The 220,438-nt window shown below is 40.1% G+C and overlaps 22 protein-coding genes, 2 long non-coding RNA genes, 24 other non-coding genes and 2 pseudogenes across 62 annotated transcripts; 35 read left to right on the top strand and 15 right to left on the bottom strand.

The window, feature by feature from the left end:
- Window positions 1-2,633: 2,633 nt before the first annotated feature.
- Window positions 2,634-8,551, bottom strand: tor2a (torsin family 2, member A). The gene is made up of 5 exons (XM_088422325.1): window positions 8,341-8,551; window positions 7,073-7,338; window positions 6,056-6,231; window positions 4,941-5,068; window positions 2,634-3,442 (listed from the first exon to the last, which is right to left on the bottom strand). Exons 1-5 carry the CDS (start codon window positions 8,459-8,461, stop codon window positions 3,198-3,200), a joined length of 936 nt encoding a protein of 311 aa, XP_088278451.1. The 5' UTR covers window positions 8,462-8,551; the 3' UTR covers window positions 2,634-3,197.
- Window positions 8,552-11,150: 2,599 nt separating this feature from the next.
- Window positions 11,151-14,788, top strand: LOC148429187 (UDP-glucuronosyltransferase 2A1 pseudogene; annotated as a pseudogene). The gene is made up of 2 exons (XR_015865874.1): window positions 11,151-11,206; window positions 12,621-14,788. The product of XR_015865874.1 is annotated as a UDP-glucuronosyltransferase 2A1 pseudogene (transcript).
- A 298-nt stretch (window positions 14,789-15,086) lies between these two features.
- LOC148429184 (SH2 domain-containing protein 3C-like) lies at window positions 15,087-24,366 on the bottom strand. Its single transcript, XM_088416755.1, has 8 exons — window positions 24,159-24,366; window positions 23,970-24,043; window positions 19,405-19,769; window positions 18,969-19,084; window positions 18,414-18,585; window positions 17,464-17,575; window positions 16,017-16,250; window positions 15,087-15,771 (listed from the first exon to the last, which is right to left on the bottom strand). Exons 1-8 carry the CDS (start codon window positions 24,242-24,244, stop codon window positions 15,608-15,610), a joined length of 1,323 nt encoding a protein of 440 aa, XP_088272881.1. The 5' UTR covers window positions 24,245-24,366; the 3' UTR covers window positions 15,087-15,607.
- On the top strand, window positions 15,834-15,916 carry trnal-cag (transfer RNA leucine (anticodon CAG)). Its single transcript has one exon. It is a non-coding gene; the product is annotated as a tRNA-Leu (tRNA).
- LOC148429185 (UDP-glucuronosyltransferase 2A1-like) lies at window positions 20,863-23,668 on the top strand. Its single transcript, XM_088416784.1, has 2 exons — window positions 20,863-20,989; window positions 21,725-23,668. Exons 1-2 carry the CDS (start codon window positions 20,867-20,869, stop codon window positions 23,321-23,323), a joined length of 1,722 nt encoding a protein of 573 aa, XP_088272910.1. The 5' UTR covers window positions 20,863-20,866; the 3' UTR covers window positions 23,324-23,668.
- Window positions 24,365-30,685, bottom strand: LOC148429183 (uncharacterized). The gene is made up of 5 exons (XM_088416843.1): window positions 30,586-30,685; window positions 27,699-28,239; window positions 26,573-26,603; window positions 25,583-25,695; window positions 24,365-24,511 (listed from the first exon to the last, which is right to left on the bottom strand). Exons 1-5 carry the CDS (start codon window positions 30,683-30,685, stop codon window positions 24,490-24,492), a joined length of 807 nt encoding a protein of 268 aa, XP_088272969.1. The 3' UTR covers window positions 24,365-24,489.
- A 3,091-nt stretch (window positions 30,686-33,776) lies between these two features.
- Window positions 33,777-47,390, top strand: LOC148429182 (spermatid perinuclear RNA-binding protein-like). Of its 2 annotated transcripts, XM_088416763.1 has the most exons (19): window positions 33,777-33,890; window positions 35,448-35,720; window positions 37,747-37,819; window positions 37,955-38,175; window positions 38,423-38,588; window positions 39,212-39,338; window positions 39,768-39,880; window positions 41,015-41,110; window positions 41,181-41,292; window positions 41,610-41,707; window positions 42,155-42,248; window positions 42,331-42,396; window positions 42,974-43,182; window positions 43,412-43,537; window positions 44,037-44,171; window positions 44,233-44,373; window positions 45,576-45,708; window positions 46,336-46,380; window positions 46,697-47,389. In XM_088416763.1, the coding sequence occupies exons 3-19, from the start codon at window positions 37,817-37,819 to the stop codon at window positions 46,780-46,782; spliced, it is 1,971 nt and encodes a 656-aa protein (XP_088272889.1). In that variant the 5' UTR covers window positions 33,777-33,890; window positions 35,448-35,720; window positions 37,747-37,816; the 3' UTR covers window positions 46,783-47,389. The 2 variants fall into 2 exon arrangements, with proteins under 2 accessions (XP_088272889.1, XP_088272898.1); XM_088416772.1 differs by lacking the exon at window positions 43,412-43,537 and having other exon boundaries at window positions 46,697-47,390.
- p2rx7 (purinergic receptor P2X, ligand-gated ion channel, 7) lies at window positions 47,304-54,938 on the bottom strand. Of its 4 annotated transcripts, none has more exons than XM_088416803.1 (13): window positions 54,709-54,938; window positions 52,781-52,928; window positions 51,814-51,885; window positions 51,651-51,723; window positions 51,480-51,576; window positions 50,976-51,056; window positions 50,758-50,893; window positions 49,931-50,067; window positions 49,504-49,597; window positions 49,367-49,432; window positions 48,469-48,570; window positions 48,293-48,400; window positions 47,304-48,087 (listed from the first exon to the last, which is right to left on the bottom strand). In XM_088416803.1, exons 2-13 carry the CDS (start codon window positions 52,919-52,921, stop codon window positions 47,671-47,673), a joined length of 1,524 nt encoding a protein of 507 aa, XP_088272929.1. In that variant the 5' UTR covers window positions 52,922-52,928; window positions 54,709-54,938; the 3' UTR covers window positions 47,304-47,670. The 4 variants fall into 4 exon arrangements, with proteins under 4 accessions (XP_088272929.1, XP_088272921.1, XP_088272938.1 ...); XM_088416795.1 differs by lacking the exon at window positions 54,709-54,938 and adding an exon at window positions 53,977-54,145; XM_088416812.1 differs by lacking the exon at window positions 54,709-54,938 and adding an exon at window positions 53,994-54,122.
- A 100-nt stretch (window positions 54,939-55,038) lies between these two features.
- gstt1a (glutathione S-transferase theta 1a) lies at window positions 55,039-59,780 on the bottom strand. Its single transcript, XM_088416856.1, has 5 exons — window positions 59,583-59,780; window positions 59,423-59,510; window positions 57,591-57,747; window positions 56,518-56,694; window positions 55,039-55,264 (listed from the first exon to the last, which is right to left on the bottom strand). The coding sequence occupies exons 1-5, from the start codon at window positions 59,686-59,688 to the stop codon at window positions 55,064-55,066; spliced, it is 729 nt and encodes a 242-aa protein (XP_088272982.1). The 5' UTR covers window positions 59,689-59,780; the 3' UTR covers window positions 55,039-55,063.
- A 193-nt stretch (window positions 59,781-59,973) lies between these two features.
- Window positions 59,974-64,752, bottom strand: cfap157 (cilia and flagella associated protein 157). Of its 2 annotated transcripts, XR_015865921.1 has the most exons (6): window positions 64,499-64,752; window positions 63,097-63,365; window positions 62,864-62,987; window positions 62,547-62,793; window positions 62,011-62,104; window positions 59,974-61,364 (listed from the first exon to the last, which is right to left on the bottom strand). XR_015865921.1 is itself a non-coding variant. In XM_088417506.1 (5 exons), the coding sequence occupies exons 1-5, from the start codon at window positions 64,579-64,581 to the stop codon at window positions 61,362-61,364; spliced, it is 726 nt and encodes a 241-aa protein (XP_088273632.1). In that variant the 5' UTR covers window positions 64,582-64,752; the 3' UTR covers window positions 59,974-61,361. The 2 variants fall into 2 exon arrangements, 1 of the variants encoding a protein (XP_088273632.1); XM_088417506.1 differs by lacking the exon at window positions 62,011-62,104.
- A 171-nt stretch (window positions 64,753-64,923) lies between these two features.
- LOC148429178 (uncharacterized) lies at window positions 64,924-66,732 on the top strand. Its single transcript, XR_015865923.1, has 3 exons — window positions 64,924-65,082; window positions 65,421-65,460; window positions 66,705-66,732. It is a non-coding gene; the product is annotated as an uncharacterized LOC148429178 (long non-coding RNA).
- Window positions 66,733-74,849: 8,117 nt separating this feature from the next.
- mmp11a (matrix metallopeptidase 11a) lies at window positions 74,850-99,848 on the top strand. Its single transcript, XM_088417478.1, has 8 exons — window positions 74,850-75,179; window positions 91,542-91,771; window positions 92,892-93,035; window positions 95,154-95,287; window positions 96,166-96,422; window positions 96,764-96,968; window positions 98,368-98,628; window positions 98,709-99,848. Exons 1-8 carry the CDS (start codon window positions 75,030-75,032, stop codon window positions 98,825-98,827), a joined length of 1,500 nt encoding a protein of 499 aa, XP_088273604.1. The 5' UTR covers window positions 74,850-75,029; the 3' UTR covers window positions 98,828-99,848.
- trnaa-agc (transfer RNA alanine (anticodon AGC)) lies at window positions 78,363-78,435 on the top strand. The gene has a single exon. It is a non-coding gene; the product is annotated as a tRNA-Ala (tRNA).
- trnaa-agc (transfer RNA alanine (anticodon AGC)) lies at window positions 78,525-78,597 on the top strand. Its single transcript has one exon. It is a non-coding gene; the product is annotated as a tRNA-Ala (tRNA).
- Window positions 78,687-78,759, top strand: trnaa-agc (transfer RNA alanine (anticodon AGC)). Its single transcript has one exon. It is a non-coding gene; the product is annotated as a tRNA-Ala (tRNA).
- On the top strand, window positions 79,009-79,081 carry trnaa-ugc (transfer RNA alanine (anticodon UGC)). The gene has a single exon. It is a non-coding gene; the product is annotated as a tRNA-Ala (tRNA).
- On the top strand, window positions 80,137-80,209 carry trnaa-agc (transfer RNA alanine (anticodon AGC)). The gene has a single exon. It is a non-coding gene; the product is annotated as a tRNA-Ala (tRNA).
- Window positions 80,298-80,370, top strand: trnaa-ugc (transfer RNA alanine (anticodon UGC)). Its single transcript has one exon. It is a non-coding gene; the product is annotated as a tRNA-Ala (tRNA).
- On the top strand, window positions 80,459-80,531 carry trnaa-ugc (transfer RNA alanine (anticodon UGC)). Its single transcript has one exon. It is a non-coding gene; the product is annotated as a tRNA-Ala (tRNA).
- trnaa-agc (transfer RNA alanine (anticodon AGC)) lies at window positions 80,782-80,854 on the top strand. Its single transcript has one exon. It is a non-coding gene; the product is annotated as a tRNA-Ala (tRNA).
- Window positions 81,559-81,631, top strand: trnaa-agc (transfer RNA alanine (anticodon AGC)). The gene has a single exon. It is a non-coding gene; the product is annotated as a tRNA-Ala (tRNA).
- Window positions 82,215-82,287, top strand: trnaa-agc (transfer RNA alanine (anticodon AGC)). Its single transcript has one exon. It is a non-coding gene; the product is annotated as a tRNA-Ala (tRNA).
- trnaa-ugc (transfer RNA alanine (anticodon UGC)) lies at window positions 82,376-82,448 on the top strand. Its single transcript has one exon. It is a non-coding gene; the product is annotated as a tRNA-Ala (tRNA).
- On the top strand, window positions 82,537-82,609 carry trnaa-ugc (transfer RNA alanine (anticodon UGC)). Its single transcript has one exon. It is a non-coding gene; the product is annotated as a tRNA-Ala (tRNA).
- Window positions 82,860-82,932, top strand: trnaa-agc (transfer RNA alanine (anticodon AGC)). The gene has a single exon. It is a non-coding gene; the product is annotated as a tRNA-Ala (tRNA).
- trnaa-agc (transfer RNA alanine (anticodon AGC)) lies at window positions 83,637-83,709 on the top strand. Its single transcript has one exon. It is a non-coding gene; the product is annotated as a tRNA-Ala (tRNA).
- On the top strand, window positions 83,799-83,871 carry trnaa-agc (transfer RNA alanine (anticodon AGC)). Its single transcript has one exon. It is a non-coding gene; the product is annotated as a tRNA-Ala (tRNA).
- On the top strand, window positions 83,961-84,033 carry trnaa-agc (transfer RNA alanine (anticodon AGC)). Its single transcript has one exon. It is a non-coding gene; the product is annotated as a tRNA-Ala (tRNA).
- trnaa-agc (transfer RNA alanine (anticodon AGC)) lies at window positions 84,123-84,195 on the top strand. The gene has a single exon. It is a non-coding gene; the product is annotated as a tRNA-Ala (tRNA).
- trnaa-agc (transfer RNA alanine (anticodon AGC)) lies at window positions 85,397-85,469 on the top strand. Its single transcript has one exon. It is a non-coding gene; the product is annotated as a tRNA-Ala (tRNA).
- Window positions 85,559-85,631, top strand: trnaa-agc (transfer RNA alanine (anticodon AGC)). The gene has a single exon. It is a non-coding gene; the product is annotated as a tRNA-Ala (tRNA).
- On the top strand, window positions 86,833-86,905 carry trnaa-agc (transfer RNA alanine (anticodon AGC)). The gene has a single exon. It is a non-coding gene; the product is annotated as a tRNA-Ala (tRNA).
- Window positions 86,995-87,067, top strand: trnaa-agc (transfer RNA alanine (anticodon AGC)). Its single transcript has one exon. It is a non-coding gene; the product is annotated as a tRNA-Ala (tRNA).
- On the top strand, window positions 87,958-88,030 carry trnaa-agc (transfer RNA alanine (anticodon AGC)). Its single transcript has one exon. It is a non-coding gene; the product is annotated as a tRNA-Ala (tRNA).
- On the top strand, window positions 88,278-88,350 carry trnaa-cgc (transfer RNA alanine (anticodon CGC)). Its single transcript has one exon. It is a non-coding gene; the product is annotated as a tRNA-Ala (tRNA).
- Window positions 99,780-104,461, bottom strand: smarcb1a (SWI/SNF related BAF chromatin remodeling complex subunit B1a). Its single transcript, XM_088417490.1, has 9 exons — window positions 104,301-104,461; window positions 103,517-103,628; window positions 103,302-103,431; window positions 102,778-102,915; window positions 102,558-102,685; window positions 101,282-101,448; window positions 101,022-101,212; window positions 100,812-100,943; window positions 99,780-100,029 (listed from the first exon to the last, which is right to left on the bottom strand). Exons 1-9 carry the CDS (start codon window positions 104,382-104,384, stop codon window positions 99,990-99,992), a joined length of 1,122 nt encoding a protein of 373 aa, XP_088273616.1. The 5' UTR covers window positions 104,385-104,461; the 3' UTR covers window positions 99,780-99,989.
- A 378-nt stretch (window positions 104,462-104,839) lies between these two features.
- Window positions 104,840-132,372, bottom strand: ralgdsa (ral guanine nucleotide dissociation stimulator a). 2 transcript variants are annotated; one of them, XM_088427553.1, is made up of 18 exons: window positions 131,864-132,372; window positions 118,650-118,954; window positions 118,469-118,543; window positions 117,403-117,596; window positions 117,014-117,138; window positions 115,770-115,985; window positions 114,298-114,401; window positions 114,130-114,214; window positions 113,327-113,404; window positions 113,159-113,245; window positions 112,943-112,975; window positions 111,985-112,106; window positions 111,811-111,906; window positions 111,437-111,659; window positions 111,254-111,328; window positions 109,611-109,883; window positions 109,370-109,484; window positions 104,840-108,618 (listed from the first exon to the last, which is right to left on the bottom strand). In XM_088427553.1, exons 1-18 carry the CDS (start codon window positions 131,882-131,884, stop codon window positions 108,443-108,445), a joined length of 2,403 nt encoding a protein of 800 aa, XP_088283679.1. In that variant the 5' UTR covers window positions 131,885-132,372; the 3' UTR covers window positions 104,840-108,442. The 2 variants fall into 2 exon arrangements, with proteins under 2 accessions (XP_088283679.1, XP_088283671.1); XM_088427545.1 differs by lacking the exon at window positions 131,864-132,372 and adding an exon at window positions 123,034-123,404.
- Window positions 132,373-133,299: 927 nt separating this feature from the next.
- ptges2 (prostaglandin E synthase 2) lies at window positions 133,300-140,411 on the top strand. Its single transcript, XM_088413430.1, has 7 exons — window positions 133,300-133,639; window positions 134,460-134,669; window positions 134,754-134,809; window positions 136,256-136,408; window positions 138,357-138,557; window positions 138,947-139,064; window positions 139,855-140,411. The coding sequence occupies exons 1-7, from the start codon at window positions 133,328-133,330 to the stop codon at window positions 139,993-139,995; spliced, it is 1,191 nt and encodes a 396-aa protein (XP_088269556.1). The 5' UTR covers window positions 133,300-133,327; the 3' UTR covers window positions 139,996-140,411.
- Window positions 140,412-140,425: 14 nt separating this feature from the next.
- LOC148429150 (outer dense fiber protein 2-like) lies at window positions 140,426-153,744 on the bottom strand. Of its 2 annotated transcripts, XM_088413413.1 has the most exons (16): window positions 152,886-153,744; window positions 152,258-152,356; window positions 151,693-151,817; window positions 151,485-151,608; window positions 150,477-150,608; window positions 148,937-149,014; window positions 148,704-148,775; window positions 147,505-147,621; window positions 147,224-147,349; window positions 147,008-147,117; window positions 146,061-146,196; window positions 145,878-145,988; window positions 144,671-144,931; window positions 143,923-144,023; window positions 142,947-143,235; window positions 140,426-142,069 (listed from the first exon to the last, which is right to left on the bottom strand). In XM_088413413.1, the coding sequence occupies exons 1-16, from the start codon at window positions 152,994-152,996 to the stop codon at window positions 141,923-141,925; spliced, it is 2,139 nt and encodes a 712-aa protein (XP_088269539.1). In that variant the 5' UTR covers window positions 152,997-153,744; the 3' UTR covers window positions 140,426-141,922. The 2 variants fall into 2 exon arrangements, with proteins under 2 accessions (XP_088269539.1, XP_088269545.1); XM_088413419.1 differs by lacking the exons at window positions 152,258-152,356; window positions 152,886-153,744 and adding an exon at window positions 151,897-152,209.
- On the top strand, window positions 153,689-157,216 carry LOC148429149 (uncharacterized). Its single transcript, XR_015865422.1, has 2 exons — window positions 153,689-154,350; window positions 155,034-157,216. It is a non-coding gene; the product is annotated as an uncharacterized LOC148429149 (long non-coding RNA).
- On the bottom strand, window positions 155,557-159,406 carry LOC148429148 (protein SET-like). Its single transcript, XM_088413433.1, has 8 exons — window positions 159,166-159,406; window positions 158,176-158,233; window positions 157,497-157,639; window positions 157,298-157,401; window positions 157,105-157,218; window positions 156,417-156,587; window positions 156,183-156,314; window positions 155,557-156,101 (listed from the first exon to the last, which is right to left on the bottom strand). Exons 1-8 carry the CDS (start codon window positions 159,236-159,238, stop codon window positions 156,078-156,080), a joined length of 819 nt encoding a protein of 272 aa, XP_088269559.1. The 5' UTR covers window positions 159,239-159,406; the 3' UTR covers window positions 155,557-156,077.
- Window positions 159,407-161,824: 2,418 nt separating this feature from the next.
- LOC148429147 (serine/threonine-protein kinase N2-like) lies at window positions 161,825-176,925 on the top strand. 2 transcript variants are annotated; one of them, XM_088418788.1, is made up of 21 exons: window positions 161,825-161,951; window positions 163,240-163,526; window positions 164,273-164,384; window positions 165,620-165,756; window positions 165,825-165,993; window positions 166,393-166,458; window positions 167,433-167,539; window positions 168,268-168,444; window positions 169,305-169,380; window positions 169,922-170,087; window positions 170,174-170,282; window positions 171,459-171,511; window positions 171,762-171,819; window positions 173,196-173,287; window positions 173,352-173,528; window positions 174,845-174,907; window positions 174,979-175,055; window positions 175,115-175,257; window positions 175,564-175,671; window positions 175,961-176,041; window positions 176,311-176,925. In XM_088418788.1, the coding sequence occupies exons 3-21, from the start codon at window positions 164,273-164,275 to the stop codon at window positions 176,512-176,514; spliced, it is 2,175 nt and encodes a 724-aa protein (XP_088274914.1). In that variant the 5' UTR covers window positions 161,825-161,951; window positions 163,240-163,526; the 3' UTR covers window positions 176,515-176,925. The 2 variants fall into 2 exon arrangements, with proteins under 2 accessions (XP_088274914.1, XP_088274905.1); XM_088418779.1 differs by having other exon boundaries at window positions 164,242-164,384.
- Window positions 176,704-181,828, bottom strand: zdhhc12b (zDHHC palmitoyltransferase 12b). Its single transcript, XM_088418801.1, has 5 exons — window positions 181,444-181,828; window positions 180,934-181,067; window positions 180,597-180,677; window positions 179,855-180,021; window positions 176,704-178,540 (listed from the first exon to the last, which is right to left on the bottom strand). The coding sequence occupies exons 1-5, from the start codon at window positions 181,538-181,540 to the stop codon at window positions 178,225-178,227; spliced, it is 795 nt and encodes a 264-aa protein (XP_088274927.1). The 5' UTR covers window positions 181,541-181,828; the 3' UTR covers window positions 176,704-178,224.
- Window positions 181,829-183,131: 1,303 nt separating this feature from the next.
- Window positions 183,132-185,471, bottom strand: LOC148429145 (uncharacterized; annotated as a pseudogene). The gene is made up of 2 exons (XR_015866629.1): window positions 184,984-185,471; window positions 183,132-184,367 (listed from the first exon to the last, which is right to left on the bottom strand). The product of XR_015866629.1 is annotated as an uncharacterized LOC148429145 (transcript).
- Window positions 185,472-185,650: 179 nt separating this feature from the next.
- On the bottom strand, window positions 185,651-189,345 carry LOC148429144 (uncharacterized). 2 transcript variants are annotated; one of them, XM_088423796.1, is made up of 3 exons: window positions 189,297-189,345; window positions 189,092-189,176; window positions 185,651-187,939 (listed from the first exon to the last, which is right to left on the bottom strand). In XM_088423796.1, exons 2-3 carry the CDS (start codon window positions 189,171-189,173, stop codon window positions 186,039-186,041), a joined length of 1,983 nt encoding a protein of 660 aa, XP_088279922.1. In that variant the 5' UTR covers window positions 189,174-189,176; window positions 189,297-189,345; the 3' UTR covers window positions 185,651-186,038. The 2 variants fall into 2 exon arrangements, with proteins under 2 accessions (XP_088279922.1, XP_088279913.1); XM_088423787.1 differs by lacking the exon at window positions 189,297-189,345 and adding an exon at window positions 189,273-189,291.
- A 1,530-nt stretch (window positions 189,346-190,875) lies between these two features.
- On the bottom strand, window positions 190,876-191,945 carry LOC148429143 (uncharacterized). Its single transcript, XM_088424528.1, has 2 exons — window positions 191,270-191,945; window positions 190,876-191,123 (listed from the first exon to the last, which is right to left on the bottom strand). Exons 1-2 carry the CDS (start codon window positions 191,943-191,945, stop codon window positions 190,876-190,878), a joined length of 924 nt encoding a protein of 307 aa, XP_088280654.1.
- Window positions 191,946-194,099: 2,154 nt separating this feature from the next.
- LOC148429142 (uncharacterized) lies at window positions 194,100-199,057 on the top strand. The gene is made up of 2 exons (XM_088405537.1): window positions 194,100-194,302; window positions 196,355-199,057. The coding sequence occupies exons 1-2, from the start codon at window positions 194,125-194,127 to the stop codon at window positions 197,686-197,688; spliced, it is 1,512 nt and encodes a 503-aa protein (XP_088261663.1). The 5' UTR covers window positions 194,100-194,124; the 3' UTR covers window positions 197,689-199,057.
- Window positions 199,058-199,875: 818 nt separating this feature from the next.
- LOC148429141 (uncharacterized) lies at window positions 199,876-201,829 on the top strand. 2 transcript variants are annotated; one of them, XM_088412365.1, is made up of 3 exons: window positions 199,876-200,158; window positions 200,543-200,709; window positions 200,773-201,829. In XM_088412365.1, the coding sequence occupies exons 1-3, from the start codon at window positions 200,002-200,004 to the stop codon at window positions 201,271-201,273; spliced, it is 825 nt and encodes a 274-aa protein (XP_088268491.1). In that variant the 5' UTR covers window positions 199,876-200,001; the 3' UTR covers window positions 201,274-201,829. The 2 variants fall into 2 exon arrangements, with proteins under 2 accessions (XP_088268491.1, XP_088267685.1); XM_088411559.1 differs by having other exon boundaries at window positions 199,877-200,158; window positions 200,543-201,829.
- Window positions 201,830-202,350: 521 nt separating this feature from the next.
- On the top strand, window positions 202,351-209,723 carry LOC148429140 (uncharacterized). Of its 3 annotated transcripts, XR_015865082.1 has the most exons (7): window positions 202,351-202,613; window positions 204,763-205,643; window positions 207,150-207,273; window positions 207,352-207,491; window positions 209,149-209,204; window positions 209,286-209,385; window positions 209,476-209,723. XR_015865082.1 is itself a non-coding variant. In XM_088409527.1 (5 exons), exons 1-5 carry the CDS (start codon window positions 202,436-202,438, stop codon window positions 209,194-209,196), a joined length of 1,371 nt encoding a protein of 456 aa, XP_088265653.1. In that variant the 5' UTR covers window positions 202,351-202,435; the 3' UTR covers window positions 209,197-209,723. The 3 variants fall into 3 exon arrangements, 1 of the variants encoding a protein (XP_088265653.1); XR_015865054.1 differs by having other exon boundaries at window positions 209,149-209,385; XM_088409527.1 differs by having other exon boundaries at window positions 209,149-209,723.
- Window positions 209,724-210,125: 402 nt separating this feature from the next.
- Window positions 210,126-216,082, bottom strand: LOC148429139 (mitochondrial adenyl nucleotide antiporter SLC25A25-A-like). Its single transcript, XM_088408359.1, has 10 exons — window positions 215,810-216,082; window positions 214,770-214,896; window positions 214,600-214,687; window positions 214,416-214,527; window positions 212,750-212,908; window positions 212,176-212,328; window positions 211,974-212,081; window positions 211,718-211,885; window positions 211,499-211,643; window positions 210,126-210,998 (listed from the first exon to the last, which is right to left on the bottom strand). The coding sequence occupies exons 1-10, from the start codon at window positions 215,969-215,971 to the stop codon at window positions 210,814-210,816; spliced, it is 1,407 nt and encodes a 468-aa protein (XP_088264485.1). The 5' UTR covers window positions 215,972-216,082; the 3' UTR covers window positions 210,126-210,813.
- Between the last annotated feature and the right edge of the window lie 4,356 nt (window positions 216,083-220,438).

The raw sequence follows: 220,438 nt of genomic DNA, 5'->3' as shown, positions 1-220,438 counted from the left end.
CGCGGCCGCGTGCCTGTTTTCGCCTTAATTGCACTTGTCGTTTTGTTTTTGTTTTGTTTTTTTTGTTTTTTTTTTGCATGTTTAAAGAGTAAAAACTAACACAAAGATTTTTTTGCATTTGTTGTTGGGCTAAATTTATGTCGGCTTAGTAAAAACAGTGATGGGTGCGAACATTTGTTGTCCACTTAGTTTTTTTCACGGGGATTAAAAAATTTGCATAATTCTTGAGTAATGTATCATTTTCTTTCTTTTGAGAAGGTCCGGAAGGTGCCATTGATGCAAGTACGTGCATATTGTTTGCAGCAGAACTAAGAATATTTTGAGAGGGAGATGTTAACCTAGAACGTGATCATTAGTTGTTTTAGATTAAGCGAAAGAAGTAAGGAGCGGTTGAATTTCACGGTTTAGGAGCCCAACTGGGATGCATAGTCATGCTCTCACACGGCTTTGATGACCCTAATCCTGAACATACATAAGTGTGTGTGGTGCTGCTGCGAATGCAACTACACAGAGACGATAAAACTAAACACTACCAACAACACAAAAACGCATCTATTCATTCTTTTTCTTTTCACAAGCTTTAGTTTGGGCTAACTTATTTAGAACACAAGTCTGCTAGCACATTGTGATTACCATCATATGCTGTGGGAACTGAGTGGCTCATCAATCAAAAGTGTTATATCCTTTGTCCTGAATAAGCCTGGCCACCCATCTGAACCAAACGCAAAGGCCAAGGTCAAATGGCCTTTCCGCAAAGAACCCCACCCCTATTTTGACCCATTCCAATCACATATCAGATTGAACCTGGTTTCTGGCACTTTCAGGTTTCTTACTGTTTTTGTAGGTCAATTTATGACAAGGCGAGTTAAACTCTTAAGGACGCCTGAAAACAACTGAATGACCTTAAAACAGTGGCTTTGAACCCAACTGGCAGATTCCTTGTTTTTTCAGGCATGCCTTCTTATATGAAAAAAGAAAAAAATCTCAATTCAAACTTCCATTCATAATAGACATGTCTACCAAATTTCATGTTTCTCAGTGAAACTATCCTCAGACCGGCTGCATTTTTCCAAGAAACGTCAACACACAAAGCGTTGGGACTTTTTTTTTTGTCTAGTGGCCCTTTTAGACCTCGCTTGTGACCCCCGCCATGACAAGCATCCATGGAAAATTTGCATGTGAAAGAAGCTAGGCCAAAAGAAAGAAAATGGGGGGGACTAGAGGGCGGGGTCTTCCCTGACAGATGTGGAGGGCTTGACGGGGGAGCTGCAAAGCAGGAGGGAAATAGGACAACTTTCTTACTTTGTGCCGATTGTGACGGGAAGTAGTTTGGATGGGGGAGGAAGGAAGGGAAAAGTTAGCAAATGTGTCTGTGAGGTCATCTCCTCCTCCAACGTAGATATCACAGACGCAGACGTGGCTGTCGTCACCATGACATCATCATTTCATCAACAGATGTCTCCGAAATGACACGACCATTAGATGAAACAAATACACAATTATTACACTCATACACAACCCCAAAACAACCCGTCCACTAACCCACCATTACACACCAACAAAATGCAGACAACAGAAAATAATCTTCCTAAACATTAAAAAAAACTAAGCATTTACACAACACATCTAAATAACAATTTGCCACCACAACACACTAAAAAAATGCATCCCCCCTAACAGGGCAGAATGACACAACATATAGAAAACCAATTGACATCAACGTCTGCATAATCCCTACAAAACTACAAATCAAGAGAGCACATCATCTCAACATAACACTTAAAACACAATATTCATGTCTACACAATGTAAACCACAACACTAATAAAATGACATGCACGCGCCACAATACATGCAACTGCACACCCGCAATTACACTAAAATTTCACACAACTCCAACACATTCGCAACTTAAATAATTCTCCACAACCATTACAAAACTACACGTAGCATACAAAGCCACAATGCACAACACCACAACACTCGCATATCCACTCCATGACTATACCCCAAACCACACAATAAACACTGCAAAACCACTATTACACAACAGAACCACAAAACACATCCACAAAATGACACAATTACACATCTACTACGCAACTTTAACACACACATTGTACAACTACACAACACAGCAAATGCACGCATCATCACACAACTGCAAATGAACCATACAACTTAAAAATCCACGCAACAAAAACCCATCCCCACATCATATCACACGTCTACTACTAAAACACACTTACTAGATGATGCAATTTCACACAAACTTCAGACTGAAAAGCATTTACACAACCTCTATGAAACAACCAAAAATGTAAACAAACACAACACATCTGTAACTCACAACATACTTTACAAAACTACATTAACACACACTTGCACAGCAACCACCGGCTATAGCCACAAAAGCGCTCTAAGATATCTTTGCGTACAAAACAACTTGAGACTTTCACACAATCGCTGCACATTTGGACGTACACGTAATAAAAAGTTGGAAGCGTCGGCGACATTGTCTCGCTGAAACACTGCCACCTGGTGGACAAGAATAAAACGTTTTAAGCATTTCGAGGTCTGCTCACTCACTTCGGCACTCCGACTCGACAAAACAAGACCCATTTTTCAAGTGGTGAAAATGTGCAAATAAGCCTTTATGAACCCTTTCCTTCTGAGGAGTTCCCAACCAGATAGGGTCGCCAAGATTAGGAACAGCAAACAGTGTGATACAGTACAACTGTTAATATTGATCATTATGTGTAAAGGCACAATATTTTTTTTTATTTTATGCCACTGGGTGTAATTACATGTAACTAAAAGTGTCCACATGTTATTTTCGTCGTATCTTATTAAAATAAAAACTAGGAATACTGTATGTTTATGATAAAGACCACAGGATAGCACCTGTTGACAGAATTAAAAGCACGAAATCCTCCTTCCAAAACAAAACAAAAAAATATCATTGTTTCAGTTTTAAAAAGATCCTTCTGGTTGCTTGTGTGCAAACATCGTGGACTTCCAGCGTCCTGACACTTTTTGTTTTTTAAATCAAATAGTTCTAAAAATGTCTTTTCCATTTTGTGCGCTTTGATGTTCACATACTTAAAAAAAAAAAAATTAAAAAAAAAGGAATAAAATAAATGGGCATCTTCATGGGAACGCGTTGCTCCAAGCCACTGCAGTTATCTGCTCAGCTATCACAAGAGCAGGTCGATCTTGGCAGGCACGCTTTTGCAGCCGCTAGTTGAGAAGTAGTGTCCCGCCGACGGCTTGTACGTCATGTCGGCCGCCACGGCCCGCGCCACGTCGTGGCGCTCGCAGGCGTGGCGCTGGCACAGCTGGGCCCGCGCGCATCGCTCCACGTGGCGCCGGCACAGCGGCAGGAAGGGCACGAAAACGGTGACCAGCTTCTCGCGGATGATGGATGAATTGTAGAGACCGCCTAGGGTGGGAGAACATTCAGGTGCATTCGGTAAGACAGAAATGTCAACCATCTAGCGTCAAATTTGTATAGTCTCCCTAACGCTTGTTGTCGTGAGATGTCATCAGCAGGTACTCGTTAGCCAAAATACGCCTCCTAAAAAGTGCTATCTTTAGGCCCGAAACAACAGCTTGTATTTTGATATCAGTGACAAGTCAAATAATACACGATCAAGTAACAATGAGGCAAAAAGTAAAAGGGTTTCAGAAGATCGAGAAGAGGTACAAAACAGACACATTGAAGGTAAACAAACACACACGCAAAGTGAAAAGCGGACTTTACTACCAAAATGGACAAAGTTATATCAGTGGTTGTGATATGAAGATAATGATGACAGATGCTACATGTAAGTCCGTTGTTATTTTAATACATTTTACTCGTTGGTTTTTGCTGACGTCTTGTAAATGCCGTTTGAATCTTAGACGTTCGTCATTTTTATTGTGCAATTTTAGGGACTCCAAACATTTCCGTTGGGACCCACAGCTTTTTAGTATTGCGAGTCTCGGGACGCAACAGTTTACATACGTCAAATGAGGAGTGTGGACCAATGTCAACATTAAAGTATTGCTGCCTCGGAATACATTTTTTCTCATTTTAATATCATATGAGAGCATCTCGATAATATCAATTCAGATCCTTAATGTTTACACCAAGGCATTTGATTTGACATACGGCATGATTTGGTTTGTTAAGAAATCATTTTTGATGCATATAAAATGTCCTCATCGAGACCATTACGCTGACAAGCAACTTGATGTGGTTTGCTGCACTTTGGTTTCCCGTCATATGACGATTCGTTTTTTGGGGGAGGTTTTGTCACTACATTTTCACAACTAAGTGATCATACAAGTTATGACCTTTAATTTGACTAACATATTTCCCGCACCATCCGGAGAATCGTATATTTAGACTCAGTCTCAATTATGAGGTCTATTTCTGCACCTAAAGCATACATAGGGCGCACTGTATTAAAGGTCGCCTACTCAAACATAGTCAAGAATAAAAGGGAACGTATATGAGGTTCTCTGATTGATTTATCACTTCCAGCGTAAGCACTCTAGGTAAAAAGTGATGACATCATGTTATCTTATTGGTTTATCACTGTGTGCGAGCGCGCGTACGGTACATATTATGTAATGTTCTCTGATTGGTTTATGGCTGCTAGCGTACGAGCCGTGTGTTTTTTCCCTTACGTCTCTGTGTCAATGGGAAATGTTCCGACAGTCAAGCGGAGGGCTTACAAAGTCGCACAATGACATTTTTACTGATTTTGGTGATTTCACTGTCAATTTGGGAGAAAATTAAAGGCTTTTATTTATTTGCGCCTTATGGTAAGAAAAATACTGCAATTACTCAAAGTGGTTTGTGGCAAATTGATTTCTATTACCCTTCCCCGAGTATAAATCGCGCAGCTGTGTTACTCTACAAACAAATAAACAGACAAAATGGCGCCTCTCACTGGACGGGTTGTCGTAAACAGCCTGGGCGATGGCGTCCTGCAGCTCGGCCAAAGTTATCTCCTCTCGGTCCCTCCCCGCCTCACGTTGCTCCAGAGCCACCTTATTGATCACCTCCTCACCAGCCGTACTACGAACAAACGCACAAATAAAACACAGCCACACAACTTCCAAAGCCACTTATTTCAACATGCAACAAAGTGACATTTTAGCACTTAGGTTAAAAGGCCACATTGATGGTGAAGTTTTTAAGTTTTAAAATTATTCATTATGGCGTGTGTGTGTGTATAAATATATATAGTGAGCCCCCGGTTTACGAGATGAATCCATTCCGCGGTTGGGATCGTAACGCGAATTCGCCATATGGCGGGCAACCCAAACCTATGTTAAATAGCAAATGCATGTAAAACCCCAGATAAAAACATCAAAATTGTATATACATTTTAAAAACTGGTAAAATGGTACAGAGTGCTACTTATATATGATATACACATATAAAAATTAAATTTCATGAATAACAATTTTGTAAAGGACTTATTTACCTTTGAGTGACGTGAACGCTTGTTATGACCATATTCCCTCGTGAGGGTAGCCTAGCCTGGGCTAAGCTATCTCAATCTTCTTCGTATTTCTTGATTATCTCTAGCATTGTTTCCATATAAATCATCTTCTTACTTCTCTCCTTAAAATCACTAGCAATCTTGAGACCTATGGCTAACCCATTCAAGCTTGAATTAAGCACTGAAATGCATTATAAATATGTTTATGTAAGCACTCACAGGTGAACAAAGCTTTAACGTTCCGCCATTTAGGAAACCGTGACGCCAACCAATAGCAGACCAGCATTCTAGTGAATAGCCGTATGAGCGCGGAGCGACTCGCAGAGTCACGCAAGCACACTGATCGCCCCGTTTGAGGAGGAGTTTTTGTCATAATTTGAAAAAAATGGCATAAAGAGAGGACAAAAAAAACGCAAGCCAGGGACGTCATAAACCAGGGGTCCACTGTGTGTGTGTGTGTGTGAGTTTTACACACACAAACCACATCATTGCACACACACACACTAAAATACCATAAACCTGACATTCAAACAGGGGTGTAAACTTTTGCTGGCCACCTGATGAAGATGTAGATGGCCTTGCGGTAGTTGGTGCGGAAAACCACGTGAGAGGGACCCAGAAAAGGCTCCAGAATGTCCAACAGCCCGGGCGCCATTTTGTCCATCTCGTCAAAGATAAAGACGGAGCGGGCGCACACCGTCAGGTTGCCCTGGACCCAAGACTTCAACTGCTCCTAGAGAAAAACAGCACAGAGCTTTTATTTCACTTTACATGTGTGACATAGATCTGACAAGATCTGTAAGGTTGTTTTGGATAGTTTTCATTATTTTTTGTCATCGTAAAAGTGGAACTCATAAGGTAAAACATGAACACGTAATTGTCACAAAGTACAAGAGCAACAAATATTTGGGAGTTGCAACTTATGTAAGCTACGGTAATTTAAAAATATAGAAAATATGTTAATAATGAAAATAAAAATTTTTAAACTTGCAGAGCAAAATTATTCTGTTCATCTTAAACTAAAATTTGCAAAACTACTGTCATTATTAAAGTCAAAATAAATGTCACTGAGAAAAGCCTTTTTTCAAAAAACGTCTGTTATATTTTTAACATTTCAATTAGTTCAAACATTTCATGGTAATTAATCTTTGATTAGTTTTGATTAAATATTAGTTAACATTTACAGTCTCATTGATTTAAAACCTATTTATTTTTAAACACATATTTACATTTGGCATTAGTTATTTTAACATGAGGTTTAATATGTGTAACGACTGTAAAAATAAAAAAAATAAAATATATATATATATATATATATATATATATATATATATATATATATATATATATATATATATATATATATATATATATATATATATATATATATATATATCTCCACAATGACAAAAACATTGAAATTACTTCTTTTGTTTATAAGTTTATTGAAATAGGAAGGACTGGTGGGACTGTAAAGACGTATAAATATGTCTTTGTGATTGAATGAGTTAAATTTTATTGTCAGCTGTACTCACAATTGACTTGAGGGCAAAAATGTGAAGTCATCTTCCTACCCGCTGCAGCTCGACGTGTCCGCCGGAGGGGAAATGCAGCGTGGGGATGAACTGGTGGACGAAGGGGCTGCTCATGGCCGAGCCGTAAAGGCGGTGCGCCAGCATGCCGGCCGCAAGCGTCTTGCCCGTGCCCGACGAGCCGTGCAGGGACAGCACCAGCGGCCGCTCGGGCGCATTGTCGGCCAGGAAGCGCGCCACCTCCTCGGAAACGGCTTCCTGGGCCAGGTGCTGCCCGTAGATGTTCTTGTACAGGTCCCACTCCAACTCTGATTCACAAAACGTCATTCATATTTTACAGTGCTTCATTTTGCCTGCGTCCCAGATGCATAATTTTTGACAGAGATGCATCATTTCAAATCAACGTCCGTCCATTGGATGCAACGTTTTTGACAGCAAAATATTAATCATCATCCATTTACTCTTTTATTCAGCAACAACCTAAGAAAAAAAATTGTGATCTCGCAGGTCACCTTGTCTCGTTTTTACCTGCGATCTCATCGATGTGAGATTTCCTCTGCCCATGCTCCTTCATTTGCACATTTACACGCCTTTTTACAATTTATTATCTTGCGCCACAATTACCCATTTTGCACCACGGTGTTTTAGTCTTTTTTTTTTTTTTGGGGGGGGGGGGGGGGGGGGGGTTTAAACCACACTTGTTTTACCGTACATCTGTGAAAAACAGCTTGTGTTTTGGCAAATCAATTTTTATTAATCTGAGGATACTAACACCACTGGACTTTTGCCGTCTGCTGATGATACTGCAACCATGCAGACCTTTGATCCAACTGGCCGGGATCTCCTCAGCAAAGAATGCATACCTCAAGAGATATGGAGTGGGTTCTAAAACTTCTCTATGAGCGTTACTCACTATTGAACAAAAAAGCTGTTGGAAACAACAGCTTTTTGTTTACAGTCAAACTTTTGCTTAACATGCTCGTTCTGATCTTCAGGTGTACAATGTGGCCCACGATAAAAAATGAGTGTGATAACCTTGTTCTAGTAGGAGACACTTCATTTCATGTATTGTTCCTGTATGCCAATTACCAATGCGAAGGGAGGTCTTCTTGTACGTTTTACTGTGCGACATTGTTTTAAATGTTAGCCTTAATAGCATAAGTGATACTGTTTAAGTGCGTCTTTTTTAACAACGCGTGTGTGTTTGTTTTAGCAAGGCTAGCCCACTCCCTTGTTGCATACACTCAAAAACAGAACTCCATTAGCCACCGGGCTAGCCGGCTAAGCTAAACTCGGAAGAACTCCCCTACCTCTGACGTTGGGTCTAAAGTCGCAGTCGCAGCTGTCGGCGATAGTGCAGTATAATGTCTGGAACACGCAGAGGGCCGGCGAGCAAACACACAGAAGCAGCACAGGCAAAAGAATGAACATTTTCTGTTCGTTTGGGGTTTTAGCCACAACCCCAAGCCATTTGCGAGCCCAGCCACTGCCGCTCTCCAGCCAGCCAGCGCGGCCGGTTGTTTGACTTGCTGGGTGACGTCACGGTACGTGGCAGGACGCAGGACTGCGGGCGACGGATTGTGACGCCATAACCAAGTTGACGTATGTCGCAAGAAACATAAAAAAAAAAAAAAATCTAGGTTTGTTCAAGAAAGTGTGATTCGTCTTTTTTTGTGAATGTTAATTTCGAGTGAAGCTATAGGAAAGATAGATGATTTTATTTTTCAAAATACTAATCACAGAATTAAACTTCAAGCTATAACTATAATTATATATTTCATAAATAAAGACATAGACACCCGAGATAGTGTTTGTCTTTTTATTTTGTTTGGGGAATTTCACAAAGCCATTTATTCTTATTTTTATTTTTCACTTCGTGTTTTTAATTATTCAAAACTGATATTATTATTATTTTTTTTTTTTAGTCTTTTAAGTTTGTAAATAATAAGAAAGGGAAAATGATTCTGGACATTTATTCTAATTTGTTTAAGTCAGTGCTTTTGAAATAGTGAGGCTGGCCCCACTGTGGGCACGAGGCAATGCCATTCTTATTGTGTATGGATGTTATGATTATCTGAAATGTCTGATTGTTTGTACTTATTTGTTTGATTGTTTTATGTTTTGTTGTGTTGTTGTTCCATGTTGTATCGACAAGGAATGTTTTTGTGAATTATTAAAAGAATATATGTCAATTAAAAAAAATACAGTTAGAAAAATTACATCTATTTTAAAAGTACATACATCCAATCAATGACATTTAACAGAAATAGTCTAGTCAAACCTAAGACAAAGGAAAAAAATACTGTATATTATGATTGATATATTTTGAAAGTCTACACTGTTTTTTTTTCTATTAAACACTTTTCATTTAGAACATCTTAAAGTAAATTTGACATTTGCATTTGCAAAGCTTTTTCGAACTTCAGAAAAAAAACTTCAGTTTCAAATTGTTCATCGTAACTAGTTAATATTGTTTTTCATGGTTAAAAATAATAATTTTAACATTTAAGCTCAACAGCTATTTCCAAATCATTTTAAGTTTTGTCAAAATGCATTTGAAAATGGGGCAATGCCGAAAGCAGGCTCTCCACAACTCTATCACGACCAAGCTGCATACTCCATTTGCCACTCATCTGTTAAAATTTTACCACTTGTCTGACGTCTGTCAGAATGTCCGAACTGTCTAGGTCGCCACGTTCAGGTTGTAGTATTAACTGTAGGCGTGAGTTCAAATCCCACTTCTGGTCAGGCTTTATGATATAAATATTCCCTTTTACTACCATGAAGAAATCTTTTACTGAAACGTGTGGAAAAATGATACAAACTGTAGACATATCTATCTATCTATCTATCTATCTATCTATCTATCTATCTATCTATCTATCTATCTATCTATCTATCTATCTATCTATCTATACATTCCATAAATTGCTGAGGTTGGAGGAAAGCAGATGTGAAACACTTGCTAGACCCATTAACCAATTGAGAAGATGAAGGACCACTGGACTACATTCCACAAGTCCAGCAGGTGGCGGGCTCCGTGCAACGCAGGTGTGAAGCAGTTGCTTGAACGCATGTAAGGGTTGTTCAGGTTGCGTGTCTTTACTGGGTTAAAGTGTATGCTCAGGTTGTGGGCACGTGGAAGACCTTCAACTTACATCACACAAGCAAATATGCACACAAGCAAACTCACGCACACACACACTCACACATACACACACTCTCTCTCTCACACACACTCTGATAACCGTTAAATGTCATTAGGTTCAAGCTTACTCTCCTTTTCAGTTGACACTCCGTCGATTTGATTTGATTCAAGAACAATGGTTTGCTCATGTATTACAATATTCATCACATTCACCATACAAATAATCCCATGCGAGATGGACGCTTGCTTTTTTACCGTGGTGTTTTTTATAAGACTGTATTGTGTAACATAAAAGGATGTCATGGACTTGTGAGGCTTGACGTGACAAGACTTTTTTTTATGATTCAGGGCTATCTTACTATGTTTTACCTGACTTTTTTTTTGGTGGGGGGGGCAGGTACAATGCTGACAAGTGTTGGATTTGGTATGAATGAATCCACCACATGTACCTACTGTTGTCAAATTACATTACATATTTACTTATGAAATTAACATATTTTTTCTGGAAATAAGCCACAACTTTTTTCTCACAATTTGAGCCAGCGACACTCATGTGGGTGGGTAAGCAGCTATAGAAGATGGATGACATATAGTCCTAGATCTGTCCTTGTGTTTTATCAAACTTCAGAAGATAAAACTCAAATGAAATTTCAATTAAGAGTCAGCGTTTTCTTCGTTACATTGTATAATTACAAATGTTTTATGATTGACCTTTCATTGGATTATAAACAAACACACAGGATTTCATGCTGGTGACAAGGCAAAAACCTCAACACAAGCGAGCCAGGGCTTGTTTTGTTGAATTCGATCAAATGTATTTACATTTGACTTCTCCTTGATTGAAACACACGGAGTTGAAACAAGAGCATCCCAGGTAAATATGCTAATTATACATCTTGTCTACAATGGGCACTTATGTAATCCTTGTCATGTGACCAGCACAGAAAGTGGAGTCCACTTCCTGCTGGCAGCGTCCAGTCGATCCGTCAAGTCCATCCTGTGCACACACGAATGTTCCCTAGCTCTCGGTAAGTCAAACAATATTTTTGTTGCATGACAGTTTTATGTGGAAGGAACTTTATTGCTTCCAGATGTTTCCCGTTTCCCCCCTGTTCACCTTCAAACTTTTTTTCTTGTCATTGTTGTTGCTGTGTTTTGTTGTTTTGATTCTTGCATGTGAGTGTGGATGTTGCAGTCAGTGATTACAAACAGTGTGACTGTCAAAAAGAACACAATCTGTTCCTCCTCAAATAAACAACAAAAAGACATATTTTTGGGAACAGAAATATGTTTTCCTGGATCAAAGTGTTGCCCTGGTAAAATCTCCATTGGCTGTTTTGTAATTTGATCTTTTATTCCAATAATACATACAGTATATATTTATATCAATTCACAACTTTTTGTTGATTGATTTTTTTCTAATATTTGTGGAGGAATTTTTCATTTGATTTTATTGTATGTATTTTATATTCATTTTTATTATGATCATGTCGACCTTCACCTTTTAGTTTCTTTGTATGTAAGATAATATTATATAATATGTTACCACCTTTTGTTTTCCTCACGATTGATAATGTTATATTAACTTCACATGCTCTCATAGAGTCAAGAAATTGAAGTTTTATAATGCACAATACTGAAGTGAAGCCCACTCCAAGTCACAACCCATCATTCACATCATGCAGAAAGGATTTTTCTAAATTTCTTCAATATGGTGATGACTAATGTCAAATTGTTCAATAATGAAAAAACAAATAAATCTGAATCACAGTGCCTCTAAACTTGACTGATACTGTACACCAAAATGTATGTATGATATGTTATCAGACTATATAGGGTTGTTTGTCTTCGTGTTCGCTGTGAGAGGCTGGAGTCCGGTTCAAGTTGTCCAAGGACAGATGGGATAGGCTCCAGCACGCCCATGACTCTCATGGGGATAAGCAGTAAAGATAATGGGTGTATAGATGTGTTATTATTCATGTAAATAATACCATAGCATATTTATGTATAAGAATTTATATGAATTAACAGGTGTTATGTGTCATATGTTAAGTCCTTTGTCATTCAATGTGAACACGTGAGTGACTGCTGCTAATTATCATTTGCAATACCAGGACGTCTCCCTGACCTTCACACCCACGCGAAGCGTCCGGCTTAGCTCTTGCTAAAGAATAAAGCGTTAAGCTTGGGGCTGCAATGTAATGTGAGAAAGGGGAGCGTGAAAAGAAAAACAATTTGGACAAGCCTTGTGGGATCCCGTGCCTTGCAAAATACCCACCTAGTACTATTGTTGCGCAATCCAGAAAGCTTCTTTTGTGTGTCAATGTGTTTTTCTGTGTGAACGATTCTAGTGACATTCAATTGGGTTTATGACAGTATATCCAGATAGGATGATGTACTTGACAAATTTAATTCAATTTAATGTGGACAAACTCTCTGCAGAGTCCCGCGTCAGACATGTCCCAGCCAACGCTACTGATACTGGGGGTGCTGCTTTTCGCGCTGGTCGGCGGTGCAGCGGGCGGAAAGATCCTGGTCTTTCCTATAGATGGCAGTCACTGGATCAACATGAAGGTCCTGATCGAGGAGCTTCATGCCCGGGGCCATAACATCACCGTGATTCGAACAAACGACAGTTGGTACATCAAACCTGAGTCGCACCTCTACAAGACCATCACCCTGAATTTCTCAAGCGGCTTTGACAAGGTCGGCTTTGGCTCCTTTGTCACCCGGATGCTCCACTTGCGGCGGGCCCACGCCTCCCTGTGGAAGAAGCTAGCGCTGGAGTACGAGCTGGTAGACCAGTTTTACAATCTGAACCAGCAAGTAGTGGACATAATGGCCAACGTGTTTGAGGACCGGGAAATGATGCGGAACCTACAGGAATCGCACTACGAGGTTGTCCTAACTGACCCGGCGTTGGGGGGTGGTGTCCTCCTGGCTCATCGTCTGGGTCTGCCTCTGGTGTTGAATGTCCGTTGGACTGTCCAGGGTGAGGCACATCTGGCCATTGCGCCCTCCCCCTTGTCTTATGTTCCTATCCCAGGAGCTAAACTGACAGATAAAATGACATTTTGGGAGCGTCTCCAGAATATAATCTACTACTTGTTCACGCGTTGGCAGGTTTGGTACGTGTCAGACGCCACTTACAAACCCTTTGTCCACCGATACTTTGGCCCAGATGTGCACTACATGGAACTCTTCCAGTCAGCCGACATCTGGCTGATGAGGAATGATTTCACCTTTGAGTACCCACGGCCCACCATGCCCAACGTCGTCTACATGTCTGGGTTCCAATGCAAGCCGGCGCGGCCGCTTCCTGCTGACCTGGAGGACTTTGTGCAGAGCTCCGGAGAGCATGGGGTGGTAGTGATGACCCTAGGAACCCTTGTAGCAGACCTCCCGGAAGATATCACAAATGGAATTGCCGCCGCCTTTGCCCAGCTCCCGCAGAAGGTGATCTGGAGACACCAGGGTAAGCGCCCATCCACCCTGGGAAACAACACGCTTCTCCTGGACTGGCTTCCACAGAATGACCTCTTGGGCCACAGTAAAACCCGAGTTTTTGTAGCGCATGGCGGCACCAACGGCATCCAGGAGGCCATCTACCATGGCGTCCCCCTGGTGGGCCTCCCGCTCATGTTCGACCAGCATGACAACTTCTTCCGGATGGAAGCCAGGGGGGTAGCCAAGGTGCTGGACATTGCCACGGTGAACCAAGAGAACTTCCTGGAGGCCTTACAAACGGTTCTGTACCAGCCGTCGTACGGCCACAAGATGCGGCATCTGTCAACACTGCACCGCGACCAGCCCATCCCCCCTCTGACCCGTGCTGTCTTCTGGATCGAGTTTGTAATGAGGCACAAGGGGGCGTCACACCTGAGGACAGATTCCTATAAGATGTCCCCCATACAATACTACTGCCTGGATGTAGTGGCCTTCCTGATGGCTGTGGCCTTGACCGTCACCGCCATTTGCGTAGCACTGCTAAAATTCCTGTGGCAATGTTTGTTTTATCGAAGCAAGTTGAAAAATGAATGATATGCTCGTTCTGCTTACTGAAAAACTCGCTGCTGGTACAAGTTTATATATAACTTTTGCATATGTTTATGCTTCTTATTTAGTTCGTTTTACTGTTGATTTCCTCAAAATAATCATGTAACAAAAAAAAAAAAAAAAGCAGTCACCTTACCTCGGGTTTGTGCATTCCAGTAATTCTAGGCGCTAAGTAGGCTCTGGATTTATGTTGCTGGCAGAGTCACCAATGGCAACCACATCTTAGGTGAGGGACCAGACAAAGCACAGCTCAAAAGACCCCTATAATGAGTCAGTCAATTGGATGTTTTTCCTTATCCTGGCTCAAGTCACCGGGGCCTACGTCTGGAAGCGGCCGGAGATGCTGGTAAAAATGGTCCGTGAGGATGTCAAACTTCGGAACCTTTGATAATGTCCAACGTTTTTATTCTTTTTCATTGTTATTGTGATTTTCCTGAAATGTTAAATGACACAAAAATAGAGGTGGTCTTACCTCATTTTGAAGTTTAGAATTCTGGAGGATATATTTTGAAACCATATTCAACATATTTGAATAAAAATTATTTGATTATATATTTTGATGATTTTCTTCATAGTTGATATGTTTAAATAACCTCTAATTTTGTTTCATTATGTCAAGAATTCTCATTCCTGCAGCAGGTCATATTGATTTGTTTTAAATTTAAAAAGATTGATTCTCCTGAAGTAGCCAGAGCTATGGCATGACAAATGTGTATATACTTTTTGAAGAGGATAAGAAGATGTGACATATCAGTCACTTTTGAGCAATGTTTGCATGTATAAATTATCCCAAATGATCAGCAAAATTTTAATGAAATTAATAAATTATAATAAAATAAGAGAAACATAATCGAAAGAACATATTTCAGGTTTAATATATTTCATCTGTACAAACAATAAAATATCAGAATGTGCTAGTAGACTTAGTATAAGTTTTCAGTCTCACTTATAATATGAAGCTAAATTTAGGTCACATCAACAGGAAAACCAATGCTGAATAAAGTACCACAAAATGCATGTATAAAAATGTACCCTATTATGTCTTGGGCCACATGATGACAGGTAGTGGAGGACCTGCCTTCACCAATTTTTTTACAATTAATTCATGAAAACATAAATTCTCTTCATTTTTTTCTGTAAAATTCTGTAAAGTTGTAAAATTGCGGTTGTTAATTGAGTTCACATTTTGTTATGAACAATACATAATATTCTATGCTTCTATGAACCACTGGGCAAATGCAAGTATCCATCCTGCATGCTTAAGTTTAGCGAGCGCTCTGTTGCCCATGCGCTTGTTATCTGGCTGAAAAAAACAACAACAACAAAATTCTCCAGATCTTATTTCGTACATTGAGGATTCTCATTTTGCAGAGTCAGTGCAGCGGAGGCTCAAGCCTGTTGGACAAGGCGGTCAGTACTTGATTGAATTTGGTGTAGCGGCGCGCCTGGCTCTCCGCTGCACCCCTGCTCCCCCACAGCAGTCGTGTCTGGAAATCCGTGTGAAAGACCTCAGAGATGGCCACCTGCTCTGGAATGTCTGCAACAGAAATAGACACACAGCTGATCCTACTCATATGGCAATTATTGGAGTAACGATGTGTCAGGATGGCCGAGCGGTCTAAGGCGCTACGTTCAGGTCGTAGTCTACTCTGTAGGCGTGGGTTCGAATCCCACTTCTGACAGTACTTTTGAAAGGTTCAGACAGATCCTTCTGTATGTAACCAAACAAAATACTCTCTATACTGTACAGTATATAAAAAAATGGAGTACCATGTATTATACCTTGTAGTTTGCTGCAGGCGTTAGCAGCGTAGACAGTGCCAAGCTGTGCAGCGTTCCTGGCAGCCGCTAGGTGGAACATAAGCACATCCACGCCAGCCTCTGCCGATTCCCACTCCTCGGCCCCCAGGAGCCCCTCAGCACCCTGGGACCCCTCGCCCGAGGCCTCGCTCCTCTCCAGAAGGTAAAGCAGAGGCAGGACATGAGGAAAAGTGGTCCCAGATGCAGGGCAGCTTTCTGCAAGACACACACAAGATGGGTCTCATGTAGATTGTTTTAAACAAGTTGTGTTGTAAAGACAAGGTTTTCATAAGCAAATGTACCTTTTGTGAACAAGCAGTGTTTCATTGGAAAATATTGTTTTTGTTTGGCCACTATCAAACATGGCATTTGGGGGAATAGTGTTTTAATGGCAAAGCTTTAAAAGGCAAAGCAGTGTTTTTGTAAGCCAGTATACTGTAGATAGCCCTTTGTGAACAAAAAAGAACATGTACTCGGTGTACTATGTGTGAGTTAAAATTACATTTTTAACATCATTTTCAGTGCAAATCTAGCATTTGACGTCTCGCATTTTCTTTAAAATATATCACATCACATTGGGACAAAGTGACTTGATATTTTTTTAAATGCAGTGAGTGTGTAGACAGAAGAAAGAATTTTGAACTGCCTGTTAAAATCAGTTATCAAAAAAAAAACAGTTAAGTTTGAATAAGCCTTATAACGTCATCATTTGTCAACATTCTCCTCACTTAGTCCATCTTAGCTTTAACTTAGCAAATTCCTCCTCTGATTGGATCACAACTTGTTGTTAAAAGAAAACCTACCACTTTTTTGAGGTAGGACAAAATTCCAAGACTGCAACAGATCAAAATTAGCATCATGATTCAGACATGAAAACTTGTTAATAAAAACTAATCTAAGCGCAAATAAAAGATTTTTGCTGAGAAAATCAGTGCATGCCAAGAGAGTAGGTCATGTATTAATGCAATCAATCATTTTTTTTGTGAATTTATGTGTTACAGGATACTATAGATGCATTTTTAGTGCCTGTTACATGTATTTAGAAAATTCCACAAAGATGGCTACGACTTGTCATGTAGTAGTGACACGATAGAATAAAATGTATATTTTTGGGTGAATTACTTCATATTCATGACCAAATATAACACACAAAAAACATCAAATCTTGCCACCTCTGCCCAAGGCCAATAGCCACCAGTACCTGTTTGCACCTGTGTAGACATTGACAGCAAACAGATTTTCCAGATCGGCCTTGACCTGTATCAGGTTTGGGGTTAGGTTTAGGGTTGGAGTTACAGGAAGCACTCATAAACAGCTGCTGCGTAAGATGCCAGTTCCTATTAGCTCTGTATGGGGCATTAGCTCAAATGGTTGAGGTCTCCTTTATAATGCGAGAGGTGGATGTCAGTGCATGGTGTGTGTTGTGTACCTCTGCCCTCATTCAGACCCTTCATGAAGGGCCTGAGGGTTTTCTCATAGAGAACGGCGCCCTCTGTGAATTGCTGGCGTAACACTGTCCACGTCTGTTCAAGTCGAGTCACCTAATCGGCAAATTGGAAAAGAATGGTGTTTGGTATGAGGCATGAAGACTGTTAAAGCCATTTAGAAGCAGGAAGAAGGTCGAAAGATACAATAGGACAGTGATCCAGAAAATATATGCTCTCACAAGTATAATATGTATTCTATGTTAATTTAAATGAGTGAAAAAAATAAAACCTTCTGACTCATTTGTGATGTTTTTTTTTAACTCCTCATGCTTTAAAGATAAAAGCTAATGCAGTTGAAATGTAATAAATTTCCACTACATGTTTAAACCAAGAGTGTCATCTACAGCCAAAAAAATTGGCAAAAAATGTCAAAAGTGTTTCACGGGGCTTCATTATTCTGTATTGGCCGATATTATACTGTAGTTGCCGATTCACAAATGTGACTTTTCATTTAATTAGAAGAAAACCACTTTTTAATAGCTGTCCGCTGTAGTGACTGACCACTGTCCCTAAATGTGTTAAAATGCACTGGAAAGTTCTCCTTGCATTTTAGACAGTGCAGAAGGAATCACGTGTTCCTGGTAAAGATTCTCAATACTCAGCAATCCCTGGTGATAAAGCTAGCCCTGGCTGCAAAACACAGTTCAAGGTGTGGCTTAAGGTTTGTGTCAAACGTTTGATTCTCTCATTAAAAATTTGAAAAAGCCCATACAGCGTCTAAGTGCTTTCTGTTCATTTATTTTTGTTTGTTTTTTTCTTGTCAGGTTTAAGGATGTGCTGTCTTATTCAGTCACGCTTTTTAAATTGTTTAGACGTTCTTGAAAATAAAAAAATGACAAACTATTGACTATGTTTAACTGGTATGAGAAGGGTTTTATTGGGTGTAGATTACCTGAGGCAGCTCCAGCGCTCTCATTACAGCAGAAAATCCGAACATGTTGCCCATGTTGTTCTTCAGCTCAGCCGCGATGGCGATCATTCTGTGTAGAACGCAGGCTCGCTCCTCAGTGGTGCCGGTGCATCCCAACATATTTACCGCCAGCATGGTGGCCATAGTATGCAGCCTGCCCGACACAAAAACAACATTCAAAAACATCATATTTGACTCATCAATCAATGCCACATAAACCGGATGTCAGGCATTTTGAAGTAGCCATTTCCAGTGTTTGTACACAAGTTGACTCACAAAAAGTCTCAAGAAACATAAATGAATCCCATTTTGGCTAGAATTGACCATATTAAGTATATTTCAGCCATTTCTATGGATCTGAAAGGGAAAGTTGTCAAACATTTAGAGAATGGCTTCTTGAGACCTTTTGCAAGTCTACTCATTATAGACTCACCCTACCAATATCCCTTTTCCGGCAGGAATTTAAGCCACAGACACATGAGTATGGGAAAAGTTTGAAAATGGTGTCAGGTGAGGTTGCAGACGCATGCGACTCACCTTTCCAGCAAATCTAATCGGAGCTGGTGGCCATGAGGCAGCGTGAGTAGCTCCACCCCTGAGCTGACTCCCATCATCCTATGCACCTCTAGATGCACCCCCAGGATACGAGCGACCTGTTAGACACAAAAACTGTAACGTCATGATCATTTTAATGACCATAAACAATCATACAACATTTAAATCTGTTGTTTTTTTCTATCTATCTATCTATCTATCTATCTATCTATCTATCTATCTATCTATCTATCTATCTATCTATCTATCTATCTATCTATCTATCTATCTATCTATCTATCTATCTATCTATCCATCCATCCATCCATCCATCCATCCATCCATCCATCAATCTATCTATCTATCCATCCATCCATCCAGCCATCCATCTATTTATCCATAGTGTTGGATGCACAGTGGGCTCTGTGGACATCAGTACCGTGCAGTCCCATTTGGTGATGTGTTGGGCAGCTGTAAGAGGGTCCACCCCAGCTAGGAGTTCCTTCACACGCTGCAGGATCCCCACTTCCAGGGGCTTGTTCTCCCCAGGCATCAGTGGCGAGCTATAGCTGGTGGGAGCGAAGAACGATGGCGTGTCCAACACGGGAAGGAGATGAACATCCACCGCCTTCGGAGTTTCCTCAGCACGCAGCCTTTCTACAAAGCTCTCGGAGCCCGGATAGAGCTCCGTGTAGCAGCTATTGTCCGAGTCTGGAGCATGGATTTTTGGGTCGAGTTCAGGAAGAGAAGGATCCAAACTTTTGGAGGGGGGTGGTGATGGGATGGCACGGGAGCACTGAAGAGCTGCGGAAAGAAGGATACAACACAGGATTGAAGGATTTTCCAGAAACAGTAACCTCTTTTACAGTGGTTATCTAATCCAAGCCTTATTATAGGCAAACGACGACGAATTATTGAACAAATATTAATTTCTACAAGCTCTGTTTGTTGTGAATGTTTCACATCAGTGTTGCATGGAGTGTAGTAGCAGCAAATACAAGCCCGGGAATCCTGAAATGCATTCTATAATTCTAAGACTTGATGGCTAAAGTTGCCAGAAACATTGGAATCTTTCACATTGAGAATTTGGAGGACTATTGACTAACATTCCACAAGTCCAGAAGTTGAGGGACTCCATGCAGCATAAGTGTGAGGCAGTTGCCAGAAAGCATGTAAGATTTGCTCAGATTTTGTGCCTTTTACTGGCTTAGAGCATACGCTCAGGTTAACAACACGTGAGATAGACCTTCAACTTAAGTCACACAAACACACACGCACGCACACATGCAAACTCACATTCAACCTCTGATAACCCTTAAGCGTCATCAGGTTCAATGTTACTCTTTATCTGACATTCAGTCTGTTTTCCCCATTTTGATTCAATACTACAACATTGGTCACATAATCATTGCAGTTACCAAATAAATAGGTAAACTCCATTGACCAATTATTACATTTAAATTTGGTTAAAATAGAGCTCAGGTCCGACTTGGCTTTTTCGCCTAGGTACTGGAGGTATCTAACAGAAAACCTTAAAAGGCAGATGTGCACAAGTAAGCTGGTTAAGCTCATCTGATTTAGGATGTTTTGATTCCTGAAGACTGCATACTCATCACTGGTCTCCACTGTAAACCATTTGCTACTATCCTGCCACTATCGCAGTGTAAACAAATAAATCACGTGATGTTTGGAGTCATTTTTTACAATGTGATTTCCCAAGTTATGATTTAACTGAAGAACGTTGACTGGCTTTTCTAGAATGATATGATTCATGAATACACTTGCTCTGCTGACATTGTTAAATTTGAAAAGGTGTATTTGAACTTTGAAATCTCCTCTGGTAACATGCAGTTGAAACACGCACATGCCAGCAAATATGGTAATTATTCATCTCATCTACAATGGGCACTTGTGTAATCTTTATCATGTGGCCAGTACAAAAAGTGAAGTCCATTTCCCACGAGCAGTGCCCATTCGAGCCGCAAAGGCCATCCTGTGCACAAACGTTCGCTCGCTCAATCATGGTAAGTAAAACAATCTTTTTGTTACGCGACAGCAGACGTGATCGCGGCAGCGGCAGACGTTACCGTATTGCATCACTTGTTTACAACAGATTTGATTAGCTATGAAATGGGTTTCAGTCAAATATTTCAGTATACAGATTCAGAAAATTGTATTTGAATTAATTAAACTATTAATGCAAATGTTACCCAACAAAGAAAGAACATAGTGAATATCATCAGTGGGATTAAGACGAATTCAGAAATTATTTTCATCTCAGGCCTTAATTTTCTTCACAACTTTTTACAGTGGTTACCTAGATGGCTATTTATTCATTCATCCATCCATTTTCTAAAGCCACTTGTACCCACTAGGGTTGCTGGCTTGCTATTGCCTATCCCAGCTGTCTTTGGGCAGTAAGCAAGGAACACCCTGGAACGGTTGCCAGCCAATTGCAGGCCCATTTATTGTCATCTCTGCAAATCATTGCATCAAATATAATAAAGAACTAGGGACTCAATGGGATTTGGGGCGTGGAAAACAGGGAATTGTGGGAAATCTGTAAATATTTGAAATGAGAAAAAGGAAAGCAGTCATCGCACTATTAATTGGAATAATATGAAATTGGAACGCGTGAATCGGATGAACTGGGAATGAGTTGAAACTTGTCAAAAAACGGGCGGGATAAAATAGAGGAATAACGTGTGAAGGCTTTGGCCTCCACACATTTAAATTTGATCTTCTCGTCCTCTCTACAGAATCCCGCATCAGTCATGTCCCAGCCAAAGCTGCTGATGCTGGCAGCGCTGCTTTGCGCTTTTGGCAGCGGTGCAGCCGGCGGCAAGATCTTGGTGTTCCCTGTTGACGGAAGTCACTGGATTAACATGAAGATCCTGATTGAGGAGCTTCACGCCCGGGGCCACAATATTACCGTGCTGAGAGCATACGACAGTTGGTACATCAAACCTGAGTCACACTTCTACAAGACCATCACCCTGCCTTTCTTGTGCGGCATTGATGAGGCCAGTATTGGCTCCTTTGTCACCCGGATGATCCAATTGCGGCGAGACGGTGCCTCCCTTTGGAAGAGGCTTGCGCTGGAGTACGAGTTTGTGCACCTGTTCTACAAACTGAATCAACAAGTAGTGGACATGATGGCCAACGTGTTCGAGGACCGGGAAATGATGCGGAACCTAAAGGAAGCCAACTATGAGGTGGTCCTTACTGACCCAGTGATGGGTGGCGGTGTCCTACTGGCTCACCGTCTGGGTCTCCCCCTGGTGTTCAATGCCCGCTGGACTGTCCAGGGTGAGGCACATCTGGTCATTGCACCCTCGCCCTTATCTTACATCCCCATCTCAGGAGCCAAGCTGACAGACAAGATGACATTTGCGGAGCGTCTCCAGAATGTCATGTACTACATGTTCATGCGTTGGCAGTATTGGTACATTGCAGACGCCAACTACAAACCCTTTGTCCACCGGTACTTTGGCCCAGATGTGCACTACGTGGAGCTCTTCCAGTCAGCTGACATCTGGCTGATGAGGAACGACTTTACGTTTGAGTTCCCACGGCCCACCATGCCCAATGTCGTCTACATGTCTGGGTTCCAATGCAAGCCGGCGCGGCCACTTCCTGCTGATCTGGAGGACTTTGTGCAGAGCTCCGGAGAGCATGGGGTGGTAGTGATGACCCTAGGAACGCTTGTAGCAGATCTCCCGGAAGAGATTACGGATGGAATTGCCGCCGCCTTTGCCCAGCTCCCACAGAAGGTGATCTGGAGGCACCAGGGTAAGCGCCCATCCACCTTAGGAAACAATACGATTCTCCTGGACTGGCTTCCACAGAATGACCTCTTGGGCCACAGTAAAACCCGAGTTTTTGTAGCGCATGGCGGCACCAACGGCATCCAGGAGGCCATCTACCATGGCGTCCCCCTGGTGGGCCTCCCGCTCATGTTTGACCAGCATGACAACTTCTTCCGGATGGAGGTCAGGGGGGTAGCCAAGGTGCTGAATATTGCCACAGTGAACCAGGAGAACTTCCTGGAGGCCCTACAAGCGGTTCTGTACCAACAGTCATATGCTGACAAGATGCGTCATCTGTCAGCACTTCACAATGACCAGCCCATCCCCCCTCTGAATCGCGCTGTCTTCTGGATCGAGTTTGTCATGAGGCACAAGGGGGCATCACACCTGAAAACCCATTCCTACAAGATGTCCCTTATACAATACTACTGCCTGGATGTAGTGGCCTTCCTGATGGCTGTGGCCTTGACCGTCACCGCCATCTGGGTGGCGCTGCTAAAGTTCCTGTGGCGATGTTTGTTTGATCGAAGCAAGTTGAAAAAAGAATGATGCTCGTATTCTGCTTTTTTTAATGCTTTCTGTAAAACTCAATGCTTGTACACGATTAGATTTAGTTGTTTTTTTTCTATTTGTTTTTCTTTCTAATTTTAGTCATTACTAAAAAAATAGAACATGGAAGTCTTACTGGTGCTACCAAGTTTAGTCACCCTCTGACCATGTGGCTATGACCAGGGTTGTAGTCACATGGTTGCAACTTCACTGAACAAGATAACATGGAACAAGATTATTTATTTTAAAAACATACCAACAGGATTTGAAGAAACATTTTTATTTTATTTCAATTCATTTATGTTTGATGTATTTTTTTAAATGTCAAAATTGCTCAATCTTGCAGCAGAGTCTTATTGATCTCTTTTAAATAAAAAGAATAAAAAGGAAAGTTTTTTTCTAAATTATTCAATTTTTCGATTCTTCTTACAGTACAATTAAAAAAAAAATATATATATATATATATATATATATATATTGAATATGGCAAAATTGAACTATGCAGCCCTTGACCATAAGCATTTTCTCTATGCCGAAGAAACAATAAAAAACTAGGAGGGTTAACTTAATAAGAAGCTCTATTTTGACCGTATTTGTGGTTTAGTTGACAGACGAGTCAAGTATGAAACAATGCTGACAAACTCACTGATATCACTGATGTTGCCATTGGAAGAAGAGAGGGCAGGTTGTTGGTGGTTCTGTCGGTGCAACGACAAGGGGCTACATGCAGAGAGAAAATACAGTATGTTGTAGTTATCACACCGGCCAACATCGTTTTTTGAGTTTTTTGGTTTTTTTTAATTCATGGAGTGAAGATTCTCTGGGAATTGCAAACCTTTCAGGGCAGACCTCCTCCTTCTGGCTCGGGGTCGGCTGGCAGTGAGGCAAATTAATCGTTGTGTGCAGGCAGCTTAGCGGCATTGTCCTGTTAACTGGCTGTTGGATCTTGACAGTGCTCCAGCGGGTCAGTGGTGTTTTGCTGCCCGCATAAAAGCGCACCAGGGCAGGCAGCGAGTCAAAGACCTCTTGGTCCAAGCTGTATTGGACCCTGCAGCGCACTGTCGTGGAACGAATGTGAAAGTGACTGGTTTTATGGTCCCAGCGGGCTGTCAGGACAAAATTGCCTGAATTGGACTCCGAATCTCGGATGAGGAAGTCCCCCTGGTTCAACAGTAGGCTCTCGGACACCTGAGAAAAACAGGTTGTGTTCATTTATTCAAACAAACAAACTGTTGTACTTGGTAAACAACAACTTTTATTCAAGAGGAGACTAAGGGCAAAGTTGGAAATATAATATGTAAAGACCAAAGCTAACCAACAGAAACAATCAATGAAAGATTTATATCGCTGCATGTGATTGCTGGTAAGGAGACACTTTTCTTTTTTTTAATCTAAGAGGTGATTAAGGGCAGCAAAAGTGGATGCAAAATGTTCTAGCGTCCACTTGGCCAAAGCTATCGATGAGCAATGGACAAGAGCTTTACCTCTCAGTGTGCGGTCACTGGTATAGAGACAGATTTTACTCAAGAGGCAACTGAGGGCAAAGTTGAACAAATTGGAGACTTTAAGTCGGTACAACTTGTCTTAATTTCTTGACAACCGCAAAGGCTTTCAGGAGGAGACTAAGAATAGCCTTGAAGTGACGACTGTAAAGTTGCAGTTTACTGAGCTAAGACACAACAGTGGGCTAAGCTAACAAGTGTTATTTGTATCCTTGAGCAGGCTAAGGAGACAAATTTGATTTGAGAGGAGATTAAGGGCAGCCGGAAAACAGCCTAGAGGAGACTGCAAAGTATAATAATACAGTATGCAGCCCTGAGGTACAACACTCGGCTTCTGTATTTATTTCTCAACCACAAGAAACTCATTTCATTATGTCTTAAAGATGCCTAAGGGCAAACAGAAAATGAAACACTGCAGCAAATTGGAGGCTATGGAGCAGCAGGCTCTAAAGCTAGAAGAAACAAATATAGGCTGAGGTAAAAATAGGCTACCAAGCAAGTATCTCTTGTATTTACTCACTACAAAGGGTAAGGAGATCAATTTATTGAAGGGAACTACAGTTTGCCTGAAAATGGAGTGCTGCATCTCAATGGAGACTGTGGTGCAGCAGCACCAGGACTACAACACAACAGTCAGTCGAAAACTAACAAACTCGTGTCCGTTTATATTTATTTCTTGAACAGAGCAAGGAAAGGAGACTATGGGTAGACGAAAATCAGTTCTGCCCGCTAAGGTGAGACCGCAAGGGCGTCTTACCTGTCCCGTAATGGGTGTCCATGGTACCAGGCGTGGCTCCTCAGGTTGTCTGCGCTCAGCTTCAGCTCCTCTTGCAGCTGCTTCTCCAGCCAGAACTTCTTGTCCTTGGAGAACTTGAAGGACATCACAGTGAGTGAATGAGCGAGACAGAACGGCGAGAAGCAACTCTTCCTCTGGGCCCACCGTTGGCATCCACACAGAAGGATGCCAATGGGGGCCACAATAGGCAGATCCTCCACATTAGAGTCTTGGCCTGGTCGCCGTGGCAACGTGATTGAGGAACGGAGACATAACCCAGGGAGGCTTTTGTGTCTTTATGCACTCACATGCACGCGCGCGCGCACACACACACACACACACACACACACACACACACACACACGCGCGCGCAGGATATCATTCTGAGTAGGACAAACCATTACGTCAAAGCACAGAGGGGTTTTGGGCGTGAGAACATCTCTATACAATGCTTGTGTGTGTGTGTGTGTGTGTGTGTGTGTGCGCGTGTGTGTGTGTGTGTGTGTGTGTATGTGTGTGTTCCTGTACGACTATGCTTGTGAGAACTGATTTGAGTTTTTTTACCAATCTATGAGGATATTTTGGAGAAGTGAGGAAATTTAGGCCGGTCCTCACTTTGTCAGACCTCTTTTTAAGAGTCAAAACTTGATTTTAGAGTATGGGTATGAATTGGGTTATGGTTATGGTTATGGTTATGGTTATGGTTATGGTTATGGTTATGGTTATGGTTATGGTTATGGTTTTGGTTATGGTTAGGATAAGGGTTAGGGTTGGGCAATCATTTCTGCTGGTTATGGTTAGTAGTTAGGCCATGCATTACGCCAATATTTGTCCTCACAAGTATAGCTGTACAACCATGTGTGAGTGTGTGTGTGTGTGTGTGTGTGTGTGTGTGTGTGTGTGTGTGTGTGTGCGTGCATGTGCGAGATACTGACACACGTCCAAGTCAAGAAGAATCTTTATAAAACTTACCTTCACATATTCGCCACAGTTGTCTGTTAGACTGAAAAGAAACCAGAAAAATGTTTTTTTGACATGTTATTATGTCACCAGATTGTTGGTGAAGAAAAAAAGAGAAATATAGAAATCATGTCCTGTATGTCAAAAATGTATTGCCTATGTCACGCGTGTTAGTGATTTAACAACTTCCTCCGGGGAACATCTAACTCAGGAAGTCCCCCAAGTAGCATTCATTTTACTACACTTCCTGATTCTTATGACAAACACACACACATGGACACACACGAACACGCACTCAGCTGTGGTCCCATGGCAGCAGCAACAGATGTAACATCCATGAGAAAAGTCTCACTTAGTGATTGATTGGTTGGTCAGTCATTGATTCATATTGAGGATATTTATTGAAAAGATTTCAAATGACCAGAGTGAGTGAGTGAATTATTAGTTAATGAATGATATACTTAACTAGTTCATTCTTTAGCTAATATGGTTTTAAATTACCTATAAATGTGAGTGAATACATCAGTTAGTTTGTTAGCTAGTTAGTTAGAGATATTAATTAAATATGTGAGTGAGTGAGTGAGTGAGTGAGTGAGTGAGTGAGTGAGTGAGTGAGTGAATAAACTAGTTGATTATTTAGCTAATATGGTTTTCTATTAACTATGAGTGAATGCATCAGTTAGTTAGTTAGTTAGTTAGTTAGTTAGTTAGTTAGTTAGTCAGTTTAATGAGTGGGTTATTCACAACTTCGATTCACTATTGCGATTCTATTAAATTGGTGAGTGAGTGAGTGAGTGAGTGAGTGAGTGAGTGAGTAATTAGTTAAGGGGTGATTTAGATAACTAGTCAATTTAGCTAATATTTTGAATGATCTATGAGTGAGTGAATGCATGTTAGTTTTAAAAAGTTGTTTATTTTCACTAATTTGATTTGTTACTAAGATATGTATTAAATTAGCCAGCAAGTTAGTTTCTTAGTCACTTAGTTATTAGCTTTTGTGTTTGAAACTTCTTTTATTTGTCAGTGAGTGAGAATATCGTATATGTGTGTAAGAGTGACTTGTGGAGTTATTTCATTTTTCTTACCAGAATGAAGTCAAAATAGATGTCTCATTAGAAAAAAAGTAATAATTGTTCACCTGTGCGAGTGTTCCAATTCCTGTGAGTTCTTAGTGGTTTCCTGCCTGTTGACAGCATCCATGTGCACGTACAAGTCCTGTGGAGCCGAAGTACTTTTGTAAACGTCCAATGGAGCCGAAATATCTTCGGACACACTCCATGCTGCCGGAACACCTATGGACAAGTCCTGCGCGACTGGAGCATCTTGGTACATGTCCGACGGAGCCGGAGCACAGCTGGACTGCTCCAGAGTGTTGAGACTGAGGCTGGACAGAGCGCTGAGCAGGGGGGAAGCCTGCACATGGTCCGCTTTCCTCACCTCCTCCTCTCCCTCTCCATCATCTTCTGTATTCATTCTGCTCTGCTGTCTGTCTCTGCGAGGCACCGTACCCACATGTGTGTACATGGCGCAGGAGCGGACGTAGCCTCGCGGCTGGGGGCTGGCCTTCGTGTCATCAGCAGGCCAGGTCCTGCTCCCGTCCTGCGGAGGGGCGGAGGCCTTGCATCGGGAAGCCGGGAGGCGGAGGGACAAGTTGGCCAGGCTTCCTAACCATCTGGAGGCTGCCGTGCATTAAGATTAGCTTGTTAGCAGAGTCACTTGTTTATACATTTTAATAATTAAATTTCACGCATGACGAACCTGGCTCGTGTTTTGTTATTCTGTTGATTCCTGTTGTGCAGTGGCAAATAAGATGTAAACTGCCTAAAGCGACAATTGCATTAGTCATGTGACTTGCATATTGACTTAGCATGTGAACAGGTTTGGATTTACACAAGTACGAAGCGCAATATTGACAGGTACAATTTTTGCACATACATGTGTTTGTGAGTTCCAGAGTGTGCCAGAGAGGTTTTTTGGCAGTTTAATTTCAAGTTGTATAGATTTCTATCGAGCAAACAAGTGAGAGGAGCCATTTGCAATGATGCTCTCATTGCATGTGAATATTGTGCAAGATGGCAATTGTGCACATAATCACACATATGAGAGAATACGCAACATGTGTGTGTGTGGAAGCTGTCTCAGGAATGCTGTTCCTCTCTTGTTCTCCAAACAAAAACTCTCACGGATTCTGTTCTCAAACTGCTGACCGACTTCCAACCCCCTTGAGGTCCAATCACGCTAGCAAAACATGTAGAGTTATTTTGAGGCTCACTTAAATTTAGATTTACACACTTTGAGAGCAGGAAACATTAAAATAGAACAGACTTATGGGCAAAGTATTGCACAAACATTAAGCAGTTAACCCGCTCAATGTTCTGCAGCATAGAAATGGACTATATCATCCTGAGACCTGGCTTATTCATTTGTCTCCACTGTAGAGGCCTTTTTTGTTTTTGGTCTGTATCGTTTGACTCATTCGAGCTATCCTCGAGTCGCACCAGCAAGCCAGCGACCCTACTGAAGAGTAGTGGCTATAGAAAATGGATGGAGGAATGGATTTTTCATAATTTTTCATACTTGTAAACTCCTTGTATGTACATATATATATATATATATATATATATATATATATATATATATATAATGCTAATATCTGGTAAAAAAGCAAAAGAAAACTAGTGACGAAGGAAGAAAAGGCAAGAAAAATGAACTTTTTTGTCTTTTGTTGTTGGTGCAGGCAACATTCAATAAAGTTCAAATAATTTAGTAACATGACTTGTCCCATGTTCATCAAAGGATGCGTCATGACTAAATGGCCAAAGACAACAGGTTAATTTGAGGATAGGGTAAATATCAATTAATGAACCTTGCGCAGCAAGCAAAATGTTCATTTAATTTAAGGACATTTAAATAAAGGTAAAGGTTTTTTGTTATATAATTTTGTATAATAATAATTTATGAATGCAAGTAAAACAAAATAAAAAAACTATGTAAACAAGTGAGGTACAAAATGTTACAAGATATAATGCCTAAGGTTGTAGGATGCATATGTATGTGTTGAATGTTATCACATAGAAAAAAAATATTTTTCAAACATTCCTATTTTTTGAGTCTTATTATCTACCATCATTTCCAAAACATTACTCAAACTTTGCCATTTGGAGAAGCTGACTTAAACAACAATTGGACAACAATATAATATACCGGAAATTGTTTACATAATCATGTAACTCATTCAATTAAAGGGATACTTTAATAATTTCGCAATTAGTACAAATTTTAATATTTTGCCTATTATTTTGCCTATTATTTTAAAAAATTATTTTGTATATGTAATTCTTCTGAAAACATACTTTGCCACTTGCTGTTGACTGAAAATGACATGACAAGAACTCAGGGTTCAGATAACAACCAATTACAGCTCAGCATGTGAATATCACATGACCAACTCAGAAAATACATGAGCCGTGATTGGTTGTTACCTGAGCAAGTGATGTCATTCTCAGGCAAACAATGTATTTAAAGATAATAATTCTACACTAGAAATAAATATGTAAGTTATCAAATTACCTCTTTAAAAAACATTACCTTTTAAAAGCTACAAATGGCTAATTGGGTAAAGTATCCCTTTAACGATAGCGATGGCAAGCTTTTTGAGCACAAAATGAATTACTTCAGTGATGCCAAAAGGGTAAAAATCTAGTTGAAGAGAGGGAGACGCACACTGACTGACTGTTTGTCTATTCACAAAACACAACAACACCACTGTGCAACACTTACAATGACCCACAAAGTCATACGCAAAACACACACTCCTTCTAGTATGTGACATCACTTAACACCATGTCTTTTTGTGTCGACAAAGAGGCAAGTCAAGCTACAGTGTGCATCTCAACACACCAACACACACAAATCCACACAATTCTAACTACACACTGTATGTATATGCACTATATATGAGCACATAAAAGTATAATTATAAAATCATACAAACGATCGTCAAAGTTAATTTGAGGTGAACTTACAATGTTTGTGTCGCTTCATGCCGGCTTTCACACGACACTGTTTTTTCTCCACTGACACACTTAGAGACATGGGCACACACACGCAGGCACACACACGCATTCACACACACACCCAGAATGAGTGTACATCCTGTCACGCACGCCCTTAAGTTTGATTTGTCGATGCAATCAGGTGACGGGTGTTGCGAGCGCTTCACTTTCCGGCCACACACAAACACACACGCACACATACAGACACACGCATGTATACACGATGAGCACACACGCCCACACACACACTCAAGGGGGGAGTTGTCAGTCTTTCAACACTTCCTGTCCTGTCAATGTCTTCTAGAAGAAAGTGAACTTCTATGAATGTAGTCAGTCACATTGGCACTTATATTTGTAGTTATAGTATGCATATTTTACTGTTTCCTATACTCAGAAATACCTGTACATACAAGTAGCCACCTGTGGGGTTGTGGTTATTTGGAACTGTGTTTTGTTTTGTTTTTTGTTTCCCACAGAGTAAAACATACACAATACGGTAGTCGTAGTTGTATACATAGGTGTATATGGAGTTATTTATAAAGTTAAATTGAAAGATTCAAGAGTTATGCATAGTAATACTACACAATGAAATTCTTATTCTGTTCACATCCTTGAGCAGACTACATTCCACAATCAAGCAAATAATAAAGTAGGCTATAGAACAGAAAAAAAACTGTAAAAGAACGATAAGGGCAGTAATAATGAAGCACTAATTAATGAATAGACTCACTGAGCATATTATGGAGTAGATGGTGTGGAAGAAATTGTATGGATGATAGTGCAAAATATCAAGTAGTGTGAAATATGTATTTCGCAGCTTTTCCTGCAATACGCAGGATTTGTAAGGTGCAGGTGTGCGTGAAGTAAAGTGACTGGTGATGAGGCAGATTAGTGCGTGAGGGATTTGTTTAGAATCTAGATGGGCTGTGGGTAAAAGCTGATATAAATATTTAAATATTAAATGTTTAATATATATTAAATATTTATATATAAATCTTATATATTTATGCATGTTCTGTAGAAAGCTATATGTCATATTGTACTGTAGGTAGTAGTATGTCGTTACACACTGAAAAAAAGTCGACACACCCCTGTTCAATTTCAAGGTTTTTAACATCCATCCATTAGCTACCGCTTTATCCAGGTTAGGGTTATGGGTGCAGCAGCTTTGTGCAGGGAAACCCAGACTTCCCTCTTCCTGGCCACTTTATCTCCAGCTCCTTCTCTAAGGATCCCCAGGCATTCCCAGGCCAGCTGAGGGACATAGTTATTCTTCAACATGTCCTGGGTCAACTCCAAGGCCTCCTCCCAGTGGAACATGCCTGGAACACCTCCCCCCCAAAAGAGCCACTCTTGTTATTTGCTTGTTATTAGGAACTGTTTATAATTAACTCCAACCTACTGTTGCTCATGAAAAACAGCCACTCTAAAAATGCTTGACTCTATTTATGGTCGTGTTTTTGTTTGTTTTGTATTTTTTTTGAGTCGGTACAAGAGTTGCCAAACATACCTTGAGTATGGCTAAAAAGTTCAACCTTAGTTTGATCAGATTAAATAAATTTTGTCCACACACTTTTAGGAGATTTTATCATGATCACAATAGTTGTGAAAATATCAACAATATATAATAGTTTCCTTGATTGATTTTGGAATGTTGAATAAATTAGTCAGACATTTTAAGTGGCTGCTGCATCCTTCATTTTGTCATGTTTCGACACCCCTGATGTAAATAACCTTGCAAATAATGCCGAAAGTCTTGACAGTGTCATTTTAAAGAGTCAAATGATGTCACTTTTCACAGCATCTTTTGCAACTCTTTCCCGTATCTGAAAAGTCATGATAACATCAACAGATCATGCCCACTTCAGAGATCACACAACTCAAAGACACACTGCGCTTTGACCCACTTCTTTCTTTTTATTTCTTTCTTTCTTTCTTTCTTTCTTTCTTTCTTTCTTTCTTTCTTTCTTTCTTTCTTTCTTTCTTTCTTTCTTTCCTTTCTCTTTCAAGTGTGTACATCTCCAAAACAAAAGCTGCTATGTGGCGATAGGGTAGGGGAGGGTACCAAGCAGGTCTTGTTACTGCTTCACTCAACTGTTCTTATCTGACAATCAGTCACTTTACACTACACTAGTGCATGTGTTCAGTCAACGAGGAGGAAGTGGGATTGAAATGTAATTTTACTTTAAACCTCTGGATGGTAGCAGAGAACTAACATCCTCACTAAACACTACGCCAAACAAATATAGGCTAGTGAAGTATTCAGGTCGGAAATATCAGGAAAAAATATATATGTTAGGCCAAATGTGTCAACCGATTTCAAGACGGGTCCTTTCCATTGACATTTGAGGCAGGAAGTGTTTGCAAAAAAATCTAAGCAGGAAGTGGTCAATGGGACTCCTGCATGTTTTACAGCATTCTCTCCTCAGCTTGAAAATGATCGTAATCATTTGAATGAAGGTTAGAAGGTTAGAAAACATGCAAGACACCTATGCATTTTGACACCTATCAAACTCAATTCCCGTCCACCACATCATTTTAATGTGGCCCGCGACACGCTGATTTGACGTCAGGTTTCTGGCTAAAATACAAAATCTGCAGGTTGTCTTCAACTTAAAAAAAAGAAAAGAAAAAAAATGTGAGAAACAAACAACAAACATTTTTGTTCCCAATCTCTGTTTTGAACAGTTTTTACCAGCTTCTGATTAAAATGTGTAACAACACACTTAAAATGAATTTGACTTGATTGTCACAGCCCTTTGACAGAAACAGTAAAAACAATATGGCCCACATTAACCATGAGTTTGACACCCCTGCTTTAGACAGAACATATTTTAGGTAGGAAGTGTCATTTGATTTTTTTTCACATTTAGATTGAAAGAGATTCTTATCAGAAAAGGTAATGTGAAAATTTAAGATGGAAGTGTTCTGAGAATTAAGTCAGAAAGTGTCGACAGGGATATTAGGAGAAAATGCGAATAAATACCTTTTAATGTTTTTAGACAGAACATTTTGGTAGGAAATATCCCTTAGGATTTTATGGGTATTTTGTCTACTGAAGTGTCAAAGAGATGGTCCTTTGATAATCAGTCTTTCTAATAACTTGGAACAGGTTCTGCAAAAATTTCAGAACGTCTGCAGGACTTCCGGTTTGAGCCATCTGCAAAACGCGTGCGACACGATGTTGTGGACGTACTAAAGGAAGGCGAGGACATCTGTTGGAACAAACCTCAAAAGCGTCCCTGAGCTGAGCTGTCGCTGGTGCCATCTGTCCTGTGAGTTGCCAAGTCGCTAATTTATGATGTTTTGTTTCTTGGAGGAAGCGAAAATGAACACATCTATTCAACATGACTTGTAATAAAGTTACTTGATGAAATATATTTTTAATTTTCACATGACAGGAAAAAAAAAACACTTTTTCCAATAAAATGCTCTATCTGCTCACGAAAAGGCAGAATAAGGCCCAGAATTTAAAAGGACACATTGCTTTAACAAAGCTGCGCTGCATGAAAAAGTTGCTGGGTGTTCACACCTTCACTGTGAACATTCACACATGGCCCACACTTTTTGTATGCACAAATGAGCAGCCTGGGATGAAAAACGATTTATTATTAATCACTTATTTTTGCAGCTCTGTTATTATTTCTCACAAAAATTTGATCACTTAGCCACAAAGTGTTGTAACTGAGCAAAAACAATGCAAGCGTTGATCATAAAATGTGTTGTTTTGTTAAGTAAGCTCGGGAATGACATTAAAACATTACATTTGTTTATAAAACACTGATTAAAAAAAACTGGAAAAAATGCAACGTATTCTACAATTGACACAAGAATTTTTTGCTTGGACAGGTTAGTTTCATACAAGAATGCAAAGTTTTGACAATAAACCATTATTTTTGCACCAAAAGCACTCAAATATGTATTGGATGTATTGGAATTTCTACTTTCAATGGAAATGGAACATGCGCTTGTAGTCTTCATTCTTGGAAATAAAATGCTATCATACATAAAAAAAAATTTCATTTGATTGCACAAAAACACCATTGTTAGACAAAAAAAATTTGCATATGTTGTCACAATAGGTTGTCAAGCTAGGAACGTGCCATAGAAATGCAACATTTGGGTATCAACAATGCTCATAAAGTATTGAGTTTAAGGATGTGTTGGCAAATTTACTCTGAGTGTCCTGTGCTAGAGCTATGCACCAATTGTTCTGATACACAGCATTGCCTGTGCGCTCTTGCCACTTTGACTTGAAATACAAGCATTATGCCAGGGCTGTGAGCTCAAGGTGGATTGGAATGAACGACTAAGTTTGTAAATTCAAAGAAATGGAGAACAACCTGCCTCTTGGGTCACACCCAAAGGAAGGAGCTTGAAATTGAATTTTTGAACAAAGAAATAAAAATGTAACAAAGTTGCTAGGTGAACTTACTGCTATGACAAATATGTGGTGACGATGCTGCTCGTCCTGAACACCAATCTGTATTTGTAAAAATTGAAACATCATTATGGATGCAAATTGATTTGTTATTTATTTATTTGCTTTTCTGTCAAGACTTTTGATTTGTTTAGTGAAGTATTTTTTAAAAGATTCATTATTAATCTATTTTGTTATACATGGTTTCATTATTGACGTGTCATTATCTTGAATACAATGATTAGTCTAAAGTTCAAGTGCGCCTTCAGAACTTCATTACATACAGTAAATTTTATGTTTTTTTTTTAATTAAGTGATGTAATTTGCTATGTATTCGTTTGAAATAGCGTCGGCTCCCTGATCTTAACATAAGGTGTTTGTTTTGAGTATTGTATTTTCTTCACCTGACCAGGAGCAACAATCAAGTGACAAGCTTGGACGCAAATTGTGCGCATGCGCAGATGCAGCCTCCTTTCCCTCCATCACCTCCACCCTCGTCAGCTCAGTTTATAGCGGTGAGCTGACAGAAGACCGGCCGGCCGGCAGGAGAAGCTCTCACCGTGTCCAATTCCTCATCTTTCACCGGCTGGCGAGAACGAACCGACACCGGAACTCGTTGTTTAGCAAGTTAGCAAAGAGTGCAGATGTCTCTCCACGTGTGGGGTTCTCGTCGCCACCGTTGAAGGTAAACAAAAAATGAGACGGAGAGAAAGAGATAGAAAAAAAAAGTTTTGTTTTACAATTTTTATGTCTAACCCTCATTTGAACTCGATCTTGTTTTTAACTACATTCGTGTTGACATTACATCAACAGACGATGCGTTCAGGAAAAAATCAGGAGAAAAAAGAAAATTACAGGTTCGCACTTTCGGAATGTTCACTTGTTGTTTGTTCAACTTGACAGAGTAAAACGGTTTTCATGCTTTAAATGTTAATTTTTTCATCCCATTGAGACTTAATGAAGCAGTTTCGTCACCAAGCACGCACCTGCACTTTGATGTCACGTGACCAGACCTTGCGGCTGATATTTCAGTTCTCTTCCGCATTTATGGATCTTTTGAATTGTGTCTCAAAAGCAATGTTTTTTTTTTTTCCCAGAGTGCTCGAAAATCTTAACTCTCAACTTATTTATTTTCACATCTGAAATACCCTCATTTTTGATACAACTCGGACAATAGGACATGTGCTATGAGGGGGCGTCATGTTTGTGTCACGTGAAGTTCGTTTTGGACACGTGATGAGCTTCTGGAATTGAAGCTGGACTATTTCTCCAAAAAAAAAAAGAGAGAATGCATTGGTACTGATGCTGCATGGTATATAAAGAAGTAATGGTCTTTGGACCAATCTTGGTGTTGGTCTCAGTATTAATATTACGAGTTGGTAATGGTTTTCGTACTGGTGCTGGTACTAGCTTTAGTAGCTGGTACTGCCTTGCTGCTGCTGGTGGTATCTGTCATGGTACTGGTGTTGGGTCTAAGTGGTATTTTTACTGGTAATGCTGATTTTATTCATATATATATATATTTGTTTTTGTTTTGTTGTTTGTTGTTTTTTTAACCTGTGGATCCTAAATTGTAACTGGTGGTCATTTTTGTACATGTTTGTTATGTTTCCGGTGTTTGCACTGGTCCTGGTATTTTCATTTGTATTCTTTCTTGGTGTTTGTACTAGTTCGGGATGCTGCTGGTACATTAAAAGTTTTTTGTTCGTTTTTTTTTCCTTCTAGCCATTGTTTTTAAAGCCCAACTGCTGCATAATGGCGTGTGAATATGTTAATACCCCTTGAATGATGATGATGACTCCCTGCATAATATGGCCTGCTGTTTTGTTGTTCTCTAGCATTTAATGGGCTAGCTCTACTGCAGGCGCTGTGTGAGGTCAAAGGAGGTGGTTTTGTTTGATGTGCTCCTCAAGTTAGCATCTAGCTTCTAACGGCCTCCTAGGACCACCAGTATCGTTCTGATTCTGCATTGTTGTTGTAATTATGAGTAAAGTCTACATTGCACCAGCTGGTGTTGCTTAGCAGGTTGCAATGAGACTAATAGTGATGCTAAAAAAGGAAGCTAACAGCCACCAGGTTTTGAGAGTAGCTGTTGATTAAAGATCGGTCATCTGTGCCCTTTTGTCAGGCTCAATGAACAAATGATGATGATCCCTGTTTACATAAAAAAAGACGTGTGTGTCTGTTTCAATTTGGAGCCACGCTAACAACTGTCTGATTGTAATTGTAGTTGCCAATTTTTTGTTCTACATTCTGGTCCTATAAGTCATCTTAAATGGTTGGTGATTATGCCGCATGTAGAAACATGTACGTATATACAGTTTATTTGTTTGTCAGTGTAAGCTAGGGTGCCTGTGGTTCTCAAATGGGGCTATTGGTACCGCTGGGGGTACTTGAAGGAGCACCAGGGGGTACCTGAGATTTTATATTTAATATTTAATAATTATTATCGAATTAATGACATGTTTCAGGAAAATATAAGTTCATAAAACAAATTTTATGTCAGTACATTATTCAGTTTCTTTTTTTTTAAACCCTGAATCTCCCGTAAATAGAGCTAAAGAAGCTGTGCCATAAAACAATCTCATAGTCTGCAATTACTGTTTCAAGGAACCGTTTCAGACTTACTTTGTTTGATTGATGTGATGCTAATAACTTGTTAGTTACTCAGTGTCATTCACTTCTTCTGTTGATGTTACACAACTAAACAGACTGCATGACGAGTGTGTGACGCGACCCTAGTACTCAGTAACACCATTGACCACCACCTGCTGCTTGAGCATGGTAAGCCTCCTACACAGACCACCCTCATATCGAAAATTCTGTCCCATAAAGACATTTTCACTTAGCAACATGAAATTTGATAGACCTATTCAACAATAGACCCACGCTAATGTAGCGGTTTACCTGTTTACCCAGCGATTGTTTGCCAGTGATGACCGCTACGTCATGGCCAAGCACGCCAGCATTTACCCGCCCCCCGAGGACCTGGAGGCAGTTCAGACTCTGGTGTCCACAATAGAGCTCACCCTCCAGAAGATATCAAAATGGCTGGATGGCCTCAACTGTTCTTCAAGCGGCACCGCCATCAACGAGGGAAGTGAAGGCCAGGTGGTCCACTATGCCGCTGATGGTACAAAGTGAGTCTCTATAGGATGGAACAGTAGAGTTAGTATTTACGCGACATGATACTACAGCGTCTGTGAAAAATATGCTGGTGCTTGATTGATAGTGAGGTCGACACTGAGCTGATTGTGTTTTGACAGTGTGTGCTGATAGTGGATTAACAGTGCATTGATGGTGGATTGATGTAGGTTAATGGTGACTTGATTGGCTAACTGTAGCTTTAAGGTGGGTTGATGTGTGTTTATTTTTTTTCATCTTTAGGCTAGATAGGGCGGCAATGCTGTGCAGTGTGACAAGAGTAGGCCTGCTATCCAAAGGTTTACTGATCAAGGGAGATATGGACCTGGAGCTGGTGCTAATGTGCCAACGGAAGCCCACTCAACTACTGCTTTACACCATCTGCGCCATTCTGCCTCAAAGGATGCAGGTATCTTCACAATCATTTGGATTTTTTCTATTACATGACCTGATGTGGACATTTGCGAGTTGTACTTTTTCAGGGAAAAGACTTCATGTTTTGTGTGAACTTGTAATTTTGATTTAACTATGCAATATTTGAGTACATGTTTACATGGCCAGAAAAAAAATGTTTTGACAGTTTTTTTTTTTTTTAATTGGCAAGAATTTGAACGCAAGTGGCTGGCAACCATTTCTGGGTGTCTCCCGCCTATTGCCCGAAACCAGCTGGGATAGGCACCAGCAAGCCTACAACCCTTGTGAGCATAAGCGGCTCTAGAAAATGGAGGGATAGACGTAAGAAATTCCAAGTCAATGGCTGTGTGGAAAAAATAGCATAATGAGGAGACAAAGATTGAACTTTTAAGAGAATAAATATAATAAATGTATATGAACAAATTTGAACAATGAACAATGTCATCTCTTAAAACTTGCAATCTTAGAGTTTTCATTTTACATGAAAATAAACTGTCATTTTGTTCAAGTGTCATTTTCACACTGCAAATGGAGCTAGCTCTATTAACGCGGAGTGTCAGTGTACACTTGCTTTCAACACAAAGAGGTCATTAATGATGATGACCAAATGAAACACAGGCACTGAGCGAGGAGAAGTATGAGGTGCATTCGTGCTTGGAAGAAGCGGCCATCCTGGTGTGTAGCACCAAGTCTCCCCAACTCACCCTCAAGATCACTCTCACATCTTTGGACATGAGGGTCCCAGGTAGAGTATTTTCTCCTTTAATCATTGGTCAACAAGATTTTTTGGTCAAAACATCCCCACGCACATCTTCCTCTCCCTTTTTCTTCTTTTTCTAATTGCAGAACCATTCTGTCCGATAATGCCCAAATGATTATGGTAACTTAAAATTATGTTGTAATTCATACAATTGGATTCCATCCAATTATGATGAGATACGACATAATTCACTCCAATTATAAAACAATTGCAATCTGTTGTGTTGTGATTTGCCTGAAATTAGATCAGTTCATTTCAATCATCAAGCAATACGATCGTAAAGACAACAAATTGAAAATATCTGATTGGAATTTTCCGAGCTCTCAGCTGGTTGGTCAGATCAGCGACTTAGTTGCCTATACCTATGCTGCGCTTGGTCCAAGCTCACAATGGTGATGGTCTTTTTCCCTCCAGAGACAGGCCTTCACACAGAAGAGACATCACAGAACAAAGAGAACATAGATATCCTGGACGGACACAAGTGCCGAGCAGCTTTGGCTGAGCTGCGACGAGCCAACTGGTTTCAGGTCAGCTTGAAAAATGACCTCCTTTAAGGTGCTTTTCATCCTAAATTAATTCAAATACAATATGATGCAGAATTATACAATTCGCTCCCATTACCATCTGAATAGAATGCCAAATGATGATGTGATATTATGAGTTACTGTAATTACAATGCAATTGGATATTATTCACTGTAATCACTGTTTCACTACTGTTATGATTCACACCAATTACAATGCAATGTGACGTCATCCATTCAAATCAGGAGGCAACACGATTTACTCCAGTTGTGAGCCAAATCGCTCCAGTAACCAAAGGGTCGGCTGTTCGAATCCCGCTCTAGCCGACTCAATCAATCAATCAATCAAATTTTATTTGTATAGCCCTAAATCACCGAAGTCTCAAAGGACTTCACAGATGAAAAGAGGTCATGTCGAGACTTTTTTCAAAAAAAAAAAAAAGTCATACGGAGACATCTTTTCGGTATAAGGTACACAACAGCATCTCCTGTCAAAGCTCCCAGAAGGGGAAGGGAAAAACTCAAAAGCCCCAATTTGGGGAAAATCAGAAACCTTGAGAAGCGACCACAGGTGGGAGGAGCCCCCTTCCATGGCCACAGGTTGAAGTGGATGCTGCATGTACCAAATGTAGACAAATAGATACACATTACAGACAAATATAGGTAAAAAAAAAATAGATTACAATCATGTGTTGTTGTGTCCCCAAGCAAGATACTTCACCCACCCTACCTCCAGTGGTAGTTTGCAGAGGTAGTAGGACAGCCTCGCCTCCATCAGTCTGCCCCAGGGCAGCTATTGCCACATAATGTATTTTACCACCACTGGTGTAAATGACTAAGGATTTTGAGGACCTGAGGTAGGTAGAAAAATGATATACAGTATCAGTGCAATGTCCATTTACCAGTGTAGTCCAAACATCATACAATTCATTACAATTATGACACATTTCAATGACAATGTGATTAACAGCAATTTGAATGTGGTCTGATTGACTCTGATAGTGATAAAATTAGCATAAATTATGATAGAATTCCCTCCAATAATTATAGTTTGATTCACCTTAGTTACTATTTGATCTACCCAACTTACAACACAATATGATTCCTTGTGATTTGTATTTTTGTGTGCAATTTGCAGGCTAGGGTGTCACATGTCGATTGTTGTGTGGTGGTACTGAGACTCCTCAGAGACATGTGCAGGACGCTGGCTGAGTGGCGACCACTCAAAGAATGGGTGCTTGACAATCTCGTGAGCCATTTTTCCCCAAATGGCAGCAGGCTGACTGATTCCTGCCTGTTTTCAGCCACTGGAGCTCATCTGCCAAAAGGCCATCACCACCTGCATTCGCCCTCTGGGGCCAGGAGAGGCTTTGCGGCGGGTCATGGAATGCATGGCCTCTGGAATCCTACTTCCAGGTAACTTGTGTCAATCTTCTTTACCATGTGTGTAGCCTCTACACCCCTACTGTACATCAAATTTTACCTTGATATGAAGAATGTGCTGACAGATGGTGAAGCTTCCATTTAAAAGGGAATTCTATTTTTGTTGGGTGCCTTCACACACAACAGATGGAGCGCCGAAGTGCCATCAAATCTGATGCACCGATCAAAAGATTTGAAGTGAAGGCAGGAAGCTCCATGATCGTCTCGTGCTGTGTATATTTTTAGAAAAGTATTGTGATGTTGTGGTATTTACTTTTTTTATTTTTATTTCGTTTTGTTGTTTTGTGCAGGCGGTCCAGGAATTTGGGACCCCTGTGAACGGGAGCCGACAAATGCCCTGTGTGACCTCACAGTCCAGCAAGCTGATGCCATTACGCACAGCGCACAGGTGAGGGCAATAGATGCTGTAGCTACCTTTTGAAGTTGTAAAAAAATGATTTAATTCTCATAAGATTGCGACTTAATATCTAGAAAAAAAAAATCTGAATTTTATTATCATGTTGTATTTATACTTTTGGGCCGTAAAGCTATTTTATGAACCTTTTGCTGCTTGCCAGTTAGGTCAGTGTTTCCTAAACAAAACTACTGGAGCTTAATGTAAATACAGTGTGTGATCCCTTTATATAAACATAAGTAAAAATCTTTTCAAAACAAAAATAATGTCACAGCCTGTGCAAAAGTTACTGCTCACCTCAGAGCATGTGAAACCTAATTAGAGTTCTTTTTAGCATGAGAACCCTGTCTCCACATCATAAACTTGTAAAACAACAAAGTGAGAACTTACTGTGTGTGTGTGTGTGTGTGTGTGTGTGTGTGTGTGTTTGTATTTTTCTAGCATGCCTTAAGACTCCTGGCTTTCGGACAGCTTTACAAGGTCTTAAACATGGATCCTCTCCCTGCCAATAATCCTTCATTGCGACACTTAAAAGGTGCATGCGCTGTATGTGCGTGTGTGTATACAGTAGTTGTGTAGTAGTAAAGAATGCAATGTTTTGTGTTTCCGTTTTGCAGGAAGTCAGAAGAGGCCTTGGGATAACGCTGGCCCGAACAACAGTGACCATGTAAAGAAGAGGAGAGGTGCGACCACATTTTTTATTCATCATCACCATCATCATGAATCTGACTGAGCTTCGAAGACCTACGAAATATTGTGTTCTGTGATGAAACAAGTACAAGACTTTGTGTCCGCCAGAAAGTTTGTTGATACTGTAACTTTTTTCAATGTAGACATTATTTACTGTTGTTCAGGCACATGCTTTTCAACCAAAATGTCCTGGTTCAGTCAGTTCAGAAACATTTTGTCCTTTGTTATTAGTAGTTACTTTAGCGTTGAAGAACAAAGATAACTTGACCTCTCAAAAGTATTACTACGCAAAGAAGTGTCTTCTTTCTTTCCTGCCAAATAACTCCAGAACAAAAATCTGTTTGGTTTATTTCCCCACTTAAATACACTCCTTGATGTTGCCAATTATGGTCATTAAAAAGATCCCTTACTGAGAGTGTTGCCGTGGGCGACTACTTCAAAGGAGGCCTACAGTAGGACACCATACAGATAGAGATGCTTTAATAGCCAATTAAATCACACACACACACACACACACACAGACAAACCATTTTGATGTGGAGCCACTTTTTTTTCTGTACGGCTCTTCAGTGCTGGACTGGCGTACGACAGACCCCAACCACCCCACCAACGCACTCATGCGCCTCAACCAGATCCAGCCAGGCCTCCAATACCGCCTACTGTCCCAGTCGGGCCCGATGCACGCGCCCGTCTTCACCATGTCCGTAGAGGTCCAGGGAAGCGCCTATCAGGCCAGCGGGAGCTCCAAGAGGAACGCCAAGATGCAGCTGGCCCTGCAGGTGAGTCATTGACTCTTAGAGCAATGGAAACTAACCACTGTAGTTCCCTACAGTGCTGCCTTGTGATACAAGTTTAATTTGTTCCGTGACCACACTTGCATCTCAAAACACTGGTTTCCCAATCAATATCTTGTCCCAATTAAATGAACGAAAATGACATTTTATCAGGTTCACTCCAGCAAGAACTAGCCAAAACGAATGGTTGCTTGAACTGTGTACGTGTGTGAAGGCATTACAGGCCCTCGGCTATGTGCTCAGCGGCAACAGCGACGCAGATTTGCTGGGTGCTAACGAAAAGTCAGATGGCGCTAGAAAGAACGACGTGATGTGCAACACTTCCCACACGGATTCACAGGTGGTGACTAACTCACATACCTTGAAAAAAGATCAAATGTTCAGGAAAAAAAAACTGTCTCAGATCAGGATCACATTATATTTTGCCATTCAAACAGTATTTTTTCAGGAAAGCATTTAGACTATTGAAGTGTTATGTTTCGCCTCAAATGACTGCAACTAACCTAAATCTATTACTAAATGCAATATTTGTTCATAAAGGCTTAATTAGGTCTTAATGCTCAATTCTAATTTTGTTTGTGAAATCTGTTGGGGGGTTTTTAAATCATGAGGTCATTCACATTACTAAATACATAAATGCAACCTCTGTGTATGAATGCTAAACAGCTCAAAACTGTCCTGTATATGCATTGAGGACACCAATTTGGAAAAAAATGGATCTGTGTCGCTCGCATTGCTATTAATTTCTTTAGGGTGACGAAAACATACAGTATTTTGACGTCATATGTTGCTCAGAAAATGATCGCGTCAGATATTCCCTATGTTTTTTTGTTTCCCAGTGCAGAATTTCTGGCCCAATCCTGACGGCCGGTGGTAAAAATCCCGTCATGGAGCTGAACGAGAAGTGCCGCGGCCTCAAGTATGAGCTGATCTCAGAGAGCGGCGCCAGTTTCCACAAGCGCTTCATCATACAGGTACCACTTACACACGTGCATGCATGCACACAAAGTCATCATGTGACCATGTGACCCTCAGGTGGAGGTGGACAAGAGAGTGTTCCAGGGGGCAGGACCCAATAAGAAAGTGGCCAAAGCCAATGCCGCCTTGGCCGCCCTCAACCACCTATTCACCGGAGCCAAGGCTGGCGGTGGAAAAAAGAAGCGAGCCAACCCGCTTGTGAGTCAAGCAACTACAATGATACAGTAGCTTGTAATGCGGCATGACCCTCCATGTTACTTCATGTCATGTTGGTTTGTTCGTTTATTATTTTTACACCCTTTAAGAGGAATTAGGTTGCTTTCATTTATGAGTGGATATTTCATTCTTATTTCTTCCTTTGGAAACATCTCATTTTTTCACAGTTAAATTGTTGCAAAGATTGTAATAAAGATGAGTTGATACAATTTGATTCGGAAATGACATCCTATAACATGACAAGTCAAGATGTGGATCCTATACTATAGTCTATGACACCAAAAATAAACCATGATATAGAACAACACTCTACTTTGCATACCTTGCCATAATGCATCGTGATTTATGTGAGGTGAATGTAGAATATCCTCGTGCCACACACTATACTAGCTATGACTTTGAGTGTTTGTGGCTTTAAAAGGTGGGATTAGGCCTGGAGTCAGCCAATGAGAAAGTATAGTTGGTCCCTGGCTAGTAACTTGCTAACCTTTAGCCAGTCTGCAGATTGACTACTTAGATGTCAATTATTGGCCATTGGCTCTAGGCCATCACAAAACCTATATACTGATAAATATATATATATATATATATATATATATATATATGTGTGTATATGTATATGTGTATGTATATATATATATATATATATGTGTATGTATATACTGTATATATATATATGTGTGTGTGTATATATATATATATATATATATATATATGTGTGTGTGTATGTATATGTATATGTATGTATATATATATATATATGTATATATATATATATATATATGTGTATGTATATACTGTATATATATATGTGTATGTATATATATATGTGTATGTATATATATATATGTGTGTATGTATAATATATATATATATATGTATATGTATGTATATATATATGTGTATGTATATACTGTATATATATATATATGTGTATGTATAGATATATATATATATATATATATTTATTTTATTTTTTTTACACAGAGTGGGGCATGCCACTGCAATTGCATCAATACTTTTGGAAAATATCACTGCAAGGTTTCGAAGAAGTTTACTATTTTTGTTTTTTATAATCAAATAATTCAGCTGATGGTTTCAACCCACCAGTGACACAATGATACGCAATAACCTGCCATGATACTCCAGGACAAGCCATGATGATATCTCATTGTGTGCTGCAGCCTATGCAACCCATGTCCTCCATGCTGTCGCTCCCGGCGTTCACCGCTCGGCCTCTCCGAATGCCCGTCATTCCCAGATTGCCCAACCTCAGCACTCCACTGCCAATATTGCCGCATGGATACTTACACTCAGGTAGGCCTATTCAATTGTTAAAGTGAAGATGAACTAGTCACTTTGAACCAAAATGGCCAACTTCCTGTCTTTTTTTTTAGTATAGCTGCTTTGTTGTGGGTCTACTCGTGTTAGACGAGACTATCTCGATTCATGTCGTTTTGTGAAACCGTTAAAGAGCTGAATTTTCAAAAAGTGTTCCTGTTAGGACTGGAGTTAGCTTGAAATGTCTCATGGTTAAAACAGGTACAACTGACTGAATGACATGGAGCGGCACAATAAAAAGTGTGGTTATCACGTCCTTCTAACAGTTCCAGAGCGCTCCGGTCTTCTTTTGTGGAGTTTGCATGTTCTCTCCATGCCCGTGTGGGATCTCTTCGGGCCCTCCCACATTCCAAAAACATGTATGGTAGATGTATTTTGACACGCTAAAATTTAGAGTCTAAAATATCCTTAGGTGTAATTGTGTGCGTAACTGGTTGTCGCTATGTGTCCCACAATTGGCTGGCAACCAGTTCAGGGTGTCCCTCGCCTACTCCCTGAAGACCTCTGGGATGGGCACCAGAAAGCCTGAAACCATAGTGAGGATAAGCGGCTATAGAAAATGGAACAATGGATAAATGACATTTAATAACTTTTCTGCTACAGGTCTTGGTGCACCATTTGGCTTGGGCCCCACCAATCCAACCTACGGTATGTTTAGACACACGCACCGTCCCAATCGTCTATCCATGTTTTGTGTTTCTCATTCCATCTTAGCATTTCACTCATTAAATAATAGGCAAAGGTCATTATGACCTTGGCAGCATTTTTCCGCTCATTTTAACAGTATCTTGATTTGATTACATTTCTGGCTTTTGAGAAAATTAGATTCTGTCTATCATGATTCCTTAGGACAGATCTCTCATTAAAGCTTGATCACCACTACGTACACCACACTATATATACAATGACATGCTAGCATATACAGTAGCATGATACATGATGACATGCAGTCCTGTCCCCACAGGCAGCATGTGCATGGATGCCACCTACTACCCACCGCAAAGGTTGCCCGCACCACTCATCTATTTGGGACCCCGCAAACTTTTTTGACCGATTCTGCCTCCCCTGATGCCAAGGAAACATCATAAGCAATAAGAACGACTATGGGGTAACATTTTGAGAGACAAGGACCAAAAAAATTAAAAACAAACAAGCAATACTTGTCATTCCCTCATGTAAATATTTCATGTTCCGCATCAAAGGCCGTTATTGGAATGCATGCGGAAAATGAGACTACTCCATGTCAATTTTGCGCACCGCTAACATCAGCATTGGAGCAATGTGCGACACTGCACTTACTAAGATTTGTATGCACATGATTTTTCTTTCTTTTCAGAATTACACAACAACTGGAAAAAATGTACAGCGGCCAACATACTGCAAGTGGCAAACTTTAAAAAAATGAATAAGTACACCACTCCCCCCAAACACACATACACTTAAAATTGCCGCAATGACAAAGTGTTCCAAATAAGAAATTGAACACACACACTTGAAAGTGCCACAAAGAAACAGCGTTCCAAATAAAAGAAAACAAAACCCAAAACAAATAAGTTGAGTCATGCCATTTTGTGATTGCATCTTTTATTGATCCCCTCCCCATTGTGTGTTACATTTTTTTTTCCACACATGCTGTAAGTTTGCTTCCATTTTGTTTTAGTGATTACATTTTTTTATCAAATGTAAATTTGCCTCATGTTGACATCTAGATTGAAATTTCAAATATACAAAACATGAACACGATCAATACAAAAGTGTGTTCCTCCGCTACAGTAACTGCGTCACTGACAATATTTTTCTTCAATCACTAACAAGAATATTTTTCCTCAATCCGCTACAGTAACAGACAGCGTCACTGACAATATTTTTCTTCAATCACTAACAAGAATATTTTTCCTCAATCACATCTGCGCTTTGTTAGCCGGGGAAAAATCGGCATTAATGTCCATCTGGGCTGGGGAACGCCTCTCTGATCCTCATCACGCAGCAGCGTGGGATGGCGGGCTGGGCGCCGGCCGGCGGGACACCCAACCTCCAGGCTACGTACTGGCGGTAGGCACAAGTGCGTAGTGCTGATGCGCTGGGTGGCGTTTGTGTGAGGGGTTCCCGGTAGAGTAGCAGCATCTCCAGTAGGGAGCGCCGAAGTAAAAGTTTCTGAAAAAGCACCGACGTAGCCAAACAGGGGCCCTCGCTATTGTGTCGGCAACATAGCTCTTCCTGCGGGAGGTGGGAGGCGCTGCAGCCGCGGCACAGGCACCAGCTGGGAGCACGGGAGTAAGGTTTGGACAAGGTGGCTAAAGAGAGTTCAGGGTCAGGACGGAGGCAGACCGTGGCTGTCATGTGTCCTATGTCCTCCTAGAAAGACAGAGTAGATATTATGGGCAGACATTTTGATACCGTGCCATGGCATCAATACCTGGTACGCGCATGTTGATACCACACAGTGTCTTCTACAATGACACACTGATACCAAGTACAAACAAGTTGACATGATAGCGTAGATGGAGGTGGCTTAATCTTATTTGAATGTCTGGTGTGACATGATGCATTTTCATTTTACCCGTCGTGCCTGAACGCAGATGGGCTTCATGTACTGTAAGGATTTCTTGTATGACAGTTTTACCAGGCGGATGTCATCCTCATCCACGTACGACACACAGAGGATGCACTGAAACAAAAACGCACAAAGTGACAAAACTACTACTATAAGTTGACGCGTTATTAAGCACATCAAACCTTTGTGTCCGAGATGGACTCCACCTTCCTCTCAGTGTAGTCCTGTCCCACCTCAGGTACATAAAAGCTGATCGCGATCAGCCAGTCCATAAGCACTGTCGTCTGAGAGGACAGGTGACAAACTCGAAGCAGTTAATGTTGCCGTATTTTTTGTTGACGTACCAGGTGTCAATAGAAATATTAGCCTATTTTGATGCTGCCTATTAAACTAAAAGCAAGAGATATCTGATGTAACAATGTAGTGATATCGTATAAAATCAGATGTGTGACAAACTACTGATATTTAATCCCACTATATTAATACAAGGTGTAAATGCACAGAGGAAAAAGCATGAGAAGTGACCATACATCGAAATGCCAGGCCTGAACGCATTGATCCAAATGTGAACCTATTGAATCCAAGTAATAAAAGAGATAAAGAAATACCAAGTGTGAACCAGTCAAAGGTTTAAACTGTATTGAGGCCACATGTCAATATTTAAGTCACTACTTTTCAGATAGGGGTACATGAAGGCACTGTAGAGGATATGTGGAATTTTAACGGGGTTTTTGAAGGTACGATCCTATCGTATATAATTTGGTTTAATGCTATGACAGAAATGGCACTTCTTCCAAATTAAGAGCAAATTACTTGGAACATAAAGCAACTAATTTCGAAGTTGTGTTATACAGAGTGTTTGCTAAACTTTGTATGCCTGTCATTGTGTTAAGTTTGACATGAATGCCCGTTTTCACAAGTGACAATATTCCAGCAACTAGCTTGAAATTAAACAGGTGTTACATGACCTAGCTTCTGGAACTGCTGAGTAAAATATGCCTAGTTCTACAACTGCAAATGTCATTTCAATCAGTCAAACACAGATAGCACATTCCCTTTTCGCGGAAAAGGTGGTCTTACCAGTGCGTAGTAGGACAACGTTGAGCCAATGTAGATTATAAATTGAATGAAGCTGAACTTTCCTGCCTGGGAGAAATATGAAAATTACAAAAAGTATGATAGAAATGAAAGAAAGAAGTTATAATAGGAGTAGCAACCTGTCCAAAGACCATTATGTCAAAGCGGATACCAAAAGCTTTGTAAAGTGTCCTCTTCTGCTCCTCCTTGTTCAAAGTCTCGTACTTTGCATATCTGACATTCATTTGACAAATATTAATGATCATGTTCATGGGGAGCTGCCTCTCAAAGTCAAGTTTATTGTCAATTTCTTCACATGTGCTTAACATACAAAGGAATCGAAATAGCGTTTCTCACTATCCTCTGCGTTTTACATGTACAATAACAAAGTGCAGGTGCGCAAGATGAGACAAACCTAAAAACTAGATACTTATCTATAGTAATGTAAAGTGCAGTATGTTTGATCTACTTTGCCTAGTGTTGCTAAACTACTAAACAACTAACAACTAAAACTGAAAACTAAATACAAAAAACCAGGTATGGCAAGAGTATCCCAAGACACTGTACCTGAAGTTGAATCCAGGATAGAGGCTTTTGTTGCCTTCCTTCTGGTCCAGACGTGTAAAGGAGTAGACGGGCAGGCAGTGATTGCTCAGAAGATCCAAGTTGCAGTCCCATTTGATCTGGATGCCTATAACGCCCCCCTGTGGACACCGGTGTGAAGGTCAGTTGGCAACACGTGTTTGGCTTTTAAATACCAAGTGACCTGGTGACTATTTGTAGATGACGCCAGGTACAAATTGATACTTAATGCGCACGTGAACAAAACAAACATGCACAAGTCCTTTAAAAATAATTATTGAATTGTTGCAGGGAAATATAGAAGTTCATAAAACAAATGTTATGTTCAGTAGGTCATTCAATTTTGTTATTGTAAAAAAGCCAGATTCTTCCCCATACCAGAGTGGTTGGACCCAAGTTGTCATGTGCCACCTCTCGTTACCTGTCAAGTTCATGATTTATTTTGTGTGAACACAACTCTACTGCGATCCCAAAACTTCACACTTTAAATTGAATATTTTTCTGTGGAAAACTATAAGTTCTTTTTGAGAACAGGTATGATACTTTGTTGATTATTTTTTGTGGACAATGTTTTTTTCTACACGTTCAAAGAGATACAGGAAATTTAACGCATTTCTATTCACCAGTCTTCATCTCTAAACCAAAAGCATCTAAAGGAGTAGAAAATATCACAGGTGCTTCATGGAGAGACTATATCGATACCAGATGATAAGGAATGACGCTGTGTCCAAAGCTGATAATACTATTGCATAAATGTTGATACTTTGTGCGGTAATGTCAGTGCAGAATGAAGCCAGTAGTGTCGTTCACACCTCCACTGCCATGTCTGTGAAATTCTCCCCGGTCCGGTTGACGATTTCTCCCAGCGTGAAGATCGGACACAAAGAGTCATTATCGTGCCGACAGTTGCGCAGGTAAGTCTTGTTCATCTCGGGTAAGATGTTCCTCCTAACAGATAGACCACAACATACACCATACCAACGGACTACAACATCCCTGCTTGACGAAACAATAGAAGACAAAATGTCACCTGGTGAAGTTGAAGGCAGGAAAACTGATGGTATTCTTGATGAGCACTGTAAAATTCTCAGCTGCCGCCAGCATTGCAGGCCTGCGCACGCACAAATACTAGTGATGCGCAATACCAGTGATTTTGGATTTGAAGTGTGTATGTTGCAGTTTGTATGCAGAAAAATAAACTTGAGAAAAATGGATTAATATATACTAAATGTATTGCAAATCTCAATACTGTGGGTTACTGAAAATGAGGCACTCTGTAGCATGTCATTTAGCAGCATTTGTTCAATTAGCATGCTAGCCCACACATTGGCTACTTTTTGTTAATTTACAGGTACTACACTAGCTACACGTTTACTACTGGTAAACCGGTACATGCTCACTACTATGTCCATTTAGCGATCTAGCCCTTACAGTATATTGAGCTAGCTAGATTACGATACATGTACTGCAGTGTATTTGTCATCGTAGCATTCAGCAATGTAAATAATAGAAAGTAGAAGCTGCCCGCATATACCTTGGCGGTTCTTTTTCGCTTTCAAAAGGGCACCAGGCTACCACCTCACATGTTTTGTGCCCGTTGATAGGCATGTCACAATCGCCCGTCTGTATTCCTAGGAGGAGGTCCCAACGTGAACGTTTGATGTCAACCTTTGATGAGGTCATAAATGATTCAAGTCAAGAGTACCCTGGCTGTGCTGGTACCAGACACCAACATCACAGTTCTCATCACGGTGGCACGGACTGCCACTAGGGAAAATCTGAAACACAAAATCCCATTTTTGTTAGCGTCCATCTGTTCAAATTAAGATGGGTTGCCATGACAACGCATCAATAGGATGATGGAGTACCTCAGTGCATCTTCTTTGCTCCTGACTCTCTGTCACAATGAGATTAGTGACCACAAAGAAAGAGTCCTTGTCCTGGGTTAACAACAAAGGGAAAGCATTGGTACGTGTGGTCGTCACGGTGACCGTAAAACAATTAAGTCTGGTCCGAAAAGGTTACACTTGGAGGAAGTGCACAGGAATTTATTTTACTTAACATAAAATTTGTTAGGCATGTCAATCACGAGTAGTCCTACAAACGTTTTAAGAAGCCATTCCCAGAAACGCAGGTCAGTGTTACTTTGAAATTGCTAATTTACAGTCTACAATTTTAACCGTTTAGCCTCAGCTCAACCGCAAGAGTTGCCTTAAAAATTCAGTCTTGCATATAGTTCCATTTAGCAACATCAAATTTGTTTGTAATATCTATCACGAGAAGAAACACAAAAAGGAAAATCCAAAATAATTCAGGACTTTAGGCATGAAATAGTGACATAAAAACAAAGCTTCAAGATGCTTCATGAAACAGTTGCACCCCCCCCCCAACACACACACACACACACACACACACACACACACACACACACACACACGCACACCTCTACGGATGGCACGATGTTCAACATAGGGTTGAAGGTGCAATGACTTGGCTTTTCCTATTTTTTTTTCTCTAAAGCACAGGTGTCGGACTCCAGTCCTCGAGGGCCGGTATCCTACATGTTTTCAAACCTTTTCCATCAAAAACACCTGATTCAAATGTTTGGGATCATTTTGAAGCTCCTGCAGAGCTTGCTAATTAGCTAATCATCAGGTGTGTTTGGGAAGAAAACCGGAAAACATGCTGTATGCCGGCCCTCGAGGACTGGAGTTCGACACCTATGCTCTAAAGCAACACTGCCATCTAGATGAGTAAAAAATACAACAAATGCTTCATGAAGCAAAGTTAAGCTAATTGGATATATTTGCCTTGTTTTTTTGATAGAACTCTAACCTGCAACATTGCACTATGGTCAACCTCGTCCCAGACGACAGGCATTTTATCGGGCAGGTTCACGTAGGCCACGCCCTTCACCTTGGTGGTCACGGAGCTTACCACCTGATCAAATTGTTGGTACTTCCTGTTCCACAACATCAACAGGCTAACAACAAAAACAATACTTGTTAGCATTTTACTCTCTATAAAGCATGTTAGCACCTTTTTTTTTTAGTTAAAGTCAACCTGCATATTTACTATTGTAAGAATTGTAATTCACACATTTTACCCTTTTAACATGGTAGCCCGTTTATTCCCTTCAGCATGCTAGCCTACAAAATAGTCCATTTTACACGCTAGTCTCGAGCCATTTCCCGAACTTTGATGTCCATTTCGCGTGCAAACTCACATGAAGCTAACTTCATCTATCCATCTAATGTATAGCACATGGTGCAGAGATCAAGTCTTCCTCACAGTTTATGAGCGTTGGATTTGAACTTTGGGGGCTCACTTTCTATGGGGTTCCAAAACCATCCATCCATCCATTTTCTTAGCCCCCCCCATCCTCTTTGTGGGCGTGCTGGAGCTTATCCCAACCGTCTTCGGGTAGCACCCATGGACGATTAACCAATCCTGCTAACAAACACACTTTAAATTTAAATTTGGAGTGTTCGATAGTTCCCAGAGACGTTAAAAAATCACGCATATTTAAAAATAAGACAAAAGACAAGATAAATATATAATCGCTATTATTTCTGCATCTGATTTCTTCTAACCCATTTCGTATTTGAGCAATCAACAGAGGTATTCAAATTCCATCAGTATTATGCTACTTGCATTTGTTCAACAGTTACCGACCGGGTAGCCCTTTTCGGAAAATATTCCTCACAACCCAGATAATATACAGTATTTGTTTGAATTTCAATGAAATCTGTCTTTATGCAGTTTAAAGAGTTATGCACGCGTTACAGAAAACGGATGGGATTGACGGGACGGTGTCAATTATCTACTTTATGACGCCATATATGTTTACATGATTCCGTCAAAATGACTAAAGACGTGTTTAGTCCCACATGATGCTAACGAAAGTCAAAATTTCGAAAGATTTCAATTTAATTTAAAAGACTGCTATCAAGTATGACTCTACTCATCTAATATTAACCACAGTAATAACTTTGTAGAAGTAGTCTCTAAAAAAGATAGTTGGACATCACCATATGAAAAACAGCACCGTTGCGTTCAGGGTCCACTTTAGCAAGCCTAGCCGGACGCTGTGGATTCGGACGAGTTTGGCAGTTTCATAGCTGCACAGAACAAGCCCCATTGCTTTCCTACCACACACAGCCACATCTGGGCGTCAATTGGCTTTCATCGGCTCTGCAGCGTTGTGCAATGGCAGATCACGTGGGCTCATTTACGTGACAAAATGCAGCTGCGAAAAGTTGCCTGTTTTGCAAGGTTTTTTTTTTTTAATATATAAAACATATCATGCGATTTTCATTTCATTTTGATAGTATTTGAGCGATGTGATATTTGCTATCGTGAATGAAAATGATGTACCACACGGTACATGAAAATGAAGAGAACGAAGGGAAACAGTGGCATCTCGAGGTTTTGACATTAATTACACCAACTGGCGTGCTCGTCATTCGCTGTATTTAAATTGTCAACTCGCCTGCGCCAACGATGAAACAAAAATAACTCATGCTGGAAGATCTTCCAAAAGGACATTTTTATACTAAGATTGCGATAGATTGCAGTTATGTCGACTGTATAAAAAAGTTCAGTATTAGTGAAAACAAAGATAAACAGTAAGAAACTTGGGTGTGTATTTTGAATAGATTCGTTCAAATTTCATTTGTCTAATAGGGCTAACAGACCATTTTTGTGTGATTTTGGAAAACGAACTTCAAACCAAGAAATTCAACAAACCAGAGACCACTTACTCAGATTTGCATGAGAATTGTCATGTTCCCTGCTAACTGTTCTTTTGCTTTGGTTGTAGAGGCGGAGGACTTTCCTTCCTGAGGGGGGCGGAGTCTCTGGCCGCACAACTGACTCGCATCCAGTAGGGGTCTTCTTAAGTGGGGGTGGGGCAGGGGGACGATGCAAGGTGGTTCCCTGCCATCCAAGTGTTTACAGGACCGTTATATACAGCAGCGTTTCGAGTATGTGTATGCTTTGTTGTCGTTTTGGTTGTATTTTCATGTTCCGAGATTCCTCTTTGTTGACTTTGTTACTTTAGTGACGTGCTTCTCAATTGATCGTGAGTCCACTATGGGTTGATGTTTTTATTGACATTCACAAGAAAGCTTTCTTGAATTTGTCCCTGAAGGCTTGTGGCAGTTCTATTTCTTGCAGCGTCTGCGCCACGCCACCGCCCTTCATGATGGCAGCGTTGGCCTCGTCGAAGAGGACGACACCAACCTTTTGCTTCACCCGATCGTGCCACGCAGACAGCTTGGGACGCCCAGAAAATACGTCCACGCCGCTGCTCACGGGCTAAATGACACAAAAATGATTATCACAGATTTCAAAAGAGAGAGTGAGAGGGAAACTGCGGACAGGAGAAAATGAAAAATAAGTTATTAAGATTTTAGAAAATAAAACACTGGGACAAGATTGCTGAAAACTAAAAACGTCATTAATTCCCACCAAGAATTATTTATAACAAATTTAATCACGAGTCAATCTGATAATCGGTGGTTGTTATTACTTAATGTTTTCTTGGATGAGAGTTTGACAGAGCATAACTGGCCAACTCCCTCACCGTGATCCATCCTTTTGCCTGGTCCCGGTGTTGTGCTAGTCTAGTAAAATTCTTATCGCCTGCCCTTGCAACATGAATTTACATGCGGCTGTTCTGATTTTAGTTTGTCAAGTAAAGAATCAAACCTTTTTTATACCTCGCTGTCCCACAGAAAGCTAAACTCATTATATCTGACTTTATTTCCCATGATTCTTCGACACGAAAGGAGGAAGTAGCTCTAGTTCTGGCATGACGAGAATGTGCAAGTGAACAGTTTAAATTAGTATTTAATCAGTTTGTTGCATTGAAAAAAAATGGGACATTGGGACATGACCTGTGTAAAATTGGGACAGAACAATGTGCCTGGTAAAATCCGTTGGCAATTGGGACCCAAAGGCTCAAAATCAGTGAAATTTTAACATCTGGTCCACTCAGATGTTTAGTCGCTACTTAGCAAAGCTAGTTTGTTCCTCAAGTTTGTAATTAAGATCAGCAGCTAGTATTTACTACATATGTAGTTCAGTAGCTAGTATATTACTTTTTATGAACTCGTTCAGGTAGTAAGTCAGTCCGTTACTCAAGTAGTTTATGTATTTGCCAAGGTTAGTGCATTAAGTCACTTAACTTTCTTCAGTCAGGCTTTTTGTTAGCTTCTTAGTAATTAATATACTTCAGCTTCTTACTGTTTACTAAGTAGTTAATTAGCTGTAAAGCTTGGTTGGATCATAAAGTCGAACATTTGTTGGCTAGTTATCAAGCTTTTTAACTAGTTGGTCTCTTCACTGTCAAGTTAGGTAGCTAGCTAATTTGCTTGTTGTACAAGTACTTAGCTAGCTTGCTAGCTAGTTAGTTTTTGGGCCTATTACTAACATAGCTAGTTACTTAGTTGGGGGGGGGGGCATTTGAAGTTGTCAGCCTGCATCCACTGGGTGTCAAGTGGGGGCATGTCCCAACACAATCCTGCAGATGGCGCTATCATGAAAAAAATATTTTGTAGCTCTGTCACCTGCATGATCTCAGCCACGGCCACCAGGTCAGCCATCGAGATGGAGGCACCACATAGGAACAAACTGTCACCCAGGAAATGCTTCTCCAGCAAATCCACAGCTTGGTTCAGCTCCTCCAATGCTGAGGACATCTTGTCCTCCGGGACCTCCTGGCCCATCACTAGCGGGTACATGTTCTGATACACACATACACACGCAAACAATCTTTATTGACTGTGTAGGTTGTTGTGGAATGTTTATTTCTATTGTGCAAGGTGGTATTGTGAATAACTGTCTAGACTGTGTTAATTCAGGAGTAAATAATCTGACGCAAACATGTGACTGAGCGTGCAGTGGACTTTTGTACCTTGAATGATCTCTATTTTATTGATTGCTATTTGCAAGGTGGCTCTTTTCATGAACAACATCCATTGCGTGCTAGAGACTTTTTCTCTACAAGGTTATTCTCATGACCATATCTGTTTCCATTGTGCAAATGTGGCGGTTGTAGTTGGACCAGATAATTGTCAATCGTGGTGAAATCTTACCCTTGGTACATTGCCGATTAATCTTTTATGAAATGTGAGGGTTTTTTTGTTAGCGACATTACTAACCAGGAAGTGAAACGTCTCCTTGAATGAAAGCACCCCTGACCATGTCATTCAAAAGATGACAGGCCACAAAACAAAAAAGCAAAGTAAACTGATTTACAACATCAAGAAACTTAAAAATACTGTGGATGTAAACAGTACTTTACATCACAAATATCTGCTGGTAAAAACTGCAAAAAATAGGGCCTTTTAGGTATGAAATTTGGCAACCTTCAAAAAGTACTATGTAAAATTCCAAAATACCACTCCCGAAATCCAAATGGCTGCCACCAAATTTTGCTCTTCCAACAGAAATTCTTTTAGTATCTAAAAGTACAAAATAGCACAATTAATGTTTTGGGTTTTTTGTGTGCTTTGCAACATGAACAGCAGGAAGTGGCAAAAACTAAAATGGTGGGTGGCTCATTCGCACAAATAAAGTGGAGTCGGAAGTAATAAAAGGATTGTCAAGAAGTGCCAAGTGGGTTGTGGCAGTGCTCTACCTTGAGCATGAAGACCTTTGACCCATTGGCTCGCAGAGTCATCTGCTGCCAAGACAGGTACTCATTGACTCGGGCCCGCTGCCGCAGATCAGACGGGTACCAGTGATCGGGAAGGCGAGACGCGTGCTTCTCCGCCAGGTACTGAAGGATGGCCACACTGGAAAAGGAACGTTAACCACGTTGAGGCTATTTCCTGATCGCCGTACATTTAAGATGCAGAGTACAGAAGGGGGCAGGGCATCAGAATGTATTCGTCTGGCTTTTTTCACCCAGAAGTAGTAAGGGGAAAATGTAGGTCACTCACATGTAATACATTTTTTACTCCTCGCGATGGTGTTCTTGATTTAAAGATTTAGGCTAATGGAATGGAAATGTATTACATTTCCACTGCATGTGTGCCATCTACAGGAGCAAAGAAACATGACAAGTGTTTCACGAGGCTTCATTTTCCCATCACAAACGTCACCGTTTCTAAGCAGAGAACTGACAAAATTGCTAGATGGGTACAGTTAATCAGGCATTTATTCAATTTTGCCTCTCAGACAGAAACTTGTGAAGGTATAAAATAATTGACATTGAAAGTTGCTTTAATACGACGACGGAATGGGGGGAAAACACGTTTTGAACTTCCCATCCGCTATCATTCTTATCACTCGTCTTGTATAAGTAAGGAAATATCCAGGTCAACTATGTCGGCTGTATTCAAAGTCGATACTTTCATATTCAATAGTGAGTGACACTGTAAAAAGGCCTCCTGCATCTTACGACCTGAAAAAACAGAAAATTGGGACCTAGGCTTCAGCTTCTTCATTTCTTGCTGGTTTCTTTCACATAAAAGTTGAAGGTAAAAAAAAAAAAACATGAATTTGATAGGCAATGAAGTTTTGGTTAAGACCACATCAACCCAGAACAAGATCTGATGGAGACAAGAGTGTCGGTTTGCTTTTTTTTTTAAATAGTAAATCGCAATTTCACTTTGTAAGCAAATTTGTGGTTTCACTTCTACAAATCATACAGTTTCACACTGATCACCGACGCTTCTGGTTTTGACTGGTCTTGGAAAAAAAAAAAATCCAAAGTCTGCCCTATCTGAGACTTGAGACAAGACCAAGTAAAAACCCCTTTGGTCTGACACAAGACTGAGACTCTTAAAAAGTGGTTCGGAGACCGATCTCAAGAAAAAGTCCAATCTCAGAAATAATAAGAATAGGTTCTGCGAAAAATGTTGATGTCGTTTCACACAGCTTTTAGTGGCGTTGACGACGGTCTTGTGTTTATCTCCTCACACCCTGTTTGGGTTTTCCACATTCTTTCACACACTTTTCATGCTACATCTGAATGTTATCCCCTTGATTTGGTGTCTGTACATTTTACAGCTTAGAGACAGCGTGAAACGAGTCTAATTTTGTCTCATAATCTTGACAAAAAAGTTCCAGCCTCCACTATTCCCTTTCATACTTATATGCCAATGATACTACCTCTGAATTTCCACCCTCTCCCATTTTTTAATGCTGGTACCCTTCAAAAAGATTTTAAAGGCAGTGTTAAAGGTCAAATGTGAGCTGTTTATAGTCACACCGATTTCCACCATTTTTAAGTTCATTGTGAATGGGTCTAAAAGTCTGCCGCAGCTGTTAAAGGCAAAGTGTAAGGATCAGCAGTTAATTTTCACACACACCCAACTGTTTTTCCCTATTCCCTTTCACACGATTACCACTTACTCCCATGAAACCACGACACGCCCCCCTCCACACACACAGACCCACATACTCTAAACCAGTACCTTTCAAACAGAGAAAATATTTACGCATTCCAAGGCTTTTTACTTTTACCTCTCCGTCAGGACAAAGTCACCATCCTTCATGACCGGGACTTTCCTTATCGGGCTGATCTTGCCAAACTCTTCACCATACTGCTCCCCTTGCACACGGAAAAAAAATCGTGTTTACTTTGTGTCAAGTCAACATGAGTGCAGGTGCGTGCGCGACGTACCCTTAGCCAGGTCCACGAGCTTGAAGTCAAAAGGAATAGCGTTGACCCGGGCAAACATGAAAAGGGAGCGGCAGGGCTGAGAGCGAAGGTCCAGATACAACTCCATCTTGACCGACTGACAGTAAGAGCGCTGCTGGCGCAATGTTTTAGTGACTGGAGGAAGAGAGGCCCCTTTTCACGGCCCCGTGTCACTGCCCCCTTTAACACCCTCCTTTTTGGAGGCGGAAACAGGGGAAAGATTCAATCGGGGTGAAGTCCGCATCGTCCTAAACAACGTTTCCCCCCTCACAGTCAACAAATACAACTCCCAAAAGTTGGGGAAATTTCCCTAAGGACCGTAACATTAACTATCACAAACTACATACATACAAACTCATTGAAAGTATCCGCAGTCAGTCATTTTTTTATTGACCATACCTTACAAGAAAACGACTTTCCACATTTAGACATGTTATTCACATTTCACAGGCTCAAAGTCACACCCCACAGGCAAAACATTGACATGTGTTTTCAGTTGACAGTGTTGTGCAAATCACTGGAGACATTGATCACACTGCACACTCACACAGAAGAGTGAAAAGGAGGAAAAGGAGGAAGGATATGCTTATTGTGAAGGAAATACTTTTGATTCTCCTGAGAGTCATCAAACATGATCGAGTCGCAACGTTGCGTTTTCGGAATCAGCTGTTGTTTGGTACTGTGTGGTCAGTCACGCCCGTTGATTAAATTTGATGGCTGATTATGGTTGTCATGTAGTGTCATAGTGCCTTTTGTCTCATTTGGTATGTCAGTGAAATGTAGGGCAGTTTGTGCCATGTAGTGTGTGTGTGTTACCTACATAGTGCCCTATTTTCATCAACGGCGTTCATCCAGCTCAGCAGGTGGCGCAACTGCGCCAGAGGCGAGCTGGACCAGTTTTGGTCATTTTCGATGACCAAAATGGTCATGTAATTTTCCCATTTCCAGGCCAGCGAATCGGGAAAAGGGAGGGTTGCAGCCAACTCCAAATCAAAGCAGCTCTTCTCATATTCTAAGTATACTTAGTGTAGTATTGCATTCTTTGTCATGTAGTTTTAAGTAGTTGTGGTTTATAATCTTGTTTTATGTTGTGTCCTGTTGTACGTCGTTGATGGAGGGATATACAGTATTTAATTGACCAATTTTATCTTCAATGTTGCTATTTTGACATCTAGTTTCGTGTGCATGTAGTGTTGCTATACTACGTTTTGTGAAGTGTCACGTAACATTGTATCTATGTCTCCTCGCATCCTGCCGAGTTGTCTGGTGTTGTTTGCCTCCAGGAAGCTGATAGGAGGTCTTATCGTTTGGATTCCTGAATGCTCAATTTCTGGAGCATTCCAGAATCGTTTTGTTTGTTTAACTGGGATCTCAGCTTGTATCATCCTACACCATGTCACGGCATGTAGTGTGTGTGCAAGGTAGTGTTTTGTCATCTCTTTGTCCATTCTGTGACATGTAGTGTTGTGATGTCTGTAAGTCTCGTATGGTTTGAGTGAATTGAGTTTCCGTAATATAAGTGTCTGACAGTTCTGACGTTGGTATCGTACTGTTATGAAGTGATGTCATGAGTTTTGTAGTTTGTCAGGTAGAGCGACACAGGAGTTTGCGGGCAGCAAGAAAACACGTGTGTAGCTCTTTCCCGACGTCTTTCTGGCGGCCGCCGTGAACATGATGCCTCATGATGCTTCCTGGTCCTGTTGCCTTTGTTGTTGTTCCAGCAGGTTAACAGTTCAAAAGGAGAACACGTGAGATGATTGGTCACTGTGAAGAACAATAGCATGACATGAACATGGATATCCAAACATATCGACAGACACAAAATCAATGGTTTTAGTTCCAAAATTGGAGGTCCAGTACTTGGAGGGTCAAGAGAGAACTCTTAAGATGTGAGAAAAGCTGTTAGTTCGCAGATGTAGTAGTCAAGACAAAAGGTTTTAATCCCAAGTGAAGGTTTATATCACGAGAGCATTAGGCCAAACAAGACACACAAGAGACTCTTGGAGATCCAAAACAATCTTCTTACCCCAAAATAAACTTCCAGACACTTTTAATCTTGAGAAAATGTTCTATTGCCAAGAGGGTGGGCTTTTCCTGAGAGAAGGTTCCTCTGAAAGAATAGTTTAGCTGAGAAAGGTCTCTTGTACCAAGATAATGTTCTCATCCTGAGAGAAGCTTCTTGTCCCTAGATAGGTTGCCATCACAAGTGGAATAGTACAAAGAAAACATTATAACTCTAAAAAGAGTTCTCATCAGGGAAGATTCCAGTCCTAAGAAACTGTTCGTCCCCAAGTGGCCCTAGTCAAGCCAGAATCTTGTATTACAAGGTAACATGATGGTTTTGAGAGAAAATACCACTCACCAGACATTTAAGTCCAGAGAGAATTGAGCCCTGATAGATGGGTCTCACCTCAAGTACAGATTCCAGTCCCAAGAGAAGCTTCCAGTCTCAAAAGGACTTTAGTCCTGAGAGAAGGTTCTCCTCAGCAGGACGAGCTTCTAGTCTGTACAGAAGGTAATAATCTTGAGCAAAGTTTTTAAGTCTCAAGAGAAGCTACTATTTACCAGAGAGGTTCTAGAATTGAAAAAAAAAGGTTTGAGGTACAGCAGAAGGTACTAGTCCTAAAGATAATGGTCTGGTGTTGAGAGAAAGTACAGACAACCAGAGAAAGTTATAGTCCCTAGAGAATGTTTTAAACCTGGTAGGTTATAGTATAGATTCCAGTCCCAAGGAAAGTTTCGTGTCCCTCAGAGAAGGTTTTAGTCTATTAACAGTCACCCGTACCAGCCATCGAAACAGTCAACATCGAATGTTTTAGTACAGAGAATGTCCTGGTTTCAGTAGAAGGTTCTGAAATATTCCAGTCCAGAGAGAAGCTTCAAGCTTCCAAGAGAAGTCTTAGTCCCTGAAGGTTTATTTACAAATGTGGATGTGTATGTCCTGACCTTTCTTCGAAGGAGCTTGCGCCTGGGCTTCTTGTTGAGTTCCTCTTGGAGGCGGCTGACCTCACAATAGAGCTCCTGCTCTCTCTTCTGCATCACGTCCTTCTCTCCCCACAGAGTCGTGTTTTCTAACAGCATCTGTTGCAGCTGATACATCTTCTCGCTATTCTGCTCCCGCTCCTGCTGCAGCATCTTGGCCACCTTATCCTTAAATACCTCCTCCATGTTTCTCATGGTCTCAGCGATCATGCTGCCAGGACAACAAAGGTCAAATTCTGCAGTGGAAGGGAGAAAGAAGAAGAAAGGAGAGGAAGAGTTACTTAGTCTTCTCTCGCTCTCCTTCCTCCTTAAGACGGCGAATAGCAGCATCCTGGTCCTCCTTCTGCTTCACCATCTTCTCCTCCAGAATCAGCAGCTGTTCAGCCTGAGCCTCCAAACTCGCCACTGACAAGAAGGACAAGAAGAAATAGAAGAAAAGGTTTGTCATTTGGATTTCAGTTCCAGGTCATTTTACGTTAGTTCCCATAGCAGCCTGCGCCAGCCGCACTCTGACCTTGCTTGCTGATCTCCTCGTTGAGCTCCTGTATCCGAGCTTCCAGCTGCGTTACTGTAGCTTCTAACTGCTCCACATTCTGCTTTTGGAGCTCGGCTGCTTCCTGCTGGCTCTCCACCTGTTCCATCAACATCTCCACCTTCTTGTCCTTGGCGTCCAGTGAGCGCTTCAGGTAGCGCGTCACGTCGGCCTTGTCCTTGCGCAGTACCCGCTGCTCATACAGCAGGTCCTGTACCTGGTTCTCCAGCTCCTCACATTTGCTCTGGCACCTGGAGGAAAGTAACATGTCAACACCATGCTACAAGCTACACGCTAAATACAAAATGTACTCCAATGTTTCTGAAATGCAAACATAAACCTGGATGAGTCAACATGTATACAAAGAGATCTGATGAAAGGTACTGTATGTATCCTGGTCTATATTTCTTGCATACGTTCAACAGTCGACTCAAAATGCTAATGCTAATATTAAATAGTGGCAATGTAACAATTATTGGATTTGTCTACAATCAACTGCTTTTTAGATAATAATAAATGGAAATATTTGGCTACATTCAAATAGTCTTTAGGCTATAAAATGCTAACTTCTCTATTGCTAATTCAAGAGTGCTGTGTGGCTAGCATCAAGCTAGCTACCAACTGTAATGTAGCATTTTCTGAAAATGTTGCCTATGTTTAATGGCTGATTAATAGAAAATTATGTTCACATGTTGAATGCAAAGGCGCAGAAATAGACAACCAATCGATTATCAAAAATTTCAACCACTGTTCTGAGCTTTGCTTCTTCATTCAGACATTTAACTTGTCCAAATCCTCTTGAATTCATCCACTAATCAATAAATATTCTCAAATAGTGTATGTATAAACCTCTATGAAGGAGGATGGACTGAGTATGGTCTCGAACTCATCGGGTACGAGCGCCCTAAGAATATGAGTAAGAATGTTCTCCTTAAGAACGCTAGTCACTTTGTATATAAGAATTTCTGATTAATTTCAGCAGACTATCCTGGAAAACCTTCAAAAACAAGTTTTCACAAGTATTCATCTGATAACCTTGGTTTTAGCTAGCTTACAAGAACAAAATTCAGACATTCCGTGTGTTCTTTGTTTATTCAGACTTTCAATGACTGATAATGTTCACTAGGAAGTAAGAAGGGATACTAACGGCTACTATTTTTGTGTGTTATCAAAATAAGCCATTTGAAAACGTTTTTAGACACATTTAGGTCCAAAAGAGGAACTGAATCACTAGATTTGTGCACTTGCTGCACTGTCACTTTGAAATCATGTTTGGTTTTTCAGGAAAGGGATGGGAATTTAAAAGTATTTTTGAACTCATGCTTGGCTTTTCAGGAACCTTTTGCTACCTTGCGAATGAGCATTCTTTAAAAATCAACCTTACTTCTCCAGCTGCTCCTCCAAATAACGGATTTGTGTCAGATACAACTTCTCCGTGTCCACAAACTCGATGATTTCAGTTTCCATGGTTAATATTTTATTTAATGTTTATTTCACGTTGCTTCTTTGAGTTGATGATTTTCTAAAATGAAACCTCAAGCTGTGATGGACAGGCAGGGAGCTGGGTGGTACAGCCTTCAGGCATCTCTCCTAAAACCCCACTTTTACCAGACACTCGGCTACATGTGTTTAAATCAAATTAAGGTGCCGGTTTTCCCCCTCGCGTCAGATGTGACTTCACTGCTTTGAACAACAGACGTGATGTCACAAGAGTGCTGCTTCGTCAACGTGTTTTGTTTGCACTGCTACTAACGGCCTCCAGATGGCGTCCTCCCTTTTCTTGACGGCTCCGTAAGTGTGCTTCACAGACGAAGTCCATGAACTCGGCGGGAGAGAGGCGAGAAAATGGCGGAAAGAGTTATACGCATCATTAATAACTTAATTAACTTGTCAAACAGAACGTAGTGATGTATTGGCCACAATGTGGTCCCCGCGCTTAGGGCAATTCACATGGTGTAAAGTGTAAAGGTATTCACAGTTACTATTGATCATATCAGTAATTGGCAATCATTTGTCAGCAATTTTATGTCTCTTGAGGGTAATTATTTCATGAAATGTATATATTATGCGTACATGTTGTGCTTCTTTTATCATTTGATTTACTAATACCGCATATGCATGAATATGGTAACAAAACTTGGTTAATGCAAGACAGAGAATTTCGGGAAAACTATCCATTTTAAAGGCCCCCTCCCTCGAAGCTTACTAAACAACTGGCACATAAAACAAAAGACTGCCGTGATTTGTCAATGAAAAGACAACATTTTATGCCACCACCAATTGTTGTTTTTGTTTTTTTTCAACAGGTAGGCAGGGAAAACATTGACGTTTACCAGGAAGTATCAGGTGAGTCAGCATCACTTACAATTATTTGTTTTTTCCACGTTATACTGCTGTAATATAAATATTTAAAAATCCATTGAATGAAAATGAAATAAAGAAGAACAAAAGTTAAAAAAAAATGCGTCATTATTACTGTTGATAAACCCAATTGATGTTTTACTGATGATTAACAAGGAATGGGAAAAAAATAGAAACAATAAGGCCATCAAACTTTATTTTGGTAGTATATATTCTCATATTGCCAGTGAATACAATATACTGAAGAGCTGAAAAGAAATCTCTCAAAATGCTCTAAATTGTTTTTGGAAAATGGCTAGCAGTGAAATATATATATATATATATATATATATATATATATATATATATATATATATATATATATATATATATATATATATATATATATATATATATATAATTTTTTTTTTTACATTCAAATATTGAAGCAAATACTGTCATCCAACAAAAGTTATATGTGAGATGCAAAAAATGTTTAAACAGACGTCAGATTAGATTTAAGGTTGTTTTCCACAGTTAGACAATTGCTATTTCAAAACAGCAGAAATACAGACAGGCAGTGTATATACTTCAGTTATTATATATAGGCATACTGTGTTTTTTCTCTGATCTGTAAGATCTTCTTTGCCACATACAGTATTCTTCCTCTTAATCACAATAACTAAGGACTTGCCTGTATTCTGTGTTAAAAAAAAAAAAAAAGTCGGAAAAAAACCTAGAAAAAAAATCTATCCTGTTTTTCCGGGCAGTTTGTGAAGGACCTTGGCTAATAAAGGCCAGCTTTTCTTACATAGCTCCTTTTTCTGGATAGTTTGCAGAAAAATGAGCTAACAAATCATAGTCATTGACCGCACCGTGACCATCAGGAAGCAAAGCGACGTTGCTTTGATGTCCTAAATTTAACGCCATCACTTATTAGCTCATGTGCAGCGGCGAGCGGTCAAACAGGGTCCCGTCAGATGCCGGGGATGCCATTTAATACCTAACACACACACGCGCGAGCCCTGGCATCTGCTTCCCATTAAGACACATGCACATATGCTCTTTGTTTGCAAAAGCTACTTTGACATCAACTAAAGTAAAAAGAAAAAAATGCTGCTACTTCCTGACAATAGGAAGCTTAATTCCGCAGCGCTGTTGTTGAGCTCATTTAATATAAAAAGATTCCCACATTGCATCATGAGCATGTGACAGATATTTAAGCTGTAACCTTTTACCTTCCGTTACAGCTCAAGACCACCCAAAAGCATGAGCAAACAGCTCATTTGTTTTGTTTTGATGGTGAGTCATCAGCTTTTGATGTCATGTTTTCACAAACAGTCATGAACATTCAAAAACTTCATATCTTCCATCTGGCTCTTATACGCGTTTCAAATTTGGTAGCGCAAGTATATATTTGGGAGTAATCTCAGTTTAAAGCTGCCTGAAAAATAATACATGCGTATAAATGTGAAGTCTCAAAAAGATCGACTCACGATTAACCGAATTTTATGTTGCTGTGTGAAACTGGGTGCAGAATCTTCCCGCCAAAAATCTCGTGATTGAATGAGCCCTGAACTTGAACCAAATGACTCTGAGATGGTCATTCAAACCAAAGTAAACTCCTACTTTCAGTCATTCATGAGACTTTTATGGGTAGTTTATAGGCTGAATTTTCCCACAATTTCTGGAACAAATTATTTCCTCCCACCTTCCCCAAAACATGCACTCTAGGTATGCTGGACACTCCAAATTGGTCTTTGAAGTACCCTTGGAGATAATATGTTTCTTTCAGGGCTATTTTGATGGTAAACACTTAAAGAGATATTTCTGCCAAAGTTCACAATGCGAAATGAAGCTAAGTGGCTTTCAGGACTAAATGTTTGTTGAAAAAAAAATATCTTAGGCAAATGTATCTTTGAACTCCCTAAAAGTTCCCAAAGTGACTCTGAAATGGTGGCTTCAAAACAAAATGGGCGCTCTCCTGCTTTTTGATTTGTTTGTGGGTTTTCTCATGATATTCCTGGTAAGTTACACACATGATAGTGAACATGACTACGTTTTCAAGACATTTTCTTCTATCGTAGCCTCTTAAGATTCTTGTGAGTCGGAGAAATTTCAGGTTACCTTGTCAAACATGCACTGGGGGCATTCTTCCACCCCAAAAAGTCAATGTTTATCATTTTAGGTTAAAATGTCCACTTTGAATCAAATGGTTGACTCTGCGTCTGTCATTTTCAGGTTTGTCTTCTTGAGACATTCTTGTGGCTCTACCGATGCACAGACCTTCGTTTCATGTTGATAAGACAAACTAGCTTGAGAGATTTTTGTCCACTGAGGCAGTTTTTGCTATTATTTCCGCAATGTTAGCTATGTAGCATCCGATGTTTCTGGACCTTAAAAGTCACAGACATTAAAGCAGACAAAAAAAAGCGTCGTTGTTGATAGTATCGTCTTTGACATTTCTCGTCAGACTCATTGTGGCCTTTTAGCGGATGCCAGAAACTTTCGTGCGTGCCTCTGATATAAGATAAGTTACTCCTTTATTCAGCTCACAATGGAAACATTACCCCCCCATTAATGTTAATTAACATTAACCCCCCCCCCCCCCCCCCCAACAAACAGCTCAAAGAAAAAGTCAGCCAGTTTGCATCCTTCCTCATTGTCCCCACAGTGACCTATTTGAATACTGTTTATGACATTCGCCATAGTAAAAAATACAGAAAAGGTGTGTTCATGGCGACAAAGACAAATATGTCCTGTTACCTTAAAATTATTTTATTACTTAGGGGCTAAGTTGCTTGCTTGGTGGCTTTATTCCAAGTCTTTCATAATGATAAGATTCAATAAAAAAGGAACAACGGAACCTTATGTTATCATGCTGAAGTTGAGCTTTGAACAGACATGCTATTGATAAATGTGCGCTGAGTTGAACTGCTGGACTTTAATTCTGGCTCTTTGTTGAGGAGCTGTATGAGGTTCAAATAATATCAATATCTCCAGAAGTTGTCCGTCTTGAAGCATGCATGGAAAGTAACCCACATAAGTGTAAAATGGGTGGAAAAGTAAGCTGTGGCCTACTTGTGTGGAGTTTGCATGTTCTCCATGTTCTCCATTCTGGCTTCCTCCCACATTCCAAAAATATGCACGGTTTAAGAAATTGTCCTGAGGTGTGATTGGGTGCGTGAATGGCTGTTGATCCCTGTAATAGGCTGGCAACCAGCTCAGGGTTTACCCCACCTACTGCCCAAAGTCAGCTGATAGGCACCAACAAAACAGCGACCTTAGTGAGGATAAGCGATAGAAAACGGATGGTTGAACAGAAGTCAAAAGTGGCCTCTTCAAACCAAAATGGCGTACTTTCTATTTTATTTCCGGCAAATCGTCTTGAAGCAATTTTATGATTGTGCGACATGATAAGACTGGCCAGTTAATTTCATGTTGTGAACACTATCAGAATATAGTTAAAAAATATTGAGGCTTGTTCAATTTTTTTTTTTTTTTGACGAGCCTTGCTATGCCCATACACTTAAAAAAAAAAAAAAAACAATTTGTTGTCATCCATCTGTCTACTACATTCAAATGTGGTACATTTTGAAGACCTGTGTAGTATTTTGACCATTTTTGGGTCCATTTTTTTCCACATTCTCGCACACTAGCTAAGTCATCACGCCATGTTGAACTTTGACATGTTGTCACCAGGTGGATGAAATTTCAGGCCCCGCCTGTCTTATTTCAATAACTTCCCTTTGAAATGAAATGCCTTTGATGTAAAGAATTAAAGAAGACCTTGCACTTGACTGATCCTACTCCCAAATGGGTGCTTCTAACGCAAATGTCTCTGTGTCCCAATTCTTCAAGCTTTTTTTGTTGGTTTGGGCAATCAATGCCTATCAAATTTCATGTTAATTGATTGTGTATTGGAAGTGTTTTTTTTTTCTATGTTAGAATCTACCTTGAAACGAAATCTGTGTTGCATTCTCTCGGATGCTGTTTTGTTTCGTTCGGGCTTCCCTGTCGGCGAGTCAGAGTCACGTCATTCCAGATAAACTTCACTTGGCAGCCCCTCGCAAGCCGACGCCGAAGCTGGCTTCTCTCTTAATTGAGATCCTCTGTCCTGGAGCGAGTCCACAGTCTCGTTAAAAAAAAAAAAAAAAAAAAAGTAGTGGAAGCCATATGTGCCATGCATGTGTGTGTTTATGTCGTGAGATTAAGCAGCGCACTGCTACATGAATCATTTTGGACTTTTAGTTTGGAACATGAATGTTCTATTGTGACCGTTAATGTGCGGCTGGCGTCATCATAAAGGACTTTACAACCAACTGTATCCGTACACAAGTGCCTACACACCGTTTATTCATGTATACTTGTCATGCTACAGATAATACTTTATAAATTCTATTTCATTTTCCACTGCTTTTATGTAGGGAACGTTTCCTGGAAGAAAAAAAATACAAGATGAGAGCACTTGCAAGGAATTGGATGACATGTCCACTTTAAGGCACGTATCCGACATTACAGCTGTTTTGCCTTTCGGCTTGTTTCATGTACAATAAATACACTTGTATCATGTTTTTATATGATATAATGAAAACCATTTTTGGGGGTTTCTGGAATAACCATATGGTAAAAAAATGATTTGAAATAAGTACATTTAGTAGCAATTGGACTTAATCTCTGGGATTTGTCAGTTTCTGTAGGAATTGTCCACTTCAATCCAAATGACATATGGTTCCTCCTATATCATTTTAAACATGGATTCTTAAGACTTGTTTTTGTTTATTCACGATATACACGCCTGCCAAATTTCACCCCGCAATGTGAAGCCGTCCGTGCAGCCAAAATCCAAGAGAATTGTTGTCGTTATTGATGCTAAAACTGCTTCAAGCCAAAATGGAAATTCTTTAAGGGGCCGTAACATGATAAGTCAACTTTTGGAACCTTTAACGATTCTAGACACTCACTAGAGTGTTACTTTCCTTCATTGATGTATTTCTAAGCATAGCTTATTTTGTGCTCTGGCACCGGACACGCCCGTGCAGATAAAACGGCTTGAAGTGCGCTCATGACGACAGGAGCAATTTGCAACTCCCCCACACCTCTCGGCACCGCCTGTGCTAGAGAAAATACAAACCGACTTTATCCGCGTCTTTTAGTTTAATTTTGGTTCTGGAACTGAGGGGGAGAGATTTTGCACAGTCGGCCTAGTAAATGGCAACGTTTCATTTATTTGCTTATAATGTTTTACTGTAGAAATGCTGAAGTGTCCAAAATATGTGTGTGGAGCACACAGCTGGACAATTAGTGTGAGTAGTAAATAAATCACCCGAACTATTTTTAAAAATGCTGGTTTCCCAACAGGGACTAATTTAATAGGAGGAAAGCATGTTAGTCAGAGTGGCATATTGACGGCGCTTTGCATTTTAATGTGAGTAACACCCCCGTTGTATTCACATTGTTGGAATACTCTCCATGAGCCGCCATCTTCGTGAGGATGAGCGCTCAAGACGCTGACATTGAGCTGCGTCATGAAGGGGGGCAAGGCAAGAAGTGCGATCTCCGCTAACTTCTTGGTTCAACAATAAAATAAAGCTCATATTTATTCAGAAACTAAATCGCAAATGTGCCAAATGTAATTTATATGCACATATACACTGTGGACAGAATAAAATATATTATAGGCCCTTATAGTGTGACTCTTTAAGCATGGCCTCCTGAGAATTGTGTGTGCATTTATTTATGATCTCCATGTCCACCAAATTTCATGTTGCTTGTGGAAACTCTTCATGGCTGAATTAAAAAAAAAAAAACAACAGTTTGTAAATAAATCATTAAAATTGTGTGTTGCAAATGGCTTCGGACCAAAATGGAGGGCTTGCTGTGTCTTTAGGGGGTTTAGCTTCTTGAAGCTTTTTTTGGTAGGTCTACTAAATATTTACATTGTTCCTAAATTCCATGGTGCACAGTTAAATTGTTCTTGACAGCTAAATTTTCAAAACAATATTGCGGTAAAGAGTTAACCACTTTTAAATGAAATGTCCAGCTTTCTGTGTTTTTGTGGCCACAGGTTCCTGAGATTTTTTTGATGCTCTCTGCATAAACGCAGACTTCATTAATAGCTAAATGCCTTTCAGTAATTAATATTATACTGAAAATGGCCCTGACATCAATTTAAACATGGTGTTAAGTTTTCGGGGGGTCTGGAACTTATCTGTGGCATTTAAATTCATCAACAGGGACTACTGGTTTGAAACACAAGGGAGTTTCAGTTTACGATACCCTTTATTACTCCTAGTTGGCACATACACTTCTCCTGACTGTTCTAGTTCCCTTTTGATGAAACGGAACGGTATCCACTTATAGAAGCTTATTGTATTCTATTGTACGAGTTCAAAGGTTTAATTTCTTGCTGCGGTCAACAGTTCTTGCCAGTTTTTATTGGTGCCTCCTTTTCAAGTGCGCTCATGAAAGCCAGGCGTCCGCGCGCTATTATTAGTGCTTGTAATTACACAAATGATCTCAATGTGATTCACAGAAGGAATTGATTCCGTTCCTCCTGCTCGGGGTGTTCACAAAGACCCCCTTAGATCCCCTTACAGCCTCTCCTGACTCCCCCATAGCAGGTCTTTTATGTCCCAGCTGCAAAAATAAAAGTTCCCCTTATGGAAACGTGATCACGCAGCTTACATCAAGAAGTGATTCACGTCTGCTTTTCTTTTAAAGACAACATGTGTTATTGTGCATTATTTTGGATGCTTCAATAACTTTTTTTTTAATTATATCTCCACATCTGTTTGTTCTGTTACTGGGGCTACTACAAATACCAACTACACAGTTACAACCATTTTTTATTGTAGCGGCACATATGATTGAAATCTTTTATAGGAACTACAAGTACCAAGTACTCAATTACAACCAAAGGTTTTGGAACTTTAGCCGATCATTCTGTGTCAGTGTGACTGTGGGAATTATTATCTTAATTTAGTTCTGAGGGAGTTTGTTGGAGTCAAAATAACACCCTCCTGGTGAGGTTTTGCGTTTTGATAGGTCTAGAAACTTTTGAGAAAGAGCATGCAGTGGCACAAGTACCAAAAACTCGGGTATTACCAACCGGGACGGACTGAAATCAGTTTTCCACACAATGACATGTCTAATTTAGTCAAGTGTTGCCTTCAGGGACAGGCTGAGATCACACCTTCCACAAAATGTCACAGCTGTAATTTAGACAGGTGTTGCCTTTAGGGACAGTTTGAAATCACACAGTAATTCTGTTGTCATATTTTGTCTGTCAATCAAGTGAGATGTTGCCTTCGGGGCAGTTTGAAATCACAGTTTCCCTTCACACAAAAGTTATAGTTTAACGTTCTAACTTTGTGTTTTCTGTTTGGAGTGACGATTTATAATTCTCTATTAAGTGTTGCTTTCAGGTACTACTGTAATTTTTTATCTGTCGCTAAACAGAACACCTCTAAGTCAGGTATTGCCTTCAGGGGCAGTCTGAATTTATGGTTTTCCCCACACAATAATCGTGTCGACACATCATGTCTGTCAACCAAGTTAGATGTTGGTTTCGGGGCAGTCTGAAATCATAGTCGTCCGTCACACAGGTTGGATTGGAGACATCTGTGCACAGCCATTTTCAGGTCTCACCAGAGATGTTCGGTCGGATTCAAGTCTGGGCTCCGACTGGGCCGCTCCAGGACATTCATAAAGTGCTTCTGAAGCCAATCCTTTGAGAGCTTGGCTGTGTGCTTCTTGTTGTCCTGGTGAAAAATGAAACTTTGCCCCAATCTGAAGTCCAGAGCGTTCTGGAGCAGGTTTTCATCCAGGATTTCTGTATATTGCTGCATTGTTGTCATTCTGGAAGGCTGTCTCCACAGAGGAACGCTGGAGCTCTGACAGAATGACCATCGGGTTCTTGGTCACCTCCCTGCCAAAGAACCATCTACCCGATCGCTCAATTTAGACAGCCGGTCAGCTCTCGGAAGACTCCTGGTGGTTCCAACTCCCTGGAATTTCTGAATAATGGGGGCCCCTTTGCTCAGTGGGACCTTTAAAGCAGCTGGTAATTTTTCTGTATCCTTCCTCAGACTCGTGCCACAAGACACTTCATTTGATTTCATGCTTGGTGTTTATGCTCTGAAACGCACGGTCAACCCAAAGACCTTTTATAGACAGGTGTGTGTCTTTCCAATCATGTTCATTCAGCTAAATTTACCACATCCATGAAAGCAAAAGACGATAACGATAACACCCATTCCTCCTATCAAAACGGTCTTCTCATAAAAACGGCTCCGGGTGAATTATGTACTACAATGTTGATTGTCCCGCAGTGTGCTCCCAGACACACATTTTCACCACGTTTTCTACAGTAAAACTAATAAATGAAACGTTGCCGTTTACTTGACCGACCCGGTGCAAAATCTCTCCTTCCCGATGCCAGAATGATATCAAAAGTAAAAAATATGAACGTCTCCTCAGATAAGGTGTATTTACTTTTGCTTGCACGGGCGGTACGGGGGCGGTACAGAGGCAGTACGAGGGCACTCCTGTGACCTGCCAAGTAAACCTGACCCTTATTATCTGTTGAGAGTGCAGAATAAACAAGGACTTCTTTTAGATGCATCAATGAAGGAAAATAACTTTAGTGTGAGTAATTGACATTGTAACATGGTTAAATATGGAGCTCCTCTGGTGCCAGGGTATGAAAAAAAAAGGAAATAGAAAACACCGAACTTGTACTTCTTGGGAAGTGGAACCGTTTTTTTTTTTTTTTATATACTCTGGCACCAGAGGGGCTCCATTGATAAACACTCCAAAAAAGTTGGATTTCCATGATAGGGCCCTTTAAGATAGAGAAACAGTATGATCATTGGGAAAAATCATTCACCTGACCTACATTTTGAGCTCCATGGCAAAGACTGTGAATAAATATGTAAATGTGATTTCATACTTTGTATTTTTATTACATTTTTGAAAATCACAATGTCAGAGCGGGTGTTGTGGTTAGGTTTTTGAGGTAAGAGATTATTACAATTTTGTAAGAGGCTGTAAAATAACAAAATGGAAAAAGTGAAGCACTGAAGCACTGTGAATAATTTTGTGATGCACTGTATCAAAATTAGACCACAGATATTTGCACCTGACTGAATCAAGAATGAATAATTTCTACATACTCGAGGATATAGTGCCAAAAATCGATTTTCAAAGACAAATAGGGGTTGACGTTCTGATTTAGTGAAAAAAAAAAATATTCACAGAGCTGAATCCGCGGTTGCCGAACCGCGAGTACGCTTTGGGTCATTGACTGGCATGTTCGGTGTTGCCTTCGGAGGCGTTCTGAAATCACAGTTTTCCTCAGAGGATAGTTAAGTTACATACTGAGTTAAGAGTGAAAGTGCGGTTTGGTGTGTGGCACGCCGAGGGTTAACAATCACGTGACTTCGCCAAGAAACAAGCGTGTGTGCGTTTGTTTGTCTGTACGGTGGCCGGCGGAAAACAAAGAAACAGCGAGGCGGTATTTAAAGTGGAGCAAGTTCCGAGGCGCGCGTCTTGACGAGCGACAGTCTGCCGAGATGCGGACGAACGCGCACGCGTCCGGCGGCCACCTCTGCCGCTGGCTGCTCATCCTCGCGCTCGCTCTACTCGGCCCGGAATGCGCGCGCGCTGCCGCCTTGAGGCAGGCCGCCGGCGCCGGCGCCGGCCACCAGCACAAAGCGACACAGGTAAAATGTTCATTTTGGTTTGACTAACTTGCGTCCTTCTTTCACACTGTGGTGTTCGGGCGCGGGACTCCCCTGCGGTGTGCTTGTGTGCGTCTTTGGAATTTTGTTGACTTCCTTTTGTTCCTTTTGTTTGTGTGCTGGAAGTTGTTTCCGCGCCCGACGCGTTCGCACGCGCTCTGTTGACGCCGCAGTAATTCACAATAATCGCGGCACGTGCCGGTGAGATAATAAACGTTTAGCCTCAAGTGTCATTCTAATACCTTTTTTTTTTGCAAGCTCAGCATGACTGTGAGTTTCTTAACATGCTTGCACTAGTCCTCCAGAACTGGTACAGTACATTGATGTACTAGTGCAGCGTTTTTTGTTTGAGCACCTATTGTACCAAACGGTCTCTAAACTAGGGTTTTGTTTCACATTATTTAAAAAGTTCTAGAATTGTAGTTTAGTGAACCTCCGGTTTTGATACAAATAGATCTGGAGGAGCTTATTTCACTTCATGTAGATTACCCAAGAATTGAATTAAGGCAAAACTCTAGTTGTCCTAACACATTCCAGTCATTCAAAAGGTTCATTCCTTCCAATCCTTCAGGATCTTTTATTTTCAGTATTGGTAGAGTGAAGCGTATATTCCAGCTCTAGCAAGTTACCCTGAAAGAAAATTAGGACAGCGCACCATGGTTCTCCAAAAGTTCATCTATTCCGGGAACTTTTTGGTTTAGTGTCATAAAGGGTCTTTTTTCATTCCGTATAAGTTACCTGCAGATATAAGCAGCCTTAGATTATGCCATGGGTGTCTATGGGAGATGATTTTACTCCCAAATTTTTGTAAGAGGCCGTTGTTATCCTAATAACAGTGATGGGTGGCAAATACTGCTCAGCAACAATGTAATAAACCAATAGCTCTACTTTTGCAGAAGTATCAGTTTAGTAAACATCATAGTAAGGAAAATACACAACAGTAGTTTGGCCCAACTATAGTGAGAGGCAGAGTCTGATTTGCTCATCTTACTAATACTGTGAGAGAGTCAGCCAATGCTTCAAAATAAACTGTACCATAACAAGTAATTATGATTCAAAATCTTTAGTTTGATGTTCCTCTCGGAAGTATGCTCACGACAACGGTCTGCTTGATGATGTTTCGCTCCCATCGTGAGCAGCTCCCATTGTAAAAAAAGACGGTGTTCTGAAATCATGTTGAAGTGTCAATTCTGGGAGCTTTGTTTTTGATTGATTTAAATGTTTGGGTTTATTTATTTATTTATTTATTTTTGCATGTAGCGCCATGTCATGTGTGAGACCATAGCTAGGCACTCGACTGGGGTCAACCCATTGAGTAACTCCGATTTACAGCACCACAACACACGATGGTCTTTCAAAGCTTGCCACCTAAAGTTCCAGCAACTTTTGGAATCGGTACATGTACTTTCTGGGACTATCAGGTATCGTTAGCCACATTTTGACCTATAAGTTCCAGAAACCTTCATTGTACTTGTATTTCCTGAAACAAAAAAGTATCTTCTTGACTTCTAGCAGTGTGTGCTTGTGCATTCATTTTTGTTTTGGAAAGAGGCAAAAGTTGCTGACTTGTGTAGCGTGTGCGGGACAGGAAGTAGTAATCAGAGCTCTTTTAACACATTTAGTCAACAACACCATAAAAAATGCAGACTGACTGACTCAGCCGTCACTGTGTGTGTGTGTGTGTGTGTGTGTATTACACTTTGTCTTTGAATGTACTTTTTAATCATGCAAAATTTGGAATAATGATGAGTTCAATCACAGCTTTAATCATCTAATTGTGCTTTTATCTATTCTACTGGGTCACTGCTGTCAGCCTTCAATCCTTGTAAATAACAAAATCTTCAGCCAATGCGCAGAATTCTACTCCTGAGAGTATTTTAAAAAACACACAAATCACACACATTGGATCTAGGTATACATTTCTTGAGCCTTATATTGTGTATTTCAATGTTTTCAGCAAGCAAGAAAAAAGAAATCAAAATAAAGCAGTTCATTTGTCTCGATTTAACATTTTTCATTGATTTTATGACTATATATATATATATATATATATATATATATATATATATATATATATATATATATGAATCCAGCTCAGTGTGGGTTCGGTCACGTCCAAGCGTTCCGCCAGATTCTGTTCAATTAGAAAGAACTTCCGCCTCTTATGTGTCCAAAAAGAAAGAACTTCCGCTTCTGATGTCATCAGTATCTGCGTCTGGCAGCAAAAAAAAAAAAAAAAAAGAGTAGCGCGATTTCCGGTTGAAGCTGGTTACATGCAACCACGAAATCTGAGGCTTGGTCAAATCTCCACTTTGGTTTTGAAACATTAAATTTTGATGGGGAAAAAAAAAAAGCCCAGCCATGTCTAGCAAATGGGACAAACAGGAGACATTTCCATTTGGAAGAAGCCCGACTACGTGTCGACAAAACCTTATCCCAAATGTCAGTCATTATTTTTTTAGGTTCTAAATGATATAAAAAGTCAATGGCAATGTGTTGCAGTTTTTCCCAGTGTCTTATCAGGGTTGTGCTGTACCTGCTAGAATCACCTTGTTATGTCTGCAGCATGTTGACAGGCCTGCGCACGCCTTGCACAGGGCCGTTACAAGCCGGCTCCGGTTACATCACACGCCGGCTTTGCTGTCACACGCTCTAAGTGATTGGTCCCCCAGAAAAGGACAGGCGTGGGAGACGTAGCTCATCGCTAGCATGTGAGTGGCGGGACCCATGTGCACATTCAACGCCCACATTCTCCATTTGGTGGTTTCTTTAGGCTTATTGGAACTTTTTGCTTGTAGTAATGTCTTAGTTGTGACTTTTGCTGTGTTTTTCAGTCTATGACTGGGTAATTAGCTCAAATGGTAGAGCGCTTGCTTCGCATGCGAGAGGCAGTGGGATCGACGCCCACATTCTCCACTCGGTAGCTTTTTTTGGCTGATTGGAGCTTTTCGCTTGTCGTTAATGTCTTAGTTTTGATTTTTGCTGTGTTTTTCAGTCTTTGTCAGGGGAATTAGCTCAAATGGTAGAGCGCTCGCTTTGCATGCGAGAGGCAGTGGGATCGACGCCCGCATTCTCCACTTGGTAGCTTTTTTTGGCTGATTGGAGCTTTTCGCTTGTCGTTAATGTCTTAGTTGCGACTTTTGCTGTGTTTTCTGCTCTTAGACAGGGGAATTAGCTCAAATGGTAGAGCGCTCGCTTAGCATGCGAGAGGCAGTGGGATCGACGCCCACATTCTCCACTTGGTAGCTAGTTTTTGGCTGATTGTAGCTTTTCGCTCGTAGTTAATGTCTTAGTTGTGACTTTTGCTGTGTTATTCTTTCTAAGACAGGGGAATTAGCTCAAATGGTAGAGCGCTCGCTTAGCATGCGAGAGGCAGTGGGATCGACGCCCACATTCTCCACTTGGTAGCTAGTTTTTGGCTGATTGTAGCTTTTCGCTCGTAGTTAATGTCTTAGTTGTGACTTTTGCTGTGTTATTCTTTCTAAGACAGGGGAATTAGCTCAAATGGTAGAGCGCTCGCTTAGCATGCGAGAGGCAGTGGGATCGACGCCCACATTCTCCATTTGGTGGTTTCTTTAGGCTTATTGGAGCATTTCGCTTGTCGTTAATGTTTTAGTTGTGACTTTTGCTGTGTTTTTCAGTCTTTAACAGGGGAATTAGCTCAAATGGTAGAGCGCTCGCTTTGCATGCGAGAGGCAGTGGGATCAACGCCCACATTCTCCACTCGGTATCTTTTTTTGGCTGATTCGAGCTTTTCGCTTGTCGTTAATGTCTTAGTTGTGACTTTTGCTGTGTTTTTCAGTCTTTGTCAGGGGAATTAGCTCAAATGGTAGAGCGCTCGCTTTGCATGCGAGAGGCAGTGGGATCGACGCCCACATTCTCCACTTGGTACATAGTTTTTGGATGATTGTAGCTTTTCGCTCGTAGTTAATGTCTTAGTTGTGACTTTTGCAATGTTACTCTTTCTAAAACAGGGGAATTAGCTCAAATGGTAGAGCGCTCGCTTAGCATGCGAGAGGAAGTGGGATCGACGCCCGCATTCTCCACTTGGTAGCTTTTTTTGGCTGATTGGAGCTTTTCGCTTGTCGTTAATGTCTTAGTTGCGACTTTTGCTGTGTTTTCTGGTCTTAGACAGGGGAATTAGCTCAAATGGTAGAGCGCTCGCTTAGCATGCGAGAGGCAGTGGGATCCACGCCCACATTCTCCACTTGGTAGCTAGTTTTTGGCTGATTGTAGGTTTTCGCTCGTAGTTAATGTCTTAGTTGTGACTTTTGCTGTGTTTTTCAGTCTATGACTGGGGTATTAGCTCAAATGGTAGAGCGCTTGCTTCGCATGCGAGAGGCAGTGGGATCGACGCCCACATTCTCCATTTGGTGGTTTCTTTAGGCTTATTGGAACTTTTTGCTTGTAGTTGATGTCTTAGTTGTGACTTTTGCTGTGTTTTTCAGTCTTTGACAGGGGAATTAGCTCAAATGGTAGAGCCCTCTCTTTGCATGTGAGAGGCAGTGGGATCGACGCCCACATTCTCCACTTGGTGGCTTTTTTTGGCTGATTGGAGCTTTTCGCTTGTCGTTAATGTCTTAGTTTTGATTTTTGCTGTGTTTTTCAGTCTTTGTCAGGGGAATTAGCTCAAATGGTAGAGCGCTCGCTTAGCATGCGAGAGGCAGTGGAATCGACGCCCACATTCTCCACTTGGTAGTTTTTTTTGCTGATTCGAGCTTTTCGCTTGTCGTTAATGTCTTAGTTTTGATTTTTGCTGTGTTTTTCAGTCTTTGTCAGGGGAATTAGCTCAAATGGTAGAGCGCTCGCTTTGCATGCGAGAGGCAGTGGGATCGACGCCCGCATTCTCCACTTGGTAGCTTTTTTTGGCTGATTGGAGCTTTTCGCTTGTCGTTAATGTCTTAGTTGCGACTTTTGCTGTGTTATTCTTTCTAAGACAGGGGAATTAGCTCAAATGGTAGAGCGCTCGCTTAGCATGCGAGAGGCAGTGGGATCGACGCCCACATTCTCCATTTGGTGGTTTCTTTAGGCTTATTGGAGCATTTCGCTTGTCGTTAATGTTTTAGTTGTGACTTTTGCTGTGTTTTTCAGTCTTTAACAGGGGAATTAGCTCAAATGGTAGAGCGCTCGCTTTGCATGCGAGAGGCAGTGGGATCGACGCCCACATTCTCCACTTGGTATCTTTTTTTGGCTGATTCGAGCTTTTCGCTTGTCGCTAATGTCTTAGTTGTGACTTTTGCTGTGTTTTTCAGTCTTTGTCAGGGGAATTAGCTCAAATGGTAGAGCGCTCGCTTTGCATGCGAGAGGCAGTGGGATCGACGCCCACATTCTCCACTTGGTACATAGTTTTTGGCTGATTGTAGCTTTTCGCTCGTAGTTAATGTCTTAGTTGTGACTTTTGCAATGTTATTCTTTCTAAGACAGGGGAATTAGCTCAAATGGTAGCGCGCTCGCTTAGCATGCGAGAGGAAGTGGGATCGACGCCCGCATTCTCCACTTGGTAGCTTTTTTTGGCTGATTGGAGCTTTTCGCTTGTCGTTAATGTCTTAGTTGCGACTTTTGCTGTGTTTTCTGGTTTTAGACGGGGGAATTAGCTCAAATGGTAGAGCGCTCGCTTAGCATGCGAGAGGCAGTGGGATCGACGCCCACATTCTCCACTTGGTATCTTTTTTTGGCTGATTCGAGCTTTTCGCTTGTCGTTAATGTCTTAGTTGTGACTTTTGCTGTGTTTTTCAGTCTTTGTCAGGCGAATTAGCTCAAATGGTAGAGCGCTTGCTTCGCATGCGAGAGGCAGTGGGATCGACGCCCACATTCTCCACTTGGTGGCTTTTTTTGGCTGATTGGAGCTTTTCGCTTGTCAATGTCTTAGTTTTGATTTTTGCTGTGTTTTTCAGTCTTTGTCAGGGGAATTAGCTCAAATGGTAGAGCGCTCCCTTTGCATGCGAGAGGCAGTGGGATCGACGCCCGCATTCTCCACTTGGTAGCTTTTTTAGGCTGATTGGAGCTTTTCGCTTGTCAATGTCTTAGTTTTGATTTTTGCTGTGTTTTTCAGTCTTTGTCAGGGGAATTAGCTCAAATGGTAGAGCGCTCCCTTTGCATGCGAGAGGCAGTGGGATCGACGCCCGCATTCTCCACTTGGTAGCTTTTTTTTGGCTGATTGGAGCTTTCGCTTGTCGTTAAGTTAAGTCAGTCTTTGACAGGGGAATTAGCTCAAATGGTAGAGCGCTCGCTTAGCATGCAAGAGGCAGTGGGATCGACGCCCACGTTCTCCACTTGGTAGCTAGTTTTTGGCTAATTGTAGGTTTTCGCTCGTAGTTAATGTCTCAGTTGTGACTTTTGCTGTGTTATTCTTTCTAAGACAGGGGAATTAGCTCAAATGGTAGAGCGCTCGCTTAGCATGCGAGAGGCAGTGGGATCGACGCCCACATTCTCCACTTGGTAGCTAGTTTTTGGCTGATTGTAGCTTTTCGCTCGTAGTTAATCTCTTAGTTGTGACTTTTGCTGTGTTTTGCAGTTTATGACAGGGGAATTAGCTCAAATGGTAGAGCGCTTGTTTCGCATGCGAGAGGCTTTGGGATCGACGCCCACATTCTCCACTTGGTGGTTTCTTTAGGCTTATTGGAGCTTAATTTCGCTTGTCGTTAATGTCGTTAATGTCTTAGTTTTGATTTTTGCTGTGTTTTTCAGTCTTTGTCAGGGGAATTAGCTCAAATGGTAGAGCGCTCGCTTAGCATGCGAGAGGCAGTGGAATCGACGCCCACATTCTCCACTTGGTAGTTTTTTTTGCTGATTCGAGCTTTTCGCTTGTCGTTAATGTCTTAGTTTTGATTTTTGCTGTGTTTTTCAGTCTTTGTCAGGGGAATTAGCTCAAATGGTAGAGCGCTCGCTTTGCATGCGAGAGGCAGTGGGATCGACGCCCGCATTCTCCACTTGGTAGCTTTTTTTGGCTGATTGGAGCTTTTCGCTTGTCGTTAATGTCTTAGTTGCGACTTTTGCTGTGTTATTCTTTCTAAGACAGGGGAATTAGCTCAAATGGTAGAGCGCTCGCTTAGCATGCGAGAGGCAGTGGGATCGACGCCCACATTCTCCATTTGGTGGTTTCTTTAGGCTTATTGGAGCATTTCGCTTGTCGTTAATGTTTTAGTTGTGACTTTTGCTGTGTTTTTCAGTCTTTAACAGGGGAATTAGCTCAAATGGTAGAGCGCTCGCTTTGCATGCGAGAGGCAGTGGGATCGACGCCCACATTCTCCACTTGGTATCTTTTTTTGGCTGATTCGAGCTTTTCGCTTGTCGCTAATGTCTTAGTTGTGACTTTTGCTGTGTTTTTCAGTCTTTGTCAGGGGAATTAGCTCAAATGGTAGAGCGCTCGCTTTGCATGCGAGAGGCAGTGGGATCGACGCCCACATTCTCCACTTGGTACATAGTTTTTGGCTGATTGTAGCTTTTCGCTCGTAGTTAATGTCTTAGTTGTGACTTTTGCAATGTTATTCTTTCTAAGACAGGGGAATTAGCTCAAATGGTAGCGCGCTCGCTTAGCATGCGAGAGGAAGTGGAATCGACGCCCGCATTCTCCACTTGGTAGCTTTTTTTGGCTGATTGGAGCTTTTCGCTTGTCGTTAATGTCTTAGTTGCGACTTTTGCTGTGTTTTCTGGTTTTAGACGGGGGAATTAGCTCAAATGGTAGAGCGCTCGCTTAGCATGCGAGAGGCAGTGGGATCGACGCCCACATTCTCCACTTGGTATCTTTTTTTGGCTGATTCGAGCTTTTCGCTTGTCGTTAATGTCTTAGTTGTGACTTTTGCTGTGTTTTTCAGTCTTTGTCAGGCGAATTAGCTCAAATGGTAGAGCGCTTGCTTCGCATGCGAGAGGCAGTGGGATCGACGCCCACATTCTCCACTTGGTGGCTTTTTTTGGCTGATTGGAGCTTTTCGCTTGTCAATGTCTTAGTTTTGATTTTTGCTGTGTTTTTCAGTCTTTGTCAGGGGAATTAGCTCAAATGGTAGAGCGCTCCCTTTGCATGCGAGAGGCAGTGGGATCGACGCCCGCATTCTCCACTTGGTAGCTTTTTTAGGCTGATTGGAGCTTTTCGCTTGTCAATGTCTTAGTTTTGATTTTTGCTGTGTTTTTCAGTCTTTGTCAGGGGAATTAGCTCAAATGGTAGAGCGCTCCCTTTGCATGCGAGAGGCAGTGGGATCGACGCCCGCATTCTCCACTTGGTAGCTTTTTTTTGGCTGATTGGAGCTTTCGCTTGTCGTTAAGTTAAGTCAGTCTTTGACAGGGGAATTAGCTCAAATGGTAGAGCGCTCGCTTAGCATGCAAGAGGCAGTGGGATCGACGCCCACGTTCTCCACTTGGTAGCTAGTTTTTGGCTAATTGTAGGTTTTCGCTCGTAGTTAATGTCTCAGTTGTGACTTTTGCTGTGTTATTCTTTCTAAGACAGGGGAATTAGCTCAAATGGTAGAGCGCTCGCTTAGCATGCGAGAGGCAGTGGGATCGACGCCCACATTCTCCACTTGGTAGCTAGTTTTTGGCTGATTGTAGCTTTTCGCTCGTAGTTAATCTCTTAGTTGTGACTTTTGCTGTGTTTTGCAGTTTATGACAGGGGAATTAGCTCAAATGGTAGAGCGCTCGCTTAGCATGCGAGAGGCAGTGGGATCGACGCCCACATTCTCCACTTGGTAGCTAGTTTTTGGCTGATTGTAGCTTTTCGCTCGTAGTTAATGTCTTAGTTGTGACTTTTGCTGTGTTATTCTTTCTAAGACAGGGGAATTAGCTCAAATGGTAGAGCGCTCGCTTAGCATGCGAGAGGCAGTGGGATCGACGCCCACATTCTCCACTTGGTAGCTAGTTTTTGGCTGATTGTAGCTTTTCGCTCGTAGTTAATGTCTTAGTTGTGACTTTTGCTGTGTTATTCTTTCTAAGACAGGGGAATTAGCTCAAATGGTAGAGCGCTCGCTTAGCATGCGAGAGGCAGTGGGGTCGATACCCACATTCTCCATTTGGTGGTTTCTTTAGGCTTATTGGAGCTTTTTGCTAGTAGTTCATGTCTTAGTTGTGACTTTTGCTGTGTTTTTCAGTCTATTACTGGGGAATTAGCTCAAATGGTAGGGCGCTTGCTTCGCATGCGAGAGGCAGTGGGATCGACGCCCACATTCTCCACTTGGTAGTTTTTTTTGCTGATTCGAGCTTTTCGCTTGTCGTTAATGTCTTAGTTGTGACTTTTGCTGTGTTTTTCAGTCTATGACTGGGGAATTAGCTCAAATGGTAGAGCGCTTGCTTCGCATGCGAGAGGCAGTGGGATCGACGCCCACATTCTCCATTTGGTGGTTTCTTTAGGCTTATTGGAACTTTTTGCTTGTAGTTGATGTCTTAGTTGTGACTTTTGCTGTGTTTTTCAGTCTCAGACAGGGGAATTAACTCAAATGGTAGAGCCCTCGCTTTGCATGTGAGAGGCAGTGGGATCGACGCCCACATTCTCCACTTGGTGGCTTTTTTTGGCTGATTGGAGCTTTTCGCTTGTCGTTAATGTCTTAGTTGTGACTTTTGCTGTGTTTTTCAGTCTATGACTGGGGAATTAGCTCAAATGGTAGAGCGCTCGCTTTGCATGCGAGAGGCAGTGGGATCGACGCCCGCATTCTCCACTTGGTAGCTTTTTTTGGCTGATTGGCGCTTTTTGCTTGTCGTTAATGTCTTAGTTGTGACTTTTGCTGTGTTTTTCAGTCTTTGACAGGGGAATTAGCTCAAATGGTAGAGCCCTCGCTTAGCATATGAGAGGCAGTGGGATCGACGCCCACATTCTCCACTTGGTGGCTTTTTTTGGCTGATTGGAGCTTTTCGCTTGTCGTTAATGTCTTAGTTGTGACTTTTGCTGTGTTTTTCAGTCTTTGGCAGGGGAATTTGCTCAAATGATAGAGCCCTTGCTTCGCATGCGAGAGGCAGTGGGATCGACGCCCACATTCTCCACTTGGTGGTTTCTTTAGGCTTATTGGAGCTTAATTTCTTAGTTTTGACTTTTGCTGTGTTTTTCAGTCTTTGGCAGGGGAATCAGCTCATATGGTAGAGCGCTCGCTTTGCATGTGAGACGCAGTGGGATCTACGCCCACATTCTCCACTTGGTGGCTTTTTTTGGCTGATTGGAGCTTTTCGCTTGTCGTTAATGTCTTAGTTGTGACTTTTGCTGTGTTTTTCAGTCTTTGGCAGGGGAATTAGCTCAAATGGTAGAGCGCTCGCTTAGCATGCGAGAGGCAGTGGGATCGACGCCCACATTCTCCACTTGGTAGCTAGTTTTTGGCTGATTGTAGCTTTTCGCTCGTAGTTAATGTCTTAGTTGTGACTTTTGCTGTGTTATTCTTTCTAAGACAGGGGAATTAGCTCAAATGGTAGAGCGCTCGCTTAGCATGCGAGAGGCAGTGGGGTCGATACCCACATTCTCCATTTGGTGGTTTCTTTAGGCTTATTGGAGCTTTTTGCTAGTAGTTCATGTCTTAGTTGTGACTTTTGCTGTGTTTTTCAGTCTATTACTGGGGAATTAGCTCAAATGGTAGGGCGCTTGCTTCGCATGCGAGAGGCAGTGGGATCGACGCCCACATTCTCCACTTGGTAGTTTTTTTTGCTGATTCGAGCTTTTCGCTTGTCGTTAATGTCTTAGTTGTGACTTTTGCTGTGTTTTTCAGTCTATGACTGGGGAATTAGCTCAAATGGTAGAGCGCTTGCTTCGCATGCGAGAGGCAGTGGGATCGACGCCCACATTCTCCATTTGGTGGTTTCTTTAGGCTTATTGGAACTTTTTGCTTGTAGTTGATGTCTTAGTTGTGACTTTTGCTGTGTTTTTCAGTCTCAGACAGGGGAATTAACTCAAATGGTAGAGCCCTCGCTTTGCATGTGAGAGGCAGTGGGATCGACGCCCACATTCTCCACTTGGTGGCTTTTTTTGGCTGATTGGAGCTTTTCGCTTGTCGTTAATGTCTTAGTTGTGACTTTTGCTGTGTTTTTCAGTCTATGACTGGGGAATTAGCTCAAATGGTAGAGCGCTCGCTTTGCATGCGAGAGGCAGTGGGATCGACGCCCGCATTCTCCACTTGGTAGCTTTTTTTGGCTGATTGGCGCTTTTTGCTTGTCGTTAATGTCTTAGTTGTGACTTTTGCTGTGTTTTTCAGTCTTTGACAGGGGAATTAGCTCAAATGGTAGAGCCCTCGCTTAGCATATGAGAGGCAGTGGGATCGACGCCCACATTCTCCACTTGGTGGCTTTTTTTGGCTGATTGGAGCTTTTCGCTTGTCGTTAATGTCTTAGTTGTGACTTTTGCTGTGTTTTTCAGTCTTTGGCAGGGGAATTTGCTCAAATGATAGAGCCCTTGCTTCGCATGCGAGAGGCAGTGGGATCGACGCCCACATTCTCCACTTAGTGGTTTCTTTAGGCTTATTGGAGCTTAATTTCTTAGTTTTGACTTTTGCTGTGTTTTTCAGTCTTTGGCAGGGGAATCAGCTCATATGGTAGAGCGCTCGCTTTGCATGTGAGACGCAGTGGGATCTACGCCCACATTCTCCACTTGGTGGCTTTTTTTGGCTGATTGGAGCTTTTCGCTTGTCGTTAATGTCTTAGTTGTGACTTTTGCTGTGTTTTTCAGTCTTTGTCAGGGGAATTAGCTCAAATGGTAGAGCGCTCGCTTAGCATGCGAGAGGCAGTGGGATCGACGCCCACATTCTCCACTTGGTAGCTAGTTTTTGGCTGATTGTAGCTTTTCGCTCGTAGTTAATGTCTTAGTTGTGACTTTTGCTGTGTTATTCTTTCTAAGACAGGGGAATTAGCTCAAATGGTAGAGCGCTCGCTTAGCATGCGAGAGGCAGTGGGGTCGATACCCACATTCTCCATTTGGTGGTTTCTTTAGGCTTATTGGAGCTTTTTGCTAGTAGTTCATGTCTTAGTTGTGACTTTTGCTGTGTTTTTCAGTCTATTACTGGGGAATTAGCTCAAATGGTAGAGCGCTTGCTTCGCATGCGAGAGGCAGTGGGATCGACGCCCACATTCTCCACTTGGTAGTTTTTTTTGCTGATTCGAGCTTTTCGCTTGTCGTTAATGTCTTAGTTGTGACTTTTGCTGTGTTTTTCAGTCTATGACTGGGGAATTAGCTCAAATGGTAGAGCGCTTGCTTCGCATGCGAGAGGCAGTGGGATCGACGCCCACATTCTCCATTTGGTGGTTTCTTTAGGCTTATTGGAACTTTTTGCTTGTAGTTGATGTCTTAGTTGTGACTTTTGCTGTGTTTTTCAGTCTCAGACAGGGGAATTAACTCAAATGGTAGAGCCCTCGCTTTGCATGTGAGAGGCAGTGGGATCGACGCCCACATTCTCCACTTGGTAGCTAGTTTTTGGCTGATTGTAGCTTTTCGCTCGTAGTTAATGTCTTAGTTGTGACTTTTGCTGTGTTATTTTTTCTAAGGGAAAAAATTAAATAGAAAGAATTAGCTCAAATGATAGAGCGCTCGCTTAGCATGCGAGAGGCAGTTGGATCGATGCCCATATTCTCCATTTGGTGGTTTCTTTAGGCTTATTGGAGCTTTTTGCTAGTAGTTCATGTCTTAGTTGTGACTTTTGCTGTGTTTTTCAGCCTCAGACAGGGGAATTAGCTCAAATCGTCGAGCGCTCGCTTTGCATGTGAGGGGCAGTGAGATCGACGCCCACATTCTCCACTTGGTAGCTTTCTTTGGCTGATTGGAGCTTTTCGCTTGTCGTTAATGTCTTAGTTGTGACTTTTGTTGTCAGGGGAATTAGCTCAAATGGTAGAGCGCTCGCTTAGCATGTGAGAGGAAGTGGGATCGATACCCACATTCTCCATTTGGTGGTTTCTTTAGGCTTATTGAAGCTTTTTGCTAGTAGTTGATGTCTTAGTTGTGACTTTTGCTATGTTTTTCAGTCTATGACTGGGGAATTAGCTCAAATGGTACAGCGCTTGCTTCGCATGCGAGAGGCATTGGGATCGAAGCCCACACCTCCATTTGGTGGTTTCTTTAGGCTTATTGAGCTTTTCGCTTGTAGTTAATGTCTTAGTTGTGACTTTTGCTGTGTTTTTTGGTCTTTGTCAGGGGAATTAGCTCAAATGGTAGAGCGCTTGCTTCGCATGCAAGAGGCAGTGGGATCGACACCCACATTCTCCACTTGGTAGCTAGCTTTTGGCTGATTTGAGCTTTTTGCTCGTAGTTAATGTCTTACTTGTGACTTTTGCTGTGTTATTCATTCTATGAATGGGAATTAGCTCAAAATGTAGAGTGCTCGCTTTGTATGCGAGAGGCAGTGGAATCGTAATGTAATCATTGTTATTAATCATGTATTAATTAATGAATTAATTCATCTTATTTGCTGAAACATGTCTATTAATTACACTTTTTTTTAAATAAGCAGTAAATACATATGGCTTTAAAGCTTGAAACTTATAAATAATAATAATAAACTAAAATAGACTAAACTAAAATCATGAAAACAAATGTCACACTGTGCAACACAGTTAACTTACTTGTTGAGTACAAACCAATGAAAAAAATGAAGCCTACTTAGAACCAAGCACATTTGAGTCAGTTTTCAGTTAGAATGTCATTTTCGGTCATTTCCTTTAAGTTCATGTGAGAATCAGGTGAGAAATTCAATGCCATTTCACACTTGCTACTATGATGCTTTTGTCATGCAAACATGTGGGGGAAACATTGCCCCCTGGTGGTAGCATAACAGCGCTTGATTTGACATGTAATAAAAAAAGTGACTTTTTAAATGTTAATATCGCAGAGAATCAATTAATCGTGGCAGCCAATATTGCGATTGCGATGAATTGTGCAGCCCCAGCTGGAATGTTTCACTTGTTGTTAATGTGTTTGCAGTTTTTCTCTGTCCGTCAGAGAGGAATTAACTCTTATTGTAGAGTGCTCACTTGGCTTGTGAGAGGTGTTGGTTTTGACACCCACATTCTGTGACTGACTAGTTCAGTCTTTTTTTTGATGAGACGCAGTCAGGACATGTGCTTAGTGTCAATCACTGAATACATGTTAGTCCTAACGTTTTGTAAATGAATGAGGACGACCCTTCTTTTGTCTAACCTAACTTGTTTTACCTATTAAAATATAGACAACAAAGTTGCAACATCAGGTGAAGATCCCAGCACTTCTCATGCGACCTTCGTCATTTTGTTTAGTTGCATCCAAAAACTATTGAAACCTTCATGTCCTGGCTTGCCTGTCATGGTGTCTTGCAATGCAGATTGGATGGTTTGAAACTCACATGCCATAACACGATGTTAAAAAAAAACTGCCTTTCCAATGCATCATCGCTATGGCCGACATGTTTGCTCACTCAGCAGAAAGTGACATGCTAATTGTCTCCTGGCCTCGCGCCATCGTCAACATGCGAGTACAGCAACTGAGTCAGTCAATATCAGTGTGTAGGGTGTCTGTACACTCCATGCTAACATGCTAAGCTAATATAGCCTTGTTGTAAGCATGATTGCGGCAATTTCTTGTTTGAATTACACTTGCAATGAATCAAGTAAAATCAGGAATAGAAACATTTATTTTTAAAATGTGTTTGCAAAATAGCATATCATGCTAAAGTAAAATAGTTTCATGTGTAATGTGTTTCTTTAAACTAACCTTTACAGCAACAAACATGTCAAAACTTCAGGTGGGACAAAAAAAATGGATGATCCTCTGCAATATTAACATTTAAAAAGTCAATCACTTTTTTTTTTTTCAATTACAAGTCAAATCAAGCACTTTTCCATCCAACCACCAGAGGGCATTGTTTCCCGGCTGTCAATTGAGACCCATTTTGAAAAATCCTATCGGCAAAAAGGTTGGAATAAATTCGGTTTGAAATGACCAAAAATGGCATTTTGACTGCTAATTGATTAAAATTTGCCGAAAAGTAAATAATTTGCTTGGTTTTAAGTAGGCTTATTTTTTTCATTGGCTTTCACTCAGGAGTTAGCTGTGTTGACCTGTGCGCCAAGTTTTTGCCATGCCTTTGACTGAATTTGTTTTATTTTTTTTTCCATTTATTATTATTATTATTTCTAAGTTGTTATTCGTGTTTATATACTGCTTTTTTAAGGGTAATAAATAGACATGTTGATGAATAATCATGACAAATAATCGTGATTTCAATATTGACCAAATAACTGTGATTATTATTTTGTCCATAATTGTGCAGCCCTAGCGTCGAACAATCATAAACAACAATCAATTTTGAGATGTACATCATCACTCCGTCTTCTGCCCAAAGACGGAGATGAGGGTGACATGAGAGACAGAAGTTCTTTCTGATTGGCCATAATTTGGAGAAACTACTGCCGCCTAGCGGCTTGGCATGCTTGTGAATGAACAAAACTGCACTATGTGGATTTGTGTAGTAGCAATTCTTTTAAATAAACAGAGAAATATGGATGGATTTTTTTCATACACTAAGAAAGAAGAATTAACCGGGTTTAAATAGCCCTGGTTACATGGAGACAAGGTCCTAGAAATGGTCTATTACTAGAAGGCCAACAAACCAGTGCGATCGAGCGAGATGAAATAGGCAGCTAGTAGCATGAGCACAAAATGCTAATATAGGCTGAAATATCTTCTAGCTACAGCATTTAGCTCATTGTTACATCGCTTTGTTTCGATCCCACTTTTTGTGCAGCATTCACATAGAATGAGTTGAGCTCAGATGTTTATAGTTTCTAGAAAACTGGAACTTTTAACCAATTAAAAGCTAACTTGCTGTGATGAGTAACTTTACATGCTAAACTAATGTAAAAATAACTTATTAGCCACAACAGAACAGTCAATTTGCTGTTCAAATTCAGTTTTCTGACTAGTGTCATAGCTTGCGATCAAACCTGGCAGACAAAAAACAACAACAACAAAAAACAGGTCCAGTTAATGCAGTGACAGTACACTCAGGAAAATCGTTCAGCCCTTTGGAACGCATGGTCGCGCAGAGACATAACGTATAAGCTAAACATCATTACAATTACAAGGCATCTAGCGCTGAAACGTGATTAATTTGTGCGATGACTTTTAGTGCTGAAACTTGCTTTGTTTTTGTTTGAAGGACTCCTTCAGATGACTGACACGTTCCCATGATTGACGCGTAAAGGATTTACAGATGATAAGCCGTTTTTGTGTAAAGGTTGTCTCCTGTTTCAGCGTCAAATACTTTCCTTGTGTGATCTTTGACTTGACTTTACCTTTTAAACCCGCCGGGAACATTCCATAATGCGTCCGTCGTCGACTCAACCCCGCCCGCTCCGCCACCTCCGACGCTTCGAAAACACCAGATGATGGGAGAATTTACCGGCTCTAACCCGTCCTTGCAGGTGTTTGACAAATTTCCCGAGCTGAAGAAGCGAGTCAAGCTCCCCCACGTCCACAATCTCCTCAAGGATGTCACGCTGTCCAACAGCACCTGGAGGCCAGGGAAGCGTCCCCGCTGCGGGGTTCCCGACTTTCCCGGCAGCCAGCGTAGACGTCTCCTCCCGCCGGGACACCGGCGTAGGCGTTTTGTCCTCTATGGGGGACGCTTGGACAAGAACGACCTCACCTACAGGTTAGCTTAGCTTTGCTCACATGCTATGCATGCGGAAACTTTGCTCTACATTATATGTCTGAATGAACAGCTTGGTTTGGAGATTACAGTTAGCCAGTTTGACAACAAGCCTTAAAGAATAGATTAACCAATCAGAAATCAGAGACCCAGACAGTTTGTTGGAGAGCAAATAAAATAACTAGCTTGACTGAATCATATGGATTAGACTGCGACTGAGCATCAAATTAGTGAGGCAGCCAGCAAGTAATCCGTGTAAACGGAGTTAGCACGTCAAATAGCTAGTTTGACAAGGAGTCAAACATGTTGGACTCGCATCTTAAGGGGTTAGTGAGTTAGCAAGTAATCAGGATTTAGCATGTCGAGTAGCTAACTCAACAGCAGATTAGACTGGTTGAAACAAATTTAGACAGCAAGTAATCAAGAGTTAGACAAAATCTTAGTTTTACAGCGATTTAGCTTGCTAGACAGCACTTTAACAAAAATATACAGCGGCTTTGACGCCAACATTTACTGGAGATAGCAGCGAGTTAGCTAGCATGTTAGACAACAAGTTAGTGAGACTGTGAGTCACACAGCTCGTGAGACAAGAAAAAGGCAATACGTTAGCAAGGTTCGACAGGCAGTTGATTAGTGAGACGGGGAGAGAGATACTAATAAGGTAAACAGTAGTGACTTAGACTGCCAAAGTGCTCCGCTTGCCAAAACCAAACCCACAGAACAGGTGGGCACTCTGATATCATTTACAGTGGACAGTTATGAAAGAAAATACGTTTTTGTCTGATGACTGGTCAGACTTGAGTTGCTCTTTTCAGGACTTGTTTACCAAAAATTTGCTAACGATTTGATTTGGTATCTAAGCGATTCAACTTTTCAACTACACGATTAGACGCGCTTATCTTATTTCTAGTTTGAACTCTGTATTTCCGCACAGATTGCCTTTTTCGAAAGGAAAACAAAAAGATAGGAGGGTTTACGTTGTAATTCACGCCAACCTGGCAACACATTTAGCGTCAGCCGACACAAACGCCGTAACGCCACCATCTTTTTATTGTCTCTTCTCAATAATATTCGTTTCGTTTATTAAATGTAGATTATTTTCTCCTAATAATTGTTTTGTCAGGATCGTGCGCTTCCCGTGGCAGTTGGGCGAGGAGAAGGTACGACGCGTATTTCGGGAAGCTCTCAAGATTTGGAGCGACGTGACGCCCCTCACCTTCACCGAGATCCACGCCGGCAAAGCCGACATCCGCATCGACTTCACCAGGTATCGGAAAGGCACAAGTTGTTCGCTGCTCACCTTTTGCTCGTCCACGCACACATCAATTCTCAGCAAACGCTTCCTGATTGCGGCATCATGCCATTGTAATGTTTTTGTCTTGGAAATGTTTATCAGCACGTCCACATTTATTTTGTCTTTGTAAAATTTAAACTTTTATTTATCGAAATTACAACTTCATTCTTATAGAAAGGAGAAATTAAATATATCATTTTCTTGCCATTGTGCTTTTAAAATGGCAATATTTTTCGATATACAGTGGGCCCCCGGGTTACGAACTTAATCCGTTCAGCGGCTACGCTCGTATCTCGAATTGCTCGTATAGCGGGCAATCCAAACCCATGTTAATTCGTGAGTGCGTGCAACGCGCGCAGAAGCCTTAGGTAAAATCATCACGCTGTATACATAAATTAATATTAAGTGACATAATCTACTGTACAGTTGCATTAAATAACAAATACAAAGGATAAATGACTTTTACCTTTGGAAAGACGTGACTTGTGCTGAGATAAGCAGAGATGAGCAGAGATGAATGCTCTAAGTCAATACGGTAAATCAGATATGCTATTGGTCTTACAGTGTCAAAGTAACTTTTTCAGTCAGGGTTTTCTCTACTTCCTTCCATCCCAACCAGCTGTGCCATCAAGCTAGATAAAGGCGTTCGGCCAATAGCATATCGGCACTTCTGTGATTGACGTGTGACACCGGCCAATAGCATCTCCGTGAGTGAGACCGGGTGACCTTAATCAACCAATAGCATATTGGCGTCTCCTTGACTGACTGATAATTATTTGCACTTTTTTTTAAACGGTTGGAATGTATTGACATCTTATTGATTAAAACACATTTAAATCTGTGACGATTTTTTGTCCTGCAATCGGCACACTTAATTTCATGTCAACTGTTTTTCCCGACGTGATTTGAGCACGGTGGAAGCGGAGAGGTGGTTGTGTGTGTTGCATTTACTAGGCAGCACACTTATGGCTTGTTCGAGCGTCAGTTCACCTTTGGTTACAACTCACAAAATTGCAACAATGACGCTGTCCCAATGCACATTGGGAGATCGCCGACTAACCTGATATGCAATCTTGTCAAGCAACCATTATATGGCGCTGTAACATCACCCGTAATAGGGTGCAGAGATTAACCTCTTGAGTTAATACGGCAACGCTTATAGGCTATTGGTCTTACAGTGTTACAGTAACTCTTTCAGTCATGGTGCAAATCACGGAGATACTAAAACATCATCCTCAAATTTCTTCCTTTACCGCTGCTAGTAATTTTAGAAGCTATGTCTAACAGATAAAGTTTGCAAAGTCTTCAAAACATTCCGTTTTTCTCTACTTCCTTCCATCCTGTGCCATCAAGCTAGATAAAGGCGTTCGGCCAATAGCACATCGGCATTTCTGTGATTGACGTGTGACGCCGGCCAATAGCATCTCCGTGAGTGAGACCGGGTGACCTTAATCGACCAATAGCATATTGGCGTCTCCTTGACTGACTGATAATTATTCGCACTTTTTTTTAAACGGTTGGAATGTATTGACAATTAATTAAAAAAAAACACACATTTAAACCAATGACAATTCTTTGTCCTGCAATCGGCACATTTAATTTCATGTCAGCTGTTTTTCCCTTTAGCTGTACAAACACTACACTTAAATGGTAATATATTTAGACACCGTGAGTGAGACAGTCAGTGTGAGATTGTAAGACCAATAGCGTTCACGTTACCGCCATAAGTATCTATTAATGATTGTAGATGACGCAACTGCTGAATATATTGACGCAGTTAGGCGAGAACATTTCTACATACTCAATGGCTGGTTTGTCGGAATGCTCGCAAGACGAGAGGTTTGCTCGTAAGCGGAGGACAAAATTCTCCCTGATCCACGCTCGTAAGGCGGAATGTTCGCAAATCGGGATGCTCGTAAGCAGGGGGCTGACTGTATTTCTTTTTTGGGGTCTTAAAGAATTGACCTTTTCTCATTATAGTTATATTCTGGCAAAATTGTTAAAATGTCATATTTTCTCTTGGTTTTTTTTTTCCCTTGTCAAATAACAACTTTGCGTATTGCTTTCATCATTCGTTTTACTTCCTTGCAGGTACTGGCATGGGGACAGCCTCCCGTTTGACGGCCCGGGCGGGATCCTGGCCCACGCCTTCTTCCCCAAAACTCATCGCCAAGGAGACGTCCACTTTGACTACGATGAGGCTTGGACGCTCGGAAACCACATGGGTCAGACAAAATTAGGAATGCTACTCACTCTATGCTAATAAACATACAAACATGCTAATAATATCCTGAACCTATTACATGAGCTGTGCTGGGTTTCAAAGGTCATACGGTCCAACTTTGCCATCAAATAAATTCCATTTTCAGGCATTTATGAATGAACACATGGTGCCGTTTTAAACCTCTACCTGTTTTGACAGTCTATAGTAATTATTATCCTCCTATTTTTTTTAATGCTTTTTGTTAAATGTTTACAATAGCCTAAAGGTAAATATCATTTTAAACATTTTCTAGCAACACTCTAACAAACAGAAAATATATATTGTCCAGATTTTGTAACATTAAGAATATATATTGAATGCATTATAGGTGTGGTGGTAAGGGTAGAAAAAAAAAAAGCCTAAAAGTAAACAAGTATAGTGTGTAAATATAGTGTGTGTATCAGTTTTGGAGAAAAATGCATATTAGCCAAGGCTGTTAACATACTAACAGTCATCTTAAAAAATATATGACATTTGTTAGGTTGGAGAAAAGACTCTAATAAAAATGTTAGGTGCATGCTAATGAATTTGCTAATGAACAAACACTCACGTTTGTTAAAAAAGCGGGCAAAGATTTGTCTACCTCATAACTGTGCCATTAAAGAATATGAGAAAGAACATGTTAACCAACATGCTAAATTTCAAGCATGCCTCCATATCAGCAGACATCCTATCAATAACGCTAACTTATTCACAAACACGATGATAGGCTAAAAAAACATGATAAAATGCTGAGCGTGCAAAGAAACATGCGAAGAAACGCTAGTGAATGTTAGCGTGCTAACACACCAGCTAAAAATCATGCAACGGCCATGCTAACAGGCTTGCGCCGTGGCTTAGGCACGGACCTCCTCCAGGTGGCGGCTCACGAGTTCGGCCACGTCCTGGGCCTGCTTCACTCGGAGGAGCCCGGCGCCATCATGTCAGCCTACTACTCCTTCTCGTACCCGCTCAGGCTGAGCCACGATGACCGGCGCGGCATTCAGTACCTGTATGGGCTGCGGCCCACACCGCCGCCCGCGACGCTGCCGCCTCCGCCGCCCCCGCCGCCGCCGCCGCCACCATCTCATCCCGAGACCAACGAGATTCTTCCGCATGTGAGTCTATCTGACTTATTGCAGCCTTGTCAACAACATGCTAATACACATGTCATGCCGACCGAGCTACCGAGGTTTCCCTGAGATTAAAAAAAGGCTACATGGATGTTTGCTAGCAAGTGAACATGCTAATATTTAAACTGGGTTTGGACACCCCATCATACAGTATCAAATCATATCATGTGAATTATTAATTGATGTTGTTAATAAATATATCATTGCAATAAAAGAACGCTAGCCATGCTAACATTAGCGGCGCGTGTAATCATGTTATGAAATGTATATCAGCTGCGATTTACGTCAGGCTGATGTTGTGATGTTTTGTTTTATTGTTTTTCTAGCCGGACGCCTGCCAAACGGACTTTGACGCGGCATCCATGATCCGCGGCGAGCTGTTTTTCTTCAAGTCTGGCTACGTGTGGCGCATACGCGACGGCCGTCTTGAGAGCGGCTATCCCGCATTAGCGTCGCGCCACTGGCGAGGGATCCCCAACAACGTGGACGCCGCCTTCGAAGACAAGGACGGCAACATTTGGTTCTTTCAAGGTGCGTCCTGAGCCGTTCTATTCATTCATGCCATGACAAAAACAACCTTTAAATACTCCAAAACATTATTTATAACAGTAAACAGGTTAAATTGCGAAATCAATTTAACACAATCTAAAACCAAATTAGGAAAATCTATCAAATCACAAAGACTTGAAGCAATTTGAATTCAAATCAGGGCTAGAATTAACCCAAAATAATAATACAAATACCGAAAATAACCAAAGAAATTTAAAAGTTTTCTTCATATTGATTTTTCTTTAAAGACAAAACAACAAACACTACATTAAAATATATCTTAAGTAAAAAACTTGTTCAACGTTGGTTAAAAAAAGAAAGAATATTAACACGAATAATACATTATTCAACGAGAGCAAATAAAATATACAAAAATGCTAACAAAATCTACAAAAACATACCAAAAATGGTTTGGTAAAAATTAATTAACAATAATCAAAAAGAATGATTCAATAAACAAAATAGTTTGCATAAATTAGCCAAAGTTACACGAAACATCTCTATTAACAATTGTAAAAATAAAAAAAGGTTCTTTAATACTTTTTTTTTACAAATGCTTTTTCACAAATAAATTTAGAAAATTGGAAGATTACAACAGGTCAAAGATTACCAGGTAACCATACAACATGTATTATAAATAGACTGATTTCAAATCTAATCTAATTTCGGAAAATATTCTAAAGAATCAAAAGCATTAATACAATACATTAAAAAAAAATTAGCATTCAGTTGACCGGTTAAGATATCTTAATGAAAAAAAAATGTTAAAAAAAAAAACTAAAACATTGCTAACACCTGACAAATACTGTAATTTCCGAACATTTACAAATTACATTTGAACTCATTCGGTGCCATGGACGAGAATTCTCGTCTTTTAAAATAGTAATAACAATAACAAATCATGAAATTCTCGTCAAATGTTTTTTTACGGAGGGTGGCTGACACCCTTGACTAATGCTTACCTAATATAAGCCAATTGAGCACTGTAGTGCTAACTGTGACCATTGGATGGCAGTGTTTCCACACTTACAACACAGCTGTTACCTACATGCAAATGTAAGTCAATCTTTCATTTGGCGGCATCCATATTTACATAGACATAGGACACATTATTCTATTGGCATTGAAAGGTGAGTGAAAATGCTAAATATACTGGTCGTCGAGAGCTTTCCTTTTCCAATAAGGCTTGGCACTGAAAGAGTTAACTAAGAAATGGGTCCAGATATCCAAACATGAATTCTATATGTGATAGATTGAGTTTAAATCAAATGATTACGAATACAATGTTCCGATTTAATCAAAGTCAACAAATGAACACAATCGGGAGTTATCCAAATGTTAGTTTCCTTGGCTGTGAGCGTTCCTAATATGTGGCGGGCAGGTGACAGCTACTGGTTGTTCGACGCCGAGATGCGGGTACGAGGGCCCGAGTCGGTCCGATCCCTGGGCCTGCCCGCGGCTGGCGTCCGGGCGGCGCTACGCTGGGGTCGCGACCCGGACTTCGACACCTACGTCTTTGGCTCGGGGGGCTACTGGCGCTTGAGCCCGCGTCGCAACCGCCTGGAGTCGCCGTACCCGAGGGCCATGAGCGACTGGGGCGCCGTCCCCGCCGACGTGGACGCCGCCTTCCGAGACGCTTACGGTACAAAGTCAACGTTGGGTAAAGTGCTAGCGCAGATATTGTCATTTAAAATAGCGTTAAATGCTAAATGTGGTTGTCAGGTTACGCCCACTTCGTCCGCGGACGGCAGTACTGGAAATTCGACCCGGTGGGTATGAACTCTCTGGAGGGTTACCCCCGCTATGTGGGCGTCGACTTCTTCGGCTGTCGAAACGTGTGACCCGCCATCCTGCCGCCGCCCGTTTGGGAAGCCATGTTTCTGGCACTCACCAACCTCAGGTGTTCCCGCGGTCCAAAGTGCAAAGGCTGCTTTTGGCGCCTCCCGCAGGCCGAATGTGATCACGGCAGTTTTGCCGCGCCGCATTGGATGGCCTGGCGCCGGGCTGACTGTAATGGGACCAGCATATTTGTCGGTGCGGGTCGCTGATGAGCAGTTTGGTTGTCATGGCAACATCCACCGTTTTTTTTAATTAACAATTATGGTACAATTAGTGATCGTTGTCATGATATTGCATTTTTGTACACATTTTTTGTACTTTTTTCTACGATTTTCATCAATGTAAACACATCAAGGGAGTAAAAGCTTTTTCAAAATAAAAAACTGGTTTGGCTTGAAACATTTATTAGAAAAATTAACACATTCATTTGAAACCCTAATCCCAGTTTGAAACCATGCTTTGCAACCTAATTTCAGTCTAAAAATAACTGGTTTGGCTTGAAACATTTATTAGAAAAATTAACACTTTTGATTTGAAACCCTAACCCCAGTTTGAACCCATGTTTTCCAACCTAATTTCAATCTTGAATGCTTGTTTGAAACCCTACTTTGAAACTACCAGTAAGCCTAATTTGAAACCTGCTTTAAAACCCTGAGGCTGGTTTCAAACCTACCTCCATTTTAAACCCCATTAGTTTGGAAACATTCACTCTCCTTTGGAAGTTATTTTAATTTGAAACCCTAACCCCAATTTGATGACTTATTTTCACACATACCCCAATTTGAAGCCCTACTCAAAAACCATAACACTAATATTAGAACATAATCAGAAACCATAACACTACTTTGAAGTTATACTCTTAAAACCCCTAACCCTATTTTAAAATTCTGTAAAACCCCAACTTTATTTTGAAACCCTGATGTTCACGAAACCTAATAGTTGAAGCATTGTCAACACTTTTTTTTTTGGTTTATTTTGTAAGAATTATTCAAATGTACAAAAAGACAAATAAAAACAACAAATATATTATCTGACTAGTCCTGTGTGTTTGAAGAGAATGAATGATAAAAGCTGAAGCGACGAAGCCCGTGAAACACGTCTGCTTCCAGAAGAGGGCGCTCATGACGGTGGTGGTGATGTTGGAAGATGACGCAGTAACGTGTCCTACCACGCAGGCGCAGTGTTGGCGAGTCGCCTCATTCTCCTGAAAGAATCCACACAATCAAATTCAGTTTGCAACTTGGCCATCAAATGTCACTCAAGACTACATTTGCAACACAATTTTCCCTTATTAGTGATGTAATACTTGTCCACATTTTTTTTTCACGTTTAGCTCAATCTTATTAAAAAAATAATAATTGAAAAAAAAAAAAAAGCTTTTGTGATTGTGGCAAATTTAAACTTTTTTTAAATTAATTTTTGTCATTTGGAAATGTATGGTTTTATATTGGCGTAAATACATGTATAAATATACACATAAAAATGAAAATTTCCCAGTGTGATTTTAAAAAAAAATCTTTACGTTTTTATGGTATTTGCAAAGCTAAGCTTTTGTAAAATATTTTTTTTAATCTTGTGTAAATTTGTAGTATTCCAAAGTGATACTTTTTCAACTTATGTACATTTCAAATTTTTACTCTGTATTTTTTTTAATGTAAGTTTAAAGTTGAAACATCATACCTTTTATCAAACTGTAAATTTGAAGTTTACTCAAAGTAAATTCAAATTTGACCCTTTTTTCATTGATATTTTATGCAAATATGATCAAAAACAATCAGCAAACGTTGCAAAAAAGAGGAGGGAAAAAACACTTATGTGCACTTTGAGAGGCAAAAATACACACGATAGATAATACAAAATGTAAAGTTTTAGATAGATAGATAGATAGATAGATACTTGCCTTTTTTTTCCCACCAACTACACTACTAAAGTTCTTGCCAGGTTGTTTGCACTTTACTTTTAAAAAATGTTTCCTTCGAGACGTACCTGGTGTTTCTGTCCTGGTCTCTGATCTTCTTCTCCATCTCGGCGTCCGTCAGCGTTTCCAGCAGGGGGCACCACTGGTCGGCGTCACCCGTGTTCCTGATGGCGATCTCCACCGTGGGGAGCGGGTTCTCGCTGCGCCGACGCAGGGAGGGAAGAGGGGGGGGTCGGGTGACGAGGAAGGCGGGCCGAAAGCCGGCGAGGGAGGCCTACCTGAAGGCGTAGGTCCTCTGGTGCCAGCTGAGCTGCCCCCTGATGCTGTACGCGATGGTGGTGACGAACTCGCCTCCGAGGCCCAGCTCCGAGCACAACTTGAGCGCAAACTTCTCCGGGGAGTTGTCCCTCTCCGACATGTCCCACTCAAACTGATCCACCAGGGAGATGTTGCCCACGTGGATGTTGAGCTAGAGGCGGCGCCGAGGGAGTCGGCCGTTATTCCGAGGCGGGGCGGCGCCGGCGGGCGGGCGCCGTACCTTGATGATGACCCTCTGGTCCGTCTGCTCGTCCAGGATGCTGTCGGTGGGGTACGACTCCATCTGCTGACGAATGGCGGAAGCGATGGCGGGCACGAAGGCCAAAGGGTTGAGGTCCAGGTCGTCGCACAGAATCTCCGAAAACATTTCGGGGGTCATCAGCTTCTCTGCGCGCCAAACGAATTCCACTTTATAGCTTGCCAAAACCAAACCAAAATGGTGGTTTTACAACTTTGTAGCACTCATTTAAATTGCAACTCAATCTTAAAGCCCAATTGAAACGCTAAGCTTAGCTTTAAAGCCTTCTTCGAAACCTCAACTCCGCAAAAATCACAAAACTTGATGCCCTACTTTGAAATTAAATGAAGCCTGAAAATCAACTTTGAAATGGTAACTGTCGCTTGAAACCCCGACGAGAAAACTTTTAGCCCGGAATTAGAAAAAAATTGACTGGTTTGGGTACCCGACTTCTGATAACGCACACTTGTTTTGAGCCCTTACTAACAGTGACTTTGATATCCCAACACAGGCTTGAAACCTTAATACAAATCCTAGTCAAATGAAGCCTCAACTTTTGTCATTAATTTGTTGACATTTTTCACTCCTCTAAATGGCAATGTTGCTTTTAATCCTTGTGCACACACTTTGGAAACTATACACATTGCATGTTTCCCCTAATTGTGTAAATGCTTTTAAAGGCGTAGGAATGAGTTATTTATGAATATTTTCGTTCTTTCAAGCACTGAGCCATTAGCTGGTCTCTACCGCCACCTATTGTCTTGGGGTGAAATAAAAGTTAACAAAGAATTTGCTGTTTGCTGACATAGTTTTGATCGCCGCTCAATTGAATGTTACAAAAATCGCAGGAAAATCAATGTAATAAATCCTATTATAATGCGTCTCAAAAATTGTAATTATAATGGTTTTATATCGTCCGATATTTGGACATTTTACATGTTTTAATCATCTGCTGGAAATTTCAGCTCCTTAAGTGTTTTTTTTCTCAAATTGATTCGTTTATGATTCCACAAAAATAAATAAATCAAAGAAATTTCTATAATTTGCAACATAATGCCACAAGTTTTAAGTCAAATGCATGTTCTTTCAGCATTTGTTGAGCAAAGGGTGCCATCTAGAGGAATCAACAAATACAACTGCTTCATGAAACATCATGAAGCAGTTGTATTGAAGCAGTTGTCATGAAGCTTCATTTTCAAAGCCTCCGCCTTTCTAAAAGAGTTGCGTTTGTGCACGTGATTGCATGCGTGTGACGTGCCGTTCATGTTCCACGTGAAGGCGTCTCGGAGCTTCTGGCCCTCAATCTCCATGTCCAAACGGATGGGCACCAGCACTTCCGACTGCGTGGCGTTCTCGTGGATCACTGCCGGGTCGTGGTCGTCAAAACTGAATCGCGAACAAGGTAACACGTGCAGAAACATGCCTCAACACACACGTGCTTTAACACACAAAACGGTCAACGAATGGCGGTGCCCGACCAGAGAGGAAAAGTCCTCTTCTTGTCTCGGCCCAGACGGCTGCGGTTGATGGTGGTGGAGCAGGGTACGGCGTCGAGGTGGTGCGAGCTGTTGGGGAGCGTGGGAACCCACTGGCTGTTCCTCTTGGCCTTCTGCTCCCTACATTTAGGATCGTTAGAAAACACAAGACGCACTGAACATTTGGAATATGACGAAGGCTCAGATGGAATGATAAAGCATCAGCACGTTGCGCTTCGCCACTTGGGAATGCCGCATTCAAAGGTCAGAGGGAAAGTGGGAAACGTGCAAAGCTACCACTGTCAAAACACAAAGATTGAAAGCATCCTGTGAAACCCCAATCTTGAAACCCAAATTTGAAATCCTAACATTTATTTTCAATCTTAAAACAAGACTGACCCCCACACCGGACTGAAATCTTAAAGCTGCAATAACCTGCAATTTCAAAGTTGATCTATCTCTTGAGGTCATACTTTTAAAACTCCAACATTCTTTGAAACCTTCCTCCTGGTCACGGGCGCCAATACCTGAGGTAGGCGGGCGGCTCTGTGCTGATGGAGACGGCTTTGTATTTGTCATCATTTCCATCCAGGATCTCCTCCACCTCGGAGGCTTTGAGCAGCGTCACGCTGGTGGCCAGCTGCGTGTAGCCGTGATCTGACAAGCGGCAGACGGCCGGCGAGGCCTCGTGAATGGGTGGTAACAACCGGCAAACCCCGCCCACCTCCTTCGCCATACTGACCGTGCGACGATTCCACGATCTTCTTGCGCTCCTCCACCGACGCCAACTTCCTCCACAGGGACGGGTAGCGCTTGTACAGGGAACCCCGGAACATGCGCAGGTAGTTGCCCACCTGAACACGTTGCATTGCGTAACAATGAGAGCGTTTCTAATCTGCCAATTCTCATTTTTTTTAAAAATTCAGTTATTTTTCCCCCATTTTTGTATTTGTTGTTTTTCTTTCCCCCCTCAAATTACGAAATGTTTTGTCCGAAGATCTTTATCAATAATGCTGTAAGCCAGACGGGAACAAAAAAAAAGAAGTATTTTTTTTCGTGGTATTTTTTTCTGAATTAATCGGCCGACTGTTAGTCGGAATTTTACACAGAATCGGTCTCGAAAAAAACACAAGTCAGGTCCTGTTTGACACCCTGCTCCTTGACAAACCCCATTGATGTCCAAAGGCGGTTTTCTTTCAAATCCAAACCCTGCCTTGAGACACTAATGTACTTTGAAATCTGAACGATGATTTGAAACCCTACTTTAAAACGCTATGGCATGATTTTAAAGCCATCACACAGACTTGATACACTTAACTTGACCTTCAATTCTTCTTTGATGCCGTAGCCTTCGTTAAAACCCAAAACGATGGCAAATATTTTCAGAAATAAATCCCAAGTTTATTAATACCGATGCCCTCAACTTTGCAACGTTAGCATCCAAGCTAACAACCAGCAAGTGTGGGGCAATAAAAAAAGGCGCTTTGAAGAGCCAGGTAAAACGGTTAATACGCAGGCATACTGACCTCCGAGCCAATCATATAAAATTCCCCATCGTCCTCGAGTTGAAATTTGACAGGTTTTTGCCCAAAAGTCTTGCTGAGCGCCATGCTGGAATGAAAAGGAATAACAAAAGCGGTTTCGACGCGCAAGCGCAAAAGAAGCAAATACAGCTGTCGCGTAATGATGACGATTACACAAACCAGCGAATGAAATTTTAAACTGGTACAACGTTTAAATAAACACAAAGTAACATCTTTGCCGACACATGAAAAAATGGAAGATACTATTTGAAGTGTAATTTATGCATGCACATGGGTTACCGTGTTAAAACGTAATCCCGTAGTCGTAAAACGGGGTTGAGTGCGCATGTGCAATGCAGCCACTTTCTGTCGCGTATTTATGCCGACATGAATAATGCACAGCTATCCTGATATGCAAACGCTTTTTAAAGGCTCAAAGATAAAAATTAAAGGGAAAACAAATTACTTAATTCATGGCACTTTATGCCGTTATTATTGTTTTTAAACTGAAAAGAATTCACAATGACAAATAGTACACGCTGTACTTTTAGAAATTGTTTGTTTATTCATATATACATTAATATATTAATCTATAACCAAGTGGGGAGGGAATGTACAATGTCAAAAAAACGGTATATACAATCAATAAATAAACAGCGGGGATTTTTGAATTCTACATTGTTTTTTAAGTCTTGTTGGAAAAGGGAAAGTAGTGAAGAGCCTTAGTAAAGTTTGTCAGTCTTTTAGTTCAAATGGGTAGGGGGGAATCTGAACAAAGTGGAAGGCAACACACATCAAAACAACACACACACACACATACACACTAAAAGCGCCACAGGAAAGGTATGTGAACGCACACAAATGCACACACACACACAAACACTGTCCTCATCACCACAAATGCCAGCAGCACAAAAGAGACAATTTGCATTTTCCTGTCTTACAAACACACTCTCACATCCACGCACCAACACACACGCACACACATAAGGTCTTACTGGAATTGTAGAATGACTCTAAGGAAAAAGCATTGAATTCCTGCAGTGTGGCTAAAACGAAATGTGCTTTATCCTGCTGCACATGAAAGAAAAAGATAGCTGTTTGTCGAAGCGTGAAAAAAATAAAAATAAAAAACCTACCAAGGGCGTTCAATCACGTGTTTGTAAATGTAAAAAAAAAAAGACACTTGAGTATAGTACAAAATGAAGAAACGCAATATGTCAAGTCATTCATGTCACAATAAGCGCCATAACATGTCAAGTGATGTGTCATGTCATAAATTGTGATGGAATATAAATTGACGTAACATGCCAAATATGTCATTAAAGTGACATCATGTGTCATGTTATGAGATGGTGTAACATATGAAGCGGCATTGCAGGTGATGTACCTTAATTAACATGACATCAAGTGTCATCTTCAGATTTGTGACATGCCAGTGTCATAAATGGCCTAACATGTCAAGTGTGGTGTCAGTTCTGAAATCCTGTCATATCATGAGATTGTAGCATACTAAATGCCATGTTAACTGACATAACTTTAACATGTTAAGTGCCATGTAAGACACATTACGTAAAGTATGGCATCAAGTGTCACGAGTGTTACATCGTTACAGGTTTTGACAAAAGTGACAATTTGTTGTGGCATGTCAAGTGACAAAACGCTTATGTCACATGTTATGACACTTCGAGTGACAGGTTTCGTGTCTTACAATGCATTTAGCGAGTGCGTCCAAGGGGGCCGAGTTTCTCGATGCGGTCCATGTGTGAAATCGTCATCTGTTACAAGTTATGCCGGCGTGTAAATTAAAAATAAGACCCAAATATTTGTTCCCAGTGCAAAAGGCAGATCACTTGTTTGGCAACTTGTCCCTGCTAACCACATCAACTAGGAGAATTTTTGTTGTTGTTGTTCACAGTGCTTGACATGAAGCTCACAGTGACCATCTTCACCATTTCGACTTCATGCATGTCACAAATAAAAGAGAAAAAAAAAAAAAGACAAAATATGTCGGCAGTGGCAACAGGCAATTTTTTGTTTTGTGGCAGTGAAGACAAACAAAATAACCTTCCCATCCTGCTTTGCAGTCAGTGTCAGTCACAGCTCGGATTCCAAAGTGGTTCCTTTGTGTGTAAAGCAAACGCAACACTTCCTTCAGTACTTCCGCATCGTATCCCAAGACTTCCATTTCATCACTTCAAATGGTAAACTTTGTAATACAAACAGTGCTCAGCAGAAATGACTACATACATGCCAACAGGTAAAAAGGCCCAATTCTTTCCAGAAATAAACAAAAAAAAAATGTAGCAGAGTAAGTTTGATCTTCATAGTTGCATTGTTTGTGGACAAAAAATTAGTCTAATCATAAGTCTAATAAGTAAAATTTGAATTTCATATGACTATGATACGAAGGTTGTCTTTTTATGAATAAAGTCTTAACTTTAGGACAGTAAAAGTGTTTTTCCACAGGAAAAAATGTAATAGGAAAGGGGTTTCATTTTCAATTTATACTCTTACAAAAAAAGCTATAATCTTACGAGACAAAAGTCATTTTTAGAGAATAAAACATGTAATATTACGAGAAAATCCTAATATGATGACAAAAAAAGTCATTCACCAGGATTAATCATCTCTTTTAAGAGGTTTTCCCCCAAAATATTTCTATTAAAGAGGGGTTCATCACATAACAGCGTTTTATTTTGGGGGAGAAAAACATATGTTGTAAAACATACAACAAATTTTGAAAGGGAAACCAAATGTTCAAGACTATGTTATGGTTCAGTTGGGAAAACATAGGAAATGTTTGAGAAACAAACTTAATTTTATGGGAAAAAAGTATAATCTCACAATATATACATTTTTTTTTCGTGACAAAAAGTTGTCATGTTTCAATGAGTAAAATAATTTCTTTTTCGACCATACATTACAGTAAAGTGTTTGTTTGGTTTTTTTTAATTATGAAATAGTAATCATAACACAAGCTCAATGTTGAAATTGTATGGGGGAGAAGTAATAAACTTCAAGTACTGAAGTCATATTTTTGGGGAGAATTAAGTCACATTTTGGATGATAAGAAGGGAAAAAAACTATTTTACAACCATAAAATGGGTTACATTTTTCAAGGTCAACCTCAAAATTTAATTTTAAAGTGAAGATACTCACTTACAATGAATGAATGTATCAAAAAGTGGTCAAGAACATTCATGAAACTATGTCCTTGCCTGGGTTCAATTTTTTTCTCGGTATTGACTGAAAAACATAAACATCTGATTTGTCGTCATTTATGCCAAGCACTGAACATTTTCTACTAAGTGCAAAGTCATCAGTTAAAAAAAAGAAAAAAAAAGACACTAATTGCAACGACAGTTGATGGCCGAGGCCTGCAAGTGGTCAAAACTTCAAAAACCGTCTGCAAATTGTTCAGTTTCCAATCATGGCGACGGGTAAAATCAGCAGCACCATCTTTGAAGCAAAACATAAAGAAGGAAAATCAAAAAAATAAAAAAATAAAAAAAAATACACGGCACAGCTGACATTTACTGTACAAGTTGTTGTCCCTCCCATCAAGCATCATTTGACTCATGGTCTGTATGACCATCGGTCAAAATTGTGAGCATACGGAAAATCCAGGTCTGACCCACAGGACAATGTCTGTTTGACCATTTGTCAACTCCCTGGTACAAAGAACCTCTGGATCCTCCACGTCGGACATATGTCTGACCATACGTCAACACAATGCAGATCAGAACATCACCAGGATGCTGTAAAAAAAAAAAAAAATTAATCCAGAACATTTGATCATGTGTCAACACTGAGCATCCAGGACATCTGGATCCTACCCACGAGACAAGGGCAGTTTGACCGTGAGTCAACAGTACAGAGCTGAATGTTGTAAAAAAAAAATAAAAATAAAAAAAATTCCAAAGTGCGACCGCATCCTACCCACGGGACAAAGTCTGTTTTCCCGTGTGTCAACACAGGGCCAGGATGTAAAAAAAAAAAAAAAATCCAAAGTAGGACCGCTTTCCTGGCTGCTTGATGTAAACAAGGTGGTGACTTCGCCCACAAATTACGGTCCCGAGCTTCCCGAGGCCAAACTATAAGTGCTAAGGTGCTCCAGGTGGCGCTCTCGCGGTCTCCCGCCCTCAGAAAATCCCTTTGGCGATCTTCAGTCCTTTCTGCTTCATGCGGGGCAGCGTAGAGCTGGCCACCGTCTTGGCGCGCACGGGCCGCGCCGGACCGCGCTTCTTCAGCACAAAGTCATAGTTGGCGCTGGAGTTCATGGCGTAGAAGACGTTGGCGTTGTCGGGGATGCGGAGCTCTGAACAGAGACACACGGAAAGGCTCAGAAAATGGCAAACAGGCACATACAGTAGGCTGGCTTGTCGCGAACAAAGTTGTTAGCGGAGCTGTCGAGATGCCTGTCAAATTGCTAAGCTAGCTAAAATGAGGGTCAAGGTAGTTGTCAATGTGAAAGATACATAGCGTTGTGAAATCCAATTTATGTTTAAGATCATAATTAAAAATATTTGTCAAAGTGCTATTCAACATAGCTGCTAAAGTCATTTCAAGGTGATGGGGAAATAATTCAGGTAGTTTGATCAGATAGTTGTTTTATACCTACTTGTTACAGAAGTTGTCGGAAGGCTTGTAATAGATTGGATTTTTGTACTCATTTTTATTTTAACTTGTTTTGTTGTTTTGAAATTGAGTTTGTTTCAATTAGGTTTTGGAGCAAGTTGTATTTTTTTTAAATTTGATTTTGTTTACTTATTTAAGCACTTTAAAACAGACACTGCTGTGTATAAAGTGCAGCACATGTGGTGAAATTGGTCATGCAACTTCATGTGACTTCACTAAGATGGAGTTAGATTTGAAAACTTGAAGTAACGTCAAATAGCTTTTACGCTATTAAAATGGATTTAATCCTATTGAGGAAAATTCCATTTTAGTTGTATTCACTTTGTTGGTTTTCTGTTGACAAACTTTTCAACTTTTAAATGGATTTTTAAGTTTTTCATTTTTAATCTTGCAAGGTAGTCGTCAGGGTAGCTGCCAACATACAATAGTACCTTTGTCCTCCGAGATCTTCTGCACCAGCTCGTAGTCTTCGGTTTTCTCCCTCTCCAGATTGTGTTTGATCATCGCCTTGCGAATGACGGCCGGCGTCTTGTCCTGACTGGTCACCTGTGCCAAAGGATAACCATCAAATGCATGGCCGTCGAAAGGCTAGTCCATGTACAAAATAGATCATAAACCAGTGACATTTTGCAAACTTGGAATAAACCTACTACACAAAGATTGCCTATTTACCAAGATGCTCTTGTACATGTTTCCATTCTCCACGTCGAGGCTGACGCGGATGATGCAGCAGTCGTCCACCTGCTGGTTGTAGAGGGGCAGCGACAGCGTGGAGTAGTTGGAGACGGCCGACACCGAGCGCTTGTGCGAGCGCGACGCCGACAGCGACATCGCCGCGGATGACGACACCGAGGACGACGAAGCCGTGCTGGAGCCGGAAGCTGAGCCCGAGCTGGATCCCATGCCCGACGTGTCCAGGGACGACAGCGACGTGCACTCCCAGAACTGCAATATTACAAGTGCAACCCATATAAAGTGGTTGTATCTATCTATCTATCTATCTATCTATCTATCTATCTATCTATCTATCTATCTATCTATCTATCTATCTATCTATCTATCTATCTATCTATCTATCTATCTATCTATCTTGCTAGCTAACTAGCGCATCTATTAAGCTAGCTAGCTAACTAATTAGTGCATCTATCAATCTATCTATCTATCTATCTATCTTGCTACCTAACTAGCGCATCTATTAAGCTAGCTAGCTAACTAACTAGTGCTTCTATCTATCTATCTATCTATCTATCTATCTATCTATCTATCTATCTATCTATCTATCTATCTATCTATCTATCTATCGATCTATCTTGTGTATATTTTATATGTATGTATATTTTATATGTATGTATATTTTATATGTATGTATATTTTATATGTATGTATATATATATATATATATATATATATATATATATATATATATATATATATATATGAGTTAAAATAATTAAGAGCTGATGTTAAAGTTTCAGATGGATATTTTACATATTTTGCCATTTACTGCAGTAAATAAAATACAGTAATATTTTGTCTATATTTACTTTTAGAATTTCTTTTTTTCCAAGTCCAATTAATACCTTTAAAAACACATTTTGTCTCACGGAACGTGACCAATGACAACAACCAATCACTGCACACCTGATTTCTAGATATGGTCATGTGACATTCGCAAACGAAAGCCGTGATTGGTTGTTACTTTGGCCCTCAGTAAGTGATGTCATTTTCGTTCAAACGCAAGTGGGAAAAATGTTTGTTTAAAGGTGTTAATTGTAAGTGAAAATGAAGTTACCAAACTTATTATAGACAACATATTTTCATAGATCATACACAATATACCTAAAGTAACTTACTGCTGTAAATGGCTAAAATAGTAAAATATTTATGGAAAAAGTAAGGAGAAAATGTAAGTAAAATACATTAAGAGTAAGTCAAATATGTTTTAAGGAGGTGGTGAAAGTTTCTTCTGAGGTGGAAATCACAATAAAACATGACAGAAACAATGCCGTGCTTTAGAGGAAAAAATGGAAAAATCATCTAAGTAGGAAGTCTGAGTAAAATAATCTTAAAGCAAAAGTAAAAATATCTTTAAAATAATCTTGAGGCAAAAGTAAAATTATCTTTTGATGAGGAATCAAGTTTTATAAGTAGGAAGTGTGCATAAGATGTTAAAATAGTCCAACCCTTCGTGTGCAAGTGCAATTAAAAGGCGTTAAGAAGGGGATAAAAAAATGTACTGCAGAATTGGCGCAGTCTTTTAAGGTGGAAATGAGAGTAAAATAAAGTTTTATGGTGGAATTCAAAGTGAGCAGTACCGTGGAAGTCGTGTCTGCAGCCGACGTTTCTCTCCCCAGCGCCGACACAGAAAGTTTCACCGAAGGCGTAGACGTCTGAGCGCAAACACAAACTCTTATTATAATGAGTATAATTGTATAAAAAATAAAAACATCAATTACGCTATCGCGTCATCAATCACGGGAAGACTGCCGAGCGCTCACCTTCCTCTCGTGTCCCTCGGGCGAGTCCGAGAGGAAGCTGGCGTTGACGTCCTCCAGGTCGGAGCCGCTGGAGCTGACGGAGGTCACGCTGAGGGCGTCGCCGCTGTCTCCGCCGCCTTGGTACGGTCGGAAGTGGGCGTGGTCGAAGGACTTGGAGTGGGAACCCACAGCGCCGCCGCTTCCAGCCGCCGAGCAACCGGAGGAACCTTCTGCCAACTGCCGACTGGACACACGAGAAGCAACGTCACGGCTTCCGAACGACTTTTCGTCGAGTGGTTTCATATCATTTGATCGTAAAACCCCTATGTGCTGAAAAACATCTTTTTCTGCCTATGCGTAAACTAACTGATGCTAAGATAGCAACGCCAACTCACTCGCTCCATCGTTTCATGATGCCTCCGTTCTTCTTGGCCCGCAGCGTGTTGCTGGCCGACTCCGATAGCGGCTCGATGTCGCACGACAGCTGGTAGCTGCGGAACAAGATGGCAGAAAGTCAACGATACTGCGAGGGCCACTTGAACGCAACACCGCCCACGGCGGCCAGTTACCTCTCGGCCTCGCTGAGTTTCTCAGTGGAGGCGAACCACTCGCGGAAGTGCGCGTCCTGCGTGAAGCTGTAGTTGTTAGATGCCAGCTGCAGCAATTTGATCTGTGCGATCACTTCAAACTCCTGAAGACGTGGAAAAATATCACGTTAAGACCATGCCAACACATCATAAAAGCTACGTACAAATTTGTAAACATGTCAAGACACATAAAAAGACATCCAACACCAGATAAAAAAAAAACATCAGCGTAATGTAAAAACAACCTAAAATACATACCACAAAAATACTTTATAACAAAAACATCACGTAAACACTCAACAAAAAGTGAGCGCGAATAAAACAAGTTGAAAACCAAATCATCACACAAAAACATCCAGATTTACGCGAAGCACACACTAACATCAAAAGGGCATCTCGTTAAAAAAAAAAAAAAAAAAACTTTAAAATAATGTAGAAAAATAATAAAAACCATATCACAAAAATATTATGAAAGAGCCTAAAAAGAAAACACATGACAACACTGTGGAGAAATTACCGTACGTTAAAAACAAACAAAGAACACACAAAAAAAAACGCAAAAACACCATCACGTAAAAAAATATATCAGTGACCCATAAAAAACAAAAACAACACATTCAAATAACAAGTACTAAAAAAACAACCCAAAAAGACACATTAACACTCCATATAAAAATATATGGAAAAAAATGAAAACCACATAAAACTATCAACACTACAAAATAAATAATGTAAAAAAAAAAAAAAAACACAGCCACACAAGGTAAAAATCCACATTAACACTACATACATTTAAACCACAGCAATCGTGCATAAACGTACGTAAAAAACACAAAAAGCATTAAGCAACAAAAAAACACTACGGCCACACGTTAACCACATTAAGACAAAAACAAACGAAGGCATGCATTTCGCTAATCGACGCGCTAACTGCCCGTACCTTTCGTCTCTTCTCAAAGTTGATCAGACCGCCCTGAAACCCAAAAACAACAACGTTCATTAACAAATGATGTCGGATTAAATGCCAACTTTGCAGGTGACATCTTTGCAAAAATAAAAGACATTTAATCAAGTGAGTCTGTAAACATCATACACTGACTGCCATGTCTGCAGCGTGCGTTCATTGTGCCAACGAGTGTAAAAGAGGCACACTAACCTCGGTGTAGTCCTTCATGGCCGTGTCCATCATGACCAGGTCTGTCAGAAAGGTGCCCAGGTAAGGAATGGTGCCCTGCATCACTCCCTGAACGCAAAGCACACAAACACAATGAATGGAAGTGGGAGTTTGTACTGGTGCCGTTAGATGGCGCTGTGGTGTAATGACCAGGTCTCTCTGCTGCTGGTGTCTCCTCTGAGCCCGTTTGGGATTCATCTCCAAAGTAGCGAACTTGGACGTTCCCTCCTGAGGGGACATAACAACATGAAAGTCTTTCATCTGTTGGATATCCTCCTTTTACACAGTGCCCTCTAGTGAGGAGCGGCAAAACTGCAATTCCTTGTGTGCTGCGCATATCCCCAAAAAAAAATGCAATTGATCCACAATGCTTTTTAACTCTTTCTTCTTGCTTTTTAACGCCCTCTAGGGCGTCAGTATATATAAGCATTTTCACTAATCTTTCGAGGCCGGCAGAATATTGTGTGGTATGAAAGATTGATTTCCATTCCTGATTTAGAATGACAAGTATTTCATGTATGTGTAGTATGTATGGCAACACTGCCATCCAATGGTCACAATTATCACTACAGTGCTCAATTGGCTTAATATTAGATAAGCACTAGTCAGGGGTGTCAGCCACCCTCCATAAAAAAAAAAAAAACATTTTGTGAGAATTTTATCACTGACAAGTTTTAATTTAAAGTATTAAAACATTTGATGGTAGGCAATAAAAAACGATAGCAATGCATCTTTAGTAATGCTCTATACATAGTCATGTATGAGGAATGTAACCCACAAAGCTTCAGGAGGCCAACGTGGCCTGCTGGAGGCTGATAAAGCTGGCCGACGCCCCGAGGCGTTCCCCGACACTTGAGTCAGTTATCTTTGCACGGCAGACGGGTCCCCCAACACGTCATGTTCACGTCACGGGGGTTTCCCCTCTCACACGCCGAAAACCGGCGTCTACTCACCCGCACCAACAGCTCCCGGCTAAGCGAGTAGTTGTTGTCGTCAGAGAAGATTTCGGAAAGTTCTCGGAAGGTACGGAAACTCTCCCTGTGGAGACAAAAGCGGTTTAAAAGGGGGATCGTCGATGGAGCCATGAGACACTGGTGGGGGGAGGGCTGTTGTGTACGGACCGCGACACTTCCTCCCAGGTCCGTTTCAGGCGGTGGACAGCATTGCACTGCAGGGCGGACAGGATGGCTCGCAAGGAGGAGAAGTTCTTCAGGATACGACACTCCTGAAGGCAACACACAAAAAGTGTTTAAACGTCATGCACTACGGCACCTCCCCCACGGAAAAGTCAAAAAAGGGTTAGGGTTTGAAATTGGAGTTAGAGGCCTGAGTTAAGGTCTCAAACAAGAATCGGGGCTTGAAAGTTATGGTTTGAAATGAGGGGTTTTACCAAAGATTTGAAAGGTTTAAAATTAGGGTTGAGAAATCAAACAAGAGTTTCTATATGAGGCTTTCAAGTCTGGGTTTGGGTTTTAAAGAAAGGTTTCAAACCTATGTTAAGATTTCAAAATTTGGGGTTTAAATGAGGTAAAGGATTTGTATTTTTTTAAGGGGCTAAGGCTACAGGTCAAAGTCAGTGATTTAAAGAAAGTTTTAAAACTAGAGTTCCAAGACAAGATTAGAGATTTTAGTTAGGGTTTCAAGCCCGGTATTGGGTTTCAACAAGGAGTGGCGCTTCAAACTTACTGTTCACATTAGGGATTTAAAAACGGTTGGAGATCCAAGTCAAGGTTCTGGTTTAAAAAATGATTAGGTTTTCAGGTGTTTAAAATTGGGGTTTCACGTTTGGTTTAGGATTTTAAAGGATTTCAAGACTGGACCAGGGTCTTAAAGAAATGGTTTTAAACCTGAGTTAGGATTTCAAAATGAGATTAGGATTTTAAATTAGTCGTTTTTAAAGATGGGTAGGGTTCCAAGCCAAAATTAGGGCTTCAAAATCGGGTTAGGGTTTTTAATGTTGCATAGAAAATGGGGTTACTCTTTCAAATGAAGGTTTTACACAACAGTTAAGGTTCAGAGAAACTGGGTCAGGTCGGGGTGTTAAACTTGTGTTGGGGTTTTTAACCAAGGTTATGTTTTTAAGCCTGTGTCAGGGGTTTTAAAAAAGGATTCAAAGCCAAGGTTAGAGTTTAGATTTAGGGTTTCAAGCCTGGGTTTGGGTTTCAAACAAGGATTGGGGCTTCAGAGCGACAGTTTCACATTAAGGTTTAAAGAAGGTTGAAAGCTCTAAGATAGGGTTAAGGTGTGAAATTAGGGTTAGATTTTCAAACAAGAGCTACAAGTCTTAGGGTTTCAAAATTAGGGCTCTGAACAAGTTTCATAATTTAAATTTAGGGAGTTTTAAACAAAGGTTAGGATTTTAAATAAAAGTAGGGAATTCAAATTAGGGTTTTAAGCCTAGGTTGGGGTGTCAAACTGGGTTTCGAGAAAACGTCGACATTTGAAGTTAGGGTTTGAAATCTGGGTTCGGGTTTTAAATGTGGGTCTTAAACAACTATTAGCGAGGCAGCATGCCAAGTTGATCTTTTAAAACTGTGGTGGGGTTTAACATGAGGGTTCGAAAGAAGCGTTTTTGCCGTCAAGGCGTCCTGACCCGTGCGACGTCGATCCACCTCTCCAGCAGCCGGGCCCTCTGGTTGTGCTTGAGGGCGGCGTTGCTGAGGCTGGTGCTGATGACGCAGTTGGTGACTGAGTTGAACTGGGCCACGGTGGCGCGGATGGTGGGCGCCAGGTGCTCTTTGCCTTTCTTGTCGCGTTGGGACCAGATGCCCCCCAGGCAGTGGTACGGGACCACCTTCTTGAACAGGTCCTGCACATGTTAAGAGGACATCACAAATAGGTCAAGAAAATAATGGGGATGTGTGGTAATGTTTGGAAATAACGCGTGATTTTCTTGGGCCTTGTAAAAGTCCAGATAAATCAGATAAGAGATTATCATTTTCATTTGGGAAAACACAGCTTCATTCTTGTAGGATTGTGACGAATATTCTGACAAAAAGTGTTGTGTCCTTGTCATGGTTACAGCTTCTTTTAAAATATGACTTTGTTCTTGTTAAAGTTATTTTTTTTAACTGACTTTTATCACGATTGAAGCAGTTTTGCTGTTGTAAAAATGTTTTTTTTTCTTGAAAAGAAAAATCTACTTTGTTCTTCCTAGAATTACATTGATTTTTAAGTTTATTTATACTAAAACATTTTATCCCAACCTTTATTCTTATAAAGTTCAAAACTTATTTTTAAATACTGCTTCATTGCTGTAGTTTTTACTCTGAAAAATGCATCTGAGATTGATAAAGTTTCTTGTTAAACAAACTTGTTAACAATGGCAAAATGGCTTACTCCTTACAAGGCCTTCGGCTTTTTTCTTCCAAAAACACATCTTTGTGTGTGACTTACTGTGATGACAAAATGAGACCACAAATCTGTTTTACTTGAAAAAAAAAAATTTAAAATACAACTTCATTCTGGTAAGTATCCCGCAACAAAATAAGTCTGTTGTAAATATTATTATTTTGTTTTAAATACTACTTCATATAATAAGATATAGATATATATATAATATATTATAGGTCTACTCTTCTAGAATACATTTTATCTTGACAAAATGTCTGTACTTGTAGAGATGACAACATTTTTTTCTTGAGAAAAAACTTCATAATATTAATAACTTTCTAGTGTTCCTTTTTAATTTTCTCTCTTTTTTTGTTGTTAAAGCTTTCGGTTAGTGTTGTCAGTCTATAGTTTTCAATTATTGATATAATTTCACCTGTTGTTATGATTTCAGTTTTTCTGCTTCATGTCATTATTCTTTGTTATTTCTTATGTTGTTATGCTCACCGCATCCATGAGGGTGAACTGCTCAGCCACCATGATTGGGTCAAAGGACAGGAAACTGAAGGTGGGAAGCTCATCCTCGAAACCGCTCTCTTCCTGCGTGGCAAAAGGGCAGCCCAAGTGTTCACCTGGGGGGGAAAAAAACCATGAAGAAGTCATGTTAGAGGGTTTCAAAACGTGCTTTTAAAAGATTTTCAATTTGGTATCCAACAAAAGGTGGTTATGATTTATGCCAGTGTTAGAGATTTCATTTCAAAAATTTTCCATATTGTGTAATAACGCAATTTCAGTTTAATTAAGCCTTCAGATAGGAAAACAATTTTATGTCATAAAACACGCTTAGATCAATGACGCACAGATCCCCCCAAGCTTACTGTTGCCCGCTATCTTACCGTCAGTTTCAGGTTCGCACTGCTGCCGCCTGTGGAAATGCGCCAGCAGGTTACGAGCACGACGTTCTAGGTCCGAACCGGGGAAGTGAAGGTGGAGGTATGACAAAAGCTGGTGTAGGCAGTCGTAGCCCGGAGGAGACCAGAAGTCCTCAGAATACTGGTCCAGCCACGCACCCAAGATGGACGACACCGTGCTTCACAACACATGCTAACATGTTAGCATCACACAGGCTATTTTAACACTAGTTAACAATATGTTCCTGTAATCTCAAAATGCTAATATTTAAGAAAGATGAGGCCAAAAATGAATGATAAAAATGCTAGTTGTGCTAAGATGATAACATGATGGTGTCTAATGTTCTTGAGATTTCAACTCTTCATCAGATTAGATGCCTTAAAGCACAGGTGTCAAACTCAAGGCCCGGGGGCCAAATCTGTCCCGCCACGTCATTTTATGTGGCCCGCGAAAGCTAATCATGTAAGTTTCCTTGACCCTTGCTAAACTCTGTTCCAAAACTTTATAATGAAAAATAAAGTTGAGATTTTTTGGTTTGCTCTGTTACAGTAATGTAAACAATAAATGAATAAACTAGACTACTTTACTTTTGATTTCAAAACAACTAAGCCATCAATTTGCTGTCTACAGTAATAATACTGTGAGACAATTTAAAATCGACTTGGTTTCCTCAACATATCGGCCCAATGAAGGAAATTCTCGCTACAAAATGGCCCGCGACAAAAATGAGTTTGACACCTCTGCTTTAAAGGGCCTATATATGAAATTTTAATCATGTTACAATGTTGATTTATCACCCTAAATATGTTTCCTTTAATTCATTCATTTCAAAGCATTCCTTGCTTATTCTGCGCTTTCAGCAAGCTAGATGCAAACAGGACTAGCAATGCTAACACATTAGCATCTCTTTCACGTATGCCATTGAACAATGTTTCCGAGTGGGTCACGTAGAAAATTTAGACACTTAGCCCCACAGCAAATGAATGCAAAGCAAATGAAAACGATCAGATACGGCGCCGCGATGCTTCTCAAACAACAAGAAGCACTTACTTTCTGAGCTCAGTGCGGTCATCCTGGCAGACGCGATGGGCTGTCGCCACTGGAACATTCTGGAGCCTGGCGTACCTGGCAGGGAACACAAACAGATTTAACATTTTCAAACAGGTGTTTTAAACAGGGGTTAGGGTTTTAAATGGGCGACTGAAAGGAATGTTGAGGTATCGGTCAATACCTGTTGAGCAGCAGGTCAAGCACCTGCTTGGTGGTGGCAAAGGATCGGTAAGTGCACAGGAAGATGGTGACATAGGTGGAGTCTTTGCCTTTGAATGCCGTGACCATGTACTCCACCAGCCTCTCCAGGGTGCCCGCCTTGATGGTTCGCACCTTGCACGTTTCGTAAAGGCTGAGGGCGGAGTCGGTCTCCACGCCCAGCCAACGCTGCCCCTTGCTGGACGAGTGGTGCAGCTGCACCTTACGCAGCGTGATGGTGAAGATGGCGTCGTCCTCCACCTCCTCGCCGATCTCCTGCGTCGAGCTCTAAAGAGGGGAACAAAAAAAATAAAATGAGAGATTCAAAATACAACATGAAAGGCACGGACATGGGCGGATGGAGGGGACTTGGAAATTTTCGTGCCAGTTGATCCTGATGTGCTAATTTTACAAGATCAGTGTATGTGAGCTACGATTTGTAATTATTATTCGCACTCCCTCTCAAAAAGGAGTGCTGTATGAAACTTAAGTTCTAATGTTTCAGTCTCCTGCCGCCAACTCTAAAGCAGAGGAAAATAATTATGCGTTTTAAAAGATTGTTTTGCTGTTGGGGCTATGTGAAAGGCATTGAAGGAAGGGAAGATAGCGACTCGTCAGTTGTCCAAAGCATAACCTCGACGGGTCTTTTACAATCTGAAATGTTGCAAAATCTCCTTTCCTACCAGACATTTCCTTCCCGGGTCGCTTCAATGTGTGAAAGACACAAGACAAAATCTAGGGTATGTGTGAAAACTTTGCTGGATCGCTGTATGAAAGGAGCTGTTTTTTATGTTAAAAATAAAAACAAAAACAAACATTTGACAAATCTTTTCCTGGATGTCTGAAGAAAAGTAGTAATGGGAAAATTAAGCTTCATATACTACTTTTTGATATCTTTCTTTTGTCGCTCTAGATGGCACTCTTGGTGTAACGATGCAGTGGAAATTTAATACATTTTTCATTACTACCCTTTATTTTAAACCAACAGCGCCATCTGGAGGAGTACAAATATATCAGAAGTGGTTCATGAGGCTTCATTTGCGCACCACTAGAAGGCACAGATGTGGAATGAAGGGATTAAGGGGAATTGTAAGAGGTACCAGAAGTGATGCACTTATTTTTCAAATTCTCTGTGTAAAAATGTTATGTTTACACAATTTTTGAAAAGCCCTAAAGAAAATCTAAGATGACTGTGATGTGTGAGAAGTATGTTTGAAACTAATATTCTGAAATGCATTGGGTGCAAGTGACAAATACAAATGTCCATTGCAGTGAAACGAATCAATAGTAGTAGTAGGGGTTGTGGCAGTTTCTCTAAAAATACAACTATACAATCATGAATCACAACTTTTTTCAAGACTTCATGTAAGAAAAAAAATCATAATTTTTTATTTTTTTTTCCCTTCAGAATGACTTTGTTATCATAAAGCTCACAACTGTTTTTCATAGGACCATGTATTTTGGGGGGGAAAAAAACTGGGGAAAATGCTACCTTCAAGGCTGCTGGGAAATTGAAATGTTCCACTAAGAGCTGACAATTTGTTTTGCTTGTCGATTTGAATATATTTTTTATTATAATTTTTATTTTTTAATAGATTGATAGATTGATAGATCAACGCTGTAACAGTAGTGTTAAATAATGTGCATTATAAACCATGAACGCACTTTTTAACTTTTGCCTTTGTTGTTTATGTGGGTCATTGGCAGTCGAGCAAATGAGAACTGATTGAATGAAAGACTTTCTGTCTGTGGGTTGTTTCATAACAAGCTCTTTTCATTTCTTGTACGGCAAACAGCTAATATTTCTTTATTAAACGAAATTGAGCCTGTGATTCCATTTAGGACATGACCTCAACTTAGTGCTAGCTTGAATCGAACAACAACAAAAAACTCTTCTCCCCAAATAGCTTGTCGTAAATCAATGAATGAATGAGATGAAAACAGAAGAATTGCGCCTACAATCTTTTGCAGGAGTCAAATAATACAACAGCATGAGCAAAGTGTTCTCGTCGTACAAAACAAAGATTAAAAATGCACACAAAGCCTGTCCAAGGTCGCACAAATCCAAGTAAAAGGACATCAAGCTGTTCTCAAAGGACAAAATAGAGACATGTAGAAAAACTGCCAACACGTTTCAAAAAGATGTCTTCTTTTTGAAACTTGTTGGCACTTTTTCCACATTGTTTAACAAAAAAAGTTGCAATCTTGCAACAATTAAAATCAACACTTCTCCGTCTGAATCTTGAACTCATTTCTCTTTGTAAAACAAATGCGATTTTAATTACACCTTAAGGAGTTAGCCTTTAAAATACGTTTTTGTTATAACGTTAAAGCATTTTTTTCTTTTATGAGATTGAACAAATTAATCCTCAAATGTTCTTGAATTCTTTTAAGTTTTTCTTACGATCCTACAAATGTTTGGTCTAGAAAACAAACAAAAAAAATCACTCATAAGATCCTAATAGCCGTAAAACTATTGTCATAACATTCAGAAACTTGAAGTCATAAGTATTTTGCAGGTCACAAGAAATGATGTGGCGGCGCTACATCTGGCCCCTGGGCCTTGTTTGACACGTGTGTTGAAAGATTACGAAGATTTCTTCTCGAAAAACTGATGTTCTTCTGGTAAAACTGACTTTTCCTTTGTCAGTTGACTTGTGAGATTCGGATTTGTCAGTTTACAACTTTTGATATCAGTCTCATAAAACTGTTGCTTTCAAAATAATTCTGTAATATTTCTACTTTTCTCTTTCAAATGTATAACTTTTCATTCTAAAAAATATTATAGTTACAATTTTTGCTGTCATAAATTTGTTGTTTTCATAACTTTTTCTCATAAATGTACATGTTTTTTGAAACAATACTAATTATTTTCTAAGGTTCCGATTTTTTGTACTCTTGCATTAAGGCACAGGTTTACATTATATGTATGCGAATGGACAAGTGTAAATTTACATTGTGTGTATGTGAACGAACAGATGTGTTTTTTTGTTTTTGTTTTTTTTTTCATTTACATGACCACACAAGACATTTTTACAGACAATAATTGTCCAGACGAAAATATACAGAATAGACTTACGTCATTTTCATTGTTAAAAAGGTGAATGGATGGTTTTTAGTTTTAGCGTGAGGACCAGTCAAAGGAGCGCTAGTGGGTCATGTGACCTTCTTCCCCCGCCATCAGCATGACCACTCCCACTTGGTGTCAAGTGACGTCCAGTGGGACGCCAAGAAGAAAAGAATGGCGACCATTGAAAAGGAAAACCCTCAGTCAACCTCGGCGACTTAACGCTTACGTAATCCTCTGTATATTTGTGTGTGTGTGTTGGGGGAGGGCGAGATTATTAAAGGTGAGGATGTCACACAGAGGGTAGAGGACCACTCGTTATGAGAATGGACCAACATTATGCATTTTATATATATATATATATATATATATATATATATATATATATATATATATATATATATATATATATATACACAATATAAGATAAATATATATATTTAGTTCGAGCTTAGTTAAGATGATTTTTTTTTAAAACTTGTAGTAAATCAGTTACAGACAAGATTTTATACAAATAAAAACATAACACGCAAAAGACATTGCGAAAATTAATATTTTCTGAAAGGCCAAATTACTACATAATATAAACGCTACAAATGAAGTACTAATTGAAATTTTGTGTATAGTGTGTCAGTGCCACAACATGTGTAATAGTTAGTAATAGTAAAAATCCTATTCTATACAAGTATCCAACTTCATTTGATTACATAATTAAAAAAAATAATCTCTATTTGTTGTGTTGTTGTTGATTTTACGATTTATACAATGGCCAGGTACCCAGAAAAAGCCTCGATATAAAATAAAACCCTACCATTAAAAACAATCATAACAATAATAAATCTGTTTTCAGAATTGTGAACAGCAGTCCTGGGCGCGTGAATGCGCTCGTAATAAATTATTAGTAAATTATGAAGTTCAAAGCATAGCACTTTTCACAAACAGCTACAGTTGCAAGAAAACGCTTCACCAAACATAACAAAACGTAATAAAATCAAAACAAACCAAGAGCTGCAACCACATACTAATGCGCATCGGTTTTTTACATTTTGCCCCATGGCATCATTGAGTTCCCAAAATAATATGGAGAAATTTACAAGATTCGTACTGATCCCGAAAGACGAATGTGAATATAATATTTTAATAATATGATTTATATTTGATACCTACATTTTAACTTTCACGCCGTTTCCAACAATTTGGTTTGACGTGGGAATGGTTCGAATGTATTTCTAATGAAGTGTCCTGCAAGGAGACTCCTCATAACAAACGCAGCGATAAGCCCCCCCGGCACGGGCCTCACCTCCAGTTGAGGCAGGTCCGGGTCCAAATGCGTGAAGCTGTGCAGCACCACCGGGCCGCCGTCCGACACCTCTAGCCTCACCCCGTCCCACACGTTCCGCGTCCGCCACGACGACTCGAACATCTCGGCCGGGCCCGGCTCGACGTCGCCTCCGAAGCGGACCATGGGAGGCCCCCGAGAGCGAGGCCTACCGTCACCGTTGATAATGTGACATTTCAGCGACTTTGCACGCTCGCCGTGTCTGTTCGGAAGCTACGCTCCACAACTAGACTTTTTACTTCAATAGACGACGAAGACCGTGATGGTGATGAAGAAGAAAATGATGTGTTTATGGGAATCGTGACTCAGACAGGGACTTTACTAAGCCACGCCCAAAGACGCGCGTTGCCTTCGCGGCCATCGGAAAGATCGGATTTTCACATAACGCTAGAGCGATGCCTCTCCATTAATTTTTGCAAAGACACAAGCGAAAGAGAAAACGTTCTGCCCCCCCCCCCCCCCCCCCCCCACACACACACACACACAAACACACTCGCCGCGGTGACATTATGACCGTCTATAAAAGTGTATGAGTATACCTAAAAATGCATCCTTTTTAACATTAAAAAAAGACAAAAAAAAAAACAATATGAAGCAACTTTCAACTAGCGTTAACGTGGCTTTTTTCACAGGGTTTATATAGACGAGTCTGAAACGAAAAATAAATTTTAAAGTGCATCAAACTGCCTGAAACTTTAAAAAAAAAGTGTCAATCCTAATTTGGACTACAAACGTGTTGGACCAAATGAACCATTTGACGATGGAAAATACATTTCAAATAAAAAAATAATAATAAACATAAATTGATCTGAAACATTAAGACAGCAGCACCGATATCTTGAACATTTTAAAGTGGAAGAAAAAGGTGTAAAACATTTGCTGATTTGTTGCTGTTGTTGTTTTTGTTTTTGTGGTTCTCAAAATGGGGTCCGTGGACTCCAGGGGGGTTTCTGTGGCCTGACTGCGGGGGTCCAAGAAATAATTAGGGTTTTTGGTTAAAAATATGTATTTGTGTTCATTTAATATTATATGAAATTGTGACTCTATTCATGACTCTTCAATAAAGTGGGATGTTTTTTGGCTATTTGTTAAAAAGTCAATGAATTTTATGTAACATTTTAACAAAAATAAGGGAGAAAGAACATTTTGAAATGAAACATCTAAAACAGCCATCGTTGTTAATGTCAAAGTATTAAAAAATATAAATTGTGTCTATCATAGATATCAAAAGTTATCTGTGTTTAAGTTAAAGGTAATTACACAACATTCATTTATGGTCATCACATTTAGATGAAAATAATCAGATACCTTCTCTAAAAATCATCTATGTTTAGCACTTTGTGTATCAGTTCTCTTTTTTTAAAATAATCTCACAAACTTGACTTTCATAAATAGACTGAACATTCTTGAGTTTCTTACATTGATAAGAAACTTGGAAAGAATATGCAAAAATAAAAGTTATTTCAGGCGTTAATTTGTCAACAAAAGGGGTGATTTTTTTCTGGAACTATTTGTTTTAACTTGATGGAATAAAGCATCTGTGAGTTTCATATTTCATCTCTGAAAATCGTTTGCATTATTTTCAAAATGTGTAAGTTACAGGAAATAAATAATTCAACCACTTTAACGACTTTTAAAGAATAAACATCCCTTCGCATTAAAAAGGTCAACCATGGGCTTGTGGTAACAAAAACGCTGATGAATACAACAAATACGTTTCCAGAGTGTCCCTGAAAGCAGCATCGCTCTGTGTTGCGAAGGGAATCGGCAGCAGTTTTTGTTGTTGGGGTTCTATGGCAGCACACGCGCACGCGCACAACAGTAAGGGCACCATTTTTCTTATTGTATTGTGTGTCACTGCCCTCAAGCGGCCAATCTATTCTTTGTTGTTGTTTTTTTCTGGAGTACAGTATTTTGATTTTCTGCTCCACATTGCATCCCATTTATAATGTCGCAAAACGGTGGAGTGGAAATTTACTTGCAAGTCATTTTATGGCTAAACCCTAAATGTTTTACTTTATGCGCCTAGGTTAAAAAAAAGGTACTTTGGAGCTATGAAAACAAATAAAACAATAAAAGAAGCTTTAATGAGAACTCAATTGTTAGTTTTGGTGTAAAAGTATGTTTTTAACATTTTTTTGCAAAGTAAAAAAAAGTCAACTAGATCAAAATGTATATCGTAGAGAAATTATGAATATTTCAGTTGATAATGAGTGGAGCTGCACAGAGACAGAGAACAACAACACTCACTGGCATGTATTCTTTATCCTCTGCAAAGAACAACTAACAATACTGTCACTTACTGCAGAGGCTTGACGATTTCCATGTGCTGTAGAACCATAGATGTACAAACACGATATTTGGCAAAAAAAAAGCTTAATTACTTACATTTAGGATCATTTTAAAATGCTGTTATAAAGTTTAATATTATAGAGTCCTTTAACTTATTGAAAAAAAACTTTTGGGGGGATAGAGATGATGAAACAGGGATGATGATTTTTTTTCCCTCTTATTATAATAATGGTCAAAATATGACAAATAAAATGTACTTTTTGGGCGTGAACCTCTCGTCAGGCCATGAGCCAATGGCCATCTCTACTTAAGTCGTCTATATCTTTTGTTTAACCGATCATTGGATTCTTTGCCAGAAATGAAATGAATAATGAATATATGATCATATATTCATATATGATATATTCAGCAACGGATTAAAATATTTTTTATTGTATTTTACCTTCAGTTATTAAGGAATAAGGAAGGTGACGTGCGTATCAGTGGTAAGAATTTGAGGTTGAAAAAAATTGATATCCTGTATGTAGGTCTAGTAAAATTACTCCTTTTTTGTTTGGAAAATCTAACTATTGATTGTAAAAGTAAAACTATATTTTCAGTAGATATAACCCCACTAATGGACAACAATGAGCCAAAAAAAAAAAGGAAATTAGAAAAAACACAGTCAGGTTTAACCACAACATGTGTGTCCAAAACCAAGTTGTGCAAAACAAACCAAAAAAAATCAATAGGACATCAAATAGACCAAGAGTAACCACCATTTTGTTGTTTTTGCGCCATGTGGCACGTGGACCTACTTTTACACGTTTGACAGTAAGCCGTGTTAAAAATGCTCCAGCACAACACTCTTTTCCTTTTTCTCCTTTTTTTTTGTGATCTAGCACGTGGATGTCTAGCTGCATTTTAGCCAAGCAAGTCCAACCTGTGTTCCGGTCCCGTCAAAGTCTCCGACCTCCCAGCAGCCTCCCGATCGGACCAGCAGTCCGCAAGTCCAACGACTCCAGCTCCCCATCTCCGAACCCCGAAGGAAGTTCGCCCGACACACTGCTGCTTGTGCGCCCCTTTAAAAGTGGGGCGAAATCCCTCGCGGACGCCCTCCAGCTCACCGCATGTTTGCTTTTCCAGCTGTGTCAACAAGCGCAGGAACAACACTGGGAAAAAAATTAACTTGTGGAGACTTGAAAGGAGTCCGACCCGGATGAAGTCTGCGAGCCGGGCGGCCAATGAGACAAGGATGACAAGTAAGACGAGAAACCAAAACTAAGCTCCGACTCAAAGGTGTGGGGAGGTCCCAAAGGTGCTCCAAGATTGATTCCTCTAACACACACACAAGGGCGTTTTGACATAATAGTGTCAAAAAGGGGCCAACTCAACTTTTTGAACCCAAAAGTTGGGTCATGTCAATAAAATAAAATCACAATTTTGGGGTTGTATCTATTGTATTTTCATTCATCCCCAAAAGTTGGGTCAAAAATGCATAAGACGTAAAACGGCCCAAATTGGGTTGTCTCTGCAGAGTGGGCAATTAACACTCGAAGGCGTCTTCACAACATGCTCACACAAGAGCGGCAAAGACACGACCAGACACGAACAAATGCTACACATGCGTACACACGCTAACAGTCAACCTGACTTGCAACCTAAACCCAAGATAGAGACCTGTTTTTGAAACCTTAACTCAGAAGTAAAAGCAAACTCAAAACCCGAATTTGAACCTGTAAACTTGTCGTGAAACCTAAATGTTACATTTTGATTTTATCCACAGTCTCATTTACAATGCCTTGAAACCCTGAATTAAAATAAATCGAATTCCCAAACCCAGGATTGAAACCATACCTTAAAAAGCAATCTTAAAACACTCAATTCAAACTTTGAAACTCGAGTAATGACTACAAAAACTAATTTGGAACCTCACCTCGATGTTGAATTCCTAAATCATAACCTTGACTTGAAAAACACAGCCTTGAAAACTCAAATTTGAAACCCTTGTCCTGAAACCCTAATTTAAAAGGCCAACTCTTTCTTTAAAACCCTAATTAAAGAAAAAAAAAAAAACATTGCTTGTTATCCTAACTTGAAACCCTAATAGAGCCTTGGAAACACTCATTTGAAACCCAAATGCCAAATCCCAGAAACCAGACCACGGTCTTGAAACCCTAGTTTCATCTAGAAACCTTACCTACCGGTCATCCCAATTTGAAGACTGAGAATTCTTTTTCGAAATGCTAGTTTTGCCTCAAAACTCTAATTCTGCATTCAAACCCTAATCGCATCTTGATACCTAAGCGTCACGTTACTGCACACACATGCACCTAACAAACAACAAAAACTGCTGAATAAATCATAATTTGCACAACAACATATTTTGCTCTATCTTCCTCATTTGTATACAGTTTTTTTTCCACTCAATCTACTCCATAATATGCTCAGAATGTAAGTCTATTTATTTATTAGTGGTTTATTATTACTGCCCTTATTGCTCTATTACAGTTTTTTTTTTATTGCCTACCTTATTATTTGCTTGATTATGGAACATAGTCTGACAATAGGAATTTGATTGTGTGGTATTACTATGCATATCTTGAATCCTGTCTTGACAGCCTAACCCTATTTTGAAACCCCAAAACTTCACTCTTGTTTGAGTTTGAGACCATAACACTGTTGAGAACCTTAACTTGGAATCTTAATCCTCATTTGAAACCATAAATTGACAGCCTGACACTTTTTCGAAACTGTAATTTCTGGGTCTTAAAACAGGACTTAATGTAAATTCGATTAATCAAATCTACTAAACTGGAAATCCTTATTTGAAAGCCTGACTTTTGAATCATTTCCTATGAAGGGCTATCAACACACGCGCATAGAAAAGTAGTGACGGTGGCGCCCTCACCAGGTGGTCCATAAGAAATATGGGCAGGTGTAACGTGCCCATCATGGTGGCCGGCTGCTGCGCCAACGCTCTCGGCACATTGAAGCATTCCTCCATGTTGTTGTTGCATCAACCGCACCCTCGTCCCGATCTGCTGATCCTGGTCCGCCAGTGATGGTCTACAAGTCCTGATCCACTAGTCCCAGGCCGCCTCTTGGCTGTCACCCGACCACATGTTGCCTTCATGCAGCGGTTCGGTCGGTTTTCACATCCCCACTGATGGATTGTGGGGTTCTGAGGGGATGGGGGAGGGGGGCGGGGGCGCTGCAGCTCTGCGACTCCCCTCTCACTCGCTGTGTTTTTTCCTCTCACGCAATCCAGTCTCTCTCTCTCTCTCTCTCTCTCTCTGTTTCTTGGTCTCTCTCTCTGTCAGAGCCACCTGCTGGAATGTTGTGCTCTCATAAAAGTGTCTCCTCTGTTGCCGTGGCAACTCGCCACCAGTCAATCAAAGGCAACAGCAAGAGCGGTCTGCTTCCTGTTTAGGGCAAGTCGCAGGCAGCAAATACAACTGACCGTGATGTGGGTTTAAATCAGAACAAAAATCCTTTTTCAAGTGTAAAAAGAAGTCTGGAAACAGTTTTTTTTTTTTTTTTAGGTGACTGTGTTGTTGTTGTAATGTGACACTTTTCTACGTCGCTGCAGTGCAGGAAGTGAAAGTGAAAGCTGGCTTTTGTGCGGCCAAACTATCATGTTGATCTAAATCTCCTGCTGCCTCGCTAAAATACAGCATGACAAACAATTGGGGTTTCAAAGTAGGGTTAAGTTTGCAGAATTAAGTTTGCAAATTGCGATTTCCAGGCTGGGTTAAGGTTTCAAACAAGGCTTACAATTTCAAGGAAATTTTAAGTTTAGGGTGTCTCACAAGTAATAGTGTTTTACATTAAGGTTTAAAGTCAAAGTGCAAGCCAGAGTTGGGGTTTCTAAGTAGAATTTCAAAGTAGGCTTTCATGCCTTAGATTTCAAAGAATGTTTAGGTTTCATGTTTGGATTTCAAACTAGCTTTAGGGTTTATGTGAGGTTTTAGAATTTCAAGTTCAAAGCCTGTGCTAAGGTTTAAAGGTAAGACTTAAAGTAGGGTTTTAATCCGTAATTAGGTTTACAAATTAGGATTTCAATTCTGGTTTAGCACAATTTTAGAATTGCAAGGTTAGTTTTAAGTTTAGTGTTTCACACAAGTTTAGGGTTTTACATTGGGATCAAGACAGGGATAAAGCCAGAGTCTGGGTTTCAAAGCAGGATTTCAAACCAGGTTTAGGGTTTAAGTGAGGTTTTATGGTAGGGTCTCAATTCGAGTTGCAAATCAGAGTTTTAAGTTAAGATTTCAAATATCCTCTTGCAAGTTCTTGTCGCCATGGTAACATGTGTCCCGGTGTGCATTTTTTGCACAAGATAGGTGTGATTGGTCGCCACCTCGCACGCCCTTTGCTTCTCTTGGCACTGGCTGCTGGCGATGGGCGGCCATGTTTGACGCCAACGCGTGGGAACAAAGCGGCCATTGAGCTACCATTCATGTGCTAATGACACTAGCCACGTAGCGGAGGATGTCCCACACATGAATGCTGTCCCACACATGAATGCTGTTGTCGTGGCAACGAGCAGCCACGGCGAACACTTTCTGCAGACTCACTGACTGTGCAAATATTCACGTAACTTTTCCACCAATTCAGCCAATCACAAATGCCCAATTAAGTGCAAGTGAATTCTACCCAGCAACAAATGGCTTGCTTTGAATTCAGGGGTTTCTGTGTGTGTGCGTGTGTGTGTGTGTGTGTGGGGGGGGGGGGGGGGGGGGGGGTGACTAATCTGCCTCTTTTTTTGTTTTAGTTTTCTTGTTTCAACATCCCGAGAGTTGAAACTAAATTCCTCCAAATTCTTTTTTTTATGAAAGGTTTTTTTCAATAAATGAAAGGGAAAATATTACAAAAAGTGAAATATTTAGGGACTCGTATTTAACTTGACCACACTTGGTCTCTTTCACACCATCAGGACTTTTAACTGAACTGTCTTAATTCTGCCTAGCAACAAGTGACCAGACAAACATGCCACATAACCAGAAGAAACCATCTTTTTACACAGGCCATCAGCATCTGCATTTTCATGGCCTTTGCATCCATCCCTATTCTGTGTGAAAGGCACAGCAAATTTTCTGACTTCTGAGGTTGTAATCGGGTTGGAGGCTGTCTCAAATTTTTGATAAAAGAAAGCTGGGCCCAGGTGAGATCATCAACGCCACTCCCTTCACCCCTGAAATAATTGCATTACAACTACATCACACATCATACCAAAACATCATCTAATTATCAGATTGATGGGACGCAGAGTTGTTGTCTTAAAGTAAGCACAGCTGCAACAACCTGAATTTACTGTGTTCTGCATAAAAGACACAGACTGATCAATGTTGGTTTAATTCTCCGATGAACTAATAATGGAAATTATGCATGCGAGGGGCTATGTTTTGCATGATCTCCATTTGAAAACAAAACAATCGCTTGGTTATGTATGAAAAGCAAAGGAGGGGAAATCCCAAATCTCCTGTTAGTTGCAGCTGCTGCTTTTCAGGATCTCTGTAAAATACATGTTATGGTTGGTGACTCCATTTGTTGTAGTAAAAGATCACTGGGGTCACTGTGAAAAGCAATAGCAACAACATCCTTGTCATATTAAACCAGTGCTTCTCAATTTTTTGGGGCAGAACGCCCCCCCCAAGAAAGAGAAAATCTTTCACTCCCCACACTCACCATGCCGACTCTAAAGATTATTATCTATAAAAGTTGTATTAGCATACCTAAAAATGTAGCCTTTTAACACTAACAAAAAAAAACTCTCAACGAGTGTTTACTACATTTTTACAGGGTTGTAGTTACAGGTTACTTGTTGTACTTCTTTTCTTGCATTTGCACTTCACATGGCAAAAATAAAGACTTTCTCTGAGGTCATACCCCCCCCCCCCCTTCCTGCCATTTTCACATGCCAGAGGTGCCTGCATCACTATTTGAGAAGAACTGCATTAAGCAAACACTGGGTTTTGTGCAAAAAGCAAAGGCGGATACATGTTACATCAAATGTTAGGTGTGTCTATTTTGCAGCATGTCTGTGAAAGGAATTAACGTGTGATAGCACCATATTAAGCAATTGCTGGATTCTGTGTTAAAAATCAAAGAACAACAACTTCCATATCTACGTGTACTACTATTTTGCAGAACCTCTGTGCGACACAGAGTCATGACTGATACCATCATGCATCAGAGTAAATACTTGCTGGGTTTCATACAAAAGACAAAGTCGAAAAAATGTTGGATCTCTCTGTGAAAGGGGTTGATGATTGGTTATACCATTTACTAGAAGAAGATAATCGCCAGATACTGTGCAAAAAAAAAAATCCAGGACATGGTAATTTTGCACAGTCTCTGTATAAAATTATTAAAAGTCAAATGAAATGAAGATAATGCATTATTATTATGTATTAAACCGAAACAGTTAATGCTAATTGGCCCAATTAGCCGCATGCAAATGAGCCCTGGGTCAAGGTGTGCTTTTGAAGACAAAATAGTCCATCTTTTAACGCCTTACCTGTTTTTCCAGCATGATCATTCTTTCGCTGTCATGACCTTCATGAGCGTGTTGAGATGCACATTCAGTCGGCCAATCAGTCGCTCCCCTCGGTTAGCATCCTCATCGAGAGAAAGAAAAAAAGGGGGACGAGTGGAGAAGGGGAAAACGAGCTAACTAACTTAGCCGTAACGCTAATCGACAGCTACGGTATTTAAATGTCCTCTTCGCCGCCAGCATGTCTCCACATGGCGTGGTGGTGGAGGGGGGTGAAAATCAGCGAAGGGTGAAAAAAAGAGCCAGCCGTAGAGCTAAAGGGATAGCTAAGCGTTAGCCGGCTAAAGAGCGAGCGATGGTGTTTGTCTCCTCACGCTGTCATCCGAAAACAACACGAAATCCGCGGCGGGGTTGAGAAGTAGATGTTCTCTAACGTCGCTTCTCTACACCAAGACTCCATGATCATCACCGTCGCTGTCACCTTCGCCGCCGAAGAACAGTCACCCCGGCTGGATGCGGCGATGCCACCGCGATCGTGGATGCTTTAATGGATGCTGGGGAAGGCGGAGGCGAATCTCTGCTTTCGTGACCAGTGATGCCCCGTTTACGATGGTCGTGAACGCCTCACACGTAGTATGAGCGTGTCAAATGTAGAAGGCACTGGAAAATCCGGAGGGCCATCAAACGCAGCGCAGTTCACACCACTGTACAGTATTTCTTTGTATTGTAGCGAGGTTGTTTACTGTATTTAGAACAGAGAGTTCCAGGCTCCCGTATTTTCACTGTTTGCATCCATGGCCATTTATTTTATATATATATATATATATATATATATATATATATATATATATATATATATATATATATATATATATATATATATATATATATATATATATATATATATATATATATATATATATATATATATATATATATATATATATATATATATATATATATATATATATATATATATATATCAGGATTTCATGCACGTTACCTTGTACTGTATTACTGTCAGGGGTGTTAATTTATTCAACTCCAGAGTTTATTAGTTTAATAATGGCAAGGCATTTACTGGGGGAGACATGTATCTGTGCAATTCCATTACAGTATTAAATTGGGAACTATGGTGAGATTTATATAGCACTGTAATGTGTTTTTTTTAGTATTCATTTACACCATTTCGTTTTTGTCACATATTTGGATTAAATTATTCAATTGGATTCATGATCATTTAATTTGCTATACATTTACTGCATCTTCGATCGTTTACGGCAAAGATTTTTGATAAAACAAATACTCATGAGCAGTTAAATTATTGAAACAATTTTATCGCCCACTAGTTAAAAAAAAGGAAAAAAGAATGCAAGCGTACGTGTGACGTCACTGTCGGCGGTGCTTAGCCTGGTCAACTCAACTCGTCGGGAAAGCGTAACTATGCAACTGATCGCAGTGCATTGTGGGACTTTATGTAAATCCAACATGGCAGCGTCCTGCGCCAGATCGCTCGTTAAGGTCGGGTGGACGGTTCTGGAGAGTCCTGCCCTCCGCCGACCAGGCACCGGCGTCCTCCTGCCGGGAAACGCCGGTTCCCGTGTTTCCCGGAGATCCTACTACTACAGGGGCGGCGGTGGCGGCGGTACAGAAGCCCGCAGTGGACTGCTAGGCTCATTCCCGGGTGCAGGAAGCCGAGCGCTGGGCTGCGCCGTCCTACTTGGCGGCGGTGTTGGGCTTTACCATACCGTCAAGTTCTACTGGACCCAACAGAGACAGCTGGCCCAGGAGCAAGGCCAGGTGAGATGCATTATGCTCCGGGAGAGGAAGGAGAACGATGACTTGCATGAAGTACTGGAGCTCACTTTTATAAACTTGACTACTTTGCACAAAAAAGCTATAAAAAAGGAAAGGAAACCACTGTAAAATGTTTGTTTTTTTTTCTCGTGGTGTTTGTATGAAACGATTTTTTTGCTTCATCCTTAAACTATTGACAACATAACACTTCCATGAAAATCAAATATCATTTTGCAGCGATTAAAAATACAAAGCAAGGGGTGGGTTATAATTTGCTTACAATAACAATGATAGAATCTCAGTAAATGATGATGTAATCGTGTAAATAATTTAAAGTCCTCAAAAGTGGTCATGTGTTTTTTGATTATTATTATTTTTAAATGAAAGGCGTTCTTTACCTTTTTATCCATTTATATCAGTAAAATGGTAACATTTTGTTTGCAATTAATGTAATAACTTGTTTTTCACTGTCACCTGTTGTCTGAAACTGACATCACTTGCTCAAATCTCAGGTCAAAACAATCATGACCCTTCTCTGGGTTTGGTCATGTGACATTTGCAAGCTCGGCCGTGATTGGTTGTTAACTGAGTACAGGTTATGCTATTCTCAATTGACAGCAAGTGCTGTGTTTTCAAACGTATTATTTGTGCGTGAAACGTTATAAGAATAATCAGAGACTTTTTACTGATGAAGACAACTAAATAACAGTAAGTTTGACACAAATATGTTTTTGTTGTTGTGACATTTCAGACAAACGAATGATTCGATGCAGTGACTCCCCTTGCCCAATAATAATGAAGCCCCCTTGCGCGTTTGTCTCAGGCGCTCCCTGCAGGCGGCACTTTGCTGTCAACATGTCCATCCCTGACGCTATACCAGTACCAAACATGTCCGTTCTGCAGCAAAGTGCGAGCCTTCCTGGACTACCACGGCCTTGCCTACCACGTGGTGGAGGTTAACCCTGTTATGCGGCGGGAAATCAAGTGGTCAGCCTACCGGAAGGTTCCCATCCTCATGGTGGACGAGCACCTGGTAACGTGGCGCGCTAACACGCAAACATCTGGAGTATTTAATCTTTGTCTCGTCTTATTGTTGTTTGTTTTACTCGAACTGCAGCAACTGAACGACTCGTCTGTCATCATCAGCTCACTCAAGACTTACTTAGTCAGCAAGTAAGCACCGCTATGTGAACAACTATCTTGACAACTGTCTTGACTACCCCAACGCTGACAGCTACTTTAACTGTATATTATTAACAATATATAATCATTAATAACAGTATTGAGAGCAACCTTGAAAACTATCTTAAAAAGATCATGAACTCTATCAATCATATATGACTCTAACAACACTGTATTCATGGGGGTGACAACCATATCGCCAACCTTAACAACTATCTTTACTGTGCCATCAAACCTGTATTGACTACCTTGCCAGTTATCATGACAAGTATTGTAAACGTCTCAACACGAACCCTTTTAACAACATGAACAACCACCTTAACAACTATATTAATATATTGACAACTAGCCTACAACTTTAACAAGAGCATTCTTTTCTAACTTAACATTAATGTAACCATATTGATACCTTGACCACTACATTGGTATTTGCAGTATATTAATGGGGTTACAACTATATTAATAACCATAACAACTACCTTAACTACAATTTTGACTACCTTGCCAGCTATCATGACATATTTTAAACATCTTGATGACAACTTTTTTACACAACCTTAATAACTATATTAATACCTTAACTAACTTAACGATAATGACTATTTTAACCAATTAATGCCTTAGTAACATCAGTATATTAATGGGTTGACAACTACCTTAACTAAAACATGTACAGTATTAACTACCATTCCGATTATCGTGAAAACTACATCGAAGACCCTTTTACCTACGTTGCTAACTCACATAACATTACAAACTACCTTAACAATCTTGACAACTAACTTAAACTATTTTAACCTCGGCTACTACCTAAGTAACTACAATACATTAATGGGTCTGACAATATCATTACCAACTTTAACAACTACCTGAACTACTATAAACACTATGTTGACTACCTTTCAAAATATCATGAGGACTAACTTAAACATCTTGACAAAAAACGTGTTACTACTTTGGCAACTAACGTAACATTAACAAGTACTTTAACTAATACCCTGATAGCTACCCTTGATAACTACATTAATATTAACAAGTAACTTAACCATATTAGTACCTTGACTACTATGTTCGTAACTACAGTATATTAATGGGATTTCCAACAAGTTCCTTGACTACCTTGATAACTACCTTAATAACTACCAAGAAAACTAATATAACGTTATCAGCAAGCTTATAGCGGTTAATATATACCTTCACATCTACAATATTAACGATAATAACCAGTTTGACAACTACATTACCAACCTTAACACCTACTCTAAAACCTAGAATAATTACCTGATGACATCCTTAACAACCCTGACAAATAGCGCAGTAATTACCTTCACAAATATCTTGATAATAATCTCTTGGCAACAATTTTAACAACTACCGGTATATCAACAGCTATCTATCTAAGCTAGATTGATGAGTATTTTTCCTTTTTTTTTTTAGGGGTTCCAATATGTCCGACATTTTGCGCTGTTACCCAGAAATGAAGTCTGTGAATGACAGTGGCAAGGAAGTGACGGAGTACAACAACAAGTATTGGCTCATGTTAAGCGAGGACGACACAGCTTCTGTCTACCCTGAAAAAGGCATGCAGAAGTAAGCCAGGTGTCCACAAACTATGTTTGGAGCGATGCTAAGCTAATTCTTAAATTTTTGTCAACGTGTTACTTACTGTCTTTAAAAAAAATGTGTCTGTTAATAATGTTAATTTGAATGCTGTTGATTTGTTTTGCTTTTTTAAGATAATGTATCAAAATATTACATTTCATTATGTATTTATTTTCTTACCCTGTCCTGCTATCTTGGTCTAGCTAACCAATGTAAACAATTTCACTGTATGTAGGGCTGCACAATTATGGCCAAAATGATAATCACGATTATTTTGGTCAATATCGAAATCACGATTATTAATCGCGATTATTCATTATGTTACTCATCAACATGTCTATTTATTCCCCTTTTTTATACAAGCAGTATATAAACAAGGCTTCAAAACGTGATATTTACAAATTATAATAATAAACTAAAATAAAGTAAATAATAATTGAAACAAATTCAGTGGCAAAAACAGGTCATTTTCGGTCACTTCAAACCCAATTTCTTCAATTTTTTTGCCAATCTGAGTTTTCAAAATGGGTCTCAATTGACAGTGGGGACACAATGCCTCCTGGTGGTTGGATGGAACAGTGCTTGATTTGAATTGTAATAAATAAAAAGTGCTTGACTTTTTAAATGTTAATACCGCCGAAGACCAACTTAATTATTCGTGGCAGCCAATATCGTGATTGCGATTAAAATTTGATTAACTGTGCAGCCCTAACCGTTTGTAATTTTTTCATAGTCATGCTAGCCCAGTGTTCTCATGTTTTAAGCTTTAAAGGGATAGCGTGTAAGATTTAGAGCATTTTTCATTACGGACAGCAGGGGGTGCTGCAGGTGCTGCATTTACAATTGTCCGTAGCTATAACAAACATGGCCGCCTCCAGAGAAGTGCCACTTTAATGATAATCCTTAAATTATATTACATAGGGGGTGGCACTTCTCCGGAGGCGGCCATGTTTGTTATAGCTACGGACAATGGTAAGTGCGGCATCTGCAGCACCTCAAAAGTCAAAGTCAAAGTTTGCTTTATTGTCAATTCTACCACATGTGCAAGGACAGACAGAGAATTTAAATTACGTGACTCTCTAATCTCAGTGGCAAGTAAAAATGAAACAAAGAAATAGATATATATATAAATAGACAACTGTAAAATCTGACAATATCTATGAACAAAACAAAATAAAAACAGGTGAATGGAAAAGTAGCTGACTACAATAGTGCAAATGTATTGTCCTATATACATACACCCCCCCCCCCCCCCCACACACACACACACACACACACACGCACATACGCACACGTATACATACATACCGACATGCATGGTTGTGCAAAAAGGGATGGTTATATAAAGTGACTAGATGACTATTTATACATGACTGTTATAAGTGACTAGTTATAAAGTACCTGTTATAAAGTGCCTATTGTAAAGTGACTGTGAGTAAAGTGACTGTTGCTTATGAAATGGAGTGGGACTGTCCGTAATGAAAAACATTCTAAATCCTACACACTATCGCTTTAAATGAACATGTTTTGAAAATTTTAAGTACTTAACACTTTTTTATTTTTTTTACTAATTGTATTTTATAACCCCAAACTTAGAATAGTTGTCCCCATGTATTTATTTTAACACTATCCCCCTCCCCCCTTTTACACACACAAACATGCACATGGACATACATATGCACAAATGCATGAAATTTGTAAACACTCAAACATTCACATGCATACAAGCGCGCATACACCGGTGTAATATATAAATGTTTTGCATTTTTCAATACATTTAACCTCTTTTATGACTAGGCCTACATTATTTTTCAGAGCAAGTTTGATCATTTTTAAATAGTTTTTATTCGTTCGCAGGTCTTTGTTTCAGTTCAGTTTTATGTTTTCTCTTTCGGTTTGAGCTATTAGCATGTTGTTAGCGTGACTTTTGTTCCAGGGAAGAGATGAAGTGGCGCCAGTGGGCCGACGACTGGCTGGTGCACCTGATCTCGCCCAACGTGTACCGGAGCGCCGGCGAGGCCCTGGCCTCCTTCGACTACATCGTGCGCGAGGGCAAGTTCGGCGCCCTGGAAGGAGTCTTCGCCAAGTACGTGGGCGCCGCTGCCATGTTCGTCATCGCAAAGCGCCTCAAGAGCCGGTGAGTGAGTCGCTCGCCATCAGCCGTCATTTTTGACTTTTTGGACTGTTGAGCTGTTGATGTGTCAGTGGCTCAATGAATAATATTAAAAGCTCCTTTAAGATCGTCAAAAATTGGCCCTTTTTTGTAGTGCATCATTACTACATTGACATTCATAATTCAGACTGTTTTTGCTTATTTTTCTACGGTATAAACTATTTAAATACACGAGCGATGTGTTGTAAAACAGCAAGGTTCTGCTTGTAATTGATTTCTTGATTGTTTTAAGGGACTAAGGGATTTTTTTTTTCATGTTTTTCTCTGCCCTGTACCGGAATCGCTATCAAAATATCCACAGTGGTAATGTCCTACTCGTGTCCATTTGTCCTGTACAAATGATGTAATTGCAGACACAACCTTCAGGACGACGTGCGTCAGGACCTGTACAAGGCAGTCAACGACTGGGTGGCGGCCGTCGGCAAGAGGAGGAAGTTCATGGGCGGAGAGCAACCCAACCTAGCTGATCTGGTGAGGAAATCCGTACGGCCATGCCAATAAATGACATTCATCTTATGTTTACGGCGGGGCTTGTGTTCCAGACGTTGTACGTAGACCGAATGTGTATTTTTGTTCTCTCCGGGCATTCCGGCTTCCTCCCACACACCAAAAACATGCATGGCGGGTGTATTGCACACTCTTAAATTGTCCTTAAGTGTGATTAGGTGCGTGAATGGTTGTTGGTCCTTATGTGCCCTGCAAGTGCAAGGCGACAGGTCCAGGGTGTACCCCACCTACTGCTGGAATAGGCACAAGCGAAGCAGCGACCCTACTGAGAATAAGCGGCTTCAGAAAATGGATGGATTACCCATCATTCAGCCCATTCATTTTTGTAATTAGAATGAGTAAGTTTCCTTCCACTATATTTCAATAGGCGTCAATTATATGTGGACTTACACTATTCAGGAGTCAAATTATGAATTGAATTCATCCTTTTATACGTGTGCATTTTCTGCATCTAATCACACATTTGTGAATTCATCAATTCATCAAAATTGTAATAGAGTTATTGATTAATAAGAGCCAGTGGTTACAGCACTAATATGGAGGTAAACAATGTCTCTAAACTATTATTTGAATGAGTCAAAAATAGTTGTGGATTAATTGATGAGTGCTTAGTTGCAAATTCATTCATTTTGCATCTCTGTCATACATGCTCTGTATTTTACCTATGAAGTTAATCTGGAACAAATATTTATATATATATATATATGCAAATCAAAAAACAAAACCTATTAAAAAACAAACTCATCCCTGGCAGGCTGTGTTTGGCGTCCTGCGCGTGATGGAGGGCCTGGAGGCCTTTGACGACATGATGGCCAACACCAAAGTGAAACCGTGGTACCGGCGTATGGAGGCGGCCACGCGCAACCACGATGGACGCTCACAGTTGTCACGGTAACCACGTCGTTCGCCAAAAGACATCCAAACAGCTTTGTAGAAGGCATGGGGACGTATGGACGCTCATGATCTTGCCCATTTTCTCTGGACTATTGCAATCGTGCAATATTCAATGCAATATACAGTGGATTTGTTTGACGGTTTTTGCCAATGGCTGAGCTTCCCTGTTGTAAAAGTTTTTTTTTTGTGTGTGTGTGTTGCTTATCAAGCTACACAAAAAAATAGCGGAGGAAAAGCGATACTTATCTCTGTGTTGAGCTTTTGAGTTGCAGGTCGGTGACACTGCCAAAGGAAGGCGCTAACGCGTTGGCGTTACTCTGAAAGTAAAAAAATAAAAACGTTTAATAATTCAAATGTACTGGAAATGCAGGATACATGTGTGTACTTGTGAAAAGCTTCAATAAAGACAAGAATGTGGTTTGGTGTTTTTATTCATTGTTACAAGCTTTAAAGCACTCGTTTATGAATAACATTTGAAAATATATTTTATACAACACTGCTGTGTTTTGATGAGTTTTAAAACTTAAAAAGAATGCAACAACAGTGCATGTTCAGATCACCGCAACTTTTTTTCAGATCTTTTCCTAGTTCTAGATCGTTTTTTTTTTTTTAATTGTTTGAAAAATGTTCTAAACCATAGGTGTCAAACTCAAGGCCCGTGGGCCAGATCCGGCCCGCCACATCAATTTATGTGGCCCGCGAAATCCTGAGCAAACTTCAAATTTCTGGTTAAAATACTAAATTTGCAAGTTGTCCTCAACATTTAAAAATTTGAGGGTAAAAATAAGCATTTTTTGTTCCCAATATCTCTTTTGAACAGTTTTTACCGGGCTCTTATTTCAAAACTAGTTAGAAGTGTGACAAACACACCTAAAATTGATTTAATTTCACAATTATACCGGCCCTCTGACAAAAATAATAACTACAATCCGGCCCCCGATAAATATGAGTTAGACACCCCTGTTCTAAACCATCGTCCTTTTTAATATGGGTCACTTTTGCGTAGTCACGTTTACTTTGTTTCTAAAGCAGACAAAACATTTTTTTTACTATATATTAGCGTTGCCAAGCAATTACGGTTTGTTTGTTTTTTTTAAATCACAAAACATTCCATAATTGCGATTAATCACATATTCAACAACTATTTCATACGACGCTTGTAACATTTACTTAAAGAATTGGAAATGACATGAACACACAAAAAAAAAGACTTCAAAGCTGTCTTTGATCCTTTAAAAAGATTTTCCATGTAAAATAAACTGTTGCATGAAGCAACCAAAATTGACTCCAAGGTGCACATTTTTCTGATGAACTGTTGAGCAGTTTTTTTTTGGTTGCATTTTTAGCAGCGTACGGATTCCATAAGTTAGTTTTTTAATTTTATCAAATTTAATCTTCAAAATTACGCTTTAACGTTTGACAGCTAAAATATTTTTTGTTCAAGTAATAATTTTCAAACCGTAGGCAATGTTTGTTATTTTTAAAATAGGTATTGGTGTTGTATTACTCGTAACCTGATGAGCTATCATCTTAATTTCATCATTAAAAAAAAATCTTTTTTTTTATATGGCGCTTGAAATTTTTAATTGTTTGGTATGAGTGTCTTTTGTTTGTTTAAAATATTTTGTTTCTTTCTAAAGAAAATGGCTATTAAAGTTAATCAAAATAAGTCAAGGTCAGTGAAACCAAAACAAAGAAAGCACAATTAAACTCAAATCAGTGCATACTCTGATTGGTCCTGTGATTTCCTTCTAATCAGCTCCATCCTATCAAAACAAGGTACCTAATTACTCAGTTCCTAATAAATCAACTACAAATGCGAGGGAGGAAATTCCACCAAATGAAATCGAGTGGCACATGGACCCATTTATTTGTGAATTAAAAGGACCAAAAATAAGAAGTAATGTGAATATTTGTGGGTTTTGCCGTCAGCTGGAGATGAAAGGCTCGCCAAAGACGTTCCCGTAAGAGGTCTTGAGGAAGCGCACGTAGTTCTGCAGACTGCGGTTGGTCTGGTCTGACTGGTCCAGACGTTCCTTCAGGTTCTTCAGCTGGTTCTGGAAGCAACGCTCCATCTGCGCAAAGAAAACCAGTCGCAAGCCAGCTGCTGTGAACTGATAATGATATCACATGTGTTGAAGACTCAGGCGATGACCAATCACTGCTCAGCTTGTGAATGTCACATGACCAATAGGTGAGCCATGATTGGTCATTGTTCCATGAGCACTGGCGATGTTATTTTCAGTCGACAGCAAAAGGAAAACGTTTTTATAAGTATTCATAGTACAAAAAATCATTTTGAAGTAAAATAATTTATATCTTATAAATGATTAACTTTACAGTGCTGAAAATGGCTAAATAAGTGGACTATCCCTTTAACATCCCAACAACGATCTTAATAGCTATCATGAAAACGATGAAGACTACGACTCTGACAAGTCAAGTGAAGAACTGGCTTAAAAATGACCTTTACACCTACATCACTACTAGGCCTGCAAACGAGACAACTACCACAGCTACCGCGACAACTATCTTAACAACTATATTGACGCCTTGATAACAAACTATCTTAACTACTTCATCCACCTTCACAACTACCTTGACAACTTTTAAGAAGAATCTTGACAGCTACACGGAGAGTTATTTTAACAAGTAGTTTTGCAACTACCTTGGCGATTGTGTTACTAATTATACAAGTCCTTTGACAATTATCTGAAGAACGACTGTAACAACTATTTCAACAACCACCTTCACAGCTAGAATTACGAAGATCCTAATGACAGCCTGGATAAGTGCCAGGACGTCTACCTTGGAAGAATTTGAATGATCCTAACTGTCCTGACAGCTATAGCCTTGACAACTATGAACTTTCTCAACTTATCTTGGGCAAGCGTCACGAAAACGACCTGGATAGCTTACAAAGAATATCAGGGGTCACGAAGCGGGAATCACCTCCTCCTTGCTGCGATGCAGCTGACTGAGCTGGGCCTCGGCCCGGCTCAGCTGTTCCTGCAGGTCCAGGGCTTTGGACTGTGACCTGCGCTCCTTGTCCAGGACTCGTTCCACGCTTTGGCGGGCCTGCTCCTGGGCGTCGTCCAGGGTCTGCTGTAGCTGTTGGGCCAGGACGGCGTTCTCGCGGCTTTTCTGGTCCAGCTGCTGCTCCACGCTCAGCATGCTGACCTCCTTCAGGGTGAGGGCCTCGCACATCTCCTTGTTCTCCATCCGCGCAGACTCCAGCTTCCTGCAGGGGGGCATACACACATTGTTACAGGTTGTTTTTTTTTTTGTTTTTTTTTTTTGCACTGCTATAAAGAGCAGTTTTGCTAGAATTGTTTTCAACCTTGTCATGCTAGCAAAGCTAATCGAATAGGTTTTGGGGAGAGTTTTGGCTTTTTTTTCTTCCTGAATCCTATTTGAATTACATACTTAGTGCATGTGTGTGTATAGTATATACATCTATACTTTTTTGTTAATAATGTATTTTTAAGATTTTTCCTAATCTTGTTCAGCCCTCATAGCTTTTTAAATGTTATTACATTGTTTTTCAATCCTACAACCCCAACAAAAATTCACTTTATTTGTGTAATAATTTTATATTTAAACCATTTTATGTTTTTTGTTATTTCATATTTTTCTAGCCACATTCAAAGCTATAGCTATCATTTTATTTGTCTAAAATTTAGATAATACAGGTATAATGTTTATATTTTTTGTTAAACAATTATTTTTAAAAATAACCAAAAATCTTTTCCATTTTCCTTTCTGGAAAATGAATGGATAGATGAAACATTAAAATACATAAAGGTTTTTTGATACTATTTATTTGTTTATTTATTTATTCATTGCATTTCATATTTCAAGCCTAACAATGTTCAGACAGGACCGAAACAGGATCAGACGAGGACTGGAAACGACAGTTTGTTGTTACCTCTCCAAGTTGTGAATCTTCTCTTTGAGGACGTTGTTCTCCTCCTGCAGCAGCATGTTCCTACGCTGGTATGTCTCCAGCTGAGAACCTTGTTGTTCCACCTAAACAGCAAAACAGATGAATTAAAAAAAAAAAAAACTTCTCTATCAATTAAAAATCTACATTAAAATATCTAAAGAAAGATCTATTACAAAACTTCCGAATACCAAAAACTTCGATCTAGATGAGTCATTCAAACATCTAGAATTCAACCTCAAATATGACCATGTACCGCACTTGAATAAAATAAATACAAAATAAACGAAAGGAGCCCCATGAGTGCTACTATCAGACATTTTGTAAGCAGGCCAATACAATCAGACACTAGTTTTTTTGGCTTATAATGGACCGATGTGTGATATTAAAATTGGATCGGGACACCCCTGCCTTGAACACCAACACCATCATCAACCGCAGCATCACAACAAAACTTAGTTGTTTAAAGGATAGCGCTACGATAGCCAAAGAAAGATTTTGACTTCCAATAAAAGAGCTATAAAGACAAAAAGATTTGGTGCATTCAATTTGTTTTTTAAACAAGTCATCCAAAGAAAACCACAGCAAAATCTACAAGTCCAAGGTTATAGAACATTCGGCGAAAGTAATAGTACATACACAGAAGGATGTAAAAATAGAACAAAACCAGCCAAAGGAAGATCGAAGACACCCACATAAAAACTTCTAGTGATGCAGAACATCCTTCAGGTACCTTAAGTCTGACTTCAGCAAGGGTGGCGTCATGATCCAGGTTCCTTCTCTGGTGAGCATCCGCTTCCTGCTGTGCCTCCGCCAGCTGCAGCTCGGTCCTGTGCAGGCGCTCGGGAAGCGTTTCCAGCTGACGCAAGAGGAGCAGCTCCTTCCTCAGATGCTCCTGCTCTCGTTCCTGCTCCGCCAAAGCCTCCCGAGCCTCTCGCTGCACCTCGTTCACCTTCAAACGCTGCTCCTCACACTCCAAGTCCGCCTGTTGGGCCTGACCAAAATCATATCCAGTTTGGTCCGTAGGGAATGTTCTGGTCCAGTCTAAGATAAGTTTGTCTACTTTGACAGTGGATACTCTAACCTACTTTGTCATGGTGAAGTCCTAGTACTACATCATAAAGTATACTCTAGTTCTAGATAGTCATCCGTAAATAGCATGCTTTGATCGAGTTTAGCGCGGACTAGTTTGTCATCTCTCGTCCAACCGTGTCAAAATATAAAATCTTGATTTTCTTCAATGCTTCTAGACTATTACTATTTGAATCCATTTTAATGGAAGAAACAGACCCAACAAACATTTATTTAAAGGTTTGATTGATCCTGTGGGAAATATTCAGGCAGAAATAATGAATACTGAGTTCAAATCTTTTACGTTAACTTAAGAGTCATAGCTAGTGCAAAAACTAGCAGTTCATAGCATAACTTGCTTTCAGGGACAGTCCATATACTTGTCATTTTTAGCAGTAAAATTGATCATTTGTCTATTACATTTCATTACAAAGTTATTTTTCACGTACAATCGATACGTCAATACTTTTTTTCCATGAGCTGTCCACTGAAAATGACATCACCTGGGCTCAAGGCTCGAGTAATGTCCAATCATGGCTCACATGTAACCCTAACAATCAACTCAAAGGTGGTCTAATGTAGTCTGCCATAATTTAATTTGTCATCTAAAATAGGACATTCTAGTCTGGGTTGAGACAGCATATACGGTAATAGGATAGTCAAGTCTGACATAGTCAACTAGGATTGTCTGTCATTGTGCATTTTGTCATTAAACACAATAACATCACAATTTAGGATAAGCTAGTCCACCCTACATATAAAATACACTAATTAATTGATCTTAGCAGCCAATATGCTACTAGTCCTGCCTGTGCTTGTCAGTCTTGGATTTCTAGTTCTGCAAATCGCATGGGATCCATGTAGCATACCTTCCTCTTGTATTTATCCAACAAAGCCTCCTGTTTTTTGAATGAGGTCCTGAGCTGCCGTGATTCCTCCTGAGCAACTCGCAGCTTCTCCTCACTGGACGTCACCTGGGCCTGGAAAACAAAAACACAATCCTCAATGCTGATCTGTAGGGACTCGCTACGATACACTGTGAGGTCCACTACCTCCAAGGACTGTTTGTCTAGGGCTATGGCGGTGTTCTGGGCACTTAGAAGGTGGATCTGGTCCCTGAGCTCCTCCCTCTCGCTGCGACTTCGCTCATCGGCCACATGATGCTGAGCGTTCCACTCACTCACCTGCCTGGAAGAAGAGAAAAAAAGTCTAGACCAGGGGTACCCAACGTGGTGCCTGCACACACTGGGTACCCCCTGAAGATCAAATGAGTAGCCCGCAGACCTCTTTTGTAAATACTTTACAAATACAGTAGTTTACAAGTGATAGAACATTGTGATTTCCTAGGAATTTTAGTAACAATTATGCATGTATGACATACATTACATATTACACTTGATTTACATATATACTACAGCTGTTTCTAGATTATTGTGAGAAATCAATGACATGATCAGGGTCTTCACATAAACTAGTAGCCCTTCGTATTACTCAGTACCAAAGAAGTTGCGCTTGGTTTCAAAAAGGTTGGCGATCCCTGGTCAAGACTATCATAGTCTAGTAAGGCAATAATCTACCCTTGGATAGTTTAATGTAAATCTGTCATAGTGCAGGCTATTATAGTAACAAATCTAGACAAGCACAATTCGTTTTGCAAACAGTGTATAATTTCTGCGTCTTGTGTTGGACTGTCTACCATAACAGCATATCCTACTCTGGATAATTGCAGTCTTGGTGGTAGACTGGTCCTCTCCCAGCTGAGAGGCTGTGGGTTCGAACCCCCTACCATCAAGACCATGTCGAAGGGTCCTTGAGCAAGACACTGAACCCCCAGTTTACTCCTGATGCTGCGTCATCAGTAGTTAAACGACTAGTTAGTGTAAAGCTAGAAAAGCGCTATACAAATGAAAGACCATTTACCATTTGAGTTTGCATAGACGAGCAAAAGCACGTTATAACATGGCCTGCTATGGTATGGAATGGCCCTGCGTCTACTCACAATTTGAGTGCAGCGATGTTGTCCTCTAACTGACTTCTGGCCGTGGCCTCCTTGGAGATGCGCAGACGCAGCTCGCTGCACGTAGATAACGCCTGGGCCAGCTGGGATTCCTTCAAAAACAACAGACGGCTGTTGCTTTCAGGGACCGCCGATAATCCTAGTTTTTCATGAAAAATGTAGTCTGTCATCGACTCAGAATAAGTGGGTTTTGTATACCTTCTCCCGTAGTTTGGCTTCCACCTGCCTGGACGCCTCCTCAGCCCGCTCGGCATGCTGGGTAAGCAACGCCAGGGCTGCCTCGTCGTCATTTTCCCGTTGTTGCTCGAAGGTCTGCTGGAGGCGCTAGTTTAGGTATGAGAGGAGTTTTTACATATGGTTAAAGACTACTTTAGCATAGTCTAGTCTAAATATATTAGAATTGATCAAAGTATGGTCTAGTACAGAGTAATAGTCTAATCTATCGTGGTCTAGTATGGCACTTTGGTTTGAAAGTGGACCTGTAGCTGAGCAGCCATTGTGTCTTTTTCAGCTTGTACTCGACTGAGCTGAGACTCCAAATGGTCACGAGTTGATGCCAGGATCCTGGACAGCTCCTCCGTGGTTTTGGCATGGTCCTGACATGTGAGGGAGATACACATGTGTGTTTTAATGCTGATTACATTGTTATGGCCTTGTCAAGTTAAGACAAGGACGGATGGCTGCTTGGTTACTTTCAAATTTAGCTTGTAGCAGGCATGTGACATCATACATGCTGTGATCTTGACATCTTTGCTTCACTGGAAGATTTTGAATCACTCCTTTTTTATCTATTACTACTTCAAACAAAGAGGCATATGTGGTAATGTCACAATTTTATGTTATGTGTTATGTTGCATTCTTGTGATTTTTTTTATGTAAATGTTTTGTAAAGCACTGCCCTTTGATACAGCTGTAGCTGTCGTGAAAGCGCTAAATAAATGACATATTGTTTTGTATGTTTGCACAAATTACGGCATTTTTTTTTGTTTCTTACTAGTAAGTTTTTTGTTGGTTCATATGGTATTAAAAAAACAGTCTAGTCTCGAATATACTAGACAGGTATAGACTGGTATGATAATTGTCTAGTCTAAAAGAGCCTCTAAAATATTCCATCATCGACTCGTCAAAGGGAGTAAAAGCCGTAGTCAATCATAGCCTGGTCTAACATACTGTAGGATGCAAATAGCGTAGTTTTCGGAGTTTTGACTTGCCAGCCAGGAGGCCTAGCAAGACCTAAGAAGAGGTTTTTAGATGTTGTGACAGAAGACATGAAAGTAATTGGTATGAGAGAATAGGATACAGAAGACAAGCTTAGATGATGGAAATCGATTCGCTGTGGCGAACCCTGAAGGAAAAAGTCAAAAGGAGAAGTGTACCATAGTCTCGTAAATTGGTAGCATAACAAGAATGAACGTAGTCTATCTTAGTAATAGTGTACTCAACAAACATTAGTCTACTGAATCACATAATGTACTCCATAGTTTACTCCACTTTTGTCTAATACAGCAATAGTCTCACTTAGTAATAGTCTACAGTAGTTTTGTACAGTCTATCATCTAGTAATAAAGTATTCTAGTTCTTATTATAGTATAGTAACAGTTCAGATTAAAAAAAAAAAACGTGACGAATCCTGCAGCATGTTTATAACATCCAAGATGTTTCTTAATCATTTAAATACCTTCTCAAATTCCAAAGACTCTGCGAGCTGAGAAGCTTCTTTCTGCTTGTTGCACAGTTTGGACACAAGGCGCTGGAGGACACAAAACACATCAAAGCACCCATTCTATTAACACATAGCATATAAAAAGATGATGGTTGTTGTGGTGATGGTTATGTTGATGTTGGAGTTGTCTGTGATCTTGGGAGTGATTATGTTGTGGTGGTTATGGTTGTAGAGATGATGATCCTCACGATATTTTCAGTTTCAACGTCAGCCAACCTCCTCTTGAATGCTTCGTTCTCCTCAGATTGTTTCTCTGCTTCGCTCCGCTAAAAGGGGAAAGAATACGTAATCAAGTACTGTAATAGTACACAAGGTTCACACTGCAAGACTTAATGCTCAATTTCGATTTTTTGGTGAAATCCGATTTTTTGTGAGGTTGTTCCAATTCCACAATAAATACGACCTGTATGTGGCCGTTGAAAGTGAAACAGCCCACAACTGTTCCACATGTGGTCATCGTGGCGTCACGGACAGCAGGTGTGCTTAACGTGTTTACGGAAGTACCTGGCAATGTTGAAATGCCTGTCACACGGGAGCCAGAATATTTCCAATCTAATAAATTTAATTAGTAAAAGAAATGGGTGAGGTTTTTATCATGACATTTAATGCAGTGCCAGCAACGTCTCTCTTGATTGCTCACTTGCTCCGCGGAAGAGCTAGAGCAAAAGAGAGAGAAAATACACCTTGCTCTCCCTTCATTGAGTTGTCTCCACGTCATGTTTTGAATTTACAACATGCTTGTGCCTTTTTAAGCGTAGAGTTATGACGTTTGATGCTTGTTTGTTACGTGTGAGTTGGATGAATGCGACCTGGCCGTTCAGATAGAGGTCGCATGTCAAAAAAATCCAATACATATCGGATTTAGTGCCACATACCCAAGTAGGCTGGGTCACACTTGAAAAAAATCACATGTGTAGTTACTACTGCCATAAAAAGATCAGATACAAGTCAGATAGGGGCAAAAAAATCCAAATTGGGTCATTTCAGGCTGCAGTGTAAGCCTAGCCGTATTGTCAAGCATAGTTTCAATGAGTACATTAAACCCTTGTGAGGTATTTTGTCCAATCCTTTGATCTTTACATCAAAGGCATTTCACATCACAGGGTTTAGCAGCGACCACCGTTTATTTTAGAACAGCATTGGAACACCAGTCAGCGTCAGGCGTAAAAAACTGAGTTCTAAACTCAGTCTGACGTTTTTAAAAAATGAACCCTGGCTACCGCTACGCATCTAAAGCGACGTTCCAGAGGCTGTCTCGGACGCCATTAGGCATAAAAAGCGGCATTTTTTTTTTAAGCTCCAGGGAGCCATGAGGGCGGCGCTAAAGAAATGCTTGCGGCCACAGAGCCGCAAGTTGTTGACTACTGGTCTATCATAACAATCTAATAATACTGGTATAGTTTTGACAGGTCAAGAGTCTTGTCTAGTAAGTACCCTATGTTGGAAGTCTAGCATAGTCCAATAATAGCACAGTACAGTGTTGTGTCAAGATAGTCTGGTCAATAGAGCCCAATTGTTTACTACGGTGTTTTCCAGAGGTCATAGCCAGTCAAGTCCAGGGGTAGGGAACACTGGCTCAGATGTTTGGGCAGACATAGCCCAACATAGTGTGGTAATATTCTGGTCTATACATAGTATAATCGTGATAGTTACGGTTTAGCATAGCATGGCCTCATCAGTCATTGTCTACGCAAGCATAGTCAAAGATCTTGAAAGCACTGATTGTACCTGGTGATGATTCCAGTCTCTGAGGAGGTCCCTGAGGCTGTGGTTGGTGTTGTCAAAAATCTCCATCTTCTCCATGAGAAGCTGCCGCCGTCGTGTGAGTGTGGACATCTGAATTTTAGATGGACGCTTGTCCTGCAGAGGCCACCACCATGTTGTTGGTTTTCGCTGCCACTGACCGTATATCGACCTTTTCGTAATGTTTGTAAACTATAGTCACCAAGATACTTCCGAGTTACACAAAGTAATTAGCAAATTACCTGTTGATGTGTAAATTATAGCCGACGTCACATCTCACTTCAAAGCAATTTACCTCATTTAACACCTCATTTTTGACTGGCAAGTCATATATTGGGTTCTTACTAGGTCAGTGGAGTTTTCTGTTCTTTTCAGTTTGGGGCTTTTGTTGTTTGTTTGTTTTTTTTTTCATTTTCTTTTCGATTTGTAGAGTTTTTTTTTGTTCACGTGTTTAAGTTCATGTTTTAGTTCCCCTCATGACAGTTGCTGATCAGTGTAATTGCGTCCACCTGTCCTCGTTAACCTGCTTCCCTTGTACCTGCCAATCAGCTCCCTGCTCCTATTGTGTGCCCAGGTGTTCCTTGTTTGTCTGGTCCGTTTTGAGTGTATTAAGTTTTGTGTTTCCTTTCAGTTCTTGTCGGGTCATTGTCGAATTGTCGTCGGAGTGTCGATGTGGTTCAGTTGATTATGTCGATGTTGTTCTTGCTGCTATCAGTCACTGGTTTTCTTGTTGGCCTTTTGTTTTTCCTAGTCATCTTTATAATATATCTTTATTGTTGAGCACACCCCCCTCTGCCTCCCTGCATTTGTGTCCACACCTTCCACACGTCCCATGCCAAGACATGACAGAACTGTATTTTCACCCACTCTACCTTGGTCAAATAACAAAGCAGGGTTTGTTTACCAGTGTCGCAATCTGAGTTTTTGCTACCTGTAAGTATGTGTGACTTCAGGGGGGAAGGCTTGCCATGGACAAGTTGGATGACCGGTTACCTTAGCCACGCCGTCCAGGATTTCCTTGAAGGAGGTCAGTTCGTTGGCCACCGCCACACTATCCACTTCTGCCTCCACCAGGGCCCGCAGGAGCACCTCTGTCTCTGAGGGCAGGACCTGTCCACTGACATGCATATCAAAAATGTTCAGCTAATGCTCATTCTAGCATAGTCCAACATTGGTAGGTGACTTGCTTAAGGAATATTACTTGTTAGAACGCTGACTGTTTTCTTGCTCTTTGAGTAGCAGGCTTAGGTTCTTCCTCAGTGTTGCGGTATCATCATCCTGCTCGTCACCTTCTCGTCGGATGTTTTCTGACTGCACCCGGCTTTTCTGGATGTATAACATAAAAACATAAGACAAATGGGACATTCAATAATATCTATTCATCCATAGAGCTACTTATCCTCACTAGGGTTACAGGCATTGTGGAGCCTATCCCAGCTGACTTCTGGCAGTTGGTGGGGAACACCCCGAACTGGTTGCCAGCCAATTGCGGGGCACACAGAGACGAACAACCATTCTCGCACCCAATTACACTTAAGAACAATTTAATATGTACAATAAACCTGCCATGCATGTTTTTGGGAGTGTGGGAAAAAGAGACAACACACGTGGCTTGGGGAAAACATGCAAACCCCACAAAGGAAAGCCAGAGCGAGGTGGATTTGAAGTCAAGTCCCTGAAGTGTGAGGCAGACGTGCTAACCACTGCACCACCGAGCCGCCCATTATATAATATGTTGATGTTTAAAAGCCCTGAAAGGGAGAGACCTGATCTCGTCTACAAGATGAGATTCCAGGAGGGATCCAAGGGGCTCGACCTGTAGATCTCCCACGATCCCCTCTTGCCTGAACGTCTTTGCTCCTCTCCTGCACAACACATAATAGATTCTGAAGTTTAGGACAATAATTGTTGATCTTGGGATAGTCTGGTATAGTAATATTTGAGCCTAATGCAGTAATAGTTGGGTTTAATACAGCAAAAGCTCTATCCATCATAGTAACAAATAACCTACAATAGAATTAGATGATCCCTGAGTGATGCCAAGACTCCAAATTACGAAACGACGAACATGGCAATTTCTACTTAAAGAGGGTGTGGTTGAAAACGTTTAGGCTAACATCCTCTAGTTAGTAAGCGTCTAGCAGTCTACTGTACGCCAGGATAGTCTAACCTACAAGGACCATTCTCTTCATCAGGAAACCCCTTGTCTACCATCTACTCTTGTATATTAAGTAACTAGTCTATTCTGCCATAGTACTTGTCTAGTCTAGTACAATACCCTAACTGCTAGGTCTGTGCGCAAACAAATGTAACAATTGCATTTTTTTTTTTTTTGGTAATAAAGAAAAAATATCAATGCCTAATGAAAGTAAGGTGTATTGCATGTCTTTTCACCTGCTGAGTCCTGCTGGGGCTCCTTCTCATGTGAACGTGCACCGGGGTGCTCTCCACTACATGGACGTGAACCGGAGGAGGAGAATGTCTCGGAGAATGTTTCCTTCTCATTATTTTTAAGAGAGAAACCTCTACCTCCTTACGCCTTTCATTGAAAGGTACAGCCTTTCCGATGATTTTTCTAAAGAAAAACGCTACTATCTGACTACTTGATAATGTTTTTTCTCACGTAAAAGTAACAGAACTACGAAGCAACTCTTTTAACCAGCAGACGGGTTTGAGCGACAAACCAACGCTTCCTGATTGGTCGTGCAGAAAAACACACACGCACGTCGATTGGTGAATTTCAAGAATCAGGCTCTGTTATTGGCGGAGACGCGTTTCGATCGCTGTTGCCCGTAGTTACGCTCGCACTTGGCGACGGTCCAGGTTTTAAAACGCATTCGGTTTACAATTTCAAAACAGCAAACAAATGGGATGGAATGAAGTTATTTCCAAATGATGCAAAAATTACTGTTCAAATTAGCGCGCGTTGCCTTTCCGGAAGCGGCTGAAGCATCATATCATAGCGTCATATGTCACATGCAAGTTGAATAGAATTGGTCGTTCAAGTGTTTTCTGTGTCAATTTTTACTCCTTAACTCTGGGTCGTCTTAGTTTGATCGCGGTGGATTGTTCTGTTTTTTGTTTGTTTGTTTATTTTTTTTTTTATTTTTTTTGCGTAGTTTATTTGCGTCAATCGTATCATTTGCCATTTCAATAAAGGTTAGAAAAAAGGAAGATGGACGTATTTCCGGGTATGACCTAGCATAAAACATCGTAAATCAAATCGCTCATAGTCCATTAAATCGCGTCGCATCGATTGAGGTCTTGTTAACGTGTAAATAATGTGCCCCGCCTAAACGCTCTGTGTTTACTTGACCCAAAACAAAAACAGTTTCTGGGTTTGTTATTTGCTTCACAATTACGGCCGTCGTTGCTAAAAACAAAAGTTGCTAACGGCCCGCGCTAGCTACTTTGCGACTAATGTATCCATGCGCGAGGTGACTGCGTCACACTGAGGCTTCCGCTTTTCGAGATTTAAGAGAAATGGAAATAATTTGGTGTTTCTTTTTACTGCTGGCCGTCGTGTGCTGGCCCGCCGCGGCGTGTGCAAACACGGGGAGGACGACCAGCGCCGACACGCTCATTCTTTGCCGAGCGTGCGGACACGAGGTGGCCTCTGGCTCAGACACCATCGCCACGGTGCACAGCCGCATGGCGTTGTCAGGCCGCAACCACACTCTGCCTGGGGGCCGGCGAGTACACGTCCAATTGTTCGAAAACTCGCATGGCCTCCAGTTTGAAGTGGTCACCTTCCGTAGAGCGGACGTGGACAAACGTTGGCCAGCCGAAAGCCACTTCTCCTGGTTCCCGGGGTTCTCGTGGACCGTGGCCTCATGCCCACGGTGTAGGATGCACTTAGGTGGGTCGGGGCCATTTCTAAATGTCCGCAGCTCTTATTTAGGAGAATAGAGGCCAACAAAATGTTTCATAAAATATCAATTTCTTTAGGACTAAAAAAAGGCGTGAATAAAACAATACTAATTAAAATAAAATATTTTTTCATGTTTCACAATCTTGTCTCCCAAAAACTAATTGTAGGTTCCTAAGAAAACATTGTCGATCTAGATTTGAATGAATCAAAAAACGACCAATTAAAAAAAACTTTTCGAAGGACTGTGGTTGTAATCACTTAGCTTAAAAAAAAACACAAAATAGCCCAAGTCATCCAAGCGGAGCAACTGAAATTCATTCGCCAGCCAAGCGACAAAATGCTGCAAAAACCCCGACGAATGAAAAAGTAGGACTTTGCTTCTATACTCAACAAATTCCGTTTTGGGGCTACTCTGGTCCTCTAAAAATATTGCAAAACCTTTTTTTAAACATCGATTTGAAAGAAACATTGAAAATGTTTTGCAATATTAACCTTTATTAAAAACGGAAGTAGGTCGAATTAAAATGATCATTAAGAAAACAAGTCTGAACATTTAATTAAAAAACAAGTGAAAAAGAAAAAAATCTTTTAAATAACCCCCAAATTCCTGTTGTTGTGCAGCAAACAGCACTTCTTATACTCAAGCTCCTAACCGATTGTTGTGGTTGAAGGTTGGGCCTTCCAGCCGAGCTCGTGGCCTGCCACTGTCACAGCATCCGTGTTCGAGTCTTCGGACCAGACCTTCCTCGCTCTCATCATAGAACGCCTGCTGAGAGAAGACTTTGCCTCCAGCCTACTCATCACCCCCAAATCCTTTGTCAGCTGACCTACAGTTTTTGAACAATCCCACACACGTGAATATACACATTAACATTTTATTATTGAATCAAAAAGTAAGTGTACACCTCAAACAGTTTCTTTCCCCACCGCCTAGCGGAAAAAGGAAGGTGAAGCCGGGATGTTTTTTTTTTTTTAAATATCCATGAAGAGAGTATTGGGGGGGCCAAAATTTACAAGCTTTTTTTCCCATTTTGTTCTTTATTAAAAATGTCATTTCAAATTCCATGGATATCTGTAAAACAAATACAATGAAAACAAACAAAAAAAAGTCCCATAGAAATGGTTTCAAAATAACCACTCTTGCCCCCCTCCCTCCCCTCAGTCCACACAACCCCCACCCCCCTCCCTTCCCATACTAGTAGCCAACATGCCTCCCCTCCCTCTTAACATGAAAGGAATGAGCTGTTGGGGGAAGAAAAAAAAACTTCCAAAAATTAAAAAAAAAAAAAAATGATGAGGTCTGCTAGTGCTAAGGTGACTACACCATGGCTTCTTCTCACCACACCTGGAAACAGGAGCACATCTGTGGGAAGTGTCTTCAAATTCTACTTGATTCTATTTTTTTTTTTACTTTTTTATTATTCATTGTAATATCTTTAACAGGAGAGCAAGGAGAAATGAACCCCAGGGGTTGTGTACGTACGTATACTCACAATTGGGGGAGAAAAAGTGCCGCTGGCCTTTTCTTCGAAAGAAACAGACCCCGCGGATGAAGTAGAAGCAGGCTTCAGAATGTCAAAAATGAAGCGCACGCACGGACTTAATAAAACGACAAAAACAAAAAATGGAACAGCAAAAATAAACCTTTGCTCCCGGACATGACTTGATAAAGCAAATGGGGAATAGAAAGGCGAGGAGGGTGCGGCGGGGGCTTCTCAGTCGTCTTCTCCCTCGTCATCCTGTGTGGGACAATTGTTAAATGAGTCAACGGAAACGAACATCATTTTTTTTGGGGGGGGGGGGGGGGGCTGCCTCCCTACCTCTCCGTCTTCTCCCTCATCATCATCATCGTCTTCTCCATCTTCGTCGCCCTCCTCATCTATGTCTTCCAGGCCTTCCTCATCCTCTTCGTCCTCCTCGCCTTCACCTTCCTCGTCATCCATGTCAGGGACCTGACACCAACGAATGTCCGTTTATTACCTACTTATACATTTTTTTTTGGTTTGTTTGTTTTGTGTGTGTGTGTGTTTGTGCGCGCGGGGCGGAGTACGCACCAGGTAGTACTGCAATGGGTTGGGCCAGATGTCATCCTTGATGACCTCACCCAGCTCATCGGCACCAGCATCGGCATGATCGGTGAACCAGGTGAAGAAGCTCTCTGGCTCTTCGTGTTGCCTCTTGCGGCCCGCTTTGTTCTGCGTCTGGCTGGAGCGCTTGGTCAGGTCCTTATGCGAAACAGAAAACAAAGATTGACTTTGCTTTCAGATCAAACTAAATATCTGACTTTTATTAAATCACAGCAATATTATTTTCCCCCCACATATTACATAAGATAACCCCACCCATACACACACCCAAGGCCAACTCCTTGTAAAAGTTTTTAAGGTCGAATATTATAAAACGAAAAAGGGGGGGGGGGGGGGTCAAACCACTCTGCCGTTAAGGCAAATCGTCAATGTTAAGTGTTAAGGGACTCCTAAATTATTCATTCAGTATGTATGTTTGATACCACAAGTAGGACAAGTATTCACAAGTGTTCACAAATATATGTATTTTTTTTAACTAAGCAATTTTTGTCCAACCAAAGGTTATTATTTGCAAATACGCCCAACTGCCAAAATACAACACCAACTGCTGCAGATGGAGACAATCCAAGACAAACTTCTTTCCCTAAACTCTAAGTGGCCATATATACACTACTTGGGCCCCACAAATGTTTCTCTTCCATAATTTGGGTCTTACCTTTCCTGATTTCCATTTGATTTCCGTCGATTTTGAAGAAGGGTCGCCACTCTCGTTCAGGTGGAATTCTTTGGAAAGGACTTTGTTTTCGAAGTACGGGTTCTCATCAAAATACTGCGAGAAAAGCACATGCAGCATTAATGGTGCCTCCATTTTGTGCCAAGACATGAGTATGACTTCAAGGTGTACTTACAAAATCTATTCTGTAACCGGACTTTATGTCTTCAAACTCTGTCACCTCCACTCGGCTCAAGTAGTGAAGCGCCTCCTCATCCTCTTCTCCCAGTAGGGCAGATACTTTAGGGGGGAAAAAAAATATACATTAAAATTTAGTGAATAAACACCATGGTGGCAGCAGGAGCTCATCATCCCACATGGCTTGCAGGCCTCACCTTGTGGATGGTTGACAAATGTGGTGACCCAAAAGTTGGGGATTTTGGCGATCAGTTCTGATCTCTTCTGAAAGTACGGCTGACGGAGTTTGTTGTACTTCTGTTCTACTTTCAGGATCTCCTCACTGGCCTGCTCGTTCAACCTGTCCGCACACACACCCAAAAATAAAAAATCCACACCAATTGTAAACAGAAAAAAAAAAAATCACACCAATGAGCCATTAAAAAAATGAATGTTGAATGTTCTGTCACAATTCAGGCTTTTCTAATAAAACAATGGTGTTTTTTCTTTGTTTTTTTTTCCCCCCCACTAAAAACTTTGCTTCTGCAGATTTTTTTTCCAGATTGTTCCTTTAGCAGTCTTCGCCACAAAATATCATGGTTTTATCACTCGGAAAGAACTATTCATCAAATGCTGTTTTGCTTAATGTTGAAAGCCCGTTTCTCTACTATTAAATTGTTGAACAGAGTAATATGGTTTGCAAATAAAATCTCATCCATTCAGGGAACTGCAATTGAGGGTTAAATGCAATGCCATTACAGTACCCATTCTACACGGGAATGAAAGCAAAACGAACAAATCTCCCCTGCTGTTCTAATTCATAATGCTTCTGGATATAAAGTAGAGGTGGTGGGGGGGCGGGGAGTGAAACAAACAAACAAAAGTTAAACAATTTACCTGTCGATTTCATTTTGAACTTCATCAATGTGTTCAATAGCTTCTTGCTGCTCTTTCTCTGTTGGGAGAGAAAACAAACCAACGTTAGGGAGACTCAGTCGTTCGCATGGGGAGCGAATATGAATGAAGCAGAGAAGTTTTCACAGCTGCTTTGTACAATCGAAATGACTAAACCTCGCTGCGGTTCTCTGAAAATTAGACTAAAAAAGTTGTTTCATCGCGACGGTAGTGATGAAGAAGCCCAGCAAAGAGTTGCGTCCACGGCCAATCGCGGGATTTGTGACTCGTTGTCGGCTCGTTGTTTCCTGCCGGCTGCTGGCCGCCCGCGAGGCCGCGTGGTTTAAATGTGGGACACACGACTCGACTGTTCGAGCACAACGCAGCTGTGCGAGCTAGCTAGCAAGCAAGCAACCCAGCAGCCTCCCGAAACGTTCACCAATTCGTTATTTTACCAGCTCTTTGTTTCAATATCGAGAAAACATGCAATTTACGTACTTATCAAATTGCTTTTAAACGCAACGAAAAATGTCGTCGGAATAGCGTTAGGTAACCGCTACAACAACAACACGCTAGTGCACGCGCTAGCGAGTAAAACGCTCAATATGAAAGAGATTGCTTCACTTTGGGCGGTTGTAGAACGTCACAATGGTCTCCAAAATGTGATGATAATGAAAGAAAACGCGCGCCAGGCCAACTCGTGGGGCTAAAACGGCGGCTAACGATGCTAAATGGAGAAGGAAGAGGAGCGGGGGGGGGAGCTAACATGGCTTCCCCCGTGCCCGACAACAGCACGCTAAGCTAACAAAACGAGCCACAATGCCAACGAGCGGACACGAAAAGGTCGAATTGGAGCAAAACCTCGAGGTGAAGCCCACAAAGGACGAGCCGCGTGAATAAAAGCGAAACGAGGCCACGCGTGGAAAATGCGTTGCGGGGAAGAAAGTGAGGGGGAAAATGGCGGTGAAACAAGGAGGCCGCCATGGCGCTTACCGGAGGTCTCGTCCGCTCCGTCGTGGTTCGAGTTGAGCTCCTTTTTACTCACTTTTGCCGCCGAGCCAGACATGTTTGGTCGCGAGGGAAGCAAATAATAAGAAGCCGGGTCGGGGTCGCGGGGGGTTTTGTTCTGGAGAGAGGGCGAGAGCGCGGCTCAATGGGCGTAAAGTTGAGACGAGATGAGAGGAAAAAAGCCACCAACGTGCTGCTGGCGTGCGCGCACACACAATGTGAGTGAGCGAGCCCGCACAAAGTAAGATATGAGGCACTGGTGGGCGGGTCGATACAAAACGTCGATCACAGCGTTACGGTGGAGCTTGACCGATACCTGTGTGATTTCACCAGCCAACACAAAAAACGGTGGAATTTATGCACACGTTTTTTTTTCTTACATACTTTTCAGATTCAAATCCGACCTGAATTGATTTTATCAAGATTTATTTTAGACTTTATTTTTAATGTGCAATGTAAGAGGTTAGCAAACCCTTGTTTTTAACAGAGTTGGTTTATGGTTTGCAAAGTGGCAATATATAGCCGAATCATTTGTAATATCGCGAGAAAAAGATTTTGTGGACAAATTTACCCCATTAACAGATATGAATGAAGACTGCTAACATGAGAAAAATAAATAAAAAAGGTGAAACCCAAACAACAATACTTGGACTTAAGTGCTACAAACTATCCATCCTTTATCTGCAGACACTTATACTCACTTAGGTCACTGGTGAACCGGTGCCTATCCCAGCAGTCTCTGGGCAGAAAATCGGGTATACCCTGAACCGGTCGCCAGCCAATCGCAGGGCACATAGAGATAACTTACATTCACACACCCAATCACACCTAAGGTCAATTTAGAGGTTCCAATACATCTGCCATGCATGTTTTTGGAATGTGGGAGGAGCTGGATTTGAACTCGGGTCTCTGACTGTGAGGCGGACGTGCTAACCACTCCTCCACTGAGTCACCCATGTACAAACTAAAGCTGGGCTATAAATGGAATTGATAGAAGTACTAACTACTTAGTTATTGCATTCAAAAGGATAGTCCACTTATCCAGCCATTTTTTAATTGTAAAAAGTTAATATTTTGTCTGTCATCAATTGATAATTAATTTACATTTTCTCACATTTTATGGATCAGACTTTCAAATAATTTTTTGATAATTTTCCTTGAATAAAATTGTAATAGTAGAGAAATATTTTTTCAAAAATGAACTTTTACTTTTTGACCATAACACCCAGCCCAAGTAAAAACAGTTTCATAAAATGAAACATTTTGCATTTTGTCCAATTCTTTTATCTTTACATCAAATGCATTCACATCAAAAGGAAAACATTGAGAGAAGATAGTAGGGAGCTAAAATTTCACCCAGATGGTGATATGTCAAATTTTAACATGGGACCCCCACTTGTCACACTACCAGGAGTGGGCTAAATACAGTGGGAATGATGTGGAAGAAAATGACCCAAAAATGTTTAAAATACTGCACAAGGGTTAAGACCACCGGAAGTACGCCAATTCATTTTCCTGATGCATCTTTTTAGTAAAATAAGGTTGAAACAGTTGAATAAAACATTGTAATAAAATGATAATATTGATAATGACTATAAAAGATTCCATTTTAATTCAAATATTCTTCATCAAAATGGTTCCACGTTAGAGGCAAAGTAGTAGTTTTTTGCCGTTTTGGGTGACATTGAAATGAGAGAGAAAAAGCCTGAAAATGTTTATTCTCTGATAATACATCAACTGAAAAAAGAAAGAACATAGAGTGGCCCATACAACATGATAAAGAAAAAAAACAATGTCTCCAGATCTGTAATTGATTTCTGTTTGTTTTATCAAGTGATCACATTTGTTTGACAACATTTATCAACTAAATAAATAAGGCAGACAATAATATACTATTGATGAATGATATACATGAATAATATATTTGATAAAATTAATAACAAAGGACAGTATAGTAATCCAATTAGCACTGATCATTGTTGATATCCTTGATACTGGACGTAGTTGCTATATCGGTTAGAGGGCAAGCTTTGGGATCGTGCACTGGCACCAGAAGCTCGACAAGCCCGCCTCCCGGAGCCCGCCTCCTGCAGCCCGCCTCCCGCTAGCTGGTTCCGCCTGCACCCCAGTCAGGAAGTCCGCCCAACTCCGCCTCTCAAAATAGGGCTCCATCCAAGCATCTCTCGACCCCCGACGACGTTGGGGAACAAATATAAAAAACCTAATAAAACCCGTGACGATTTTGAGTTTTTTTTAAGTCATTGGAATTTTATTTCCCACCTAAAGTCATCGTTTGTGGGTCAAACGTGTAATTTATCGACTTGATCCCTGTCGCCTTCTAAGCTTCTTAATGGCGCTTGTCAGCCGCGGGGTGCGTTTAAAGGCTAATTGCTACAAGGCTTTGCGGTTTTAAGTGGCCACGTTAATTACATTCCTCAGCCACATTACGCGTAAAAAACAACACACCATCGCTTCCTTTTGCCTCTTAATGTGCGTGCACCTCGTTAGTTAAGTTAAACTGTTCTGAAAATCGACAATATTACGGATGAGATTAATAAGTACCTGTCGTTTCAGGGTGCCCTTGAATGCAACATCTGATCAGCCATCTTAAAAGAGGCTTTGAAGACTTTCGTGACTTCATGTCGCACTTCTTACAGGCCAACTTAAATAGGTGAATAAAAATGTGGTATGGCAATGTTAAATTAATGCGCAGCCTGATATGATTGTTACGGTTTCAGGCTGTCCCTGAAGCTAAAACTACCTTGTCGGAAGTAAGTATTGTCTATTTGTTCATTCAATCATGCATAAAAACAACGCGTCTTCTACGGTTCTCTTCATTATTAAGTACATCAAAATATAAATAAAAATATAACATAGTATACAGATACAATTGTTTAGCTGTGACTTCAACCTGTCATTGAAGGCTAAAATAAGACTTGAAAGTAGAAGATAACTCCCCAATTTTTTACCATTTTATAAGTACCCATCACTAGCCTAAACACGATTAACATTGCATTTATTGAATCTAAATCAGCAAAATCAAAATTTTCTCAGTAGGGTGTCGCCAGAAAATGACATCACAGATGCTCAGATGACAACCAACCATGGTACACCTGTTTTCTGAGTTTTGTCATGTGACATCCGCAAGCTGAACATGATTGGTCATCACATGAGCTGAGAGTTAACTTATGTCATTTCCATGCACAGCAAGTGGTAAAATGGATGCCCATAAAAAGGATTAAAATCTGGGGGATTTATATATTTTCGGGGGGGGGGGGGGGGGGGGGGGGGGTGCGGGGAATTCACATTGAATAAATCCAATATTATTCAGAATGTCATGTTTTGACTAGTGGGGCTGCATACAACCTATTCAAAAGAAAATGTTGTGGTTGACTTTTTAAAAACGGTGCTTATTAAATATAATTCAAAAATAGGAAATAAAAAAATGCTGGAAAATGATCTGATTAAAATGTATTAATAAAAAGTAATAATGGCAGCCCCTAAAAAGGATTAAAAACGAGGGATTTTTTTTTTGGGGGGGGGCATAATTCACATTTTATGAATCCCATTTTATTCAGAATACCGTGTTTGGGCTAGTTGGGTTGCATAGACACAAAAAACCAAAAACAAAATGCAGTTGACTTACCCTTTAAAAACCTTTAAAACAGTGCTTATTAAATACAACCCAAAAATAGGAAATCAATAAATACAGAAAGAATGATTGTATTAAAACATAATAAACATAAGAAGGTATATAAAATTTGTACCAAAATTTGATTTTATTTGAAAAAAAGATCAATGTTATTGCAGTGAAGTAGCATCATCAAATTTGTGTAGTATCCTTGTATGATACTGCCCCCTGATGGCCAATGTGCAAACACCACAAGGAGCAGCACAAGATCAAATGATCATAATGCAATAAATCAAAATTTTGGGGTGTAATTTTTTTCTTGAGCTTCGTGCAGGCTTTCGGTTAATCTAAATTGAAAATGAACATTGCATTCTAGTAATTTTGTTGTTGCTCTGTTGTTGTCTTGTTGTTGTCCCGTGTTTGTCTAGTCTTTCCGCATGTGAGCCGAGCCCAGAGAAACTCCGATCCCACCCTCCTCCTCCCCTTTTTTCTCATCCTCAAGGAGAGCAGATTAGCTTTGGCAGTGTTGTCGGATGCAGCAGGAAGCGGATGCGGCGGGACGAGCGCAGGCAGACGGGATGGAGGAAGAGGAGGAGGAGGAGGAAGGGGAGGAGGAGGCTTTCAAGGAGAGTGAAGGTGGAGAGGCAGGACTGTTCACTCGGAGGATGATGATGACACATTCTTAGTCCTTGTGGAAAAACAGCATCACTAAGAGGTAGGGTATCTATACTCACATTCTTAGAATGATTACATTTTATGTCCATGTGTGTGTCATTGTGTATTTGAGGATAAAATCATGATTTCAGACAGTCCCCGAAGGCAAAACAAGACCTGATTGAGAGATGAAACGATACCATTATTGGGTGAGGAAAGTTAAGATTTCAGACAGTCCCTGAAGCAAATGTCTGATTTGAATAAATAGGTTAAAAACATAAAACAAACTAAACCACTGCTTTGAGGACAACTATGTTTTGGGACTGTCTCAAATGGAAACACAAGATTTGATAGAGGGCTGAAAATGTAACAATTTTTTTTTTTTGCATGAGGAAAGCTATAATTTCAGAAGATAGATAGATAGATAGTTAGATAGATAGATAGATAGATAGATAGATAGATAGATAGATAGATAGATAGATAGATAGATAGATAGACAAACAGACAGACACCAATATAAACAGAAGATAAACAAAAGAACAACAGATAAACAGTCAGCTGTGTAAGAAAACTCAATTTGTCATGAAGGCAACACCAAACTTATATAAATAGCTGAGCAACTACTGAGGAGCATTTGTGCCAGTCCAAGAAAGATCAGTTTGAACAAAACAATTACTGAGTGAGGAATTACCGGTAGTTTATTTATGATATTGTACATGAAGGTAACACCCAACTTCATTAGATACGTTTCATTGTGCGTTTCCCCTGGTCCACAGGATTGCACCAATGTTTTCTACGGCTCAGCAGATGCTGCAGGACAGCCGCTCCAAGATGAAGCTTCTCCGCCTGCACATCATCAAAGTTGCGCAGGCTGGAAGTGACCAAGATGACCAAGAAGCAAACATCGCAATGCATCAAGGTCTGTTTCAAGACATTTACCGTATATTTATATACACCGCTCATAAAATGATTGTGAAATTTAAGGAAATTTTAGTTTGAACATAAAATGCAGAACATGAAAACAGGTGAACTTTTCAGTTTTCTCAGGAAGCTCTGCAGAAGCCTGATAATGACCAGGGGTCACCAACTCTAGTCCTCTCGGGCACTTATCCAGCATGTTTTCTATGTAACCCTCTTCCGAAGCACCTGATTCGAATGATAAGCTAATTAGGAAGCTCTGCAGAAGCCTGTTAATGATCCTGACCTTTTGAATCAGGTGTGTCGGAGGACTGGTAAACCAAAAAAATGCAACATAGGTGTCTCAAGGACTGGAGTTGGTGAGGCCTTTTAATAGCATGTTAATCTAGCACTGCACCAATTACAGTATTGTATTACAGTATACTGGCTCTAGCATAACAGAATATCATTGTTTGTTACATTTAGTGAAAGTTCTTGGTTTAAAATATTCATAAAGAAGATACACCATATCATATAATACACTAATAATGATCCTGATCATTTAAATCTGGTGTATTGGAGAAGGGTTATATAAAATAACAGGCTGAATAGGGTCTGAAATAATGTGTACAATGTACATAACCATCTAACTGTAAATAAACAGTATGCTAACATACTAGCATAAGATACTTTTAGCTTACTGGCCTATTAGCATTCTAAACTGTTGCATATTTGAGTTTTCATATTAACTAATTGAAAATGAAGAGCATGCTAACTTGCTTTAGCTTATCAGCTTGAGCGCTTACGGGCATGTAAGACTACTAGGTCATGAAATCAACCAGTATGCTAACATGCATATGTCAGCATAGTGGCCTGTCATCATGCTAGCAAGTAAACATACTAACATGTTGTATTGGAAATACTGCATATTTACTCGCAAGTCAGCATACTACAGCTATGTATGTTAGGAACAAATATGTTTACTATGTAGCTAGCCTGTTAGCATTGTCACACTGCTATGCTGAATATAAATAGATGTCAGCATACTAGCATGTTAGCATGCCAGTCTATTAGAATACTAGTCTGTAAGCATACAAGCATGTTAAAATGCTAGTTTGTTAGGGTTAGCATGTTAGCATACCAGCATAGGCTAGCCAGTGCACAATGTGATTGTGTCTTGGTGCTGTTGTTGTTGTTTTTGTTCACATGTAGTTGCAGTGTGTTGAAGTGTTATGCGTCCTTTGGCTTACTCTACAGGGACGTCCGAGGTGGATGTCCACCTGGCCGAGCTGCGTCACTACATGCAGCGTGAGCATGATGCCCTGAGGCTGGCTGAGGACGTGCTGGCACAAATGGACACGGTGTCCTCGCCAGACCAGGAGGCTCGCTCGGAGGTACGGTTTAGGTGCTCAAATGTACGAAGATGTTCTAGGAGATCACAGATGGTGTCTTTTAATGTCAGGCTGAGATGCGGCGTGACCATTCGTCCCAACGTTTGCGTCTCCTGCGAGCGTCCGTGGAGGCATGTCTGCAGAATGATGGAAGGACAGCTTCTGAAAAGACCAACACCTACATGGACCCGGGTCCGCGGTCAGCGAGCATCTTGTCCAGTCGACCGTCCTCGCTGACAGGTGGGAAGTCAAATTAAAGCATTAAAAAATGAGTGTACTGATGAAATATCTTTATCATTAAACAGATTATGTAAAAAGTTTGTTTTATCCACATGATGTTTTATAATTTGTATTCATGAAACGTTGGTATTTGATCATTTCCACAGAATAGCAATTATGAAGAGAAAATGCTGTTGCATGTGCTTAATATGAACAAACTTACTGTATTTGTGTAATCTGTTTGTCTGACCAATCAGATGCCAGTTAATGATGATGTAACATGGAGACAAATCCTTGTTTCTGGCATCCCATAATGAGCACAGCATGTTTCAGCATCTCTGCGTTTGCTGTCATAAGGCTGATCAAAGCTTTGAAATCAAACCCCGTTTTCAAATATGATTCAGTTTTTTGTTTTTCCAGGGAAGCTGGAGGTCAAATTGCTCGGATGTGAAGATTTATTTTCTCCTGCTGAAGACACAAGTTCTGGTGAGACCATTCATGAACATAAACATATGAAGAATTTTCTTATTTCAATGCATTATGCTTCTTTTAGGGCTGCAATAAAATAATTGAATAAAGACATTTTTATTTTCAACTTAAATCCTGTCGTATTGTGACTTTCCATATAGACAAAATACATCTTGCATTATCACATTTTTACCTGTCAAAATTTGTCGTAATTTGTGATAGGTTTTGATTAATTTTCCCTTAAATTTTTATTACATTTGATATAACTGTATGCAAGCGGCTATAGAAAATGTATGGCATTTACAATGATGTAAACAAAGCTTGTTTTTGCTATAATCATCGTTATATGAGTTTCAGTTAGGCTTCGTCATTATAAAAGCGTTTTTGTTTTTATTTTTGCGAAGGAATGTTTTTCAATTTTGATTTTTGTAATAAGTTAACATTGCATGCAATCTAACTTTTCCTCTAACAATAAATAGAACGTTTTACCAAACACACAAACAGAATTGTCATCATCTAAAATACTGTACTTAGGTTGTGTGTCAGTAACAAGGATTCTTATCACCTGTGTTTTATTTTTTTTTTGTAATTATGCCAATCCAACTGTTGTAATGCAGTTATATACATACGCAAACTTTTGTTTGCCATCAAACACACATTTTCACTGTTTTTGCTCATCTTTTATCGAAGTGAATGTTTCAGATGGTACTAAAAACATTTTTTCATACTAATATACAGTTTATAATCTTGTCAAACTAAAGTATGGTCACTTAATGCTATCATATAATGTGAAATACCATAGGTAGGCTAACAAAAATGAGCGTAGCATCATTGTCAACCTTCAAACAAGCGCAAAGCCACGAGAGATTTTAACAGCATTCAACAATAATCCCAAGCATTCTGCGACACATGCAAATGAATGATGACCTGCGTCATTGCAGAAGAACATGTTCCACTTATCAATTGCAACAAATGTGACTATCTTCTAACAGAGACAAGTGCCACCTTGAGGCTGGACGGCAGAGTGGTGGGTAAGACGTGCTGGGCGGCGGCAGGCAAGCTCAACTGGACTCAAACATTCTGCCTCACCTTGGAGCGAGTGAGTCCATACACATATGCTGCATCTTTACCATCACATCATTTAGACTATGTAAAAATAAATTTAACAAGCGCTAAAAATGTATTTGTAAAAATGAACGCCATCAAGCGATTTCATTTTCCTAACTAATGAATTACAACATTTTGCCGAAATTTTCAAGACTAATCACATTTTTTAACAACTATTTTGTTTTAAGTTGATAACAGATATTTGACTAAAATCGATCGTAAAACCATCAAACAAAAAATATATTTTTAAGACTTTTTAGTATAATTGAGTATAATAGAATAAAATGCTTTTATTGTCATTGTACAGCGGGAATACAGTGACATTGGGATAGTTTCTTAGTTAATATGATTCTTTTCACGTAAAATACAATTGTTGAAGAAAATTACCAAATCTGGCAAATTGTTATTTGGCATTTTTTCATATGGTCTTATCAGAGAAAAACTTCTCACATATAGCCAATGAGCTGTTATAGATATAAGAGGGTGTGCACACTTTTGCAACAAGCATATCACACTTGTGAAAATATTTGTTTGTTTGTTTGTTTGTTTTGCACAGTTTATGGGTCAAACATTGTTGGAAAATGTTTTTTTTACATCACAAAAATTATTTGAAAAAGAATGTGTAGACTTTTTATACACTAATGTGTTAGCGCAGTATCTTTTTTTATTTGAATAAAATATGAATTAACATCTGAACTTGACTTGGTGTGATGTGGCCAGTGTCGCGAGTTGGAGGTTGACGTGTTTTGGCGAGACGGCGATAAGATGTGCGCCCTGGGGTTTCTGCGCCTGGACCGGCTCCTGGCCCAGCAGAACCAGAACCAGGAAGACCAAAATAACGGCCACGCCTCCTCATACCAGTGGCGTCTGGAACCCGCAGGCCTCCTCCACGCTCAGGTAACGTCTGCCTGGAACTGAGAACTTTTGGAGGATCCAGTTTGCATTTCTAAAATTTTAGGACCTTTTTGTGGTCTACGAAGTTGATGACAATTCTTCACAATGATGTTGCAGTTATACAAACCATCAAAATGGAATGGCACCATACAATCTTATAATAGAAACATGACAAGAACATGAAATATTGAAGTAAAATACCACTCACTCACCAAAGATGCTGATTGTATTCATGACTGCAACAGTTTCATTCTGACCGGGTGATTGTTCAAGCTGTTTTTTTTTTTTTTTTTTTTTTTTGCCAATACCAGTTGAGGTTTACTGTAAAACAAAACAAAGAATTACACATTCAAGAATGTGCATTTTGTTCTACGAAAGGCCAATAGCTGAATGCAAACACACAATGTAAAACACCATCGAGGGGGTGTCAAAACTAGCATTGATGTCACAGTATATTTCATCATTCCATCAAAGATAATTCATATCAAAGGGAAAGCATTGAAAGACGACACATGGGAGCTGAAATTTCACCCTTGTGTCAAAGTTCAACATGGTTGGACCACTTAATTATTACACTGTCAGGAGTGTGCCATCCCTTGGCTAAAATATTGTTGTGAGAATGATGTGGAAGGAAATGACCCAAAAAGGTCACAAGGGTTAAACGTCGGCTACATGAATGCAAACATGCCCTTGCATATTAGTAAAACTTAGCTTATCCAGCAATAGCTTATTTGGTGAGTATTATATAATGATGCAAGATACAGAGAACGTTCTTGGATTTTCACCACAAAAAATATTTTCTTTCTTATATGTGTTTAGGTCGTGAATATGTATAAAAGACTTATGGTTATTTGTGCTTAAAGTTTGACTTCATTGACACGGTGGTGGAGCGACAGAACAAACTGCGACGCCAGCAATGCATTTTCACCAAAGAGAGAGGTAAATACAGAGGTGTAAATACAGCAAAATACATGTGTATATCTTACATATATTTTTCAAGATTTGTTCTCAATCTTATTCAAAATAGTTTTCAAAAAGGTGTTTATGTATTTCTAAAACTATACAATTGTAGGATTTTTAAACCATGTTTTTGCATCTTATAACATAACTAAGTTGTCACTTGTAGAAACTGCACTAAACACATGATTTGTTAAACATATGCAAAACTACAACTAAAAATTGACCTAATGTACTTACAGTATATGAAAATACCAGTGTATACTGTATGCAAACCTAAAAATGTCATAACAAATTAGATTTTTTAAATATATTATCTGCAAGGTTAAATATAAAATATTATTAAAAATGGGCACACATAATTTCAAAAGACTAAATATATGTCCATATATTTCATGATAAACATCTTAGTTGTGGTTGTAACTACTGTATTAAACAATTGTTTTACGCATGAAAAATATTTGATGTACACATTTTGTTTTTATGTATTTCAGAAATATAAATATAATATGTGTGTGTGAAGGTAAGAACTTCCTGCGTGCGGCTCAGCTGAACGTAAACTTTTCCACGTGGGCTCACCTGATGCTTAGCGTGCTTCCTGGTTACGCCTCCTTCACCGCTGACTCCGCCCCCCAGCCGTGCACATCACCACCACCAAGATCACCGTCGCCAGCATCGCCACCGCCGAGGTCGTTGCTGCCTCTCTTCAACAATGTGACGATGCCACATACGAAATCAGCATGTGTGCGATGTCTCTCCCTCCGCATACGTGCAGTGAGGTGCCGATGAGCAGAAGTCCTCCCGGCCACCAGGAGGCAACGCAGCATGACGACGGGCCTTCACATGTTGATCAAACCTCAGAAATTAATCAACACCAACAGATGGTGAGCAACCTCTGAGTGTGTGTTTGTGGCTTTATGATAGATTTACAAACAAAATACACTTACACATATTAGATAAAGTAAAAGATGCAGAGTAATCGAGACTTGGAAGAAGTGAAGGTTCCCTACTATCCCACAATATTAATTGTTCCCACCTTAACCAGTGTGAAGCATTTTTGGGGTAAAAAAAACAAAAACAAACTTAAAAAATGCCATCAGTGTCTGATTTATTAAACTTTAGAACCTTTCACGCTTAATTTTTGTTGGTCCACAAAAAAGTATTCAACAAAGTGTTCTTTTGAATCATAGAAGAGATCTGTTATTAAAAAAAACTTAATTATTAATAAATATTTGTCCACAAAAAATAATCGATATCAATTGTCAGACCCTGTTTTCAAAAAGGAAGTATTGTAAATAAATATTTGTCCATAGAAAAATATTAAACATGGTGTCCTCAATTGGGATTACAGTAGAGATCTGTTCACAAAAATAAATCCTTAACTTAAATATTAATAAATGTCTTAAAATAATCAACATAAAGTGTTAGATCTGTTCTAGTTAGATCTGTCCACAGAAAAATATTCAACTTTTTAGGATCGTTGTAGAGATGTGTTCACAAGCATAAATCATGAACTTGACAGGTAACGAGAGGTGGCACGTAACAAGTTGAGTCAAATCAATCCAGTATATGGGAGAATCGTTTTTTTTTAAATAATGAAATTGAATAACCTACAGAACATAAAAGTAATTTTATGAACTTATATTCTCCAGAAACATTTAATTAATTCGATAATTATTTCATAATTATTTATTAAGGATTTTTGCATGTTTTTTTTTTTTTTTTTTAATAAGCTCGAGTACCCCCCTGGAGTTCCTTCAAGGGGTACACGTACCCCCATTTGAAAAGCACTGTCCTAGATCATAGGGGTCAAACCCCAGTCCTCCAGGGCCAGTGTCCTGCATGTTTTAGTTTTCTTTCCCCAAACACAAATTTTTGTCTGAGGGAAGCGCCTCAATACACTTCAGAGTAGTTGGAGGAAAACCAATACTTCTTTAAAAATATACTTTATGCTGAATTTCGAATATGGAATTTGTTGTAACTGAAATCACAGAAATGTACGTTGACCATGATTTTAACTTATTTTCATTGTTAAATTAAATTCATGTTTGTGTGTGCAGCCATCCCTCAACAGGAGAAAAGAAAGCCAAGACCATTCAGCCACTCCTCTCAAGTACACGACCACAACACATAACATGCATAAGAACACATCCACAAACACCAGACACATTACAACAACTACAAACAAACAGGTAGCAACACAAGATCATACATAAATAAATATGGAAAGTTAAACACAAGAATTCTCACAATAAAACAAGAAAATGCACAACAACCAAATTAAGACATAGCGTCCTATTTGGACACACAAGTCCCATGAAAACAACACCAGTCGTCACCCTTCTCTGCTTGTTATGTTTCAGGCTGCACATGTCGGATCTGCGCTACATTTCCGTTCTTGGCAGGGGTCACTTTGGCAAGGTAGCGCTCTCAATGTTAGTGTGTGTTTGAAAAGGTTACAACAAAGTACAATCGTCTCGACGTGCGCCAGTTTTCTCTTGTTGTAATAGTAGTTGCTGTAACTGTTGTCGTCGGAAAATGTTTTTTGTTGTATCCGTTGCACTTGTAACAGTTGATGTAACTTAGTTGCATTAAATGTTGTTTTTGTAACCGTGTTGAAATTTCTATTTCTGTAGTTGTGCTGTTGTAATGCTGTAGCTGTGTTTATGTAAATGTCAGAAATGCTGTAGCCACAACTTGTTTTAACATTTACTGTTGCGCTTGTAGCACTATTTTACCAGTAGTTGTTAAGTTGTAGTTGTACACCTATTGTTGAAGTTGTTGTCGATTGTAAATACAGTTTAAATGTTTTTGTGCCTAAGTTGTTTGAAATTGTATTGCTGTAGTTGACGTAGCTGTGTTTTTGTAAATGTTGTGAATGCTGTCATCACAACTGTTGTTTTAACAGTTGTAGTAATACTTGTATTTGTTGTTGTTGCTGTCTGATTCATGGTTGTAACTATCGTAAATGTCGGCCCATTATAGCCTGTTGTAGTTGTGCGCTGGTGTTGTTGTAAATGTTTTAATTGTAAACGCTGTTGTAATTGTGTTGTTGTAAATTATGTTTTTGTAACGATGTTGTTGTAAACTGTATTGCTGTAGTTGTGTTGTTGGAGCGGAGCTTTTGTAAATGCTGTGGTCGCACAACTGTTCTAACACTAGTTGTTGTAAAGCTTGTTGTATCTGGTATTTTCATAACTGCTGCAGCTGTAACTATTGCAGTCGTAATGTTGTCGTTACAACACTCGGGGTCTCATATGAAGCATACGAGGTTTTTTTTCATATAACTATCGTTGTATATGATGTTGTAACTGTTGTAAATGTAGGTGTGTTGTTGCAACTGCCTTAGTCCTTTATGTTGTGGTGCAAGTTTCAGTTTTAAAAATTGTCGTATGTGTGGTTCTGCTCGTCAAAGTCATGAATGTTGCTTTAACAATTTCTTTCTTTTTGTAACTGGTATGTAGGTGTAGACCTTCCACTGTTGTAGTCCAATTTTTATAGTAACTGTGGTGATTGCTGCTGTAGGTGTGACTGCTGTAATTGGAACTTTTGCAGTCTGTTGATCTCATATTGGTTGTTTTTCTAACTGTTGTAGTGATAACTGATAAAACGGTTGTAACTTTTTTTTGCTCTGACTGTTGTAGTTGTAAGCCTGTCGTATCAGTTTGTCATGATAACTTGTTGGAAATGTTGTTGTTACAACTGTTAAAGTTGTAGGCCTAACTGCTGTTGTTGTCCTTGTTGTCATTCTAAAAGTTGTACTTGTATCGATGTCACATTGACTGTGCTACCTTCAGGTGCTGCTGGCCGAGGTGAAGCCCACGGGCCGCCTGTACGCCGTCAAGGCCTTGAAAAAGAGCGACGTGGTCACGCGTGACGAGGTGGACAGGTGGGTTGGCCATAGTTCATGTGGCCGTGCTCCACATGTATGAGAGCCGCGTGTTGCGCTGCAGCCTGATGAGCGAGAAGAGGATCCTGGAGCTGATCAGGACACGGCGTCATCCTTTCCTGGTCCAGCTGCATGCCTGCTTTCAGACCAGGGAACACGTTTGTTTCCTCATGGACTTTCTACCTGGGGGAGACCTCATGATACATATACACAGCAGAGCCTTCACGCCACAGCAGACCAGGTACATTTACTTTCTTTTTACTTTACTCTTTTACTTTTATTATACTTTTGTTTTACTGTAGTCTTCGAGTTGTTTTTTTTCACTCTTCATCACCTTTATTAGTCCAACAATAGACTGATTAGCATATCACTGGCACCGGGCGGAATACTCGTATCTCTAAAATTATAATTTTTCAGGGGGCCCTCCCCCAAAATGGCAAGCTTGTTTGATTAGCATTACAACGTGAAAGTTAGCAAATGATTTTCAATACTTTAAATCAGGGGTGTCGAACCCATTTAATAGTGAGCCAAGTTGTACTTCTAGTTTCTGTCCACGGGCCATTATGGCTACGGAGTCAAAACAGTTTTATGTGTGACCGTTACACATTTACCTAGTTTGACATCAGAGACCAGTAAAAAATGTTCAAAAGGCTGTTTGGTAACAAAAATGTTTGTGGCTTCCTTAAAAACGTTTTAGTGTTGAGGACAACTTGCAAATTTGCTATTTTTGTCAGAACCGTGTAGTCATAGTTAGCATTTCACGGGCCACGTAAAATGATGTGGCGGGCCGGAATTGACCCCTGGGCCTTGAGTTTGACACCTGTGCCTTACATGGAGTTCTATTTTTGTTGGCTTTTACATATTTGATTATTTTTATTTGAATTCAGTTTTGCTTTACTATTTTAACTTTATTTTGTGACATTAGTTTTTTGTTTTGTTTTTTGTTGCCTGTTTTATTTTAGGCATATATATTTTAGGCATTAGTTTTACAAGTATTTTAATGAAAAACCTTTAGCTTGTTTTGTTATGTTGACCTACTAGACTAGTTGTACTTTAGACTTGATTTGTAGTACTTTGGTTCTGCTTTTTCAAACTAACTTATTTTCTTAGATTTGTTTTTATTTCCTTACTTTGACTTAATGGGACACTGTGTAAGATTTAGTCAGTTTTTCATCAAAAGGAATAAATTAAATAATTATAATATTAAAAAACCTGCACATTAATGTGTTCTTAATGACCAACAGTATGTTTTAAATATAATCGTGGGTCTAGTTATCATTATTATCATTATCATTATCATTTTCATTATCATTATCATTATCATTATCATCATTATCATTATCATTATCATTATATTACATTATATTACAACTTTGTTGTTTTACTGTACTCAACTTTGGTGTAACTTGATTTTAATTGAAATCTACTTGAGTTGTACAGTGTTTTTAACCTATCATTTAGGCTAACTTTGTTTGGCTTTACTTTGAGTTGACGTGACATCATTTAAACTTCAGCTGTCTCTTATTTGCCCTCTCAAGCCTTGTCTATGTCTTGCAGATTCTACTCGGCTTGCGTGTTGCTGGCATTAGAGTTCCTACATGCCAACCACATCATCTATCGGTAAGCCAGCGCTGCTGCGGCGACCATTCGTTAGCGCCACCTGACCAACTGTGTGTGTCGTGTGCGCACAGAGACCTAAAGCTGGACAACCTGCTCATGGACGCTGACGGCTTTGTCAAAATGACCGACTTTGGACTTTGCAAAGAAGGTGTGGAGAGAGTCTGCTTCATTTTCCCGTTTCAGGTTGTAATTCAATCATAATTTTAGGGATTGGTCACGGGGATCGCACGTCCACTTTCTGTGGAACGCCCGAATTCCTGGCGCCCGAAGTTTTGACTGATGACGACTACACGCGGGCCGTCGACTGGTGGGGGATGGGCGTGCTCATCTACGAGATGCTCGTGGGCGAGGTCAGTTTTCGGGGTCCCGCATGTTGACAAATTTCATTGTTACTATGCTGTGTATACAGAGTTATTGTACTGTTTTTTTTTTTAATTGATAATAAACTTATTACACTGTTTATTACGCTGTTCTTACAGTTAAATGTCATTGCATTAAACATTTGATGTTTTTACACTGTAATTGCAGTGGTATTACATTTTTACAATGCAGCTATGTTATAGATTATTACAGGAAAGTCAGATCCAATTATGTTAGCCTCAAACTTAGATGAGGCTAGCATAACTATGTTTTTGTCACCGTGTCTCTCTTGACAGTCGCCATTCCTCGGTGAGGACGAGGAGGAAGTGTTCGACAGCATCGTCAACGACGACGTGACTTATCCGCCGTCGCTTCCGCCAGACGCCGTAGCAATAATCCAGAAGGTAAACATGATTCGCCTTTGTGCAGTATTGTGCCCATTTTTGGACAAATTCTTCCACATTCTCCTCGCATTTGTCCTGCAAATGTGATAACTAAGTTGGTTGTGCCATTTTGAGATGGTCACCATCTGGGTAAAATTTCAGCTCCCTTGCATCTTGTTTCAATGCTTTCCCCGCGATGTAAAATGCTTTTGATATAAAGAGCAAAGGACTGACAAAAATAGTGTACTGCGCAAGCGTTAAACACGCTTCAATGTTGATGTGATGATCAAAGAATTTTCATGTGTTGTAGCTGCTGAAAAAGAACCCGCTGAAAAGGCTCGGTGGCGGGGAGAGAGATGCTAACGAATTGAAAGGGGAGACATTCTTTGAGGTATTAAGAAAGGAAAAAAAAATGTTGATAAGGACAAGCATTTTTTTGTGATCCATTTACTTTGTCATTTATGCAAAAGCAAAAACATTTGCACTTTTTTTAATTGGTCAATTACGATGAAGATCACAAAAACAACTAGGAACATGTAAGCATGTTGTTGACTAAAGAACCCAACTAGTGACTTCGCCAACTAGTGGCTTGGCATGCAAACTACAGCGTGATGTTGTCAACTCACATTTGATGATTTTGATTGCGATGTGGCCTTCCAGGACGTGGACTGGGACGCTCTCCTGTCCAAGCAAGTGTCGCCGCCCTTCCTGCCTTCCCTGAAGACGTCGGCAGATGTCAGCAACTTTGACAGTGACTTCACGCGCCTTCAGCCCGTCTTGTCGCCGCCCGCTACGCCTGGCGTACTTTCAGCCCAGCAGCAAGAGATCTTTGCAGACTTCGACTTCTGCGCCCTGTACGGCTGACCCTTACTCTCTGGCGACCAAGCAATCCCGAGCCACGTCCTGTCCCGTCTTCCGGTACTGCTTACTGTGACAAGCTCCGCCCACTGCCGTGACCACACAGGTGGTCACATGACTCCTGCATGGCATCCGACGTAGCGTTGTTCAAAAATAGCAATTAATAAAGCCATAGAAATGCTAATAGAGCCATACTTCGTAAACCGCAAAGTAGAATGTCATTTATTCATCCAAGTACACAGCAGACATGACGTATGTCGACATTATTCATGATTGTGTCAGTACGCCAAAGAATGGGGAAAAACGGGAAGGAATCAGACTTATTAATGCGGTATGTCTGAATAAATGAATGTATGTAAACAACACAAACACCACACTGTTTTATGTGTCTCATCCTCAATAAATATATAACACTTACTTCCTGTCTGGGCTCTGTGTCTCCTCTCTTATTACTTAATTTGTGCTTGGTGAATTTGCACAATGCACAAAGATTACTTCTCCCAAGAAGCTTCCATTGGGTGCAATCATCATGCTTGGTTGAGCTGCTTGTCTGTTTAACTACTTCCTGCTGGGTTTCTCTGCTTCCTGTTTTGTCAACCTACATCCTGTCCTGATTGAACTGCTGGCTTCAGGTGTAAAGCATTTATGTTGGGGTGAAAAATCTGATCCAAGTAACACGAATGAACCTACGATATCCGGCTCGCTTGATCCGATTTAAGTGGACTTCCGTCCTTGTTCATCTACTTCCTACTGGAGTCCTCCGCTTCCTGTTTGGTCACTCTACTTCCTGTCTGATTGAACTGCTATGTTCAGAATCTGTGATTGGTGCCAAATTATGGTCGAAATAAACTCACTCAACTGAATTAGCTGCGGAGGGGAAAAAAAAACCTGGAAAACATGCAGAATACTGGACCTCAAGGACCAGATTTGAACACCCCTGCTCTTGATCCTGTTTGCTCCATCTACTTCCTGTCTGATTGAACTGTTGACTTAAGGGCGTGAAGAATTTGTGTTTGTAATAAAAATATTCCAATAAGTAGGGATGGCCCGATCTGATGATAATATCAGCCAAGAAACTACGTCCAAAATCTCAGATATTAGCACTAGCATTAGTTGCTGTCGTATACTGAAGGTAAGAGAAATGTATTCTCAATGTAAAGTAAACTTGATTTGTTATTTTGAACTTTAAAGAATATAATTTTTGTTTATTAGGGTCATTTCGCAGAGTCATTTAATGTATTTAATATTAGGAGAATCTAATGTTTGAATTTGACTTAATTTAATAAATGTTTGGAAAAAACGAGTCATATTTTCTCATATCTACAGTTGCTGGCTACTATTTGAATGCTATCTCTTGATCAAAGTCCCTTCTAACGTTTCATACAAAAATAAATAAATGCATGTATCATTTTGGCTGAATTTGGATCGATATCAGTGTCGGACAGACTACAATATCGGTATTGTATCAGAAGTGAAAAAGTTGTATCGGGAATACCCTACCTCTAAGACAATCAACTCCATCCAACTGGCCTGATCTACTTCCTGTTGGGTTTCCCTATTTCCAGTTTGGTCCATGTACTTCCTATTTGATTGACCTCAAGAATCCCTGCTGAGTTTAAAAATCTGAAGTAAAAAGGGAAAATGTCCACATGAGAGTCTCTTGTCATTAAAGTCTTTTTTTTTTCTCTTTTTGTCCCGAACTCTCGGATGTGGACCTCAGACGGGATTCTGGGAGTTCCTGTGGTAGACCTGCTCCCAGGCCACGGCTCCGCACACACAGAAGAAGTCCCACAGGTTGCAGAGGACGCCGCGGTCGAAGGGGCTGTCATCATCGCCGCATTCCCTCAGGTATGCGATGCGGTGGCGGGACATGAACTCCCAAGTGGTGCAGTTGATGGCCACCAGGTAGATGTGGCAGCCCAGCAGCACCGACACCACCGCAGAGAACACGCCCACCACGCACAGCGCCGTCAAGAGGAAGCCATTGGCGCGGAACCACGACTCCCAAGTGGCACTGGGAGAAATGCCTGACCTGGAATGGCACACAGCAGATGCACGTCACTTAACTCTTCCTGCTTCTTATTTTTTTAATTCAAGGACTCGTGGTTAGATAATCCTCCCTTTACCAAACTAGACGTAATGCAGAAAAAGTTTTACAAATAATTGAGAAAAATAACATAATTTTGTCCACAGAAATGTCAGCTTCACACCATGTGTGAAAAACATACTTAACTTAGCTTATCCCGACAATAAACAGAGCGCTACAATGCATTTTCCTTTTGGTCCACTGGGTGGCAAAGGTAACTTGAAAAAATTCGGCAGTTACCATAATTCCCCAAATATAGGACGCAACTTTATTTTAGGTTCAAATTCGGGTATTTTCTATGTTACCGTGTATAGGACGCACCAAGAATTTGGTGACAATGTAAAAACTATAGCAAAACAGAATAAATCTCATGTTTGTCAATTCTTCATATTTTCTTGAGTTTATATCCATATGTTATTTGATGCGCATCAAATCAAATGTGTCAGTGAACGCTACGCCAGTATAAGTGTTGAATGCAGTTGTTTTTCCTTTTCTTCGCGACCCGGCTCAAGTTACTTTTGCGATAAATGCTCAAAGTTCCGTACCATCCGTGTTTCACCAAGTTTATGATTGTGTGTGTATATGGCAAAAGATTTATAAATTAATGAATAAATTAGTCAAACGGAGTACATTTCTGTGTTCTCTAATCGGTGCACTCTTAATTGAACGGATTGAGACATCATAACTTTTACACAAACCTCTGTTATGGTAATATTACTGCGTGTGAACAAGGATGGACTCGGATGTTGGTTCAGTCTGCTTGCTTTTTTTTTTTTAAATTATTCCATAACAACTTCAGCGAATATGAGCTGTTGTTAGCCGCAACAGGCAATGGCTGCTAACAGCCAACTGACCTCTAGCTCGTCCTGTTATGGTAATTATAGTAATGAGTATGGCCAATATAAAAATGTGCACCTGTGCGCCAAAACTCACCTTATGCGGCTGATGGATGAATCTTTATCGAATGGTGTTTCATTAAAAAAAATAAAGTTACCATTTATAGGACTCACCTATACTTTTGGCCTTCATTTTGGGGGAAAAAAGTGTGTCTTATATTTTGGGGATTACAGTAATTGTGCTAAATGTTAAAAAAAAAAAGAGGCAGGCTTGACTCTATATTACATTTTTTTTTTGCAAATAAACACTTTTGAATATTTTGGGATTTTTACTTATTTCTTATCACAGCCCAAGTGCAGTGTGTGTGTGTGTGTGTGTGTGTGTGTGTGTTCGTGTATGTGTGAGAGAGAGAGAATGACTTACAGAGCGACTCGCAGTGCCCAGAGCAAGGTCAGCAGCTGCACCATCAGGTACAATACGAACCAGCGGTGGTTGCGCTCACCCACGCAGTTCTCGATCCACGGACAGTGGTGGTCGAAGCGACGCACGCAGCGAGAGCACGTAGGACAGTGCTTGGCTCTCATTGGCTGCTGCTCGCAATGGACGCACACGCACATACACACAATTGCTAAGCAAAATTATGCAAAGCTACATAAAAAGCTAATGAATATTAAACGAGATTACATAACATTAAATAACATAACAGCAAGCAGTTCTTTGAATTTGATAAAGAAGAAACGTTCAAAAAATACTACTATGATGGATGAATCTAAGATAAGGTTTAGCCACAATCATAAAACCACATATTTTTCTTGTTTTATAAGAACAATAAAAACTTGCTAAGCTCAGACATGGTACGTTAAGATAGGATGTGATTTCACTTGAAACCATTTTTTCTACAAGTGAACAACTATTAAAAAAAAAAATGACTTAAACTAAATTAAGCTAACCCCCCCCAACATCTACACTGTGGCATTATGGGTTGTGTAGTTCTTCAATGTCCTGAAAAATGTCAACAAACAACCGTACTGCACTATGATTTTCTTCAGTTCTATTTTTGGGACAATCAGTTTACTATTGTACGACAAAACGTGAGTTATTGTGGGCAGCTTATCATTTTCACCAAATGTACTTGCGTAAAATGTCCATTTAAAATGTTCCTTACCTGCAGCAGGCAGAAGCCGCAACGTCGCAGGCGGCAAGTGGATGACTGAGGCATCATGGACTCAGTTTCCAGATCTGAAGGCTTCAAAAGACACGTGCGAGTTGATAAAGGTTCTTATTTCACATCCTTTGCTTTAAAAGAAAAAACACTATTCTGTTGCTGTTTAGTGTCTAATATTTGTTTGAACTCCTAACTTTGAATAGATCTGATGTGTTAACACAATCATTTTCACTATTATTTTTCAAAGAAAATGAGTGCACACACTACTGCAAAATATTCATAGAATATTTTACAATCATTTTGTATCTATGTATTTTTAATCCGGAAGTCAAGTCACCTTTACAGTGTCGGTGAGGACGAAGCCGGGGTCCATGAGAGAGACCGCAAAGTACAACAGCACCGACAGCACCACCAGCAGGAAGAACAGCACAGGAACAGTCAGCTCGCCGCGCTCTTCGCATTTGCGCAAATCTCGAAACAAGCACACACATTCCATAAATTTGTCATTCGTTGTCCATCGATTTCATGCCCCAAACATGACATGTGGCCATTAGATATGTATAATGTGCAGTTAAAATTCATATAAATAAATGTTAATATAATTCCGGGACGGCTGTAAAGCCAAATCGAGCGCACCCTTTCAAAAACCTCCGATATAGGATCACATTTTCTCGCAAAGGTGCGCTGCATTTGTTTACCGCAACGTCCATAAAGTCACAACCATTTCGTTTGCATTTTACACGGATTTTATGACCAAAATATATAATTGTGTTACCACGATGTAAATGCCTCTTCCCCGAGGTCACGTATATTGCTCCGTAACTTCACGACTTTAGAAAGTACTTACCGGTGTTGTGCACGAATAGAATCAGCGTTATGACCCAGGTCAACACAGTATGTGTGGCCCGAACAAGGAACCCGGTCCGGAAAATGTTTTGAACCATTTTATACTAAAAAAAATAATCAAATTGTCTTGTACGGTTTCCCGTTGCATTAGCCGCGCGGCTAGCGAGTCAGCTAGCTAGGGACAACAATCTCGTAACGCAACATAACCACAAAAGCTAACGTAAAAGTAGCTCGTTTAAACCCTACATTATCGCCTTTGCTCCGTAATATGGAAGACATAGGATTGGATTAAAATTGATCTAGAAGATAAACGTGACATAATTTAGGCGAATGTTGGCCGAAGCCACCCTCCGCTTTCACTTCCGTGTTATTGTACGGATACTCGCATAGGACATAAAAACAGCATTAGCATTTTATAACGACGGCTAATTCTAAACAGGAACACCGCTCAAAACAAAACCTTCAAAATAAAAGCTAGAATAAGCCTATTACATTGATGTACTGTACTATATATAGTTTGAAGTTGGCCCATGTGGAGCGATGGTGGCATGTCAGGGCATATCAAGCAAACATTAACATCAATGTTGTCATGGCTTCATCAATGGCTTGATGAAATATGTTGCGTGCCTCCAGTTTCATTTGTTGTAATACTCTGGACTTCGAGAGGGACTCCGTATTGTACTGTAACTTTCCCTTGTTAACTCTTGTTTATTGATGTAGCTTGTCATTCATGCTATAGGCTGAGTTCCTATAAAAATTTTCAAAGTAAAAGTCCACTTACAACAGAAAGTAAAACTAAAACGCGCACGAATACATATGATTTGTGATATATAGTAAGGCCTATTATACCTTTCTACCTTTTTGTTTTATCCAAAATGTTAAATTTGCATTAAATTTGGGGGGTTATTTATACTAATGAATTCATTGAATAATTCATTTTTACATTGCAGGATTAAAACAATGACTACTGTATTTGAACCCCAAAAAGAAAAGGAAAAAAAGACTACTGTGGACTTCATCAACTCAATTTAAAAGTAACAAATACATAAAACGTACAGAAAGTCCTCATTTAACTAAAGGCTTACAAAATGCCTTTGATAAAAAAAATAAAAACAAACAAAGCATGTGGAACAGACTATGAAAACAAACGATAGCCATCTTACTTGCATGTTTAGCACCCCTGTATGAAGTAATGAGAGCCCCTGAAAGAAAGAACTTCAACGATTTTATCGACCATTCAGAATATATTAACGCAGTATCATGAACTGTGACAGAGGTTAGGCTTACGATTCTGCAGAACGCTACCGCATAAGGAAAAAAATCAAAACTACTTTATTACTGATAAAATCTGCATGTAACACTTTTTCCAAACTTATTGGTGCAATTGTTAATTCCGTGGCATTTTTCTCAGAAAATAAAGTGAAAAATGTAACCAATCAATCAAGGTTATGCGGGCTTCGTGAGAGGCAATGTAAGATGGCCGCCACTCCACTGCACTTGTTGGTCCATTCATGTGTGATGTGTCCATTTATGAGGAAATAGGGACATGGTACAGTATATGGAGATTGGAATTCTTGGCCACAAGACGTCATTTACTGTATACTGAAATCAGATGGTTGTGTGTCCAAAACTATGCACACTAATCCGTTCTTTCAGCTTCGACAAGTTCAGCAACTAAAGGCTTTTTTTGTCCTTTGTGTGTTTTCTGGTGTTCTCTCATAGTTTGCTTTGCAGTGAATCTCATAATACAGAATGAGCAACTGTAGGGTTTTTCTCTTGTGTGTGTTCTCATGTGTGTTGTCATGTGTGTCTTTCGAGAGAATAACCTACCACAAATTGAGCAACTGTAGGGTTTTTCTCCTGTGTGTGTTCTCATGTGTTTCGCCAGATGTCGTTTTTGGGAGAATGTTTTCTCGCAAATTGAGCAACAAAAGGGTTTTTCTCCCGTGTGTGTTTTCATGTGTTCGTCCAGGGTTCGCTTTGCTGTGAATCGTGTACCACAAAGTGAGCATGCAAAGGGTTTTTCTCCCGTGTGCGTTCTCATGTGTTTCGCCATATTTGAATTTCGGGAAAATCGTGCACCACAAATAGAGCAAATGTAGGGTTTCTCTCCCGTGTGCGTTCTCATGTGTTTCACCATGTTAGATCTTAGAGTGAATCTTCGACCACAACTTGAGCAAGAAAATGGTTTTTCACCTGTGTGTGTCCTCATGTGTGGTGCAATGTTCTTCTTCTGAGTAAATGTTTTACCACAAATTGAGCAACAGAATTGATTTTCTCCTATATGTGTTCTCATGTGCCTTTCCAAATAGTGTTTTTTAGAGTATGTTTTACCACAACTTAAGCAACCAATGGACTTTTCTCCTGTGTGTGTTCTCATGTGTGATACCATGTTTGACTTCAGAGCAAATGCTCTCCCACAAGTTGAGCAACTAAAGGGTTTTTCCCCTGTATGCGTTCTCATGTGTCTGGTATGTGCTTTTCTGGTTAGACGTTTGCCACAAACTGAGCAGTTAAAATATTTTGCATGCATTTGTGACGCTTTCTTGCTATCAAGGCATTTCTCCTTTTCAGATTTTTTCTTCTGTTTGTCTTTAGAGTTTTTGTTCATCCCCCAAGTTTCTTCCATGTTGTCGCTGTATGACGGTGAGGATAAGTAGTCTGATGGAGGTTCTACACAGCTTTCTCCATTTGGACTGCGATGATAAAGCCGTGACCACTCAGGTGGTTTGTTTTCATCATCTTCACTCTTGAGAGAGACTTCAGTTGGTAACAACTTGATGACATTAAACTCTTCTTCCTGATCTTTGATGTCAGGAAGCTTAATGAAAGAAGGGAGCAGTGAGTTCTCACACCCTAAAGTGGAGGTCCCGTCATGTGAATGATGGGGAGGTTCTTCTGTATTACTCATCAGCTGTTGGATAACTGCAGGAAGAGAAAAATTGGCTGAGAGACCATTTAATCTCAATATGTATCATAATAGACAGCCGATCAATGAAAATATACAATATTTTATAGAGTGTTTAGCAAAAGTAAAAATCCAGGATCAAAATGTGTAACTGTTACAAGAAATGACCCCGTTGTGACACTTGCAATATTGTGCCATTATGCGTGAGGAAAAACAATTCTAATGCTGATGATATCAGCTAGCTTTAGCAAGGGACAGAATCTAAAATCAGGAAACAAAAATCATAAAATAGAGTTTGCTAACAAGTTAAATTAGACCTAGGATGGTGGGGTCAACTGAAATGAATGAATTCCAAGAGAGTATTCGTTTCGAGGAAAAGTTTTCGTTTAAAATGAAAATAAAACAGTTCATGGGGTTGTCAGAATCTCTAATAAAATTAACTTTAAACACGGTCAAACCAATTAGTCAATCAATTGATTGCTCTTATAATGTAATTGTATGACCAAGTTTAATACTATTTATAGATTGAAAATGAGAGCAAGAAAACATAATGAAACAATAACAATAATGAAAAATTAAACTATATTAACCCTGGTAGACATACCTACCTTGACTGTCAAACAAGATACATGCCTTGCCAAACACCTTTCATTTGTTTTCGTAGTCCCTCGAACTCCTCAATAGACGGAGACGCCATAGTTGTGTTGCATTCAGAATCAGTTTTTTGCCGCTCGTTGCAACTTATTTTAAGTCATTCTTTCACTCGATTTGACTTGGCGGTCCTAGACTTCCATTGTTGTTTCAATGCGACGCAGACTTCCGCTTTGTTCTTCTTCGATGGTGTTTGATGGTAGTAGATGGCAGCTGTGTCCATAGCAATACATGACTGCCATCTTGTGCTAATATTGAAAATGTTTCATGATGAAAAGTTGCAAAGTTACAGTTTACTTCTTTTAACCTGGTGAAACGGCAATACTTAATTCTACACAATGCGGCATTAAGATTTTAGCCTACGATCGCCGGTGGCCAGATGTGCAAAAACAAAAGAACAAACTGTGAAACAAATTAAAGTTTCACAAAACAAATTACCAAAAGACGAAACACGTTTACATTTCAGAAAACAAATGACCAAAAGCCAAAAGAAATTTACATTACAGGAAACATATTAAGTGAAATAAATGAGTAATGAAATAATTTGAGTAATTTGATGAAAAATGCGCACAATTGAAATACACATTTTACACCCCTAACCTTAACACCAAAAAGGTTTAAGATGCAATGTGATTATACATACATGAAATGGGAGATTTTGAAAATGTACTTTATTCTAAAAAAAAAAAAACTCTTGAGTACATAAAAATCAAAAATAAAAAATAATCAGGCTTGCACAGCTAAAAGCATTGTTCTTACAAATTTGGTTCACGTTAAAATGTTATTCTTAATTACCAAATGTTACCAGTAGAGGATACCCGTGAATCATACTTTGAGAATCACCGTACAACAGTAGTAATCAACCACCAATCCGCGGACATCTCACCCGTACACCGCTGTACAGTTCAAAAACTAAAAGGAAAATTCATTAATGAGAAAATAACTCCCAGAAAAGACAATATTTCAGATACAGTGATATTTCGGGGGTTAAAGTTGTTTTCAACATTCTTAGTTGTTTTGTGTCCACAGGTGTGTAGTCAAACTGGCACCATGAGTGAAAACTCTGAGTTTCTTTGACGGGTGTGCGTTCTCATGTGCTTTACCATGTTGGACTTATGGGAGAAAGTCCTATCGCAAATTGAACAACAAAAAGGTTTTTCCCCAGTGTGAATTCTTATGTGTGACAGCAGATGTGGTTTTTGAGAAAATGCTTTATCGCACGTCGGGCAACTAAACGGTTTTTCTCCTGTATGTGTTCTCATGTGTGAGGTAAGACTGTGTTTTTGAATGAAAGACTGATCACAAACTGAGCACCGAAAGGGTTTTTCTCCTGTGTGTATTCTCATGTGTGATGCCACGCATGATTTATGAGAGAACGTTTTCTTGCACAATGAGCAACTAAAGGGTTTTTCTCCACTGTGCATTCTTGTGTGTAAAACGAGACTGCGTTTTTGAATAAATGTTTGATTGCAAAGTGGGCAACTATAGGGTTTTTCTCCTGTGTGTGTTTTCATGTGTGACTCCATGTGCGACTTTTGAGAGAATGTTTTGTTGCAGAACGAGCAAGAAAATGGTTTTTCTCCCGTATGTGTTTTCACATGTGTTACCAGTTGACGCTTATGAGAAACTCTTTTACCACAAATTAAGCAACGGTAGGGTTTTTCACCTGTGTGTGTTCTCATGTGCGAGACCATGCTTCGCTTAATGATGAATCTTTTATCGCAAATTGAGCATGAAAAAGGTTTTTCCCCTGTATGTATTTTCATGTGTGTTGCCATGTGTGATGTTTGAGCAAATGTTTTATTGCACACTAAACAACGAAAGGGTTTCTCACCTGTGTGCGTTCTCATATGTTTTGACATGTTGGACTTATTTGAGAATGTTTTACCACAAACTGGGCAACAGAAAGGCTTTTCCCCTGTGTGCGTTCTCATGTGTGAGACCAGATTTTGATTCTGAGTGAATGTTTTCCCACAAACAGAACAAGTGAAGGGGTTCTCCCCTGTGTGTTCACTCATGTGTGCCCTAAGGTGTCGCTTTTGAGAAAACGCTTCCCCGCAAACTGAACATGTAAAAGGTTTTTCTCCCGTGTGTATTCTGGTATGTGCTGCCATGGCCCGCTTTAGAATGAATCTTTTACCACACACAGAGCAACAAAAAGGTTTTTCCCCTGTGTGTATTTTCATGTGTGTGACCAGGTGTGATGTTTGAGAGAATTTCTTATCACACATTGAGCAACTATAGGGTTTTTCACCTGTGTGCGTTCTCATGTGCTTTACCTTGTTGGACTGATTTGAGAATGTTTTACCGCAAACTGAGCAACAAAAAGGTTTTTCACCTGTGTGAGTTCTCATGTGTTGTGCCACTTGTGTCTTCTGTGAGAATGTTTTGGCACACAAGGGGCAACAAAAGGGTTTTCCATCCTTGTGCAATTTCATGTGGCTAACCAGTGTTGATTTCTTAATGAAATGTTTACCACAAACTGAGCAGGTCAAACGTTTTTCACGGGTTTGTGAAGTTGCCCTATTTTTGCCGCGCTTCGGCGGTTTGCCGTCACCTTCAAAATTCGGATCGTTTTCCATGTCATCACTGTCGGACAGGGGAGCTAAAAGAGTGCCTGGTGATGATCCTTGGCACGGGTCTCCCTCCTCATCTCTATTCTCACTGCGAAGATGAAGCTGTGACCGCTCAGCTGGTTTGTCTTTGCTTTCCACACAGACATCAGTTTGTGGCAGCTTGCTGATATCCCACTCCTTCTCTTCCTCTTTAATGTGTGGGGGTTGTGGCTCCTCCCCTTTGTCTTTAATGTGGATTGGCTGTGCATCCTGTTCTTCCTCTTTGAAGTGCAGTGGCTGTGGATCCTCACTCTCGAAGCTGGAGCTCCCCTCATGTGACGAAGGGGAAAGTTCGTCCTCATATACGATCAACTGCAGGATGTCTGAAGAAAGGCAGAGAGGTTACTTTAACCCCTGCCACAGAGTTGGTACACAATTTTGTTCAAGGTACAACATTTCATTATAGACCTACAGGGTTCACGATTGATGATCTAGGTCAGGGGTGTCAAACTTATTTTTCTCATGGGTCGCATTGTGGTTATAGTTTCTATCAGAAGGCTGTTATGGTGAATAAGTTAAAGTAATTAAAGTACAACATGATCTTTGAACATTTACCCAATCAAAAAAAAGCTTCAAAAGGGGGATTGGTAGCAAAAAATATGCTTGTTGTTTCAGTTTTTTTCATGTTTAGTTTGTTTTATTTTTATTTTAATTTTTAAATATTGGCAAAATTGTTATTTTAGTCAGAAACTATAAGTTGCCATTAGCATTTTGCCACATAAAATCATGTGTCAGGCCGGATCTGGCCACCGGGCCTTGAGTTTCACACCTGTGATCTAGGTAAAAAATGATTACTGGTCCAATTTTTTTCCAAAAGCCAATGTCAGTATCTTTTTGTTTCCTCCTCAAATGATGAACTCATCAACCAGCTCTGCAGGAGTGTGAAACATTTCCTAATCATTCAAATCAAGTGTGTTTAAAAAGGAAGCACAGAAAACATGCAGGACTGCGGCCCTCGAGGACTGGCACTTCAGACCTATGAAATAAAAGCTTTCCTCAAAACATTATGGGACGACTTCAGTCAACGTCGATCGTTTGGGACAATGATGTCACTCATGAGCCAAATCAGGGTTTCAGCACATTGAAAATATCTATATTCATCACGGCTCAACTGTTTTCTGAGTTTGTTACCAGAGCAACTGTGATGTCAAGAGGTAAAATGGCTGCCTCCCAAGATGTCCAAAATGTTGTGTATTTTGCTGCCTTATTCATCTTCAATGAATGACATATTTTTCATTATATCGTGTTTAAAGATTAGGACAGGAGTAGCCAAGTCCATGCAAGCGCCAATTTCCATCTTTTCCTTGCCAAACATCGAGTCTTCTCAACCTGATTGTAATATGATGCCTGGAAACGGCGAAACGAGACATTGTACTTCTCCCCTATGTTGTATACTATAAAAGCTGTCCCTGTGTTTTATGTATTAACGTAAAGCATATTACATGTAAAAGACTAATAAGCACACATAGACAGACCTTCGCTGTACAAGCTGTTGTCATTCTTTCCAGCAACTTCCAGTTGTTTTCCTTGGCACTCGTTCTCTTCGCGCGACGCCATTGCCTTGTTAAACAGTGACAGTATGTTTGTAGTTACTCCCGTACCAATTATTTATTTTTTTAACGTTTATGTCTATATTTATTCATAGCCCCCACTTACAAACATTTGGTCGCCTTTACGTACCTTGTGCTGTCTTGAAGGCACGGCAACTTCCGCCTTTTTCTTCTTCGATGGTGGAGATTTGACAGCAGCAGTATGCTCGTACAAATGTGGCTCTCCTGTGGCAGTATTGAAGACGCATCAACCCAAAAGAACGGCACAAAACTGTATTGTAGAAGGTTACAGTTTTAAAATATAGCCTACAGTATATATATTTGTCGGACTATCCCCATTGATTTTAAAATGAAACAACATCGACGTCCCGTCTTTAAATCCGCGTTACTTAACCAGGTAAACGTGACCACATAAACGCATAAATAATTAAATACATGAAGACTTCGGTTTCATGGTGTTACTAGTTTGAATTTATTTTTATGTTACTGTTAGTGGCTAAAATAAAGCACTTTCATTAAAAAAAAGAGCATAAATGTATGTTTTGCTTGCCTTAAAAACAACTGCCAAAGCATGGTTGCCCTTTTTTCTCCAGTCTTACAGCTAATTAGATCCAATCTCAATACTGTACTAATTTTTCTTATAAAATTGTAATAACCAAGTAAAATAAAACATTACTTTTCAACTCTTTTTTAAGCATTCACATATTAATTAAACATACTTTACATAATATAAACACACTTGAAAAAAAAAGTAGATTCTCTACACCTGTTCATTAGCAACATTCAGAAGTTAGCTCTCTACATACACACATACATACAGTACTGTACTACATAACAAGCTAACCCTTTAGTAACTGTTAGAACTGTAGAGAATCAAATCTAAACCAAACTTCAACATACTCTATCATTGTTCTGCCACTTATAAACGTTATACAAGTATGTCAGCATATACTCAATAAAAGTAAGTATAGCTCCAGTACAGGCTCTGTTCACAAATCAGTCTAGAGCTCCATTCGATTTTAGCATAATTTGAACAATGGAAATTTCAGCACCGTGGAGCAATATACAATCACAATTCTCACAGGCATATATTCTTTATCTTCTGCAAAAGATGTCTTCTCATTGCATGTTAACGAGCCAGTAAAAATAGCAACAATATGACTATAGGGAATAAAAAATGTTTTTGTATGGCTGCATTTAGTTCAAACGCAATCAATGTAAAGAGGGAGCATATGTTAATGACATTTAGATCTGTCTGTTTCAGTTTTAGGCTCTTATCAACATGTTGACATGAGAATTTGGGGATAGCTGTAAAAAATTAATCTCAGTGTAAAAAAAAATCTGAACATTGTCACGTGAGAAATCGTTGTTTTTCCAACATGTAATGTGGACATGCCTTCTTCCACCTCAGAAAACATCATAAGTCTTTAATTCAAACAAATAAATACTATATTACTTAATCACTTCCAAATGTAAATTCAAATTCACAAAAACAATAAATATTCTGAAAAATTGTTCAAGGAAAAGTAGTACAACACATTCAGAGAATTACCATGTTAAAACAACATTGTTTATTGTCGGATTTCATGAGGTACATTTTAAACGCCATAAAATAATGCATTAATGTATTCTTTCTAGTTTCAAACTCTTTCAAAATCAAAAGGGTTTTTCTCCTGCATGTATTCGCATGTGCGGTACCATGTTTCTCTTCAAAGTGAAGCTGTGCAACAAAATGTTTTTTCTCCCGTGTGTACCGTCATGTGAATGCCCATCGTTTGCTTTAGCATGAATCTTTTACCACAAATTGAGGAAGAAAAGGGTTTTTCTCCTGTGTGCATTCGCATGTGCGTTACCATGTTTCTCTTCAGAGTGAAGCGTTTAGAGCACACTGTGCAGCAAAAAGGTTTTTCTCCTGTGTGTGTTTTCACGTGTTTCCAAGTAGTCTTTTCGAGAGTAACTTTTGCCGCAGGTTGAGCAAGTAAAGTGTTTTCCGCCTGTGTGTATTTTCATGGGAGGTGCCAGGTTTTTCAGGGTGAATTTTTGACCACAGATTGAGCAACAAAAGGGTTTTTCCCGTATGTGTACTCTCATGTGTGAATCCACATGTTCCTTTAGAGAGACCACAAGTTGAGCAACTAAAGGGTTTTTCTCCAGTGTGTGTCCTCCTGTGTCTAATCATATTAGCCTTCTGAGAAAATGTTTTGGCGCAAACAGAGCAACTAAAGGGGTTCTCTTCTGTGTGTATCCTTGTGTGCGATTCCATTTGGTCTTTTGTGGAGAATGTTTTACTGCAAAATAAGCAATGAAAGGGATTTTCTCCCGTGTGCGTTCTCATGTGTCTATACAAATGTTGTTGGGTGACGTTTTTGCCACAAACTGTGCAGGGAACAGGTTTTTTACATGTTTGTGAAGTTTCCTTATTGCCAAGAGTTGGCTCTTTTCTGGCGTTTGTGTCACTCCTCAAAGGTTCTTCCAGGTCGTCGCTGTCCGACAAAGGCGCTAACAGGTTCTCCGGAGACGGCCCCCCAAAGCACTCTCCGCTTGTGCTGTGATGATGAAGCAGTGACCACCTGGGTGGTCCATCCGCAGAGACACCATTCGGTGGTAACTTGCTGATGTAAACCGTGTTCTCTTCCTCCTTAACGTGAGCAGGCTGCGAGTCATGACGTTCTTCTTTCACATGAAAAAGCTGTCCATCCTCTTGTTCTTCTTTAAAGTGGAGGGGACGTGGGTCATTTTCTTCCTTAATGTGAAACAGCTGTGGATCTTCTTGATTCATTTTAAATTCTTTCTGATGAGCAATGAGCTTCGAGATGTCTGCAGGGCACATACACAGTATAAGCCAATTAATTATTCACTGTCATACAAGCAACACTTTGTCATTGTATAATGTAGTACAGTACTAGTTAGATGTCAGCCAGCAGAGAACAACAGATAGGAATTTTAGTTTTTAGTTTTAGTTATTAGTTTAGCAACACTAGGCAAAGTAGATCTAACATACTGCACATTACATTACTATAGATAAGAATCTAGTTTTTAGGATTGTCTCGTCTTGCGCACCTGCACTTTGTTACTGTACATGTAAAACGCAGAGGATAGTGGGAAATGCAATTTCGATTCCTTTGTATATTAAGCACATGTGAAGAAATTGACAATAAACTTGACTTTGACTTTGATAAAGCTAAAGTTATTGAGGTTGCAAAATGTAAATGCAGTCAGGTTTTTTTTTAATAGGTGATTGTAGATAACAGGGAATGTATTAAAAAATATAGATGACAAGAAGAGCTGCAAGTCATGCAGAATCAATGGTTATACGTTTGGACAGACCTTACACACACACCACGATGCCATTTTCACCATTAGCTTCCAGTTTTGTTTGTAGTCTCTCCTCAGTTACATGCATACTAATAAAAACTTTCTGATGAGCTTTCCGCTTGATGTCATCTGGTCGCAGTCGCGCCGTCGAGTTACCTTGAACCGAAGCCGCGGGTGGCGTCTTTGTCTTCTTCTGTGGTGGTTTTACGGTAGTTGTGTGTTTACTCAATGCTAACGCACGGCTGTTACTGTGGCAATCTCAAAGACCGCCCAAAAAGGTACCCAATTGTACAATACATTTTGAAAGTGGAAATTATCTTCTTTGAAAAAAATGGCCAACTGAAAAAAAAATGCTATTTGAAATAAACTAATCTTAATCTTTTCCATTTTATCCACAGTTGAAATATTAAATTGTCAATACTGAATGGTGAATTATTTTTGAAGACACAAGTATGTCTGCTGTTTATATTGTAATTTGTTTTGATGGCAGCATTGTCATTATGGAAGTGTCTACACATTTTGATTGCCTATATTTCATATTTCCAAATTGCACAACTGTGATTCATATTTTGAGTCCGCGTTAGGGTTAGATTAACAAAATACACTAATATGATTTATGTTATGAAATAACATTGTTACTATGAATGTTCTGCCTCTATTTTTTTAAAATCGATTTAGGAATGAAAGGAATTGAAGATTTTCATATTAACTACTGTTGAATTTAATTTTTGCTTTGTTGTTTAATGAGTTTCATAAGTTTTTAAAAATAATTTTGCTGAGATGCAGTTCGAAGGAAATACAGTATCTGATTTTCATTGATTAGTGTTCATTATGTATATTCTTCTAAGTTTTTTCCGTGACCACTTTCTACTGATTATGTATTCTAAATATTTTAAGATAAAGCCAAAGAAGAAACAATGAAGAAACTCCTAAATGTTTTGTCTCTGTCATCTTCTTTAAACTTAACTAATGGTTAACAATGTTTAATTTAAGTGATACGTGATTGCTAATTGCTAATGGCATGTAATACATATTGTTGCATTATTTGTTAGTTGTTTAATACAAAAATGAAACGACATGTTCGTCTTTTTTCCTGCCTTACTGGTCAACATATTGCGCATGCGCACATCAAACAACCGACGTGTTTTCTTGGCAGCCATCTTGGAAGGGGCAATTGAGCTGTGCATGGCCGTAGTGTGACGTCGTGATTTGCTCATTTCTCACCGTACTTTCATTTGTTTTTTTTTTCATCAGCGCTAAAACATGTGCTATTAATTTAAATAAAGTGCTGTGCATTGTTCTTCTCAGTTCCCTCGTTACAATTGTACAGCGTTTTCGCAACCTTTTGCAACAAGATGTGGCGGCATCCTGTTGTATTTATTTATTTATTTATTTAGACCACATGCAACATGAAAAGCGCTGACGCCTTAGTATGAGTAAAATAGCTGTCAAAAAGACGTAAGCGTGAATTGTGCCATATTTTTGCCCCCTAAGAGGGAACATCTAAAAAGGGGTCCTTTTTTAGATTTGAGTTGGAAGGCACTCTGACGGGGCGTGTCGTAACAAGTGACGGATGTAACGTAGGCGGAATACCTTATTGCTGTCCGTGCACGGTGAACTGTGTTCAGTTCTCCGCCATCAAAATGTTGAAAGAGCTAGTAAGGAAGCGACTGATTGCGGCCGCTGACGAAATCTTTGGTCTGTTCGAAAGAACGATATCGTCTTACGAGGATGAACTTTGCCGAGCGAGGGAGGAGGGCGAGCGACACCGACGACAACTTGAAGCTGTTTGCAAGTCTCAAAATGATAAAGGCGTCGAAGGTGTGCTCACCGAACATCTGTTTTCTATATTATAACATTTAATTTATGGAAATGACTTTAAATATGCACGTTTAAATATGCAGTTTACCTCGTCACGGTATGATACGTTTGGCTTCCAAATTGGGCACGACATCGCGAAGCTATTACTTGCAGTTCATGTCACTGGTGGGGTCCTTTTGTGTAAAAATGAATAAAGTAAGAGTTTAAAAGGATGAAAATAGTAGACACCGGGGTCTGCCCTAACCAATGTGTGGCGTAGGCCAGACTCCCTTTTCGTAAAAAGTCAACATTTTAACATTTCCTTTTATAGGATAACGTCACACGGTTTAAAATATAAAATAGATTTTTTTAAATCTAAATTCATATTAAGTAAATCATAAAACTTAATTACAAAAGCTATTAACCCTTACCCTAGCTATCCCTAACCCAAAACACAAATGAATGACCTGTTGTACTAAATCAGTTCCAAATCATTATTTCGGGTGCAGCCCACGTGCCCCGGTATCAGTTGATCCACAGACCGATGTTTGGGAACCACTGGTTTATAGGACACACCCATACTTTTGGCTTTCGTATTGGGAGAAAAAAATTGTGTTTTTAATTTGGGGAATTGCGGTATTAACTTATCAGCAAGTTGTTTTGGAGCTTGAAAATGCCCTGGTCATTCCGTGTTTGAAAGAGAAGCATTGAAAACATACAGGACGCACAGTGCAAACTTTTTTTCTGTACTTTAAATCAAACACATCATTTTCCAAATGTGTTATTAAACATAGCAATATTCATCGGACATTGCATTCAATTGAAATCTATGTTAACTGTCCCATGCTCAGGATTAGTTGCGAAGTTATGAAAAAACAACTTCTCCACGTGAAAGTTTTTCATTCATCCATAGAAGATTTATCTTGATTTTGTACAATGATCAAGCAACATTTTTATTTTATAGTCTGTCAATTCAAGCCGTTACATTGCTTACAACAGTAACTGGGAATGAGATGCATTAAATGCACCAGAATTAGAATTAGGTTCACAGCTGAGGAAAATGTACAAAAACAAGAGTGAATGTCATTGTTAGGAATGTGTAAGTAGTATCAGCAGTAACAGAAACACAATACACAATTAAAAAACATCCAATAGCCTTAGATTGAATTGTTTCACATTTCTCCACAGCTAATGACTGTTGCTTTGACTTTTTGGCTGATGTAATTACATGTTCTTATATTTACATGTTCTTATTACTCTTTAATATAAACTATTATACTATATAATACTATTATACTATACTAGATCAGTGGTTGTCAAATGGGGGGTACTTGAAGGAACTTCAGGGGTACTCAAGATTTTAAATGAAACAAACATGCAGAAATCCTTAAAATGATTATTGAATTACTTAATTGTTTAAAGAAAATATAAGTTCATAAAACACATTTTATGTTCAATAGGTTATTCAATGTAATCGTTTCAAAAAGCCAGAGTCTCCCTCATAGTGGAATGGTTGGACCCAACTTGTCATGTGCTACCTCTCGTTACCTGTCAAGTTAATGATTTATTTTTGCGAACACATCTCTACTATGATCCCAAAAGAGGACACTTTAAGTTGAATACTTTTTCTGTCGACAAATATTTATTTATAATAGTTTCATTGTGAGAACAGATCTGACATTTATGTTGATTATTTTTTGGGGACAAATATTTATGAATAATTACTGTAAGTTAAACGATTTATTTTTTTGAAGATATCCCTTGTGTAATAAGAAACAGGATATTTCTTCTATGATTCAAAAGAGGACACTTTAAGTTGATAATTTTTTATGGACCATTGCAATGAAGTCGGGTCTAAAGTTTCATAAATCAGACACTGATGGCATGTTTTAAGTCTTTTTTTCTTTTTTTTTTTTTTAATAACCCCAAAATGCTTTACACTGTTTAGGCCTACTTGGCTGAAAAGGTATTTCACAGGGGTTACATCACTAAAAAAAAGGTTGAGAATCATTGTACTAGATCATATTTGACTGATGGAATCTAAACTGCATTTGCGCTGTTTGTATTCTTCAGACATCCAGCAGCTTTTTGGTCATCAGGAAGAACGTCCCCCTCAGCCGCAGTGGTTAAGCTCCAGTTTGGAGCAGGAGAATCCTCAGCCACCCCTCGTGAAAGAGGAAGAAGAGGAACCACGGCTTCCCCACATCAAAAAGGAAGAAGAGGAGTTTGATGTCAGCGAGTTGCCACCACCTGTTGTCCCCATGGGGAGTGAAGACAATGCCGACAGACCTGCCAAGTGTTCACAGCTTCATCATCACCTTCCAAAAGCAGACAAGTGTGGAGGGCCGTCGCCGGATGACCTCTTTGCTCCACTGTCAGACAGCGACAACATAGAGAGCGACGCAAACTGTGAGGACGACCCCGCACGGTTGAAACGCTCTAAAGACACAAGTCTCGGCAGCAAGGAAAGAACAAAAAAATGTGGCAAACGTGTTACCTGCTCAGTTTGTGGTGTAAGATTTGCAAAACAATATTTGTTTAATCATATGGCATTACACACAGGAAAACGACCCTACAACTGCCCAATTTGTTGTAAAGGGTTTGCCAAACAGTCTGATATGATCAGACACATGAGAACGCACAGTGGAGAAAAACCTTTCGGTTGCTCATGTTGCGGTAAAGCGTTTTCTAGTAAACAAAGTATGGAAGCACACATGAGACTGCACACAGATGATAAATCCTATAGTTGTTCAGTTTGTGGTGAAAAGTTTAGTATAAAGACAGATATGTTTAAACACAGGAGATCACACACAGGAAAAAAATTGGTGACTTGCTCAGTTTGCGGAAGAGAGTTCATAAACAGGTCTGATCTGGTTCGACACATGAGAACACATACAGGAGAAAGACCCTTTGGCTGCTCAGTTTGTAGTAAAGGCTTTGCGAAACAGTCCGATATGATCAGACACATGAGAACGCACACGGGAGAAAAACCTTTTAGTTGCTCAATTTGCAGTAGAGGCTTCTCCAGCAAACAAAGTATGGAATCACACACGAGATTACACACTCAAGAAAAAGCCTACAATTGCTTCATTTGTGGGGAAAAATTTACTAAAATGTCAACTATGGTTAAGCACACAAAAACACACGCTGGTAAAAATCCCTTGAATTGCTCAGTTTGTGGTGAAAAGTTAACAAATAAGTCAGATATGCTCAAACACATGAGAATTCACACAGAAAAAGAAGTCTTGAGTTGCTCCATTTGTATTCAAGAGTTCATTAAAAAGTCTGATATGGTTCAACATATGAGAATGCACGCAGGAGAAAGGCCCTTTTCTTGCTTGGTGTGTCATAAAGGATTTACTAGTAAGTCATGTCTGGTTAGACACATGATAATACATGATAGATAATCGTTCAGCTGATGGTGGAATATTCTCTCAGAAACAAAATTCCAGTGGTAAAACCTTTTCAGTTATACAGTTTGATTGATTTTGTGTGCCAAACTTGGTTCGACATGAGGAAAAACCTGGATTTTAAGAACCCATAGCATAGTTTAGGGGCAGCGGTACTTTCAGACAAGGCTTTTTTTTTTTTTTAAATCAATTGTACAGTTCTCAATAGACTAACGCGGTGTTTGCAAAGCTTGTCCAGGAAAGCGAAAACCTTTCACCCCCCCCCCCCACACACACACACACACACACACACACACTTACACACACACTCACCACGCCCAACTAAAAATAAGATTGTTGTCTATAAAAATTGTAAAAGTAAACCCAAAACTATAATTTTTAACATCAATAAAAGATAAAAGCAATATTGAACAACTCTCAACAGCCATTAACTCCTTTTTTACAGCATTTATACGGGTTACAATCTGCGTCAAAGTGCCTGAAATGAAATAAACTGATGCCAATCTTTATTTGTGCTTTATATGTTTTACCTACAACAGATCTGGCTCATTTGTCCTTTTGAAAAATGCAACGTTGCCCTTGAGCGCAAAATGGTTTCTTGTGAGACTATTTTGGCTTCCATGTGGATAGGGCATACATCTTCTCAACCTCTGCAGAAAATGTTTTCCTGTTTGCTGCTTTGAATTCTGTCTTTTTGTGTGTGTTTACTGAGGAATAATACTCTTATGTCAACATAACTTTTAATGACAAAGATGAGGAAGCCATGCGTCAAAGCAAACAAACCATAAGTACAGAACACAACACAGTGAAGACAAATAATCAGTATTATAATACAACGATCAGGCGAATAGCTTCACACCATTACAACATTTAACTACATGAAACAAATAACGGCTCTGTGTTCTTTGCTCTTTGTTCTTTGTACCGAGAGACAAAATACACTGCCCCCTAAAGGAGGGCGGACTATCCATCATGTATATTTTACAGACTGTCGGAACAGGTGTACAAATCTAGACCATATCTTCGGCGTTGCGAAAAACGACGTAAATCACCTTTTCCCCTTAAATATGCTTTATTAATGTCTACTATTGGGCACTCCGCACACCCGGGTGTTTATTTTAATTAATTTGACCGCTCTGAAGTGTTGAAAATCACTTGCTAACATTCACCATGTGATGCTAATGGTTGAACAAACGAGCGATTTTGGGAATTTTATGAAAAGAGATTATTTTTTTAGATTCAAGGTTTATGCTCTTTCCCAGCAACGTGTAAAAAAGGTGTGTATTACCTGATGTGTTGAATATTAAGTGAATATTTACGTAATTGCTCAAAGTCAATCAGTGTGAATTAAAGTGATTTACTATCATGGATAGTAAATAGTTTCTTGCGTGACTGAATGGTGTTTTTCTATTTAATTAAATTGCTACCAGACACACTTCATCAAACGAAATTGACATACATGAAAATTTAAACATACTGTATACAATGATGAAATGAAATACAATTTATTTTTAGCACTTATCATACATTAAAACTCAACACAAAGTGCTGTAAGGAATAAAAATCTGTGGACGCAATCTGCGACAAAGGATTTTTTAAAATTAAATCAACAAATATGATTCACATTTTCTTTTTGAAATGCGATTTTCAAATTAAATTTGATTAATGGAAAACATGGCTTAAATTTATGTAACAGAGGATTACAAAAGTGAACTGTATCGTTTGTCATTGTGGAAAAAACGTAAATATTGTGGCGGACACTAGGACCATGTCTCTCACCCATTAGGCATGTCTCTATGATCCTTTGATGCTTTGAACCTGTTGGCTTTGTCTTTCCTGTTTTGGACTTTGTTGTATCAGTTTTGTGATGGCATGCGAAGAGTAAAGATCTCCACTAGCACAGCAACGTGTGGTTTCTTCGCCTCGCCACAATATACTGATAGTTATAGTTTTCAGTAACGTTGCAGCATTGAATCAGAAAAATATTTTGAAGTCTAAAAAAAATAAACATGTATAAGTTATTTCAATTCCAAAGAGAAACTGAAATACTTTTAACAGCAATTTTTTTGATGCGGTGTTTTCACGCATACTGACTGACACTCCAGAACAGTAGTTGGCAGTAATGTCCTTGAATCACTTAATGCCAACCACTAATGCTGTATGTTTAAAAAAGAAGAAGAAGAAGAAGAAGAAGAAGAAGAAGAAGAAGAAGAATAGAACTGTTGGTTAGCCATAGATGAGTGTCATTCTCTTCAACTAAACGAAGTCAAGTTTTCTTCTTGTCCTCTTTTAACTCTCGCTACCGTAAATATGTTGAAAGAGTTAGTAAGGGAGCGACTAATTGCCGCCGCCGACGAAATCTTCGGACTATTTCAAAACGCGATCGCATCATACGAGGAGCAACTTTGCCGACAACGACAACAACTGGAAGCTGTTTGCAAGACTCAGATTGTCATACGCACCGAAGGTCTCCTCACTAGCTACATAGTCGTTATTTATTGCGTTTTATACACACAATAATCAGTGTTAATCGTGTGTGGAATTTAACAACCTAAACCATTTTAGCGTTAAATAAGGCTGCAGGTTTTATGACGTCATTATTTTTTTAACTGTAAAATTGTCCTACTGCGGTTCAACGTTGCTTGTATGTAATTTGATTTCATTTCCAAAGCTCTGTAGCTAATTGGGCTAGCAGCTAACAATTAAAAACGTATCTGTGCTCAGGCTGCCCATGCTTATTGTCTCTCCAGATCATATTTGACCGACGTAATCTTAAAATCTCTGTTGTTGTGGTCCTCCAGATATCCGGCAGCTGATCTTAAAATGAATCTGTGTTGTTCTCGTCCTCCAGATATCCAGCAGCTGATTGGTAGCCAGGTAGAACATCCTCCTCAGCCACAACAGTGTAGATTCAGTCTGGAACAGGAGAATCCTCAGCCGCTCCCGATTAAAGAAGAACATGAACCACACTTTCTCTATGGTGAAGCATCTTTTCACATCAAGGAGGAAGAGGAACAGGTGAATATTAGCGTCTCTGTGGGGAGTGAAAGGGATAGTGACAAATCACCGAAATGGTCACAGCTTCGTCATCGCAGTCCAAGTGGAGATCAATGTGCACAACATCCAGCAGATGACCTTTTAGCTACTCAGTCACACGATGACAAAACAGAGAACGATGCAAACGATGAAAGAGCCGACGAACAGTTGAAAAGTTCTGAAAACGAGTCAACTCAAGGCAATAAGTATTTCTCGCAAATGCGTTATACCTGTCCAATTTGTGGTAAAAGTTTTACTCAAAAATTGCATAGACACATGCGAACACACACAGGAGAAAAGCCCTTTTGTTGCTCGATTTGTGGTAAAGCATTCTCCCGAAAGGAACATTTAGAAATCCACACGAGAATACACACAGGAGAAAAACCCTTCAATTGTCCAGTTTGTCACAAAAGTTTCACACACAAGACCACAATGGAAACACACTTGAGAGTGCACACAAAGGAAAAACCTTTTCCTTGCACAATTTGTGGTAAAACATTCAGTCAAAAGCAAAGTATGCTGGGACACATGAAGATGCACAAATGAGGGAACTCTTTCATGGCTCATTGAATTTTAACATTCAATGATCATCTGGGTCATACATGAAATGTGTGGTATTATACATGAAAATACGCAGGAAAAAATAGTATGTTGTTCAACTTGTGGTAGAGCATTGTGACTGCTGGCATGTTTGAGTAAAACCTTTTGCTGTACAAACATTTGCGTAATCTATTATAATTATTGATTTGTTATTATTGATTAAAATATCTCATGAAAAACTAAACATTTCTGGAGAAAATGTGGATGTTGAGTAAAAAAAATTGAGCTGTAGGTTGATGTGGAATAAAATAAAATTGTAGGTGGGTACTGAATGTTTTTGTAATTACGTGGGATGATATTGCTAAAAAAATCCAATGTTGATGAAAAGTGGAGTGATTTTAAATATTTATGGAATAATATTCAAAGATGTGGAATGATGTACCATGATATACTGTAAAATTATGTAGAATGAAATTGATTAAAATTGGCAGAATTGATGAAGTATCAATGGATTTGAAAGCTATGAAGGAATGTGAAATGTCATTAAATGTGATGGAATGTTTTTGGTGAAATTGTGCATTATTTTGGAGGAAAATAGTGGCGTTACATTAAATATATACAAAATAATGTGGATCTATATTGAAAATAATAGATGGCTATTGAATAGTGTGGAGTTGCATTGAATCAAAAATGTGTAATGGTGTTGAAAAATAAGTAAAGATACTGAATGATAGGAGAGATATAAAATTGAAAATATGAAATGTTCTCTACATGGAACTTGAGCTGAGCATTTTGAATTTCAGATTAATGAGCGAAACATTTTGAATTTCAAATGGAAAGAAAGGGAATATGTATGATTTTATTGAAAATGTATGGGGATCTTTTAGAAGTGGGGGTGGGGGGTAAAATGTGTAATTATTAGAAAATTATTTTTTTCATAGCAATCTCCCCCAAACGTTACTACAATAGTACATCGTCTGCGCTGCTGTTACACTGCTTTGACACTAGGCAGCAGTGAAGTATCTTAAAAGACAGTTGTCACCTAACGAATGAAGAAGAAAAGAAGGCCGGAAATTAGCTTTAGCTTAGCATTCAAAGCTTCAACTTGACAAAGCAATACGTTCGTGTTTTTTTCAACTGTTGTCCTTGGGGTGTCCTCCGCGTAAAAATGTTGAAAGAGTTGGTGCGAGAGCGACTCATTGCGGCCGCTGACGAAATCTTCGGACTCTTTGAGAAAACGATTGCGTCGTACGAGGAGCAACTTTGTCGAGCTAAGGAAGAGAACGAGCGACAACGACGACAGCTGGAAGCTGCTAGCGTGTCCCAAATGATGCTACGCGGCGAAGGTATGTCTGCAAAACTTCTACTTAACAAACACAACATGTAATTTCCAACAGAAACAGTGTCTGCTTTATCCCACCAGACAAAAACCCACACAATAGAGCGCTTGTTTAGAGTTATGTATTAGAAGAGAATAGAATAAAATACACGTTTTGTCTTTGTACAGGTGTACAATAAGAGAAGTTAAGAGCCGCTGCACCTGTGCGTATCCTATAACGCTACATACTTAACACACGTAACCAAAACAAAACACTTAACGTGGAAAAAATAACATTTAACAACAAGAGGAAAAGTGGGTATCACATCCGGTTCAGAGGTTCCGGGTTCAATTGTAGCTTGCTCCGGCCTTCCAGTGTGGAGTTTGCATGTTCTCCCCATGCCCACGCCGATTTTCTCTCTCACATTCCAAAAAACATGCACGGAAGGTATATAGTACACACAAAATTTTCCTTAGGTGTGATTGTGTTTGAATGGTTGTTCGTTTTTGTGTGTTTTCCCCCGCGTACTGCCTGAAGATAAGCACACCAGCGACCCTAATGAAGATAAGCGTAATGAAAAATGGATGGATGGGTAGAACATTTAACAGTAGAACACATAACGTAAAACTGACATTCCCACATATCCCTTGTTGTCATTGGTAGCAGTGATAGATTGAAAGAAAAACGATAAAAAGTTATTCTTTCATATTAAGCCGTTGGTTGAGTCCCTGCATGTTCTCACCTTGCTCCATTCTTCGGCACAGCCGTGCTGGACTGCTTAGTTGATTTCCTTGCATGAACTTGGTGTGCCTGCGTAGCTCCTCCAGGTTTTGCAGCGTCTGCAACCAGCGCCCCATGGTGCACTTGATGACCTGGCACTTGTGTCATGGCGAGAGTCAAAGAGCGCCAACATCACTCCCATCAAAGATTGTCGCAATCCACACACGCTGCCAAGAAGCCACAAAAACCAAGCACAGATTCCTCTGGAAATAAAACCTAACAAGCCTGCTATACATATAATTATGCTATACTATAATTAAAGTAACAATGAGTACCGTAATTCTCCAAATATAGGACCCACCCTTAATTTTGGATCAAATTTAGGTATCTTCAATGTTACCGTTTACAAGGCACACCTGCAGTTTGGCGTCAATGTAAAAAACTATAGCAAAACAATGAATCTCATCTTTGTAAATCCTTCATGTTTTCTTGTGTTCATATCGGTAAGTCATATATTTGTTTTCGGTTGAGTAGGTTTAAGATTTCCCACATTGTGAGTGGTCAGTGAACACCTCGCCAGTGTAACACTGAATATGCTCAAAGCAGTTTTTCCCTTTTTGTCATGACGCCACTCGAGTTCTTTTTGCCATAAATACTCATTGTGTGTGTATATCTGCCAAAAGATCACAATCAATAAACAAGTCAAATGGAATACCTTTCCACGTTCTCTTACCGGTGCACTCTTAATTGAATCAGATGGAGACATCATAACTCTTCCACAATCCTCTTCGTTTTAGTAATATTCCTGCATGTGAACAAAGATGGACTCGGACGTTAGTTCAGTCTGCTCGCTTCTTTTGTTGAAACTAACAAACACAGTAACACTTGAGCTGCTGTTACCTGCAACAGGCACTGGCCGCTAACAGGCCAACTGACATCCGCCCCCTAGCTCGTCCCGTTACGGTAATTATTGTAAGTAAGAATACGACCAATATAAAAATTCTCATCTGTGTATCAAAACTCTGCTTGTGTGGCTGACAGATCAATCTTCCTAGAATGGTGTCGGATTATTAAAAAAATAAGAATAATTTACCGTTTATAGGACGCACCCATACTTTTGGCCTTCGTTTTTGGGGGGAAAAGTGATTCTTATTTTGGGGGGATTACGGTATGTTTTCAACTTTCTTAAAATATTTTTGTAACACTTGTGATGAAACACTGTACCTTAATGATAGTTTGATGGATTCTGCTTTGCTTTGACTTCTACCGCTTTTTGTTGATATGGTGCTGCCATAATCAACAAATTGAAATTTCTTAAGTTTAGCTTGAATCCGAATACAGCGGACGACTGTTAAAATTCTCAATAGTGTTGACCATGTGACCGATGACGGTGATGCTAGTGTACCAATTCTTTTGCATTCAATCTAAACTGAGTGTCTCGGTTTTTCACCTGCAGACGTCCAGCCGCGGACTGCTTGTCAGGAAGAACCTTCCTTTCAGCCGCGGTCATGGAGCCCCAGTTTTGACTGGAATGATGAGGCAAACCCCCACATTAAAGAGGAAGAGGAGGCCTTCGACATCAGCAAGTTGCCACCGACCGGCGTCTCCATGGAAAGCGAAGACGAGAGAGCCGAGACACCCGAGTGGTCGCGCCTTCATTCTGACGCCCCGCCACCAAACAGCCTTTTAGCTTCGCTGTCATTCAGCGACGATGACATGGAAGAAGCAGCCACACCCACGCGTCTTCGCCCACTTCGCGTTTACCGAGCCAAACCCCGCGTTGGCGCACGCCTCACTTTACAAAAATGTCCCGTGCCCGAGACTGCCGCCGCTTACGTCACTGACGCGCCCTGTGTAAAGACCCAAAGATGTTTTGATTGCGATATGGGCCTCGATAAAAAAAGACAGGAAGAGGATGCTTTCGATGTCGGCAAGTTGCCAACGCCCAGTGTCCCCGAGGAGCGGAAGGACGACGTAGACGAACCGCCCGAGTGGTCGCAGTTTCGTATTCCCAGTCCGGTCGGCGACCGCTGCGACGAACCGCCGCCGGATGACCTTTTTGCTCCGCTATCATTCAGTGACGACGATGCGGAAGAAACGGCGGGCGCGGCCTCGCCCAAGCGGCGGCGCACCATTCAAGTTTACCGGACCAAACCTCGCGTCGGCCCCGGCATCGCTTTACGAAAAAGTCCCATGCCCGAGACGGCCGCCGCTTTGCCCGTTATTGAGGAGCCATGCGAAGGGACTCACAGATCTTTGGACGGCGAGATGGACCATGAAAGAAAAAGAAGGGTTTCCGCCGTGTGGGACCATTTCGATCTTGTATCGTCAATGAGGGTATTTGTTTTTATCGCCTCATTAAAAATGTGACTAGCACCTGTTTTAATTGTCAGTCCAAAAGCCGATTGTTGTTGTTTTTTCCCGATTTAATCTAATTAACGGGAAAAAAAATACATCCCGGTATTTCAAATGGACAAAGACCTCAAATTGATTATGTATATTTTAGTTAAGGCCTGCAAATAATGTTAAATTGATTAATATGTCGATGATACTTTTGGTTAATTGATGAATAAACAAGTTCAAATTTCTTTTTTTCAATTAAAAAATAGGACCTTACTTCAAATTGCCAATGCAAAGTATGCAAAACAAACGAAGACTCAGCTACTGGTCTGTGCCATTAATGTCAGGAAAAAAAAAGTGAACTTTTTCTTCTTCTAAAGTGAAAATAAATATTATATTTTGATTCAATACTTCTGCCGGTGAAAAAAAAAATACACAACCCACGTCGTTCTTTAAGTTTTGGCCATATTTGGAATATTTCCCAAACTATTATGGATACAAATGCATGTCTAACAAATCCTGATAGAATTCCGTCTCAATTATAAATCGTGGAATGTTCAAAGTAAGCACATGGCACACATCCAAACAAAATCAGGGACACGAAATGCCTTTTCTGGTTCAGTGAATGCCATAAATGGATCTGAAATAAGAAAAAATATCATGAGCCTTACACACTAAAAAAAATGTTTATCTTCAAAATTGTACAAACTTCATTTAAATATCATGAATTCATTCGATACGAGGACTTGAAATGTGCCCCAATAGCTTGTAATTACTGTTGAGAAATTCCAAAGGTTTTCACTGTTTTAAACTAGGTCTCAAATCAATTGTGGTTTATCAAAAATGATCATAAATACAATTTGATAGTCAATTAGTTGTCGGCAAACTAAATCACTGGCGTCTCAGTAAAAACGAAAAAGTGAATATAATCGTCAATGGCAGCGAATGAGTTGGTGTGACATCATCAATGTGACTTAAAGTTGACATTAGCATCGTGACCGGCAGATGACCTGCAAAAATGTGCGATGGCCGAATGTGGCACAATCGTGACAACCGAATGACGTCATCAGGACGTCGATGGGAAATCATGAACTCATTCCCTGCCATCCCAGTAAAAACGTGAAAAAAAATTACATCTATGGTCGTGAGTAAACCATTGCAGCACAAAATAGGCAAAAACTGTTGGTTATTTTTAAAAGTAGGAACAGATGTTTTCACGTACTTCTATAGAGGAATGTCATTAACTCATTCACTGCCACTGACGGCTATAGACGTCAAGATCTCCTTATGGGCCTTTTTAAAAAAAAAAAATACTGCCATTGATATCTATAGAAGTCCAAAATCACTTTCAGCTTATTAGCATGCGTGAGTTTACTGATAAAAGGCAATTTGAACATTTCTTTCAGTAAAATCTCTCAAATTGGTCCTGTATACAACAAGTAGCGCTCGTTTTCAGAATGTCGGTGACTCTTGTTTGAAATGTTCTTCTTCTGTTTTCCGCAGGTTAGATGTCGCATTTGTATGACCGAAATTTCGTACATAAACAGAAGCACTTCCTCAATGTTGAGACATTTCAGAGCCAGGCACGAGAGCGACGAGGTCTCAATCGCACAGAGAATTAACCCAGGTACGCAAATGGACATTTTCTGATTTTCTCGTGTTGTTATTATTGACCACATCATTTCTGTCATTTGACACCGTCAAGCCTCCAGGAAACAAGCGTTGGACCAAGCAGTTCTGAATTTCATTATCAAAGAGTCCCAACCCCTCAGCATCGTTGAAAGCGACGGATTCAGGGAACTGCTTCGGGCCCTGGAGCCATCATATGTTTTGCCAACAAGAAAGGTTTGGACAAAACCTGTCTCAGGGGATTGTTACTTCATAGACTGTTGATTTGAGCTCCAGTGGTGCCAAGTTTTGAGTTGTTTCATCACCGCGTTGGAATCATTACCAGCCTCCCAAATGAGTGATTTGTAGGCTGGACGAAAAGAATTACATTTAGCTCCAGTTTTGCCGATTTAAAATGTTCAAATTACGCCGGGAGGACGAATGTCGCACCGAAGCTAACCGCTACAGAAATCATGGCATAATATAGATTTTCAATTAAACAATGGACATCAACGATAACATGATGGTAGTTGATTAGTTGTTAATCAATATTGACAGCTTCAAAGGCCTCATATCATTGATATTCAATTATGTTAATTTCTTAACAACTCCAAATGTTATTTTTCTTCTTTGATGCATTTAATAAGAATTCCTTACCTTTTTATGAAATCAACTGGACAATCAACTTTGTAGTTGGGGCTACACAATTAATAGAATTTTAATCGGATCACAATTTTGGCTGCCACGATTAAATAAGCTGTTCCTCGGCGATATTAACATTTAAAAAGACGTCTTGTCAAATCAAGCACTTTGTCATCCTACCACCAGGGAGCAATGTTTCCCACATGTCTGCATGACAAAAGCTTATGCTTTCTCACCCTAAGATATTATTGACCAGTGTGAAATGGCGCAGTTTCTCACCTGATTCCTATAATGCACCGTGCTAGCTGTCAATTGAAACCCATTTTGAAGTAAACAATGAGCTTGGTTCTAAGTAGGCTTAGGCTTCATTTTTTTCATTGTTTCCACCTCAGCAATTAAGTAAATTATTTACTTTATTTATTTTAGTTTATTATAATTATTTGTAATTATCAAGCCTTGGAGCCTTGTTTAAATACTGCTTGTTTAAAAAAAGGGCAATATATAGACGTTTGACCAAACTATGAATAATCAGGATTAATAACCGTGATTTCAATATTGACCAAAATAATTGTGATTATTATTTTGGCCATAATGATGCAGCCCTAATTGTAGTACATAATTTCACCTTAAACTGTTGTTATGAGTAGGGGTTTTCCCTCTCTTGACACGTATTTTGCTTTGTTGGCAACTCCAGTTCATTCAATGTCAATAAACTGTCTATTTTTTGCTTATCGTTCACGCCGGTTCCGACTCCCATTACTGATTGCTACAACGGTAGCTTTTTAAAATAAAAATTGTTATGGCAGTCAATTTTAGAACGTCATGAAGGGGGTGCAGCAGCCACATGGTGAGAGTTGGGGTTTTCTGGTTAGAACTCCAGTCACCAAAAAATAATTCACATCCCATAAGAAATGTAATCTCCAATGTGCTAAAGATAATATTGCACCATTTATATGCATATATTAAACAGTGGGAAATCTTAAAATACCATGAAAAGTGTATATATGTTAATAAAAGCGATGTGATGTAACGATTGATCGACAAGTTGATTACGAAATTCTCAGTACGTTTTTCTGCAGAAAAACTGGTATCTGTCTCAGGAAAAAAAAAAAAATCCCCCTCAGTCAGGCCCTACTTGCTAGTGTGTTGCTACCGTAATTTAAACATTCATTTGCTAACTGCTGTCATTGTGTGCAAAAGACATCCTTCTCCATCCTCTCATATGCTCATTTTTTTTTTCATTACATTTCAGACCGTCAAAGCAATGGGGCCAACAAACATCAAGAACGAGCAGGAGTGACGACGGAGGTAAAGCGGGCTGTGGAAGCTAACATGGACATCTGTGAACTTCGAGGTTTACTTGGAGCTTATTCATCAAACCCCATGCAGAATCCGCAATTCGGAGGGCAAGCCTTTCCTGAGTTGGGCCCAAGTCAAACGTGTCGACCGAGCCGCAACCTGGACCTATTTCACCGCAATCATCGGCACGGTATTTTAATCGGTTTGATTTTGCTGTTATTTTGGCAAAAAGGAGACGGGAGATCAATTGACTAAAATAAAATGCTTCTGTTTTTTAAAGTTAACCCGGGGCAGCAGAATGTCGAACTTGGCAGGCAGGCCATCAACCCCACCCCTGATTGAGTTATTGAGGTACAGAGGCACCTTGCAGAGTAATACAGTAATCCTTACGTCATCTCGGGTCGTGCTATTTTACTGATTTTTGTCCAGTTTAAACTAGGGTTTTAATGGTTTTGAATTGTTCATTAGTTCAAAAGAAAAAGTCACCAAGTACTGTGTAATAAAGAAAGGTTAATGGCAATTCTCAAACAGCTGTTTGACCTTCTTTCGTGCGGGCGTAGTTCAGAAATATATATCCAGCGCGCACGTTCAAAATCAACCCGGAAAGCTTGTGATATTGACAAAGATGAATACAGGATTTTTTTTTTTTGCTTTAGTTTTATAAAAGTTACGCTTTACTTTTCCTGTGAAAGGATTTGTGTTCATGAAGATGTTTATTTCATTACTTTTTAACTTTAGCCTTAGTCATCATTTTTAGATGTAATACCACTTTTGACCTAAAGGTGGCAATGCAATTGTCTAATTTTGAAGACTGAAAACTTGTGCTTATTTTTGCTGGTTAAAATGAGCAAATGACTGAATTTTCCTATCCTGCCTTTTATGGCTACAGAAAGCAACAGGTTGTAGGTGCATTTTGTCAAAAACGAGGCATTTTGTTTGAATTTTACAAGAACTTGCATTTATTTGCATGAAAATAGGTCTTTAAAAATACTAAAAATAAAGTATTTCCAGTATTACCTGGACAGCTGTGACATTCAGAGGCTTTTTCCACGAGGAATAAAGTGCAATGAGTTGCTCATATTTTCTTTTGTCAAAGCCCTGGATGTGCCAAAAAAAAAAAAGTTTTAACACTTGTGTGACTTAACCTGAGGTGAACATGAGGAAAATTCTTCTGTAGATTACCCACAGTGATAAATCCAGCACCCTTGAGACTACTTTTTACCAATCATTAAGGCTGCTGGTCAAAAAGCACAATTCGGCTCTCAAACACACGCGCACACATCTCTGAGCCTTTGTATCCTGCTCAGCAATAAAAACAATAAATAGAGGATGGAAATAAATTATGTGTGGCAGCGGTGAGAACAAGATGTGCAAAACTGCTCACTCAAACTCAATCTCGCCTTGGCTTTCCAACAGAGCGCCAACATTTGGTCCTCAAGTTACAGTCTCTTATGCAACCGTAATAATAAATAGCAGCGGCCAACGCGGACAACCTCCTGTCCCGTCTTTCGTCAGCTGACATTCACAGAATGAGATTGAGCTTCACAAATCCCCCCCTCGGTGGGTGGGATTTCCTGGCAGGAAGGGTTTGTTTGTTGGGTGGGCGGGCGGCGGGCGGTCAGCGCGAGGTGACGCCCAGCTGCGCCTTGATTTGCTCGTACACCACGTAACTGATGCTGACTGCTGGAATGACCTTCAGGAAGTTGGGCGCCAGGCCCCGGTATAGGCCCGTCGGACCTTCGGCCCGCAGGATCTGTCGGAAGAGCGCCGTCATGCTTGTTTGCTGGATACTGCCTGTTGCAGCTGCAAAAGGATTAAAAAAAAATAAAAGTCAGAAATGTCATGAATAAACAAAGCCCTCTAAAAACTTTTTCATCTGTGAAACTCAAAATGTACTTATTTTATTCAAATGTGTAAAAAGATACAAACTAACCTCACTAGAATTAAAATTAATTCAAATTTAAAACTACATACTTGCAAAAACTAAGTACTTAGCATAACATGATGTAGAACTTGGCTTGATCAAAATAAATAAGGGGGCGAGAACCTGGACCTGAAATGCTAGAATAATGATACTTAAACTCTAAACCAAAATCAGATGCCTAGAATAAAAGACCTATAACTTTTTTGGACCCCAAAACAGTATTTAATAGTATTTTTTTTCTTAAATTTGATTTTATCCCTCCATTTTGTTGTACTTTCACTAACTTGGCATCATAAAAAAAATACGAGTTGTGGGGGAAAAATAAACTACTGAATGATTTTCTTTCAATAAAATAAACGGGCCAGTGTCCCGCCCTCACCTTGCGCTTGCATGCGTGTTCTCACAAGAGCAAGCGGGTAGCTGGCGAGCTGGCCACAGGTGCTGGACACGGTGCCGCAAGCCAGCAGCACCAGGACACCGGCGTCGTTGGTGCCATACTTCTGTAGGTAGCTGTTCTTCAAGGTCTGTTGGAAATCGCATGACGAGACGTTAGCGTGGAAACGCGCGGAAGCGGAAATGAGGAAGCAGCGGTCCTCACCTCATACACGGCCAGATCGATGCCGGCGTAGGGGATGATGCCCAGCATGTTGGGCACATAACCCTTGTAGAACGCCGCCAGGCCCTCTCGCCGGAAGATCTGCTTAGCGCAGTCTGAGATGCCGGCGTACTGACCCGTCGTTCTCAGAGCCAGACGTGTTTTCAGCACCTGAGGTTTATTAAAACACAAAACTAAAACTTAAAATAACTTTACACACCCCTCAAAGCACTACTTCAACTGTGGGTTTGGGGCTTACCTCCATGGGGTATATGGTGCTCTGAGCAATGACCCCGGCCAACGATCCGGCCACAAAGCGTTCAGAGATGCTCAGTGTCTGCTTGTCGCTGCCAATCAGACGCTTGATCTATGGGACAAAAAAAAAAAAAAAAAAAGGCAAGACGTTAGCTCACGTTTGACGTACGGGTAAGGGACAAAACAGGGGCTGTACTGTACCGTACCTGCTCGTACGCCATGAACTTGAGTGCCGATTCTGGCGCGATCTTGACGATGTTGACGCCGTTTCCTCGCCACAGTGAGCGCACGCCACCCTCCTTGATCATCTGCATCAGGCCGCTCATGATGCACATGTTGTTGCTTCTGGAGCCGTAAACCTGGAGGGACATCACTTCGTTAATACGCACAGCTGGACAACAACCGTGGCGTCTTTCTTCAATTTAAGGTTCATGTGGACTTCAGGTATTACTGTACGTGGCCTTTGAAACATGCACAACATTGTCAATGGAGTAAGCCGACGGTAACTCGGCGCTAATATAGGTGAAAGTTGAGCTTGGGTTGCCACTCGGAGGCCACTGACGCACGTGAGGACCTTCGGCACGATAATGACGCAGAAAGAGGGTTCGCGCCGTGGTGCTCAGACCTCGGACTTAGACCCGCCGTCACCCAATTTAAATATTAACTTTTGTTTTATAGGCGCAGAGATAAAAATCACTTTTGTAACTTCTGAAGAGCTGACGGCAAAGTCCGATAAGGCGCCCCAGTTTCCCCTGGAATTACCTAACGCCATCGTCTCACCTGCATCATGACTTTGACGCGGTCGAGAGGCGCCGTACACGTCCTGGAAACCGCGCCGGCGCCGCCGCCGGCCACCAAGTGTCGCCACCACATGCCGCTCTGTTTCTCCTCTATGCTGAAATCATCTGGGACCATAAGGTTCTCGCCCACGTCGAAGATCTGCAAAGACAACGATGTACACGTTGACAAATGAACATCCGGTATTGCTGTTGCTTTCTGTGGACTTAAAACACAGGATGATAAAGAATCGAGACAGTATTTATCTTCTTTTTAAATTCTTTCAAGTGTTAGGGCAAAGATCCAAAAATGGCTGGAAAACACATCCTGATCGCGCTTCAATACAGTATTACTTTTTATTAAACATGCAGGCCGTTACTCTGCATAAAATGTACACTAAATCTTAAAAAAAAAAAAAAAAAAGCTAAAATTCCTCTCTGCGGAAAAAAAATACTGCATTGTTTTTATATGTTTAGTGAAATGCACCTGTTTTCAGATTAATCTCTTGATACAAGTAGGGTATTAGACATCTTTAGATATTGTTTCACAAGGTTATTTTTATTTTGGGAATATATGATTTATCATTGTGAGACAATGGAGTATGAAATAGGGCAAATAAAATTAGATAAAATGTCATGCGCCTCCAGAGTTTGTTGGCAATAGCTCTCAAGTCCTATGCACTGAAATGTACTTTGCATATGCAAGTACATGTATTCACATTGAAATGAGCTTGTTTGGCTTGAGTGAGTCAGGAAGGGGAGGGGGGTTAAAAAAAAAAAAAAGTCAAATTTGCCCCAAATCACACATATCAGTCAAAGGGGCATAGCCCATGTCCTTGTGTAAAGGTCACACTGTGCAATGGCTTTGTTGTCATTGGCACAGTTAAGTGGTCATCGCAATGCCACCGTCGGGTCCAGTGTACGGTCACAAGGCCAAAGCACATCCCAGTTAACCAGTAACCCTTTTGTGCAATTTCATAGGTAAAAAAAATAAATTAGGCACTCATTGGTGCCTTTGGGTGCCTCTTAACTGTCACCAGCTGCTCCCTCTACCAGCCTCTACTTTGATGCGTTTACATAACCAGCACACATAATCTCATCAAAGCTTATGCGCTGACGCACAGGCAGTGTTCCCGCTCAAGGACCACACCATTTAATTGGTCAGTTTAGCCCAGACAGGAAGGAGCACTTTGGAGCCAATAAAGAGCTACTAATCATTCCAAAATAGGCCACGAGATTAGAAGAGGAGAGGAGTGGAGTGGAGGAAGGGGGCGGTGTGTACTTGGGATGTAAATTTAATGGCTCGCTCAAGTAAAAATATTGGTTTTAGGCCAACAGAACAAAGTTTATTGACATTTAGGTTGTTTTAAAGCCCCCCCCCCCATTGCAAGAACACTTCTGTGACTTGTTTTTTTTTTCAGGTCTGACACAAATAAGTAATAAATCAAAATGCATCCCCCATAAAAAGTTTTATCTATGTCGCTGTCATTTAACACTTTTTACTTGCTCTGAAATAGTATTTGCATATTTTCCTGGCTCGGAGGCATAAAGTGAAAATGTGGCTACCAGAAGGTTTTATGTTGGACAATGCACTTCAGCCAAACCAAAGCATGAAATTTCAATTTATAGATGGGACTAAATCCATAGAAAAGAACACTTGTGCAACTCACCGTGGAGTGTTTCCAGTATAGTATGATCTCGGGCATGTTCTCAGTCTCCTCCACCTTGGGGTACTTGCTCCATTCTTTACTGCTGATGGTTATGATACCATTTTTATCCATGCTATAACACAAAAATGAAAAATTAAATCAACTCTTGATCCGCAGAGAAAAACTAGAAAAGCCACTCAAATACCTCTTCAGGGCTTTCTCGGCGAGATGATGTGAAATATGCACACCGATGTCCTGGAGAGCCTCAATGAAATCCTTGCTGTCCACTCGGCCTTGAGAAGAATCAAAACGGTTTAATACAAAAGCGGCAACACACTCGGGTGATGGGCCCAGAGGCAAATGTGGAGTGCTCACCTGCATTCTTCTTGTCGAGAGTCTTGACCACCAGCTTCAGGTCCTTCTCATAGTCTTGCAGGTAGTGCACAAATTCCTCAAAGTCCAATTGGTCATCTGACATGTTGGGCTCCCTTTGTAGTGTTTTCTGTAGGTCACGTACAGAGAGATGAAATGCATGTCCAATTTCTTCCATTTAAAGTCAACAGTTGCCACCGTGACCCAGTTGTGCAGGCCTGAGCACCGAGATGACTGATCTATCTTTGACCCGAAGGCCGCAGGGGCCCCGCCAACACCGGTAATCCCGTCTCAAACCAAATCGAGAGCAGGTCGCTGTCGCTTTGACGCAATATCATGACACCCGAGCCAGCCCGGCTTGTCAGGCGGTAATACCAAGCACAGGGTGGATGAATGTCAAAAGGAAAGCTAGAAAATCAGCTGCAAGTGTGCAACTGTTGCAATGGTATAATTTTCCTAAAAAATACTGGCAATAGAAATTGCATGGAAGGACTATTTATATTTTTTCAATTTTGCATGCATTGCAACCACATCACAATGAGATATCTAATACTAGTCACAAATAATACTACTCACAAAAAGAACCACTTCCTTAAACTCGCTTCAGATTAGTAGCTTCCGTTTGAAACGCGCTTTATGACGTCACAAATGGCATGAATGAAAAATTCCCGGCGACTTCCTAGTAAGAGTGAACACTACCGTTCCAGCCTTATTACAACACTTAAACTAAGCGATTCGTCACGAAAATGTATTCTGTATATATATATACAAACACGACGATTTTTTTTTAAAATCGGCACATCATAAATTTGCGAGAAGAAAAAAACGGGAGTGTCGTGGCAGCGGAGGGGCGGCGATTTTTACGGCCTACTCGTTAAGGCTTTATGCTAACCTCAGCTAAGCTAAACCGGCCGGCGCCCAGACCCCATCAACTCACGACGGTAAAAGAAGTGGATTGTATAACTTATAAATATTATTACAAACTCAATGCGCGTAATTATCCAGACGTAACATTAATTTTAAAAAATGCGGTTATTTCTTACTTTGCGCCATCGTTGATAGGTGGAAAACTCCTGAGACGGCAGGAACACGCTCAGTTTGGTGAAGAGCGAATTGAGTTCGGTCGGAAGTCCGTTCGACTCGAAATAGTCCACTTCCACCGGGTCAGAGTTGGACACGGGGACATAAAGGCACAAGGCAAGCATGCTTGGGTCAGTCAATTGCAAATTAGAATCCAATAAATAAATAAATAGAGGACCACAAGCGACCCCTTCTCTGTGGACGACCGAAATGCCGGTGAGTCACGAGAAGCCGGCTTCTAGAATGTAGTGATGCCCCGCCTCTTTTAAGTAATAGTGATACGTCATTGGCTGTCCCGATCCTCATGGCGACCGGGTTGACGTTTTTTTACTACTGGCAAATCGGGAGGCGTGTTCATTGATTCTATCGGCTTGATTCCGCCATGAGTTGTACCCAAAAGACGCCTTGTGGACCAATCACGTGCTCGCTATTTCCAATTTGTCCATGGTAAACCAATCAGGTGTTTCCTTTCATTCAAGCGCTGCAAAAAATTGCCATGGTGGCATTAAGGCGGCAAAAGCCCCTTGAGTCAAGTTACAACCCCCAAATAAAAGTAGTAACCAATCAATGTCAGGTCTAAAAAAATATATTTAAACAACAATAGTGCAAAGACAGATTATAACTGAGATTCAACGGAGAAAATGGTTGCAAATGGCATCAAATTTGCTCATTTTCTTCAGCTATGTGGAACTATGTGGCAAAGTTAGAAAGTTGTCTGTGATTCTTTCGGCAAAAATATTTATTTTATTGTCATGGTATTCTTATCAAACTACTGTACAAGGCATATTGTATTAGAACAGCACATTCATTAAAATATTCCCCATTCAGTTCCTTCAAAAATGTTTCAATAGTTTAAGATTTTACTAGGTTACATAAAGTAATGTGTTACAGGTCACTCCACCATACTCAAGAAACACATAGTTTGAAAAGGAACGTGATAGACTGACAGACAGGCTGAAACAATACCACATTCCCATTTTTTTATCTCAGCAATTTTGGCCTTGTCTCAATAGAGGTTTCAAATGATTTATTTGTGCACGCCATGTTATGTAACTTGGCATGTTGTGTCTGCGGCATGTCTTAAAGAAAAAGCCACAAAGCTGTGTTACTTCACATCGATAAAGATTGGTGAAATCATGCACTAATTATTTCTTCCCGTTGGATGCACTGTCTTCTGTTCGACTGCAAAATATTTTATTAACCAAATTAAACAGCAACTTCATGCTGGTTTGTTACATGAGGTGTTTCAGACAACGACATGGGCGTAACAGACATGCAACTAACACTTGAGAACATTATGTTCATATATTGCATATAATTAAACATCAAAAGAGTAAAACAAGTATTGCTAGTCTACGCCTATGTAATGAAGAGCTTTAATCCTAACTCGAGGGCCCTATATTTAACTTTCAAAATAGACAGATGGGCCAGAACATTTGTAGAAAAAAAAAGTTGCAAATATGTATGAAAATATCTGGTTTATTTTAAATAACACATGAATAGATTATACCAAACTAAATTGGATACATACATTTTTGTGTTTGATCAATCAAAAGAATACATTTATGTACTATTTATTTATTAATACAATTTCCCAATAAAATTATTTACATTTTATTTATACTATTTGTGCTTCATCCAATACATTGAGTTCATAGTGCTCTCAAATTCATAAAACTTGTTGTATCGTGTCACAGTAAGCATTTGTTGACGTTTCACTTGCGTCACAGAACTGCAATGGTCGCACTTTAACCTCCAGAATCGCACAAACACCACAATACAGGTGAGATGAGATAGTGGGGCAAGCTTTTAGCATAACATAACTTGTTTTGATTCTCAAAAAGAAGCTTTACGATGTTTTTTTGCTAGTTAATGTTGAGACAGGAAGTCAACATCACAGTGTTCTAGTGACCAACACTTGCGGTAATGAATGACAACATCCGCTAATGTTTACACCCTATATACTCAGAGCAAAGTGTTTAATAAGTTCTTTTTAACGTTTGTAAAATAGAATAAGCATTTATTACACCCACAAAGTGGACTGTATGCCATTATATCAACAGGGTAGACAGTATCATATCATCCATAATTAATTATGGATAAAAAATGCTGTTCAGACAAAGTACAGTACTGCATGTTAACATACTTCTCTAGCTTGGTTAAAAAGGGCATACATTATGTCATTTTGGGCCGTGGACCTATTTGGTCATCGTGTACCATGTTGGTGGGGGTGGCCCTCCTGGAACTATCACTGGCCCTGTATATTTATGATATAACATGATTTTTTTCTACTAATATTTAATTATTCAAATTAGCGCTGCTGTACTGTATTATTTAATACATGAAGAACATATTACTTCTGTCTTTTTTTTTAAGTTGTCTGTTGTTTTGTTTTTTTGGGGGACTTTATACCTTGTTCACACCGTTCCACGTGAGCCCAATGCACACACAACACAACAAACACAAAATTCTGCGGGATCTATACTGATTGATCACTTTGAATGGATGGAAACTCAACTCTGAGTTTTTATTCACAAAATTTGTGCTGGCCCAGTTGAGGCAGTGACCTTCAGGTGGCCTGATGCAGTCATTTTGTGGTTCCAGGCCACTATTATTGTAGAACCCTGTAAAATATTGTGTCTGTAGTATTCTGTATTCTGTATGGGTGTGATGTTCCATTTTTATGTTTGTATGCTTTTTGTCATGTGCATTGTAGTTTAATGTGATAGTCACATTTCCAATGATAGGAATGCATTTGGATGTTTTATTTTATTTTTTAACTTCTCACTTTAATTTATCTTTTGGTTTTCATTTCTATCATTTATTTACCCCTAAAGAGTCAAAGTGACTGTGTGATGAAATATAGTTGTTTAACCCTTGTGCAGTATTTTGATCATTTTGTGTCATTTTTCTTCCACATCATTTTCGCAGTATTTCAGCTAATGGATGGCACACTCCTGGTAGTGTGATAACTAAGTGGTCTCGCCATTATGAGCTTTGACATGTCACCATTTGGGTGAAATGTCAGCTTCCTAATGTCTTCTTTCAATGCTTTCCACTTAATGTGAAATTCCTTTGATGTAAAGGTTTGTACAAAATACCACACAATGGTCAAATTTGAATCACAACCATTTTCTGTTTTAGTGTTGTAAGTTTACATCAAATGCAATGAAGTTGACATAGCTGTAAATTACAGTAAAGTTTGTTAATTTGAATAAAGCCTACTTTTAATGCACTCAGAGTTCACTCCGGGTACTCAAATTTCCTCCCACATTCCCAAGAACATGCACGGTAGGTATATTGGGCACTCATAATTGTCCTTAGGTGTGTTTGTGAGCATGTATGGTTGTTTGTCTTTGTGTCCTCTGCACTTGGGTAGCAACCAGCTCAAGGTGCCCCGAAGACAGCTGGGTTGGGCCCCAGCATGCCTACGACCCCAGTGGGGATAAGCGGCTGAAGAAATGGAAAGATGGATCAAACGGTTGGCTTGTTCCCAGTCAGGGTTATGGTTTCAAGCAAAGAATTTGGTTGAGGATCTGAAGACCCAGGTGGTTTTCAAACATGGACTTGAGGGAAGCGTTGAATTTCAAGCAAATTACTAGATTTTAAATGCAGGATTATAAACCACGGTTAGGGTTTTAAACCTAAGGAAAGGATTCGGAGTAGGGCTTTCAAAGCAGGGCTAGGATTTCAAGCAAAATTGAGGTTTCAATTCAAGATTCAAGAATTTTCATTGTCATATGTATAGTGTTATTATACCACACAATGCAATTCTTATTCCGTTCACTCCCCGAGTAGCAGACTACATTCCATGTTTGAGCAATAAATAAATAGATAAATAATCAAACATAGACAATATCACAATAAACAAACATTTGCGGGACAATCTGGGTTTTATAAAGTAACGCTTCAGACAACATTAGGACTTCAAGAATTTATTTGGGCTTTAATTTGAGGTAAAAAGCCTGGGTTACGGTTGCAAGTCAGGATTTGGGGTTTCAAACTGGGGTTAAGGTTTCCAACTACGGCTTCACACTGTGGATAATTTGAAGTCAGGGTTTCAATCATAGAGTTAGTTTTTAAAGTAGGGCTTTGAAGACAGAACAAGGAGTTGAGCCAAAAAAAAGAGGTTTCAAGACTTTGTTACAATTGCGAGCCAGGGTTCGGGTTTCAAAGGTTTTACACTATTGTTTCAAGCCATAGTTAAGGAAGGTATCAGGTGAAGACAAGGTTAGCGTTTTAAACAGGGTGTAGGTTCTTGAAAAATGCGCCTGACATAATCAGAATATTATGCAAATGTGAAAGAAATGCTGTTAAAGCTTTACTTTGTTTTTTTTTTACTGACATGTTTCGTCTACGCCTTGGCCTTGGCCCGTTAAAAAGCGCACGTATAGGCGTCAACCACTAAAGGACGCTGTTTTACCACTTTGAGGCCCCACATTGATTTGCCAACCGGAACCTTGAATTATCAAATCCACAAGCCTTACTTTGTAAATAAATACCCAGAAACATTTTTGTTTTTAAAAGTTAAAACAAAACCCTTGACAACTGCGATGTGTCTTAGTAAAAACATGAATCGAATTCCAGAGAAT

The sequence above is a fragment of the Hippichthys cyanospilos genome, chromosome 1 (genome assembly GCF_059441005.1).
Source record: "Hippichthys cyanospilos isolate Australia breed blue-spotted pipefish chromosome 1, RoL_Hcya_1.0, whole genome shotgun sequence".
Taxonomy (NCBI): Eukaryota; Metazoa; Chordata; class Actinopteri; order Syngnathiformes; family Syngnathidae; genus Hippichthys; species Hippichthys cyanospilos.
This window is presented reverse-complemented; position numbering and strand designations above follow the sequence as displayed.

Bases quoted from the DNA above. Each gene is read 5' to 3' on its own strand.
- p2rx7 (XM_088416795.1), bottom strand. From the start codon at position 54,086: ATGGGGCTTGTTCTGTGCAGCTATGAAACTGCCAAACTCGTCCGAATC. The intron at 51,886-52,780 runs GTTAGAGTTCTA...TTGTTAACCCAG, and splicing joins ACCATAGTGCAATGTTGCAG to GACAAGGACTCTTTCTTTGT. The intron at 49,598-49,930 runs GTACAGTGTCTT...AATGAATGTCAG, and splicing joins TATCCTGGATTCAACTTCAG to ATATGCAAAGTACGAGACTT.
- ralgdsa (XM_088427545.1), bottom strand. From the start codon at position 123,198: ATGGTCCGCTTCGGAGGCGACGTCGAGCCGGGCCCGGCCGAGATGTTC. The intron at 118,955-123,033 runs GTGAGGCCCGTG...TCCCCTCTTTAG, and splicing joins CGGACCTGCCTCAACTGGAG to AGCTCGACGCAGGAGATCGG. The intron at 112,976-113,158 runs GTTAGTGTGCCT...TTTGGGTTTCAG, and splicing joins CCATGAAGGACTACACCGAG to GGCGGTCTGATCAACTTTGA.
- LOC148429185 (XM_088416784.1), top strand. From the start codon at position 20,867: ATGGGCACTTGTGTAATCTTTATCATGTGGCCAGTACAAAAAGTGAAG. The intron at 20,990-21,724 runs GTAAGTAAAACA...TCCTCTCTACAG, and splicing joins CGTTCGCTCGCTCAATCATG to AATCCCGCATCAGTCATGTC.
- LOC148429142 (XM_088405537.1), top strand. From the start codon at position 194,125: ATGTTGAAAGAGCTAGTAAGGAAGCGACTGATTGCGGCCGCTGACGAA. The intron at 194,303-196,354 runs GTGTGCTCACCG...TGTATTCTTCAG, and splicing joins AAATGATAAAGGCGTCGAAG to ACATCCAGCAGCTTTTTGGT.
- gstt1a (XM_088416856.1), bottom strand. From the start codon at position 59,688: ATGGAGTTGTATCTGGACCTTCGCTCTCAGCCCTGCCGCTCCCTTTTC. The intron at 57,748-59,422 runs GTAAAAGTAAAA...TTCCTTTTCCAG, and splicing joins GACTTTGTCCTGACGGAGAG to TGTGGCCATCCTTCAGTACC. The intron at 56,695-57,590 runs GTAGAGCACTGC...TGTGTGTATCAG, and splicing joins CAAAGGTCTTCATGCTCAAG to AACATGTACCCGCTAGTGAT.
- LOC148429139 (XM_088408359.1), bottom strand. From the start codon at position 215,971: ATGCTTGCCTTGTGCCTTTATGTCCCCGTGTCCAACTCTGACCCGGTG. The intron at 212,909-214,415 runs GTGAGTTGCACA...TTGTCTTTGCAG, and splicing joins TATACTGGAAACACTCCACG to ATCTTCGACGTGGGCGAGAA. The intron at 211,886-211,973 runs GTAAGCCCCAAA...AATAAACCTCAG, and splicing joins GCACCATATACCCCATGGAG to GTGCTGAAAACACGTCTGGC.
- cfap157 (XM_088417506.1), bottom strand. From the start codon at position 64,581: ATGGAAACTGAAATCATCGAGTTTGTGGACACGGAGAAGTTGTATCTG. The intron at 63,366-64,498 runs GTAAGGTTGATT...ACTTTCCTCCAG, and splicing joins TTGGAGGAGCAGCTGGAGAA to GTGCCAGAGCAAATGTGAGG. The intron at 62,794-62,863 runs GTAACTCTTCCT...TTGTCCTGGCAG, and splicing joins GGAGAGCGAGAGAAGACTAA to CATGATCGCTGAGACCATGA.
- LOC148429143 (XM_088424528.1), bottom strand. From the start codon at position 191,945: ATGAATCAAGAAGATCCACAGCTGTTTCACATTAAGGAAGAAAATGAC. The intron at 191,124-191,269 runs GTGGATTCACAC...CTGCGGCAAAAG, and splicing joins TGGTCTCTCTAAAGGAACAT to TTACTCTCGAAAAGACTACT.
- LOC148429183 (XM_088416843.1), bottom strand. From the start codon at position 30,685: ATGCGTGTGTGTGCCTGCGTGTGTGTGCCCATGTCTCTAAGTGTGTCA. The intron at 25,696-26,572 runs GTAAGTTTTATA...ATGTCCTTCAAG, and splicing joins ACTGTGGCGAATATGTGAAG to TTCTCCAAGGACAAGAAGTT. The intron at 24,512-25,582 runs GTAAGACGCCCT...TGTTTTTCTCAG, and splicing joins GGACACCCATTACGGGACAG to GTGTCCGAGAGCCTACTGTT.
- tor2a (XM_088422325.1), bottom strand. From the start codon at position 8,461: ATGTTCATTCTTTTGCCTGTGCTGCTTCTGTGTGTTTGCTCGCCGGCC. The intron at 6,232-7,072 runs GTAGGAAGATGA...GTTTTTCTCTAG, and splicing joins GACACGTCGAGCTGCAGCGG to GAGCAGTTGAAGTCTTGGGT. The intron at 3,443-4,940 runs GTGAGAGGCGCC...CTCCCACCCTAG, and splicing joins TGTTTACGACAACCCGTCCA to GCGGTCTCTACAATTCATCC.
- LOC148429147 (XM_088418779.1), top strand. From the start codon at position 164,252: ATGTTTTCTACGGCTCAGCAGATGCTGCAGGACAGCCGCTCCAAGATG. The intron at 164,385-165,619 runs GTCTGTTTCAAG...CTTACTCTACAG, and splicing joins AAACATCGCAATGCATCAAG to GGACGTCCGAGGTGGATGTC. The intron at 168,445-169,304 runs GTAACGTCTGCC...TTGTGCTTAAAG, and splicing joins CAGGCCTCCTCCACGCTCAG to TTTGACTTCATTGACACGGT.
- LOC148429182 (XM_088416763.1), top strand. The intron at 42,249-42,330 runs GTGCATGCGCTG...TCCGTTTTGCAG, and splicing joins TTCATTGCGACACTTAAAAG to GAAGTCAGAAGAGGCCTTGG. The intron at 44,172-44,232 runs GTACCACTTACA...TGTGACCCTCAG, and splicing joins ACAAGCGCTTCATCATACAG to GTGGAGGTGGACAAGAGAGT.
- mmp11a (XM_088417478.1), top strand. From the start codon at position 75,030: ATGCGGACGAACGCGCACGCGTCCGGCGGCCACCTCTGCCGCTGGCTG. The intron at 93,036-95,153 runs GTATCGGAAAGG...ACTTCCTTGCAG, and splicing joins ATCCGCATCGACTTCACCAG to GTACTGGCATGGGGACAGCC. The intron at 95,288-96,165 runs GTCAGACAAAAT...GCCGTGGCTTAG, and splicing joins GACGCTCGGAAACCACATGG to GCACGGACCTCCTCCAGGTG.
- smarcb1a (XM_088417490.1), bottom strand. From the start codon at position 104,384: ATGGCGCTCAGCAAGACTTTTGGGCAAAAACCTGTCAAATTTCAACTC. The intron at 102,916-103,301 runs GTATTGGCGCCC...TCCTAAATGTAG, and splicing joins GAGCCGCCCGCCTACCTCAG to GGAGCAGAAGGCCAAGAGGA. The intron at 102,686-102,777 runs GTCGGGCACCGC...TTCGCGATTCAG, and splicing joins AAGAGGACTTTTCCTCTCTG to TTTTGACGACCACGACCCGG.
- LOC148429184 (XM_088416755.1), bottom strand. From the start codon at position 24,244: ATGCCGCTAAGCTGCCTGCACACAACGATTAATTTGCCTCACTGCCAG. The intron at 19,085-19,404 runs GTACTGATGTCC...TGTGTCTAACAG, and splicing joins TCACCAAATGGGACTGCACG to GTCGCTCGTATCCTGGGGGT. The intron at 18,586-18,968 runs GTGAGTCGCATG...TGTGTCGGGCAG, and splicing joins CGATTAGATTTGCTGGAAAG to GCTGCATACTATGGCCACCA.
- LOC148429141 (XM_088411559.1), top strand. From the start codon at position 200,002: ATGTTGAAAGAGTTAGTAAGGGAGCGACTAATTGCCGCCGCCGACGAA. The intron at 200,159-200,542 runs GTCTCCTCACTA...CTCGTCCTCCAG, and splicing joins GATTGTCATACGCACCGAAG to ATATCCAGCAGCTGATTGGT.
- LOC148429148 (XM_088413433.1), bottom strand. From the start codon at position 159,238: ATGTCTGGCTCGGCGGCAAAAGTGAGTAAAAAGGAGCTCAACTCGAAC. The intron at 157,402-157,496 runs GTGAGGCCTGCA...TCCCCCCTAAAG, and splicing joins ATTTGTCAACCATCCACAAG to TATCTGCCCTACTGGGAGAA. The intron at 156,315-156,416 runs GTGCGTACTCCG...CGTTGGTGTCAG, and splicing joins ACCCATTGCAGTACTACCTG to GTCCCTGACATGGATGACGA.
- LOC148429150 (XM_088413413.1), bottom strand. From the start codon at position 152,996: ATGAGAAGGAAACATTCTCCGAGACATTCTCCTCCTCCGGTTCACGTC. The intron at 148,776-148,936 runs GTGAGGATCATC...TGTGTCCTCCAG, and splicing joins ACGTTGAAACTGAAAATATC to CGCCTTGTGTCCAAACTGTG. The intron at 145,989-146,060 runs GTAGTGGACCTC...TTTGTTTTCCAG, and splicing joins TAGACAAACAGTCCTTGGAG to GCCCAGGTGACGTCCAGTGA.
- ptges2 (XM_088413430.1), top strand. From the start codon at position 133,328: ATGGCAGCGTCCTGCGCCAGATCGCTCGTTAAGGTCGGGTGGACGGTT. The intron at 134,670-134,753 runs GTAACGTGGCGC...CTCGAACTGCAG, and splicing joins TCATGGTGGACGAGCACCTG to CAACTGAACGACTCGTCTGT. The intron at 139,065-139,854 runs GTGAGGAAATCC...CATCCCTGGCAG, and splicing joins AACCCAACCTAGCTGATCTG to GCTGTGTTTGGCGTCCTGCG.
- LOC148429140 (XM_088409527.1), top strand. From the start codon at position 202,436: ATGTTGAAAGAGTTGGTGCGAGAGCGACTCATTGCGGCCGCTGACGAA. The intron at 202,614-204,762 runs GTATGTCTGCAA...TTTCACCTGCAG, and splicing joins AATGATGCTACGCGGCGAAG to ACGTCCAGCCGCGGACTGCT. The intron at 205,644-207,149 runs GTATTTGTTTTT...TGTTTTCCGCAG, and splicing joins ATCTTGTATCGTCAATGAGG to GTTAGATGTCGCATTTGTAT.
- LOC148429144 (XM_088423787.1), bottom strand. The intron at 187,940-189,091 runs GTCTGTCTATGT...GCCTTTCTTCAG, and splicing joins CAACAGCTTGTACAGCGAAG to ACATCCTGCAGTTGATCGTA.
- zdhhc12b (XM_088418801.1), bottom strand. From the start codon at position 181,540: ATGGTTCAAAACATTTTCCGGACCGGGTTCCTTGTTCGGGCCACACAT. The intron at 181,068-181,443 runs GTAAGTACTTTC...GCTTGTTTCGAG, and splicing joins TCTATTCGTGCACAACACCG to ATTTGCGCAAATGCGAAGAG. The intron at 180,022-180,596 runs GTAAGGAACATT...CATTGCGAGCAG, and splicing joins GCGGCTTCTGCCTGCTGCAG to CAGCCAATGAGAGCCAAGCA.